At 41.3% G+C, this 288,358-nt stretch overlaps 9 protein-coding genes across 34 annotated transcripts; 4 read left to right on the top strand and 5 right to left on the bottom strand.

The window, feature by feature from the left end:
* The first annotated feature begins 33,664 nt into the window (after positions 1–33,664).
* On the top strand, positions 33,665–36,669 carry sem1 (SEM1 26S proteasome subunit). Its single transcript, XM_065469644.1, has 3 exons — positions 33,665–33,794; positions 34,179–34,272; positions 36,433–36,669. Exons 1-3 carry the CDS (start codon positions 33,719–33,721, stop codon positions 36,473–36,475), a joined length of 213 nt encoding a protein of 70 aa, XP_065325716.1. The 5' UTR covers positions 33,665–33,718; the 3' UTR covers positions 36,476–36,669.
* A 17,571-nt stretch (positions 36,670–54,240) lies between these two features.
* On the top strand, positions 54,241–107,459 carry LOC135933132 (electrogenic aspartate/glutamate antiporter SLC25A13, mitochondrial). Of its 3 annotated transcripts, none has more exons than XM_065471064.1 (18): positions 54,241–54,315; positions 56,392–56,445; positions 56,618–56,760; positions 64,921–65,036; positions 68,929–69,068; positions 73,665–73,811; positions 75,801–75,939; positions 81,565–81,658; positions 82,766–82,850; positions 85,633–85,717; positions 88,509–88,667; positions 90,973–91,025; positions 92,098–92,178; positions 96,548–96,688; positions 100,031–100,169; positions 105,396–105,554; positions 105,721–105,811; positions 106,574–107,459. In XM_065471064.1, exons 1-18 carry the CDS (start codon positions 54,304–54,306, stop codon positions 106,758–106,760), a joined length of 2,025 nt encoding a protein of 674 aa, XP_065327136.1. In that variant the 5' UTR covers positions 54,241–54,303; the 3' UTR covers positions 106,761–107,459. The 3 variants fall into 3 exon arrangements, with proteins under 3 accessions (XP_065327136.1, XP_065327137.1, XP_065327138.1); XM_065471065.1 differs by lacking the exon at positions 54,241–54,315 and adding an exon at positions 54,357–54,515; XM_065471066.1 differs by lacking the exons at positions 54,241–54,315; positions 56,392–56,445; positions 64,921–65,036 and having other exon boundaries at positions 56,654–56,760.
* Positions 107,460–107,564: 105 nt separating this feature from the next.
* Positions 107,565–168,581, bottom strand: LOC135933133 (cytoplasmic dynein 1 intermediate chain 1). 16 transcript variants are annotated; one of them, XM_065471068.1, is made up of 19 exons: positions 168,279–168,581; positions 166,215–166,314; positions 165,782–165,915; positions 165,424–165,541; positions 164,733–164,820; positions 162,731–162,772; positions 160,657–160,716; positions 160,290–160,402; positions 143,753–143,848; positions 140,936–141,107; positions 138,826–138,925; positions 138,573–138,698; positions 127,242–127,388; positions 125,052–125,165; positions 124,758–124,891; positions 124,334–124,478; positions 116,579–116,719; positions 112,684–112,809; positions 107,565–108,401 (listed from the first exon to the last, which is right to left on the bottom strand). In XM_065471068.1, exons 3-19 carry the CDS (start codon positions 165,899–165,901, stop codon positions 108,291–108,293), a joined length of 1,953 nt encoding a protein of 650 aa, XP_065327140.1. In that variant the 5' UTR covers positions 165,902–165,915; positions 166,215–166,314; positions 168,279–168,581; the 3' UTR covers positions 107,565–108,290. The 16 variants fall into 16 exon arrangements, with proteins under 16 accessions (XP_065327140.1, XP_065327141.1, XP_065327142.1 ...); XM_065471069.1 differs by having other exon boundaries at positions 166,215–166,298; XM_065471070.1 differs by having other exon boundaries at positions 166,215–166,278.
* Positions 168,582–168,965: 384 nt separating this feature from the next.
* pdk4 (pyruvate dehydrogenase kinase, isozyme 4) lies at positions 168,966–180,016 on the top strand. 2 transcript variants are annotated; one of them, XM_065471062.1, is made up of 11 exons: positions 168,966–169,316; positions 169,575–169,716; positions 171,409–171,480; positions 172,008–172,192; positions 173,347–173,436; positions 173,754–173,831; positions 175,402–175,478; positions 175,575–175,673; positions 175,917–176,030; positions 179,016–179,129; positions 179,443–180,016. In XM_065471062.1, the coding sequence occupies exons 1-11, from the start codon at positions 169,199–169,201 to the stop codon at positions 179,584–179,586; spliced, it is 1,233 nt and encodes a 410-aa protein (XP_065327134.1). In that variant the 5' UTR covers positions 168,966–169,198; the 3' UTR covers positions 179,587–180,016. The 2 variants fall into 2 exon arrangements, with proteins under 2 accessions (XP_065327134.1, XP_065327135.1); XM_065471063.1 differs by lacking the exons at positions 173,754–173,831; positions 175,402–175,478; positions 175,575–175,673; ... (1 more) ...; positions 179,016–179,129; positions 179,443–180,016 and having other exon boundaries at positions 172,008–172,218.
* Positions 180,017–184,291: 4,275 nt separating this feature from the next.
* Positions 184,292–187,023, bottom strand: asb4 (ankyrin repeat and SOCS box containing 4). The gene is made up of 6 exons (XM_065469643.1): positions 186,714–187,023; positions 186,079–186,378; positions 185,751–185,993; positions 185,410–185,657; positions 185,209–185,322; positions 184,292–184,912 (listed from the first exon to the last, which is right to left on the bottom strand). Exons 1-6 carry the CDS (start codon positions 187,021–187,023, stop codon positions 184,724–184,726), a joined length of 1,404 nt encoding a protein of 467 aa, XP_065325715.1. The 3' UTR covers positions 184,292–184,723.
* Positions 187,024–187,398: 375 nt separating this feature from the next.
* Positions 187,399–233,581, bottom strand: ppp1r9a (protein phosphatase 1, regulatory subunit 9A). 4 transcript variants are annotated; one of them, XM_065471058.1, is made up of 20 exons: positions 233,122–233,580; positions 230,229–231,744; positions 218,310–218,442; positions 217,450–217,570; positions 213,232–213,336; positions 208,919–209,054; positions 205,018–205,167; positions 202,049–202,102; positions 201,132–201,361; positions 199,339–199,435; positions 198,012–198,147; positions 196,271–196,359; positions 195,423–195,555; positions 195,270–195,330; positions 192,847–192,894; positions 192,692–192,740; positions 191,177–191,296; positions 190,852–190,875; positions 190,384–190,566; positions 187,399–190,004 (listed from the first exon to the last, which is right to left on the bottom strand). In XM_065471058.1, exons 2-20 carry the CDS (start codon positions 231,603–231,605, stop codon positions 189,822–189,824), a joined length of 3,429 nt encoding a protein of 1,142 aa, XP_065327130.1. In that variant the 5' UTR covers positions 231,606–231,744; positions 233,122–233,580; the 3' UTR covers positions 187,399–189,821. The 4 variants fall into 4 exon arrangements, with proteins under 4 accessions (XP_065327130.1, XP_065327129.1, XP_065327133.1 ...); XM_065471057.1 differs by having other exon boundaries at positions 205,018–205,170; positions 233,122–233,578; XM_065471061.1 differs by lacking the exon at positions 190,852–190,875 and having other exon boundaries at positions 233,122–233,581.
* A 1,955-nt stretch (positions 233,582–235,536) lies between these two features.
* On the top strand, positions 235,537–247,603 carry sgce (sarcoglycan, epsilon). Of its 5 annotated transcripts, none has more exons than XM_065471052.1 (13): positions 235,537–235,823; positions 237,988–238,095; positions 241,411–241,533; positions 241,748–241,905; positions 242,349–242,421; positions 243,168–243,366; positions 243,868–244,030; positions 244,134–244,348; positions 244,818–244,844; positions 245,273–245,461; positions 245,800–245,843; positions 246,361–246,398; positions 247,211–247,603. In XM_065471052.1, the coding sequence occupies exons 1-13, from the start codon at positions 235,775–235,777 to the stop codon at positions 247,259–247,261; spliced, it is 1,437 nt and encodes a 478-aa protein (XP_065327124.1). In that variant the 5' UTR covers positions 235,537–235,774; the 3' UTR covers positions 247,262–247,603. The 5 variants fall into 5 exon arrangements, with proteins under 5 accessions (XP_065327124.1, XP_065327123.1, XP_065327126.1 ...); XM_065471051.1 differs by having other exon boundaries at positions 237,985–238,095; XM_065471054.1 differs by lacking the exon at positions 246,361–246,398 and having other exon boundaries at positions 237,985–238,095.
* A 113-nt stretch (positions 247,604–247,716) lies between these two features.
* Positions 247,717–258,724, bottom strand: casd1 (CAS1 domain containing 1). Its single transcript, XM_065471048.1, has 18 exons — positions 258,549–258,724; positions 257,358–257,454; positions 257,000–257,120; positions 256,213–256,257; positions 256,041–256,103; positions 255,914–255,958; positions 255,692–255,815; positions 255,092–255,306; positions 254,572–254,991; positions 254,373–254,462; positions 254,152–254,271; positions 253,269–253,425; positions 253,054–253,133; positions 252,730–252,831; positions 252,403–252,543; positions 251,989–252,066; positions 250,779–250,871; positions 247,717–250,656 (listed from the first exon to the last, which is right to left on the bottom strand). The coding sequence occupies exons 1-18, from the start codon at positions 258,679–258,681 to the stop codon at positions 250,387–250,389; spliced, it is 2,394 nt and encodes a 797-aa protein (XP_065327120.1). The 5' UTR covers positions 258,682–258,724; the 3' UTR covers positions 247,717–250,386.
* Positions 258,725–264,313: 5,589 nt separating this feature from the next.
* col1a2 (collagen, type I, alpha 2) lies at positions 264,314–282,072 on the bottom strand. The gene is made up of 50 exons (XM_065471056.1): positions 281,868–282,072; positions 281,640–281,649; positions 278,847–278,882; positions 278,376–278,459; positions 277,790–277,846; positions 277,532–277,576; positions 277,387–277,440; positions 277,242–277,295; positions 277,052–277,105; positions 276,900–276,953; positions 276,294–276,347; positions 276,112–276,156; positions 275,851–275,949; positions 275,598–275,651; positions 275,173–275,271; positions 274,923–274,967; positions 274,699–274,797; positions 274,508–274,561; positions 274,298–274,405; positions 274,142–274,195; positions 273,953–274,051; positions 273,235–273,288; positions 273,043–273,141; positions 272,883–272,936; positions 272,734–272,787; positions 272,578–272,631; positions 272,404–272,457; positions 272,278–272,322; positions 271,944–272,042; positions 271,544–271,651; positions 271,388–271,441; positions 271,212–271,265; positions 270,408–270,461; positions 270,217–270,270; positions 270,012–270,119; positions 269,727–269,780; positions 268,197–268,250; positions 267,931–268,092; positions 267,684–267,791; positions 267,284–267,391; positions 267,043–267,096; positions 266,833–266,940; positions 266,678–266,731; positions 266,462–266,569; positions 266,230–266,283; positions 265,895–266,002; positions 265,517–265,763; positions 265,205–265,389; positions 264,875–265,117; positions 264,314–264,764 (listed from the first exon to the last, which is right to left on the bottom strand). Exons 1-50 carry the CDS (start codon positions 281,939–281,941, stop codon positions 264,618–264,620), a joined length of 4,071 nt encoding a protein of 1,356 aa, XP_065327128.1. The 5' UTR covers positions 281,942–282,072; the 3' UTR covers positions 264,314–264,617.
* Positions 282,073–288,358: the final 6,286 nt, after the last annotated feature.

The raw sequence follows: 288,358 nt of genomic DNA, 5'->3' as shown, positions 1-288,358 counted from the left end.
TTTTCCCCCTCTCTCGACTTAATACGCGACATTATTAGGTCTGACAGCACAGTGGTCGGTCTTGAAGGAGAGGATTTGGTCGGTAGATGACAGACAGGAAGGCCAGCAATCATGGGCTTTTTTTTTTCTTTTTTTCTTTCTTTTTTTTTTTTATCAGAATGTACTGTTCGATGCCGTTTATCCCTGATGATAGAAAATTGCTCTGTTGCCAGGACGCTGCCGCCGAAATAGAGGGCAGGAGCAACATTTCCATTTTCCAGTTTGAAAGCCATTGAAATGAATTAGTAAAAATGAAAAAAAAGGGGGGGAAATGAGAAAGAATCCCCTGATAAACAAAGGGGAGCAAACAAAGATACCATTTTCTTTTGCCGAGAAGCCACCCTCCTCATTTTTCCCTTTTTTCTGTAGCAGAGTGAAGGTTTTACTTCAACAGTTGCAAATCACATGCTTGGCTTCTAATGTAGTCCAAGGCCCGGGCCTACTTCAAAGACAATCATTTATTTCCCAACCTTCTGGAATAATCAGAGCGCCTTTTCATCTGTCGTGACAGAGAGGAGAAAGGAAAAAAAAGAATGAAAGACAGAAATTAGTAAAGAAAACTTGACAACGAGGAGCATTAAGCAAACTCCTGAAATGTTTAGCCATTAGGCACAAATGAAGAGCAAACTTTACAGAAAAAAAAGATGCAGATTAAAGAGCGAAATATAATTTTATACACGTTTCTTAAATTAGTAGCTATATATTTATATACAGCATGTATGGGAAATATATGCATCTCCCTATCTTATTATTATTAATAATAACATTTATGCTGCTGCTACTATTATCGTCACGGTCCTCGTCATTATTATCACGTTAATCATTTCTGCAGTTCATATAGTAGATATTCTACTGCGCCTGATCTAAAAAATAATATGAATCTAAATAATATAAATAACGTGCTACAAACTTAATTAAATCATTTTCGTTGAGGTGATATAATTAAATTTATGCTTTACGTGTCAGTGTTTGAGGGGCCAGCGGTGCAGGAGGAGGGTTTAGTGTCTGTGTCTGAGGAGGCAGGTGGTTTTTGCATCCTCCACAGAGTCTGAGCGCGCCACCGGTGCGCGCCATATATGGCATGCAGTCTGATGGATGGAGAAATGTTACACGGATTATGGTGAACCTTTAGGAAGGGGTATCATAAATTGTTCGTGGACACTAAACATCCCATCACAACTTGGTCCGTCCTTGCAGGAGTTCTCTAGTATGATAAAAATTTAAAAAAGGCTGTAGCACACAGCAGTATTGTTGTTTGGGAAATAATCATTAAAATGGTTGGCTTCTTAATAAAGTGTGGCCACTTAGGGAACCTAATCTGATTTATAGATGTGAGGGATGAAAAGGATGTTTTAGCCACAGAATGGAGAAAGAAATTTAAATCTGTGTGTCTAAACTGTGGATCACAACACACATGTGTCCAATAATGCTCAGATTTAGAGCACAGGCAGGCCAAATGAAGCCACGATTAAGCATTTAAAATCTCACTAACATATGAGATAAGCTTCATCTGCTTGTGAAATAAGATGAATCTAACAAAAGGAATATTTAAAATATGTTTTTGTTATATTAGACTACAAATATGCACATATATTTAGTCTTTTACAGGATTAAACTTTGTAAGAAATGTGAAAATAAGCCTATTTTTTTTAATCCAGTTGTTGGGGCTATACATCCAGATAACACTGCTCCTTAGAATACACCCACAACACATATCGCCAATGCACACGGTGCAAACTAATAACCAAATAGCGTGCCCTCAAACAGGAAAGTCCTGGCTCACGTATGAATGCCCCGCTGAAGGAGGTGCTGCTCACAATAGCCGACACTGACTGCAAAATAAAAGAGCGTGAAATTTAAGAGCACAGTGTGAGCTGAAGTGGAAGGAAAGTGAGGAGAAAGGGAGTCACACCTGGTGAAATCTAGTGCGCTGGCAGAGCCCGTCTCATTCTCTGCTGCTTCTTATGGTTGCAGGAGCCTGTCAGGTGATAGGTGGTGCGCACCTTTGCTGAACCTTTGGACACTCCTACCTGAAACCTGCTGCTCTCGTAGGCCTTGGGTTTTGTTTAGGTTTTGTGCTCACAGAGAGTTTGTGTAACTCAGTGGATTAAGTGTAGTTTTATTGTTATTATTATTAAGAAATATGGACATGTTCCTGCAAGAAACATACAGGCTTCCTCGGATGAGGTGAATGTGGGCAAAAGTGTAAAATCTTTTAAAAAATCAGTAAAAAATCAGCTTTTTTTCATTTGCAGAAATTATTCCTGAAATATAGTTTTAAAGCTAAAACCTTTATAAAGATTTTGCTTTTATTTAGATAAAATATAACATATACATATATATATATATATATATATATATATATATATATATATATATATATATATATATATATATATATATATATATATATATATATATATATATATCAAACATCCCTATAATCATTATCAGATCCTTTGTGCATATCTTGGCCCTCCTGGGTTTGTTATTATTGCTACACTCATCGATACAGCCATTGCATTAATCTCAAGCTTCTTTAAATTACTCTGAAGCCAATTATTTAAAATGTAATTATATCTAACACACACAAAAACCCCAAAAAGAATGATTTGAAAAATGACCGGTAATCAACACAGAAACACAAAAACCCCTTAAAATATGGAGCAGGCATATGGATGTTAAGCCCACCCCCAACAACGCCATTTACACTGCTGTGAAATACTAGTGAGCAGTGTCCAGTGTCCTCTGAGTTAACAAAAACCACAGATCACAGATCAACTTAATAATCTGGCCAGGAGATCATGTTTATAGCCAGCCTCATAATATCACAGCTATTAATTCATCGCCTGGAAAACCCTCACAGGCTTTATTTTCATTTGCACTGAACTGTCAGATTTGAGTGGAGACATTTTTAGGACTTTGTCCATTTTGGTGAAGTGAAGGTAGCCAATTATTGTCATCATTGCCCTTGAAAATGCATTACGCCTCACCTGAGGGCTCACTCAATCAAAGAGACTGAAGGGGCGATTAACAGATGACTTCTGACCTCAACTCATCGCAAACAAAAAAAAATTACCCAAAAAACGGGCAGATCAACATTTCTCATTCAGCTTCATGTTTCGTGCAAACTTTCTTATTGTTGACATCTAACCTTGGGGCATCAGGATGGCAGCTCTGGCATTGGGACCTTGAACACTGACTTTTATCATCACTGCTTGCAAACATATCTGACACTTTTATCCTGAAGCTGTTCAACCTTGAGTATGTTTGGAGTCAATCCAACAGAGCATTTTTAATTTGCAGATTATTTTGTTTGTTTGGGGGTTTTTTAATTAAAAATTTTTTATCACATTTTATGATTTAAGTGTCAGCTCTAAGGTTACCATATGAGCCACTGATTTGCAGTATGTTTGTAAAAGACTGTAATACAATTTTAAGAAGATATAGATACGATTAAGTGTTGCTAATGTACAACAAAATCTCAAACTTATGGGTTTTCTGGTTATAGGAGATTTATTGAAATGCTTAAAATCATAAATAATATATAAAGAGTGACAAATAATGAAGTGTTATTGCTTAAGGATAATACAGATTATTTGAAATGTGCTCGATTCAAGAAAACTCATAATAGGGGGAAAAAAAATCCCCTTTTTTGTTGAGCACTGAGACTTTACAGTCAACGCTAAAACGTTCTGATGGGCTGGAGTTTTCATTCAATTTAAAACAGACAATCGTTCTTTCTGCTTAACCTTTCAGTGTGCGAGTGCAGCTTCCTCACCTGGAAGTGGAAAGATGAGCATGCATCAGACTGAATAATTAAAATGGGCATAAATATACGGTGGCATGTTTTTCATTTCAACTATTGGCAAAAGTGAGATTGATTGATTTTTTTTTTAAAGAAGATACCGTAAATGCCTGTGAATAACTTTGTCTCTCTTTGTTTCCCCCATCCCCCCCTCTCCGTTGCCTCTCCCTGGCTTTTCCATCACGCCCACCTTCCTCTTATGTTCTCCAACCCCCACACCACCACCACCACCACCCCCCAATCCATGTCCAGCCACTGTCTCCATCTCTTCTCCATCCTGCCCCCTTCTCTCCTCTCCATCTCTCTCTTTATGCCCACTCTACCCCTCTCTCCCTTTCCCCTTCAACCTCGCTCACTCTCCCTGACCCCCACACCTCTACCCCCTTTTTTTCTTTCACTCACTCCCCCCACACCCTTCATCCGATAGGTACGCCTCCATCCCCTCTTGGCAGCTCCATCTCCTCCTCGCCTCCCCCTGTCTCTCCACCCTCTCCCTGGTTGGTTTCCACAGCTGTGGTGAGTGAGGGGCAGATGACCGGAGAATTGGCCCCTGGGAGAGCGCTGAGCCATCCTGGTGCTATTAGGCTCGTGGCTAATAATAGGTGTTTCAGACCGGGGGAAGATCAATCAGGGGGAATCATGGGGAATGTTCAGAGCAGCGCTTTTTACACATCGGCCCAGATGGATGAAATTACACTTGTCAGTTTTTAGTTGCATTACTCACAAATTGGTTGTCTACTCTTCCCCCCCCCTCCCTCTCCCTCTCTCTCCCTCCCTCACTCCCTCTTCTCTCCTTTCTCTCTCTTTGCCCCCATTCATGTGTCAGTGGCCCGCTAAAAGGATTCGGTGGTGAAATCCCTGTCATTTTTGTCTTTTCCCTGTTTAGCCCTCAGCCAGCATCTCTTTTGCCTGCATGTATGCACTTAGGAGAAATCAGCGGAAGATCTCGCCTCGGCCACTTTCAGTGCTGACGTGCGCACAACTGACATTCTGTTCGAGTCCTGCATGTATAATAAAAAAACAAACAAAAAAAAAACATTTAATTGGAAAGAGATCAACTGATAGAAAACGAATGATAATAAATGTCAGTGATTTTCCTTTCCTTTCCACTGCGAGGGTGTTCGGATTTTTATGTTTCCTGTATGTATGCAATATGAAAGTCTTTTGTTAGTTAAGATCTAACACACTAACTGTTGTCAGTTCAAAGATTACATAAGAATCTGCCCTGTATTTTATAGTTCAGAGTAAAAATTTGGGCTTTTGAATCATGCATTGCAAATTTACATAAATTCTGTAGCTAAACCAAATTGCTAAATGTGTGAAATTCAATAATTATATTGTTACTTCTGAATAATCCTGTATAATTGCAATGTAATTAAACCTGTCAAGTGCAAATGAGACATTCGGGCTGTATCTCACTGTTCGAAAGTGAATAAAATTCACCATGCAATATTCAGTGTCTCTGCTGTTTATTTTAAACATTCACCGGCCTATACACTGGATTTTCTGCAGAAAACCTAAAGGGGAAGCATGGGAGCAAAAAGCTTTTCAGCTGGAGTGAGACTTAATATTGGAAAAGAATGAAATCAAAGCTTTGAGCAGCACAGTGCATCTTGTGACTATTGTCACTCCCATATTCCTTTGGTGACTGATTGATAGACTGATTTTTTACTTTTTTGGGGGAAAATGTTTTACCAGCAAAAGCAGCTGAGAATATGATTGCAGAGTCAGAGATGTGGTAATTGAATGACCTGAGCGTTTCTGTGCGATTGCAGGGAGAGAGAAGCGGCTCAGTTGAGGTGAAAGGGGGTTTATGCATGGCAGTGGATGCGAGCCAAAGAACACATCATCTAAAACTAAGCTCCTGATGTGTTAGCCTACATGATAACTAGCACAGTCGGAAAGGTGGCCGTGGAGGCTGAGAGGGGTCGTTTCGAAGGCAGCCACACAACAGCTATTTGTGTCAGTGATTTCCACTTCTGGCTCGGTGCTGACAGACTGAAATGTTTAGTGTTTACAATGCTTTCTTTGCAACTTGTCCTCACATTAGCTTTTTTTCCCCCCCCTTCTTGATGTGGCTATGTCTTTGGCTCAGAAGGGGTGGGGGTGGGGGGGGTCGGGGGTATAGCACTGATATATTAAAGTGCTTGTCTGTGCGAGACAAGCGGCTACTACACCCTGGTATCAAAACACAAGCATGACAATCACAGCCAGGAGAAGACTGGCTGAAAGTAGCTGCTCTGAATAGCTCACTGGGGAGACATCAATACAGCCCCCCCAGATGTTGGGGTCTCCCGGTCCAGCCTGATGGAGAGATGTTCCTCAGTCTGATTGCACAACTGGAGAGGGCTGGAAACAGAAAGGCTTCTTTGAAACAGAGAGCGGCTGAAAGCTCGGTGGCCATGGGGGAGGGAAGCAGGCCCTCTGTGAGAGAGTTTCCTTAGCAACAGAAAGAATGACATCCTGACTTCCCAGCAAAACTCGTCTCAGGGCTTCTGCTGGATATTTCCATGTGGTGAGCATTAAAAAAAAATGTTCAAAAGCCGATATAAAGACACACACTCCCTGCTTCTTCCATTTATATTGAAATGAGTTTTTCCCCCCTCTGCTCGGCTTGTGTGTAGTGAATACAGAGAGTCCTAATGTATGTATTTTGCTCATTTTACTGTGTCTGGCGTTTCCGCGCCTCTCCTCTGTGACTCTGTGTTTGCCTCCTGCTGTGGTAAACACAACATTGCTATGATAGCACATGCATTTCAGAAAGCTCAAAACACCGCCGAGGAGCCGAAACATTCTCTCTCTCTCCCTCTTCTCTCTGTCTCTAAATTTCTTCCCCTTCTCCCTCTGCCTCTGTCAGTCCTCTCTCTCACTTCCAGCCAAGGTATTCAGCTCCCATGATTGCAAACACGCATAATGACAGCATCTCCCGGGGGCCAGCGGAGGTACCCCACTGATGCTGAGAGACTCTATCCTGTCGTCACATTGCAGGAAATTTCTCGGCAGTGCGCACTGGAACCTGGGGAGCTTTGGCAAGGAATCACCAGAAGCTGGGCTGGCTATGTTTTTTTTTTTTTTTTGTTAATAAAATGAAGTGCAAATTGTGGCAGGCTCGCATGCATTGGAACAGCTCACTGCTTCCTCCCATTACGAGGCCAGGGCGAGCGCCATGGAAGCATAAGCGTGAATACATTATAAAGTAATGAGGAAACATCCAGGAGAGGGTCACGGGGGGCGTCAAGCGGCTCCAGGGGCCTTACGAAGAGCTTTCAGTGTGCTCCGTGATGGATTAGTCATTCGCGTTTGAAGAGCGAGCGAGAGGTGGAGTTCAACAATGTTACACACAGCAACAGTTGCTAAGAGTTGCAGCGAGCGAGGCCTATTCAGTCTGTGAATATGTACAGTTGGTGCTGAGCAGGAATATAGGTGAATAGAGATAGAGCTGTTTTGTGTATCAATGATGATGATTGTGACATTTCCAACAATGCAGCATAATATTCATGAACACCGAAACACAGCTAGGAATCATGGGTACTGGAGAGGATGATAATGTAAACCATTCATGCCTTAGCAGCATGAGAGTGGCTAAGACAAAATGTCACTGATATTTGGTATTTGAGGCAAATCTTTGTGGATGTGAAAATGACATCCTAATCCCTGCCATGGCTGCAGCTGGAGCACATCGCTGTGAAGAATCAACCCAAAGTGAAGCCCACAGGCTACAGCCTGGTGGGGTACTTAGGGAGAAATCATACCCATCACTGCTCACCAGCAAATGATTACACTCCAGCAAATTTCAGGAAGTACAGGAGATTTAATACAGTAATGCAACCGTTCTTAGTGATTACAGCTGGATCCTGTAGAAGCCCACTGCACATTATAATAGTATAGTATAATAATGTTTTTTTTCTTTGATAAGAACAAAGACTCATGGGACTGTGAATCATTAATTAAAACATTTTGATTGCTTTTGATGTGTGATGTGGTTTAAAGTGAGCGAGAACAGTGATTTAGCAACCAACAGTTCACTATAACGAAAAGTAGCAGGTGAACTAGGTCATCCTAGTGTTTGATGGGTTATATCTTACAGTAAACCCTTTGGGTGAGATTAGCACCAGAAAGCTAAAATAACTGTATCATGGCAACCAAACATCACACAGTAAAATACTAGGGCCTGACTGAAATATTATTTTTAAAACCGATACCAATACCAATATTTGGTGATTTAAAAAGCTGACTTTTTTTTTTTCAAATACAAGAATCATAAACAGATTTCCCAAACATTTAACATATCTCGGTATTCATGAGTCATTACTAAGATAGTAGAAAAATGTAGTTTTAAAATCGCGGATTATTGTTATATTATTACCATATTATTGGCTGTTATAAATGCCGATATCAGTACGCTGGCAAACAGCTAATATCAGCCAACATATCGAGCATGCTCTATAAAATACTACAAAGCTAAACAAAAATAAGATGAAAATAAATGAAAATTGTTTTATAATTTTAAATAAATAAATATAAATGAAAATGAGCTTTGGAAACTAATTAAGAGAATATTGAAAAATAAATAAATATTCAATAAAAGTTTCAGTATTTGTTAATTTGGTAAATTTTGTTATCGCAATTTGCCCGACGGGCCTTTGCTGGATCTGTTTATTCATTCTGGGCATTTTTACAAATCTATGAGTAAGCTGCTTTCCAAGAGTTCTGTGTTTTTACTGTAATACCTGTACTGATTTTCCTCAAATTTACCTCTGGCATATGCCCTCCATACTGTAAAACAGGACTGAAACTAATAAAAACTAAAAAGTAAAAGTTTTAAAAATATTAAAAACTAAACAGAAACACGCAAACTCACTTTTAAAACTAAAATCAATGCAATGAAATTCAAATCAATAAAATTTTATTTATATAGCACCAAATTGCAACAGCAGCCACCTCAAGGCGCTTTATGTTGTAACGTAAAGATCATACAATATTATTTATATTAAAATGATATAAAATAAAATGAAAAATATATAATTAAAAAAAATTAGAAAATACAAACTATAAGGTATGAAACTTGCAGTGGGCACACTGTAAAATAACAGTTAAATCCAGTTGCAGCATGTCTGTGAAGGTTCTCAGTCATCCAGGTCATCGTAGACTAAGGAGCTTGGAAAGAAAAGCGTCTGGACTTCTTGGAGAGTCCCAGATTTAAACCTAGTGGGAGTTCACTAGGTTTAAATCTGGGACTCTCCACCACTGATCCTTAGAACTGAAGAAGCTTCTCGGATGAGAGGTGAAACGTCTTCAAGCAACTCAAGAAGTCCAGACGCTTTTCTTTCCAAGCTCCTTAGTCTCCAGTTGCAGCACTTTACTGTATTTTAACTGTATTTTCTTACAGTGTATCAGGAATTATCGAGCCTTGTTTTAAATCCAGCTCTGTGATCTGTGTCAGTAAGCATTGAACTGACATACTTAACTGAGAAAGCCAGCAATGAGTGCCTTACTACAAACTGTCCCTGCCAATCATACGTCACGCAAACGGGCCCTCATTCTATACATTCCTGTAGGGTGGGACGGGTGGGTGGGTGCAGACTGGTTTGAGCCCACTGCTTTAGAGCCACTTTCTCCACAGCGAAAACGCCCTCCCTTTGGCATTCAGTCACTGATGAGTCCGTCGAGCCACAATGGAGTCGCCTGATGGAACGCCATGACAACGACCGACACCTGGCAAGAGTTCATCCCACCTCTTCTCTCTCTCTCTCTTTCCACCATCATCCCTCTTTTTCCCTCCCACTGCCCCCCCCCCCCCCCACCCCCCCTACTAGATGCTGGAACATATTTCCCTCAGACTGACTGAAAGCCCCTGTGAACAAATAATGGGTGCATGCCAGTCTAAATAAAGTGCGGTTTATGAGTTGTGGTCAGAAATGTCTCCCCCCCACTATCCCCACCCCCTCTCTCTTGCTCTCTTTTTAATGCTCTGCACAAAAAACAGTTGCCAACATTTTTTCCTTTTTTTTCAGGTCATATGGCTGGTTGGTGATTATACAAAGCCATTTTTTCCTTTCTCGCAGTGAAGCACAAAGTCAAATAAAAGAGAGTGGCTCCACACTAGTAGTCTGCAAACCCATTTTTGTAGAATGGAACAAGTCTCCCAAGCCAAAACAAACCAACATGTCCCTTTGCCATTTTTCAACTCCAGCTTTTCAATAATATGTTAGACCTTGGCGTTGAATAAATCTTCTGTAGTAAGCTTCAGCTGTAGGCTGTGTTATCAATTAATCAAATTAATCAAGACTGGTGGGAGTTGCGCAAGATCCTTGCAACTGACTGAAAGGCTGCTTAAACGGTTAAGTAAACCACGGTTTGATAGAAACCCCAGAAATATCAATCACAGACAGTGAACTTAGTGATGATGGAAGATCCTGCAGTGTTTTTTCAGACTTATTTGCACTGAAATCAGGTTCAAGAGTTGAATTAACATATAATTAAATGAGTAATTGAACATTTGGGGAATCACCAAGAGGGACCTGAGTAGACTGATAAATTTCATGGCTTTTACAGACCTGAACTCAAAACATGCTCAACTGTAGTCACGACTGGAATCCAAAGTAAAAAAAATAACCCTACTACAAGCTGACACTTACACCAATTAAACTGTAAGTAAAATGTAAGATAAATAGTGGAGTTGGGGGAGCTACTGTATGTGCTAATTTCGGACGACTAACAAAAAAAGAAGAATCTTGCGTGAGTGAATCAAAGCATCTGAGAAGTATTGTGTGATTGTAGTTTGAATTTGACAGCACACATGGAAACATTTGCAGATTACGGTGTGGCTGTTTGCTAAGTTTGTAACAGTATCGTTAGCTTACCCAAGCTAGGCAGCCAAATATTTCTCTCTTAATGAGCTTGTTGCTATATAGATGATGGAGGGGATGCTGCCAATATGAACTTGCCTAAAGTACAACAGGATAAACTCTGTCAGGACATTAGTACAGGTCTTCATTTTACTTTTCTCTGGACATAAAACTGTAACTGTTGCTTTTAGTGGCAGTAATCTTGTAATGTAGCATCCATCTACAGCTTCTATGAAGCCAGCCAAGAGACACAGTCCCTTCAGCGTGCCTCAGGTTTGCTATGGGATGTCTTTCTAGTGGGACATGCTCGAAACACCTCACCTACAAGGCATTCAGGAGGCATCCTAGTCCCAGCCAACCTTCAGAGAAAGCTAATTTACATCATTTGTATCTGTTATCTTGTTCTTTTGGTGACTACTCTCACATTGTGACCACAGGTGAGTAACAAGTTCCTTTTAAAAGTCGTGTTAAGTTTAAAAGCAGTGTTTAAAAGTAAAACAGAAGCAGAAGCATTGCAAGTTTATGTTAACTGACTATTTTCACTTAGTCTCCTGGTGATTTTGCACATTCATAAATACACAAGCTATCAAGGCTTGGTCTAGCAGCCTGTGATTAGTGGCTTGGTCAGTGCCATGGTTTGGTAAAGAGCTTAGTCTTTGTTTTTTTGGGCCTGCCAGCTGTACTATACCTCATTTAGTCCCCCTAAAACCAATTTGATGATGCCAAGTCATGCCAGCAGAAAAATCAAGATGGCTGTTGCTGTAAAATGTTAAAAAAAAACAAAAAAACTTTGAGGTTTTAGCACGGAGAACAGCACAATGGACTATATTTTCTACCAGAAATGATGTCTTCCATTTCAACAACTCCTTGTTAGATTAAGTTTCCAGCACACAGAGCTTTCCTCACATCTTTCTAATGTTTCCGCAGTGAAGCATGTGGCCATCACAAAATTATTTATGCTAAATTGCCAAAACTATAGGAGGTATGGAGTGAAAGTGGAAAAGAGAAAACTGCAGAGAGACGCTGATGGTGGCTCATAAAACTGAGAGACAGAGTAATAATTTTAAGTAGTGTAATAGAGCTATGTTTAATTCCAGTAGGTGATCATGCTGTTCTCACCATAGTCACATTTATGCATGCACGCAAGGTGGAAAATACCTATTTCTATGTCAATTACAATAGTACATGTACTAACAATCACTGCATGAGACATACAGCTCTCAGCAGCTTGAAGGAAAACTTTGCAGAACAAATCGTGCATTGGCACATTTTTTAAAAGGTGTGGCAAAATTGATTTAATGTCACAAAAGAAACATACATAGGTAGCACATAAGTGGTATTAGAAATATAACTAGCACCATATAAATTCTGTATTTATGGAGGCTTGAGGGTGCTCTGGACAATGTCTACATTTTGTTTTACTCTGAGGCACAAAAAACCCACTCAGGGGTGTCGGAGTGATGCAGACTCTTCGATACATGTTCTACCCGAGGTATTGCATGTTAGCTAACATGTTCAGTATATAAATCAAGGACTGAGGAGAGCTGCGTGTGTTAATGAGCATTAAAAAGCTCTTAAAGTGTAATCATCTTCATGGACCCTCCACATGGCCTCTTTTTTGCACTATCACTCCTAACCACAACCTCCTCCGGGCCAGCAATCACGAAACCAGAACTCTTGACTCACCAGGCTCACATTACAAAGTTATTGGAGCTTTCAGACACAAGCTGTATGGAAGTGGGGGAAAAAGAAGCAGCTATGATATTATTGCATTTAGTACAACAACTTCAAGACAGACTACCACCACACACTGTAGAAGAACACAAGAGTTAGCTGTCCCTGAACCTGCCTTTGTGGGAACGATGACAAAGTAGTGTGTCTTTTGTATAAACTGGACAATCACACATTTGTTCATTCACTGGGGAAATCTGCGCATTTCACAGGAGAATACAACCCTCCCTTCACGCTCCTGAGATAGATGAGAATGACAGGTGTGAAGTGGGCAAAATACTTCATACACAGCCTAAAACAATAGCCTTTGTGCTCATGAAGGAAGAAAAAAAGGTGACAATGAGTTTGTGCATGCGAGCTACTTCAATGTGACTTTGAAGGATTTGGAGAAAAAAAGTGACATGTGTTTGTTTTGGTTACCTGAAATTCCACTTAAGGAGGAATTGTGTTTTATATCAAGTAAAGGGTCACTGAAGAGCGAGTGAAAAAAAAGAGGAACGTTGTTTTTTGTTAAATAGGAAATATTTGGTTTTGTGTTGTAGAGATTTGAAGCATTTTTATAACTGAAGAGCAGGATTGTGGGACAGGATGACTCAAGGATATCTGCTCAGTTACTGTAGGACGGCTGGCTTGAGTCCCAGTTTCTTAGTCAATGGAGAAAACCAACATTGCCATTAAGTGAAGAAACTATAAAGAGATATTTAAAGGAGCCGTTCCATTTATAAAAGTCCTTTCTATGAGTTAATGAGATGTGATAAGAGAGGAATAGCAGAGAGGACATAGTTGGGGTTAGAGAAAAGGTGTAATTCAAAGTGGGAAGCACAAATCAAACAAGCTAACTAACTTTAGTTAGCACAATAGCTTTTTATTCTGCACGCAGCGGAGCTGTTTTGTGCCACAAATGGCAAACATTGCAAATGTTGTCACTGGAAAATGTTCGACATAAATAAACTAAAACTTAATTTCAGCTATTAGCCTCTCCTAACATTCAAAAGCTCAGTTTGTCTCTGTGTGTTTTAATCTTGCTTTTGTTTGAGACTCATCGATGCTAGTCTAAATGATAGCTGTGGAGGGAAAATTCATTATTGCGTTGTGTAGTGAATTACACTTATTCGTTTACCCAAGTGAACAGGCAAGTTTCAGTAAAGTTCATCTGTGCCTGCCAGTGCAGCTGTTGTACTGTACAGCTGGAATAAGGGGGTTTACCTGATAGTGTAAAAACTTGAGTTCATATGTACGCAATTTTTGTAATTTTTCCTTCTGTACACCACCACAGTGGGTTTTAAATCAAACAGTCCAGATGCAACTGAAGTGCAGACTTTCAGCTTTAATTCAGGTGGTTTAAGAAAAATAACTGTTTATAAATTACAGCTATTTCTATATACATCCCCAATATTTAGAGCCTCAAAAATAATTAGACAGTTGACTGGAGATTTGGAGTTCATTCTAAGCACTGAACTTGCATTTGATAGATGTTCACTGGAAGTCTAAATATGAGGTCCAACGGGCTGAGCAACACCAAAAGGACTGAAAGCCCGTAGAAGACGACTACAGAATTATTTCCATGGTTAAGAAAACAACTTCACAACCAGTAGTAAAGTAATGAACACTCTTGAAGGGGTAGGTGTATCATTGTCAGAGTCTACAATCAGTGTTGGGGAGTAATGGAATACATGTACTGGCGTTACGTATTTAAAATACAAAATATGAGTAACTGTATTCTGTTACAGTTAGCGTTTAAAAAGGTGGTATTCAGAATACAGTTAGTTTGTTGAAATAAAGGGATTACACGACGGTCTTTTCCCGTTTCATATGTTAGGCTGTCCCCTCTCTATTTTTGGTAATTCTACGCTGGTGGAAACCCAAACAATCTCGGTCTCAATCTCGCAGCCCATGTCACCTCTACTTGTGGCCCGCAGAATGACGTGAAGATATATATATATTTTTTAATTATTATTCAAAAGATTATTTAATATGAAGGCAATAGGCAGAGTGTTACAGGCATAGCCCTAAAGAATGTAGCCTCATGGGCAGTGTAGCCCAGTTGCAAGTAAGTTATTAACTCTTGACTATTAAGACTCGACTGTACACTGTGTTCATGTTTTCCTCTGAAACAATAGGTTTTGTTGGAGCAGCCTTTCAACGCCTCTCTCTGTCTCTCGCTAGCAAAGTTGACCCAGACAACAAAGTAAAGCTAGTTTTCGGCTACGAGCCCGACACTGACCCGATGTATTAGCCAGAGGTCCCTTTACTACGGTTCAAAGCCGCGGACCTGTTTTATATACGCGTGAAACAGTTTTCTATACGCGATCGCTGCAAAAAGTGCAGCCTTACCTAATGTCCACCCTACTGTTACTCATTTTATATTAAGATTTAAAAATCTATTTGATATTTGTATGGCCAGTAGCCTTCAGTAATAGTAACAAATCACACAGCAATAGTACATTCATGTAGTTGTAAAAAGCTTGATAATATATTAAGTAATCCAAAGTATTCAGAATACGTTACTCTCATTGAGTAACGTGATGAAATACTTTACAAAATACATTTTGGGGCATGTATTCTGTAATCTGTAGTGGAATACATTTTAAAAGTAACCTTCCCAACACTGTCTACAATCAACAGATCATGAAATACAGAGGGGTTTAGAACAAGGTGCAAACCGCTGGTTACTCTCAAGAACAGGAAAGTACAGATTAGACTTTGCCATAAAATGAGTAACTGTACCAGAATGAAGTGAATATAAATGTTGGAGTAGACCTCAGAACAGATCATGATTGAAGCACACCACATCATCTGTCAAACATGGTGAAGACAATGTTATGACATGGGCACGCATGGCTGCCAGTAGAGCTGGGTCACTTGTGTTTATTGATGATGGGACTGCTGATCGAAGCAGGATTAACTGTGAACAGGACAAGGCTATAATCTCTACTCCACTTCAACCTAATGCTGCAAAACTGATCTGACAGTGCTTCATGATGCAAGTGGATAATGATCATAGCATACTGCAAAAGCAGCCCAAGACTTTCTCAAGGAGAAAAAAAAGGCATATTCTTTGAGTCAGTCACCTGATCTCAACCCAACAAAGCAGCCTTTTCAGTTACTATGTAGGTGTCTGTAGATGCATGTTGCATGATAACTCAGCACTTCAGCTTCTCATGCAAATATAATCACTTTTTGCTCACCAAAAAACAAAATAATAGAATACTATAAACTTCAAAACATCAGCTTTTATATTCAATCTTGCCTGTGGAATATCAGTGGGAATAATCCCACTGTGGGAGGGCTTTTTAGCTAGGTAGAGATGCCTCAGCATAGCGACATAGCACAGACATAGAGACACAACATAATAATAAGATATTTTATGAAAGGGGAGGGTGAGTACCACATATTGTTCAGCTGAATAGTTCTTTTACTGGTTTACATAAAGTATCTTTTTTTCTAAATACCACAAACATCCAAATATGGAGTGCCACCCTATTTAGAAATTCTCTTCTATAGTGGTAGGTAATAACAATGAGTAATGAGTTTTTCTTTTTTATTTAATGCAGCCTTGATTATAAACAGGAAACCTATCCATACTGTGGCCAGCCACACACTCTACCCCTCAGATGAAATAAATAAGTGTAGGGGAATATATAATTTCACTGCATGTTCAGCATACATGAACACAAGTGACTGTAACACTAACTCATTCCAGCTCTGGGATTTATTAGCTTTCAGTGCAAAATTAAACAAATCTGCTTCGACATAACCACCTTAAAATGGCCGTCGTAAATTATCTCACATTAGCAGTCGCTTCTGGTGCATAAAAATGTTGTAGTTCAGTTATAAGAAGACCGGTGTATAGCAAGAACGGGACAAACATTGCTCTGTGCACTTGATTACAACAAATAAATACTACTGCAAGAGGGATAGATCTTCCGTGAGAGAGTACACTTAGTAGAGTGCAGCACCGGGATGTATTTATGAAGTGGAGCAAAGAAATCCAAAATGCCAATCTCTCCACGAGCAGCAGGGAAGGGATGGTCGGTTACAGAACATTTTCTGACTCACTCATTCAAACTGTGTTTTACAGCTCCGACACGCACCCGTGACACGCAGCTAAAACGCTGCCTAATAAATATCGCCTCCGTTTTTATGCCTGCTTTGAGGTAGCCCCAATTAACCAGGCTCTACACGCACTCCCCAGTGACATATGTCCCAGCTGGAGCCAAAAATAACACTACCATGACAGAGGATGGAGGATGAAGGAGGAGAAGGTTGTGTGTCTAAGTCGCACGCTTAAGTATCAAAGCCTTGCATACCGTGCTGTGCGTTTAAGGGGGAAAAACGTTCTGAGGGCTGCAGTCGTTCAGATTTTCAGTTCAAGTGTGGCTGCACATTTGCATTAAGAGTGTAGCTGGGCCTGCGGTGGAATCTCCCAGAGGAGTGCTTCAGAGGCCGAGGCCCAGGGCAATGAGAAGAGCCTGCTTCTATGTGAGTGAGGTCAGGGCAGAGCCACCTGTGAGGAGGTGGAGGATAAAAGGTGGGAGCATAAGAGATAGTGTGTGTGTGTGTGGGGGGGGGGGGGGGGGGGGGGGGATGCATATGATGATGAATGAAATAAAGAAAGAGGAGAGCAGGAAAAGCTAAGTCACCTGTGGTAAAAGTGTTAGTGTCACTGGAGTTTGCAGAGGTGGAGGTGAAGAGGGGTAAACTGTGGAGGATTGATCAGAGTCTAAAAACACAAACAGCTGTGCAGCAAAGTGAGGAAACAAGCGATAAGCTACAGCACAGGCTTCTGCAGCGTGGAGCCCGCACATAAAGACGGATACGTGTGTTTCTGCACACCTGGAAGACCTTCTGCCTTTTACCTGAAAAATCCAGCCAACACATAAACCTAAAGCACTTTGACCTTGTGCTTATACATTTTCTATTTATCCAACAAAAAATACAAAAAGCAGAAAAACTAATTAAAATGTTCTATTTAAACAATCAGTCAATTAATATGCTTTTCATATTCTGTCAAGCCAAACAGGAACACTGTCATATGGCTAAATTATTAGATAACTTAAGGCCAACACAAAAAGCTCTAAATGCATCTTAAGTTGTTGCTGGAAGTGTATTAGCAGACCTTAATTACACATCCTCCAGACACTGACTCACGTTTTTGCTGAAGTTAGATCCAATACTTTGGATCTCTGCTACACTATAGGAACAAAAGTACTGAGTCACAGCACTTAATGTTTGAATTCAGCTGTTTTCAGTCCCATTGCCACAGGTGTACAAAATCAAGCACCTAGCCATGCAGTCTGCCTTTACAAACATTTGTTAAAGAAAGGGTTGTTTCCAAAGAGCTCAATGAATGTGAGCGTGGTGCTGTAATATAATGCTATGTTTGCAACAACTCAGTTCGTGAAATTGTCCACAATCAAGTGTAAGTGGTATTATTCCAATCTGGAAACATTTAGGAGCCACAGCAACTGAGTGCGATACATTATAGTATCGTGATTTTTTTGTGTGGTGATATATCAATACAGGGACACCAAATATTGATATTTTATTAAGTTAAAATGCTCTGGGAATACTACAAACAAGAGGGCTCACTTAATCCACCACAATCCTTAAATAACGTTTGCAAACTTGCAGTAAATCAGCTTAAATCGAAAACCATCCAACACACTCATTTTGCCAAAGCTAGCTTCTAATTCAGAGTAAGCTGAAGTCTCAGTCATATGAGTAAAAATAGGATAGGACCTTCCTTGCATCTATAAAAACAAATTGAAAAAAGAATAAATCTGTAAGCACAACTCAAGGGGACTCAACTAAATTGGCTACCAGCTGGTTGCATTCTGGTTATATTCCTATAGAACATACTTGTTAAAAATCGCAATAATTTCACATCGTGGAGTGTCTGGTGAGTCGCACCTCGATCAACCACCCAGTGGTAGACCAGCGTAACATTACAGAGAAGGGTCACTAACTGTTACGGTGACTAGTCAATTCAATCAAATTTTATTTATAGTACTAAGCACGTGAAAGTGCATAAAACTCGCCAACTTTCTGTTGATTCAATAACTCCAAACCTCCTCTGGCATTAACATCAGCACAAAAGCTGTGCACCCGGTGCTTCATGGCATTGATTTCATGTAAGTGGCTCAATACTTTTGTTCATAATAGTCTATATAGACTACCAGCTAGTCTCTATCTATTTACAAAGCTGAAAACAGTGGGTTGTTCTGTAGCGCTGAATGTATCTCAGAATAAATTACACAAAACTCACAAGTGTGTACAGTAGCTGTGTAAGAGCATCTGCTGCTAACTTTCCTTCAGCTTTATGAACTGTGATACTTTTATGTAACTACTGTTTGCAATAAATCTGGTAGCAGTGACATAAATGCTCACTGGTAAATGCTTGAACGTAGACGTGAAATGTACCACAACTCATTGTAACTATGTTTGATTAGTACGGCGCTGTGCTGCAAAATCCAAACCCATGAATCTAAGAGCCAAGAGCGGAAGAGCTAATCCTTTTAATGCAACGGTTGTAATTTGTTTCTTGAATCTTGATGCAATTGTGGTTTTAAGGCATTTCCAATTGTGAAAAGCAAACCTTAGCACCTACACACACTGCTTAATTTATTTGCCAGAGTCAAAACTTCAGATCCCAAACATGAGCTGCTTTTTTGAAGCCAACAGCTAATTGATATTTTTCCGCAAACAGCATCCAGTAAAGTTCTCTAATGGCCTGAAATCTTAATCACAGCTTCGACTAGACATGACATCATGGCAACAGGTAGCCCATTTTGTTCCACGGGTCTTTAATCATCAAGATTACCATCATAACGGGTAAGTGGACCACCGGTTCAAAAAAGAAGGCTTCTCTGTGTGGAGAACTCAGATAAGGTATGTCTGTGCTGCAAATAGCCTGGAAACAGAAAGGAGAACACTGTGTTCCTTTATTTTGATGATCTCAGAGAAAGTGCTTTTTTTGGTTTTTAAATGGAAGTTACAATAATCAACAAAAATTTGATACACAAGTGAAGATGCTTTATAACTATGGCGCAAGAGAATGGATTGAACAACTGCAAATGGCTTTCAGACTTTAGATTCCCCAGATAATCAACAGTTATAGATTCAAACCATCACCAATAAGCAGACCCCTGCCAAAACACAATCAGCTCCCTGTCAACACATTCACTGCACTCCTTCCTCTCTCCTCTTCTCCTTAGCCCTGCATGTTGGATGCCTTGGTGTCAGCCACACCAGTTATTCCCTTAATCCTAAACAGATTGGCTTCCGCCACAGAAGAAAACCCTCAGTCTGGCCGTCTCCTTGGCGCTTGCTCCGCAGAAACCCCATTAATCGGCAGCACATGGCAATAGGTTATGGAATGGATTACGGGCCCTGCAACGTATGTGGTCCACGAGCTGCTCTGATGGTTACATGGTGGCGTTCAGAGACACACTCTCTAACAAGGAGACAGAATTGATCGGCACTGTTCTCACTTTTACAGCCTTCCAGACCAAAGGGGGAGGGGGACAGTTGTCAGTCATTCCTAATAGTTGCTACCCTCAACAGCGGAGTCAATGGCTTTCTCCCTGATGTGAACAGTGCATAGAAACTCATGCGGCGTGCTGAACGTGTAATTATCAAACTTGGAGCTGCTTATTAAGATGAGAAAGAGGACAAGGCGATTGTGTTTCTTTTATTTTTTGTTTCTCGGCACAATGGAGTAAGTGGAGGTCTGTGAAACCATGGTGAGGAAGAAGGATCTGAGAGGAGGAGGACAAGAGAGGGAGGAGGCAGGGAGCGAGAGAGAGACATGGGGAGAAAGAGATAAAGGAGGAAGAGACAATCAAGCACACACATACATGAACACACACACACACAGAGTCAGAGAACATAATAGTGAGGTAACCACAGTGTTCTTTTTTTTTCCTGCCGCTGTATCAGTAGGTGGTATGTGCGAACAAGTGTGGGTGTGTATGTGGGCCTATAGTGTGTACCTCATAAGGGGTGGATGAGGTGTCACGAACACAGCTGCAAGGCCTGCTCTGGCTCTATCGTTTGCACTGCACCGTTGTCTTCCAAGAGTGAAAAGTGACCAAAATTACCCGAACATTCAGGGTGAACGGTGTGTGTGTGTGCAGGGTAGGGGGTGTCCTGATTCAGGAGGAAAGGGTGAAAATTACACCTTTGCACACATGTCCTGAGAGTGGATCATACACTGGGTAGGTGAAAAGAAACCTGAAAATAAAGTGTAAACTATGCATGTGTTTGGTTTGCCCACACAACGTCTCGGACTCAGACCTAATGACTCATCTTAGCAGAGCCTTTATCAACCACCGGGCATGAAAAAACGTGGGACAGCTGAAAGCTGCAGTTCCTCTAGTGGCCACTTGAGGCTAGCTCCAAAAGTGAGTCAATCCCCACAGACTTCCACATTAAAATGCCAAACGTCAGCGCTCAACTGTTTAATTCTCGGTACAAAAAGCGATCCAATTCTTGACAGCGACACACACTTCGGTATGGGGTGTGATTTTTCTTTTATGCTGAAACGTAGCCGAAAGCAGTCTGCTACACCTCACCTCTGCTAACTAAAGTCACTGAACTGGACCTCTTCAACATGTTTGTGCTATTCGTACCTTTTGGAACATTTTAATTGAATTATCTGAAAAAATTATTTGGCTTGCGCAAGCTGATGATCCAGCTCATCGCCCTGCTCGGTTAGCATGTTTTTATTGGGTGTCAGACTCTTGTCTCCAATTCTGTTTTGGATTTTCATGGGCAGAATCTAGAGGCGTAGCCGGGGTGAGGAGGAGGGTGTCCGCTGATTTGGGAACCTCAGAGTAGCATCCCTGCTGTTTGCGGATGATGTGGTTCTCTTGGCTTCATTAGAGCGTGACCTTCAGCATGCAACTGAGTGTGCAAAGGCTGGGATGAGAGTCAGTACTTCCAAGTCTGAGGCCATGGTTCTCTGCCAGAAAACAGTGGAATGCTCCTTCTGGGTTGGGGGAGAGAGGTTTTTTCAGGCAAGGGATCAAGTATCTTGGGCTCTTAATCACGAGGTGGAGGTGATAGAAAAGTGGAGCAAGAGTTGTATCGGTGGATTGTGTGACATTAGCACTAATGTGAGAGTTGTACAAGATTGTTATGATGAAGAGAGCTTTCAATTTACCAGTCCATGTAAATCTAACCCTCATCTATGGTGATGAAATCTGGGTAATGACTGAAAGCGTAGCTGAAACGAGTTTCCTGTAAAGGGTGCCTGGGCTCAGCTGTAGAGACAGATCGAAGAGCTCGGACATGGGGAGGGATCTCAGAGTAGAGCTTCTGCTCCTGCGTGTCAAAAGGAAACAATTGAAGTTAGGTTAGGTTGCCTCCTGGGCATCTCCCTTTGGAGGTTTTCCAGACACGCTGAACTGGGATGAGACCCTGGGGTTAACCCAAACGTTGCTGGAGGAATTATATATCTCATGTGGCCTGGAAACACCTCGGGATCCCACAGGAGAACTGAAGTGTGGCTGGACGGGAGGATGTCTGGGATAGCCTGCTTAACTCAGAAAGGATGGATGGATTGATTATGTCAATACGTCAGAAAATGGTGGGCAACAACATGCTGGCTATGTTTCTTTCATATACAGTCAATGAGCTCCACATTCCACATGCAGATTAAAAAATATCAGTCAGATTAAGGGGACGACTTGCAGCCCTATTTCCTACAAAAGCTGTCTGTACTGTTTTAGGTGGTGGATAAAGTATCTTGTGTCTGCAGCTTGAGAAGTTATTCCACTTGTAGCAGCGAAAGCTAAGTGTGTAAAATGTCTGATTCATTCATCGCATACAAATGGTGAAGAAATATATCTCACTGACTGAGACTTGACAGTGTTTTCAGGCGTCTCACTGTATGAGCAAGCGCACGTGACTGGGCATTAGGTCTGACTGTGTGTGTGTAGGCCTGTGTCTGTGCATGGAAGGCTGTAAACAATGAGTTTGGTTCATGGACGCCACTAGAAGAAGCCCAAGGCCAGAATGATGTCGGCCAAACAACAGCTCACACAGACGACTCCCTGGACCGATGCCCGTTATCTTCCTCCAGCCGGCCAGCTAGAGCTACTCTATGTTCTCTGGCCTTTTATGAGAACTAATAAACAGACTTGCCAGCAAAACTTGAGGATGCCTAACTGGCCGTTTTGAAATGGACTGCCTACTCTCTAAGTTAATAGTTCGAATTAGATATGTCCTTACACCTTCTGGTAGCAGCTGACATATACAAAATGTTGGATTTGATTGATGGAAAAGATGTTGTCTTTCACGGCACATAAAATAAAAGATGTCAACATTTCAAGCTTCCAGAATAAAAGATTGGTGGCATCACTCACCTCCATGCCTTTTAGCGTGAAGCCAATTAAGACATAATTCAATATTCTGCTATTTAATACCGCTCCAAATCAGTCTGATTTTATTTCACTGCTGCTAAGAGCTAACCCGAATAACACTGCACATTGTACACAGCAGCAGCTTGTAGAGTTACTGCTGGTATGAGTTGCTACAGGTATGTTTTTATATGCTTATTATTCTAGGCTGCAAATGTTCACATAATGGAAGAGAAGAGGTGTTTCACTGAACAGGTCAACTCAAAGTTACATCATTCTAAACTCTTTATCGTCTCTTCACAGAGTAAAAAGCATTTAAAACGTGCACTTTAACAGCATGAGGGGATTTTTTTTGGGGGGGGGGGGCTTCTATAAAACACCTGCGTGCACATGGCTGTGTTTGTTTGAGTTTTAATTGATTTTATAGTTTCACAAAAGAAGCTGTGATAATAAAATAACACTGAATTTCATTTCAGGAGCATTTAGATATATGGTAGTTATTTTTTTTCCTTTAGAAAAATTTAGAGAAAGTCACTGATGTCATCACAAACAGTATGCTGACTTTGGATTAAATGATCAAAAGGCACAGGTGGGCGGGTCCCATCAACTTTCTGAGTAATGAACTCCAATCTTACTTTCTAATGACTTCAAAACAGTTTGAAGTTTTTCAGAAAATCTCCTTCTCTTCTGCAGTGACGGTGGCCTGTGTTTCCCCTTTGCATGCGTCGAGATCTGAGAACACAATCCCAGACTGCCTTGCTTTTGATCAAAGGTGCTGTGTGTTTTTTCATTGAGCTGAAAGTATGATAAAGGGGCTGCTGTTACAATTAGCGGGAAGTTGTGCTTTTTTTCACCCTCCCCAAGCCTCGTCTCATAAGCACGTTGGTCAGACGACTGCGGACATGACTGCTGGCTCTGACCTCTGCTCGACGGTAATGATCGCACCTTCACCCCAGGCTTTTTCTTCCTTCAAGAGATGATGACCCTGCATGTATGCTCTTGAGATATGACTAAGCCAGATGCCTGGGTGAGGGTGATATGATACACAACACGCCATTTGTACTCCACCGATACGCTCATTATACTGCTCGATGAACGAGACGTCTTCAAACATACACTCTTCATATTTACTGTGTTTTCCTGTCTTAACTTTACCACAGAAGAACTGCAGGATTTAGTTTGAAATGCTCATATACCATATACATGCATGGGAATGTGTCCTTTTTCCCCCTGCAGCCCCCCTCCCTCGCCCGCGTATTCCCCCATCCACTTCCTGCTATCTCCGGGGCCAATCTAAAGCTGCGCTATTACGAGTCCTGTACTCAGCGTGTTGGCGGCCGATTTAGAACATCAACACCATCAATCAACTCGCCGATGGGGCCAACCAGCTGGCTGAACCGTCCTGTCCCAATGCCGGACAATTTGTCATCCGAGGCCAACTTGCGTTCAAACTAAAACCAAACCTTTCTCCACCCCTCGATAAAAACCTCTTTTGATTACTTTTAGACTCGCCCTTTCAACTGCCTTGTTAAGCCTTGATGTCTCAACTCACAACTGCCTCTTTACCAAAAGCTTTGCAATTGTTTTCTTTCAGTCTCTCTGCATGAGGATAATTGAACTTATAGGCTGCTGAGTAAGGGTGCAGCAGTCTGTTCAAGTCACTATTTTGCTGGAAATGTGCATTGGCCATTTCTAATAGTTTCCCTCAGCTCACTGAGGTGCCCCGTTATAGCCAACAAATAAACATGCAGTGGAGAAATCATGCGTCATAGTTCAATAAAACACTGGCTATACACACATAAACTAAGCAAATATTTGTTTTTATGTATGCTTCCTGTATACTTCAGCGATAATGATAGAGTACAACAGACTTTATATGTCCATAAAAGTCATAGACACACTTGATAAAAAAAAGGAAGGGTTTCCCTAAACTAATAAAACAGAAATGAGGTTTGTGTTCCAATTTATGCCATCTACTGATATACCAAAGAGGGAGACACTGCAGCTTTTTAAGATTTTAAGATACTGTTAAATTTTTTTGGCATAATGGGAAATCAGATTTACTGCAGTTGAACATGTGACAAATGGCTTTCATAAATCCACTCTAACAATGATGTCATCACCACACACACACACATACACGTGCATGCTAGCACACTTGCAGACACACACCCTATTAACTGTTCAGCCTTCACAGTCTTGCCTCATGTCTTCTTTGCTCGCTCTCTCCAGGCCAGCTGAGAGGCCCCCGGGGGCACGGAGGGGGCCTTGGAGTTGTCCAAACACCCCAAATGAAGGTCTGGGGAAGTTCCTTGCTCTTTTGTCTCTGCCCGTCTATGTCAGGGGAACAAGTGCAACACAGTGCGCAGACTTGGGAGTGCGTCTACCGGGGTCACGATGTGGCTGCTCGGCAGTCGCTCACAGTCACGCTACCACGGCTTACCCCTTACCGCCCCACTACCCTGGGCTGCCAGACACTCGTCCCCAGCTGCACAACTGGCTGCCCTTTACCAGTTCAATCAGCCAAGGTCACCAACAATCAACCAGTGATGATGCACATCTGTGTGTGTGGGCAGGAAGGTATGCAGCGAGGCTCCTCTGAATTCTCTCACCAGCACACACACACGAACGAGAAACTGTACCACGCACTGCACACACACACCAACAAGCAGAATGCAGAAAGCAAAAACCTGCAGAAAATCCAGATGATTCACTTTCAAGACTGTGCAAGGGATTAACAAGAGTCTGCAGCAAATCACAGTCGACACGTCCAAATTTTGCAGCAAAAATGATTTGTGCTAAACAGAACCATACACCAGAACTGGGCGGCATTTTACGCGGTCGCACGCAACTTTATTTGCCTGTAAATAATTTTCCGACATCCCGTTCAAGAACTGGAGTATTTGATTTTGGTTTTATGAGGGCATGTTTTACAAATGCTACGCAGGCCAAGAGAAACTGTACCTGGCAGTCACAGCGAAAAAAGGGCTTTTCCTCACCTTCTCTCAGTATTAATGAGTCCAGAAAACAGCTCAGATTCGAAGCCAAAATAGATTACATTCAGGAGCGAGGGAGCCGCCAAGTATACAGCATGACAAAGTGCTAAAAGGATGCACAGCTTCAGTTCATCACGTTAAACGGGGCATAACGGTTACTGTTAAAAGTAGGTGCTGTTACTTTGATTAATTAACAATACGAGAGGGAAACTGATTTTTTTCTTTATGCAACATTATAAAAACATTTCTGCATTAAATCAAACACTTCCAGTTGCAGCTTGTGTGGTGTTTTTTTGGAAAACTGGAAGAAGAATGTGTTTAGGGGGCATGAGGGAGCGTTCGGGTGAAATTATAACAAGCATAAATTGGACCCTTGGCATCGGCCTTTCTTTGAAAAGTCTTAATGACAAATCACCACTTTCCCTTTCACCTCCTAGTGTTTCATCTGGGCTCTACCCAGGGTGCTCTGCTCCGATCCCGCAGCACCGAGCTGCTTAAGCCTTGCTCATGGCCATTTTCTCCAGAAAGCATTTTAGGTTTTACGCCTGCCTGGACTTCAGTGCTAAACGCGCTTTTTACTGTTACTCTTACTGCAATTTGAAAAGGCAGATTGGCAAAGTGTGTGGGAACTGCTGTGTTTTTGTATCATCGTGCACAGGTACTTTGGGATATATGACTATGAATCAAGCTAAATAGAAAAAAATACATGCGAAGTGTATTGTGTTCTGCTTTCATTTCTTTTATCCTTTCTTCTCTGAAACCTGTGATTTAAAAAAAATGCTGTAAATCTTGATGTAAAAATTAACTGAAGAACAAATAAAGAAAAAGTAAGAACTTCACCTGGATTTTAACAGCTACTCCAGCTTGCTTTCTCTTTCTTTTTCAATCAAAAACACTTGCAGTAAAAATAATAACACCTTTACAGGTAATTAAAGAAAATACTTGAATTTAAGGCACTGCTCAACTGCAAGCCTCTGTGGATAATGTTGGGGCATTATAATGCAAATGAACAGGATATAGCGCTAATAAAGAGGGCCTTTTAGGCTGAACAAACACAGAAACCTTCACCTCAGCACAAAAGAGAGGCTTGTGTCCCATTCACAACACGAGACCACAATCAGTCCTCTAGACCTGACTGATAGCTGAGGGATACCAAAGCTAAATCCAAACCCAGGTGACCACCAGCGATCCCTGTCTGCAGCCTCGTCTTGACGGTCTAACTACTTAATAAGTGGCTGTCCCGGGTTTCCTGGACATAGTCCAGATCCACAGAGGCCCCGCTGGAATGGACGCCCAAAAGCATAAGAAGGGCTTCATTTATCAATCAGACCAATCACAGACTTTTCCGGCGCTATGGACGGACACATGTTGGGGATTAGTCTTGTGGAAATCAGTACAACTAAACTGTGGAGACTCAGTCGCTCAGAGATTACAGCAAATCAGCAGAGTTACATTAACCTTCAGCTGCAGCGGGATCGACGCACCGTCAATGTAAATTCAAGAAACTGTGTAACATAAAGCGTAGATACAAACAATAAATGCAAAACTGCTCAGGTAGATAAGAATCTGAATGCAGTGACAAATCCTCCAATTGAAATAAAAAGGGTTTCTGATTTACTCTATATATTTTTGCTTTAAGCCTCCGTGATCTTGTGTGTCTGGCTTAAATAATTCCATATGTAGTTTAGGATTATGTGCAGACAGACATGCATCCTTACATGATGCTGCAGCATGTCCGCAGCATTGTATCTCTAAGTCTAAGCGCTGTGACATCACTGCATTATAAATGAGGTTCTGAAAGCTCGGAGTAGATAATTATTGTTAGCCAGCCAGCACACGCTGCGAGCTACGCAACTGATTTAGAAGCTGATGGAAAGAGGTAAGCCCTCACCGTCACCTCTGGCATGTTGTGTCATTCCTGCTCATTTCCATCTCTGCACACAGACGACAGATGAGGCTCTGACAGGTGTCAGAGAAGAGCAGAGCAGGTCTTGTCAGTCACTCGCCGAACCCCCCGTTGTGTGGGACACGCACACTTTGACATACCGCGACTGTAACTGGAGGGAGAAGGAGGTGTGTCTGTTTCTGTGTGTGATGGATAGAGAAATAGAAAATGACTGGGGAAAGTGGGAGAAAAGAGAGACATGAGTGATGATAGATATGGGTGCAACAAACAATATGTAATGATCCTCTTAAAATATCAAGCAGGCAAAAAAAAAATGTCCAGCATATAAAGAGAAGGGGGGATATATTTGGTCAGCACATTGCGAGAGGACTACATTTTTATTTTTTTCTGTAGGCAAAGAGGTTAGAAATCCAGGTAGACAGCATTTCTTCATGGACATGTGACATGTGTCATCTCTCACAAAGCCCTTTTGTGATGCTGATCTTGGGACACGTCACAGCACAATAGATGCACTTCAGGCCTAAATCAGCCAAGGCTCAATAAGCATGAAGGAGAGAGAACATTTATCATTTGACTTTTGTGTCAAACATGGTCCAAATTAAAAGAACTGTGCCATTATTTATCTGCTAACAAAGCCATTCATGAAAAATTCTATCACATACATTGTACATTAATTATTAATAGTATTAATCATTTATTCCCACCTAATTTACCTGTAATTAATTTGCAGCAATCAATGACAAAAAATATTTCAGTCTACCACGCACCAAAGCTAAAGAAATTAACTGATTTTACACAGAGGACAGCTTAAGCTAATGACTTAGTGTCAGCGTGAGGATAGACTTTGCAGATAATGGGTACTTCCAATAAGAGTGCTTTTCACAGAGGGGGTTATCACCTATGGTAAGAGTGTCTGAGTGCTTTTCACATACAGTATAGGTCCACGGCATTGGACCACGGACACAGAGGTAGTACACTATTAGCGCACATTACTGGAAATAAATTAGCATGTAATTTTATGATTTTATTAAATGATATTTTGGGGGTCCAAAAGTAAAGCTGCTGTAATTGAAAGTGTTTTTGAGTGGCGGGATTATCATGCATTTATGCAAAGGAATTTAAAATCTAAAATTGTTTGCAAAAAAAGAAGCTTGAGAGTGGAATTTGCACCACATCCGTTTTGGCAAAACTAGGACACAGAATGTGAAGTTATGGCAGTTGTGGGGCCATTGTTTTGGTGCTGGTTAGTCCTACAGACAGTCCAGATTCACTTATAGAGATGTCATTGTTCTTCAACTCGAGGGGCTTGGGCAAAATGGAGCTAGACCCCCCATATTTCATTTCTCCCTCGCTGATAGCATTTATCAGCAGTGTCCTGATAAAAACAAAATATGCAACTTAAGCCTGAGCAGGGCTTAGCCGCCGAGGTGGACAGGATTACCTGGAGGCTAGCCGGGACAGGCATCAGATTGTACTGTCATAAAGGGCCATTAGCCTCTTGGCAAACTGTACCTCAAGCCCAAGATGACAGAGCTTTTCAAGACAGACAGGGGGGAAAATATGAAACTTAAATTCGCAATGACAGACATCTCACTGAATGAGCCCGCCGGAAAATGGGTTTGTAAAACAAATCTCACATTAAAAAAAGGCCCTTTGTTTTTCACTTTTCTCCATATTTGACACCTGTGAGCATTTAATTGGTTTTATTACCAAGTTTATGCATGAAATAATGAATTTTCACTGCTCTCTACTTGATGTAAGTATTTATATGAAAAGAGAGATGGGGTTTCCACACAACGCACAATGGAGTAGACTTACTTACTGGCTGGGATTAAATTTAATACAGGATCTTGACAGACATATCCTGGAAGCATATTGCTTTCTGTGGAGATTTCCTCAGAGCAAAGCTTACAATTTTTTTTCTCTTTTTTTTTTGAATTGATGGGTTTTGGGGGGATTTGCCTGATTAATTGGTTGGTTAAGTCTCTTTAATCCATGATGATCACCTCCTTGCATGTCTTACGGTATTTCTTTAAGCTAATATTTGCACTAATGCTCCACATATCCACAAACTCAAAGACAGCTTCAGTTTCTAAGATATGTACTCATTCAGTTTTGAGTGGCACTGCAGGAAGTCTCCATTTTAAGGTAAGGAAAAGTCACAATATGAAGTATAATTGCAAGGAAGGGGTGCTCTAGACAAAGTATCCACAGGTAAAGCAAGTACCACCAGCTGGGTATCTCCACAGCAGCCAGCATGTCAAAGAAAGTTCTGTCACTTTCTTTGACATGCTGGAAAAATAGATCATGCATGTTATCTTCAGGAGGTGTTCTGGATTATTTGGTAACATGCATATTGCTCTTTTCTTGTAAATCTCCACCTATTTCCATCCACAAACCTTTCACTGTGCAGTGCCTAAAGGCCATATCATAATCCAAGCCTGTAATAAAGAATCAGGGAGCACTGGTGAAGGGAGGGAGCAGAATGTCAGACTAGAAGGGCAGGCTTCAGCTGGAGTCTTCCTCTGTCTGCTCTGTCTCTTTCAGTGTGCTTATAGCGGCTGCCGACCTGTCCTTTCCCAGAGGGCTTTGTGAAAGGACAGAAATGTGATGCTGCTACTCAGACACAAGTCGTGGTGGAGTCTGTCTGGGGAGGCCACGCTGTGTCTCCCTTCTATGACCCCCCACAACCCCACCTCCTCCCATTTTTCCTGAACACAGAGACTTTAGGCGCCAGGCTCGCTGTAACTGCAGTCTCAGGTATGCTGGGCGGACGCTGTGGCCACTTCCCAGGACTTCACCTGCACCTGAGATTGAGTGACACGGGAGCCAGAATCAGCTATACCTCAGGGAGAGCAGCTCAGAGTGCTCTATAACTGAAAGGTGAATGAACCTGTGTCTTCATTAGCTGATTGTAGCTGAAGTAAATTTGATCCATCAATCTTCTAGGTATTTAAAATAAGCATAGGGACACAAACTTATTCTATTGGTAGAAATATTACTCAGCTTCTATCGTGGAACAGGTTTCTTGCAACTGTTTTTATAATTTAGGAATTTATTACTTCTAGCACAAATGTCAAGATCTGTTAGTTCAAATACGATGATTGGCAGCTTTTCTTTTTTCTTACATGCTTGTAAATTGGGCTTTGGGCTCAGGAATTTCCAAACAGGTAGTTTTTTGTGCAGCAAATTTGAACAAGAACCGGTTTCAGCAACCAAGGATTGGTCTGCCAAAGTCAAAGGCTTTGACTCAGCAGCGCCAGACCCATACCCTGTCCAAGACCTCGTTAGTCCTCAGGCCTGAGCTCGACCCAATCCCATGAGCTAAAGCCAGACCACCAGACACTGCCTGACAAACACTCCCCTGGACAAGGTTCAACCCCAGTCTGGGCAAGGCAACATGCTCCATACATTTTCAATCCACAGAGATCTTCTGAATCACTCTTGGTCTGGCACTTAACTGAGGAATTACCTTACTTACATTAGAAGACTCTGCCACGGACAAGTTCCTCCTGATAATATAGCTCCTGGGATCTCTAGGGCATACAAATCCCTGGCATGGGTTTGGTTCAGGCATGTGACAAAGATGTCTCAGAGGTAAGGCATTTTGAAGATGTTCAACAGGGAGGAGGCCTCGAGATAGAACTAAGACACACTGGAGAGAGTCTTGGTTGGCTTGGGAAAGCCTTGGTGTCCCCCTGGAAGACTTGGCTGGGGAGACGGAGATCTGGGTGTCTTTTTTTCCCTCACAACCAACACTCAGATAGGCAGCAGAAAATGGATGTTCTAACAATTTTTAGGTGATTGGTGATAAAAGTAACGAGTTCCAGCCCTACAAGAATAAATAAGAAAGTCCTTCTGTTCATTATTTCACGTGACAGTAGTGGTTAAATGTTACTGACCTTGTTCTCGTCGTGTGTGCGGGCTTGATGTTTTCTTTTTCAGCACCTACAACTTGTTTTTTTATGAATGCATTTTTACTACTAACTGGTGGGAAACTATTTAAACAAACAGCATTAGCTTCCTACACTTGCCAGTGTCTTATTCCTCTTTCCTCTGAGTGTTGTGGCATTGTCATGTGTAAAGGCTTAGGATGATTACAAAATAATTTGAAAATAGAATAAGTGCGCAGAGCTTAAGTTGAGGTTTGTTCCATCTGTCAACATATGACAGCTGGAGAGCAATTTTCATTGTGGTACAAGTGGTTTTGTGGTAAATGTGCGCTCTCATTTATCTAAAATACATCCTAAGCTGTGGCTGCTGCATCATTATTTGAGCGGGCCGCATGGGTTACAATGTGCATTTGTTCCCAAATGAAAAATCTTTGACAAAATTTGAGTGACTTGAGTGCATATGTTTTGAGGAAAGAGGGCTTTTGTGGTGGCGTGGAAGCAAAATGTGTTTCTGGGGAGAGGGAAGCATGCCGGGAGAAATTCAAGAAAGAGGAAAAACAAGATTTCTAAAATATTTGATTTTTGGGACTGATGGTATCACTGATATTTAGGGAGATGGAAAATACAGATATAAAGCAAATGTTAAGAGTTATACTGAAAAAAATGAGAGGTAATAACTTTGCAGCCTTTGATGATGCTACTCTGTTGCATGTGCTGCAAACTATGTGAAGCCATTTCAGAGTTACCTCAAGCATTCTGCTTTCTGCATTATGCTTTAAAATGTTTTTATATTGTGAAATATGCTGAAACATAAACAGCATATCAAAACTTCTTTTTTTTTTTCTTCCAGCTATTCCTTTTAGGGTTGTCACAGCGGATCACCCGGCTCCATCTCTATCCCTGACATCCTCCCCTGTCTCACCAGCCCTGTGTATCTCTTCCTTCACCACATCCATGGATCATCTCTGGGGTTTTCCTCCTGTCTGGCAGCTATATTCAACACCCTTTGTCCAGTATATCCACTATCCCTCCTCTGCACATGTCTCCTTCTGATGTACTCATTTCTAATCCTGTCCATGCTGCTCAATCCCAAGGCAAATCTCATCCTTGGTGTTTTTGAAAACATTTTATGTTGGATACCCATCTTCACACAGCTTATTCCATTCATTAGGGTTTGGGTTGAGTGCTAGGAGTACACTGGCTTATAATAAATAAATTAATAATAAATTAATTTTAAAGAGTAAAGAAAGCAGTAATACAAGAGTCATAATAAAACACACCTTCTACAAGCCAGGAGACATGTGCAGAGAACATGCTCCTCACACCTTTAAGTAAAATGTACTGTCTGAAAAAAATAACAGGCCATTAATAATAATAAAAAACATAATAACAATACTCAGAAGTAGAGCCAGTACCCTTATAGGAGGAGGGAAACGAATGGATGGATGAGCATCCTAAATACATAAGCAATATTCCCCAACACATGAACCACTTTGCAGGGAATAAAGTGTCACTGTGACTGAAATGGATAACAATGTGAAATAAATATTCTTTACACCAAAAATTATTTTGGACATTTTTTTCTGCACAGCAAACATGTTAACAGAGCTGATGAAGCTGTACCTGTAATACTGGATAGGTACTTGTAATGGTAAAAATTAAATTTGAAAAATATATTTACTCTCAGTGTGATAACAACACAAAACAAAAAGCGTTCAAACTTGAAATTAAGGATTTTCCTTAAAATACTTCGTTTATTTATCTTAAACAGGTTAGACTCACTACTTTAATTAAACCTGTTAGAAAAATGTCATCGGATATATCTACCTGTTTCTGTGTGTCTTACTGCACTGGTCTTTGCTTTCTATTTGAGGGCAGAGAGTTGGTTCTTAACTGCCTGTGTGTGCGTTTGTAAATCACACTGAATTTAATTACATCGAGTGTTTCTTGAGTAAACCTGCCTTACCTCGCTTTGCTGTGGCTCACAGTTCCTCCTGCGCTCCCCCGTGCAGTCATCATGCCAGCTATGCGTGCACTTCGCGCAGCCGCAACCGGCTCGATCAACTTTAACTTCCCACAATTCCTGCGTGAAGAGGCTTCATTAACAAACAGCAACACACCGACGGAGCTAACATGTCAGACAAGAAGCAGACGGTAGATCTGGGCTTGCTGGAGGAGGATGATGAGTTTGAAGAATTCCCAGCCGAGGGTGAGTAGTTCACATGTTATCTGAGGTGTTGTTGTTCTTGTTTCCTTCTTCATTATCTGTTGGAGTCTGTTACGTTTTTCTTTGCTGTGTCCTGCTGCAGTGACTCAGCTAGCCTAGCCTATTAGCTTTAGCATTAGCTAGCGCGCTAGCTGGAAGAAAAACGCCACAATTGTTCCGATTTAACCAAACACACCACTTCACCAAGCTCCCAGTAGTTTAATTCACCACTAAAATTTACTTAATGACCGCGCTTAGCTGTTTTTATATTATGTATACTTGAAGTAATTGTCTTACACCAACAAGCTACAGTGTTCAGAACTGGTGAGCAGATACTTTTATATTAAGGTTTTATTGCAAGCTTACAGCTGTAATAATGTTTCCCAGACTGGACAGGGCTGGATGAAGACGAAGACGCTCATGTTTGGGAAGACAACTGGGACGATGATAACGTAGAAGATGATTTCTCAAATCAACTGAGGTAATCTGATCAGTCAGAAATTGTTCATTAAATAAAACTTCTTGGGGTTTTTTCTTTTTTTTTAAATCTCACAAATCACGTAAAAGATAATAAAAAACCGTCTGATGACAAACAAAGACGTTTGCATAATCAGAATTGATCGTTTTTGCATATTTCTTTGACTTTCTGTTACAGTTTATGAAGTCCTTGCTGTCTACTTTCTTGCCTTAATGTCATACTATATCTCCATCCTTATGCTTAGATTTATTTGATCGAGTTTAGGTCAAGCAACAAAAATACTCTCCATTTTTGAATGAAAATCATCTGTTTTAGCACATGTGGGACACAGTCTTTTTATTTATTTTAAATGGAACAAACCCACATTTCATCCACAGATGTTTCATATTTAATAATTCAGTCATCTGTTCTGCGTTTGTAGGTCATTTACGTGTTAACATTTGAATTTCTGTTGCTCTAAAAGCAGGGATACATTTTTGTAACTGCTGTTGTGCACCTTTTTTTGATTTTGCTTCAAATGCTTGCTTAAATTAAGAGTGCGCAGGGAAAAAAGCTAGTTCATTTCAAACAACACCTTTATGTTAAACACCATTCACCTGGTTTATATCGATCTCACATGTTTGGCAAGCTGGTTGTGTGCAAATAGCCAAGCAATACCTGATCAAAAACAATAGGACTTGCTAATATTTCCCGTGTTTGTTATCTTAACTTCTCTTTCTGCAAATATTTCTCAAAACTGTGTCAGAAAAATGTAGATCATTGAGCAATTTCTGATGCATAAACTGCAAATAAACAGTGCACTACTTTGGCCCAAAACCTCGTCCAGTAAATCTCTTGGCTGTCGAGAAAAATCAGGGAATCAGGTGGTGAAATTTGCCCCCCTGGTGATGCTGGAAACTTTTCCGTGGTGCCTGTTGGAATAACATTACACGCATTGTGATCGATCAGTGGTTACTTGTAAACCTAGTGGAGCTTCTGTCAGATGTTTAATCGTTTACAAACATGGTCCAAGTCACTGTTTATCTATTAGCATTGTTTCTAAACCACAGGCATTTTAAACAACAGCCACAGTTTAACATCTTCAAGTTCAAAATCCACAGAAAATAAACAGAGAAAAAGAATGTTTTTGGCACAATAATCTGAAAGGTGTGAATTTTTAGGAAACAAAAGTTAAAAAATTAAGTTTTTAGACTTTAGCCTGGTTTCCACTTACTGAACCACCTACCACTTTCCTTTTTCACCCCTTTGAAACTAAAAGTATCAACATAGGCAACATCATTACTTAGCTACATGTATGACTGCTGATACATTCATAAACAGAAATATATGTAACTGATTCAGTAACTGAATCCTCATCATATGAATTAGAAATACCACATATGTAATGTAATCGGTCATGAAGAGCCTGATGGGTTATGCAGAGAGAAACCCCTATCAAACAATTAACATTTTTATTTATATGCTGTCCATATGTAGCATGTAGTGAGTAATTTTCCCTGATATAAGATATTGCCTTTGCACACCACCAGAATGCCTTTTAGGAGCCGTGCATGCAGTTCAGTTGTTGATATAAATGCAGCATGGAAGATGCAGTAACCAATAATGAACTTGCCTGGTGAGGTTTGTACCAGTTTTGTAGCCCTTATACTTATTTCAGTAGCTTGGATTACCTTTTATGACAGCAGGGCTCGTTTATATTTCACATGTGTAGAAAAATATAAACGCCTCTAAAACACAACAGACGAACAACATTTGTAACGTGCAAAAGTACCTTAGGTATGTTGAGTTTAGCAGAAATGTAATGGAGTTGGCAAATCTATGAGCAATCAGTATCCGCTGATAGATAAATGGCTGCTTTGTTTTTATTTGAGTACCCTTTAGACAGTTATATGCTATTGTTTTATTTAGGCCAATTACGATAGCCATACTATTAAGTTGTTTCTTAAAGATATCATTATTGTTAAAGGCCACAGCTGCTATATGTCTATATATGTAATCATCAAATCCATAGCTGCATGCATTATGCAGTATTTATATATTTTTTTTTCTTCTCATCTCCTAATGGTTCTTACAATCAATAGCAGAGGGTACTTATGCCTCAACCACCCACCTGTAATCATCTCTGCTGACTTGATCTTTCTATTTTTCTTTTCCTCCCTGCAGAGCGGAGCTTGAAAAACATGGTTACAAGATGGAGACATCATAGTGGCTGACAAGGCCTTTCAGTATTCGGAGACATTGGATATGGACATTTATAATTGAAAATTACTGGCTGACCACATACTGCAAGAAGAGCTCAGAAGATGTTAATTTGTTGCCCTTTTTTATAATTGAAGTTGATGGAAGTAAAGTGTTTGGAAGAAAGTGTTCCTTTGAGTGTTTTTCTTTAATGTTTATGCTACAAATGTTTAGGTGACGGTTAAAGATAATTTCTGCATTACATTTGTGTTAATTTTATATTTGTATGTAATGCAATCTGTAGACTGGTCCTAGCTCCTCAGCCTGAAGAAACCAGTTGGTTTTGAGTAATCATTAAAATATTGCTGAAATTCAATAGGCTGTAATAACTGCAGTCCCTTTAATCGAGGAAGAAAAGCCAGTGGCCAACATCGATGCTTGAGCAAACATTCAGCCGGGGTTCTTTGGTTTCAGCTTGTCCTTGGGCAGCTCTTATTTTGTACATGCACTAAAATCCATTTTTCTAGTTGGTATAGAAGATGACTCAGGGTTTGGCTAAAATAACTGCAAATTACAGTCTTTGTAAGAACTGTTGATCTCCTCAGAAGCACACCTGCCAAGTCAACACAATCTACCTGTAATGGGCAGCTTGTTATTGCCCTCTGACACTTTGTGCATTTATTTTGGACTGCATGAATTTTGCATGATCTTACTCAGGTTCAGGTACTCAACGGATATTCGGGATCATTTTGCTTCAACTATACTTCTTTTCTTTTTTTTAATTTATTTGATGAAAGCCTCTGTTTATTGAAACTGTCAAAGCGATGTCTGCATGATAGAGGAAGAGCGAACAAAGTGTGCACAAGGAAAAAATAGAGCTGCATAGGCTGTGCACGGTGGAAGTACACACAATGCAAACAAGTGTAAGTGCGCTTGTGGTGCATGCTACACACATACACAGAGGCAGTTCCTTTGCACTGTGCTGTATAACAGCCCCCTTCCCTCTCAGCCCCACAGCGCTGGGCCAAGTCCCTGAAGGAGAGATTATCCACTGCCGTGTTTGTCAGAGACAGGGAGGGGGTCTCAGCATGGGGCCTCCCAGCTTGCCTTGCCTGGGCCTGCCCCTACTGCCAGCCAGGCCCTTCTCTTCCGCTTGGCACAGCGGGGACTCTTGTACTGAACCAGAGGCCAATTTATCCCCGCCACACTCCCCCGGCAAAATGATTTCTCTCAGTGTTTTGTCGACTCTCGGTCCCAGGGTCCTAATGAGGTGAAATGGATGCCAGTAAGACCGAGGCTGCAAGAGCCGCTTTCATCCTGAAAACAATATCCATCCTCCTCCACGAGTGGAAAGTAACTTGAAAACATTTACACAAGCACTGTCTTTACATACATTTTTTTTTCTGTACTGTGGTGTATTTGCATTTTGTGTAACGTTATTCCCTTAACATATAATTATTGGATCAGTGTAGTGGCTATTTTGTCCTTTTAATATACACAACAACCTCAAAAAGTTAAGCAATTTATAAGAGGAGGGTCACATGACGTTCACATACTCTTAAAGATCTTAAATTTGTGTAATGACACACAAATTATCTCTGAGCCTGGATGAATGATAAAAACAGGACACATTAAAAAAATATTTTTCACGTCTGCGGAAAAAAATTGCATTCCATGGAAATTGTTGGCTTTTTTGAAGCAATTATTCGGTCTGATTTGAAGCAGCCCCTATTAGAAAAACATGATCAAACTAGTCAAATAAAGGTCACACGCCCCAAAAAAGTAAACTGCTTAATTTATTACACTTTGAGATTCATAAAACTAGAATTACAGTTTCCAGATTAAGGGCTAAAGATTAGACTTCTCACTGCAGTTTTTTTTTGTATTTTGTGAACCAGAGATATTTTCTTTACAATAAAAAAACATGTGGTGCCAAGATCTAAAGAGCTTTCCGAGTCCTCCAGAAAGAAAAATATTTGAAATCAAAGATTCCAGTGTAAGTAAAATTAAATACAAGTGCTTCTAACCACTACCATTTTTTTCCAGTGCTGGTCAGTCTAAGCAAATATGGTTTGAGTAATGAGATATGTTTGATTCCAAAAGAAGTCTCCAAGAATCCTCCGCCCCTCAAAAAAAAAAAAGAAAAAAAAAAGATCACATGACCTGCAGGTAACGGACAGAGCGCCTCGGGGACTGAAGTCACAGATTTGTGAATCTCATCAGTTTCATGGTTTGGGGGGCAGTTATGTAAAAACATAGAACACATTTCTGATGATGACACTTTTTTTACAGAAGAAAATTAAAAACAAATTTTCTCCGTCATGATGACGTCCCCATCTCCACCTTCCATCACCTTTAAGATAGCAAATTTCTATTGGATTGATAGATTTTTTTTCATACTTAAGTTTATCATTAATTAAAACTTTAAATTTCACCTAAACAGATAATAAACTCTAATACCACTCAAGTATGGACGAAATAGCTACATTATAAATCTTATAACCGAACACAAATTTAAATGCTTACAGACTTTTAATATTAAACCTGAAATAGTGCTGATTATTTATGGTACTGATCAGTTTAACCATCACTAATAAATTCTTATAATTGGTATCTAATTATGTCATTAGGTTGGGTAATACAAAACATACTTAAATTATGTATTGTGTCAGAAACAATTGGCGCATATGCGTTTTTAATGCACAGTGTTATACATTTGCGAGCAATTTTGAAACGAAAGAATTGTTGTTTTGCAGGGGAGGTTTCATTATTGATCAGTGAGCTCGTTATCATTCCTGACACCATATGCTGCTGTTTTAACGAAGCTCCTTGCATCTCAGAGTTACACAAAGGTGCTCTTTATTTATCCCACTACTGCCTCATTACACGCTCTATAAATGAAGCAATCTCTCACAAACATCGGTTAAACCATAAATCAGCCTTCCGGATATTGTTCCCAGGTCTGTTTACCAAATAAGTGGAAGTCAGTCAGTAAACATCAGTAATTATTATGTAATTGTTTATTAACAGTACAAGACTTATTACTGAAGTAAGTATTCTAAAGTATTGTGAAGATTATTATTTTTCTAGCACCCTCTGCAGGAAATAAAGCAAGGTATCATGTTCCATAAGTGAACTCAGGGAGCTAGGACTCAAACATGCGGGATGCCCCAATCTGTTTATGCCCATAAGGGCCCTGGGCCACATGATTATTCTAAGGGCTGGGAAGTCAGTGAAGTGAGAGAATCGGTAAGTGAGAGCAACAGAGGAGGACTTGTGACCATTTTGTTTGTGCTGAGAGCGTAAGATTGGTCCCTTGTGTTTGGCGCGGTGAGAGGGCCTCCGTGGGCCCTCAATATTCAACCTCACACAGATCATCAGGCTTTTCAGCGTCTCTGTTCTGGTTCCTCTTTGATCCGTTTTAATCGCGACTTTAATTTGCGCTAGCATTTTTTTAAAAAAAATTTTGTTGTTGTTCCTTTGTGACCCACATGATTCACCTTGACACTGTGGCTGATATTGACTGATGTGGGGTAGAAGTGAATAACAATCTGCTTGAAAGGATTGCATTTGAAATCTTCTGAACTGTAAAAGACCATTACTGTCTTTGCTTCTTTATATAGATATCCTCATAAGGACTAGGCTAATACTTTAAAGAGATTCAAACCAACAACCAAATGCAAGAAATTCTGCGAACAGAATTTTGCGAACAGTCTTTTCCAATGCCTAGATTCTTCGTAAAGCTTTTTTTCCCCTTATCTGCAAATTGTTTTCCCTCAGCCCACGCAGTTCTGAGACCACATGCAAGAGAGCAGCCAATGGAACTGTGGTGAGGACTATTTCATAACGCTTCATGTTGTGAGATGGCAGATCCATTGTTCTCAAGGCCCACAAGTCTGTGGGCGAGAGTCCCCGCTGTGTCTACACTGAAGAAACACACCAGCCTCCCAGGATATATTTTCCTCGCTTTTCTGCAGACACCGGAGGCTACTGTGACCATTCCAGCTCTCTCTCTCTCCCACTGCTACAGGCCCTGCACTCTTCTCTTCGCTCCCTTCACTAACCAGCCGGGGTGAAGACGAAGCTGTCGCTGCACAGCTAGGAAGCATGCAGCTGCTACTATAATAGCCCTAATTGCATGTTTCTTTTGTTGGGCTGAAATTAGCAGTGGGGCTACAAAACTACTACTAAAACCCCCAAAAACCTCCAAGTAAAGATGGCGGGGTGTGTGTTAAAAAAATACACACAACAAAAAAGACACTCGGGGGTGCGCTCGCCACTGAGAATGCCAACCCATTGCAGAATGGCCCACACCTGCATGCTCGCACCCCCGCTAAAGTAAACACAGATAATAAGGTATAATTACTTTAGAAAATAATAATGAGGAGCAACCCTCAAGACCCCCCTCCTCTCAGTGACAAAGGGCTGCCTGTTTTTTGTGGGGGGTGAAACAACCCCAAAGGATGCTGGCGAGTGCCCTATCAAAAGACCTGAGGGCCCTACTGAGGGTCCCTTATAGGACAGTCATCAGTGTCAAGGAGGACTTGGGCTTTTAAGTCTATTCTACCCTAACTGCCTCAATTAAGCAGTATGGACTGACCACGAGCTACTTTTTCAGCTCCATTCATCCTCATCAAAGTGATCCCCAGTTGTCCAGAATGGTTTTCCCACTCTCTATGAGATCTGAAGAAACTCGGAATTTCTACTGTGGCTCAATTTATGTAGCTCCAAATCACAACAACAGTTGCATCAAGGCACCTTATAATCACTAACATGACGTGTAATGAAAATGATTAAGCATCTATATGTATCTGTACATAAGAAAAGACAAGAATAAGCGAGATCTTCTTCATGGATTCACTTCTACTGCAAGGTCGTAATAACGCACTGTGTTAGAAGACAGCAAATAGCATTAAAAGAATAGGATAAGAATAGGGCCGAGTCAGCTGGAAAACAGAATTCCCCCCGACTTTTGCATCTGTGCTGTCTTCACACCGAGGACTAACAAAAAAAAAAGATTGTTGTGTTAAACAAAAAGTTAAATATTTATGGAAATAACTTTATGTTCTTATTGGAAGAGAATTAGATTACAATATTTATACAACTCTCATACCAAGCAGCAGGTTTACTTATCTTGGTGCAAAAACTGGAAACACAGCAACAGATCCGATGATTTTATCATAAAATCCAAGCAGAAGCACCTGCAAAACTCACTAATAAGCATGTTATATCTTAACAACTTTTCAAAAGAACATAGTTTAAACTCAGCATTTTGCTGTTTCAGGAGTGGAATGTGTCTTGGACTATTTCTTGGCTCTCAGCAGTTGTTTGGCAACCAGAAGAGACTCCAGCCAAAAATAATCTGGCACTATACGTCCAGTAAAATTGCTAATTATGTTTTCCTGCTGTTTACTGTTTACAGCCTTAAACTAAGAAACTAAACAACTTGCTGTAGCTTTATTTTTAATGGACAAATATGAGAAATCACATTTAAATCCATGCTTTCCTTTTGATAACTTGTCTTTTAGCTTTGTGGATGTGTGTCATACAATGTCTTGATGCTGATCTATCAGTGCAGATTTTGCTATACCTTATGAAACTGAGGCCACAAAAGCCAAATTATTAAAAAAAATAAACATCAGCCAACAGATCTCTGATAATTACAACAGTAAGGAGCAGTTTAACTTGACAGGTTGACCCAAAATTTCATAAATGTTACTGAAGAGACCACCTAATGTGGAAATATTTCCCTCCACTACACATAGAAATACCAGATACAGTATCTGGCCACATTTCATGTTTTTTTTTCTCTTTGACCCCATGAATTTTTATGAGTACCATCACAGCCCAGCTCAAAACGTGCATAAACTCGTCCGAGCACGGGAACATGACACTGGAGAGTTCAGGCGGTGTGGGATCACGCCATGGCCTCACTGTCACTTAAATCTGTCCAGATTTTAACCTGATCTGACATGTTGGCACACCAAAAGCAATAGATGGGTATGTTTCAGTTTAACGTTACTCTTATGAAAACACCAGACTTTGGTTTGATGTCAGAACAGATTAGGAGTGGCCCGGTTTGGTCCCGCACTTTATGACTATGATCCATCTCACAGGCCTTTGACACATGCATGGATAATTTTACAAAGGTGATAAACTTTAAGGATAGCTAGCATACAGATCCCCCACAAACTCCATACTACTCTGACCTTCAACTATTTGGCCAAACTGGAGTTAAGACTATTATATAACTTTATAGCATCTTTATTTCATTACATAAACATGACAAAAACCAAACTGCAGTAACTGCACACTGGCTACTTAAGGCTAGTAGGTGAGAAAACTAATTAATGACTATCTTGTTCTACCTTTTTTGATGCTTCATTATTAAGAAGTGCAACAAACTGGTATCAAAGCTTATAATACTGGAGGAAAAAGATAACACCTGATAAACAGGTTTGCAAATATGTTGCTAAAAGCCTTGCTTAGCAGCCAATCTACCCCTGCAGTTTTTAAGCAATCTTTAAATTGCACATTAATGGACGTGTTAATGAAAGAATCTTATATTCATCTAGTCTTTTTCTTTGTTTCCACTTTGTTAAGGTGAGTGGAAAGGGTTAATCATAGTATTCACAATCAGAGTTTGACTAGTTCCACTGAAGCTTCTAAAGATTTCTTTCCTTAAACGTGAACATTTTTTGTAACAGTTAATTTGTAAGTTGAATGGAATAGTTATGTGATAGGTGTCTGAGGCAAAACCATTAGTACTTTATTCATTCATCCAACTCAATTCTATAAATGTGTAGTTTCAAGCAGCGATGAGGGGGCCAAGCAATTCAGCAGAGTACAGTCGCTAAGGCAACTTGATCTGATTATGTCAAGTGTAGCTTTAAGCAGGTCCAGGAAAAATACAAATTTTCTGTTTCATGCATGTACAAATTACACTTTGTTACCTCAGAGAAGGGTTCAACTCCTTACATAAAGTTTGGTGTCAATCATATATTGCATGTATATAAAAGATGAACTTTGTGAACTCCAGTGGTAAAGTCTCAAGTTGAGTATTTGGGCCATATTTTTTTTGTGTTGTTTTGTTTTTTAACTGAAAAGTGAGGATTTGACTGCTAAATCAAAGCTCTGCACTCATAGGAGTAGCTAATCAATCATAAAGTAGGCCCAACCTGAAAAATACCCTACTTTACTTTTCTAATATAATAGGGACCATAATTTATAATACATATATAATATTGTGAAATATAATGTATAACTACAGATTTAGACTATAAACTTATCAGAAATAAGGAAACCAAGTCATTTGCCCATGGTCTTCAATACACCCAGACTTTTGTTAACCAGAGGAGCTGCCCACCATTAGAAAGAATCCAGGTTTAAGGCAATTCCACACCAGCTTCACCTTTAGACCATGAAAATACGTCCATCTTTTCTTTACATTCTAAAGTGTCAGTACTAAAAATGGCTGACGAGATTATTACCTCAAAGTTCCTGTGTAACACCTTTCCATCCGATTTGGATTTCCTATAATATAACAGGTTTAAAAAGCTAAAACCAGCAACTTGGTCTGAAGATTATCCGTGCCACTTTTGGTGAAGGTTCAAAAAAAATAATTAACTGTGAAAAAAAAATAAAAACCTTTCAGTAAAGTCGAATCACATTAGGGCTTCTTAGGTCAAGTGTTTCCCAAACTCTAATAATTCATTTGTGGTAAATACATCAGCAGTTTTTAGACAAAACCCTTTTGTGTCCATTGCAGCTTCACCTAGTGGTCAAATTCTACACAATCTTTTAGATTTCTCCAAAAGAGAGTAGTAATTTTAAAAAAAAAAAAAACTTTTACGTGTTTTCCCCAAAATCTAACAATCAAGTTAAACTAAAATGACAAAATTTTTACAATTCATTTAAAATTACATACAGTAAAACACCTCGAAATCATCTCTTTTCACGTGGACTAGGGCCTGCCTTGGAAACTGCAATGACAGAAGAAAGAAAGACTTAGTTGCTTCTCCAGCTTTGCAGCATGGCCTAAATAAGAAAGGCTGACAGTAGCCGGCAACCCTCCCACACCTGCAATAACACACATAACTCAACTGGTAACTCTCACCGAGTAAATGTTTCGCATCTTTTGAATGCAACTCTTGCGCTATTCGGTACTTCTATCAACACAAAGTGGGGATAATAGCTGCTGTGATTAAGTGTCTAATGTAAAGTGAATCAGTGTTGCATGTGAGTCATCCCTATGCCATCATTAAACCATAATGTGCAACTGAGCTGAATTGCCCTGCGGATGGCAGCGTGTTTTTAACTGTGACGTCTGTGGCAACAACACCCCCTGCTGAGTTTCCTTCCCGTATGCCCATGATACCTGGCAATTAGGGAGTTTGTTTTCTATTTTTACTCCCAGATTTTTGCTCTGTCCCCTCCCAAGCCTTCAATATTTGAACACACTGGCTCAGCCATCCACCTGTCCTGCTGCACTTAAAAGCACTGGACAGTGAAGGAAGAGGAAATTAACAGGGGGAACAATTTAGGCACCAGAGAGGCTTTTTCCACCAGAGCAATAAAGCACACTTGATGTTATAATCATCTGTGGTGAATTATCAGGCCTCTGATAATTGTAATTAATCAATCATCAGGCTCACTCATGCACTCCCATGAAACCCAGCATCACTGTAGATCAACCTGAGTAGTGTTGACCTATGAGAAATCGATGTGCAGCCACGATTCGTGGAGCTTCCTTGAGATGGATCGAGTCATTAGAGCACGGTAAATTACATGTCCCCGTATCTGCATTATAGCCGCACGAGAGCGGGAAACAATTGCAGGAAAAAGTCTATTAAAGACCCTCAAAGTTGCACAATCCAGATGACGGGAACATAAAAAGGGTGCAGGACAAATTCAAGCCTTCAAATCACATCGATCATGTTCACCACATTCAACCAGAACAACCTCACCACTTCACTGCGCGGCCGCCTCCAAAACAATAGCACATGTTTCAAGAAAGAGCACAGTGACAGACAAACTCATAAAATAGGACATAACATTCTCTCTTGTTCTTTAGTGTCTTTGCATTTCATCACCCCTCTTTTCCTCTGCCTCTCTCTCTCACTTGCATATGCACACACACACAACACACACACAAAAACACGTCTGGAAATACTGGGTGGGAGGCCTTGGACCAGCCTCAGTCGACTGGTCCCAGTCCCAACAAGGAAACAATTAATCATGTGTGAGCGGCTGTCTGAGTGTCTGCTCTCTGGACAACAACAACACTCAGCCATTTATCTCCCCTCAAGGCAGGACAAGGCAGCCAGCACACCATGCAGGCATGCACTCTCTCATCCTCGCACTCACTCACAGATGTTGAAGAAGAACAAAGATGCACACTCGATTCCACAGACACTCAAAATAATGCACACGTGAAAAGTGAAATGCGTGGAAATCGCATTAATGCAAGCACACGGACACTTTCGACAGCAGATGCGAATTACATTTGGAGGCGCATGAACGCACGCACACACACACAGGTGCTTAATGCTTTGTCATCCTAATCAGATAGATGTCAGCACTTCCTAATGGTTCTGATGACATATACAGGCGCTACATGCTGCTGGCTCGCTACTTTGAGATCAAAGACGGACAAACAACGCAACTTTCTTTCGTGATTCCTTTGAGAGCGATGACTTCTACCGAGGCTGCCTTTCATTTTTCAAACCGTGTTTGTTGCTCGCCGTGCAAAAGCAGAATAGAAGGACTGGGGCATTTTTTTTGCACTCTTCTTAGATGAACGAGCAAAGTTGAGTTGACAGTCATTTCATTTCAGGAAATTCAGTCCTCTCCAATTTAACTCTTGCTCTTCCGACATGGCAAGGCAACTTAGGAGTGAGCTAAAGCAGGCAGGGCTTAGTGAAATGAAATAGGAAATTTGTCGTTTATTCTTCGCTGCTTCATCTAGTCCAGACAGGGGGTGGTTTGTGAATGTAGGTGTGTGGTTGTGTGGTGGAGTGTACAGTAATACGCTTGAGTGTGTATCCAAATACCTATTTAAAGTGTGTGCCCGTGTAAGCCTGCATGCATCTGCATACGTGTTAGTGCGCGTCCAACTTAGTGGAAAGTAAAGCGCCTAAACCTCAAGTGAAGCAAACAAAGAAGCCGGTGTGTGTTTCGGGATGGGGCATCTGGATGGCATCAGGGGAGCCTGGCAGATTAGTTGTGACACAGGTTACTCCCGGGGTCCCTGGTGAGAACTGCATCGCTGCAGTCTGCAGTGGAAAATACACTTTGAAGCGCTACTGCATTAAAGAACATATCTGCAGTCCGGTTTTTTCATGTAGTTCATTTTATTATTTTTTTTATTACACCACCCACTCTGATTGAGGTTAGGGTTATTTGACAGATATGTGAATACAGATTCAATTACATTTTTGGAACTCCCTGTTATAGTGTATTTGAGGGACTTATATTTTATGCACGATGCAGTTCTGTTGACAATAATAGTCTAACAATTCTCCAGAAACACTTCAGTTTTCCTTAAGAGGGAATATATATTTAGCTAGTGTAGCTAAGTATATTGTAGTTTCAGTTTAATTCTATTAGAATGACCCACAAAAAAACTGCCCCATAGGGGTTTATTGTCAGGCCTGCAACGATTTTCAAATCTTCCTTCTATATTTAGCGATGACTGAATCAAAAGATCCATCACAGAAACAAATTTTGGTGACAGTTAAGTTAGGTATTGTTGCTGTATGTTAAACCTGACAGATAAAGCAGAGTACATAGCATCGCATTTACAGGGGGATGATGAAATGAACATAATATGTGTAAAAATCCAAAGAAAAACATATAACTGCCGTATGTGTGACGATGCTCCTGCAAAGTTTCGTTCTGACTAGCCAACCTGCTAGGGAGGAGAAAGGGCACATACAGACCTATACATATTTATGCTGCGATTATCATAGTAAGACATTGTTCTCTCCCTACCCTGACATATTAGCTGTCGGGTTAAAGCATGTATAGAGCTGCAATAAATCCCCACCATAGTGGACAGCATTGCTGTTTGCATTTATACTTGTGTACTGATAAATCTGTGAGTGATATGTAAAACTGAGCTGTTAATATTAGACTCAACAAATCATGAACAACAGCTGCATTTACCGAAATGAAGCAGAAGCTGTAAAAGAAAAAATGCAGAATTAATAGAATATAGCTATTATATTAACATAATGAGCCAGCTAGAGAAGTATCATCCCTGTGCTGTCACAGCTGCTGAGGTCTATGTCGTAAGTGGCAACATAGAGCATGGGGCTGCTATAAATCAAGCTTAGCAAAACAGTGGAGGCTCCAGGATGTTCATGCTACTAGACAAAACTTGTCACCTTTGCCCCTGATTTCAACCTTTGAGCTAACATAAGTGGCTGCTAGCTGTACCTTCATTTTATAATACAGACATCAGAAGGGTATTGATCGAAAGAAAGAAAAAAGCTATTAGAAACGGCTCCTTTAAACGAAAATGAGACAGGTATTATATCCCAAATGGGAACCAACAGCTGACTGAGAGTTCGGCATCTCAGATAAAAAGATAAAAAGCAAGCTCGCAAATAAATAATTCAAAAACATTCAATCGCACCATTCATGTTACATTCTAAAACTTCCTGCGCCAACTTGAACTTCAATTAAGTCATTTAGACAAATGGCACCATCACTCTCTCACTCCCTCCTCCTTCAGTCCAGGTGGCAGCTTGACAGGAAGAGGAACAGGAAAGGACTTAAAGATTTGCTGCTGCTCTCATTCTCCTTCAAAGACAAACGCCTCTCTGATAATTTCCCACAATGCTCCTTGCACGGAGGCCTCTGTGATCGGTGGTTATGAGAAAGCACAGGAATCTGACCGACAACCACCTCAACTATGGGGAGAAGAAGAAGAAGTTAAAAAAAACAAAAAAACAGAGGAAGGTCTTCTTTTTTTTCTACAAGCCTACTTCCCGCGGCTTGGTCGCTCTGCTTTTGTGGGAAGCATCTGGGTTCATTTATCCCAGCCCAGGCATCCTTGAGGACCCCTGTGCCCTCTCAGGTTGCAGGGTCTGAGCGTGCTCCAGAGTGGCTCCTTATTGTTGTTGTGAAAGAGAGGAGCTCAAGCCTGCTGACTAGCCTGTCTGGACCATCTCAAAGTTCCCATGCACCCTTTCCCCTGCTATGCCAGGCCCTTAGCCCATCCCAGATGCCCTGAAGCATGGTTAGTGTAGCGCTTCATGTGAACTGAAAGATACTAAACAGATTCATTCAGAAGCTACAGTGAAGACAGCCCGCCCTGAGGTTCAGGGGAATTTCATGACAGAGAGTAAAGAGTGTGAAGCTTCAAATAAATGTCTCCGAGTGCGTGTGGGCGTGAACTTTACGTGTCTCACATGTTTATGAAGTCAAGATTTGCCAAATGAGGCAAGCAGATGCACATTATATCTTAAGCGTGTGTGCAAGGAGAGCACTCCCATTACTCAAGACCGCAGGTGAAAAGATTGAGAAGTCCATTCAGCCCTACTGTTCGATATATAACCTTCCACAGTCCACTCCAAGCCAAACGTCAGCTCAGGTTAACAGCCTGCACAGCTGAATGGAAGCAGAGTGAGTCTGGCTGGTTACTTAAAGTCACTGAGAAGTTATTCAAACACCCAGTTATTATGGTGTAAACAAAGGCGGCTTGTCACACACTATTACAGATATGGTGTTTACAAGAATGCCACTTTAATGCAGCGCATGTTATGTATGATGATTAAGAATAGTCTTTGACAACCTGATTGGTGTAAAGTAAGTAGATTATAAGACAAACTGTTTTTGTTGTTAGTCCAGCAGCAGAGTATGCACAGAGAGAAGTCTATTATTTTGCTAATAGGCCCTATATGATTGATAAACAAAGGATGCATTTGCTGTTCTATGTATTAGCACTTTTTTATGGAAGTGACAGCGAAGATAAACCTACGAAACACATTTTCTGTCTTGTATGTAAAACATATTAAACTGTGGCTGATTTCCTAGGAATGGCTCCATTATTTTTCCCCCTCACCACTCTCTTGTCCTTTATGTAAAACAGATTTGACTGAGTCATGTCACAGTATGCGAGCACAGTCTGCTCTGTGGCTTGCGATACTCATTCCCAGTTTGCATGTTTTTTTCCCCTCCACAGAGCAATTTGTTTCATATCCGAGTTTGTATCTTTGCAAATATTGAGCACAAAAGAAAAGACTCTGGCATCTTTTTGTTTCTCAGGGGAAACAATTATAGCGGAAGTGCAGCGGTTATTATCAAGTGGTTACAGGTTTTGCAGCCATTGTGCTGTTGTGTCCTTGAGCAAGATAAACTGAGAATATCAGCTGAAACCATTTTAGAAACTATTATATTGGAAGAATTAAGATTTAAGTTAGGTCAGGGATACACAGTTATCAATATGCAATTAGATTTTGCCAACATGAATTTGCCAAAATTAAAAAACTTAAATTAAAATCAGTCCTGTACATTTAAAAAGTGGTTTGGTGTGTTACAACATGAGCCTGAAGGGCTCTTCTTTCTGTCCCTCATCGATAAAGTAACTCATTAAAAAACAAACAGACAAAACCATATTTCCTGTTTGACTTTCCGACATCTTCCATCCAGCCTTTATATTAAAAACATTTTCACTTTGCAGTATCAAAGACTTGTTTTACCTTTGTACTAATGTGTAACAGTGGTACTCTTTTACCTTTATACCTTCCTCAAAGAATTAAAAAAAACAACAAATCATATGAAAATACTATAGATAACATCTCTGTGCATCTCTGGATGTATTCAGGATCTTCTCTGGTGGTGAGATAATGTTGTGACTTACTAATATGTTTTAAATTGGGGTTTTTTTTGATTACCAGATACACAAACACACATGTCAGTACAATGACGTAATAAGTAGAATAAAATAATGGATGGAAGTTTAGCGAAAAGAAAAAGAAAGAAATAAAATGCCACCAAATGTATTTGTTCTTATTGCAAATGCAACACATAAACATTAGCACATTACATTAGCATTAGTTCATTGTACCAACACTTTTCTTCTCCTCTATTACTATTAAGAAAGAACTTATTTAGATTTAGCAACATTAACCTATGGCTAATTTTCAACCCGTTTTTTATGGCATCAAATATTTTCAGTTCACTGATTGGATGCATTAGGTGTACAGTGTACAACAATGTCCCCCAGCATAGCAGAAAATCTTGTACAGTTATGTAGAAAAAAGATTACAGTATACTTATTTTCAGTTAAGTCACACAAAACAATGGTGTATTAAATCTCATTCAGTACCGAATAACAGTAATTGTACAGAAATGAAACTTTTCTGTAAAAATGTATTGCATTCCAAGGAGATTGTACAGATTATGTAAAATATTCAGTGCAGGCAAGGACAAAGACTTGTGAACATTTCAGTGTTTTAAATTGTTAATTTAGCTGAATTGTGTAGGTTATTTCAGACATGTTTTATTTAAACGGATTGCTGTGGTTCTGTGATGTGTTTACCATAGTGAAAACACATCACACAGACGGTTTAGCTAGCAACCGGCCACCATGACCAAACCCCTGTGGCAATTAATTACACCTGGCCACAGATAATGTTGCTGAAAATGTTGACTACAGCGCCATTACTGCTACAGTGGAGTACAAGGAGTAGAAAAAGCTTCAGATCCACCTTTGAAGGCTTCCTTATATTATGTTTTAATTCCTTTATCTTATTTTATATTATAAAGCACTTTGTAACCTTTGTTCCTGAAAAGCACTGTATAAATAAACTTATTTACTTATAAGAGCCGATATCCGGTCACAGTTAAAGAAAGACAAGAAACTGAATCCAGAAAAAATGGGACATCCAGATTTAGACTCAGCTTGTGTTCAGCACAGGGAGTTGTGTTTTTACAGACACAGAGGTACAGCATTTGAATACATTTTAAAGTAATTAGAGCAAATAACCTAATTTATTTGGAAATAAACTACAGTATTATAAAAAGAATAAAAAATACGATGGCAACCAAAAGCTATCCATATTATACAGCAGAGTACTCTGATATTTTTTACATGAAAAAATAATTTTCTGAGGTTGTAAAGTCCTGTAAAATATCTCTTTCACGCTGGAACATCTACCTGCCAGAAACATTTCTTATATTCTTCTTCTGCTCGTATATTTTCATTACTGATAAAAATATACCAGTACAATGATAACAATTTGAAGCATTACATTTTCAGGATATAACTTACCACTGACCCGTGCTCTACATGAACCCTAGGAAACCCAGTTATGACAAGCGACACATCAGTGGGTTACTATGATGTTTCCACTTTTAAGCTCTCTTTGGTTTTGTATCTTCATCACATACATTTCAAAATGGCATTAGGAATAGTGAGAGTGACAGAAAAATTGCATTCTTTAGCTGTGGAAAACAGGACAAAGCCACTGCCACAACCACACTCCTCTTTTTTTTCAGGTAAAAACGTCTTACAAATTTGAATCTCATTACCATGTCATGAATACGTCTTTGGGAATCCATTAGGCATTTCCTTCCTAAAACTACAATAAGAATTCACATTCATCCAAAAAAGAAAAGAAAGAGTGGGGAAGGAGAATAAAGCCCCAGCAAGAACATTACTGTAAAGCTGTTTTAGCTCTTTCAGTCCACTTAAGAAGAGGCAGAAAAAAAGATGTGAGTGACTGACAGATGATAGCAATAAAAAGTAAGAACAAACTGGCCATTTTACTGCGGTGGGGCCATTTGAGAAGGGATTATTAACTTGTCAGCATTTCAAACTGAGACAAAACTTTTTCTCCTCCAAAACACATCCCCATGTCTCTGTTACTTTTATTAGAAAGTCTTTAAACCTTTTGACCCCAAAGGGCCTGTGTTATTGGCTGTTAATAGGGACACACGGGTCAGTGGAGAGACCCTAAGTGCCCTATTAATCATTTGTTTAGAGCTCGAGCCTATTTTTGAAGCTCTGTGTTTAGTGTGGGTTAAAAATAGGAGGAGGTGGATTGAGACAGCCGTCCGCCACTCATCGCTCAAGCTGTCAGGACACGTGGGTCCTCAGGGACGTGGGCAGGAGACCCCTCAAGCCGTGGAAGTTCAAAGGTTGCAAGTTTTATTTTTAACCCGCTTGCTTTTTTGGTGGTTGGCACAATCATTGTTGGTTTCATTTCTACAAGGCTTGACAAGCAAAGTAATTTCGCCCAGTGGGATTTTTTTTTTTAAAAGGAATTACCTTTTTAAAAAAAATCACGAGTTTCATGTCTAAGCTGCTACACACTAGTTTGCACACCTCATACAAACTTTGCAGTTCATGAATAATACAAATGAAAATGCTACTACATGCTTTTTTTACTAAATGCCACAAGCAAGCGAGTTGTTTGCAGCAGACTGACAGTGATGGGAAATAAGTCACTGGATCAAATCATTAATCTTGTCAAATATTGTCATATGACAGGAGAAAATACAGGTGTGGAGATTGCATCGGCTGATAAAACATTACTTACAGCCATTTTTCCAATAAGCGATGGACCCGGTGCTGTCAATATTTGGAGGGGATGCAAGGTATGCCCTGGTGAAGGCCATTTTGCGAGGAGCAGAGAGCCTGCTGGGAAAAATACAGTGGTTCATGCTGGGTCTCCGGGAAGCTGAAAAGCCACCAGCAAAAAGCTATGAATTATTTTGAGCGCAAAATACATTTTCTTTGAAGACTGTCGGGCCATTAGAGCCCTTTTGCTCCCTTTTAAATTGTTTTTATGCTGTGAGTAATGTTAACCTTTGCTTTTGTAGTCATGAAATTCTCTCTGTACCTTTTCCCTCCTGGCACAAGACACAGATGGGCTGGAAAAGCTGGATATAAAGTATAGGAACCATTTGCTGCAAGGAAAGAAAAGGCTGGAGGAAGGAACTGAGGCTTTCACACTGATGTCTACAGATCTCTGTTGCTCAGTACAATAGGTAGTCGACGCATGTAAGAATAAGCCCACACAAACATGTTTATGTTTCATATTAAAGCTCAGTGTAGATATTGTTAAAAAAAGAAAAATTGTTGATGGAAAAATGTTTTATAGTATATATCACATCGTTAGAGCAGTTTCCCAAGTTTTCCAATGTGTTTTGTTAGTTGTCTTCAGTTAGTTTGGGGGCTGAGTCTATGACCAGCGAATCAAATAATACAGCAAAATGCGAAGAAATCATCACAATATACCTATGATGATGTGACTATTTCTTTACATACAGCTATGCTGGTGGCAAACAAATTCTGATAGTGAGTGTACGTATGCATGTTTGTATATGAGCCAAAATGTCAAAATAAGTGTGTTAAGTTTTATTGGATAAGGATTATAAAGGAATGGATGATTATTTTGAGTTGTAACTTTAAAATGAGCTTAGCGTGTGACACCATAGTGTCTGGGACAGAGCCTAAACTGATTTTATAGTGACTGTCTTCTTTGCAAAGTGGCAAAACAAATATTTAGACTCCTTAGGTATCCAAAGTACATGCACATATTATCAGGGCCTTGTGCTCCATCCTATGCCTTATGCATCCTATGCATCTTGGGAGTGTGTAATACATTAATGCAAGACAGAGTACCAACAAGAGAACTTTCTCTCTTTAAATGCATAAAATAAAAAAATAAAATAAATACAATTTGGAAAAAAAAACAAACCCGACCTTTCACGGCCCGCACCACGTGCGCGGCTGATCCTCTTTCACCTTCCTTTGGCACTGCACCGGCGCGTAATCTCCATGGGAACGCCGTCACGCAGGAGGAAGTGAACAGGACTATCTGACAGTGAGCTCGCTTTAGCATGGCAACAAAGGTAAGCAGCTGCTTAGTTTTCCCCACGTCACCTCCCCGTGTTGCTGGCAGGAGCTGTCGCCTTGTCGGTGATGTGTGCCCGGTGCAGGGGGTGTGCGGCCCGAAGCCCTCCGCCTGTCATGACGTTTGCCCGGAGGAGGGCTCGCTAACTGCCGGTTAGCCAGCTAATAGGATGTGCTAGAGTTTAACACTGACCACACGGTAATGACATTGAGACTTTACCGGTCCCGGTTAGCTAGTTGGTGAATATTTGGCTAGCAGCATTTTTTATTATAAGCTGAATGAAGTGGTGTTTCCACAGTGATGTAAAATGCAGCAATGATGCTATCGCTTCCTCCACTCCTCTTTTTTTCCTTTTCTTTTTCTAACTCCACCTTGTTCCTCCCAGGCCTCTTCTCCACCTTACTTAGTAAAAAGTCGGTTGTAGTCACCGGTAACCTTGGATAGCATCATGCTACAAGTTGTGGCGTTTCTGTTCTGAACGCCCCACCGGGTGCAGAAGTTCTCGCAGAGCTGAGGAAACTTCTAACATGTTTTTTTGACACCATCATCATCACCTACAGCTGTGTGTAGCTCTTATCCGAGACGGGAGGTACTGACGTTTCTTCTAAAGGTTTCACAAACTTTTTCCACAGGCTTTAACTACATGTAGAAACCTATAGACAACATATATAATTTATTCCCTTTAGACAGGGGTGTCAAACATAAGGTCCAGAGGCCAGGATCAGCCAGGTGTTGTGCCAAAAAGTGATTGCCTGCCAATGTTTCCGTGTGTTTTTTATGTGTAATATCGTTACGTACGTTGCTAAATAGACTTTGGTGAACAGGTATTACAAAGGGGTTATATATAAAATTAAAATTTTAACTGTTTCTCAAGTATCTTTGTAACTATGTTATTGTACTTACATTATAATCAATCAGCTCCCTTTTGTCCACTTAAAATATATTTACAGAACTATTTTTGCATTTGTTGCAATTTCAGCTGTCCTATTGGCCAGATTACTCTTAAAAGAGACATTTTTAAAGTCAACAAGAATTTTTTTTAACTGCATAAATAAAGGATACATAAAAGTCACTGCCAAAAACTGATTGCGGCTTCTACCTTGTTACAGGAATGTTGTTTGTTGCTCAAGATGACTTGATATCATTCATGAGGGATACATTTGACATATGTTTCACATATTATAGACCAACAAGTTATTTATAGCAGTTTAAATACAAGTAATCAGTTTTTGACAAATACCGGAAATCAGTTTTTGGCAGACAATCACTTTTTGGCACAACACCGGCAAAGACTCCAATCTGGCCCACTAGACAGTTTTGGCAAATCAGAAGAAGAAAGGCACAGATTTTGGATTTTTATTTGTATTTTGTTAAGTTTTGCTACTTCTCTTACTTATGAAAACCTTACCTATGGATATTCATACTACACCACCGTACATAAGTAATAGATATAGAATTAAATGACAGAATATTGCCTGTTTTTATGATCTACTGTAGATTTATTTATTTTTATTTTTATTCTACAATCGGTCTACACTAAAAAAACAGTCTGATATTTTTTATATCACTTTTCATTTTTCTGTAATTTTACAAATTCAGTTTTTACAATTTAAGTCACGCTGACACATTTCTTTCATTTCTTACAGCAAAGAAATACTGTTGAAATGAAGTATTTTTCTTATATAAGACTTCACAGCTAAATGTGTAGTTAAACTTCTTTACACTGAGTGAAAGGGGAGTTTCACTGATCCAGCCCACTTAAGATCAAAGTGGCCCACCATGTAAAATGAGTTTGACATCCTTGAAATATTGTCTGAAACAATAAAAATACATAAAAAGCTACTAAGGAAACCTTGACTGTACAATATGTAATCACAGATATGTGATTAAAAGCATTCCAGTGTGTAAGAGGTGGTTGCAGACAGACAAAGCTTTGTTTACAAGCCAGTAGCCCCCCCCCCAAAAAAAACCCAACAAAAAACATTGTTCTACAATGTGACTCACCAGGACCGGCTCAGATGATGATATAGGTTTGGTATGGCTATTCACAAAACATTCTCTCATCATTTTGCAGGCAGTTCTGCCTAGGAGGGCCGACCCCACTGAGTTGAAAGCCATTTTTGAAAAGGTGGGATTTGACTTATATGTTTTGTTCTCTCTTTTTTGAGTTTGCCTAGTATCAAAGAAGGTTTTCTCCCATCTTTTAATTTAGGTTTCTTTTTTATTTTTTATGAATTTCTAAAGCTCAGTCTTGTGTCCTTGCATTTTTATCTTTTTATAAAAAATGTTCCGTTTTACAGTATGCCAGCGTCAAGAAGAATGAGGAATACTTCATGTCGGCGCAGGACTTCGTGAGCCGTTTCCTCCATGCTCACATGGACATTCTGCTGACCAATGAGGCCACAAATCTGCTGGCTGGAGTGGTGGACCAGAAGAAAGATGGGTCAGTGTACCATTTATCTTTTAGGCAATGAAAATTTCACATGTGTAGGGTTTTGTAGACAATTCTTGGAGGGTACTTAACTTATATTGAAAGTGTAGCGGTGTGTCAAACTTGACCTGATCGATGTAAGGGAAATGAAAATATAAGTCCAGAAAATGAGTATCTCATAAGGCTCATCATCATGAGTGCAAAAATATTTCAGAAATATGGATATTTTTATCTTGCCTAAGGGCTCTAAACCAGAGATTACATGATGGGCCACATACACCCTACTTTGATCTTAGAAGTCACCAGAAGTTTAACTACACATTTGGCTGAGATGTTTTAATATAAGAAAAAGATGTAATTTCAACAGTATTTCTTAGTTTTCATATTTTATGTTAATTCATTGAAAATGTCATATTGATTTTTTTTTTTACTGTAGACCCATTGTAGAAAAAGACTAGATTGTCCGAAAACACAAACCTTTCTGTCATTTAATTGGATAGGGGGAGGTTTTTATTAATAGGAGAAGCAGCAAAGCCTATTAAAATACAAATAAAAGTCTAAAATGTATGCCCTCCTTATTTGCCAAAGCTATCTAGTGGGCCAGATTGGAGTTTTTGCCAGGCTGATTCTGGCTTCTGGACCTTATGTTTGACACCCTTATTCTAGACTCTTTTCGGTGTAGCTAGTTTTGATGATAGCAGCGATAGGAAGTCTGTTTTCTCTTGAATGTAATGGAACTAAATATCACTTTCTTCGTGAAAGAACTACTTTTATTCTGCTTAACTACAACATGTCATCAATATCACTCTGCAGAATAACAGTGGATTAATACCTCTGTGTTAAGTTTATGCCATATGTACGTCATGACCACAAACTTTTCTAAAGCCCTACATGCACAACCTTAGAAATGTAGCTACACGTCATGCTAATGCAGGCCTCAGCGACTCTGATAGGCCTGTTTGGTACCATTGATTCCTCCTGTGCATTTCCAGCTCCTTTTACTGCCATGTTTTGAACTGGCTGGAAGAGAATGGATGAAACCAAAGTGAGAAACTCCTCGCCAAATAGTGTGTTGGCAACTGCGTTGACCACTTGCGTAGGCTGTGTTGTAGGTGTTGCGTAGATTCAACACAGAAGCCTAAATCAGACATCGGTTAGATGCACGCTTCTTTTGGTTGGTGGATCAAGACTGGAGAAAGAAAGTAGTTCTTGCTCACAGCAAAGTTTTGCATTTTTTTGATCAACCTGGTTATTATTTCGGGAAAAGAGACATAGCTGCTGAGTGTTTTTAATGATTTTATTTGATTTATACGTTTACAGTGGCTTGCAAAAGTATTCGGCCCCCTTGAACTTTTCCACATTTTGTCACATTACAGCCACAAACATGAATCAATTTTATTGGAATTCCACGTGAAAGACCAACACAAAGTGGTGTACACGTGAGAAGTGGAACGAAAATCATACATGATTCCAAACATTTTTTACAAATAAATAACTGCAAAGTGGGGTGTGCGTAATTATTCAGCCCCCTGAGTCAATACTTTGTAGAACCACCTTTTGCTGCAATTACAGCTGCCAGTCTTTTAGGGTATGTCTCTACCAGCTTTGCACATCTACAGACTGAAATCCTTGCCCATTCTTCTTTGCAAAACAGCTCCAGCTCAGTCAGATTAGATGGACAGCGTTTGTGAACAGCAGTTTTCAGATCTTGCCACAGATTCTGGATTGGATTTAGATCTGGACTTTGACTGGGCCATTCTAACACATGGATATGTTTTGATTTAAACCATTCCATTGTTGCCCTGGCTTCATGTTTAGGGTCGTTGTCCTGCTGGAAGGTGAACCTCCGCCCCAGTCTCAAGTCTTTTGCAGACTCCAAGACGTTTTCTTCCAAGATTGCCCTGTATTTGGCTCCATCCATCTTCCCATCAACTCTGACCAGCTTCCCTGTCCCTGCTGAAGAGAAGCACCCCCAGAGCATGATGCTGCCACCACCATATTTGACAGTGGGGATGGTGTGTTCAGAGTGATGTGCAGTGTTACTTTTCCGCCACACATAGCGTTTTGCATTTTGGCCAAAAAGTTCCATTTTGGTCTCATCTGACCAGAGCACCTTCTTCCACATGTTTGCTGTGTCCCCCACATGGCTTGTGGCAAACTGCAAACGGGACTTCTTATGGTTTTCTGTTAACAATGGCTTTCTTCTTGCCGCTCTTCCATAAAGGCCAACTTTGTGCAGTGCACGACTAATAGTTGTCCTATGGACAGATTCCCCCACCTGAGCTGTAGATCTCTGCAGCTCGTCCAGAGTCACCATGGGCCTCTTGGCTGCATTTCTGATAAGCGCTCTCCTTGTTCGGCCTGTGAGTTTAGGTGGACGGCCTTGTCTTGGTAGGTTTACAGTTGTGCCATACTCCTTCCATTTCTGAATGATCGCTTGAACAGTGCTCCGTGGGATGTTCAAGGCTTGGGAAATCTTTTTGTAGCCTAAGCCTGCTTTAAATTTCTCAATAACTTTATCCCTGACCTGTCTGGTGTGTTCTTTGGACTTCATGGTGTTGTTGCTCCCAATATTCTCTTAGACAACCTCTGAGGCCGTCACAGGGCAGTTGTGGAGCTGTTTTGCAAAGAAGAATGGGCAAGGATTTCAGTCTGTAGATGTGCAAAGCTGGTAGAGACATACCCTAAAAGACTGGCAGCTGTAAATGCAGCAAAAGGTGGTTCTACAAAGTATTGACTCAGGGGGCTGAATAATTACGCACACCCCACTTTTCAGTTATTTATTTGTAAAAAATATTTGGAATCATGTATGATTTTCGTTCCACTTCTCACGTGTACACCACTTTGTTTTGGTCTTTCACGTGGAATTCCAATAAAATTGATTCATGTTTGTGGCTGTAATGTGACAAAATGTGGAAAAGTTCAAGGGGGCCGAATACTTTTGCAAGCCACTGTATTTTGCAAGTGCCATTTAGGTCCATTATATTTAATCCCACAACTAAACAGACTAGATAGATGAATTGCCCTTCAGGCTGCAGGAAAATATGTGCATTTGATTTCGGGCTGAACTTCCTATTTGAACCACAAATGTATTCAGCCTTATTAATATTAAGCCACCTGCTAGGAGGTAAGCTCATGATAGACTCTTATTAAAGCTATTAGTACACGGATTATGTATCCCTTTGATCTTGTGTGACTAGCCTCCTAGTGTTACTTTGCATTTTATAAACAAACCTATGACTTAATCCTTTGGTGTAAGAAATGCACAGGGGGACGTTCATACATGAATTATATAGCAATGAGACATCAAAACCACCAAGGCCCCTTTCAGGTGTTGGCTTTTTTGTAGATACACCCCTAATTTCACACTTACGCCTCCCCCCTCCCATCCCCATCACCCCTGTTTTTTACATTAATATGTATGTATTTAATGATACATAATGATGGGTAATAAAATGTTAGGGTAAGTCAAAAAAGATTTTAAAAAAAAAAGGCCCACATTGCCATGGTAACCACCTGGGCTTCTACAAAGAGCAAAGTGCACATGGCTGTGTAGTTTCATGTTATTACATCTGCTTTAAGGTGTGTGTGTGTGTGTGTCTGCACTTACAGAGGACAGTGAGATGTGAGTAGTGGGGGTTTTTGGAATTGGAAAAAGAGAGAGCAACGTGCATGCTCTCTCTCACACACACACACACACACGCACACACACACATACACAGAGAGAGAAAAAAAATCACACATGCACTGTAATTGCCCATGCTATTCAGGAGCACTCAGTTGCATTGTGCGGCTTTGGAGCAGGATAAATGGTGGCCGTGGCATCAGGGTAAATCTATTAGGAACCCATGGCCCAGGCTTTGTATCTAAACCTCATTTTGGTTTTGTGGAAGAGAATGGAAATGATATGGGGGCAAAACAGGAAAAAGAGTCATTTTTAAAAGAAAAAATTTTTGTTTTTCCTTCCAAATATTGTTTAGACTTAGTTTAGATGCGATTCACTTTCTTTTCGTATAGTCGCTGTACAGGCCTATGCATTGTGATGTGTTATTTTCTTCCTGAACTTTAACAGACAAACGAGTTGATGAGGCAAAAGAGACCAGATGATTATTCTGCAGACCTCACAAACACAGAAGAAACACAATAAGTAGAGATGCAGCCTCGGGGCCGTCGCTTGTAGCATGAAAACAGAATTGCGTCGTTTTTTTGTTTTTTCTTTTTTCTTTTTAAGCACTCAGCCGTGCAAAGCTCCAGAAAAGAACAAGGAGCAAGACAAAACAAACCACTTTAGTGGCTGGATTTTCATCCAGCATGCCCGATCTCATGCAAATACGCTCGTGAACAATACGTTTCGGTCGGTATATGAGGTGCAGCGTATTTGCAGCTAGTGCGCCTGCTGCTGTTTTTGCCAGGTAGGACTCCATTTCAGCAAGATGAGTGTGGGGATAATAGATTTAGCAGGGGGTCGGATGGGAGGTGGCACGCTTGCTTACTTTTGTGTTGTGCGAGAGAAATTTTACTTAGACGCCAACGTGTGTGTGAGTGTGTATCTGAGTGGCTCAATGTTTGTGGAATCGGGGGGGGGGAGCAATGTAAACAGTGAAAATACATTTGTCTGTCTCCCCCTCTGTGACTGTGTAAATCAGGGGATATAGTGACAGTCCTAACAATCTGTTATGTGGAAATCACTTTTCTCCCTCTTATTCTCGCCGTCCCAGTGAGACAGAGAGACAGATAGATAGATAGATCAAGAGAGAGCGAAACAGAAACAGGGCTTTGGAGGGTGGAGATGCCTCAATTTCCAGGGACCTGACACACAGGCCTAGAAGACGGTTTAAAGATTTTCTTCTTTCAGTCAACTTATTTATGTCCTCTCTTTTTCTTGTTTGACTTTTCGCACATTCCTCCTATCTGATCATCACTCTCTCTTTGCACTCACATACTACAATGCACTCCGAGCTCCCTCTATTTCATTCGCCTCTTTCCGACTCCCTACCTTTCTATCCATTCCTTCTTCCCCCTGATATTTTGATAGAAGCATCTGTTCAAGTGTGAAAAAAACACTTCCACCCATAGACTCTTGGAGGTTTGGAAAAAAAAGAAAAAACTTTGTTAAGGGAGCGTGCTGGGAAAATAGCAGTCTGCCAGAGGCTGCGAGCATTCTGGACTTGGACTGGTGGGTGTCCACTCCTAGAAGCCGAACACATACCGCTCACCTGCGTGTGTGTATGTGGGGTTTTTGGGGTGTGTCTGTGTGCAAGTGTTCTCTAGGTGGGTGGAAGGCTGTCAGTAACAGTGCCAAGATGCCAGGGACAGGGGATTATTGAAGCCCCTCTAGGCCCCTCTCCCCCACTACTATCAACGAAGGAGAGCTGTCTTTCTATCAGCCGGGCCACAGCAACACCATGCATTTATGTTACTTGTAAACAGTATTTCCAAGCCTGGGTTTTTTTTGTATATTTTTTGTGTATTTAAATGCCTGCTGAGAGGAGACAGAAGTAAAAGCTGGGTGATGAAGATGAGATAAAAATATATATATGGAATATAGTTGTAATGTCAGACAGGCATATCGGAGACAGTTTAAACTGCATTGAATTGGCATCATGACAAAAGTGTCATTCAGCTGTCATCCATAGAAACACATGCGAGCCTTTGTCATGTAATACATCCCATAAATATTGCTGTTTAAAGGATTTAACAAATCCCGTGGAGTAAAGTAAGCAAATGAGGAGTATCACATTAGCCCCGTCTTCCGAGGTTCATTCCAGCCTGCAAACATGGATGGGGCAGCTCTGGACACATGCCATAGCAGTTGATGGTTGGTAGATGCTGTTGGTTGATTTGATTATTGAGCGGTCTCGTCAGGGTTTGAGTCTGCATAGCAAAAAACGATGCAACCCTCCCCCCCTTTTTTTTCCCCTCATGGTAATCATTTTGCAGCCGTCATGGCGCTTGCTAATCAACCATCATAAGCTTCTTCCCCGGCTGCAGAGTTGTGTGTAAATGCTTATGAGCATGTGGAATGTTTTCAGTGCGCTTTACGGAGATGCCCCCTGGATCTTGTCTGGACCCCTCCCCACCCCCTCCCACCCTCTTGGTCCAATCCCTTTCTTGATCAACGGCCCTCTCGGTTACACTAATATCCTGATTATCCATGTCTGGGAAAACACAGACGGGACGACCAGCGTGCATGCAAATTGATGCGTGTGAAAAAAACTCCAAAAACACATAGCTGACATTTTCCCTTGTTTCCATCTTAAAACAGCAGTTCTCTGTGAGTCTTTGAGGGCTGCGGGCTGTGCTTGCTTAAACTCCTTTTATTAACCTGCGAGTGTGCTGTGCACGTGTCGCACAGGATCGGCGAGGTGTTGGAGAGTTCGCGAGTATTCCAGCAGTGTGAGCAGCGAGGGTATTAGCCTTGTTTTTAACAGTAGATCCATGGACTCTGCAGTGAGCTTTTGTGCCCCCTTCCACCTACTTACCATCAGCGGGGACCTGCTCTTAAGAACTACCTGCTTAGTTAATAAAACAATTAACCTTGCCTTTGAAACAATGACAGCTGATTTCAGTTGCCACTGCGGAGAAACCGTACGCTCACTTTTATCCCCTCTCCACACTTCCCTTTGTTCTTGAGCGGCTCCCTTTCCAGCACACACACAATGCCTTTCTCGAAATGTATCGATGCTATCTTTCGAAATGTATTTCTGGGTTTTTATTGAAAGCAGGTATTAATCTGTGTCTTTTGTCGCTGCCGCTTTGCCTCGTTGGGTTTTTCACGAATGTTGGAAGGGAGAAAAAGTAGTTTTGAAGACTGCATTCAAAAGACTATAAAGCTTTTATCTAAGCGCTGCTTTATGAAAGATCTCTGGGATTCATGTTTAAGAATAAGTTCCTAAAGCACTACTTTCTGTCGATGCCTCCTCCTCCAGTCTTCTATACTGCAGTCTTTTTCTGGTTATAAACCTATACCTATACTTTGTGTATATATAAAAGCACACAAGCCTGAAACCTAAACTCTGAGGCCAAACAAACACCTCTAAATTTCATCAGTAACATAATTAATTACAACAACAAGGAAAATGCAATCACTGCCCCCCCTCCTTCCTTGCCACACTCCCCCTCGGAAATTGAAATGGGTTTAATAGATGGATGCTCGGGGACTGCTCATTAACGCTGACCCTTCCTGTAATTATCAGATCCATTTGTGAAATTCATAATGGACTTAGGGCAACTGTGAACCAGGGCCTATATAAAGGCTAGACTGCGTGGTCCAGTTCTCCACAGTGGGACTTTCCTGAGGGGGCTCTCAGTGGGCTCACACATAGGCAGTGTTTTTATGTTTATTTTTTTGCTTGCTGATGGTACATGTGGACGTGTGTACCTCTATTGAGGCTTCTAGGAAAACAGTGACCAAGAGATGAAGTGCTGTAATAGGAAAACTAGACTTTCAGCTCGTCTTATAGTGTTGTGGCAAACAAAGTTCACCCTTCATTTTCTCGTTTTTCGCCATAGCTCCTGTTGGCTTTCACATAATGGCCTCATCTTATAATAAATTTATGTTGAATTGAATTATATCCTTAACTGGCTCCCAAGCCCCTCCACACCTGTCTGCTTGTTTAAAATGGCACACTCTGCATGTGAAACTTCCTATTTTAAGCCTTTTTTGTGTGGTGTAAAGTTGGCCCTCTCAGTGTTAGCTGCCAGCGCAGACCGGGAACACACACTGAGCTTTTAAAAATGTTTTATTTTCTTACTGTCACACTCGATGATTTTATGACATTACATATGGAATAACAGACTAAAAGGATAAAAGGCTGCTTGAATTACGTGTTGCGCAGATTGATAGGTTGTCCAAGTGTGCTGGTTTGCCACTGTGTGGCAGTAATTATGACGGTGTCTACAGTTTAATGCTGTGTTAAAATCACTTGTTTTTTTTAATTATTTTATTTAATATTTCATTTCATTAGTGTAATTTACGCTTAAGTCTTTATTATGTATTACATGGCTAATTGAATATCAAAGACTCAATGATCACATGCGTAGCCGATGAAGTATTTATACAGGGAACCTGAAACACAACGTACCACAGTAATGAATCAGCTCAAATGACAGCATTTAACCGTCTGTTACAGACCTACTTATCCTCTTTCCCTCTGTCCTTCTCTCTCCTAGCTTGATCTCCTTTCAGGAGTTTGTAGCATTTGAATCGGTGCTGTGTGCCCCAGACTCACTTTTCATGGTTGCCTTCCTGCTGTTTGATAAAACGGGCAATGGGATTACCACTTTTGGTAAGTAAGTCTGCGTCTGATTTACAAGTTAACCTTCAGCTGTAGTTAAGTTTGCACAGATGCATCTACTGTGCAAATCTGATGTAAATGCCAGACAATCAATTTCTGTACCACAGTTTTTTTATTAAACATATTTTATTTTTATTAAACATAATTCTGATCCTGATTCTGATGCATGTAGTAGATATTGTGATAAACTTTAAAAGTGTATACTGATTCAGTGCTCAAAGTAAAAAGCTCAGAAAGTTATGATCACTTCTGGTACAGACGCGTATTTTGTGCTCATTTTAAACTGTTCCTGTTGATATTCTTATCATACGTATCGCAGACCTATTTCTTCGTCTTTGTTTATCATTGTTTCAAACATGAGAAAAGCATCGTTGTCTTTGTTGTATATTATCAGGTAAGTCATTTGCTCGACACATGTGTTCTTAGTTCAAGTAAAACAAAATCTGGAGAGACAAAAAAAAAAAAACACTGGGAAAACCTTTTCTACTCTTTCTAATGTTGCAGCTTCCTCAGGTTGTGCGTGCGTATCATGTTGTTTATGATACCAGCTCACAAAACTAATCAGGACACCGTCTTAATAGAAGTGACGGTTTATTGAATCGTAGCAATAATGTTATTATGTAAAGTGAGACAAAGTTCAGGTCTGAACACTGCACCTCGTTCTCTGACATTTACCAAAGACTTATTCAGGCAGCACGCTCCTCTTAAATGTGCCCCTGGAGAAGTTTTCGTGCAGTCCTCTTTTGTTTATGTGGAGGTGCGGGGAGTGGAGGGTTGGATGGAGGGAAGGGGAGGGGGGGGGGGAGTCTGACCTCAACTTGTCTGTTCTGTTAGAGCTGCATCCACAAACAAAAATACTGTACGTGGTCTGGTAGCTTATCTGCAGAGATGAGGTTAGGGTCGGCATTGGAGAGATTTGGCGGCAACTACGGGATGCAGATGAAGATGGAGGAGGGGGTGGGTGGCGTGTGTGTGCGTGTGTGTGTGTATGCATGATTGGCACCATTACTGTGATGCCTGGAAGCTCGTAGGTGAAAAGGGAAGACATTTGTACTCGTTGCTCATTTCACATTTGCCTAATTGATTTAAACAAGTCTAATGCCAGCCTTCTGTAGGTGTGCGAGGTGTTGGCACATTAGGCTTGATTTGAAATGCAGTGCACACATCCCGCTCACAAACAGGAGAAGAGTAAGTGAATTTCATTTTAATTGTTGCTGTCGACAGGGTGCAAGATCATTGCGGGTGATTATATATGCACATATGTAAATTTTCATATTTAAAAGGATCAATTAGAGTGACGTTGTCTTGGTGGCAATTAAAAGGTCTGCTGTTTTTCTGCGTCTCCCAAAGGTTAATGAATATCCCAAAACTTGCGAGTTATGAGACTTGCGTACGAGTGGAAAATTGTACGAAAAACATAACACACATCGTGCAACGCATAAACACTGGCTGCAGCGTCTGCCACTTGCATCGGGCGACCGTGTTCACCAAGAAAAGCAAATAACTGGTGGCTGAGATTATAGGCTTGTCAAAGTTGCTTTATTGTGACACATTGCAGATTTTTTCTTTTTTTTTTTTTTTACTCCTGCTCTCTTTTTCACTATTCATGCCACTCATTTGATTAAACAGCCTCACCAAGCCAGGCACAGAAATAAGAACTCCTTTCTTTTATTACCTATTAAAAGCATTCATAAGTGCAGCTCGTGCCGCATTAAAGCCCTGTTTGTTTTCCCCGTGTAATAAATGTCTGTAGTCCGATTTCTGTTTTTTTTTTTTCAAAATTTCATTTCATTTTTCTGTCAGGCCATTTTTATTTTTTTTTTTTATTATTCGATAATAACCCGAGCAGTTTTGTGTTAAGTACAAGGGCGGCGCATTGCTCAGAATTTGTAGCACGTAAAAAATATAAATGCATAATTTGCTGGAAAGTCGACTTCATAAAAACTGCAACGTAACATAGCGTATAAATGCAGTTGTAGCTCCGCCAGAAAGACAAAAAAACAGAAGAAGAAGAAGAAGAAGAAAGGTGGGGAGGGAAAAAAAGACTTAAAGAGGTCTGAGTGTTGACAGGTCTATAAAAGCTGATAATATAAACGTCACACTCGGGAGCGGCCTGTCCTTTAAAGAATTAAAGGCTGTATATTTATTGCCTCATTAAAGTGTAAAGAAACACACACATACACACACACACACACAAGCTGTCTTCCTTCAGAAGGTAATGCTGGGCTGAAGTAAATATTACCTTTCTTTTCTCTCCCTCTCTCTCACTCACTCACTCTCTATTTCCCTCCCTTTCTGTAAAAAAAAAAAAAAAAAAAGAAAGAAAAAAGGAAAAAAAATAGTTTCTTTCCTCCTTTTTCCTTTCTCCACTCCTTCAGCGCAGCCTGTTTGGTAATAAGAAACAGGTCGCTCTATTGGTTTGTTTTTGTTTCTTTAGTAAGGCTGTAATTTAGGACTCATGTTCAGTGTCTCTCCACTCCACTGGCTGCAGAGGCTTAGAGGGTTCAGGCAGAGGAACATAAGTGAGAAGAAAAGCCTTTCCTTCTCAATACAGAGCCTACACAGCTCGAACAAGTTCTGCCATGTGTCATTCACCACTGATTTAGGGGAACTTAAGTCTCAATCAGAGCAGAATTGTGTTCGCGAGATTGACGTTGACATTTTGTCAGCAACAATTGCACATTTTTTATTTTATTTATTTATTTATTTTGGAGGGGGGGAAATCAAATAATTACTAATGTTAACCAGAAGTCAGGAAACACATGCTATTTGTTAAGGCTTGACTCACACGACTTTGCAGCATTCAGATTTGAGGTCTTAATTAGAGCAAACTAAAAACCTGAACAGGAAGAAACCGTGGATGGATTTTTATTTAATGGAGGCCTCATACGACGCACGGCCATTAGCCTTAAAAGTGCGGTGCGATCTGTAATTGTTAAAGGTTCGAGGAAAAGCTGGTTTGCTTTTGCTTTGCCTCGCTGGTTGCTGCATTTTGTTTAAATAGTCTCTGTTTTACAAGAAGTCAATAGGGCAGCAGAGCAAGGTTCATTTACCAAGTTTCTTTAAAAGTCGAAGGCACTTGTGCTTAAGTGCTTCCATGTTATCAAAGTTATTCTAGAGCGAGTCTCGCCTTTTGGCAGCCATACTGAAACTTGTATGGGCAGTTATTTTGAAGAAGTAGAAGAACTACTTTATTGTCATCTGGAACATGCAATAGTTAGCGCACATTAGGTTGAAATTTCTCTGTATTTACTTGACTTTTCTTTCAGTGGACACCAGGACATAACTGCATGTTTACACTCAGCAGTCAGATGTGAAAACTTTGCACAAACGTGCAGTTTTCGCAAGTTAAACTTCTACTACCATCTTTGCTGTTTCAGACGTCTCCCGTAGCTCTCAGTTTGGGATTCTTGGAGTGCCATGTCTGTTATAATGCCTCCAATATTCTGTTATGTATGAGTGAGAAACTTTGTATTTTTTAACTCCTACATTTATGTGATAGCTTTTGCAGCATTTAGGATTCCACTGGTAAAATATGAGCTGGTTAGAAAATGACATATATTCACAGATGAACCCACACACTATCAGCTTCTCCCTTATTTCCCAAGAGGTCGCCACAGTGGGTAGATCCACATATTTGTTTTGGCACAGATTTTTGGGCTCGGGACCGGCACTAGAAATACACAAAGGGGTGAATTTGTTCACCACTACTCCATGGAGTTGCTATAGTTACAGATGGACCTAATCAACAGAATATAGTTAGAAGTAACTTTGGCCTGAGCACTTGCAAAGGTTAATTAACAATATACTGTATACTATGTTAATGGAGGAAATAAATAATATTACAAATAATGTTTTATCTCATTTATTGTCTCCTCTGTAGAGGATGTGAAGCAGGTTTTTGGCCAGACCACCATCCACCAGCACATCCCCTTCAACTGGGACTCTGAGTTTATACGGCTGCACTTTGGCACCAAGAGGAACAAGCAGCTCAGCTACGGAGAGTTCACCCAGTTCCTCCTGGTAGGTTTCATGCCGAGCTCCTGCTCTCTTTGTCTGCTTGGCTGATATAAAATCACATTCTTTATATTTTGATTTCCCTTTTTTGTCTAACTGTGTTATTTCCATCAAAGAGTAGGCAATAAATCTGCACCAACTGATTTATGCACATGTACACTTTGTCTTATACTCCTGTCATCATGTAACTGTATTTTTTTGTCAATGCTTGGACACACTAACACACAGTCACATGTTTTAAGGGGTTTTTGGGTTTTTTTGCTGGTTCTATCCCTCTCCAGCACAGTCCTCCACATTGTCCAGATTAGTCGTTAATGAAACACTGAGGTTATGCTTTTGGGACATTTTCTGCATTTGTTTTCCATTAGCTGACGTGCACGTAGCATTACTCCATTCCGCCTATTCTGAAGCAGGTAGAGACACATTTCGGCCTCCATAAATAGTGTAGTACAGTTGGAATATTTCTAGTGTATTTGTGGCGTGTGAGCCATTTTCCAATATGATGTCTAGACTTAAATCGGGCCTAAGCAGGGGAGAGGTGGTGGAGCTGGTGGGAGAGAGGGAGGGCCTGAGCTGTGCCAAGTTTGCATCCACACTCACCATGTATCTGAATGAGCTTTTTATATTACACTTAACTTGGACCAGATGGCTTAAACACAGCGGGCAGCAGCAGATGGATATTGGGACATTGTTATAAGTGCATAGCAGTGTCTCTGCATAACTGCGGTTCCACGTACGGAATCTGTCCTTATCTCACACTGTCTCTACTGTACTGTATGTGTAAGCATCAGCACGCATGCCTCGTGTTTACTTCAGTGTTTGCGTATTTGCGTATGCTTGTTTTTGCCTGTGTGCGCGCGGGAGTGCAGCTGTGTGGCGTTGCGGCCAGTAGATGCTGTACTTTGCATTGACAGCATGCCCAGTTCTCTCCCAGTCACTCAGTCAGTGGTTTCCAGCTCCTCACAGCAGCAGGCTCGCAGCCAGCCGCACTCATTGCTCAACTATGAAATGCACGTTTCCTGCTCATGCTGTCTGCGTTTGATCATTTTTCATAGCTTTTGATAAATGCCTTAATAAACGACAGAAGAAAGTGAAGTTTGTGTTACTGCTTTTCTGCTGGTCTGCTGATACTTGTAAAACTCCACAGTACATATTTGAACCTCAAGGTCCCATTACCGCGTCATGTTGGTTTTTAATCATGTTTTTCATTTTTATTATAACTGTGACTTGTAGTATTAAGCCTCCAGCAATATTTGCTCACTGCGTTATTTGTATGTTGTCAGCTACGGTTATAAATAACAGGATTTCTTGACCCAAAATTCAAATCTGTGCAATTGCATCATACTTTCAGTTTGCTGTTATGCTGTTATGTTACAACACACTTATTAATAGAGAGACAGTTAAATTTAATCCCAAAGTACACTGTGCAACTATAAAAGTTCTCAAAGTTGGGAACACCAACCCGCACATCATATTGTGTATTTCTCTAATTCCCTAACATCCATTCCCACCCCCCCCCCAAAAAAATGTTCTCATCCTTTATTCCCTCCACCTCTTCCTGCCATACATGCATGTGTTTATTGTGTTTTTCTGCCATTGTAACCACGCCACTGCCAGATGCTCACAAGATGGGATTATCGGGGAAAACGTTTGCGCCGCATATTTCTCACAAGGGCTCTCTCTGGCCAATTACTGTCTTGATGGAAGCCAGAGATTCTCACCAATTACATGCATTTTTCCCGTCTCACACATGGACGCCGGCCAAGGCTCGGCTCGCACTGTCAGCATGCTGTTGTCCCTGGCAGCGGTATTGCCGATGTCCAGAGAAGTGGCACATAGTAGCTCATATTATAAATTCTGGCAAGTAAAGGGCTTGAATTACGTGAAGGGGACACCACATGTCCCACTTCTTTCCTAAGCACTCAAAAAGTGAATTGTTGGCATTACTCAGATTTTTAAAAGCCCCAATTATATGTTTGACTCGACCAAGAATCAGTGGGCAGCCCTTAACATCACTGGCACACGTTTAAATGGACCGTTGTGCTTCTTCCTCCGATAACTTTGATAACTTTACATTTTTTGGTGCAGTTTAGATGCTTGCTTGGGGAATGAGAGAGGAGCAATCCCACTCTGCTCATTTCTATTGTTTAACTTTTGAAAAAGGAATCCCAGCCATTGAAAACAAACAGAGGTGGGTTGTCATATGTTTTTATTCTTGTCCAAGGGCAATTAAAGCTACTAGGAATGCCTTGACAGTCTCTCCCTGGGTGTCTTAAGCCCCTAGCTTTATGTCTCCTGCCTCCCTCACTCCCCTCCCAAATAAAAACCACGTCCCAGAAACACTCGCACAGTTACAAGTTAAGATTTTAGGAGGCCGAGACTATAAACTTCTCCATTGCCTGCACCGCAGTTGTTTGTTGCTCTGTGTGGTTGGCGTGTGGCTTTTCAGACTGAAGAGAAATGGGATCTAATTTTTGTCTTCTTCTTCTTTCAAGTACAGATGGACACAAACGCACAGATCAGTGTTTCCTGCGATGTTAAGAGACACACAGTCATGCATGCAAAACGAAGCGCTTCTCCTGTTTGTTTGTTTTTGGGGTTTTTTTTGTTTTGTTTTGATTGTAGATATTCAGCTCCCCTCCCCCTCCCCAAATCTTTTTCTCTTCCCAGTTTATGTCTTACCAAAGTGTTTTGACCTACTCACAACCGACCAGAGAAGTGAGTCACGACACTCAGGATGCTGACACTAAAATATCTCACCTTATTTACTTTGGAAGTGTTTACATGCGTCAATCTCTCTTCATTTCCTTGCTTTCCACTCACTTATGCACTCTCCAGAGCCCCTGCTGTGCTCATAGGTGATACTGACACATGCCTGCTACATTTGCTGCTTTTTTTCTTCTTCTTCCTCCTCTTCTTCTCTTTTTTTTTTTTTTGCAAATGTAGCTCTTTTGTTGCAATGTCTATTCTTACTCCCCTCCGGTCTCCACTCAGCTTTGTGTAAATGTCACTCTTCCCCAGTCGTTTCTCTCGGGCGCCTCGATTTTAGAGTTCGATCGGTTATGCTGTCAGCGAAATATCACTCAAAAATTCAACACAACAATAAGTCATAGTCTCATAGGTTTTTGTGTTGTGGTTATACCTTTTTTAAAGAGTTCTCTTAACAACAATAACATCTGAATCAATCAGCTGAATAACGTGCGTGTTCAAGATTTAATCAGCCCCCATATGTTTTGTCCAACGTGACTTTAAAAAAAAATTGATATTCATTTATTTAAATCTTAATTTTTACTTTCTTGCTGTACAAATATTGTTAGCCAGTTCTAATACTTTAAGAAATGTAATTCAAAAATCTTTCTTAATTTTATAATATTCAAGTAAATATTAAGAAAATTAATTTGACACTTCAATTTGATTGTTTCTTTACATATATGTAGCTCTGCAGCTGAAACATGTATTTTTATTATTGGTTAATCAGCTGTCTTATTTTTTTCTTAGCAGTTATTATGCATAATATGCACAAAAAGCATGTGTTAGGATCTTGACACTGTGAACATGTTCAGCTTTATTAGAAAACTGACCAGTTTTGGTGGGATGAGACGGTAATTAACCCATACACAGTAAAGTGTTCAGCTGTGTACCATTTTTAATATATTTGATAAAAAAAAATACCTTTTGTCTATGAGTAAATAAAACTCCACTTAAAACAAGCTAAGAACTCATTTTAAGATGCTGTGGATTTTTCCTTTGGCTCTGACTAAAAACCTCTTTTTGAGCACCAAAATAACCCCTTGCATTCCCTACATATGCACTTTCGTGAGGTCTTGTAATGTGTCAGAAACCTCATGCACAAAAATACATCAGGCTCATTGTCTTTTTCTTTTTTTTGCCTTCATATGTTTTTTGACCTGAAGGCCTTCATACACCGCAGGTGAGTCAGACGCTCACCAGCTAGCTTTATCTTGCTGTTTTTTTTGGTTTTTTTTATTGGCCTGAAATCCCCGTCTTTTGCTGATAGATAGAGGAAGCATTGATGTCAGCGGTTTGTTTACAGCCTCTCTCTGTAGACTTGTGGTTGCAGGTACTGATAATGGCTGCTAATTTTCAAAGGCCTTGTGGGATCTGTCCCCACCACAGCCTGCTGTTGTCCCTCTGGACCTATTGTGCGTTTGTGTGTGTGTGCATGAAGAGAGACAAAGTGAGCAGTTGGGCGCTTAGCTGTCTTGCCCCAGTGTGTGTGTGTGTGTGTGTTTGTATGTTTCTCCCTCAAGTGGGTTTAATGTGGGTTTAGGGAGAGTGTGAAAAGCCCAAGCGACGCCTCACAGTAGGCAAGCCACTGTGCTGGGGGAGAGGAGACGAGGCTAAAGCCTGGCTAAACACTGGCACTGAGAGTAGTGATGGAGGGGGTGGGGGGCAGATGGCACTGTGGGGGCCCATGAAAGCAAATGGTGTGTCATTATGCATAAGTGTTTATGTGGATTTTTAATTTATAAAGGCAACTCAAAGAGGTGTCTGACCCACATATGTGCACAATAATATCAATTTAGTGTACGCACTAACACCTTGCCTCCCCTCCTTCCTCCTCACCTCTCCCCTCCGCAGGAGATGCAGCTGGAACACGCGCGACAGGCTTTCATCCAGCGTGACCAAGCCCACAGCGGCTCCATCTCAGCGCTGGACTTCAGGGACATCATGGTTACCATTCGGCCGCACATGCTCACACCCTTCGTAGAGGAATGCCTCGTGGCGGTGGGTTTTTCTTTTTTTCCTTTTTTTTTGGCTCTGTGGTTTTCTCATCTATTTGTTTTACTGTCGTCCACAAGAGCCACAAAGTCAGGTTGGTTAAAAATAGCAAGTCAATGCTGTCTCTTGGAAACTATCCTCAGTCATGACATGTTAAAACAATAAAAGGTTGGATGCATCAGGTGTTCCTTAGCAGCACCAATTGGAAAAATTAGGCTTTTTTTATCCACCACGATGCATTTTTTTCTCATTTGTAGATTATTCATGTATGCATATCTTTAAATAAGTCATTCTAAATGTCGTGATAAATTCCAAATGTGCAATGATGCACGCTTTGGATGCAGAAGCATGCACGGTATTGTCAGCTCATATGCACTATATGATGACTTGGTTGCTGAAGTCAGCAAGCAAGCCAAAGCAGCCTGTCATTACTGTATTCTCCGTAAAAGAGGTAAAGTCAAGATTCTTTTCTTCTATCTCACCACTTATTTCTTGTGCTTTTTTTCCTTCTCTCTTTTCTCACAGCCCCACAAACCAAACACTGTGGCTTTCTCTTTTCCTCTTCTGGCCATCTCTCATTCTTCTTCCCCTTTACCTTTTTTCCCCTGCTACGTCTCATCTGTCCCTTGCTCTCTTTCTCTCTTCCTCCCTCCTTTCCTTTTTTCTTTCCTCTCTCTCAGCCGCCCCTCTATCTCTCCCTTCCCCCCTCCCTCCCTTCCCCGTGTCTCTCTCTCTCCCTCCCAACATGTCATTAAGTCTAACCTCTCTGGCAGTGTCAAAGCCAAGCAGGAGAGCTGAATGAGGAAGATAGAGATAGATGGAGACTGGAGCTTTACAGTCCATCATCTCTGCCTGTGTGCGCGTGTGTGTGTTTGTGTGTGTGCGCCTGTGCGGGCTCTCTGTTTGTTTTGAACTCTGAGATGTTTGTCTTTTTTTGCCTCTTGTCTTTTCTTTCTGCGTGTTAGTGTTTTCGTTGCGCGCGTGTGCGTCTTGTGTCTGCGTCCATGTCTTGCCCCATTTCATAAACACCTTGTAGACTCTGTCATTTTCTCTGCTGTGTTTACCTCACCGACCAGACATCTTGGTGTGCTGTTAGTAAACTCTCATGCACGCGCGCTCCCACACGTACACACACATACGCACACATGTATCACAAAACCTCATAAACACTGCAGACACATTAAAGGCGGTATCATGGCAGAGCATAGGCAGTGAGACGGCAACCTTTAATTCACTCACCAAACATGGTAATTGATTAGCGCCTCACTCTTTTTCACCAAAATACCATTCTCCTCTCTCCACTGTGGGAAGATCCATGTCTGTACACTCACAGATATGAACAGATACAAAAGTGTCTCCCTTGTTAGAGCAGTTTCACCTAAGCCAGAGCTTCCCTCCCTTGTTGCAACCATGTTGAGCAGCAGGCGACCTCTCTGAATGCGTCTGTAAAGCAAACAGTGCCATCTAGTGAACGGAAGCTCAACATTTTCTCCTCACTTAACCCAGCACAGTCGCAGTGATCTTCTAACTCAACAGTACCCCACAGTAGTCGTACTTGAACGCATATATTTTTTTAAACATACAGCATTTAGAGCTGCTCCTCTAAGCCTCTGAGAGCCTCATTTAATAAAGATGGGATCGTGGTTCGCGTAAAAGAGGTTGTGGGCAGCCTGGAATGTCCTCTAGAGCCCGGCATCTATTTTTAATCTGTTACCTTTTTTTTTTCTATTTTCTTTTCTTTTACCACTTCCTCCATCTCATAAAGAAAGTTAATTAAACTCCCTTAGAGTGCGCATCATGTGATGGAAAAAGTAGCGGGTGAAACAAGTTTGCTTCTCCCTGTGGAGAAATGCTAGAGAGGAACGCGGCTAATTAGCCACCATGTTTTACGCCGTGTGTATTTTCATAACAGTAACATCCAGATGCACGGCTGTGTTGAAGTTTATTTTTCTTATTTGGTTGCTTGTTAAAGTACCCCTCTTCTTTCTTGCCCAGGTTGCAGGGGGTAGCACGTCTCATCAGGTCAGCTTCTCCTACTTCAACGGCTTCAACTCGCTGCTCAACAATATGGAGCTGATTAGAAAGATCTACAGCACTCTGGCTGGCCACCGCCGAGATGTGGAAGTCACCAAAGGTACCCGGGGAGAACTTCCCACTCCCCTCCCTGTATATATAACTCATACCTATTATAACTGAGATGGCAAAAAAAAACAGATTCACATTTATATAATACAGACCACAGTCACAAAACAAATGTAAGTATGCACCACATGCACAGTAATGTGCTTTCTAGATAGGTATGTCTATGTGCGTTGTACAGGGCTTGGAGACTTGTTTTTGTTTGGGTTACTTCCTTCCCAGTGGCATTTAAATGGGCACGCTGGATTCAACCCAGCACACGTACTGCATGCCCACAGTCCCTGATGGTGCCTGTCTTGTCTATTACATATCCTGGCAGTAATCTGAGGAACACAGGAAAAAACCTAATTTCATTTGAAAAACAGAGAATAAAAAGTGGGTAAAATTCTGCTCCTTGCTTTTGAGTCTGTGTTGTAACACCCTGTAGATCCAGTGCCATTTATATGCTTAATACTAACTCCACAGTCTACATTACTGTAAAGCAAATATGCAAAGCTACAGGATAATGAAAAAAGACACTTTTCTTTATTGAAAAAAAAAACATACTGTTGTATTTCTCATAACTTATTTTATATGTATCTTTCTGTCTCCATTAGTTAGTTCCTTTAAATCTCTCTCCCTTGTTTGCCCCACTTGCTGTCTCTCATTCCTTTCTTCAGTACTTGGCAGGGCGCCTAGATGGCTTTCAGTGTCTTTCTCCTTTTCGCCATCTTTTTCTTTTTGACTCCCTCTTGAGCTCTAGTTGTCTTTAAGAAACCATTCTGACCTCTCTCCACATGGCTCCAGGCCACTAACGGAGCCTTATGATGCTATCTGAAGCCTTATCAGGGGTGTGGACTGTACCCGACCCAGACCAAAAGCCCGTACACTCTACAAACTGTTCCCACCAAGGGTACACGAAGGCCTGGGCTTGGCTCGACCCAGGGTGGCCCGCAGCCAGCCAGGCCTTCACGGCCACCGCCTATCTACTCTCCACTCCCGAAGTCATTAAGGCCTCCCTGGGGACTGCGAATGCTCAGCTCCACACAAATAGCGCACACACATCTGCATGTATCAAGATTGTGTACATGTTGCAACACACGCTTCTCTAGCATTTCTCACATAACGCTCAAGCATTAAAATGCATTAACACAGCCAAGCATGCACACATGTGTAATAATCCTGATTGATTCCTTATGCGCAACAAGGCCACTGTTTTGCAGAGACACCATTACACTGCTCAACGCCTACACAAAGCTGTACGCGTATATTTGGGCGTATGCACACAGGGGACCTATATAGGAGATGCACTTTTTTGAGCTAGCAGTGCACTGCCACAGAACAAGTCCCGACTGTGTACCTTTAGGCCCTTTCAGACATACGCTTCTTTTCATTGATGTGACGGCATCATGTTGGCTGTTTTTTAAAACCTAGCCTCTTTTTGCATGAAAGTCCAAACTTACAATCCTGCTGGTCCGGCCCGGTAACAGTTGTGTGTGATTTTTAACTTTGCACAAGAATGAGTGCATGCAGTCACATTAACACATTGGCATTCACAAGATTGAGACTGCCATCGTGTCTCTTCTGTTTTTTTGGTCAATGCCCTATGTATTTATAATGCAGGGCTAAAAAGGTTTTTTCATTAGACACCTGCTTTCTGTCTATCTCACAGTCACATGCTACCCAAACTGATGTCATAGAAGGCTCAAAGCTGCCCGTTCGGGTAAAAATGGCTGAACAGACATTTTCTGCACACAGCAAAATGTCTGAAGTGTTCTCGCTTTGGCACAAACATCTGTCCATGAACATTACAGAGTGCCTTTAGTTTCTGTAGGAGCACACTGACCTCTTCAAAGTCAGCAAGCATATTTTTACATCCCGAGTTTTTCTCTTGTCCACTTTGCTCTACAGTTTATTTATTAGATGTTGAAATCTTTATCTTTGCTACAATGACAGTCTTTGACAGATCGGATTAACAAGACTTCTAATTTTTTTACTTGGGTTAGTTTGTTGTAAGTTAATTGCGTTCATGTGGCATGAAACGGCAACGTGAGCCACTCATAAGCCATTCTTATGTCACAGAGTTACATTTAAGCACAAGGCGCAGCATCAGTAACTTCATTAATTACTTATAATTAATTATACCTGACATGTAAGTCAGGATCTAACAGCAAATCACTCTGCGTACTTGATCTCATACAGACGAAGGATCACAGAGAGTAACAGTTTATAAGCTAGTGTTTTAATTATTGTCTCATCAGTTTACTAAAGTATGTTTGGATGATGCGACTTCTGTAATTATCAGCTATTAGAATATCACTGTTAAGAATATTCCGACCTCGGTTGGCTGGGTGTCTTACACATAATATTATGTAAGTACTTTGGCTTATTGTCATGGGAGTGTTTGAATGAAGCCGTGGTAGTAAAAGTGACCTTCTGTCTAAACAGCAGAATAAATCAGTTTAACAGGCCAGTGAAGCCAGCAATGTTACATGTCCTAAGCTGAGGAGAGATGTCTGGCTCTTACCAACAATAGATCTAAAACGTAAATTGTTGCGATCAGATTTTTGACCTTTTTCGTCTGCCACCAATCAGTCCAGACTGAGATGACTCAAAAAATCTTTTGCGCAGACATCCCATTCCCTCATGGTTTGAGACCTGTTTACTATTAAACTGATTGGCATGAAATTTTATGGAAACACTCGTGGTTCAGATGAAGATAATGACTTAGGTGTTCCCCTGACTTTTCCTCAGCGCTATCATTGACATTTGCGTTTGACATTTTTGGTTTTGAGTCAAATTCACTGTGGATCGCTGTGAGTTTTCAGTGCAAACATTCATCCCTTTAAACTTTAACCACTTTGGTGATTCCATGACTTTTATTTTTCCCTCGGTGGTAACTATCAGATGTGACCACGCTGACGTGATAAACTCAGACGGTGAGCGTGACGAACAAACCTGCTTTGTGATGCTTTGTAATTTTGAAAATGTTAGCACACTGACGCTACCATTAAAAAGCAGCGTCGTGCCTATTTATGGCATCCAAGATTACCTTAGCAAGGGATAGTAGGAGTTTTTCTTTAAATATCAAGCAGTAATATAAAGTTGGTAAATGCTTTTCTAGGGTTTTCACCATCTACTTCCCAGCATTGTTCTTTTTTTCCCCCCTAAATTATTTATTCTTGTGTAACTATTCTGCCTCACATGCTTGTTGGCATTACCTGCTTTTACTCATAGATGTGTGTGTATGTGATAGAGAGAGAGAGGGAAAGAGAGAGCATGCCTCGGGGGTAAGCTGAGCCTCTGTGGGGTGAATGGCTCCAGTGTAGGACGACTTTGTCACAACCCCAGCCTGCTGCTCTTTGAATAAAGCAGGTCAAACAATGGTGACTCCTCCACTGTAAGCCTGCCTACAGTCAACCTGTTCCTTTTTCATTTAACAATAGAGCAGGTCTTAAATTACGACATGCTAAAGCTGCCTCAAAGAGGTCTTAAAGTCATAACTCTCCATGGCCGTATTTCTTTATTTTAATTTCTTCAGTGTGCTTTGACACATTGTACTCTTAACTCACAACCAACTCGCAGAGGGAAGCTGCCGTGAGTGACAGAAGTTGAAGGAAAAATCCATCATATAGAGCCATAACATTAACGCAGCCACTGACAATAACTCGGATAACTCCAACTCCTCGTCAGGGAGACGAGGGGTTCGAGGACCCACTTTATTTTCGGTGTATGTGTTCTGTAGTGACAAGAGCAACAAAGGGATAATGCACTGCAGCAAAGTCCAGTGTTTATCGTTTAACCACCCATCCATTTCAGCCTTTTATTTAAAAGAAACAACTATCAAATTCGGCTGTGAGATGTGATGTCTGTGTTGCCTTGAGTCATCCAGTCCAATCTCTTTCTGCACTGACAATATCTCTCCACTAATGTTAGTTTTTTTTTTTTTTGTATTGCATTTTTTTAATTTACCGTCATTTTGGTTAAAATATTGGTCTAACATGTGAAAGAGTTCTGGTCCGAGACTGGGAGGAGACAAAAGCCTGTGAGGGTTGCACCATGAAGGGTATTTCTGGTATAACAATCTGGTGAAAGAAGCTTTCGTTTTCTATGATATTTGTCAGCCAGAAAAATAACAAATTGCTACATTCACACTATAAACACTGTGTGACTGCTACACCACATCATTGCACTGCTAAAAGAACAAGTAGGTCGTGAGCTTATAGCTCCATGTTTCTACTGAAGATGGCATGCAGCCAGTCACATCCTGAGCAGTGGTGTGAACACAGCATTAAGGGAGAGCTGTTGTCTTAAGAGTAGGGTGGGTGAAGAATCTCTGAACTTGCTTACAAGTAAAGATATTTAGGAGAGCGAAGTGGACAGGCAGATTGGGGTGCTGTCTTCTGTGATGTTGATGTAATGTTGTACACTGAAGGTGAAAGCGGAACCGTGCCTCAAAGCTCCGCTCTTTATTTACCTGTCGATTCACATCTTAAGACTCCTCTGTGATTGTGTATTTGAACTGTTATCTCAGATGTTTAGAATTCAGTTAAATTTTATTTCTATAGAGTCAAATTACAGCAACAGTTGCTTCAAGGTGCTTTAGACTGTAAGGTAAAGATCCCACTAAAATATGAGAGAAACCCCAACAATCAAATAACCACCTATGTGTATACATCACTCTGCATCTAATCATTAGTTATTATTAATCTCTGGCTCTCTTCCACAGCAAATCTTTGTCCTGTCTTCTTCCCCTAACCCCAACCAGTCGCGGCAGATGACCGCCCCTACTCAATCCTGGTTCTGCTGAAGGTTTTTTTCTGTTAAACGAAAGCACTTCCCACTGTCGCCAAGTGCTTGCTCAAAGGAGGTCTTATGATTGTTGGGGTTTTCTCTGTTTTCTTTGTATAATTGTAGGGTCTTAAGCTTACAATCTAAACTGGCTTGAGGCAATTGTAGTTGTGATTTTGTGCTATATAAATAAAACTGAATTGAATTGAGCAACCACTTGGTGACAGTGGGAAGGAAAAACACCCTTTTAACAGGAAGAAACCTCCAGCGAACCTAGCTCAAGGAGGGGAAGCCGTCTAGCCTGATGGCTGTGGCTCAGGAGGTGGATTAGATTGTCTACTAATCAGAAAGTTGGTGGTCCAATCCCCAACTCCCCTTGTCTGCATGTTGAAGTGTCCTTCGGCAAGTTACTGAACCCAGACTTGTCCCAAATGCATCCATCGGAGTCTGAATGTTAGAAAAAACTGCTTGTTTGTGTATGTGTGTGTGTGTGTGAATGAAGCATGAGTGACTGACTAGAAAAGCGCTATATAAGTACAGTCCATTTAACGGCTGGAGGCAAAGAGGAGGGAGACGAGCAGCTCTCCCTCCCTGATTATTTACATTGAAACAAGCCAGTTGTGGGTTCAAGTTTGTGATTACAGTGCTTCCCTGTAGAGTTTGCCAGAAATGCACTACAAAAGTGACACAGTATATTTCCTGGCCAAGGGGACACCATCTTGGCTCTTGACTGTTACATGTGACCCGGACAGAGATAGGCAGAGGCTATGTATCAAGTTTTAAATACTTCTACATATATTTAAATATTTTATTAGTGAAAACATGATGGAAAATCTGCCTTTTCCTGCAGAGGAGTTTATCGTGGCAGCTCAAAGGTTCGGCCAGGTGACGCCCATGGAGGTCGACATCCTCTTTCAGCTGGCTGACCTGTCGGAGCCTCGTGGGTAAGATGAACATATGAAAAAGAACTTCTTAATATTAAAAGAAGTTGTATAGAAAGTAAAGTAAAAGTAGAAAATTACATACTTCTTAGGTGGCTGGTGTTCAAACTGAAATATTTTAGATAGACACTACTGGCTTGTGTACTTCCTTTCCTCCAGGATTCATGTTTATTTCACAAGAAAGCTGAAAATATTTGGTGATTTTGAGCTGTATTAAACCAGTATAGAAGACGCAATTGAATTAATACTTGAATTAATACTTAATACTAGCCAGGTTGCCTCTGCTGAGCTAGTCAAGTACTTGTGCAGTCTAAGACTATTCCAAACTTGCCACCCTGAAGGGAAAATTTTGCCCCGGGGTCCATACCTCAGAGAGACGAGCACTCTGTCAAACTTCTCTGCAGTGGATCAAAAGAGTCAGACATATATCCAGTGCCAGGTAATCTTCTTTCAGTCTGAACCTAAACCAAACTCCCATTTATTCTAAAGAAAAAAAAAAGAGGAGCAGTTTCAGTCCCTGTAATCCGTGGCACAAAACAACTGTATATGTCTCACATTCCCCCACTTCCTTTGCATCTGCCTCGCGGCCCGACCAGTACGCTCATAATTTCTAACCCCGGCCTGAGAAACCACCTGATTATTATTTCTGGGCAATGGGATACTTTAATAGCCCAGTAGCTCCACTCCCCTTGATTGGAGATGTGAGAGATAATAGTCCCAATATACAGACGAGATGGGGAGGGAGCGGGGAGGGGGAGGATTTGGCGTTCCCAGTTCCCTGAGCCTGGGAATTCTGTGACCGTCAAAGAGATGCAATAGAGAGACATGAAAAGATTAAATATCTTTGTTATACTTGGATGAAGTGATAAAGGAAGCATGAGTCATCACTTTCTATTGGTCGGTTATCCAACGCTGTCATGCCAAGCACAGGTCTGGATTTGTGAATGCCACAATATTTTCATCTGAAACGATGTTGTAGCGTCTTTAAACTCTGAGTAACTTCAGACTGACGGGTTTGCTTGAGCTCGGTGATACATGGGTGGATTGTTATAATCCTCTGAGAGTTACTTGAACCTTCTCACTCTCTGTCTCTTTCTCTGTCTCCACCAGACGTGTTGGTTTAGCGGACATTGAGAAGATTGCTCCGCTGGAGGAAGGCGCCCTGCCCTACAACTTGGCTGAAGTCCAGAGACAGGTAGAGAATATGAAGACTTGTTGATGTGTTTGGTTTCCTCTTCCACACTGGCAGCTCCTTTCCCTTTTGATACATTCTCTTAGGCTAAATGTGACTGCAAAGATAAAGAAGATTTACAATTTTAGGTTAATGATAGCGCCTGCATGTAAATAATCCACCAAAACAAGCATAGAAGTGAAATGCAGGAGTAACAGATCCAACTAAGTTTAGTCAGGTATAAAAATGGAAAGTTGGCCAGTACTCATCAGTCCTACTCCCTTTCAGTCGTTCCCACCAAGTTTTAAGTAATTTCCCATCATTGAATTGAACCTTAAAAGACTTTCTTCAGAGAAAACACTGCTATGCCTTCTCCCTGGCGTGCGGTTGACATCTTGAAAAACAAACACACAAAACTCAAGAAATCCATGGAAATAAAGACAAGCAGAGCCATCCTCAAGAGCTAATGAATGTCAAACATACTTCATGTTGACTATAGTAGCTGGATAATAAGAGCAATTTGTAACAAAGAAAATCAAGAAGGACGTACAGATGGATGAGCAGAAGACTGTTTTCTTTCTCCAGCTGTTTGGTCAGGGCTGTGTTGCCTGGTGGGTTCCAGCACTACAGTAGAGGCTTGGCCAGGCCATACTGGAGCAGGCTTGGGCCAAAGGGGAGAAAGCAAAGGGGCCCAGCACTGCACAGACGCCAGTCCCACCACAATGAGCCACTTTAGGCCCTTGTGGTTTGGACTCAGGGGCTGGCCCTCAGTTAACTGGAGCTCTCTCTCCTCATCTTTGCTACTTCTTTCCCCATTTCTTTTTTTTTCTTTAAATCTACTCCCTCTCTCTCTCATACATGTTTGAGTTGTTCTCTCTTTATATCCTGTTAACTTGTTTCCTCTTTCTCCTTTAAACATGCTGACAGTATTGAAACGTTTAATCATTTCTCATGAAGTAGAAGAGCAGGATATGTGAAGGGAGCATGGGTACAGTTTGACAGGCGGACGTGTTCCAGGAGAGACTCCCCCACCTCTTCCCTTCTCACTGCGCACGCGCACACACATACACACACACACACGCACAAACGCAAAGCTACAACCCTACAAAAGCAGCCACCCCCCAAACAGGGTCTAGTGGTCAGGGCTCAGGAGACCAGCCAAGGCAACAGGTACCTCAGGTGAATGGGGGAGTGTGGCTGTTACCACTCCTCTGTTCTTTGCATGGTGAAGTGATAATGATCACAAAGGTCTTTTTCAGGTGGCACTGAATACACCTTTGTGATTCAAGTTAATCTAAGGGAGTAACAGACTTTGTATCAGATATGTTAACAGATCATATGTTGATCTGATGATCATACCTTTTTATGTATACTCATATATGCATACTGTTTTGGGGTGGGTTTTTGTTATTTTTTGAGTCAAGGTAGACTTTGGAAGACATTTGGATGGGATATATAATATACAGTGTTCCCTCGTTTATCACGGGTGTTACGTTCTAAAAATAACCCACGATAGGTGAAATCCGCAAAGTAGCAAACTGTATTTTTTACAATTATTATAGATGTTTTAAGCCTGCAAAACCCCTCACTACACACTTTATGCACTTTTCTCAGACAGGCATCAACATTTTCACACGTTTCTCTTTTGTTTAAACACTCTCAAAGTTCAAACCTTCGTAGAAAACAAGTCCAGTATTATAGAATGAAACCAAAGATCAAACCCTGTTTTCAGGTCCAGAAGATGGGAATAGAGCAGCAATGTGTGTTTTTATTTCCAGGTATGGTTTTAGTGCATTGGGATCATTATCATGCTGAAAAATGAAGCCGTGCTAATTTGGGTTGCCACTGATTTTCAGTCCAGTTCTTATGTAATTTGGCATATTTAAATTAAAAAAAGGAAACAAAATATATGTTGTTACAAGCTGCTAAAGATACAATTTAAAATTGGTTCTTTGCTAAGTTATCTGTTATGTGTGGACACAGCACCGGCTCATGCCCACAGATAGGTGCCTTTTTTGTATTTGACTGATCCATAGGTCAGAGTTTAGTGGCTTAACAAACACAAAAGATTCCTCTGAAAAATGTCAGGTACAATGCCTGGACTGAAAATGAGTGAAAAAGCAGCAAATGTCCAAAGAAAAACTTCAGAGAGCCCGGAGAACTACAGCTAAAAGCACTTTAAAAATTACAAGAAAGGCCCAATGGAACCAAAATGGAACAAAATCAAGGGTGACTTTTTCTCAAGACGCAGCACTGTATATTAGCGCAGTTAATGATGCAAGTTTGAACAAAACTGCTGTTGATCTGCTGTTTTAATGAGTCCTGACATGACATCAGTTCAACAAATTATGCTTGGCAAGTAATTTTTTTGATAATCATGCTTGTAATATTATTTGTTTAAAGCTAAACATCCTCCAGTTAAAGTTTGACAAGTTTTTCGCCTTTATCATAATCTAAACAATTAATATCAAAAAAAAATGCTAAAACATTATTAGGATGAGACTTAATATCTTTATGGGATACTTTGTAATTAATGACGTTATGCTCATCCATTTCTATTTCTCCTGAGCATTATTTTATTAAATGACTGGTGTACTGTATACAATTGTAACTGTGCTAGACTGTCAGACTGATTTACTAGCGTGGGATTCTGGGTGGAAACAGGTGCGTGGCATACAGGGTTTTACAAGAATCAGGATTAAAGTGTGCTGTCCTGTCAGGTGTATGTACTGCAAGCTCTCATCTTCAGCTCCTGTCTCACTTCCTTACTAACGTCTTAATTGTCTCTTCTCCTGCGCGCGGGCAGCACTCGGGCAGCGACGGCTCCCGCCCCATCCTTATCCAGGTGGCAGAGTCGATCTACAGATTCACTCTTGGCTCAGTAGCAGGGGGTAAGAGTCACGCCCCATTGACTCCCTACATACCTTCACCCCACCACCCACCCATCCATCCATCTACCTGCTTGCCTGCCTACCTACCACCCCCCCGCCCTGTGCTGTCCTCATAAGAAAAGGGTGAGAGAGAATGGACAATGGCCCCTCTATTGCCCTTTCCTTACAAGAGCAACAGTCACTCTCCTGCTTAAAGAGAAGTGTTCCCTCTCTTCCTTGTTCTCGCTCAGTCTCTGTCTCTCTCTTTCAGTCTCCTGCACTCGCTCAGTCTAGCTCTGTCCTGTCTCATGCCTCTCTGGGTGCCATGGGAAAACCCTCTTGTGTGTTCTTTTGTACCTTTGTGAGTGATGAGAAGACAGACGTGACGGTGGGGGTGAAGGGTGGTGCCCAGGTCTTGTGTTTGGCTCTAGACACCCCACTGTTTTTCCTCCTCCCTTCCTTCATTCCTCCCTTCTCCTCCTCCTCCTTTCCCAAGGGAGACAGCTTAATAAGGAGGTATGGGTCCATCATCCCTTCTTCTTCTTTCTCGGTCTCTCTCTAATTAAGCCTGTCGCCTTGGGTCGGTTCTTTTTGTTTGTGTCCGCGTGACAGGCTGAAGACACTACAACTCACAACACATCTTTATTAACATTATTCCCAAAGACTTCCCCTTCCTCCTCCTCCTCCTCCTCCGTCTCTGCTCTTAAAGGGTCATTTCACACAAATTACCAAAACATTTTTTTTCACCTTTCTATAGTGGGATCTGACAGTGCAGGTAGTTTTTGTTTTTGTTTTTTTTAACCCCCCCAATAATGAAAATGAACAGAGTCGGTACTGAAAAAGATTTTTGTCGACTTTATTAAATTGCTAAGTGAAATATGACGTTTGATTGCGAGATTTTGAGTATTAATATAAGCCACAACTTCTTTATAAGATCACCTGTTCCACTCCTTTGTGCACAAGTTTCAGTTATGACATGACATTTATTTAAACACTATCATTAAGATTAAAACATGATATTTGTTTAGTCAAGCAAGTCTTTTCTAGTCTGTCTTTTATGAATTCGTTTATGAACTTCCCTCCAGTCTTCCAAGCTCAAGCTCACTGGTGATTGAGACAATTTCTCTTAAAAAATGTGTATGCACCACTTTTTGTATGAGGCGCTGCATGTTCTTTACTGAGATTATTTTAGAGACTGTGCTGTTAAAACAGATCACAGGTCTTTCTACTTAATAATTACTGTAGTCTCAATGAAAGCCACTGTATTTTTGTACTTGGAAACAAACTAGTCTGCGTCTGTAGTTACACTTTGTACAAGTTATTCCTCATGAGTTATATAAACATATGTTAGTCTATGTGTGTAGCACTTTATCAGTGTTTCTGTTTGATGTTGTGAAACACAGGAAAGGGTTACAGATGCTGGTTAAAGTAAGTACAGTGGGGCAAAATATTGTATTGCAACTCTTGAGACAGTTACCAATACACTAGGACCAAAAATTAAAAACATATATATTAAAAGATGCAGGTGGTCTACGCAGTGCTGCAAATGCACTCGCCGGCTACATCATTTGGGTACACCTAGCAAGTACTGCGTTGTCCCCCTTTTTGCCTTCACAACTGCCTTAATTCTTCATGGCACAGATTCAGCAAGCTGCTGCAAACATTCCTCAGAGATTTTGACATGACAGCATCACACAGTTGCTGTTCATGATGTGGATCTTCTGTTCCCCACATCGTAAAAGTGCCCTGTTGGATTGAGGTGGATGGGGAGGCCATTGATGTGGAGACAGTGAACTGTCATTGCCATGTTCAAGAAAACGGTTTGAGATGATTTGAGCTTTGTGACATGGTGTGTTATCCCGCTGGGAGCAGCCATCAGAAGATTGGTATACTGTGATCAGCAACAGAAGTCAGGTAGGTTATGGCATTTAAACCATGCCCAACTGGTATTAAAGGGGCCCAAAGTGCGCCAAGAAAATATCCCCCAGACTATTAAACCACCACCAGCACCCTGAACTATTACAACACGTCAGGATTGATCCATGGTGTCATGTTGTTTACACCAAATTCTGACCCTAACATCTAAATGCTACAGCAGAAATCGAGACTCATTAGACCCAGCAACGCTTTTCCAAACTTCTATTGTCCAACTTTGATGAGCCTGTGTGAATTCCTCTCCTTTGCTCACAGAATCGATACCTGGTGTGGTCTTCTGCTCCTGCAGTCCATCTGCTTCAAACCTGAACATGTTGTGCATTCAGAGATGCTCTTCTGCATACCTTGTTTGTTACTGTTACCTATCAGCGGTCTCGCCATTCTCCTATTACCTCTGGTATCAACAAGGCATTTTAGTTCATAGAACTGCCACTCACTAGAGATTTTCTCATTTTCTGACCATTCTCTGTAAACACTAGAGATCCACTTTAACAATTCCAATTTGTGAAACACTCTGACCAGCACGTCCGGCATCAACACCCATGCTGCACTCAAAGTCACTTAAATCACCCTCCTTCCCCATTCACCATGTCTGTGTACAGGATTAAATTCCTCTCATGTTTGCATTAATGTATTAACATTCGAACAGGTGTACCTAATGAAGTGGTCGGTGAGTGTAAATACATAATTCCTTATTGTCTTGAAATATGTGCCATGGAATAATGGGTATTGTGGATGATGGTGATAGCATGGTATTGTGAGTCACTCAGTTTTCCATGGGGAGAGAAAGAGTAGTGGTCATAAGACCTACTGTAAGTAAAAAATCTGTTTCATAAAAACACTCAGCATCTAAATAAACGTGTCTTGCTCTCTGCAGCTGTGGGTGCAACAGCAGTGTACCCCATTGATCTGGTGAAGACACGCATGCAGAACCAGAGGAGCAGCGGGTCACTGGTGGGAGAGCTCATGTACAAGAACAGCTTCGACTGCTTCAAGAAGGTGGTGCGCTACGAGGGCTTCTTCGGCCTTTACCGAGGTCAGCATACATGTAGAGAACACGCGAACCTCCAGTGTTATTTATTCATACTTGACATATACACAAACAAAGACACGAACTTAATAGTAAACCAAAGTTACAGAAATGGTAACTTGAGAGCTTGAAATTAAGTGTTGAGAAGGTTTCTGACAGAAGCTGTGGGGGTGAGTCAGATGTGAAAGGCTGCAGACTATAAAAGATGGCATGACACAGTGGTTTCTGGACTCCACATTTTGAAGCATCAAAGTTAGCATTTTGACCCCCGTTTTTCTTTTAGAGCCAGAAGTTAGCATATTTGGATGAGAGGGTAGAACGCTAATTTCTTTGATGACAATAAACATCTGTGAACTACTGTAAGTACTGAAAGTGTAATAGACCAAAAATGATCAAAACCTACCCACACACACTCTGATGGATGCGTTGGGGGGAATGCAGGGTTCAGTATTTTATGCAGACTAGAGGAGTCGGGACTGATCCAACACCGACCTGCACTGTTCAACATTCATCCCAAATCTGGTTTTTATTGTTTTGTTCATGCGTTTTAATACTGTTAAGATGGGTATTTTTTCATGCAAGTCTATGAAGATTGACTTGTTTTTGGAGCCAGCTGGAAATGACAATTTTTGGCTTCATTTTTCATCTCAGGAAGTTGCTGCTTTGTTGAGAACCTCTCATATGCATTCACTAAAATGTATCACAGGCACTTTCCACATAACTTTTATCAGTATTTTAAATAACACTTTATGTGGTTTTAACAAACAGCTCTTTACATTTAGTCAACACTAAAGTAAATCGAATCCTTCCTCAAAACTATAGGTTTTCAGGGAAAACAACTCACTGGCGGTCAAATCTACAAAACAGGTTTTTAAAGTAAAGGAGGGGCTGAGATGAGGGAGTACAAAGAAGAATCGAGTAGTAGGAACAATGAAAGAGAAGGGAATCGAGAGAAGATGAGAGAAGAAAAGTGTAGGGTGGACAGGAGGGCGGTGTGAGTTCACCTCTCTGTTGACCTGGCTTCTTTGAAGTGATTACCGGCTGGCTGGGGACTTTCAGAGCAGCACAATGAACGTCACACGCAAAGCCACATACCTTGAGGCCTGTGTCACGATGTAGTGATGTCGCACGTCTAGACCTACACACCGGTGCAAACACATTACAGACACACAAGTATGTAGGCATGCAGGGGACTACTTGGGCATGCAGGTACGTACATACCAGGGCACGACACCAGTAATGACTACCTGCCCTGCCTTCAGAAACTGCGGTTAGAGTGTCTGCATTGTTGGGGTCAGATTAAAGGAGGATTGAAAAGAGGTCTCCTGGAATGGCGGTGGGGCTTTAAAAAAGAATCCTATGATTTTGATTGACAGAACTAGGTTTCGCGAGAGGAAACTTGAATGCTTGAATTTCTGTGGGAAACAAAGGCTATGAAGAGTGAAGTGACAGACGCAGACAGGTCTGGCTCCAGATAGAAGGCGAGACAGGTATCCTGGCACCTAAACTGTAGTTATGTAATGTAAGTTGAAAGGGCCATCTCTGTTGAAACATTCTTCAGAAGGAAGAGAAGGGAATTAACGGCCCAAAACTGCTTTACGGTGCGATGCTGGGACAGCACAAGAAAGAAACACGATGGAGAAGACTTTGTCAAAATATTCGATAACAAACCTGTTGTGTATATTCTGTTTTCACGAACACATGTCTGCTGATTTTTCTCTTTTTCAGGCTAGCCAAAACTTGCAACTTCCAAATTGGGTATATGATTGTGTGTGTGGTTGTTTGTGTGTGTATGTTTGGCCTCACTACACACAAAGGACTCGATTATGAAGTGCGTGTGCTACTTTGAACAAATGGTTGAGCGTGAGTGATTCGTGCCTTGGGACTGGGTAGGGGGCCAAGTTTCATTGTGCTCCGTTGTGATTATTTTTGTTTATTTTTACCCGACTCTGGGTTGTAATTGAGGTCTGCGTAAACTTTTGGTGGCTTTGTTTTATACACTGCCCTTTTTTCCTATTCTGGGAAGCAGTTTCGCTCACTTCATCCTCTCTTTGCCCCTTCATCCTCTTCTCTCTCTCTGGCTGTCTTTTTTCTACTCTGATGTCCCCACACTCCACATCAATAGATTTCATTAGCGTCTGGGGGATCTTGCACGGTCGGGCGCATGCAGCGGGAAGCCACACATTGATGTGGAACGTGGGGAAGTGGTATATGTATATATATATGTATGTATGCATGTGTGTGTGTGTGTGAGAGTGGGGGTACCACGGCAGTCTTTTTTTCTAATCATCTTGTCGTTTCCTAATGATAGGTCTGGTACCACAGCTACTGGGTGTGGCGCCCGAGAAAGCCATAAAGCTCACAGTAAGTCACTGTGTTAGAGCCCGTGCAGACACATGCACTCAGATTCACTCAGGCAGAGATTCACGAGGGTCTTAAATCCCTTTAAATTATTGTATGAGTTTTAGATCGTTTTATAAAGCAAACAATTAGATACATAGTTACAAACACATAGCTACTTCCTTAACCTTCCTGTTTTTCTGCATTTGTAAACTGTCAGTCAGAGGAGCATTTACAGCAGGCAGTGTAACATTTGTGGTACGCTAAGTGGCATACACCATCATTGAAGCATGTGTCAGTACATTTAGGTCCATAAGTATTTGGAGAGTGAGACACTTTCTGTACACGATCACGGTGGATTTCAAATCAAGCAAGATGTAAAAAGTACAGACATTCGGCTTTAATTCAAGGAGTTTAATGAAATGTTGTTTAAACTGTTTAGGAATTGCAGTCATTTTTATACATACTCCTCATTTTCAGAGGTTGAAAAGTAACTGGAGAAGTTTCACTGTTTCAGATTTTATTTACAAATCAGTTGACTGACAAGGACTAGTTGAGGTCTGCTCCCTCAATATTTCATGACAAATTAAGTAGAGTTGATTTCAAGTGTTGAACTTGTATTTGGTAGCAGTTCACTAAAACACCCAGTATGAGGTCCAAAGAGGGAGGGAGGCCATCATTATGTTAAAAAAGCTCATAGTCTGAAGCATAAGATATCGTCTGTAAAACATGATGAAGGCAATGTTGTGGCATGGCCATTGGAGCCGGTCACTTGTGTTGACAGATGAAGTGACTGCTGATAGAAGCAGCAGGATGAATGGTGAAGTGTACAGGGCGGTACTCTCTGCTCAAGTTCAGCCAAACGCTGCAAAACTGATCAGTTAATCCAAAAATTTGGTTAATTTTTGGATTAACCCTATGAATTAAAGCTGAAAGTCAGGACTTCTATTACATGTTGACTGTTTGATTCATAAACCACTGTGGTCATGTATAGAGGCAACTTGACAAACTCATTGTCACTGTCTAAAAACATATGGCTACAACTGTGTCTGCTGATTATTGCTTATGTTCTAAACTATACATTTTGTGTCTCTAGGTGAATGATTTTGTGCGTGGAAAGACCAGACAGAAGGACGGTACAGTCCCGCTTGGCGCTGAGATCCTGGCTGGTGGATGTGTAAGTTTATAGACAGCTGTTACATTTGTTGTATTTCTATGTGAGAACGCCTTTGTTTGTTTGTTGGTTAAGTGAAGGTCAGGTGCAACTGCTTGAACAGATTTTGGGTGTTATATCAAGGAGCTGTTTGAGCTTTAGTAGCTCACCTGGGAATGTGCACACACCATGTGATACAGCTGAGTCCTTATCGCAGCCTTTGAACATATCAAAAACTGTTAAAAGCTGCCATCTGATGCCTCAGCTGACCATTTTGCACATCCAATTAGCAATTTACATATAGACATGCTATTGAAGTTGCTTTAGTCTGCTTACAGCTGCTTTGCATCCCACATCGACCATAGCTCATTCTTTTATGATCTGACTAAATCACTGCCACTGATCCCTGCTCTCTTCTGTACTGGCTCTTTTTTCGTTGCTGTTGCAGAAATAAAAACACACGGAAGAGCTTTTTACTCCCTTTTTACTGAAAAGACACAAAAGGCCAAGTCGTTTTTAAGAAAATATTATGAGCATAATCAAATACAGTCAAAATACATATTTCGGTGTGCACCCTCTGCCTTTCCAGAGTGCACTGTGTTGGAGTGATGCTGCACAGCACTCAGGCAGTGTGTGCAGTATTGAGGCGGCATGCATGTCTTAACTATGCTGACAGTTGAGCAGACAGACATGGACTTGTTTTGGAGTCCAGGGGTTGCTATTTGTTGATGGAACCTGTACACTCCAAAGAGCAAACACACACACACTGTGCATGCTCAGAGAGGTGTGTGTGCATGAGGAGTACTACAAGCACACACACACACAAAGATTGACAGCTGCTGATACCTGAGTCCCCCCTTACTCAGTTTGTTACCTGCTCCCCCTCCAATCATGGGTTTTGATCACTGACCTGTCAAAGTCTAACCCCTGCCCCACCCTACTTACCCCCCAATGCATGTACACACACACACACACACACACACACACACACACACACACACAAACTCTTTCTTACACACACACTCGGTCCTACAAGGCTGGCAGCTTTAGCCAGGCCAAATGAAAGAAGGTCTTTCACTGAACCCTCTTTTGATGTCGATCACTAAAGCAAAGTATTTCAGGATACACAAGTCATTATGGGTTTAGCTCCACTCAGGCACATTCAATTGACCTTATTAGTTCTGGGAATATGTTTAAGAAATGTTATGGCACACTACATTTGCTGTAACTTACATTCTGGATGGCGATTTTCTTTTGTGAGAGAGAGAAATGGAAAACATACAGCAAAGTAAATATACTTAGGACGTGCTCTGTGGTGTCCTGGGTGTGAAGAATAGTGGTTGCCTTTAAAAAAAAATAAAATAATAATAACTCGTATGAATTTAAAAGCAGAACCATAAAAGTCGCAGAGAGAGGGGAGGAGGATAAATGTAGAGGAGAGGAGTGTGGATGGATGGATTTTTCCTCTTTTCCTCCGTGAGCCGTCGTGACAGCTCCTTTCATCCTGGCTGAGGCCCCGGTGTTAGTGCTGGCACTGCACTCTGCCTGCCACTTTATCTACACACATGCACACTCACACACACAGACACTTACACACACATGTATGGCTATCTTTATGAGGACCTGTTGCGTTCCCTAGCCCCTTATGCTAACCTTAACAAATCAGTTCCTTACCCCAACTTTAACATAGTGCTGAACCTAATCTTAACCCTAAAAAACGAGTCCAAACCCTCAAACATTTCTTTGAAGAGGGGTGAAAAAGTGTCTCCCTTTTCCGTTTTGCCCTCACACACACACATGCTCTCACACTCACACACAGACGTCAAACCTCCCTGAACCCTGTTTTAGCGAGGCTCCAGCCACAGCACATGAAATCTGTTTATATCATTTGGTAGCTGTGAAAGTGTTGGTTTGGACCACGATGTCGGCCTCAGATTCACAGTCTGTAAAGATGAAAAAAAGGAGAAGCGAGAAAGAAAAAGAGAAGATATGTTTGCTTTCTGTGAAGAAAACTTTTCATATGTCAGTATCTTTATCTTTATCTGCCCCAAAGTGTTGGTTTTTAGGTCCCTTTTCTTTCTTTTCTCACCTCTCACGCTCCTTCTCCTCCTCCTCCTCCTCTCTCCTGTCCTTAAACCTGCGGCTCAGCACCATTAAGCTCCAGTGCGGGTTTGCCAGTTTCTAATGATTATTTGGTAAGAATGGCATGCTCCGTTTACCGAGCTGGGTGGATGCTTATCTGGCAGTAACTGGCCTGCGTTTCAGGACTTAAGTTACACGAAATACTTGCTGGGTCATTGCTGACAGGAGGAGCGGGGTTGTTTGTTCCCATTCATTGTGAATGTGTTACAGTTTGCATTTGTGGTTTTTAATGAGTTTCTTATTCAGGCCTGACGTGAGTTATGAAAACATTATCAGTGAATCTAACATGCGCACGCCCCGGCCACAAATGAAGCCGTGATTATCATTTATAGACGGTGGTTACATTTTTTTCTTTTTTTTTTTGTTTTTGTGTTTTTGTGGGGTTTTTTTAGCTGTTGCTAATCTCCTGTGTAAGTGCGTGGTCGGCATACGTGTGTAGGGTTGATGGTGGGCGGGTCCTCAAACTTTTACTAAGCTCCTTTTCCAGCACACACACACGGCCAAGGAGCTGCGATCCGTGCATAAGGTGCTGACGTCCCAGGTTTCCGAGGATCACCTTGCCTTGTAATTACCTGGGAATCATCAGAGGACTGCCGACGCTGTCACTCCATAATCACAACCCTCAACCTCTCTGCCTCAGTCTCGACCTTTCCTACACTTCTCTTGTTTTGACTGCTCCTCTTCTCTCTCTCATTAGCGCCTTTTGTTTATTTGTCTGACTCACTATTTTCTGTGCATTTCACTCTTTTTTTCCTGCCCCGCATGCCCTCCAGAGTTGTGCAGGACTCTGGGGTGGTTCGACAGCACCAAAAAACCCCCCCTCAACCACTCCTTTTTATCTCATGTTGTCTGATCTAATTGTCAGCTCATCTCTCTGAACAGTGTTGTTGTTTACCCATTTCGAATAAACAACATCTCTATCTCCTCCATCTCCAGTCTCATTTGAATCCAATTGAAGCAGCCAGCACTGTTAAGGGCCGGGGCCAATAGCCTCTTAATGCTTGCGCTATTAGCCAGCATGTAATCAACTAGGTTATTTCCATAAAACAAGTCATAAAGAGTTAGCTGTGAGATGCAGCAGCCCTCTTGCTATTCACAGCCCTCTCTCTCGCTCTCTTGGTCTGGAAGGGAAGCTGTAGCCCATTATTCTTTGTGTTGTTTAAAAAAAGCAGCTGCACACACACCTTCAATGAGACGATTATAATCTCTCTGTCTGTCCTCCCTCCCTCCTCTTAAGCAGTACATGGTAACGCTTAAAGCCGGGGGACTCATAGCAAAAAACGGTGCTCACGTTTGCAGATTGCAGCTTCCCGTAAGGCAAGAGGTGACGAGCACAATCCATCATTCATAACGATGCAAAACGAAGGAGGGGGAGAAAGGGAGAGAAACAACAACAAACAGACCAGGCCTATTTAAGACAGAAGTGGCGCCATGGCAACCGATTGCTATCTAATTGCGATGTGCCGCCCTTTTGCGTGTAGATTCGGTAACCACTGGCAACCGTTGGCAGAGGCGGACGATATTGGACAAGATGAGAGAGATCATTTTGAGAGCAGGTCAAAGCAAGAAATAGGGAGAGAGTCAGAGAATTGGTGAAAGGGGGTAAAAAGGAAAAAGCCCAAATAAAAATCTTGTCTCCATTTCCCAGTGTCTCGAAGCGTCCTGGAAATGCCGCCATGCTCCCCCCACTGCACAGCTAACCATTTGTCTTGCCCCAACTCCTTCACAGCAGCTACCTCTTATGCACTTAAAAGCACTGCTGACCAGAAAAAGACACAGAAACCAGCCTGAACTTGCTGTGGTGGTGACCACCCCCCCGCCCACCATCACAAGTACAGGTTTGGAGGATGATGTGAAACGAGAGGTTAGGGAGAAAAAGAGAAGTCAGAGTCCCCGCAGGGTCTGGGTGATGAAGACAAACAGCTGACAGACTCGCGTGCATCAGCTGGATATTCCTGGTACTCTCCTCCTCTCTCCGTGTTTGTTTTGAAGTCGGTTGCTGAGGCTGCAACATTGCTAAAATTACATCATAAGCCAGATAATTGTAGCAGTTTTGTCTCATAATGATTTTTATTTCAGCACGTTATGTTGAAATGAAATCGCTTAAGTGGATCTGGGGCAACACTTGAATTCTCACGTTAAAGCACAGACAAAGCCGTCATTGAAATTGGGTTTAATTTGCAGCGATTAAAGTGAGGGTTTCCCTTTTTCTGAAGTTCGCTTTGTTTGTGTTTTTTATGTGTTCCTCCAGGCTGGAGGATCCCAGGTGATCTTCACAAACCCTCTGGAGATAGTGAAGATCCGTCTGCAGGTGGCAGGAGAGATCACCACGGGGCCGAGGGTCAGCGCTCTGTCGGTCATCAGGGACCTGGGCTTCTTTGGGCTTTACAAGGTGGGAAACACTTCTGTGATGAGAGGTGAAGGTGTAGTTAGTATATATTTTGTTTGATGGTCCTCATATGGAGCTTTTTTTTTTAATACTTAAGATTAGGGTCATTAATTCAGGTCCACACTAAAGTCTAAATGATCAAAATATTCTAACATGGGTCTTTGTCCATGAAAAGTTTCCATGAGATTTCTGGTGTAAGTTCTTTACTACAGTAAGCTCTTCAAAGCCCTCGAGTGAATGTTGCTGAGGACACATTTAAGGTCACAGTGTAGTTTATGTGGACTGGAAACACTGGAGCTGCCTACAGTATGTGTGTACAGTCGTCTGGTAGCTCGGGAGGAGAATCTGAAAGTCCCGGTTTTATGTCAGTCTGTCGCACTCAGACTTACTCTTTCAATTGTTTCCACTTTATAACTCCTTCTGTCTTTTGAATAATCGTCTGAAGCCGGTGTGTAGACAGGAGAAATGATCTGTAAGTTCATTATAACACAAGACACAAGAGATCATTTCCAAGACAGAGAAGGGATGATATTCAGCATTTTTTTTTTTATTTAAAACTGGTACGTCTTCAGATGCAGTTGAAAGAGACACAAACTCGGGCTGATTTGTTTTTCTTTGCTCCTAGATTGTCTTTTCTCTTTTGATTGGCCTTGCAACTTCACAACAATCTATTGTTCCTTAATAATGTTGTGACTAAATCATATGTGATTTTTCTATTAACTGTTGTTCAATTATACGCATTACCTTACCCCACATCAGCTATCATTTAATTTGACAATTCATTGTGGTCTGTTTGAGAACCACAAACGGCACAATTTATGCTAAAAGCTGTATTTAACCTTAATTGCCATAATTGGTATTTTTCAGTGGCGCAAGGCTAAAAATTATAGTGTACTATTTGAGCATATAACTTGTTGCTAATTTAGCAATCTTTGTTGTATTACAAAGAGTATGTCCTGTTTTTTCAATAATTACTATTCCTGTAAATATTTGGACTTCTAACCCCGGTCTGTTTGAAGCAGTGAGATGTTAGCAGAAAGAGCTGGGGGGAACCAGTGAATGAGCTGTGGCTAACGCTAACATTAGCAGCTTAACTGGCTTGACAGGGACATTAGTCCCAGGGGTGAAACAGAGCATGTCTAATTGAGTTACATAAATAAGTCCTAATGGAGCTTGGTGGGAGAGATTCTACCTCAACTGTAAACGCAATCAACTGTGTAAATGTCAATCTAATACCTGTGGTTACATTAATTAGTCATGTTTTACTTAAATAAGATGACACTTTTTTTTGTTTTGGTGTGTGGCAGCATGTCTGTCCTTAAATTCCAGGAAGTAAACTATTTTTCAGGTATGTCTGCTGATTATTTATTGCACTAGACTATTACTTTAATATTCCTTTTATTTATTTTAGTGATTCGTCCATGTGTCTGCTGCTGTGGCAACTTGCAAATAAACCTTTGGGTTCTGTTAACGAGGCTGTAAAAGACCGTGGAGCCTCCTTCCGTGTCTGTCTACCTGTCGCCGTGTTTGGGTGGTAATTTATGACCGTGAGGTGTGTGTCCACACATAGCTGCTGTCTCCATTCACCTGTTTGTGAAAATGCCGCCAAACGCTGTTTTAGCAGTGCCAGTGCATGTATGTGTTCATGCTCGTGCACATACTTAATTGCATTCGTCTCCCGGTGCACAGAGAGGAGACAAAGTGCATTGAGAAAGCAGTAGCAGTGTTGGCGGCGATGGTGGTGGTGGTGGAGGAGAGGTGGGGAGGAGACGCGCTCCAGCCTGCAAGCCCCAGACGGGCTGGCTCCGGAGGGGCTGCACCCAGGCACAGAGCTGCCTTTGTCAGGGTAATTATCCTGATGCTCACCCTCAGCTGGTGGAGCTACCAGTTGGTATGGTTACTAACGCTCTAGCGCCACCATTCATCCGTGGGGGAAGCTGTCACTGTAGGGATATCGAACCAGATAATGTTTCATGTATGTGAAGTTACTGTATATCACGTTACCTGCAAGTAACGTAAGAGCTTTGGATTTCGTGTTAGAATCTGACCGATATCAGATTTTTAGGACCGATATTTGGATATTTCAAAATCCTGTTTCCCTGACATTTGTTAGGTGTAGTCAGTACTAAAATATTATGACACTTGAATTTAAAAATAAAGTTCCTTTATGGTTACAACAAGTTTGTGTGCGCATGTGTGTTGTCAACAAGAAAGTTGTAGAGTGCCCCCTGATGGAGAAGCTATGCAACATCACCACTCGTTAAATTGTTGGATGGTGTTATTTCCTCATCTTTTTAAAAAAATTTTCCATTTATCAGTTGTTGTAAATACCTTTATCGATAATACTGATTATATCAACCGATAATGTGTTGATCCATATACTGGTCGGGCTCTATTTTTGTATTAAAATAATAATTTAATTTTCATCTCGGTATTAAAGGACTACTGTAAAGCGGCTCATTGTCTCCGGTCCACCAGTGCATTACCTAACTGAACACCTTAAACCTGCTTTTAAAACTTCTCATCCCCAGTCCCTGTGACGCTGCTTGTCTGTCCTGCCTCGATAGGATCTCGAGGCTTTCAGCAGCCACATGGGCCTCGGCCAGGGGGGACAGGCAGACAAGCAGTGCCAGAGGAGAAAAAGAGGGAAAGAGATAGCCCAGGTATCTGCCAATCCTCTGTATGTATGTGTGTATGTGTCAGGGAGGAACCAAAGGATTATCCCATGGGAGTTAAATGAAGCCTGTCCAAAACAGGGAGACTCTGGCGAGGTCTTTAAACGCCTTCTGTTGACTGTAGCTGCTGTGTCAAAAAGCTGGCAGTGAGCCAGCAGGTTTAAAGTACAGCAGGAAACTCTATAGGCTTGATGATATAGTGCTGTTTACAGTCACAGACAAGGAGCCATCTTCGCCAGCCAGTCTGCCTTCCTCTGCTTTGGGTTTTTTTTGTTTTTTTCATAGCTTTGCGTTTGGAGCCGCCCCCTCACCTGCCGCTGAGAGCACTGATCGTTTGCATATGGAGAGACATGATTTTTCTGCCATGTTTTCGGTCCACATTTCATTCTGCCTCATGAGTTGCAGGGGTCTTTTGGAAGTAGCTTAAACGGTGGTAACATCAGTTGATGCTTGGATATGTGATTCAGGAACAGATTGTTTAATTTTGTGGCTAGAAATTGCAATTTATTTTCAGAGAACTCAGCCAGAAATCAAGGTTTAAATCCCCTGAGCTTCATCAATCTTTCTTTGCTCCCCTTTGTGTTTATTCTTGTCTTTGTTTTCTCCTTCTGGGAGCTCAACTTTTAACCCAGTGTTTTGACCCAAAGTATCCCGCTAACTTTCTTTTTAGGGTTCCAAGGCTTGTTTTCTGCGGGACATCCCCTTCTCGGCTATCTACTTCCCTTGCTACGCCCACACCAAGGCTTACCTCACTGAGGAGGATGGAAGAATAGGGCCAGCCAGGATGCTGTTTGCTGGAGCTCTGGCAGGTAAAGTGCGTCCATCCCCTGGAGCCTTTACACTTCAATATAAAAGGAAGGACAAACTAGTATACAATTTAGAGGTAAAAAGTAGTTTGTATATGAGATCAGAGGCTAGAGTGCTTGAATTAAAATAGAAAGTATTGATTTTATATGTGCTTTTGCTGTATGTGTATTTTAATATATTTTAATCACTGTCTACCACTGTCAAATGAAGAGTGTCTAATGTCTGACCCCTGCACATGTGGTGTACCTCCAAATAGATCTGCATCTATATGTGTATATATTGCATAGTAAGCACTTACTGGCACACATTTTATGCATGCACACATGTAAAAATGGTCAAGATGACCTGCTGAAGTTCAGATTGAGCATGAGTGTTTCAGAAACTGCTGATCTGCAGGGATTTTCTCACATAGCCCTCTCTTTTACAGAGAATGGTCTGAAAAAGAGTAAATATCCAGTGAGCGTCAGTTTTCTGGGTGAAAATATCTTGTTGATGTCAGAGGTCAAAGGAGGAGGGACAGACAATTTTCAGCTGATAGGAATGTGACAACAACTCAAAGTATGCAGATAAATAACCACACTGTGTGCCACTCCTATCAATAGGACAATGTAATTACATATTACACACATACACACATGTATGCTATATGATTCAAAAAAGGTTGCCTGGTTTGATGAGCTTTGATTTCTGTTATGACATTCAGACTGTAGGGTCAGAATTTGGCATAAGCAGCATGAAAGCATGAATCTATGCAGCTTTCTAACAGTCCGTGCTGCTGGTGTTGGTTTAATAGTGTGGGGAATATTTTTGGCACATCTTAGTCGCCTTAGTGGCAGTTCAGCGTTGTTTAAACACCACAGCCTACCTGAGCGATCCTATCACTTTACAACTACAGTGTACATACATATTCTCAGGCTGCTTCCAGCAGGGTAACACACCATGTCACAAAGCTCAAATCATCTCAAACTGGTTTATTGAACATTGCAGTGAATTCACTGTACTCAAATGACCTCCACAGTCACCAGATCTCGAGCCACCAGAGCACCTTTGGGATGTGGTGAAACTATTTCCAGCACCTTGTTGACTCTAAGCCGTAGAGTCAACTACTTAAAGTAAGGTCAGTGGTTCGACCCCTGGGTCCTCCAGGAGGTGAAAGTACACTCAGGCAGATTACTGTGCGTGTTAAGGTATCCACGGGCAAGATGGCAGCCATCATTGTGTGCATCAGAGTGTGAGGGTGTGCAGCTAAAGTGCTGTGTGTGTGGGAATCTAGAAAATGGCTATGTAAGTGTGCCTAATAACTTGGCTGGTGAGTGTATATATTTATATTGTATAAATATGTACTGCAGTTTCTTTAAAGTAGTAAAACAGCACTGTTGGATCGCCCCTTGTTACACCACCATTATAACCGGCCCTGTTACAGTACAGCATACATTTTTATTACCTGCCATTACCCATTACTGTTTGGATCTCAGATGGTATGTTTTATGCAAGTTCTCTGCAGGTCATTTGTTTAGTCTACACAGTCCCATGTTGCATTTTAATAGCTTAACCTTTTAGTGTTTGCCCCTGGCTTGAAAACCAGTGCTTTGGCTTGTAAAGTGACTGACCATTCCAAGCGAGCCCGAAAGGCTAAAAGCTTCAGCCCCCGATGCGACGTGCACAGCCCTGACATTTATGAAATAAAATCTTTGGCCGTTTCGAACAAAGTGCGAGAGCAGGTTTCGCTCTGCTCTTGCCTCAGACGTCCGCGAGCCCGCAGTAACAGTAGCAGAGCTCGGAGTTTGGGAGCCAGGCAGCCTTTGACCGCAGGCTCCATGGCGGTAGCTGCTAATTAGAGCTCAGTGATTGGGGACTGGGGTTTCTGGAGCTGTGCTGTAGGGAAGCGCCTCGGTTGCCAGCCAACCGGGCCGGCATGAAGGCTTTCCAGTCGTCATATAGTGTACACGCACACGCGCACACACATGCACAAAGATGGTCGCGCGTACTGCTCTGTTAAAGAAGCAGGGTGAACAGTCCCATCCTGCCTGTAGGAGAACTGGAACAGCAAAACAATCAGTTATGATTTAAGAGCTTTATCCATTGCATAAAAAGATGATTTAACCAAAGAAAGGCTTAAATATTTGATTTATCCTTAATAACAGCCCTGCCAAGTTCAAAAGCTTTACAGCATTGGCATGAACGGCTGAATATTTATTTTGAATCCTCAGAGATGTGTCAGCAGCACTCTCTTTTTGACGCAGACGCAAGGCAACATGGAAAAAAATCATAAATCCTGCCTCGCTTCCAACTTTTACTTTCTCACCGCAAGACTGGCAGCCACGGCTCACAGACTGAAACGAGCCTCATGACTTCTTTATTTTTTTCATTACTTTGACGCATTTATCATCCTTCTTTCACATATATTTATCAGCGGTTGCTGCATTCTGGCAATTAGTGTTTTACAGTCAGCACAGGAAATTGAATTACACGCTCAGTTTGTACAGCATTATTTAGCTAGGCATTACTCTGGTCTGTGAAGAATGTAGCGTGGCCATCTCCAGCTCGCATTAGCTCCGAATGGGATAAATATTGGAGGGAGGGAATTTTTGGCCGAGCTGTGGGGGTGTAAGAAATATCCACTTGCTTGTTTTGTCACTGTGAAATATGGCGGGAATATTAATTGTTTCCTGGCAGAAAATTGAATGTTTTACTTGAACCTTGCTTTGGACATGGTTCTTTTAAAGACAGGGACCAGGTCGGCAACCGCTCAGAGTCAGCCTGCTCTCAAAAGCCACTTTGGTGCATCAACATCGATAAGACAGAGTCAGCCTGCTCTCAGTTTGCACTTGATTGGAGTCAAGTTGGCAGGCTATCTCTCTGTGATAATACGGCAATTAACTGTGACAAATGTAGCAAAATTAGCAAATCTGTTGCTGTCTGCTTACATATAAAGGCACACTGACTAATTACATTCAGACTCCACCCAGAACCTCAGAGAATTAAAACAGAAATTTACAAATTTGTTGGCAACCAGTTGGCTTGAGTCCCCTACTGCAAAGAGACACGGTGCAGATGAGTTGCACTTATCAACCCAGACTGACTCGGATTGATTGCAACGTGTTGTTGGCAATCTGGCAGCAGTTATTTGCAAACATTTGCCCATCTACCTGAGAGTGACTGCAGTCAGTCCGAGTCAGGCTGCGATGGTTTGGAGACAGGTTGCCTCCCACCTGTCTTGTCTTGCAGTCAGCTGGTTGCTACAACTCATTTTTTTCTAACCAAGGTTTATTTTTACTCTAGTCTGACTGAGCCATTAAGACTAAGTAAATAAGGTGAAGATCATTTCAAATATTTGGAAACTAAGCAGATTCTTCCAGAGGAAGGAAATGAAGAGAAAGTGCGAGGCGTCATCGTCTCAAAACAAAGACAGAGAAAACAGTCAGGCACACAGTATGTGACTAAGGCCTAAAGTTGCTTTTAGCTGGTGAAAATTATTCATGTTTTAATGTCAGGAGATTCTTTTAGCTCCCTCAGTTGTTAGATATGTTAGCAAGTTACTGTAGATAGCTAAAGCACTTGCAAATATAATGATTTTTCTCATGACTTTTAAAGCTTGGAAACATACAGCCACAGTTCTTGAGGTTAGAGAAGTCCACTGCAGTTTTCTTGTTTTCCTGCTTCATGTCCTGCTTCTGGCGTCAGATTTTGTCTCTTGGAAGTTCCTGGTCCTTTATCCTGTTGCTCATGTGTGCAGCTACGCAAAAATACTTCTTTGCGTTTGTTGTTGTTTTGCAGCCCATGAGCTCTGTTTGTCACTAATGCTTGCAGATTTCTTTTTTAAGTGAGATGGGACAGAAGGGACCAAGAACCAGATCACAGCTGGTGGGTTATTTGGTTTGGGAGCAGGGTGTTCTTCTAATTCCAGAAGTAATGCTTTAGCAGACACGGCTGCAAAGTAAAAGTATGATTGAAGCACAAGATTCAGCTGCTCTCAAAATCCAGTCTAGTTATGACTGTATAAGTAAAGAGCAGTGTCTCACTGATCCTTTCGGGGTCAGGTTTCAGGATTTAGTGAATGTGAATATAAAACCAGTCATTTTTTTCAAAACTTAAACAGTTAAACTTTGCACTTTATTTTATTTAACATTATATAGTTGATTTGCAATGATTTTTTGTTTTTGTTTTCTTTCCATAAAACATGGCAGTATGGTTTCTTGAACAACCGTAGTGGCAGGTAATAAAATTTCAGGGAGGGCTGGGGCCCCCTGTAGATACACCCCTGCTGTTTCTATGCACTTTTCATGTCGATCCCATACTGTGTGGGGGATTTGGTTTGATTACATTTTGTAGAGATAAAGATGCTGTCATCATGATTTTCCTTTTTTAAAATTTTGGATAAAGTTCTGTTTCAGCACCTGTATATACCATCAAGACTCTTTTTATTCTGTCAAATGATTTTGGAAGTTTACCTTTATCTGAATTAAAGGTCTCAGGATAGTCAGTTTTATGTGTGTGTAGATATATATATTCAGACGTCTTGCCTGCTCCCCTCCTCTCCACTCCTCTCCCCTCCTCTCCTCTCCTCAGTTCAGTGCAGGTGGTCAGTCTCCACTGGGTGCCAGTCGGCTACCTAATGCCGAGTTGATCAGGCTTGCTGAATAGCTCGTTTTGCCGTTACAAAAACCAAGAAGTCAGAGTAAATCGTCAAGAGGGCAGTTGATGGTAATGACCGAGCCATCAATGATTGGGCCCATTCATGAGTGAAGTGGCTGGAGTGGGGGCCTTGCAGTCACTCCCTTCAGTCAGCCAGTCACTTTGAGCGGCACACGGGGCACAGTGTGCATTGCTCTCATTACCGTCCATTGTCTGGCCTCTTTCAAACGGCTGTAGGAAAAGTGGGAGAGAGAGGAAAGGAAGAAAAAAGGTAGAGATTAAATAATGGCCTGGATTGGTTGATGGTGAAGTGATAGGAGCTGGCCCCTACTTGTGTATAGTGTATGTATGCCGCAGACATACTGCAAGATGGTAAAGATCCAAGATGACGTGTTTCAGAAAGGGGAACAAAGACGGCTAAAAATCCACTCGATGAGATGCGGTTTCAAAGATATGCAAGATTTCAATCAATCGCTGATGGCTGCTTTCTGCACATCATCTCATTTGTTTGGGCCTGATTTTGGATTTTGTGCGCTCTGTTTAGAATCAAACACGTTTTGACCTTTTAGAAAGCGCTCGAGTTCTTTCTGCAGGCATGCCGGCCGCCTCTCTGGTGACCCCGGCAGACGTGATCAAGACACGGTTACAGGTGGCGGCGCGTGCTGGCCAGACCACCTACAGCGGCCTGATGGACTGCTTCTGGAAGATTCTCAGAGAAGAGGGGCCCCGCGCTTTCTGGAAAGGAGCTGGAGGTACGCTCATGGAGTCAAACATCATTTTTGTAATAGATTTACATTGATTTGATCATAAGACATAAACCATAAACAGATTTTGTGCCAGACCAACTGACCAATCTGGTTCTGCGTTTGTGTAAATTGCATCTTTATTAATTAAAATAAACACATTTCTCCGCTGCAGCTCGAGTGTTTCGTTCTTCGCCTCAGTTCGGAGTTACACTGGTGACCTATGAACTCCTGCAGCGCTGGTTTTATATCGACTTTGGAGGACAGTAAGTATATTCAACTGTTTCAGCTGCACAGAAACAATAACAAGCCTTTTTATTCCTGAATGCAAGCACACAGTGATGTCACACAGACCCTCTGACAGTCGACAGTTTCCTCAAATACACAAGTTTTGTGAGCACCCATTTGACCTCAGCATGTAGTTTCCCCACTCCTGGGACTCAAAGAGCCTCATCCTCCCCTCATGAAGGTCACTGTCAAGAATAATTCACTCCTTCACTCTAAACCCCGTTGGGGAACTTGGGTTGCCTCCTTTTAATGGACAGCAGACACCGCGATGCACATGCACGCATCGGTCGGATGGCTCATTCGTTTTCCATGTAGCGCCCTCTCTCCCCACTCGCTCACAGCGACACAAAATCAGCTGCAGATCCAGTGAAAACTCGCTGCGGTTTGGACCCGAGCAGATCCTTTTCTTGCTGTCTGTGTTGGCAGCGATTCACAGAGCGCGGCGTGAAATCTTTGAGGGATTTGATTTAGTTCTGCTCTCAGGGAGAACCGTTGAGCCGTTCCGCTTTTGATTTTCTATTAAGATTGTTTATTTCTGTGGCGAACAGCGTTTCGAATGATAATATTAATTTAAGATTTAATAATGATGATAATAAAACCCCTGTGCGTTAACAGTTTGCAGTGTTTATGTTGTTGAACAGTTCCCTCCCTTCTCCTCGTCTCTACCTCTTTTTTTGCTCCTCTCTCTCTCATCATGTCCCTCACTTTCTCCTCCATCTCTCTCTCTCCACACACCACAGAAAGCCGGCTGGCTCCGATCCCACCCCCAAGTCTCGGATCAGCCTGCCGGCGCCCAACCCCGACCACATTGGAGGCTTCAGGTTGGCCGTGGCCACATTTGCTGGCATCGAGAGCAAGTTTGGACTCCATCTCCCACGCTACACGGTGCCGACGGCAGCGGCCCCTTCCAACGTGAGCACCCCCTGAACCTCCACGGGTGTGGGGGTGTGTGTGCGTTTGAGGGGGGGAGCTGAAGTGTTTTTCATACATAAAGCACCGAGAAACTATCAGGTCCATTTAGTTTTCACAGTATTTGAAGTTATTTTGTTCTAATTATTGTATAACAGCGTCTATATGCGATCTCACCGATTAGCAAACTGTGTAATTGCTACAGGGCTCACGCAGTGTTTGTTTCACAGTGTTGTGTTATACTAGTTAGGTTTACACTCCAAAATCGTACACAGTATGCGCACAGCAGCAGAAGGGCTTGCACAAATACACTTGAACACTTTCTTTAAATATCGGTGGCTACTTACTGTTCCAGCTTTTTCCAGTGTCTTCCTTTTGTGTTGCTTTATAACCAAAAGCACATTAATCACATGATCATAAAACCGGCTACACACAAAAAATACAGTAAATGTGGCACTTCTGTATACATTAGAAATCCAGACATATTTTCATATGTGTGCGTCTGTTTTGATTGAGTTGCTCTTTTCAACTGTGTGTCGATTTATGGTCGAATGAATCCAGAAGAATACGACCAAAGAAAGGAGTTTTGAATGTAAAAGGCGCGGCGTTAACGTTGTGACCGTACATAATGTTCACCGCTGTCAAGATGTTTGGGTTCAGGTCTAAATGTATGCAGATGTGGAAATATATGAAGGAGTGCGTATTTAAACTTGTACGGTGCAGAGACTGTAGGAGCTACATGTGGTGTGTAATAATTGTGCCTTACTGAACGTATGGCAGCAACATGTGTGGTCGGAGTAAAGAGACACTTGTATTAGTAAGTATGGTGGAGGTTTTATTTGCAGTACTACTTCCTGGTTGGAGGTGGAAATGAAAGCAACACAGCGGCTCCCGGGCTCTGCTTTAATAGTCAACATTAGCAGGCTGAACAGCAATCACTCTGAATTACAATATACCTCTTATTAATTGTCACAGTTCATTAAATAATATACAGTTGAAGCTCTCACTGAGTACAGAGGACCACTCGATTCAGCTTCTGACGCATCGACTCGAACACTGACATAAAGCAGCTCCATGTGTGATAACCTAGCTCCATGCTAACCCCACATTTCTGCATCTGGAATATTTTGGGAATGCGTTGCATGCAGGCTTAATACAGACAAAAAGAAGCACAACATAAAGTGAACATGTAAACGAAACATGACTAGTCTATGTAACCTGCTCCATTATTATTTTTTTTTACAGTAGTGCGAAGCATTGTTACAGTACACACACCTCCATAAGGCTAACAGACTGCTGCTCTTTATATACCGGAGGCTCACGAGTTGCAAGCGACGCATCACCTGAAGTCGTTGGACGAATAAATAACAACAAATCGGTACAATTTGATTTTAGAAATGCAAAAGTACAATAAAAAAAACAAACAAGAGGAACATAAACGTGGAGAAACAAAACCCAAAGTGAGTAAGAAGCACATGCTACAGTGACACCAGCAGAAGCACACCAGGTCTCTGGATCCGCCCACTTTGGTTTTGGAGTCTTTCTTTTCTATGAAGCCAGCTCCATAGGCCCCTCCTCCTCGCCGTCAGCACGGTTAGCACGAATCTCCATCAGCGTACGGGCAAAGCGCGCCCAGTCGTCCGTGTGGGCCACCGAAAGCTGTAAAAACCACACAGGTACACGGTGTGAGGGACATCACGTACATCACTATACAGGCACCACAGCATGACTTAATAACGGAAGGAAATGAGCAATAAATCTGTCTGTGCTGACATCAGATCCTGGTACTGATGCTGGATCAGCGGCCGTGCCAACATAGAGGACTCCCACAGAGAATCCACACTTCTCCCGGTTCCAGATTTTTCCACAAGGAAAAACGATGTCATAAAATCCCATAAATTCCTGGCAGATTACTTTTAGCATGAACAAGCAACATGAGATAAAGCAGTTGTTCTCCGTGATCATTTTCCAGAGTTTAACCGCGTGTCTGTAAGTATGGTAAACAGATGTTTGGTGTTTCGGTGTCTGAGAAGCTTTCATATTCTCTTCAGTTGTTTTAACACTGGACAGGTGACATCTGCTCATCGGTTGTGATGGAGCCAGAGATGACCACAGATCGACCTTTAACCAGCTCGGCAACCACTTGCTGTCAGGTGCCGTCTGCAAAAAAATTACAAAGCTATTGCTCTGCACATACACAGCAGTTCACATTAACTTCTCACATTCAGCCTGCACCCACAACCCCACAGATCTGAAACCAATTCCTCCACAAACATTGACATAGTTGCTGCAGGGCTTAATTTAACTACAACGTGACACAAGAGCTCAGCAACCTTGCTTTTATAGAGGAATAGAACCACAATACAACCAGCTGGCAACCAGTTGAGTCGAGTCCCCTACTGCAAAGAGAGGAGTTGCATTCATCAGTGCAAGCTTATATAAATGTGTTGGCGATCTAAAATAAGACATTATTATTATTACAAACCTGTCACTCACTCAGAGTCACTGCAGTCAGTCTGAGACGACCTGTGTGGTTATTTGCAGAAAGGCTCCCTCACACCAGGCAACCTGAGCAACTGCTTTATGATCCAAAGTAGTTCCCAGAAAATCAATGCGATCACTAATTCTTCCTAGTAGCAAAGAAATTCACATCCTATTTTTACTCTAGTGTAGCCGAGTCATCAATGAAATCACATGGATTCAATATTCGGGGCCATGAATGTTTTCCATAATTTCATTGATAGTTCATTTCATTGCTGCTGAGACATCAAATTGGTCAATCAGATACTGTCACTGGAAGCACGGCCTATGATGCTGATCTATGATGCTGATTCTGATCGACAGCCTCTTGTGAGCAACGCTTCTGTACTCACAGCCAAAGTCGTGACATCACCACATCAACATCATATTGACCAAAAAGGTAATAATAATAACAGACAGAGTATTCAGAGCAGTCTGAAGTCTGTGTTTGTATAAGCATTCAGAACAGAACTATGAGCGTCACAGGTTCACATTGGTGTTTGATAAGAGAACATGAGGCCAGTATGAGATGTCAAACTGCGTGTTATTCCTCATAAAGTGTCTTGCTAGAGTTGTGCACAGCAGGAGTCAGAGTGAGTGGGACTGAAGTCGCCACCCAAGATGCCTGCAACCGCTTTGCCTGCCCAGGCTGTAATTAATCGGGAACCAGGAAGAGGGAGGCAGCCATTTTGAACCACCCCCCAAGGGGCTGGGCTGGCCACAGCGGGGGGCTCTGGCAGATCGTCGTCTACTTGGTGCCTGAGTGACTTCAGCGTTAGCAGCAAGACAAGAGGCACAGAAACACGGCTGGCTGATGTCAGGTTTTTAAACAGCAGCAGCTTCAAAATGCTTCATGCTGAGGAACATGATCTGGAAAAACAGAGCAATACCAGTAAGGTCCTAATAAAAACTGCTCTAATCTCTGATGACACAGTTTTTTCTAATTTGTACTCAGTAAAATAAAACAGAAATAACAGTATTTGGTATTTTACTGCACTGGAAAACTAAAGGGCTGCTCTAAGTCCCAGGACCACAGCTCTCTGGATGAAACTGCTGGCATCTTTTTTTCACATGCTGTTCCCAGTTATAGCTGTATGGGGGAGTTTGTAGTGACTTTAATACCCACAATACACACACACACACACACACACACACACACTCTTAGCTTGTTGGAGTCATAAAACCTTTCAGCCCCGCTCGCTCTTATTGATGACTCTCATGGTTACCATGAACTCAGCATGGAGTCCACCAGCTCAGCCCCTCTCCAGTTTACCACACAACAAAAAAAAAAAGATGCTAAAATTAGCCGAGCGGCTAGGCTAGGCTGCACTCACATGGGATCCTAACCAGAGCTCTCTAAACATGAGAGAACATACGGGCACGGGCTGGCCGCTTTGTGGTGACAGCAGTGTCACGTGGAGGCCGTTTCACATGAAAGAGATGGGGCACAAAAATATGAAACATTTCCACTGCAGGAACCTTTTTGAGGGGGTTTAACAAAGCAGGGAGAAAGATCTAAATAAAGGTCTAGGGAAATTATTTAACCCCCCACCCCCCTGCTTATGGTTGCTTACGGGTCGCTGCTTTCTTTGTGGGTGGAGCTTGCAGGACCACACATCGCCAAGCAGGATTTTAACCATCTAAACTGTTTGTTTTTAAAATTATGGGTAGATTTACTAACACTGGCCTCTGCCTCCTTAAAAACATAAACTAAATGAGGGATGGTTAAAGGCGTGTTTGTGCAGTGGTCCTACAGGGATCCAATGTTGCTGCTGTGTACATTCACAAGGGGGCAGTGTCCAGAATACGCAGAGTAACCAGTACTGTTGACTACTCTTGTGGTGGCACTGGTCGTTTAGCTTAGCTAAGCTTAGCTTAGCTTCAAATGCAAACTTGTTGTGTGACAAATAACACAGTGAACACACTTTTGTGTTCAGAATGTCCCTGTCAAAAAATGCAGATCTGTTTATTTGCATACAAAAAATTTGAAAATCCAAGAAATTCCAGTCGTTGGGAACGACCGTAATAAGAATAGGTGTGTTTTACACATCAAGCGTGTAAAACAATGAAAACTGTCCACTGTGTTCCTTCTTCTTCTCTCTGTACTCTGATATTGTTCTCATCCAGTTCAAGGAAATGTGTTAATTGGTTGCTACTCATTCACTAATCTGACACAAATGTGGAACCATGAATTCCACTTCAGTGACTCAATTTGTAGAAACGCGCAGAACAAAAGATGGGCGGAGCTACTGTGATGTCACCCATTGGTAACGCCTTGCTGAAATGAGTAGCTACACATGACTCAGGTGTTCACTGAGGTCAAGTCTAGGCTACATCATATCTTTGTCTGTCTACAGTAGAGTCCCATAAAAAGTACAAGGACTAAAGACGGACTTCATGCTAACTTACCAAATGCGACTCATGGCAGCGCTACAGAGCACCTCTTAAGTTCAGCTGATCAGCTGATCAATGTTTTACTGAATCATCGCCTCATCTTCCACTCTCAGGTTTGCAGAAAGTGCACAGGAATTTAAAAAGTACTCAAATTTCCAGAGAACAGGCAAAGAAAGGATTTTTGATGTCAATGTCATTTGCTCAGTATTTCAAATGTATATAGTTTTAATGGCACATTTAATGCTGTCTTCTGTTCTAAACACTGATCTGATGTAAACGTCAGTTTTTAGCTCCAAAATCAACTTTTTGGTTTGAAAGTAGCAGAGAAATCCTGAGAGTGTGAATGTTTCTTTTCACTCAGATGAACCTAGTGGGGGCTTTATACACTGAAGAACGAGACCTAAATAGATGAATTATTTCTATGTGCAGGTTTTACTGAAAAAAAAACAACCTTATTTCTACTGTTACACAATAATGTCAGTGGATCAAACACACATGAATCACAGCATAAGCAAGTATATATTTGTAAAATGATGATTAACGTAAGTTTTTTCACCACATGATGGGTTTTTGTTTAGAATTAAAGTGAAAAAGAGGTGTTTGTGATGAGCTTTAACTATTATCCATTTAAAAAGATCAGTAAGTTAAATTTCAGGCACTAAAAAATCGCTCTATGTGCCAACAAATTTTGGTCATTGCAGTTCACTCAAGCTTTTGGCACCTAGGCGGTAATTAAATCTTGACTGTTTGAAAACTAAACCCACGAGAACTCCTGGCTCCATGCACCACAGCACTCAAAGTGAATTTAAAAAAATGAACTCAGCAGACTTTTTGTAAAAGCCCAGAGCACACTGCCAAAATATTAACATCATATGAGAAACAACCGAGTGTAATATTTCTGGAAATGCTACGATTATTACTCTGTAATCATTATCCTGCACTTTTTTTAGGTTGCCACAAATATTCTATTAATGTATTAATTAAGTAACGTGTAAACACATGTCAGCTATACAGTTAATTCGAGTACCTCTCCTGTATCGTAGATCCAAACTCGGCCCTCTGAGTCGCCCACAGCCACCTCCTTCCCTCCTGATGACCAGCGGACTCTGTTGAGTGCTGAAGCTCCCTCAATGGTCACGCTGGCAGTGGGTACCTGGCAGGCAAAGAGTTCAAACAAACCCACGCCGTTAAACAACAAATTAAAAAGCTTACAGACAACTGAGTGTAAAATGTGGTGTGTAACACGTAGGTGTGTCTGCTATCCCCGAGTTGGTCTTGATTATGTTCCTGATCATCAAAATTAATGTTGCTCCAGGTTCAACAATGCAAGCGACCAATCACATTGTTGTGATGTCATAGTTTTGCAACATGGAAAACAAAAAAACCTCCCGATGTTCACTCAAGAAAATCTTTTAAAAAAGGAGGTGGTTAAGGTCCGGTTAGGATATGATTGCGGTTTAGGGTGAGGGTTTGGTGTGATGGTGAACTCTGACATCACAATGTGATTGGTCAGTTGCAAGTTGAACTTTGGACCAACATTAGTTTTGATGATCCAGGATCGACACCAGCACGGGGATATCGGATTGTGCTTTTGTGGTAAGGAACAGGCCGAACCAACAGGAAACAAATAAACAGCAATATGGAAACGTGAGTGTTAAACAGAGCACTTAAAAAACAGCTTCTGTTACAGCTGCTGTTTGTGTTTGGGAATTTTATTCCTCAAAAAAGAAAAAAAAGTCAATGAGTGACTTTGTAATTTAGTCTTAAATTCCTCTCATATTCCTTTGATTTTAAAGGAAAATACAGTGAAGTAAACATTTAGGCATAAATCATGCCTCTCGGCCCTCATTTTTTACAACCATAATCACTGTTTAAACTATTCCCTTTATAGTTTATTGGTAAATGGAAGCATTATACCATTATGGTCTAATTTAGCAAATTTACTATTTATAAAGGGCCACTTTATCCAGCTATACGAGACGGTAAGAAAAACAAAGCTGTCAAATTACAACTTGTAGACACAACAGGATATTTACAGTGTAATAACTCACTTTGCTGTTGTGGGTGAACAGCAGTGCTCACGCTGCACCTTCAGAACCCCCTGAAACCACGTGCACAGTCTACATGAACTGCTCCTGACATGCGGCAGGCGAGTCTGACATATGTCACTGGTGGAGACAGAGGCCTTGGCATCATGTCGCCTCACACACCGAGCTTCTGCGTATTTAAAAGCAGCGCTAACCGCATGCTGCACGAGTGGATCCGAACTGAGCGCTCTAAATTGGTTGTGCATGCGTGCGCGTACGTGTGCGCACTGGAAATGAGAACCAGGCGCACCGCGCAAGCTCTGTTAATGTCGTTATGACTGTGTGTTTTTAATATGACGGTAACAATGGAAGCCTGTTGCTATTAGACTGCGCGCGAGGCAGTGTGTGCGCATGTGTTCGATACATCCGCCTGTGTGTGTGTGTGTGTCTGAGCAAATGTTTCTCATAAAGCACATTGTTAGTCGAGTTAGGCCGCCGATAATGAACTCTTCCTCTGTCTGTGAAAAGGCTGCTGTTGAGGGAACCCTGGGAAACTTGTCATCTGTGCTGCAGAGGGAGGGAGGACTCTCAGCTACCGATGGACCCAGTGGCTGAGAGTGACGGGCTTAGCAGATGAAGAGATGCGACACCAAATCCAATTTTATTTATGTACGTAGACTGAAGAAAATGAGACGCTGAGAGCGAAAGAACATTATGAGAGAGGATGGAGAGTATCTGCAGGTGTTGTCTCCATGGAAACCAAAAGAGAAGGAGAAAGGAGGATCCTTTTATCTCTACTTTTACCCGAGTGATCAAAGGTTTGGTGCCCACTCTGCTCCCAGAGTTGTAACAAAGTATGATTTTAAGAAATGTGGATTCTGCTTCTTAGCTCGACAGTTTGATGCTCATCTGTCCATTAAATATGAGGCTGCAGCCATGACAGTTAGCTTAGATTAAAGGTACAGTCAGTAAATTTGCGATGTTACATAATAAGGAAAAAGGGACACTGTACTCTGAAATATACACTGAATAGTTTGTAATTACATCTTCCAACAAACTAATGCTCAGAAACTTATAATTAATCCATTAAAAATACATAGGAGTGGGTTTGCGGTTTGTGGAAACCGCCATGTTCCCCCACCATATTTGAATACAGTAGCTGGGAAGGACATCTCCCTTTTGACTAACAGTATTATAAATATGTGGCTAGAGACTGGCCACATACATGGACTCCATATGTGGAGGCTGTGGAGAAAAAGCAGTCGTGGCTATTCGTGTCCATGGAAGGACATTTGAATTTGTGCCTGCATCTTCAGAGCAAAGATTTGAAGGATCATACGTATGGTTTATTATCAGAGAAGGAGGGAAAGGAAAGAGACAACGCTACCAACATCTCAAGCCTCATCTCCTGAACTCTAACACACAAAAACGTGCATAAATAGGCTGATTTATTCCTGACATTATCCCAGTTACTTATTGTCAGCAGATTACACATGCGAACCTCCCGTCTCCGGACAGCTGACAACAACAATAGCTGGTTATAAGCTAACATTATAGCTAACATCCCAGCTAATGTTAGGCTCAAGTGTCCTAGAAATCACACTTTCCCTCTAATAAACAGTTTGATTACATTCCCTCAAGCATCAGAATCAAGCTAACAGCAGCAAAAACAGCAGCGCTACCAACACTTTGGCATGTCCTCAACAGCTCATCTCAGAATCATTGGCATCATTCAGAAGTGAGCTTCACTGACTCACTGACCTATATCGGATTCCTTTCAAAACGTTTTACAGCATCTTCCTGAGTAAATAAAGATGGAGGCTTCTCACCCAGCATTGACAGCTGAGGTAAACAGTGGACTGACAGCATTCCACAGATTGGGAAAGACTCCAAGGCGATTTGCGAAACATGGTGGAAAAACGCCAGCCATTAAACGCATACAGTCCAAATTTAATGTTTTTGATCTTTGTTGGCTGACTAATACATGTTTGTCCTATAGCAGACATTGGAGCTAGGATTATGCACATAACTGGGAGGGGTAAGAAAACAGACCTCAGGTGACTTCAATCTGCAATTTACCTGTACCAGAATATATCCCAGCCATAAGCACTGTAAACATCAATGGCAATATTGGCCCAGAATTTCAGTCAATGCGTCCCTACTTTTACACTTTATCTTTTTGTACATGTGTGTTAACACAAAACAAAAAAAAAACCTGATTCCACTTTTTGTAAGTGTGTGCGACCTTTAAAAGAAAAATAAGCTGTGTTTTTATTTTGCTCACTGTATAACACTGTCTGCAAACTGTTTAATACTGTGATGTGTCCTCCAGTGACCTTAAATGCACTCATCTTAAAATAACTGCTTGCCCCACAGCCTTGCGAAACTCAACCCCTGGTCTGAAGTTTCTTTTTTTTATCATTATTATTATTTTCATGGAACTGTGGACTGAGGGCTGGGGCTTTGCTCATGGTCTCCGGCACATCTGTGTTCCCCTTCCAAGGGACACTGTGTGGGAGGATGATGGGATAGGGTTTGTGGGGTCCTGAGGTTCCCTGAACATTGGAGAGAGGTTGTAGAAATGTTAGCGGGATGGCTGGGTGGGAGCTGGGATAAGGAGATGTCAAAGTCTGATTTAAAGCAAGGTCTGTGGGAAACGCCCACGGGGGAATCTGGAATTGTGTGTGTGTTGGGAGGGATGTGGAGGGGTTGATGGGAGGGAAAAGTCTTGGATGTTTGGTTGTGTGGTTCGGGCTGAGGCCCAGCAACAGGCCCTGAGGACACCAAACACACGCACATCAACACACAAAGAGATGACACACAAACCACACCCATCACGGCCTATATTAGCTACATTCACACACACACGCACACACATACAGAGTATGCACACACCTCAGTGTCATTGTTGAGGTTCCACAGGTCCAGGCGGCCCATGCCATCCACGGCAGCAAACATGGCAGGGTGCACAGGCGACCACATGACATCATACACATAATCGGCGTTGTCTTCAAACGAGTACAGAGGCTTGTTGTGCTGAAAGAGAAAAAAGTGAAAAAAAGAGAATATCTGTGCGAGTGTGTATGAGTGACATGGTGTGAAAAAAAAAAAGAAGAAGCAGAGAAAACGCGGAGAGCGACGGATTACAGCGGATGACATACCAGAGAGAGAGGGAAAAGGAATGGAGAGAGGGAGTGAGTGAGCTTCAGACAGAGTGGCGCTGCCTCAGCCTTGGGGCCTGTCTGGGTGCAGAGCCTAATTAAAAAGCCTAGCACATTCACACAGCGCCATAAAACCGCTGGGAGAGATGAAAGAGAAGGCCTCTCCACAAGGTGTACTGTAACCTCAACACAACAGCTGTGAGAGAGAGACAGAGACAGAAAAATAGGAGAAGGAGGGATGGACAATGGTGCACAGGAAGGTGTGTGTGTGTGTGTGTGTGTCCTTGCATGTGTGCAAGGAGAACCTGACTGATAATGGTTTAAACCAACTATTTAACACTGAAACTAAATCTAACAGAGAGATCTATATGTTATTTATGTGCTCAGAGGCATCGTTTTACACTTCCGAAACAAACCTGTCATTCCTCGTCTGGTGGACAAACTCATCCCATTATACTGACCTAAACAATTATGTGTTTGTGACGTTGCGTCTCCATAAAGTCCTCGTGACAAAGTCAGAGGTCAGAGAACAAATGCAGTCAGGAAAATTAGTACAGCTCTCGCACCGGCGTCCTCCCTTACTGTGCATGTTTGGCTTTGTGGTGCATGCACTGCACTATGCAGGACAATGCACAGCTGCCTACAATGAGAGCTGATTAAACTTTGACCTTGAACTACACTAACCTCTGGGAGAAAGACCAGTTGGTGAAGGCTACTGCTTGTGCTGCAGTTTACTCACACTAGGGGCAATTGTCTCAGTCCATGCCTGATCACAAATGCCTCTCCCTCTCCATGCCCGTGCTGCCAGTACGGTCTTAAACTCTCAGTAATTTCCTCTTTACTGTCTTTCCTTCATCCTTAACGTAAAGAAGCATCTCAACTCCTCCATCCGTTTTTCCAACACACACTTCATTATGATGTGACAGTATATGCCCATAGTCCACTTCATCAAGCGGGCCTGGGCTCAGCACAATTAGCTGTGTCCAAGCATCATACACAGACACTACACTAGTCAAACAAACTGGACTTTGGGGGTCAAATATACTCGGGAACAGAGCAAATTCCCACACCAGACATGTTCCCACACCTTTCTATGATATAAAAAAGGTCACAATCTTGTCAGTGTTGCAGAAGTTTGCTGATCAAAAACTCAGATATGTAATACTAACCCCATGTGTCCCACATAGGGTCAGTAGAGCTTAATATGTGTGTATGTGTGTTAAAAAAAAAACCTTTTCCCAAGCTGACTGTTAAGATTCAAGAAGCATACAAACTACATTCCTTGCAGGTAGAGTGGGAGGAGTGGAAGAGAGGAGACAGGCTGGCTAGAACAGCAAATGAAAGAATGCAGTCTCTCCCTTTCTCTCTCATCCCTGCTCCTTTCTCTCCATCACCTTTACTCCCTCACTCTACGGCAGATCTGAGAGCGCACACTCACATACACTCGCACACACTCACACACACGCGCATAAACTCGCAGACAAACACAAACAAACTGAGCCAAGCCAATTTCAAGGCTCGATTGAACCTGTTTTCCAGCCGGCAGGATGACAGCAGAGGTCATTTTTCTCCATCTCGCAGTTCCAGCGATCGATCGAAGTCGTACCTGTTTATGTTCTCTCTCTCTCGCTCGCTTACTTGTTCTCATTTTCGGGGTTTTATGACAGCCGGTTACACTGCACATGTGATTTTATCGAGATAATCAGTCTTGAAGCAAAACACCTCTGTTTCCCATTCAAGGTAACTTTCTGAAATTTGTCCTATGTGTCATTTGGCCGTGACTCAAAGTAATGAATAAACCTGGAAGACCAAATAAGATGAATAAAGCCCTCTCGGTATTATACTGGGTACTCATAATGTAAACTACTATTTTGTCTATATCTACCAATTTTAAGGAAGATAATTTAGGTGAATAAGTCTTTAAACTAATCTTTAAATGAAGCTTAATCCTTGTGGCGCCACACATGAAGTAACTGGATGTCATTATCTTTTCTGTGCTGAAAAGCTGCAGAGCCTTGACAAGCCTGAAAACCAACACTGAAAAACTGGGCACTGATATTTAACATCACAGTGAAGCAATGACAAAAAATGAGAGCCTAATGCAAGTTAAGCATTAAATCATTTGGATATCGTTGCCAAAAATGCAGGCACCACCTTGGCATTAATAATAAAATATCAAATTGCATTAACTGTCTCGGAAATCAAAATGTCAAGGAGGAAGCCGGTCTCTCAGAAAACATCTCATCACGCAGCCATCCATAGGGATCCAAAACACTCATCTCAGCAGCAGCCAGTCATATAATTTCACCGCTTCTATGCTCGCTGCATTTGCATCTCAAAAATCGCACTAGTTTGATCGTTTTAATAAACATGCGCCCCAAGGGAATGGAGATACTGTCCTTAAATGAGAAATTCTTCCTTCATGCGAATTCTTCCTTCCTTCATTCTGGTTGGGGCAAGACCCCAACCAGAATGTTTTCTTTTCTCCTGACATACGCTTGACCTTGTCATGGTCAAGATGACCTGCTAAAATTCAAAGTGAGCACAACTGTCTCAACTGGGTTTGCAGAGGATGGTCTGAAAAAGAGAAAGTATTCAGTGAGCAGCAGTTCTGTGAGTGAAAATGCCTTGTTGATGGCAGTGGTCAGTGGAGAATGGCCAGACTGCTTTGAGCTGATAGGATGGAATGATCGCTACAACCAAGGTAGGGAGAAGAGCATCTCTGAACACCTGGAACCGCTGTAGTACTCTGTAGCAGATGGGCTACAGCAGCAGAAGAGCACATCAGGTGCCTCTCCTGTCAGCTAAGAACAGGAAACTGTTGCCTGCTCTGAGGAGTCTTGATTCCTGCTTTGAAATTCGGATGGTAGGGTTAAAAAAAATCGGTGCAAGAATTAAAACATGGATCCATCCTGGCTTGTATCAAAGGTTCAGGCACAATTTGGGCCCCTTACTACCAACTGCGCATCTTTAAAAATGCTGCATCCTACATTGCTAACCATGTCTGTCCCTTTATAACCACAGAGTACAAGCTTCTTATGGCTGCTTCCAGCAGGATAATGCCCCCGTGTCGCAAAGCTTGAACTTAACACTGCACTCAAAAGACCTTTGGGATGTGGTGACATGGGAGATTCATATCATGGATGTGCAGACACAAATTTGCTGTAACTGCGTGGTGCTGTTATGTCAGTATAGACCAAAATCTCTCAGGTCGTTTCCAGCAGTGTTTTGAATCAATGCCACAAAGAATTAAGACAGTTTTGAAGGTAAAAGGGTTTCAAACCTGGTGGTAACAAGCTGTAACTAATGAAGTGACGAGTGAGTTTATCTACAAATGTTCACCTGAAATATTATAAACGCTCGCTAACAATTATCTGACCTGACAGAGTCGCAGGCCTTTGATTACCTTCTTAAGAACAGCAACAGTGGAATAATTGTGCTCCATCCAATCATTTCATAGATGCTGGTTTTGGGGTCAAGCGTGCAAGATGGTTCAAGTTATGCACAATCATAAACCCACTCCCAGCCGTCGCGACATCTTCACACTCTGGCCAACTCAAAATGGTTTCACTAACCACAATATTTGCACTGCTGAGTGTAAAAACATACGCAGACGTCTGTAGGACGGCCTTTCTGAACCGTGAGGGCAAACGCACGTGAATGCAGAGGAAATTCGCTGCAAACGTGTATGCGCGCGTGTGTTCAAAACAGTTTGTGATGCTTATGATTGGAGGGCTGAAGGCAAACCTCAAGGGGATTTTAGGCAAGCAAAGGCAGCTTGCTTAAGGTGTACCATGAGGCATGTGTGGTGTGTCTGTATTTACACACACACACACACACGCTCAGGTATTCCTCCTGCCCACACACAAATATGGGTTATGTGGGATAAGAGACAGACACACATTCCTGTGGTGACCCTCAAAGGAAAGGGAATTCCCAAATCCTGAAAAATAACACACTCTTCTGATGAAAATCCGCAGAAATGTTTTAATATGTGTCACGGGACCCGCTGCACAAGACTTATGGACTGGCTGCATGCTAACATGGGCTAAAACTCATCAGAGTGCTTTATTGGCTGTCACAGCCAAGAATGAAAACTGTAACTGGATCCTGCATAAAGCTGATATGCAATATGAATTATGTATTTTTACTACACCAAGGAGGTATGTCTTTGATTTGGGGCTGTACACTATATCACCCTATGCATGTATGTGTCATGATAACCTCTGTAATTCAAAATTAGCATCAATTTGTACTATTAACCATTAACTGATTAATAGTAAAAACTGATTGTCACATTTTCTTTTGTTATTTGCATCTCAGCTTTAATTCATATTCCTAATATCAATCTTTAACCTCTTGCATCGCTTAGGCCTCAGATTGCCTTCATCAGGAACATACACACACGTTTAAAACTTTTCATTTTGATGCTGATCTTGACTACTCTCACCTTACCGCTTTTTGTGATTACATTCAGCAAGCCATTTATCAGCTAAGGTCTCGTAAACAACCAGTCTGTGATGCCCTGGCAAACACTGGTCATTAAGGAAAAATGTATATTCCCTGACTGGTTAGTGAGAGGTGAAATTGGTTGCAAACTGCTTTGGATTGCGAGTGTTTGCAGACAAGTCGCCGTCTTCTACGCAAATTACAGGCAACTGTAGCAATTTGCTAGCTATCGCTACTATTTATACAGCTAACAATTTCAGCCATTCAACCGTTATCAGTTTTAATCATTCATACCCTAAAATTTATACATTGTGCATATCTACAACTTTACTGTTTCTAATCAAGCCACTCAATTCATAATCATATTTAAATTGTACTTAACATTTTTTATATTAGTTGAGCTAATCGTTCCATGTGCCCTGTGGCTACTACATGAGTATCCCTGGTTAAGACTCACTGATTCATCCATTTCCTAAACCTTTCTGTGCAATATGTCATATACACCTAAGCCAAAACTTCTGTTTCACCACCACAGAAGTGTCCTTTCACTGTATTAGCCAAGATTTTTTTTTTTTTATTCACCAGCCTTACTCTGACAGAAATAGTGGCTGTTTGCTTTTTACCGCTTCTGAAATGCTGCCAAATGGAATTCATAACACTGGTTTGAAAGGAGAACAACAGCACTGAGAGGATGAGGTCACTCAAAACCAGCGAGAGGAGGAGCGCCCACCTTTAGAGTGCGTCTGACTTAGGTTCACTAAGTGTGCCTGCAGACAGCAGCCAGCACTATCCCATCAGTGCATTTGTGTTTTGCAGTGATAGTTGAGTAGGAGGGACACCCACACATACAAACAAGGGACTTTCACACATGTACACCCAGGACAAACCAGAAAAACACACACATACAATACACACACACACACACACACACACACACTTGTCAGATGAGGTACAACAAGCCTTAAATAAAAAAAACAGATCCTACGCTGTTTCTCAGCAAAATATTTCTATGGAAACTTGAACAACAGCTGACAGTCTCTTTGTAAGTGCAATTATTTGTAGTTTCATTTAAATAATGGAGTATTGGAAGATTAACTATACTATACTTACACTTATAATAGGTCTTATTAATTGCACTAAGCTAAGAATAGTGTGTGGAGCTGTTTCTGCTCTTGTGACTTTTGCCATTGGAGGCACACATTTCTCTGAAGCAGTGTAGACATCTGACATCTGTAATACTAGTGGTTCACCTGCTGTCTCCAAAGAAAGAGCAGGTTAACTGGCTCTTACTAGAAACACAGCACAGCCTAAGAGGAAATTGCTTGACAGGCTGAAACCAGGTAATAATAATAATGATGATGGTTACTGATGATTAACACAGACTGTATCTATAAGATGGATGCAGGCACAGCGATGTCACCCACTGGTTTTGGACTCTGTATTTTAAAGCTTCAATGTTAGCGTTTTGGCTGTAACGTTAGCAGCTAGCATTAGCTTAACAAGTGGTTACATCCATAAACCCTACCGGTGCAATGCACAGGCGCACGTGCGGTTTTCTGAAGAAGAAAGTTTTCATAGGACTGAGTACATCCATAATTCAGTAGAACCACCGTTAACAGCAATAATTTGGACTAATTGTTTTCTGTATGACTTTATCAGTCTCTCACATCATTATGAAGGAATTCTGGCCCATCCTTCTTTATGGTGTTGCTTCAGGTGGACATCTGGACTTTGGGCCATTGCCATACCTTGATTTTGGTGTAGCTGCAGTGCTCTGAGACATGCGGCCTCACATTTGACTCTAGAATACTTTGGTACACAAAGGACTTCATGGTCGAATGAATGACTGCAAGGTGCCCAGCCTAAATCATGCCTCCACCACCGTCTATGACTGTTGGTATGAGATGTTTGTGCTGATATGCTATGCTTGGTTTTAATACCAAACATATTCACTTTGGTCTCAACTGTAGAGATGTAGCTCTTGGGTGGGCTTGGGGTGAGATATACACCAGTTGAAGATTGTAACACTGTATTAACACCTGAATGGTTCAGAGCAGCAAATTGTCTATAAGCTAATTATTGCTTTGTATTAGCCTAATTAAAGAGGATCATTTTACTCAACAAAACGGATGCATAAATTTATTTTGATTTGCTGTATCATAGAACATCCATCAGATAATCCAAAACTCACCAACAGTGCATAGACACAGTGAAAAGGTCCGGTTCCAAGACTCACCGTGGTAGGCAGTGGTCATATCAATGGAGATGTACTCAGTTACACAAACTCCATTACCCAGGTCAAGTCTCTATATCTTAAACGTGAAATCTATGGGAATGGAGTCCCTTTTGGAGCACGCCTCGAGTGGCACCTAAAGGAACTGCAATTTTTTCCACTTCTGTGTTGGCATCATGTTTCACCTCCAGAGGCTGCTTCTTGTTTGACCTGAACACTTTGATCATCCCCAATTTGATGTTTTGAAGCTGGAGGTGAACAGCGAGTGGTGGCTCTGTCTGAGACACAGTGGTAATACACGATCGTACAGTATCACAGTAGGTCTTCCTAAAACATATCCCACTTTATCACACATTTTGACTCTACATCGGGGGCATAATTTACCAAATCAACACTATGTTATATTAATATAAGAGCTGAAAGTACAAATTAGAACATAAACTCATAATGAAGTTATAAATGAAGTGAGCAGTGAGTTACTGCAATTCTATATTATTAGCTCTGAAGGCTAAAACCATCTTTATATACAGTCTGTAGTTAGCAGTGAATACTTTCCCTACAAATGCACACACACATAGAGTACCCATACACACACAATAACAGCTTATTCAAACATATATGTAGAGAGACACACAAGCTGTACGAGACCTTCTCTACTCAACCTTCCCTCTTCACTAGTTCATTCTCTCTCCCTTTCAGGATCTGCTTAAAAACCTCTTGGAGGTCACAATCAACCCCCCGCACAACCTTTTTTTCTCCACATCCCCTCTCTCTCTCTCTCTCTCTCACACACCTCCCACATCGTACCTTGGTGCTCCAGAGTTTGACGGTCCAGTCAAACGAGGATGTGATAAAGAGGTGGGAAAAGTCGACGGTGCCCACCGCGCTGTGACAGCTGATGCCCGTGACGGGCCCCTGGTGGCCCTCGAACATCTCACAGATACCTGCCTTACTGGAGAGGGAAAACGCACAAGGTAACATCTGGAACTGAGACCATTAGCCCAAAATTCCCTCCAAAAGAGGGAGAACTTTATTTGTAATCAGACATTTTAAGTTTTAAGTTACTTAAATGTAATCTAATTTAGGGACAATCATCCTCTTAAACTTTGGTAATATTATAATTCTAATATCCTATAATTGTAAATTACATGAGCACTGTTTCATATTCAGCAGACTTTTGGTGAACTTTAATGCATATCTGTGTTTTAGAATACATGTTTCATTAACCAACCTGCCATGTCTGGATGCAGTGTACACAGTGCCCTCCTCGCTCCCGACCACATAGTTGTTAACGTCTCCCGTGGGGAAGGCCATGCATGTCACTGCCACGGGTTTGGATTTATTGTACACCAGTTCCATGGTCTCCTACACACATTATATTAGAGTGGATATAGCATAAACCTGCATTTTTACAACAAAAAAAACAACATTAGTGAGTGAAAAAAAAGTCCTTGTTTCTTTTTTTAAATGCTGCTGGCAGGTTGTGTTGACTGCTTCACTGATGTGCGATAAGAGGTTTGTGTACCTGAGGCTGGGACAGCATGTCCAGACTCCAGGAGCACATCCTGCCATCTGTGGACACGGTGATCAGGTTGTTGGCATTCTGTGTGCCCACCACATTCACGCAGTACACTGGGTGCTAGACAAACACACACACGATCGTACACAGAGACAAACAAATGGATTAGGGTGAAGATTTACCCGTGCACAATACAAAAAAGCTGTTATCAACTGTAGTATAATTACAACAACTCCTTTAGGATAATACTTGTAATCTTGCTGTAAATTGTGATCACATTATAGTTCTTAATTATTAGCCTCTTTGAACTGAAGCATAATAATTTCTCTTGTACAATAAATAGCTGAAACAGTCCTAATTGTAGCAGGCTGTCAGCAGCATCACTATGTCATTAATTTTGATATTCCACTATTTATGAAACGAATAAACATTGTCCTGTAATGATCACATGTTTTTTCCCCTTTAGCACATGATGTCATTAGATGCTGTTTGGGGCCAAGAGATGCAGACAGCTCGCATGCCAGTGTGCATTCGTCCTTTTAAATCACCCTACGTTTCAGACAGCTGCTGTTCAAATCCACGAGTGTGTGAAGCCATTATATCATTACTGAGCAGTAATTGATTTGTGCGCCGGGTCGCACAAAGAATCCATTCAGCAATCAGCACCATGCTAGCATGCTGTACCCACTAACGGGAGAGTGGCGGCCTCATTATTAGAGCCCACAGCCCCTTTAAAGCTACAGTATGGATGGCATGTAACAATGTGTGTGCCTACTGTAGCTGTGATTATAAACAAGCTGGGTTCTTAAGATATCGTTAGTTTATATTCAACAGTAATTTGCTATAGCTGAACTGAGCTGCTCTTTCAGTTATGTCTTGAGTACGACTGCTTTTATCAAGTTTATGTCTAAGTGCAGACGGACCCTATAATACAGATTATCATGTAAAAATCATTCAGTGTAATTGGTGCAATCAAAATCTTTTTATCATATTCATACGTCTGAATTTTTGGATTAAAAAAGTGTTTATCTGCTTTTTTTCCCCATGTTGGCCTAAGTGTATTTCAACACTTTTAACCAAATTAACAATTTAGTTTTCAGTCACGTGACTCACACAGAGCTCTGAAGAGCAAAACACTGTTCCAACAACCCTCCACTAAAATTAATTTTCAATCAAAGAACATTTAAATGACCTCTCAAAAGAAGATTAATGGAAATTGGGCACTTTTGATCCACATACAGAATCCACTGCAATATTTTAATCACTAGAGAACAATTATGTCCCTGCTGGAGATCCATTTTAGCAGTTTCTTGTTGTGAATGCTCTTTGTTGCACTGCCGTCAGGATAAGAGTGTACAATAGTACACTTTTAACAGACAGCTATATGTAATTTGGATCTCAGGTCTTTCATTTAGGAGGTGAAGAACAAGAAGATCACAGTTTACAAAGCAATAGTGAGTGCTAATTAGCTAAAATGACCTAGCTTATCACTCTTAGCTGTTTGTGTCAGGATCATCATACTCGGGGAAAAGATTATGAATGCACATGGCAGAAGATCTGCGATGCTTGCTGATTTATCACAGATTGCATGTAATTGCCAACTTGACCCCATCTGAAGGCCGCTACACAAAAAATCATAAATCCACTGCACACGGTGGCACTAATTTTGGTCGTGGCACAGCCTTGAGCAAGGGTTTTCCCTATTTTGATTATACCGTGAATGGCTGTAGTGAAGGATGGATTGGTGCAATGTAAGTACTCTATTTGATCTGTTATTGTATATTTTACACATGTTGGTATGGGATATTGTATTTGTTTTAAATGTCATATACCTATGTGGTATGTGACTTTTGTTGCCATGATGCCAGGTCTCTCTTGGAAATGAGATTTTAAATCTCAATGAGATTTTTACCTGAATAAATAAAGGACTCTCTATGATTTAAGCAGCTATCCAGAATTTTGGGTAAACAATCCTGCTAAAAAATAACTGTTAGACACTGAAGGAAAGCCTTGTTCTGCCCTCCAGGTTTTAACAATGATGTGTCATCGCAGGAAAACTATTTATTACTTTCCTTACTGTGTAATCTCCTGCAGACCTTATTCCTGTTAATATCACAATTCTAATTGTAAAGCAGAGATAAACCTTTACATACTGTATGATAAATGTATCATACTGATAGTTTAAATCATCCTTACAGTATGTGCAGCAGCAGACAGAGGGGTCCTCTGGACAGGGGTCCGGCGATGACTGCGATTATCCCACAGGACTATCTGTCCTGAGTATGTCCCCCCCACCACCAGGTTGGGATGAAACCTGGCAAAGCCCACAGACACCACCGGAGACTAAGGAGAGAAAAAGAGAGAGGAGAATTAGGACGCATTACTCTGATGTGATGCTGGTGTTATTTTATGTAACTGACATTATTATGAAGTGAATGCAGATGGTAGAAAAGCCCAGAGGAAAAGATATGAACTGAAAATGGTAACACTTGACTGGGTGCGAGTGAGTGCAAGCGTTCAAGGCATCATGATGGGTGGCATACGTGGGGACATAGACGGAGATGACGAGTGTGGCCACTGTGAAGGTCCGCTGAGGAGACGAGAATGGGGTGACGCTGGGGTGGAGACCAGACAAAGAGGGAATTGTAGTCCTCCTTCCCTCTCCAGCCGTTTCACATTACAGCATCAAAACCCCAGCAGCCACTGGAGCGCTCACCGTAGCCTCCGTCATGACAAGCGCACCCTTGAACTACCACCCTCCCCCCACCTCGACGCTGTGTTTATTGAGTTTTGGTTCCTCTTCGATGCTCATCCCATAAGGGCTTCTGCGTGCAACAGCTAGCTCCCCCTGACCCAGAGCCACTGAAGCATCTGCGCTTCTGAGTTATGAGAAAATTATTTCAGCATCCTGCAGCATAGCGCTACAGGAGGTTAACTGGTGTGATTCACTGACAGATTCATCAGAACCAGTAAAAAAAAGCATAGTCCTGTTGAGAGGGAAATAATTCACAGGCACGACAGAGCCAACAGAGCAAAGCTCACAAACACAAATCACAACTAAAAACAGTAAAGCTAGAACAACATGGAGGGTGCATTTCGCAAATGGATCGTTGCCTCATGCAATCGTAGATTTGTAGGAAGGAGCACTGGTGACAGTTTTAGTGTTCGTGAAAACTGTATGTCAGATGTTTTGCTGTTGAAACAGCAGCTCATAGACTGCGTGGAGACAAAACTCTATCAGAATCCTCCAAAACTCACTGCGTTAACAAGGCAAGACCTAGGATACATCTATAACACAGTTTAATTTATAATGATCATATTAATAATATCAATAATCCATAAAAAAATAAACCACAAAGGAATTTGTTGGGTATTGTTCAACCGAGAACAATATAAGGCCGAAATTTTTAACCCAAGTTTGTACAACAGAGACTGTTATAATGCCTTAAAAAGGTGACAGCTGCTTCAAGTGAAACTATGTTAAGTTTAGCTAAACAGCAGCCACCGTGGCCACAAGTAGTAATTATGGGATAAAGGTAAATGCTAAACAATAGAAAGGACTCATAATGTCAGTTAGGCTGGCTCAGCCTGCAGGAGCTTTGGCTTTATTTATACCTATTTATGACTATCGTGAACATCTGACAGGTTGTAGCAGCAAAAATAACGTCTCTAAGTGGTAAAAAAGCAACAAAGTACGCTAACTGTTCCTTATCTTATATTGCTGACTTGAATCTAGACAAAGGTGCATTAACCATGATGGTTATACCTGGTTTGTACCTTGGACTCTCATTATAACTCTTAAGTCTCTACATGTTTGATTTTTTTTTTATATATTAAAATTTCTGTTAATAGAAAAATGATAGAGAGGCATGTCATAGACTCCATGTGCCAAGTAAATATACAGTAGTAAAGGTATCATAGTGAAAAACACTAATCGAATGTGTTTTGTTTATAGTGTAGAAAGATCCCACTACGTCTGCAGTTGTAAAATGTGCTTATTTTTCACTTCTTTTTTTACTTCTCCCTCTCTCCCCATCCCTTCCACCACACCATGTGCGAAGCAGCCAACTCCAAACCCCAGTTCATTTTGAAAGGAGACTAGAAAACAAACCAAAGGGAAAGAAAACACTTCACACTCTTTTATTTCTCTTTTCTCTTACTTCTGAGGAGTCACGGCTTCCAGCGGCACGGCTCGGGAGTCACTTCAGATGTCTAGACTCAAAATAAACTAAACTCTGGTGGTAAAAACTAAAGGTGCTTGTCAGCTGGCATGAAGGCTCGATCTGAAAAGTTTATTTACACAGTCCGACAAAAAAAGGGGATCGAGGCTAGAGGCTTATTAGCATGAATTACTAAGCAAGACTTGACAGCTCGTCCAGGAACATCTGAAGCTGCCTGATTAATAAAAGATCACTGGTGCACTGTATGACATGTTACACGCTGGATTAAGCAATATACAATCATGTGCTTGTGTGTTAACAAATCATCAAAAAAGAGAAAAAAATGTCTGGAATGATGTTTTTGTGCTGAAAAAGCAGCTATTCTCAAGCACGCGGAGGTTTGTTTCTTGGCTGTGATCACTCTAATGACCCAGAGTTTCTTGGTGACCTTTACCCTCTGTGGTCGTCTCACAGGCTGCTGTTTGAGGTCTGTTCCCCCTCCATCAGACTCCATCAGTGGGCTAATAAACCATAGTCCTGCACCCTTTGTCATCTCCGCACACAAACCCACACACATCCGCTTAACATGCACATGGTTCCACCCCCACAACCATCTGTCTCAAAACTCCAAACAATGTAAGAACTCTTGGATCTGATTTCTTCTTCTATGAAGAAAGGTTTGACAGTTTGAGCGCAAGCAGGGGGAACAGCTAACCTGCCTCATAAAAGCATTGCTCATCTGAGGTTTTAGTATCTTTGTCAAGGTGGATTAAAATATAAGCAATCTCATTAAATTCACATCTTTCTAGTAAAGGCCAAAGCTTCTTTTATTATTACCGCCAACAAAAATTTTAAAATTAACATGTAATTCCACAAGAATATACAGACACAAACGTAAAACATCAGTGCTCTCTGCCGTCAACACCCTAAATAAACATCTCTACCCCACATGAGTAATGACAAAGAAACTAAATCAAATCAAGGAACTCCTCTATTTGATCCATATGTTACTTTCAATCGTAAGCCCTATCAGTGTTCCCATCTTAAGAGAAAAATTCCCGACTAAACTCTGAATCCCCTCTTTGAGAAACCACAGGTTATGCCATCATTCCCCTCATGTGCTGTCAGGCTTAGTGAAAGAGCTACTGAAAATTAGACCCGCTTTGTCCCAGTAACGCACTATGAGGCGGCTGCCAGCAGCAACTTGGGCTTAAGATTAAAGTCATTCTCCCTAAATTCTGCTAATCAAATGTCACATCAGCACAAGTTTTAAACTTGTATCCGTTTTAAATGTACTGCATGTAATTAGGCGTTGAAATAAGATCAATTTGCTGCGTGCTACAGTATAAGCAAGTTTATGATTTAAGCTAAATGTTAACTCGTTGATGGAATCTCAATTTCAAAGTCGGAGGAAATTAATGTCTGACTTTATATATTTGAATTATGGGAAGCATGGTTATGTTTTGGCTGGATTTCTGTAATTCTGTCTACTTTTTATTCATTTTTTGAATCTTTGCCATCAAGACTCAAAACATGTGTTTTGCATATGTTAAAGGAAAATATTTCAGTGTCTAAACATGACTGCATAAAAGCGGATGTATCAATCTAGTACTGCTTCAAGTTTTGGGAAACTTAGAGCTCGTTCTGGGAGAGTGTAACTCATGTAATGGTTTGTAGGTACAATTTACAGATGTCACCAAATGGTGTCACATGCATGCAGATATCAAGTTACTGTTTTGAAAAGAGGACAGCTATGCGGATACAGTCACAGAATTTCTGTGAGTGATTGTGTCTGTTCGAAATGTGGCTGTGCAGAACGGGAAGTCTGTAGGTTGCAGCTTCTGAACTGCTCGACCAAGCAACATGAGTGAGCGATGGAAGTCATTTGCCACAGGAATCCAAAGACAAACCATGAAACTAGAAGTGTCTAGCTACATTTTATTATCATAAATATTCACTCACACAATCTAAATCATTGAATTCAGGTGTTCCAATCACTTCTTTGGCCACAGGTGTATAAAGTCAAGCACCTAGGCATGCAGACTGCTTCTATAAACATTTGTGAATAAATGAGCTCAGTAAATTCCAGAGTGGTACCGTGATAGGATGCCACCTGTGCAAGTCCAGTTGTGAAATTTCCTCATTACTAAATATCCCACAGACAACTGTTAGTGGTATTATAACAAAGTGGAAGTGATTGTGAACGCCGGCCACATGGTGGTAGGCCACATAAAATCAAAGACTGTGTTCAGCGGACGCTGAGCCACATAATGGTCAGAAGTCACCATCCTTCTGCAGATTCGGTCGCTACAGACCTCCAAACTTCATCTGGCCTTCAGATTAGCTCAAGAACAGTGCACAGAGAGCTTCATGGCACAGAGAGCTTTATGGCCAAGCAGCTGCATCCAAACCAAGCACACCGTAAAGCGTTGGATGCAGTGATGTAAAGCACAATATCACGGGACTCTAGAGTAGGGAAGATGTGCTTGCTGGAGTGATGAGTCACGCTTCTTTGTCTGGCAATCCAATGGATGGGTCTGGGTTTGGAGGTTGCCAGAGAACAGTACTTTTCTGACTGCACTGTCTGAAGTTTGAAGTTTGGTGAAGAGGAGATTATGGTGTGGGGTTATTTTTCAAGATTTGGGCTCAGCCCCTTAGTTCCAGCGAAAGGAACTCTTAATGCTTCAGATAATCCAGACATTTTGGACAACTTCATGTTCCAACTTTGTGAGAACGGTTTGGGAATGTCCCCGAAGGTACATAAAGACATGAATGAGTGAGTTTTGTGTGGAAGAACTTGACTGGCCTGCACAGAGTCCCGACCTCAACCCAATAGAACACATTAGAGCAGAGACTGCGAGCCAGACCTTCTCGTCCAACATCAGTATCTGACCCCACAAATGCACTTCTATAACAGTCAAAAATTCCCATAAACACTCCTAAACCTTGTGAAAAGCCTTCGTGGAAGAGTTGAAGCTGTTAGAGATGGTCTTCTACATAGCCTGGTTGTAGCAGGCGGTTATCTGAATTACTGTTGCCTTCCCATTAGGCAGTCTGACCATTCCCCTCCGAGCTCTAGCATCATCAAGGCATTCTCATCCACAGAACTGCCTCTCACTCGATATTTAGTTTTTCGCATCATTCTCTATAAACTCTAGAGATGGTTGTGAGAGAAACTCCCAGCAGATCAGGAATTTCTGAAACACTCAGACCAGCCCATCTGCCATCAACAACCACGAGAGTCACATAAATTGGAGTTTTCCCCATTCCAATGATTGGTTTGAACTTCAGCAGGTCACCTTGCCTACATGCACTGGGTGGCTGGGCCTTTTAGCTCTATTTATCCAGCTATCTAGATAGATCGAGAGATAGATAAAGAGAGATATTTTTCTTTAAATCAGCCTAATATAAATGCAGTTCATGTCTTCTATGGTTTTTATAGAAGCAGTGGGACTGCATCTCCATATCACTGCTGTCGCTTCAAAGCCTGACATTTCATTTCCAAATGCAGAGTGGCTCTTTGGATGGTTTTCATCTCACATGCAGAGCAGGTCAGACACCTTCTGCGTCATCTCCTGCTAATCCAGATGGACAGGATTTAGGGAGTTATGTCTCCCGGAAGAAAAGACAGCAGCAAGAGTCACTTTGGTACATTATATTATGCTTGAGATAAAGTGGGGAAGTTTTACAGGGAGATACTGTGGCAGTAAGAACAGCAGGTTCCATTTCTTTCTTCAGGCAGGTTCTGCACACATGTATCATCTACCATATCACACACAGGCTCCCAAGGCTAAGTGTTTCTGGCAGCCTTTATTGTATCAATAGGAAGTGTTCTGTATAGGATAATACACACAGGGTACACCGTGATGAAAGATGGCACCCAGCAAGGGATTAGAGATGTGTAAAGGAATGACATAAGAAGAAAGAAAGCTACAGAGGGGCAAACAGTCTTTCTTTTGTTGCCTCCGCCTCTCTTTTGTTCTTTCCTCAGGCAACAAACTGTTGCTCAAGTCCACTCGGGCAGGCAGGAATGAAGTGAGAGCGCTAGGTTGAGGAGAAACGGGGAGGGGGCCTGATATGGCACGCTAGGCAGTATATCCTCCCAAACAGATCCACTCTCTAGCCTCATCCCACTCCCCCCCCAAACCCACCATCTGCCTCACCGCACTCATCTGTTTTCCACTCTGCCTTATCAGGACCAGATGGATCCGACTGTCTTTGGTTGCATCCCGGCTTCGCAACCACCTTTCTCCTCCCTTTCTCCCCCTGGCTTCACTCGTTTATGACACCCCACAGATTTTGTCACTCTGTGGTTTCTGGCAGGGAGAGAGGAATACCAAGCCAGAGTCTCCATTTCATCAGGCAAAGAATTGAGCGAAAGCATGAGGAGGCGGCTCTGGGAACACAAACAGGCCTTTCTTTGCCTGCTAGAGCTGGTTTTCCTGTATTTTCCATATCTTGTTTGTTTGCTAGGCTCCTATATTCACTTGGCCAATGCTGGCGTAATGTTTATCGATGTTGACATCTGAGTGTTTTTTTAAGGTATTTATGAGAATGGCTGAAAGGATTAAGTTCTGATCGATACCGTTAAAGTGGTACAGGATAAACAAATTTTCCATAAAATTCAACACTTACTTTCTGAGAGATGAAACTCCATCTACTGACATCTAATCACAATCAGAAAAACTTTTAAACTCTCCACAGAGACACTGTTGGTCGGTCGATATCAAATACTGGCACACTGTCTGCTAAGCCTTCTGAGCATAGTGCAATTTTGTTCACCAGTATAGCTGCACATGGGTTCAAACTCACTCAAAGACAATGAATAATGCTGTCACATATTCCTCTCATTCCTACTCCCTCTACCCTTGCCCTCCCTCCTTCTCTCCTCTTTGCCTCCCCCACTTCTCTTACCCAACCTTTCTGGAAGTGCCAGAGACTCAAGAACGAACGCTAGGCAGCGAGATATTAATAAAAATATGACTGAGTGCAATGGGATATGACAGTAGCGGCAGGGGTTGTTACAGGGAGTCTTGTGGTTTGGGGGGGTTCAGCAGAGGCTTTAAGTCAAACGGTCTCTTTAATGTGGTATGACTTTGCCCACTTGAGAGGCTGGTGTGAAGTTACAAGATTGGACCCAACTGGGAAGGGGTGATGAAGGGTCCAACTGCTGGGACAGGCGTCGTGAGGGGAGAGCACACTGGTACCAGAATCCACAGCAGAGGCGGACCCTTTCCTGAGGAGCTACATAGATCAGTGGCTCCTAAAGTGAGGTCATGAAACTGCGTTAACCGAGCCCCACTACGCTGTTTCATTTCATATACAGTTTATTCACTTTCTTGACCAAAGCAGAGTTTGACAACAACAAAAAATTGCATTTATATTGTGTGCTGAAAAACACAAACCAGAACAAACTACAAAAACCACACTTCCAAAGAACTGGGACACTGTGTAAAATGTCAGACTTTGTTTTTCACTGTGACTTCGGGTTTTAACAATTATAAAAACAAGAGTTAATATTTATTCATTTGTTTCATTTCCCAATTTCCACAGTCTCTTTCTGTAAACAGGGTTTTAAAACATCAGAAAAAAATCAGTTTCATGTTAAAATCATGAAAAAGCGAAACAGTTTCCAAAAATGTCTCACAGCATAAATGTGAAACAGTTTTGACATATTTTCAATAGCACAGCTAGTTAGTACCACAGTTAAATTATTCTTTATTGGAAAAAGTACTTGGAAAAACAGTAAGCGGCACTAGATAAGTACATTCAAAAAAGAAAGGTGTACTTAAGAACCAAGGAAGCTGTGAATAGCTGTGATATAAGAGTTAAAAAAGAGGTCACACAGCAGCAAAGCAAGAAGAAACAGAAAATGAAAACAAATCCTTGACATTCCTGTGACATCTGTTTATTACACATACAAGTATTTCATTAGAATGCAATATTACAGCATTGCTGCACACTGCCAAAAATATTTGTGCATGGTTCCCTGAGTGCATTGCCCAATGTGACACTAAGACTCCTCCCAGAATCAAACTGGGAACTATCCTTCACAACACCAGCACATCAAGAACAGACACCAACAACGAATCAGGAAAGACATCATAAGATATTATTGTAGATTAACATGATCAGCCTAATTTTACTCCATACCTTAATCAAAACAGTAAATGAGGGATTATCATTTGGAAGAATAGTGCTTCTTCCCTCATACAGATCACTGGAGACTTCAATCAATGCCAAAACCAGTGCATTAAAGTTGTTCTAGCAACACATAGCTGATACTATGCATATTTCTACTTAAATCTGCCACCAGTCTGTAGTGTTAATTTGTCCTGATGCTAATAAAACGGCACTGAAAAGAACTGAGATTCCGCCCAAAAGAAAAGCATGAAATATTGTATTTTGACACTTTATAACTTTATATTCCTTTAAAATGAAAAAACAATGATTAGCCGCTTTAATAGATAACCCATGAAATGTATTGCTATCTCTGTATTACCACAAGTTCCACTTTTACAAAGCTTCACTTTTGGTGTTTGTTGAAAAAGACCATGGATGCTGAAAAGATATATTTCAACTTTATGTTTACATTCATAGCAGAGTGTGGTGGTAGAATAAATTCCACTACATTTAAAATGTTTATAGAAGTGTTTACGTTGACACACTGTACATGAACTAAAGCAATTTCAGTACTAAAGTTTAATCTGACCTCAAACAACAACAAAAAACAAACAGAAGCTGTTTTAATAGTTCACTTAAGGGCGGAGCTGCTGTACTGGAGCTACTTAGAGTTCACAGGTGTACCTAATAAAGTGGCCAATGAGCTTGACCTCACTGAAACCCCATCTGAAATATGAAGCCTCCTATAACCCACTACTTTTTACAATAAAGCCCCTGCTGGATCCAGCCTCAACCACAAACCCAAATACTCAAATACCAGCCTGCCCTGTCATTCTTTTGTATCCTACACACACACACACGCACACATAAACACCATGGTCGTTACACATGCGTACAGCAAACATACAAACACGGGCATACACATATACAGTATTCATCTACCTATCCATTCATCAAACGACAGCAGCTTCTGTGGGCAAGTCTGCAAAAACAAAAACCGGCTAAGTGTTGCCAAACACTGACTGCCAACAGCAGCAGTTTTCACCAACCCAACCTACAGCATGTGTGCACTGCAAGAGTGTTACAGGCTACAGATGCAGGCTGGCCTCTCTGTTACTCTAGCTAAAGATGGGAGGTGAAAGGTGACCAGAAAACGAGAAAGCGGAGAAAGAAAGGGGAAGAGGCACTGGGCCCTGTGGTTTTGGTGGGTTAAAGAGCAGAGCATGCTCACATATTAAAAGCCATCTGACACGTAGCTAACTAGAGTAGCGACTCTGTTTGCAAAAGACACCGCAGAGAGAAAGCGAGTGAGAAAAGCAAGCAGTCCCCTGACTTTTCTTCTACTTTCTCCCCCTTTGTTTTATCCAGATCCAACAGTGACGCGAGAAGTAAACGCTGACGTTAAATGGTTTCTTTCTTACTTTATCGCCACTTAATCTGCCACTGTTCATCCTTCCTTGAACATGTCATGTAAGACACGAGGTGTGGTGGTGAAATTTGGTGGGTGGGGGCACTTTAATGTTTTTATTTGCTCTCAGTTGTTTTCTTTTCTCCATCAGCATCATGTTGTGTAATGCACAGCTTTCCAGTAAAGGCTCAGATAAAACAAATCGCTCCGTGTGGACAAGTCAATACTGTTTGTAGAAGTTGTTTGTCTGTTTCTGATGCAAAGTGAAATTTCCCAGTTTTTCAGTGCTATTCAGTGTGTTCCCGTCACTGTACTCACTTTAACTTTTACAGTTTTATTGCTCCTTTTAATACACAGAGCATTTTATTTACTGCTTACACAAATATCCTTGTTCCCAAAGTCTACCGCTCAGTGCCGACAACTTGCAGATCAGCATGCTCAGAAACCGCATGCTGTTAATAAAGTCAGACAACGTCCGAGAGCCACATGGAAAAATCTACAGAATCTCAGAGCTACGAGATGCATAGCTGCAATCTGTCCGTACAACCGCATGAATTTGAGCAGCAGAATAAATTATGGTGCAGTAAAAGAATGGAGTGCTTCAAAAATCCATTACTGAACTAGACTTCATGTTGAAATATTTGCACACAGTGTGTGGTATGAAGGACTATGTTGCTCTGTTTGTTTCTTTTGCTTTAAGTTTTTAATAAACCTTGAATGTGAGAGTGTGCGCGTTCATGTCTGACATCACTTTAAACAGAAAAGTGACCGCTTATAGCATTTATACTATTACAGATGTATGTCTGCTTTTACTGTAATGTGCGTAAGGAAGATTTCACCTCAAAATAGAGCACAGCCTGGGTGGGCTAACACACTCAGTGCTGGATTAGGAAGTGGTAGGCCACATCATTTTACTACTGACACATCTCTATGTGGCCCTGTGGGAGCTGTGAAGGTCCCCACAGTCAATCGTTCCACCTCCCCACCTCCTTCCATCTCCAATTCTCCCTCCTAACATGTATTATTTGTATTTGCAATTAACATCACAAGCATAAAATAGTTTCATTTCCAACAAAAACAGAGCACAGTCTCAGTTCAGGCAATACATGAAGTCAAGTACAACTGCAATGACAGCAGGTCAGCTGATGTCATTTTCAGCCCTCATCAGCTGAAATCCATACAACTGCCAAATTTCACACAGAGTACACTAAACTGCTTTATCCTTCCTAGGACTGCTGCACATCTGCAAGCCACTTTGCAACCCACATTCATGCTTTGCCTGACTCATGGCCAGAACAAAAGCTGGACGTGCCACCGTCAAGCGGTTCATTAAGTCCCATATCGAAGCCGTGAAATGAGTGTTCTCACCACCACCATCTTGGGTTTTTTTTAAACAAATGTAACGAGGTCTGACTGTCAAACCCCTTTGCTAATGATTTGTCAATTAAAAGCCAGAGAGTACATCCTGGAAAATCCCACTTTCTGACGCTTACAATAACCTCTAGTGGTAGAGTAAATATATATTTAGTTTAATCTCACAACATTCCAACCATTATTGCGTAAAGAAGTAAAAGCTGTAGATTACTCGATGGACATAAAGTTGAATTGATAAATATATTTAAAAAACTCAAAACAAAGAAACTCAAAAGAAAGACATAAGAGGACCTCTTTTGTTTAACATGAGTTTTCTGGGTTAGAATACTTGGAAATAACCATCCAGAAATTTAAGACAGAAGTGGCAAAACTTAACCTTCCCTGCAGACGTCTGACATCAGGACTGGCATCCAATAGTTCTGGAAATAGATGTGAGGCTTGGCAAGTGTATGTCTGACGTACCTGACAGTGAAAGATGTACTCTGGGGTGGCCTTCTTAAACTTGATGTTCCACACCAGAGCAACACCGTCTGGTTCGTGTGGAGCATCCTCATTATTGTTATAGGAGGCAACCAGCAACTCGGGATACTGAGAGAGAAAGGAAAGGCTTACAAGACGGGAAACATCCAGAGAAGGATATGAAAAAAAAATACCAACAGAGACATGGTTCATTCTTGGCAAATCATTTACTGTTTGGAAAAGTTTCAGGCCTAACCTGAGGGGACCAGTCGAGGCAGGTGATCACACGATGTTTTGACCAGTGCTCGTCATAGAAGAGCCTACTGAAGGACAGACTGGAGCCACTGCCCAAGTCTCTGGAAGAGGACAGTGGAGAGAAAGGTCAAAGGTTGCTTCAACTCAGCTTGGTTCCAATAGCAAAATCCTTGCCAGAGTTAATAAGTACCTGCCAACTAAAAAACTGACTTCATTCTGATGAAGTCATTTGTGATCACTGGCAAAGTAACTCCTAGTCTGGGCTTTACCAAAACGTACACACCATAGTAACTAGGGTGAAAGGGGAGCAACTTATTTTCTGCTGGCACAGCCACTATTTTAAAGCTGAGACTATTAATTGATTAAATGCCCTTTTGAACTGTACCATGAGTACTGTTTTACTAAAAGTGTAAGTTGCATTAGAACCAAGGCAAACATTCATTTTATAACGTTTACAAAAGTTTTAAAGAGAAAAAGAAACCAACATAAATGAAGATGTGTTGGACTGGTTATGAGTGGCACAATAATTTTAGCCAAACTAGATCCTATATATCTACGTTTCACCTACAGGGGTTGTTCGGCCATTCAAACCCATGCCATGAAGCTCCCGGTACCCAATTTCTGTGCTGATGTTAATGTTAATCTGGAAGTTTGGAACGGGGTCGCCAAGCTGATGAGTTGGCATCCTATTACATAAAAAGTGAGCTCTTTAGAACAACCAACAAATAAGAGTCTGTATGGTTAGGTGCTTGATTTTATACACGTGTGACACTGACACTAAAAACACCTGAATTCAGTGATTAAGAGATGGGGCTCAATACTTTTGTCCATATATCTAATATCAACTCTACAAGGGCAGCTCTCCAGTTGTAAGAAGTCTCTTATTGGAGTGGCACGGCTACAAAATTCTAACAAAAATCATAATTAAGATTTCTTTGTTCAGTTTGGACAGTTAATGATTAATTTAACAAACCATGAACCAGTTACAGAATTTAAAAACATATCTTATTAAAACGGATACACTGAACTTTGAATGAATGAAAAACAAATAAATGAAAAAACACATCATGATAGTGGGAGACATCACACTAATGTCTGGAGTTAAATCCAGACTGGGAGCTTCCACAGTGGGATGTCTGCAGACTGGCTGAGATAACCTGAGCAATCTGTAGAAAAAGCTACCTGCAGACAGCTGTTAATAATTTTACAGGCTCATTTAAGGAAACCTGTCAGTTTAACTTCCTACGGACCTTGATGGCTGCAGCTTCCCGTTTAGTCATCTTGGCTTGACATGCACTAAGTGGCAAGTGAGTTTCAGGTTTTAGGTAGAGACAAAAGTACATTGCTTTAGGGTAAAGTGTGAGCTCGATTTATAACATCAAGGGGGAAAAAAACAAAACTTCATAGCAACAATTAATGTAAAAGAGTCATTTTTAAACTTAAAGCTGACTCATCACCTGGACAAACCTGGAGCGTAAATTACCACGCATTATGCCCACCAGTATGTGGATGATATCTGTATTGTCTGCAGTACAATGTGAGGCTGTATGTAATGAAAAAAGGTAGTGAAATGTAGGTTGTTACACTTTCAAAGCACGTCCTTGAGAAAAGAATAAAAAAGGAGGGCTGATGTTGAGCACTGAGCCATGGCCTGTTTTAGACTTAATCTCTATTTGACCACAGGCTTCATGTTTCTCTGTGGCTGCAGTGGTCAAAGTTGAAGTGAGTCAGTAAAAGCAGCATTCTTCTATAATAGCAGAGCAGTATACTAAAACAGCTTTGCACTTATGACTCTTACAACTTCGACCAACACCTCCATTTAGAGGCAACCCTTCGGATGGCTCTTTAAGCTGTGATTTTTGTCAGTTATTAGGAGCTTTTTTTAAACCCTCTGAGAGTGTGACATCACTATGAAGACAAATATTTGGAAGAACAAAAGCCACAATATCACTGAAACTGCAGTGACTCAGTGGGCATGCACCAGGCTTGTTTAAAGGCATGAACAAAAGCTGGGAGGTTTAGTAAAATGGAAATAAAAACTGAATTGTAAATAAATCCTGACACAATGCTCTGTCCAACCTCATGCTCCCATTTGCCTCCTTCCTGCTCACCCCTCTTTGTCGTCAAGGTCTCGGCCACTGTAATCGAAGAAGATGTCGCTGTCTTCAGCCAGAGCTCGCTCCATCACTCGGATGCTGCAGTCGAAAAAACTCTGAAACTCAGAGGAGTGCAGGATTTGTTGCCTCTCCTCCTCGGTCAGCTCCCGCAGCACTGGAAATGAGCCTGTTGGAAGAAGTATCAACATAAACATATAAACACACAGAGACATGTGAGACTTGTAGGCCACACTTCGCACACAATGTTGTTGTCTACACATGTGAAGAAATAGAAAATAACGGCAAGGTTTGAAACACTTTCCTTAAGCCCAAATTGTGTTTTCTCAGGATTTCCCCTGACAGTAGAGGGTAGAACCTGGTAAAGATGATAAAAAAATACTGACAAAGCAATTTTGTTGCGTTCCTAAAATGTTAGGAGAGGGGGGGACACATTTTAGGATATGTTTCACAGACAGCATTTTGGGCACTTGTAGGACTGATTTCCTACTCAAATCCTATGAAGTTGAATACTGACAGTGCTCAAAGTCTTCACCGCAAAAAAACAATCCTCAGAGCACAGCTTCCCCCCCCCCCTTCCCCCCCCACTGTGCCCACAGTGCTCCCAGTTGAACATCAATCAGCTTTTGGAACATTGCTGTGCTACACGATACTGCTTGTCTCACCCAACCAAGCAAAATCAAGAAGGAATTGGAGTTATAATGCCAACACTGCAAATAATAGGCCAGTAAGGGGCAACCTTTGGAGCTGCCCAATCAAGCTATTGTGGAAGTGACAAAAGCTGGACTTTTACTTGAAACATCTCACTTGAGGCAAGCATCAAAAAAACAAAATGTTAAAATGTCCAACCCTCTCATTCTACTTTTAAATATCCTAGGAACCAGAAGTAAGCCTGCAGCCTGAGAGCAAAGTGCTCTATTGGGTTGATCCAATCAGTTGCGATCAAATCCAAATCAGTTATGACCGAACTTTGAATGAAAATACTTTTTTTTAACCTAGCAGAAACAAGTTGTGAAGAAAGCACTCTGAAACTACGGTCATCGATGCTTCCAGTGCAAAAAAAAAAGAAAAACTGCCCATGGAGACAGGCTGTTAATCTGCTGTTTCTTATGCAAATGAGAAAAAGATGACAAGAGAAATAGTCTCCAGTGAGTTAATGACTAAAGACAGTGAAAGGATAATGGTTGTACACCAAGACAGGGGTACAGGGCTGATTGCTTGACCTCTACAGAGAGAGCATCCAGTGGTTCTGGAAAGGGTTACTGCACATCAATACAAAGTTCCTCTGAATGGTCTCTTTCAGGATGAAGTCGTCACTGAGTGAGCTAAAATGATCTATAGCAGAGATGTCAAACTCATTTTACATCATAGGGCAGATCAGCCCATTTTTATTAAGTGGGTCGAACCAGTGAAACTCCCCTTTCTGTGATTCTAAAGAAGTTTAATTACACATTTGATCCTTAGGATGTCTTAATACACTGTAAAAAAAACTGTAATTATAAAACAGAAAGTTTTTGTTGCTGTTTTTTCACTGTCATTTGATGTTTTTTTTACTGCCTATAATCACTTTAGTGTAGCATGAAAAACCATGTAGATGGTCTTTTTCAGTAAAGACAGAGCTGTGAAACATATTAAAATACAGGTAAAAGTCCATAAATTTACAGCTTTCTTCACATGTTCCAAAGCTGTCCACTGAGGGCTGATTCTGGCCCCCATGCCTTATGTTTGAACCCTTGATTTATAGGTCTATGCTATGGCCAGTCCCACCTGTCAAACCAATGGAAGACTTGTAGAATCAATGTCAAGGTGCACTGAAGCTGTTGTGGCAGCATGTAGTGACCCCACACCTTAACCATTTTTCCTTTAATTATTCCCCCCTCTTACGCACTAAATGAATTAACAGCTAGTATATCCAACTATATCCAACACACAGACACAGTACTCTGTTTCTACTACTACTTGCAAAAGAATCAACATGTGGCTATGACATTAGACAAGATTAGCATTCTCTTCATCTCTATCAAAACCAGAATTGCATGCAGGACGTAATAAACTACAAACAGTTCCTAATGCATCATTCCTAGTAAAAAACAAAAAAAAACGTAGAGCAAGAACTTCATAAACAACAGAATAACAAAGCCCTGTGAGCGACCCGCCTCCCTTTGAACGTAATGGCTGCACAGCACGGCGTCCAGTTTTTGAAGTCACTGTCCCCAAGCACACACGCGATTTTACTCACACTAACACACACACAAACACACACACCGACCTTTACCCTGCCTCTTGACTTTGATCCCTCTCCATCTCTTTGTATTTCTTACGAGTTGTCAGAAAAGACCCAGTGAATCGAGTGGCAGAGATCAAAGGCCAGACCTTGTAATAGGCCAGGATGGAGAGGAGACGGATGACTGTGTGTTTACGAGTGGGTGCGTGCATCTGCCTATCTGTGTGTGTTTGACTCACACTTGCTACAGTCACGCATATTCAGAATATGAATATGTCCATCATGGCTTGTGTTTGAACCAGGTCTTTTTTCTAGGACTTCCACACACACGGGCACATGCATACACGTACACACACTTCTCCATTCCTCTTCACTTTGAAGACGAACGGGGTCAAGTGACAGGTTTTTAATCAGTGCTGACCCCAAGATGCCATGGTCCTGATATGCTGAAACCTGCCCCCACCCTCCTATCTGATCCACCCACTGACCTGAGAAGGGTGTCACACACAAGAGAAAAAGAACGGGAAGTTTATTTTGGGGTTGCATTAAATGAATGGGTTGGGTTTTTGTTTTTGCTAAACTCGTTTTACCTTCTTTGGTTTCCCTGTTGTCGTCCTCATCCTGTTGCTCCGACTCTGGCCCCGGCTTCGTTTCCATCAACTCTTCATCTTCTTCTTCTTCCTCTACTGAGGGAGAGTTAAAAAAAAAAGAAGAGAGAGAGAGAGAGAGAGAGCACTCATGTTAATCAACAGCTGTTCCAATTTTCTTCGACCTCCCGCTGCGTGCTGCCTCCCCCCTCCTCCTTACCAAAATAATCATTCCCAGACATGCACCGGTACACCTGACTGACTAACATTCAGACCAAATGGGTTTCATTTACAAACACACGCACTTTGTTTTTTAGAAAACACACGAATTCCAATGCCACGCAACTTCCCTTACAGTTGCGTAGTAATTAACGGCCAGAAGTTCGTGTCCATCTCTACTGTCCTGCATGCACATCTGTGTGGGCAGCTTGGTTACTGTGCACCAAAATCACAAACGCACACAGACTCGGCAGGAAATGTGAGAGTTTTGTGTGCTCTCCCCTCTTTCCCTCACCTTTGACCCCATGCAAAGAGATCCTGTGATGTATGTGTGTGCATGTGTGTCTGTGTAAAAGGGGATTCCCTCTGCATTCCCTCCAATCAGTCTCTGCAATTACACTTGACTTGAAGAGAGTGTGTGTGTGTGTGTGTGTGTATTTGAGGTTCAAGTATGAAGGGTTACTGTCAACATAGGCACCTGCTTGTCAGCTACTGCCCCACCACCCCTCGGGCTATGTGTTGCTAACCCTCACCAACCTCTCCTCCTCTTTTCTGCTGCTCCCTCCCTCTGAAACAGATGCTGAGAGTCGGGGGGCCTCTCTGAAGACCTCTTAACACCCTGACACGACCACCAGACACCTGTGGTCTGCTAACACACACGCTACACACACATACAATCTGCCTTTCACTCTCTCTCAAATACACACACACCCGGGCCCTCGCCCACAGTGCCAGGGGTGGTGAGGGGTTAACTGGCAGGGTCAAACTGACAACAGTTGCTCAGTCCAGTGGGAGGAAGTGACTACATCACACTCTCAGACATGTCATCTCTCTCTCTCTCACACACAGAAACACACACGCATACACATGTCAGGGTGTGTTTAACTCAGCTAGAGTATGGCCTGGGGCACTGTTAAAACCACTCGCTCGAGGGCTGCTCTTGCACCAGATGAACTGTCCATTTATCACTGGGGCTCGCCTAAGCTTTTGATGAACTCGCTGCTACGAATACAATTGCGACTGGTGGACCACTCCACTGATTATACTGATGCTATTACAATAATGTCCTGCCTTATTCTATTCACTGTATTCCCAGAAGATCCTTCCCTACCAGTCCTTGTGTTTTCTTTTCTTTTCACTTCCAAGTAAACGTTTTTGATATATGACTTTAATTTTCATACTGTGTTTATATAATAAATGACTACGCTATATCAAATACATAGTGGTGAGGCTCCAGCCAAGTTGGTGGTTAACAGCCAGCTGTACTGATCCAAACACCAGTGACCCACCAGTATGGAAGAGAGACCAGAAAGAACCAGACAGGCAGACTGCCAGACTAGCTCCATGTCTGAGCTGCCAAAACAGACACGCTACAAACAGGGATACCCTTTTTTTCCCCAGGTCCTTTTGTCTCTTCCTCCATGACTCAGTTTGTGAAGCTTGATTTCTCCCAAGTGCTGTTTTTTTTGGGCTGTCATTGTTTCCTCCAAACTGAAGTCATTAATAAGAAAAGCTACAGGATGTAAAAGAAGTTTTAAAAAAAAGAAAAAAGAAAACAGGACGGTATATTACACACAACTTCTATTCTACTCTATTTTCTTGACCTTATGTGACCGGTCCGGTGGTTGGAATGTGTGGTGATGGGGATGGGAGGAGCGTGAGGAAAGCAGAAAGAAACCACATCGAGGAGCGGTCAAACTGTCAACCCCCGGGACCACAAGACTGTGGAGCAAGGCAGCGTGATTCATGGTCTATGGGTTACCTCACTGAGGGGAGACGGTCCAATTCCCGTCCGAAGATACTGCTGATGTCTTTGCCAACGGCCATGCATCAAGTTGTTCTGTAACAGTACGCACCAAAAATATCCCTACTATTTCCTTTAAATGGAAATTTTCAGAGATGTGTTTCTGCGTGCGCCCAGGCTAAAACAAAACCTATACTGTGGTAAATGGTAATCTAAAACTTTATGTAAAAACGTTCACGAGTACAAGCAGAGAGGCACTGCTCGGTTTTCCTGCGGCGCAGCAAAGTAAGCAGGGAAGGGAAATGAAAAGAGACAATCTCTCACAGTGTGAGTGTGTCTGCATGCTACCCTGCAAGTATCTTGCACACTTTCTTGTTTCCACCTCATTCCAGTCACGGGATGCTTTCTCTTTCCACCTGCCGCTTAATACCGCTCCTCGCTGCAGGACGACGGTTAACCGGTATCCTCCCCCTCACTGCAGACGGGGGTCCACCTTGATGAAACTCTGCTTGGGGGCTCCCGTTTTGGCCGGCTACACACCCGGGGTAATGATATCCTCTGTAGCCTGGGGCCTCCGCATCTGGTTGCCTCAATCTTCCACTGGCTGCTTTCACATGCTGACCAGGCCCAGTCAATTCAGAGCAGCCCAGCAGGTATGCAGGCTCTCAGCTTCACGGTGCGGACATAGAAACAACGTACACGCGCACGCACAAATGTGTAAAAGTGTTTGTTAACACAGACACACACACACTGGCAGAGGTATGCACTCTACCCACAAGAGCAGATGTATAAAATGTGACTGCAAGAAACACAGAAATATGCTTCAGCTTAGCGAGTTGGAAAGATTGGGTGTCACCTATAAAATGCCAAAACAGCTAATATTAACCCCTCAAGCAACTATTGCTGTCATCATTCAGTTTTAACAGCAATAAAAAATCTGTTACTGGATATAAAACATATTCCGTTAATTTATCTGAAGATGTATCAGACAGATTTTTAAACGGGGGGAAAAGGAGTGCTTTGATAGCATTAGCAGATACGCTATCAGAATTAGTGTCAGGACAGAAAATGTGTAAACACTATTTCCCAGTAAATATGAAGCATATGTGTAGTGAGAATCTGATTAGGGCAGCTAACACTCGTAGTACAAGTCAGGAACAACTCACTCTTTTGATTTTATAAGGACAAAAATCAGTGTGCTGGGACTTCAGCTATACTTTTAAGATAACACAAACAAAAAAGTTAAGAGAGAATTTCTTTCCTATTTTCACCCTCACAAAGTCCACGAGTTCTGTCTGCACAACAAACCACAAAAACTACACTGAGCATGTGCAAAGAGCTCGTTTAGAATTGCTGCTACTCGCTATTCTCGACACTCAAAGAACAGCGTCTGCTTCGGGGCCGTACACACAAATGTTTGACTAAATGTGATGCTTTCTTAAAAAGATGACTTTTATACAATCAACAACTTGTTACTTGGATTTTAATCAACAGAAATTATTCTGACTTTGATTAATTTAGTATTTAGTGGTAAGTTGAACAAAATTTCATCGCGGATACAAATTTTGGTGACCATAACGTACATTCTCAGGCGGATGATGAACAGGAAACTCAAAAGGATTGGGAGTCATCACCAATGTTTTTTTTTTTTTTTAAATATTTAGAAGTTAATAATCGCTGTATGTAAGAAGATGTTTGTAAAAACTTTGTTGAGCTTGACCCACCAGTTAAGGAGGAGCCAGGGCACATACATAAAGAAGAAGCAATAATTCTGAATAAAATGCATCTGAATTACATAAAATCAGAGGTTTATTTATTCAAATAATTAATTGTTAAATTTTATTAAATTTCACATTTTGCATTGTACTTACATGGAAGATTTACATGTAATCAAATTATTTAAAGACAGCATTTTGTCCATAAATACTTTTTGGAGTGTACGTACATATGCTACAATCAAGACAACTGAAAATATTCCCATTACAGATAATGTAACCAGTATCTGATGCTTTTATAGAGAAATAATTTGTTAAATTAAGCACCAGCGATAGTTAACAGTTTCCACTGTTCAGTTTTGAACCATATATGGATTACATTGGCACTCTATAGATGGATTCTGTGTCATAGAACAAAATCCTTCTATATTAATATTGTAGATCATTTACACAAGGGAAAGCACAGAAAATATCACATACAATAAAACATTTTTTCCCTTTTGCTTATTTCACATTTTCTGTATCCACGCAGCAAAACATCTGTATGTTTACACCCTAACATGATGTGCTTATTTTCACCTTTTCCTGCACATAGACTTATATAGACAAACCTGGAGCTAGCTACCAAATGTATGGTAAGTAGCTACTGTACCGGGACTAATAAACACTTTATCTTGTTTTCAGTGCATGAGGCTCTTGTTAGCCGGCACACGCATCATTATTGCTTTTATGGACCAGCAGACGAGTGAAATAGTTCAGGTGAGAGTAATGTGCTGATTTGTTTGTGGAATAAAGAAAACATAGTCTTAATGAAGGCTGAGCTACTGCTGAGAGTTTCATTAGCTTAACCATTGTGTATTACTTCACAGTAGGCAGCGACTATTGAGCATGTGGAGAGAAAGATACTGACAGCATATAAAACATGATGTACGCCGTCTTCCGCTCCCCTTCAGCTGCTACATAAAGCGCGAACGGTGTGGCGTCACGGCCGTGATGCTTTAGCACGCGCTCTTTGGTGAAGGATCAAAGCGTTAGCCAAACTTTTATTCAGAACCCAAAACTTTAAGTGCTAGTTTGCTGAAATGTGTTCGCACATGCTTGGTGTGATTGGCATAGTTATCAAAGAGCTGTGACTAGACCCTAAGTTTGTCATCAGCTGCCATTATTGGGGCAGAGCTGCACACTTGTCACGTCAGTATGGAGGTGACTACTCGGCTGAGTCACACACCATCAAAGTTGACAGAGCTCATAATTTTTTTAGAGTTCTTCATTGTGTTAATCACAAAGAAGGAGAGATACTGATATGAGAGGGGAGAGGCGGCGGAAGCAGGGAGGAGGACACAAAAGAGAAATCCGGCGAGATTTTGAGGAGGGGGGCATCTCACGCGCTGGGAATAACCCTACAACATCATATACACATTATTCATATGGATACACACACACGCACACATACACATATAGAGTTCACAGACGTTCTGGTGGATTGGCTGTGGAGCAGACCACAACACAAGCACTATGCAGAGGAGTAGGAGGAGGTCAACAAGACTTAAAAGGCTCCTCTAATGTGGCCCTGGCACGACACACACACACACACACACACACACACACACGCACACACGCACACACACGCACACGCACACACACGCACACACACACACACACACACACACTCCTATCCACTAACTTCACTCAGAACAAGTCAAACTCCAACCTTCTTATTGTCACACACATTCAAACTGCAACCACATCACCTCTTTGGATATCAACCTGAGACACCGGGGGGAATTCTTTAACTTTTATGAGTCCTGCCTCCAGTAATGCAATCCTTGATATTTAAGAACAGCCCACGCCCATTAAAAGAAAAGAAGAAAAACAATAATTGAACCACATTGATTTTACAAGTCAGCAATAATCACACAGCTTTCAAATAAATAAAAGGTCAAAATTCATTTAAAGAGTATAAAAGACCACACACACACCATCCTACAATACTTTAAATGCTTTTTTACAGATGGACTTGTCACACTGAGTGTCTCTGTGAACTGTCTGCGCAACCTAAAGAAGATCACAAAGTTGTTTTCTTTTATGTTGTTGTTGTTAATACTCAGCTGGACATAAAACTCTCTTTCTGAGCGCAGAGAATCACCGCTAACATTTTAGGGACCTCTGTTAGTCAGGTTGGAAAGAAAATTGATGGTTTAGAGCCAGCCATGCAGTAAAGTCGAATAGATCTTTTTCTCAGAGGTGAGAGGGCAAGTCCAACCTGCGCAGAAATCTCAGTGATCGAGACAGACGTGACACACTGTCCAAAACAAAAAAACCAAAAAAACGCATGGCATGAACACAATCTCTACAGTTGCAAGTAGTAATTATTTGTAGAATACTTGGATTTTAGTGAAACTGCATAAAAGTCCTCCAAACTCTGGCAATTTGATTATTTTTTTCATTTTTTAGGTGGGGGGTATTAATTTATTTTAATATAAAGTAATGTTTGAAATTCATCATAGTTCATCAAGTCATGATTGGCACAGTAGGGGTGAGTAAGTAAATATTCCCCACATACCCACACATTAGCAGCAGGGCCTGATGTAAAACTGCTAAAGCTAAAACCCGCAGCATGATTTAGATTAATTCATCTCTTCACCACACTTCCCCACACTGATCAAACATTGTGTATATGTGTGTGTGTGTGTGTGTCTAAGCCTGCGTACACCCAAGTCTACACCGTATGAACACATGCATGCCCACACATAATCCGCTTTCATTAATGCAGCCCATACAGGCCTTTTGGAGGTCTGTGGCTAACTTCGCTGTGTGCTGTGGGCTGGTAGATTCTCCCTCCATCTCTTTCTCTCTCTCTCCCTGTCCCACTCGCCCTCCCCCATTCTTTCTAGCAATGCCACCCAAGTCTGGCCGCGACCCAGACCCACATCTTTAAAATGAGCCATCATGCCACGCCATGCCATGCTCTGAGCCCCACCGCAAGGCTCTGATTAAAACCCATGACTTCAAACTTTCCAAACTGTCAAAAACCCAGTCAAGGAGAGCGAGACCAACAGAAAGAAAATGTCTTACATAAAAAAATAAAAATAAAAATTGCTGCTGTGGCATCGACTTGCTTTTCGACGCGTCATCTGAGCTGGTATTTGTGTCACTCAGAGAAAGTGCTGTCTGCATCTATGTTTTTGCATGTGCCACAAACACACACATATAAAGTAGTGTTTGATTTGATATAATGGAGGAAAAAAACATGGGATAACCATTTTCTTAGTAGCTCACTAAAGATTGACTCCCTTCTGCTAAAAAGACAAAAGTTTTCACTACACCTCAGCAACGCCTCACATAAGCAAACTTGATTTGTAGCAAAGACCACAACGTCACGCAGTCTAATGTGAAATAGCTCGTTAATTTAGCAACACATATCCTACACATATTTGTGATTAATTATTAATCATTCAATATCATTTGATACCTATTTCTTTAAAAAAAAAAAAGAGGGGGGGGGGGCTGTCACATTTGGTTGGTGAGACTGATGGAGCAGAAGTCTATGTGCCAAGAGTGCTCCCTGCTGGAGAAACACAGAATTGCATGACAAACTGCAGCCAAACAAAAGCAGCAGGGGTTATGAATTTCACTTCAATCAGCTGTCAAGCTGTATGATCTGAAAAAATTAAAAGGGCTCAATCAGTAGCAACTACGGCAGAAATGGATTTTAAAGCTTGCTGAATTTCAACCACAATATTCTGAGGAACAATTTTAAAGGGACCTAAAGCTTTGACCTGAAGTATAAAGCAGTCAAAAGGCTCAGACTTGCAACGGAAAACGTTGACAAAAAATTCTTTCTAAACAATTACTGAGAGCAGCTTTCTGGAAGATAGCTGTGGCAGTGAACTGCTACTCTATCAAATGAAAACCTCTGAGAGAGGACCACCCAAGCACATGTTAAAGACCCACTTTTGTTTTACATGTGTACAAAAAAAAGAAAACCTCAAGAAGAGGAGGGAGGGTAGGGCGTGCATGTCAAAAAGTCATGTTCAACACAATGCAGATGAATGCCAAAAAAAAAAAAGTTGAAAAGAGAAAAAGGGGAAACGTGAAACTAAACATTCCTACTCATCTCGAGCACTCATCAGATGGCAGATATTATTTTGGATGATGGCCATTTTACCTAAGAGAGGGAGAAAGCCAGAGGGAGGGAGATGAAGAAGGGGTTCATGTACCTTATTATACGGTGGTCATAGGGGAAAATTGCAATCATCTGTGACTCACTTGGAATACCTTACACACACCGAAAGACATTATTTTTCTCTAATATCAAGACTTTTTTCTCAGTTTTGACTGCCACGACCATTTTGACAGAAACCGCCTGGGACCCCGCATCAATTTTGCGAGTGAAACAGGAGTGAAGGCTGTGCCCTTTGGAGGGCGATGACGATGAAAGCCAAACTCAGACTTGTTTTATAAAGACAGAAAGTGAGAAGCGTTGGGCGATTAAGTGTGTCTGCAGGGAAAACACTGGGAGAGATCATAATAGCATAACCCCGATCTGATCTTCTGTGTGTGTGTCTATGTGAGACACACTTGGTTTAAACAGCATCACGAGAAACTGCTACCTGAAGGCAGTCACTCTTTTAAAAGTCCAGAAGTCAACAATCGCAAAAAGGCACGTCTTCGATGTACTTTTGAGCAAAACTAATTCAAAGTACATTTTGTCCAGGGTCCTCCGGGTGCGCTCACTGTGGTTGATCGCTACACAAATTGTGCCTTCACAAAAAACACACACACCCTCTGCTCTGTTCAGCCTGTTGTAGCCGCGTGGCTGGAACAACAATGTATGAGACAAATACTTCCATATGTGGCTGGGTACACACACATTCATACGCACATACATACAGAAAACACACAAGTGCCTAGGCATGCAAAATACACACTCGTGCAATCACATTCCTCTCTCCAGGACCTTGAAGACGGCCCACAAACCCATCAGTCATGTCAGTTTCATATAGACTGGGAGTGTGTTATATTCACTGTTTTTATTTGAATCACTGGACTGTATGAAATCCTAATGAAGGGCGCAGGATAAACTGGCAGAGGAAACTTCAAGTACATGAATTGTGAGTATCTGGTGTGAGCCTCTGGCTAATGCAGCAATACTTTCCCTGCTAACGATCGGTAATAGAAACTGGACAAAGCAAAAGCACTATTATTTAAAATGTGCCAATAAGAAAATAATGCTGTTAATTTTATGACATAAACTTAGATTTTACAAGCAGTGATTCTATTGTTGATTTTAACCTCCTGGATAAAACCGCCATCCACTACACTCTCAAAACTGCAACATGCTTCATTTTCTCCCACAGCTGACATACACACTGATGAACCAAAACTTTACATCCACTTTTGATTGGCATGTTAACCGTGTAGTTACTGATATTTAAAAAAAATATATTAACAATATCGCGTCAATAATGCACGTGATTATTTTGTAAATCACTGTGTTATTGTTGTTTCCTATGCTCTGGTACAATTCTTTTTGTAGACTGTTAATATTTTAACTTTACCTTCATTTTTTTTTTTTTTTTTTTTTTTTTTTTTACAGAAGAAGTTATGCCTTTTATTTTTTCTTCAAATTATCTACAGATATCACTGTAATGTCCACATCTGTGTCCACACATACATGCTAACATGCTGAGATGTACCTGGCAATAAGATTTTAGCAGCAGACCATTTCGTTTTTTTAAGTTGGCAGTTGGAGTGCAGAGGGACAGACTGCATATGCTGCAGCAAATGCCCCATGATCCTCCTTCAGTCACAGCATGGTCACTACAGAAGCTCCCTTACACGTAAATTGGTTTTTCAAAAGGCATAAAGTGCAGTAGGAAAGTGTGTACCTCACAGATACTTGTGTGGAGTTTTTTTTAGAGCCAATCAGGCTCAAAGTAGAGAAGTGGGGATGAAATATAAGGCAGGGGAAGAATTTATCATCATAAAGAGGCAGTTTCACAGAGCTTGCATTTCTTAACATTATAATTTTCTTTTTCTGTTCACGCACACACACACACACACACACACACACATAAATCAACGTGTGTTACGTTTTATGAGGCTTCTTAAACTGATTTATGAGATATGTACACTGCCTATGGATAGCTGCTCTGGCATGCTGGAGGCTAATGCCAGTGCCAACAACAGAGTTCGTTACCTTTTTCATCCAGTAGTTTTTGATCTAGTCGTGCTTCCAGGACCACGTGATACAAGAGCATTTGTGTATGCAGATGAATATTTAATGGTGTATCTAAAGCCATTCATGGCAAAAAACAGGACAGGACATAAGGATTGGTCACGTGCATGCAACTTCACTATGACTGAAATTTATAAAAGAGGAGCCATCTGCTTTAAAAATCTGCTGAAAAGAATGCAGATCCACATTTCTACCCTTGTGTGTATGCACAGTTTAAGGCATCTGGCTGTAATTTTCTGGTAATATCAACTTAAGCCTGTTTTACTTTTGTCTTCACACCTGCCTGTTTTCCTTTCATTGAACATGCTGAATGTAACAGCTAGCTTATCTCAGTACTTTTGTAAATTAATGCACATTAGTTACGTCACCGGTGAGCGATCGTAATGCTATGACCAGTAACATACATATTCTCCAGTCTGTGCATTATCTATGTAAACATTTTTTAAAGAAATAAAAGATATAGAAGAAAATACTCCACACAGAGCACGTGGCTGGGTATTCTTTGACTTTTTTTTAGTAAAAACTGTCTTCAATGCCATTTCTTCTTCTCAAATGTGAAGTATGGCTTTAATAAAAGGCCCTGGTTTTTGCCTGATCAAAAAAAATGAAAACAATATTTAATCAGTAAATATCTGATTAAAGAAAAAATAAACATGACTAGAAAAGAAATCTCATGTTTCTGATATTTTTTAACTTGTAGACACACGCTTGGTAACAAAGACAATATTAAGGCATTATTCTCAGTTCTACTATTACTATTATCAAAGTTCAGCAGTAACACATACCAACTCTGGACCCACACTGAATAAATACATAAATAAATAAAACCAGTCCCATACTAGTGTGCCTCTGTCATGTGTGTAATGCAAGAACTTCAATAAACTAGCGCAATAAACTTTTCAACTCTTATAGTAATGAGTGTCAGATCTGGATTCCAGTAATTCGGCCGATTTAAAATCCAGGATTGGACTGGATAAAATCCCAAAAGACATCTGTTGTAAAACTGTTGATAAATATCTAAAGTTCAGGACCTGTTGAACCATATTTAATACATTTAGGAGTTTGTGGAAAAAAACACACCAAAGTAAACAGTCTAATTGGACCAGTGTGCTGCCAGTGGTCAGGATCATTTAATAAATTTGGAGTTTGGTTTCTTAACTGCTCTATTACGGGATTATGTGGAGCTCAAGTGACATGTGTGCATGCGTGGCGTTCGTATGTGTTCATTTTGTGGCTGTCTGTTTTTTGTTTGTTTATTCCAGTGTATGCTGTGTTTACATTTATGAGTCTGAACGCTTGTGTGGAAAAAACAAAAAAAACAAAACAGAACACACAGGCACACACACACTCAGTATTTTCAGATTAGTGTCTGGACATGAGGTTTCTCTTGCAATTAAAAGCCATTACCGGCCCACCAAATGGACCTGAGGAGTGAATTTCTGACCAGTTATACACTCAAGCTGTACAGAGCCTGAGAGCTAATGGGCCAGAAAATATTACAGAGGCGGGAGAGAGAGAGAGATTTGTGTACCCCTAGTTTTTTTTCATACGGGCGTGTAAACATTAAGATGATGTACACTCTTGACCCCATGAACTTGTAACCCTGAGAAGGGGGTTTTCCAAAGTTGCAATATCAAATTATACACAAATACTCAAAGAGTTGTATTTCTGAGGGCCTGCTTCTGGTTCACTGCAAACAATTACTGCTTTAATGTCAGAAGTGCTTCATCGTCCCTCGACGGCCCCTACCGCTTCGCCTCCATTTCTGTCTCTCTTCTATTCCTGCTTATTTGCTAGTGGCCACGAATTTCTCTTCACCTTTTTTCACTCTCTCTCTCTCTTTCGCTCTGCTTTTCCACTGCGACCTATTATGGGCCTTTTAAGGCTCCACTGAGCAAAGCCAATTTACTACAAACTGGGTGTAAGGCTCACACTACTCTCATGCAAACCTGCGCGCTTGTATACGTGCACATCCGCATGCGCAAAATGCCTTCAATCGCTTTGACCTTTCCTTATCTTGCCAAGATCTCAAGTAAGCACATACACGTAGTGATAGCTATCCCCAGATTGGGTTCAGCGGACTTAAGTGTGGCTGTCAAAGTACTGGCATTTGCTTTGTTCATTACAGAGCGGTGCTGGCTGGTCCGGAGAGGGGATGAAGGGGAAAAGCAAAAGAGGGAGACAGAAAGGGTGTCCAGAGTTTACTACACCTATGTGAAATCTCACCTTTTCGCTTCTCTTTCCTTTTTTTTGTTAGACTTGAGGAGATTGGAAGTGCTGTATCTCAAAGAAGGTGAAGAATTATGGGTATTTTTTCTTAACTTCCAGTTAATGTCTTACTTTAGGCCTTGCACCCATTAACATCCTCTCTGAGCTTATATATTACAATCTGTGCTGCAGCCACTTCACAAACTCTTTTAACTTGCCCACAAACTCCTCCTACACAATCAGGAATAACCAAACTTGGCACACAGGTACATCTGAAGCGTCCCTAATGGAAGAAAGTGGGGACTAGAGACCAGAGAAAGTTAATTACGTTTGGAAACTACAAGCAACTACAGACGAGTGGGCTTTTCTCAATTTCCAACCAAGCAATTAAAAAGGGACATGAATAGGTAAACACATGCGTGTAAATTTGTAACATGATGAAAGGTAAATTTAAAAAATCCTCTTTTATTGGCATATATTAAAAAGAAATTCAGTACATTTAATGGGAGTGCGCACTGTCTGGTTGATCACAGTGCATTCTTGTTTTAGACAATGGGCAGCTGAAGTGGATCATTAATCATACAAAGATGGAAATGCATTTTGCTGCATGGAAACATACAATCACAACCATATTTGTCTCTTTTTTTATGTAAGCAACATCAATATTTTTCATTCACTCCAATTTCTTTTAATCAATGTAATTAAATATATCAGTTTTCTAACAGCACAAACGGACCGGACAATACTGTAACATGGGCATGTACTAGTAATAAAAAAATACAATCGATAATAAACCTCAGTTTGGGGGAAAAAACTCATGGACCAAATGTTGTAACCTTCCACTAGAAAGAATTATATGTGCACTTAAGGAGAAAGGAAAAAAACATGTGAAAAGGTCAGAGACCAATTTGGAATTTTTGATCTAAAAGATTTTGTAAACTATGCAGTGTTTGGTTTGTTATATCGTTTGAATTTATAAATACAAAATGTATCTGAGTGTGAAGATTTGGTTTGCCATGCTTGTCCCTTATCTAAAAAAATGACATTTTTTATTTATACATGGATATGTTATGCATGTGTAAATAAGAACAGCAGTTTAGTGTTCATTTTCTTTTACCGCAGTTCTTTTCTTTTGCTTTGTTTTACAGTTCTTGTTAAATATATAAAAAATTATTGGTCTTACAACACAGACATAACTGAACCGAGTACTTTGTTTGACCTTAGTAGGTCAGTCTACTATCACACACACCACAGTAGACCTTGGTTTAGTTCTCTGCTATGACCTTAAACAAAGCATCTATCCGTCACAACAAGCGTGTCCATTCATACGCATTAGAAAAGCAGCAAATAGCTGGAACCAATCGTGACTGGGGCTAATCCGATTGCCTGGCACAATGGGCACTCGGTACAGACCACATCAGTGAGCAGCCAATGGGAAAATAACATTCACAGGGAGCGACGCATTACAATTACGTAGACGCAAATTGGTCGCGGAAATGAAAAGCCTTAAAATTAACTGGTTTAAATGAGAGTCACACACACAAACTACATGGGCACTTTAACACAAACTCCTGTGTACAAGCTGCACGCAACGTCAGATCAAATCCAATTTCATGAAACTGCACTCGGGCTTCAACACGCGCTCACGTCACACCCACACAAACGCGCATAGCCAGCCACTCTGGGCATAAGGACAGATAAGAGAGCACGAGGGGTCAGGAGTTCGAGGAAAAGACGCCATGAGAAACTTCCTGACTCATCTGTCAATTATTTAAAGCAATTACAATAACACACTCGGGCAAAAAACATAAAAACAAAAAAGATCAGTGTTATAGTTTTAATGTGAAGACACCTCTTGCTTTTATGAATCAAATAGTAAATTCACAAAAGAAAAGGAATTATCAAATTGATAAGTTTAATACTAATCCTCACACTGATTCAATCAGATGGTTCTGACAAGACATGTTTCATTAGTTAGAATTACTGCTAAAAGACTCGGGATCTATGGGGATGCCACCATAGTCACATCAGACTTCAAGAACAGAGAAGAAACTATTTAATTTCAGAAGAACTTAAAACTAAGAATGTGAGTAACTCAACGATTACTAAGGAAATATTAATACCGTGAGCAGCCTGTTACCACAGGAAGACCCAAGCAATATCAATCCTGATCCACTCAATAAAAACAGGCCTTTGGACAGTAGAAATAGTGAATATTTGCTAGTGCAGCTGCACGAGAACACCAGGGGCTACAAGCTGAGATCATTGCTCTAATTCCTTGAAGCAGATTTAACACAAACACACATTACTATGTACTGGACACACAACTTCTTTGAGGATCAGTGATGCCTTTTTTTATATTTACTTCTTGAGGGTGCAAGAACTTCTAAATGTCACACTTTTAGGTTCAACAGACTTTTATTGAAAATAAACCATGTAACATTTTTACTGAAATTTTAAATCGCAGCTTAACTATCCGTAGATGCGACCTAAAACGAAACGTATGCTGCAAGCTGGGTTAGGTAATCAACAGAAAGGAACAAGCCTGAATAAACACACAGGCAGAAATGCAGGCAGGTGTTACCATCTACCCTCTTTCCCCCCTTTCTATAGACACACAAGCTTTGTGGCAGTCTGCAAAGGAAGGGTCTCCTGAGGCCAAGGTCACCTCCCCGCAGACCAACACAGCTCTGCTCTGGTTCCCAGATGTTCATATGCGTGCACACACAAACACACAAAGAGACCTCCTGAGCATGCTCTTGGAAGCTGAAAACAAACAAACCTAAATGGACCGACATATAGTACTGCTGCGGGCGCTAACCAGTCACACTGCGACTATTTGTTTATGTGTACACAGACTACTTGACCTGCATATAGTAACTGCTGCATGTTTATTTGTTTGCCTGCTTAATTGCCGAGTCCTTATCTCTTTAACTACCATATCTGTCTTGCACATTTTACAGCAGTTGCACGTTTGTTTGTCGAGACCTTGTATGTGCGAGCAAACATGACCACGATAAATTCCATTAAGTATACTTGTAGGCACGTGTATGTGTGTGTCAGTAGATGTCTCCCAGCACACATATGTGTGCACTTGTTGAATAAATGATCTATTCCTGGGTCTGTCAAGGAAATGGGGGTGGGTGGGTGGAGTAGGGGTGGGGGGGTTGAAGCAGGCCATTTGGATGCTGATCGGTACAGACGTGTGTATGTGCATGGTTGTTGCTGATGGAGGGTGGGGGCAGTGGAATCCACACCAGACCATCTATTATAATGACAGGAAGCAGGAAGTACAACCCCTTCACAGTCACATGGCTGCCAGCTGTCTTGGCAACAAGAAGAAGGAAGATAGAGGAGATGATAGGGGTTGTGTGCATGTGTGCCAGGCTGTCTGTGTGTGTGTGTGTGTGTGTGTGTGTGTGTGTGTGTGTGTGTGTGTGTGTGTGTGTGTGTGTGTGTGTGTGTGTGTGGACCAGGTATTACTCACATTGTGGGGGACTTGAATCTGTTTTCCTTATGAGAAAGCGAGTCCTCATATAAATCCCTACATTTTAAGATGACGACATGTAGTGGTTACAGTTAAACTTATCTCCAGGATATTATAGTAAGACGTTGTACTATCCTCTAAAGTTGTGGCTACACAAGTATTTGTGTGCATTTGTAATGTCCTAATGGGAAATCTTCATTTTTCAAACACAAAACCTAAGTGAAATTATGCAAAAACTCAAACTGTCCTCAACCCTAATCTCAATTCAATTCCTTCTCCATTAGAATGAACTCAAATCTATAAGCCGTTCGCTTGCACCCATCGATGTTCCACAAAATCCACACTGCATTAAAAAAGCTAAATTTTAACCACATGGATCTGTTTAGTAGCTGCAACTCAGCACGCCAGCTCCCACTTACATTTATACATTTTCACAGGTATGCACACATACCTTCACGTTCTTTACATGTGGAACTCACACCCATTAAAACACAGATCCACAAAAACACACTTTTTCACCAATTTCCTCCAAGCTAAAGCACACTGGACTTGCAGCTTTCCTGATCAGGAATATTAAACTTTAATGAATATACCTAAGAAGCACGTATTATTTAAACGGTGCCATGCTTTCACAGATATGCATTTGTATGCCATATAATATACAAACTGAAATTGCCCCTCATCTATCAAGTAATCTTGGGTGAATTACATCAGCCTGTTTCCACATATAACGAAAAGTCCAAAGCATGATCTGTCTTCTCCCTTTGTAAGATCTATAAGCTCCATCCTTTGCAGGCTTAGACCTAGGTAACTAAATCATTGTCACATTCAAACATAAAAACAGCAATCACTGTATAGCATCCAAAAAGGCTCTAAAAATGCTCACTTGTGAACACATACACACACAAACACACATAAATATTCACCTTCAGACAGGGTGCAGGTGGGTGTCTGAGTCTCCTTGCTGTAAGAGACGACCTCTTTAGGTAGGAAGTCTACTTGTGTGATCTTAGAGGCCCCCAGTCTCTGCATCCTGCGCCTGGATGGCAGAGAAGACGTTCTCATTAGCTCCTGATCTACTGTGAATAAATCCAAGCTGTCGATCAAACAGGGCATCATTTTTCATTTCAAACGCCAAAGTTTCAAGTAACAAATTACATTAAACCATTAAATATTTTATTACTTAAAGTCGAGAGGTTTTTCAGTATGACATGTGGTGCCAAATAGGATGTTTTGCAGGTGATTTTTATAAAATGTTTTAATAGTGAACAAGAGGAGAGGAGAAAGCTGTACCCGAGCTCAGAATCAGCCTGCAGCTGCAGCACAGAGGGGTCTGTGTCCCACTGCAGTGTCCTGATGTCACCAACAGGGGGAGGGGGAGGGCAAGAGAGGACATGCATGTTTACAAACAAACACCTTATAACAAATGCAAAAACACTAAAACACACGTGTCGTGCACAAACAGACATTAGGACATGAATGTGCGCACAATCTTATGCACTGACACCACTTATTTATAATAGCCTATCACAGGAACTCCCATTGATTTTCATGCAAAAATGGCACTGGAAAAAAGTTAAACAGATAAAGGAGATGAGGCAGATATATTATATCAGCTATATCACCGCCCACTGACCAATCAGCTCTCAAGGAAACAGCATCACCATTATGAGAAGTTCTCTCAGCAGTAAAGTCTAATGAAGTTTTTCTAATAACATCTGAAGTCATCAGTGATCAACAGAGATTCTTAGACACAATTTTATTTCTTGATTTTTCTTTTCTTGTTGGCTGCAAACAATTTTAACAATGTTATTGTTCTGTAAGCATTATGATCCTAAATCAGGGAATTTATTTTTACTTACTGACCTATCAAATTTACAGGTAGACTAAGCCTACGTTTGAATTCTGTTTTTAGATTCATTCTTTACTGTTAAACGTCACTGAGGTTACAGCTGAAAAAAACTGTATTTTAAACATTTAATGAAATATTTGATTGTAACAACTAAATCCTTTCATGTCTTAATGGTAGAGTCTGTATTTTTGATGGCTTTCTTTCCTGGATTCAAAAAGGCTAAACTTTATTAATAAAACAGCTCTCCTCCAGGCTTATTGAGCACTTAAAGCACCCACACATTCATACAATGCTTTTAATACGAAACTGCAGTACAGTGCATTTCCAAACAGACTCCCCCACAATGTTTCTTTATCTATAGCAGCTGTGTTAATTTCAGTCTGCATTATGTGTTTAACATCGTCATACTTTTCTAATTGTGCAGGGTTTTTGTTTATAAAATCCATGACAGTACATTTATGCATGTTTGTGATTGGTCAGATGCGGTCACTCCTTTCATGTAAGCGTGCAGCGGAAACTCTGGGTTAACATAGCAAGTTGATAACCAGGGGCATTTGACCTTTTATCCTGATCAAAAATGTGATGGTAAGTGAATCTAGATAACAGAAAGGTATTCTGGGTATGTCGAAGTTCAGGCTCACATGGTGTTTTTATTTAAAACTAAAGGGCTGCTCTCCTGTAATTTTTTTCATACCTATCCTTGCCCACTGTGCAGTTATTCTAAACATATTTATGTAAAATTCAGTGTTTCACATTCAAATTAGTGCCAAACAATACATGGAAATCATGTAACATGCACACACACACACAGCACATAATTCAATGGAAAAAATAAGGGTTTGAAAATTGCTGTGGTTCACATACATGATGACAGTGTACTTTCTATACATCATCAATATTGAATACATCCCTGAGCTCAATGCTGAGATTCGTTTTGGGGATTTAAGAGTCAAAAAGTTGCTGCAGAAACCCGAGGAGTTCTGTGGCAGCTTGGTCGAGCTCTGGCAGCCATAAAAGGATAATGCTTCCAGCCTTCACTACACTTCTTGATGATACCTTCAGGGACAGCGAGCACACCCGTTAACATTCAGCTTGCGCTACAAAGCGCCAGGTGAGAGTGGCAAGGCATTTCTTTAGCCTGACAGGCCGGCTGTTTTACAGTAACGGGGATGACACTTTAAGCAGCACTGGCAATTCTCTGAAGACTGAAATGACTTCTGTGGTTCAGCTCATGAGAGCAGAAATCTTTCACCCCAGTATTAGAGGAGACAGGTAAGCTTCAGATGAGAACACCAGCAAAGAGTGGAGGAAAGCTGAACAGAGAAGCAGGGGCACTGCACTGTTTTGATCCTATAAATCACGTTGAGGACACAAAAATAAGACAACTGACAACACTGTGGGTTTAATCTCCCATTGAGGGTAACCTCAGCCAAAGAGAGGTGAGAGGGTGTGGGGGGTTGGGGTAGGGGGGTAGGGGGTGAGGGGGATTCCTGTGTTTAACATGAAAATGCTTACCTTGAGGTCTGTGCTTGGGACTTGTTTTTAGAGAAACCTGACCTAAGAAGGGACACACACATACACAGCCACAAATGGAGAGCTCAAAATGGCATGCCATCATTCAGGGTGGATTTGGGGGTAAAAAGAAAAAGAAAAAAAGAAAAAGAAATCATTCCAGGAATTAACACTAACTCACCAATTTGTAAAATCCAATTTGTAAAAGCTAAAAAGAGATGAAAAATCCTACATAAGGCAATTTCTGTCTAATACAAACTTTTGCACGTTCTGTAGCCCCAATTCCACCCCTGGCCATACCAGAACATCACATCACTAATGACCCCTGAAGGCATCACTCACACATCATCCTCACAGTCAGCTGTCGTTAAAAAGCAATGGAAAGCGCTTGATGACCACTCGTGTCTCAACAGCATTCACCAGAGCCGCCATGTGCAGAACTCAGAGAGCTCCAGCACGTGTCTGGGTGAGTAATGAATGAACAGGCGTAAAAGTAAATCCTGCAGTAGCCTGAGCATGTATGATGAACGAGCGCTGTGATTGCAGCCTATGGAAGGGGAAATGCTTATATTTTGTTACTTACGCTCAAATGAGCCACTTTGAGACAAACATATGGTTCATGTCCATTGCTTCATACAAGAGCTAATTTTATTGGTTCACTGTGGCTGCTTTCTAAAGGTTTTCCACTATGGTTCTTGCTTTCAACAGCTTATATCTGGATTTATTCTACAGGAAAGACATGAAAGGAAAAGCTGTAAAGTGGTCATCAAAGCACTGGATGCCATGACAAATGAAAGACACCAAATTCAAAACCTAACCTCACCACTAGGAACATTCATCCTTACCGAAACCTGTTGTGCCATTCACAAAGAAAGAAAGAAAATATGTCACATGAACCATAAACACCCACAGCCAAAAGCCTTTTAAAATTATTATCTAAGTCTTCAAGAAGCCCTACATCGGTGCACAACTATACAATTTGTTGTATAGTTCTCAAAGAGAACCAAACATGTGAGGATAAAAACTTCTGTCATGGTTTTCAAGTGTCTCCCACGCAAATACACTGGTCGAAAAGAATTAAAGGAACACTTTTAAAGCACATCATATCTCAGAGGGGGGGAATTAAGCTGGATATTTATAATGATATGGACTGAGTAATGTTAGAAACCAAAGGATGCCATTTCATTTGATGGAAATGAAAATGATAAACGCTCAAAACTCAAAGTGAAAAATGATGTGGCAGCCTAGTCCATCACCGCAGTAACTTAAAATGCTTCTCAGTTGTGTGTATAGCTCCAGCGTGCTTGCATGCATGGCTGACATTCACACCAGTGGCCTGCTGGCAGTCCTCATCCTATTCCAATTTGCACAAAGGGGCAGATACCGGTCCTGCTGATGGTTCAAGGACTTCATACGACACTGTGCAGCGCTCTAGAGTAACTGCCTGACTCCTGGAATCTCCTCCATGCTCTCAAGACTGTGTTGGGAGACATAGCAAATCTTCTGGCAATGGCACGTATTGATGTGCCATTCTGGAGAGGTTGGACTACTTGTGCAACCTCCAGGTATCACCTCACCTGCGAGTAATGACACTGACCCTAGGCAAATGCAAAACTAGTGAAAAAACAAAAGATGAGGAGGGACAAAAATACCTGTGGCCTCCACCTGTAAAACCTTTCCTGTTTTGGGGGATGTCTCATTGTTGCCCCTCTAGTGCACCTGTTGTTCATTTCATGAACACCAAAGCAACTGAAACTGGTTAACACCCACCTCCGCTACTTAACTGACACAATCAATATCCCACAAGTTTAACTGACTCTGATTAAAAAGAGTTCCTTTAATTTTTTTGAGCCGTGTGCTTAAAATGTAATTTTTGTTTGATATGAGAAGGTGAAAAATGTTTGATAAATTTGTGTTCACTCTTAGAAATGTATTGATTTGAACAAATGATGAACTAAGGCTTCTGGAATTACAGCTCGGTATACAGTGTTTGATTTTGGCCCACCTGCCTGCTGCTCCTCCATCGGCCGAGTCCTGGCTCCCCGTCTCACTGGGTGTGCTTACTGATTTGGAGGGGGACACAGGAGTCGGGACTGAAAATAATAAAAAATGTTACATTATAAGCTGCATGTCATTAACAAATAAAAAAAAAAGATCTAAAACAAAAAGACTATCAGCTTTATACTCATTATTATCTATTCATGTTCAGCAGCTTTTGAAGACACGTTATAAATAACCTAAGCTTATAATAAGCACTGGAAGTGACCCAGTTTTGAGGTGTAGGGGGTGTTATTACAATTTCAGACCACTAGAGAACAGTGATCTTCCAAAAGCTCATTTCAAGTGACCCTGAGGATTTAACTTGCTCTGATATTTGAAGATTTATCATAAAAGGAAAGCAACACTCATTTGTAAACTCAAATGGGTCCATTAGAAATTGTTTGATTACTTCTGATCAATTATTTCTACCAAATTTCAGAACAGAGAAGATAATCAAAGGGAGACAACAAATTACACACATAGCTGGTGATTGTGTGCATCTTAGCCTGATGCATGGAGGGCTTTTGGCTGTAATAATGAAGGTTAGTGTGGTTTTTGAACAAAAAAGCTATCCTCTGGTGTAAGTGTTCTAGTAAACGTTTTAGTGAAAAGAGTCAAAGAACATTTTAGTATTCATTTATTACAATACTGCATACCTAGCGGAGGCTCTGGTGAGATCCCAATACTTTGCAGCAGGGCCTCAGTCTCCCTACGCTTGCGATCTAAATCTGAATCTTCTGGGGTCGCTTCTGTCTTCTGCTGGCTTTCCGTCTGCTCCGGATAAGTAAAAAAAAACCACCAGTTTATTCATCATAACTCAAAGAACAGCTTCACTGCTCAAACATCATAGATTAAGACATGCAGCTGCATGCACATTTTGATCCATACTTAAAACACCAACCTTGTGCACATGCATAGATGCTGTTCGTGTGTCACGGCCTGACAAAAAATCAGTCAACCGCACACAAAAAAGGAAACATACAAAATGAGTGACGATGGTAGGAATTTACTCACTTTTTTCCTTACCTCTTTCTTCTTCCTCTCCTCCTCCTTCCTCTTCTTCTCCTCCCTGATCTGGGCAAGGCGCTGCTTCTTGCGCTCGAGCTCAGCTTTTAGGTCGCTTTTGTCCGACATGGTGTCCTGCAGGGCTTAAAGTAAGATGACCAAACAGGAATGAACTACATATGATTGTATTAAGCATTGATTTAGAAAATCTCCTGTGTGGCAGCTATAAATCTGTATGAGTCAATGACAAAAAAAAAAAAACTTATAAAAAGTTTTGACATATTTTTAAGTCCAAAACTAGATTTTTGACTTGAAAGCCAAAACAATATCAGTTTGCATAACCAAATATGAATAGAAAATACATATATTTTACATATATTTCTTGTGTCATGGAACAGCTGCCACCCTTACTGAGCCAAGTGGGGCTCTTCAAAGAACCCACCTTACGCTACTAGTGGATGCCACCTGGGAAGTGGCCCAGTCTGAGCTGTAGAAGCTCCAGGTGTCTGGGATAAGTGGGTCAATACTGAGAAGAGAGCAATCTTGGCAGAGTGAAGTACAGAGAACATACACAATGGTTCTCTATTACAAGGTTGAAAATGGATTTATTTAATTTTTTCATTATTCTTTACCCAAACACAGCTGGATGAATGGGCTTAATTTCAAAGATATAAACATGTTGTTACCACATTCAGAGTGCTGTTTTTGTTGCAGTAGTACATCACATTTCTATAGCTCTCAATGGTATTTAAAGCATACTTCCTGTAACAATTTTATGACCTTTTGAGAAAAACTAGCTTTACCTCGTGTAAATTAACTCAGCCTATGCTTTTCAGGATCAACTTCCTATTTGATGCTTGTCCCACCCACCTATGCCAAGTCAAACCAATGGGGGCATCCATGTGTGCAGTTCTAAAGCCAGGGCTTAACAAAACAAATTTTTCTTAAAACCTTTGTATAATTAAGCTCTCCTATTCTAATTCTTTCATTTAGTTTAACTCATCCCTTAGAGCTGCACCATGTGATCTACTGGTTGAGCTCATCTAACTGTGAGCCTGCTACAGGCTGCTAATTTGATGCCTGTATTAGCTGTTGCACGCGGTAGCAACAATATATAAGTGATTGGCCAATTTATTAGGTACATCTGCTCAACTGCTCATCAACACAAATATCTAATCAGCCAATTACATAGCATTAGTTCAGTTTCATTTAGACATGGTCAAAATGACCCTCTCCATTTCAAACTGAGCATCAGAATAGGGAAAAAAGGCAATTTAAGACAGTTTGAACAGGGCATAGTAACTGATGCCAGACGGGCTGGACTCAGTATTTCAGAAACTGCTGATCTATTGGGATTTTCCCACAAAACCATCTCTGGGGTTTACAGAAAACTTTCTGAAAAATATCCAGTGGGCAGCAGTTCTCAGGGAGAAAGTGCCTTGTTGATGACCACACCGGCAGCAGACCACACCAAGGTGGTGCTCCAGTCAGCTAAGATCAAAGTTGAACAAAGCATTATTACCTGGTCTGACAAATTTCGATTTTTGCTGTGACATTCGGATTGTAGGATCAGACTTTGGGTTAAACAACATGAAACTATAGATCCATCCTGCCTCGTATCAACAGTTCAGGCTGACAATGGTGGCGCAATAGTGTTCGTGATATTTTTTGGCATACTTTGGGTCCCTTACTACCAGCTGATCATCATTTAGTGTGCTGGTGTATTGTTGCTGTCCTTGCCCATTCTTTTATGATGGGCATGATCAGCTTTTTGATGGCTGCTCCCTGCAGGATAACGTGCCGAGGCACAAACCTCAAATCATCTCAAACTGCTTTGTTGAAAATAATAATGAGTTCACTGTACTCAAATCCCCTCCACAATCACCAGATCGCAACCCAATAGAGCATCTTTGGGATGTGGCGGAACATGAGATTCCCATTATGGATGTGCAGCCGACAAATGTGCAGAAAATGTGAGATGCTATCATATCTATATGGATCAAAATCTCTGATTAATGTTTCCAGCTCGTTACTGAATGTATGTCATAAAGAATTAAGGTAGCTCTGAAGGCAAAATTGGGTCAAACGTGGTATTAGGAAGCTGTACCTAATGAAATGGTTTGTGAGTGTATAGGCAGAGGTTCAAAACTATCACCAAACCTGAGTGTTACGCACATAATTAAGCCTAGCTGCGCGTGTGTAGGTCGTTTTATCTTCTTACACATTAGCACAACAGAGCTGACACAAAGAGAGTCATAACAGAAAAGATAAAAAAAACATAACTACATATGCAACAGGAAGAAAAGCAAAAATTACTGTGCTCCATTGACGGCTATCGCCATTAAGGCATTCGCTGCTAGCTAATTGCAAATGTGACAGCATTTATACAAACGTCGACGCCTTTAAGGCCTTGTCATCAGCGTTACAATGACATTTACCAACACAAAAGGGGCCTAATTTACCGAAAACAACCGTACAGCGAATAGTGTTATTGTTTCACTCGTACCTCCTCGTCCACTCGTTGTGATAACGATGTGTCACCGGCAAAGATGCTGTCTCACTGCTGCACCTCGGGAAAGACAAATCAACACATCCTCACCGCTGTCCAAATGGCACCGTATCAAAGCCGCTGTGGTAGCACCGAAGAGGTCGGTTAAGCCTTTTCGTGTGGTTACTGACAAAACGGGTTAAAACGGGGCATTTCAGCGCCCGAAGACCCCAAACAACAGATGGAACAGGTGCACGGCACGCCGATACATCCCTAGGAATTGAGAGCAGGATGATGCTGAGAAGGAAGAGGGGGTGAAATCCCACCTTATTTGACCACAACTGCGAACGCCGCCATCTTGTGGTCAAGATTGGGAAGTACGTTTTAAACGACTAGATCTAAAAGGTGAACAGGAATTATTCAGCATTTCGGACGCATAACTTTAACAAATAAAGAGGATTTAATTTGTGGTTTGGATATTTGAGGGTTTCATCCATATATATGTACGTAATCAGTGGGTTTTTTTACTCTAAGGATAAAAAAAGTTTAAATCAGATAAGTAGTTCAGAGATCTCGTCGGTAGGGGATGCACGTAGAGCACGTTTAGCATCCCTCGATGCTAAAATGACTCCACCCAAAGTGAGGACAACACGGGTTCTGATTGGTTGTTTCTGATGTCATTCTCCGCACCCTCCTTCCCCGTCTACAGTCAACAACACACGTAGGACAGCACAGAAGTTGAATTTGAGGGGCACAAAGAAGCCTGTAAAATGCAAAGACGCTGTTAGAGAACAGTAACACTGGGGAACTCATAGTTTCCTCGAAGCTCTTCAGAGGTATGACACCGAGCTAGGTTAGAGTCGTCAAACTGGGCCGTGCTGAAGAGAGAAAGGACTGTTTGTTTCTGAGTTGGGGTCTGCAAAAAGGAGAGGGGAAAAATGAAGTTCGCTCAGTTTTTGCTGAAAAACAACTTTGTGGCTGGGATACCGAAACAAGTGGAGAGGTTTTCTAAGTTTTCTCCATCTCCCCTGTCTATGAAGCAGTTCATCGACTTTGGTAAGTGAACTAGAGCAAATTGTTGTTGTTTTTATTTTATTTATTTTATTTATTTATTTATTTTTGTTTTTGTGTGTGTGCCTGTGGTATTGGTACTTTTCCAGATTTTAATCGTAGGTCAGAGTTCAGTTCAGGTGCGAAACAACCTGCCCGAAGGAAGCATATGCCCACAAAGATGACACAGAGGTCATGTTTTTGTGCTTGCTCAGTGATTTTTTTTTCTTCTTCTCCCTGATGTTGGCTGTCATGTGACTGCAGGCTCGGCCAATGCATGTGAGAAGACCTCCTTTGTGTTCCTCCGCCAGGAGCTTCCTGTCAGATTGGCCAACATCATGAAGGAAATTGATTTCCTCCCTGACAAACTCCTCGGCACTCCATCACTGAGGCTCCTCACCAGCTGGTAAGAAATTCAGAAGCACAGCAACAAAAATCATATTTATGAATCCCAGACTTCTGCACTGTTCAACTGGTCATTCAAAGCATGCAGGTCACTCACGCCCTCTGCTTATTACCTCATAATATTACTTCCCACACATTACAGCATCTGCATATCTACAGTAACTTCACACATACAGCCATCCTGTAGTTTTGCTAATCTGCACCTTAGGTTGTGTGACTGTTACCTTTAGATGTGCACCATATCTCTTCTTTTCTCAGCCAGAGGATTTCTCTGCACTCGCTTGGCACCTGATCTGGGAACATGTTTTATGATCTGTTCTGGATTAGATAAGACAGCCAGTGCCTGTTTCACATGGTTGTGTTGTCCCAATGGGGCTTTATGACTTAATTATTAACGCATATGCCTGGTCTCGCTTCAGCAGTGCTCTGTGAGGAAGCAGCACCTGTTTTTGACTTTTGAGGAATGCATGCTACTTGGTGCCACATTTTTTTGTTGCTGTCACAACCTTCAAAGAGGAGCTGTACCAGCATTCCATATCACTTGAACCCATGTGCACACTCCGATTTCAAGGTGTAGGAGAACTCATAGCCATGTTGTGTTTTTTAGCACATTGACTGTGAGAAGAACAGCTGTGATCTCTTTATTGTTATGATACTGTAGCTATGTCTCTGACCAAAGCAGCTGAAACTTTTCTTCCTAGTCTAAAGAGGTTGGGCCAGGTGTGGTTCACTTCCTTCTGTAAATGTCTTTCATTCAAATGGTGGCTAAAATAAAGTGCTTTGTTACCACTTTGGCATGTTTAGCCCTCTAGAGTTCCTGAACTTATAGAAAGCTCTAGTCCTTGTGGTGGGAATGCACTGGTTCCTGTAGTGGAAAAGGCCCCATTTACTGGAGTTTTACTGTTGTGTGTTCTGCCTCTAGATTTTACTGTATGCATCACAAAGCAAACACTACAGATGTTGGCTAGTCAGCCTTGTTTGTTTGCATGATTGAAGAGCTCAGCCAGCTTTTCTCAAAAACTAAAATAACAGTTTGCTTTTCCACCAAAGCAGCATCACACACTGCAAATGGTACGCTATCCATGTTGATGATGTACAACTTACCAAGCCCAGGCAACAAAAGGCTCTTGCCCAACCCCACTCTTAAATAGAAGTCACAGCAGCAACTATATTTGGCCATGTACCTCATGGACAGCGTCCTTTTTCACTGAGCTTTGTTTGCAAAAAGCATCGATCTGTTGTTTGTTATTGGTGTTGACGAGTCAAGACACTTGAGGCTTTGGCATTTGTGGGCAAAGTTGCATAAAACGTCTATTACAGGATGTCTGTTTGCAGAGTGTGGCTTCATCAGAAATCGAGGGCCCGGAAGGTCAGTTGAGGGACACGCTCAGTGTGTTGAGTTGAAGCTACACTGCTGGTTACCTTTCACCCAGTTTTTGTGCAGTGAGGCGGCGCAAGAGAGCATGACTAGATGAGCTCAGCACTTCCTCATTCACTGGTCTAGACCAACAACAATCATCTTTTATTTAAAGAGAGGACGTTGTTATGTCATATTCCAACAGCGACAGCAAAACTCTGCCCAGAGTAGCTTCTTTCACATGCTTCTTTTTCAATATATATTGCCTTTCTTGCCCTTTTGATTTGTGATAAATTAAACTATGCTGCTTTAAAATCTATTCTTTGTGTCCATCAGGTATTCTCAGAGTTTGTTGGAGCTTATAGACTTTTTAGAAAAAGATCCAGACGATAAGGATGTCCTGAAAAAGTAAGTCGTATGCAGAAACTATTCACTATATGTGTACTAACTGTAAACAAATGTCTCTGCCAGGCTTTTTGTGTGTGTTACAAATCAAATTATTTATTAGGCGAGTGATGGCCAATGCTAATTCAACATCTGTTAATTAATCAGTAGTGCAATCGTCTGAATCCCTGATACAGTTCTGCCATTCATGCTCACATGAAATTACAAATACCCTGCATTCGTTGAAGTCTCATTTTTTTCATATCTGCTCGAGCTGAACTAAACATGCCCCCGTCTGACAGTTAGTGAACTGGATTTTAAGGGAGGAGCAAAATGAATGCTTTGGAATTCTAAAACAAGATAAAATAAAGGCATCATTGTGCAAGAGAAAGTGGGATGGTAGTTGTTTAAGTTGTTTACCTGGTTTATTTATTCAGTGCATTCACCATCTGAACCTAGAAGATGCGATGTGATCTCTATGCTGATGTGCAGTAACTCTCACAATCATCGTGTCCCTTCACATATTCATGCATTTATCATGTTGTCCCCAGCTTTACACAGACTCTAGTAAACATCAGGAACCGGCATAACAACGTGGTGCCCACCATGGCTCAGGGGGTGGTGGAGTACAAGGAGGCTTTCGGCGTGGACCCCGTCACCAACCAGAACGTTCAGTACTTCCTGGACCGCTTCTACATGAGCCGCATCTCCACACGCATGCTCATGAACCAGCACAGTCAGTATAGTTACCTGTGATTAACTGTGAGTTAATCCACACAGTTGTTATCATTCACAGTTCATGTCATTAAAGGAGCCCTCTGGAGTTTTAAATAAAAGTGAAATAAATGAGGTTTAAGGGTGTTTTCACACCTGCCAGGTTTAGTCTGGTGTGAACACTGTAATCACACTCAGGTGCTGGTCTCAGTCTGGTTCCTAATGAACAGCAGTGCAGTTCATTTATGGTGTGAATGTGAGCTAAAAAACTTCCTGTAGCCATGTAAGCTTTGCATTCTGGGATGCAGCAAGGTACAATACATGTGCAAAGGTCTGTACAGGCAAGCAGCTAGCTGTGAAATGAACGTAAATTCTCAGTGTTCTCCGATAGTCCAGAGCACAGAAATCTTCTTTCTGTGTTTATTTCAGTTGCTCCAATAAGCAGACTGAATGTTCTGTCTTGTAATTTGTAGTGACACGTTACCATTTGCTTGGAGTTAACTTGGAGTTATTGTGTGCAAATTAAATCAGATCACAGATGAAAAGTCACAAAGATTCATACCAGACATACTATAGGTGGTGACAACACCCTAAGAAATACTATTGAGCCCATTGACTTCCTTTACATTCTGTATTGTTGGTCAATGGTAAACAAATCAAAGGGAATCAGCTTTTACAGCTGAAGCTCTGTTAGAGATCTAAATAACCAAGGAAGCTGGCAGTACTTATTTAGCCAGGCCAGTGTACATCACTAGAAGTTAAGACAAAAGGAACTAAAATAAAAAAGAAGGTGAAGTGGAAATAAAACCAAAAGCTTTAAGTTACACTTGATGAACTGATTCAGCACCAAGTTGTGTTCTCATCTATTTTTAAGAGCATTTTTTTAAAGCTGCAGTAGCAGAAAAAGATTCAGACCCTGCTTTTGCAAAGGGGAGGAAAAACTGAATTACAATGTGCTGATTATGGACTTCCGCAACTAGTGTTGGCTACTACAGCTTTAACCAGTATGGCATAATCAAGGCCCAACCTGATAACAACAGTTTTACAGTGGTGTAGCACTGCTGTCACATGAGTCTGGCTTTATTTCCAGCTGAACAAGCATGTATACTGTGTATGTATCATAGATGAGCCTCTCATATATATATATATATATTTTTTTTAATATGTCTACTTTAGCATTGATATTTGACGGCAGTGTAAATCCGGCCCATCCCAAGCATATTGGCAGCATTGACCCCACCTGTGACGTTGTGGAAGTAATAAAAGGTAAATAATGATGTTTCTCATAGCTATGCACACACACTCACGCCCATGCACGCTGTGTGTTATCTGTTTTCCACTACTCGTCTGTTCATACAGCTTCGTGACCTTTGACCTTGTATTACCTGATGTTTTGAGTCAACACACATAGTGTGTGTAAGCAGTGTTGTGTTGTTATGTAGTGCGTGTGCACATGTGATCGCTGTGAGAACAAGAGCGAGGGCTTCTATACCCTTGTTATTTCAGGATGTGCAGGTATGGGTTTTTTTTGTTGTGGTAACAGTTTCTCACGCTGAGAACGTCTATTTTGATTCACTTTGCAGATGCCTACGAAACCTCGAAGATGCTGTGTGAGCAGTACTACCTGACCTCTCCAGATATGAAGATCACAGAAGTCAATTGTAAGTGTTTTAAAAAAAATAAGGTTTACTTTATAATTCAGGATGTAGCGCTGCTTGGATTTTCTGCTCGTTGACATCTGTGAGAGGAAAGTTTTGCTGGGTTTCCTGTTCCAGAAACAGAACTAACTGAAAGTTACTCTAAGTTAGTTACCAGGGTGACAGGCTTTGTTAACCAATCACGATCACTGGCAGGTTTTCTTCATCTTTGACTCCTCCCCTTCTGCTGCAGCTGAAGTCGCCTTTTGAGACTCAGTTCCTCAAATGTACAGCTGATACTAGAACATGTATAAGAATGCAGTCACTTGCAGAAGTTTACATCTTCACAAACACTGAAATTCCAGTTGCATGTTTGCTCTTTACGCATGTTTGACAGTTTTATAATCAAGCTGTCATGAGCGTAGAAACAGCGATCACTGGACCTCGTGGATTTATTATCAGCTCAGAATAAAATCAGCAGGTCACATCTTTATAACACTGTGACTCCGTGAAGATGCTAAAGCATTGCTTGCATGTTACTGTGGTAATCCATGTTTAAATGAACAAATCTGTATCAAGCTTTACGATGAATAATCATTTGACTTGGCCTACTCGGGCCAAATGACTGAATAAATACCTGCTGATTAGGTAAATATTTGTGAGTACATTTGAGTGTAATGACTTTAGGGTTGTTGTGGACTTTTGAATGCAGACTGCAGATAGTCAAAATGTGCTGTGCAAAAGAGCCATCCTTCATTTCTTTATATTTTGCTAGGAAAATTGGAAAAAGTTGCAGCAATTTATTGAGACTTGTAGACACCTTTAGCTTCATCTTTACAGTCATTCTGTCATTAATATATAAGGACGGAGACAGGAATTATGTCACAGGTTATATTCAGCTCAGAATAAAATCTGTAGTCTCAGTTTTTCTAACTCTGTCACAATTTGGATAAGAAAGGCTCTACTCATTACTTGTTGCAAATCCTGATACCAAAGCACCGTCGTTGTTGGCTTTCTTCTTCTACTCATGCACGTATTTAACTCAGAGTGGACATACCAAGAATTGATAGAATGAACTCTCAAGGAAACTTGAAGTTTTTGGATAGACGCAGAGCCCGTTGAACCGGCTTTTTGGAACAAGGCCCCGCTGTTCTCCTGAACATAATCTTTGTTAGTTTTATACTGAAGATATCTGTTTCCTGTCTGCTGGCTCTGCCAAAACCTCGACACTAGAGGTTCCCAAACTTGAACCATAACATTCATATCTACATAGTAAAGATAGCTTTATGCTGTTTTTTTTCCTTCTTAAAAAATTGTATTATGTGAAACTGTTAAAACAGAAAAAGAAACTCCTCTTTAAATATATAGATGATATAGATATACACCGGTATATATGATATAGATACACCTGTTCTGTTACATGATATGGTGAGAGTTGATCAAATAGAGTTTACTCTATCAAGGAAGAGATTCAAGAGACCAGCTGCACGCCTTTTCATAAGACCCTAATGGTTAAATATCTGTGACTATTATAATACATTTAAAAAGTGTTTTTTGGGTTTTCTTGTGGTCAATGTTTTGAAATGTTTCACAGCCAAAAACCCTGGCCAGCCCATCCAAATTGTATATGTGCCATCACATCTCTACCATATGCTCTTTGAGCTCTTCAAGGTACAGTATTAAACACGCACTATTAAAAACAGGACATTTATTGCTGTTCCTCATGTGTCTCCTCACTTGTTTTTCTGACTCCGTGTTCTCTATCAGAATGCCATGAGAGCTACAGTAGAGACGCACGAGACGAGCACGACGTTGCCCTTGATCAAAGTTCGTGTTTCACTGGGCACTGAGGATCTCACTATCAAGGTAAATGAGGACACCATGCGTGATGATAGGCTGGAACATTTAAGCTCCAGGCAGCACTGTACGTGTTGTACTTTGTTCTAAGTCTGCTCTTGGTATATACCATAAATACAACTAACCTGCAGACTTGATACGCAAAGTAACACACTCTTAGATGATGTTTAAATGATAAAGAGTTCACAGGCCCTGCTGGCAAAACACTAAGAGAACTCTTGTAAATGCAGAATGCTTGTGTTTTATTTTTAGATGTCTGACAGAGGAGGCGGAGTCCCTCTAAGGAAGATTGAACGTCTCTTCAGCTACATGTACTCCACAGCTCCCAGTCCAGTCCGCGTAGACAATGGTCGTAATGCCCCTCTGGTGAGACTAACACTGTCACACTTGCTTTTAGGCTGTTTTTTTGTCCTTAAAGGTGCAAATCTTAATACTAGAACTCAGTAACACTGCCCCTCCTCTTGAAGTTGAAGGTGGTGGGGTTGAAGCTATGGTGGCTATTGTAGGAACTCTGACCGATGTTCATTTGCAGCAAGTGATGCAGGCTGTTAGTCTGCTGTTTAGCTCAGCTGTCAGTATGCTTGGTGTCCCTGGCTATTTATTCTAAAGATGCCCTATAAATTCCCACAGGACTCAATGAGTTGTTGAGGATATCTTGACCTTTTTTGTGAGTACTGCGATTTATTTATGTTAATCTCAGTTAGCTGCTGTTAGTCTCTGTTAGCAGCTACTATTCTCTGTTAGCTGCTATTAGCCAGCATCAGTGAAACTTTTCTTGAAGTGGATCTAACATTGTTAGATTTAGCAAATAAACTCGATGTGAAAATTTAATCCAACTGTTTATCAGAGGAAAAGTGAGATTTTTAAGACACTCAAGCCTAACATTAGCTGTCATAATATGAGTTTATAATCAGCTATAAATCAGCTGTTGTAACGTTGTCTGCTGTCTGGAGACAGGAGGGCTACATGTCTAATAATGTGCTGACAGTAAGTAGCTGCAACAATATCTGGAATAAATGAGCATGTTTATGCACATTGTCGTGTGTTAGAGCCCTGACTTCAGTTCAGGAAATAGTGCCGGAAGTAAGGAGGAAGAGGCTGAGGTGGAAATGTATTCAGTCTCTAGCCACATACATCAAATGTGATTAGTTGGAAAGGTGTTCTCCATCTTGGCAACTGTATTCAAGATGGTGGGGGAACATGGTGGCATCAAAAACTGGTGCCTTCCTCTATGTATGTTTAATGGATTAGTTCTAAGTCTAAGAATCCAACAATTTATTGGAAGATGCAATTAAACACTAATAAATGTATATTTAAGAGTACAACATTCTTGTTTTCCATTAAACAAACTAAAAAAAAATACCTTACCTCTGTTCCTGCCACTGAAACAGAACCTGTACTGTGGCCAGTTTTTGCCTGTTGAAATTGTGGTGTTCATCAAAGCTCTATCCTTGTCCCACTGTCATTTTCCAAATATAGTTAAGTCCATAGGTAGTTGAACAGTGACAAAATGTTTGCAGTTTTGCCTGTGTACATCAAAACAGTGGATTTAAAAATCAAACAGTCAGGATGTGATTGAAGTGTAGACTTTCAGCTTTAATTAATGGAGGTTAACAACAATTTTAGAATGGAATTATACCCATTTTTATACACATCAAAGTCTACAATTAACAGATATCTTCATGAAGTACTCAGGGTTTACAACAAGGTGCAAACTGGTGTTTAAACTCAAGAATGGAAAGACCAGATTCGATTTTGCCAGAAAATACCTATTTAAAAAAGCCTTCTCAGTTCTTTTATACAAATCTTTGGACAGATGAAACCAAGATCAACATGACATGTATGGAGAGGGAGAGACCGCTCATATTCCGAAGTATAGCATATTATCTGTCAGACATGGTGGAAGGAAAGTCATAGCATAGGAATCTGTGGCTGCCAGTGTAACTGGGTCACTAGCATTTATTGATGAAGTGACTGCAAAAAGCAACTAATGAGTTTCTCAGGCCAAAGAAATGGGATATTCTTCAATGGCCAAGTCAGTCACCTGATCTCAGTCCAGCAGAGCATGCTTTATAATTACTGAAGTCAAAAACTGAAGGCAGAGAGACCAAAAAGCAAAAAAAAAAGCAACTGAAAACAGCAGCAATAAGGTCCTGGCAGATCTCAAGGAAGGAAACACAGCATTTAGTGATGTTCATGGCTTCAAGACTTCAGGCTGTCATTGACTATAGAGGATTTTCATCCAAGTTTTAAAAGCATTTCTTATGTTTAAAATTAAACAACTATGTATGAAAATGACTGTAATTCCTAACCAGTTAATGCAAATTTTTTGGTGAACCACTTGAATGAAAGTCTGCACATCAATGACATCTTGATAATTTAATTTAAACTGCACTGTGGTGGTGCACAGAGGCAAAACTACAAAAAATTGTGTCTTTATCGTTCAAATTGTGGACCTCAATGTGGGTGAATGGAGCTCTGCTGGGTCTCAGCTAGACAACAAAGGTGACTGGGCCTGTGATGTTAGACCTGCTCAACTGTGGAAGGCTACAAACGTCCAGTGACTCATAATGGAAACTTTTTTTGTCTGTTAAATCTCTGCTAAAGACAACATTTGATGACCTTGCCTGTGTCTTTAATGATAGTTTCTGAAACCTTAATGACAGCACAAATCAATAAAGACTGGGTTTAACGACTGGGTTTTTTCCAAGGATAGCTGCAGAGGCAGAGACCACCCTCACTAACATTTGTGGCAAACCCTGTCATTTGGTTCTGTAAACAGGCCTGAAATATCACAGAAACCACTCAGTTTAGAAAAGGGTTACTCCCAGTATGCTTTCAAGGGGTAAAATGGAGTAAAAATTCCCTTTATTGACAAGCTTTTATGAGAGTTTTTTAAATATAATTTTCACAATTTTTGATTGTTATTAGTTTTTCTTTGTTTTGGAGTGGCTTTTATGATTATTCTGATGTTTTTTAATATTTGCAATGTCTTTGTGTTAAGCACTTTCTAATTTAGCCAAGAAAAGTGCAATATTTAAAAAAAAAAAGGTCTATAATTATATTTGAAATTTGAGTAAAGTTCAGTAAAATCTCGCTGTTGTCTTTGAACCTGACATTAGGAGTAAACCTGAGTCTAATTCACCCTGTTTTAATCACACACTTACACAAACAAACATGGCTGCAAATGAGCTTATTACACTGTGAAATGCAGTCATCAGTGGTTTACTGGTTTAAACTGTAACCATGAGAGAAACTGAGGTTTTTTTTTTAAATGTTGCAGTAGTTTTAGATTAATCTATAAAGACAGTATAACCTTGTTTTGTTTCTGTTTTCCCGACCTTTATTCAGGCTGGTTTCGGCTATGGCCTGCCCATTTCCCGCCTGTACGCCAAGTATTTCCAGGGAGACCTGCAGCTCTACTCCATGGAGGGTTATGGCACATCAGCGGTCATATACTTGAAGGTGAGAACAGCTCCACCTTAACACATAACGTCAAAAAATAACATTAAAGGCCAAGTTGGTGCAGAGTTCACAAACTTACATGCTGTTAGCTGGACGTACTGGATAGGCTGAGTGGAGGCAGATGTAGAGTAACTATTTAATACAGAAATGTTGTTAGTATAATTTACAAGGTTACATTCTGGAGATAGAGGGATGTGGTTTAAACAGGCTACTGAGTTCTAATTAGACACACATGGACCTCGGTAGGAGAGCGGGGTGGGCGGGGGTGTGGTTAGACTCCAGTAATGAGTTCCCCTCCATGCTCTATCACCAGGCCCTGTCTTCAGAGTCTGTGGAGAGACTTCCTGTTTTCAACAAGTCGGCCCTGCGGCATTACCAGTCCACCACAGAGGCCGATGACTGGTGCATGCCCAGCAAGGACCCAAAGAAGCTCGGCAGGTATGAGACGAGCGGGTGATGGCAGACTGAGGAAGGAGAATGAGGAAAATTAAGAAGAAGAGAGCACATGACGGAGGAACCAAAATGCTTTCAGCGTGTTGCTGGACTTGGATTTTTGTCGTGGACTCTTCTCTCTCCCTGAGAGAGGGCGGAAAAAACAAAAGTTTATTGTTGGTATGAAGAAAGCAGTAACAAACCTAAACCTGAATCTGATTTCAGACCAGCCGTCACCTAACATAAGCTCACCCCACAAAATGTGCTGCTAATGGGAATGGAACAATTAATAATCTCCTTTTTACCTCAGTGATTACACTCAGAAAAAAGTCCTCTTTGTGTTTATGTAACATTAGTATCATTCACAATCCAGACGTTTGGTTTATTAAAATCACAAGTATTTTGTGTTTGTGCATTAGGTTAAACGTTTTTGTCTTGTTTTGTTTTGTTTTTAAGGCAAGCCACAGCCGACTGAAGTGTTTGTGTCTTTGAGCTGAACGGGGGCGCGTTCGCTGACTGCCACATAAACACAAAGGGAGCAAAGTCTGTTTCCAACGATGAGCTATAATATGCAGCGCTGCTTCATTCACACAGCTTTCAGCGTTTCTTTGTGAACAACAGCAACTGTGAAATTATTTTTGCTGTGATGCCACATTTGTGTGTGTTGGAGGATTTTCAGTGTCACTAATTATGTACCTCGCGTCTTTATGCAAGCTGAAAGGAGTTTGAAAAGTCGAGTCATGCAGAGGAATGAGTGGAAAAATGTGTCATGCCTGGTCAGATGGGTGAAAAATAGTTGTGAATGTTCCCTTTACAGTGATTTTAAAGTGTTAAAGTATGTGTGAAGTTTAATGGGAAGTACAATTTCTGCAGGAAGTTGTACTTTAGCTCCCTGTTATGTAAGTCTTCACCCTGTTATCTGTGCCTGACAGGATACAGTCAGTGTTGGAGGCACGTAGGAACAACACAAACAGATGAGAGAGGACCTTATGTAAGATGTAAGCCATTAGCTGCCAGTCATACTTTTATATTCAATCCATTTAGTTTTAAGTTTGGAAAAATGTCTTGGGAACTTAATGTTGAGAAAATATTTTAACCTTTATGTGTTGTTTTCCCTTGAATTCATAGATGTGCAGTTTTCACCTTTTACTCTATAAGTGTCACTCAAAGGCCAAGTGTCCCTGCACTGAGTCTGTGGTTCACCACTAAGAGGACCAGTGAATGTAGAAATAAAAAAAAAACTCGTGTCACCTCTCAGTGTATCATTTCTTCAGATCCACTTCATGCTTCTGCACTTTGTTGTTCATTTGAACAGTCGGTGAACAGAAATGAAACTGTTTACAGTCTGTAAACAGCTCCCATTTGTTACCGCCCTCTTAAAGTCTCCCTTCTCTTTTTCCACAGCTCGTTTTAGGAAACTTTGCTGTTTGTAAGTCACCATAATAGACACGGTCCATTGGCTTTCTGTGACCGCCTTCCAATAGAGGCCGAGAACAGGCTGTCTTGTTTTGCAGCTTCCTCTGTGTGCCCACAAATGCGGTGCTCCTTTCTAGTTTGGTTTCTCTTTGTTTGTTTGTGTCACTCTGTTCTGTTTTACAGTTTACTGCCATCATCATACAAATACAGGTTTATGCAGGGTCGATCTGAAAGATAAGAGCGAGTAAGACTAAGTATAAGATCAATAAAAGCAAAGACCTTTTCTTCAACGTAATCCTCACTGGTATATTTTTAGAATTAGGTCACTTGGGTCCTGGTCCTTCAGTCATCCTAACAATGTTCCCTCTACAGAATATGAACACATGCAAATCAGAAGGCTACATCAGACACTTGGTTTGGATCTCTGCTGTGAATCTTGGCATAGAAAGTTAAGAAGTACAAGTGAATACAAATATCACAGCACAAATATTAGCTTTGTTCCGTGTTCGACTGTGCAACATGCTGGGGCACGAGTTCGCCTGGATTTAACCTTTTTACTGTTGACACTGTTTGTTTACTTATAAAGTTGACATGCCAGTACTGAAAAGCTGCAGCAGACAAAGTGCAGCGCTTTCGGGTGCATAAAGAGATCGACTATCTTGTTTAATTTTGAGACTTCACAGATGGAGTGGCCCAGGATGGCTGGGATAATCTCCAGGCCTCCTTCCACTGAACTGGATATGCAGGTTACTAAAAAGGATTCATGGATGGATTTCAAGCTGCAAGTTTTGGTAATGTTTGGTAATGCTGGGTTGTCCAAAAAGTACAAAACAGAGGTCCAGTACAGACACCTCCACATGACCTATAGACTGCTGTAAGGTTCATAATGACTGTACCATTCTATCTGAATTACTGGTTATAAACAGCTTCTGCTCTTTTGTTCACATTTCATTTATTTGCAACTGCACCACTGAGCAGAAGCTCCCTTAGGCAAGCAGTCTTGTAATTTCTTTAAGCAGCTGTGGCGACCCCTTGTGGATGAAGGAGCAGCCAAGGAATAGTTCTCCAGGCTTCTTGAAGGACAATCAAAGCTCTTCTTTGGATGTTGGCTGCCTTTTGTTCCCACACTGCCTCAGTAATGCTGAGGTCTGGGCTCTGGGGAGGCCAATCCATGGCTGATTTTGGCCTACCGCTGCCTTTTCTCACTGTTCTTTAAGAATAGCTTCTCGACAGCCACCCTTCCACTGAGTCCATTTCTGATGAGGCTTCCCAGTGTCAGGCCTTTGCTGGATTTTTTCCTGTTTTTTAAGGACATGACTTTCAGATAATTTCAAATGCTGTAGCTAGATTTTTTTTAATTTTATTTTAGATGTATGATTAGATGATATTTTAGATTTGTCCAGTTTCTTCTCATTTTTAAGGACACACTGCACTCCATGCCAAGATGTACCAAGTTGTATGTCAATATCGCAACTATTTTAGGCTCAAAACTTTGACACAGTATTATAATCACACTTTCAAGTTCTGAAAGTATGATTATCCAAACAGTACATATTTTGTAGATGGTTTTCTGAATATTTTAAAATGCCTTCTCCTCGCCTCAGATATTCATTTTGTGCTAACACTTAGAAAATTGATTTTCATGTGTCTCTATAATGCATCATTAGAGACGACGCAAAAATACCAAGCGCAAAGCTTTAATCTTAACGTTTCATTAGGTTGACAGTTCATTTATCTCCTCTATCGTCTCCTCCAGTCTGCCTCAGTCTAATGACTTCTTTCCTCTGTTGTACATTAGTTTTTCTCCCGGTGACTCAGCATCTGGATGAAATAGACAGACATCATTACAGCATGCTGTTGTGACTGTGGTGAAAGGACTGGGCCATGTTCTGTAAAGGATTAAAGGCAGACTTGACACCTTTCAGAACAGTTTCCTCTAGGAGAGGATTTACTGTGCTCATTCTGGTAAAACCTGAAAAGAATATTAAGTTCTTCTTCCTTTTTAAGAAGTTATCTCTGATCTGAGGGTGTTGGGTGCTTTCTTGCACTGCAGACAGTGTTTTCCTTTTTTTTTTTTGGCTACAAGCAGTCCACTGGAAAAACAAGCACTTGTTCCAGAGGGTTTTGTTAAGTGTTTGTTCTCCTGAAAGTGGAACATGAGTTTGAGAGTGCGCATTAAGGCTGGTTGCTGGGTAGATTTGGAGCCTTCTCTGCATGGGCTGTCCATAGAGAGAGAATCTGGTCAACACTGCACAGGTGGAAAATAGCTACAGCAAAGAGACTCGCACTAAAGACACTTTAGATGCTTCTTTTTGGGTGGCTAAAGGTCCCTCTGTCACTCTAAAGAATAAAGTAAATGCAAACATTTGCACATTTTTCGATTAAACATTTAAGGCTTCCTCAGTCATGTCCAGCCTCAAACCACGTTCAGTTTTTTGGTAAATCATGTCTAACAGTTCCACTCAAGTTTTAGTGTTGACATTTCTTATTGCAGAGGTTTTTTTTCTAAAGACTAAACAGGGAGTGATGCTGTCACTGCTTTAAAACCTCTTTCTTTTTGCTTTTCTGTTATCATCACCTTAGACATTAATGTAAGTGATCTAGAGCTTCGTACATCTCATTTTTAGTCTTTTATTGGGTCATAACAAACATGACTTATAGATCCCATTATCTCAGACTCCTCTGGGTGTTGGCTGAAACAAGATGCTGATAATCAAACTGTTTCTTTTTAATAAAATTAATTTCAGACTCACCAGGCTAGTAAAGGTGTCAACATAGCAATATATCTAAAATGATCTCTCCCCGCATGACGTCACATTTAGTTTCATTTTTTCAATATATTCTACATTTATATCCTCAAAAATTGATATGGAGCAAATTAACTACTAATAACCTCTTTCAGTGGGTTCAGAAGCTGTAGAAACCTTGACTGTGTTATTTGCACAATTGATTAATCATGAAGCTGCCTTTGTTTTCAGGCTGCACCGTGTCACGACAGGCAGTGTTCGAAGCTCTGTCCTTCTAATTGGACACCTTCTCTTTATACAGACAAAAATGTCAATCCACAGCTCTCATTTAACTTTTAACGCCCCCATAATTTGCTCCTTATCTTTGAAAAGACCAAATGGTTGTTATTTTTGAATGCAAGAAATTCTGAATATGGTAGTTTGTTCTCATAATAACAACCTAACAGAGAGAAGGCAACACTAGGAGTCATTTGGGTTGGAAAAAAAGAAGAACTTACTTTATATATTTTTCACTATTTACAAAAAACAAAATTTCTGTAAGAATTTTCTCACAATATATTACAGGGAAGTTATTTTTTGGGCAGGCCCTAGCTCCACTATCAAGCCTTTATATGTAGTACATATATCACTATGCCTTAAGATTCAGACTAGACACACCATTGCCATCTATACAACAAAAACACCAATGAGGAGGATTTAACATCTAAAAGCATCTTAAAGCTATTTTAACAAATCTCCCCTCCAACCCGCCAGCTGTCCTGGAATGTTAGCAGCTATTAACTAAAACACAGAAATGGCTCATCCTGCAAGCACAAAAAAAGACCTTTTTTTGTTCTTTTTCTGTGCTTTCTGAGGTTTTTAAATAAATAAAATGTTAATGATGATGATGTTTCATCTTGCGCCACTTTTCATTTCCACAGTTAGCGGAGAGGCACTTAGTAAATGTTTCTATTCAGGTCATTAGGCCTCATTCTGCACATCAGAACACCAGAGTCTCTATCAGTACAGTATCCCCTCAGGTTCTAGCAATAAATACTTCTTCATGGATAATGGCAGAGGCAGCTGTGCTACTCCTCTGTCACAGAAACCGCCCAGGGCAGCTCTGATGGCACATCTGGAGAGGTGAAGCAGACTGCGAGGAGCGTCGGTGCAAACAGCAAACAGGGAGTCGTAGAAGTCTTTATGGCGCTGAGGAGACAAAAAGAAACAGACGCTTTTGTTTAACTTCAATTAGAGGGCACACTCAGTCATATTCAGCTAATGTAAGCTGAATTTAAAGGGGCAATACACTTAACAGTTGAGAGACATCATATAGCTTTGAATTTGTTCATCCATAAATATTTCATCTTTTAACATTATTTTCAGTTTTTACAATTTTTAAAGTTATAAATGGGATTTCTTACACAGGATTAAGTTTTTTCCTTTTTAATTTAAGTCAGTGTGTATGTATTGTATTTAAAGAAAGCAGTCTTTATTAGCTCTACCTTGTAGCAGTCATCAGGAAGAGCAGCTCTCCACTTCCTTGTGGGTTTTAAACTGCTATAGGAGTTAACCAAGATTTCTACAACTCTGGGGAAGTCATGGCAGTTCTGGAACACCTGTGCAAAACATTACAGACTTTGTAGTTAAACATATAGTATAACGCAAATTATTTCAGCACAAACCCACATCATCATCTTCTCTACCTTATGGAACTGTGGTGGGTAAATCCGTGCTGCATTGTAGTTGAGCAGCAGCTGAAAGCAGAGGTCTGGTATGGCCATAGGCCTGACCTCCGTCACTTTGAGGAGATACTGAATGGGAGAACAGCCGTTGATGTCCATGGCTCGAGAATCTGCCCCAGCCTCAAGCAGCATCTTTATCAGGACGTGATCGCAGTTCCAGGCAGCTTTGTGAAGAGCTGTTTTGTGGTCCGCCTCCTGAATGTTGGGATCTGCAACAGAAATCAAATCTGAAACAGTGCAGTGGAAGTAAGGGGGGGGGGGGTTAAAGTCAAAGTCAAGGAAGCCTATCTAGATCGTCTTACCAGCTTGATAGTCCAGCAGGAGGCGACAGACTAGATGATGGTCTTGGCTGTAGGTTTGCTCCTTAGTGTCAAAAGCCCAGAAGGCTGCAGTCATCAGAGGAGTCTCCTGCAAAGAGTTCACTGCATTCACAGATGCTCCATGAGCCAAATAGAGAGCCACCAGCTCCGGAACACCGAATCTGGCTGCCGTGTGTAGAGGTGTGTCCTCTTCGTTGTTGTGGCTTGCCTTGTTGACTTTTGCACCTCCATGAGAGGGAAAAAACATTTTGTTGTTGTTTTAGTGGTTTCTGCAGTGACTGTATTTGTGCTTTTACCCTTGCCTTCTCACCTTTGAGGATAAGCTGCTTGGCACACTCTACAGACTCCCGGGTAATGCAGTAGTGCAGCGGCGTGTGTCCACTCAGAGACAGGCTGTTGACCTTTGCCCCGTGAGCCAAAAGCAAGGGCACAAAGTCTCCATTGGACACCTCGCAGGCCACGTGCAGAGGTGTCTTCCCATTGGGCATCTGATTGACAGCTGCGCCTTTCTGAAGGAGTACCAGCGCTGTCTCCACAGCATTGTACATTACACATACATGGATACCCATGGCCCAGGACTTTTCCAGTTTGTAGCCGGGTAGCCAGTATCCTGAAAGAGATCAGAAAAGTAGGAAGTAACTTTCAGCAACAGTAAAGTTTTTGTACTTTTAATTCTTCATAATTACAGCAGTTTCATCTAAGTGCTTTGTAATGTTTGAGTTACACACACAATCCAATATATTGCATTAAAGTGTGTGCAATAATCCATCCTATGCACTATGGTTCTATGGAAGTTTTGCACCACCTAGTGGTCAACTTACTGGACTGCTTACCAACAATGGAGAAGTGTGCGAAATCTCATGATCTGCATTTATACTCAGTACACACACACACACACACACACACACACACACACACACACACACACACACAGTTTTCCTGCACCTTGTTTGTACGAGGCGAGGACCATGCTGGGATCTTCCACCTCCAACACAACATCAATGTCTAGTTTGCTGGTTTGTAAAATCTCAAGGACTTCCTGTGCGTTGTTGGTCTGTAAGGCCTCCAGGAACCGTTGCTTCAGCTGTTTTTCAGCCAGTTTTCTGGGACTCAAATCCTCCATGAAATCTCTGTGCAAAGGCCCTAGCGCTGCCAAATCGTCTGGCTTAGACGCTAATATTGTCCATAAAGCATGGAGTATATTGGAAAGCAACGCACAAATGTTGACAATGAAGGATTCCAGCATACCAACCATTGCAACAACTCCATCAGCCCGGCCATAGGAGTTGCATGGAGAAAGAAGACAAAAATAAAGCAGATGAAGAGGGACAACAAGTGACAGCAGTGCGTCGTCATGGGGAGAAAATAGTCCTGGAGAGAAATTAGGATGAATATAAATAGAAAACATAGAGGGTGGGATGGGAAAGCTAAAGCTGGCTGACTCTAGACCAGTTAGTGTGCTGGGGGATGTCCAGTGACAGAAGGGCATCGTGCCTTTCTATCAGCAGACACGGTAAAAATAATCAGCTTTATGAACCTGAGAGAAAAATACAACTCTAATATTTTTATGTGTGTGTCTTACTGCATAGGACACATGCAGAAGAAGAAAAAAGAAGAAGAAACAAAAGCAAACTGTGGACAGTGGCTGCACATTTTATTCAGTGTGACAGGTAGCTGCCCTTTCAAAGTTTTCAGAATGTGACAGCAAGGCAATGACAAAAAAAAGGAGGAGGAGAATAAGCACAGCTTTTTTAAAAGTGAAAGCATGGCTAGCAGTTTGTGGCAAATATCTTTTTGCTATCCCTACATACATAAAAAGACAAAACCTTCCAGACATGATTCATTTGTGTCTCTGCCCGCCGGGAGCACTGAGGTCCCATGTATACGATGGTTTCATCATGCCTGGCAAGATCGGTCAAGCACATAGAAAAGATCTGGAATCCCGTTTTTAGCTCAGGTGTGACCTTTAAGCATCCTCAGCCCTCTGGAAAACTGCGCACCCACATTGACACAATACAAAACAAGGCTTCTTTAGGACTCTTACAGCATATTGCTTTCAGTGTTTTACTATACATACAAAAGAGTCTGCTGACTGGTTTGTCAGGGTGTGTGTGGAGGGGTATTAATAGAAGGATTCAAGTGTTACAAAATATTTCATGAGAATACATCATGAGCAGTTTATTAGAGTAGCACGGGAGCAGCACTATGGTGGTATTAGAGGAAAACCACAAGCACAATGGGACTATACTACTGACTTTTTTCTCTCATTGCAATATCGACCTTTAAATCCTTCATTTGATAACAGCCATTTGAATTGAAATCACTTTCTGATCATGTTTGGCAAAAGTAGGTAATCATACAATTCTGGATAAATAATTATTAAATGTTAATAATCCTCTTATTTCGTTATCATAAACAATAGTACATTGATTCATTAAATACAGAAATAAATAAATAATAACACAATCTACTATCATTGATACCCGCACTGATACCCCATCTATTCTTCTCAGCCTGTTAGCAGCACACCAGACAGGGTCATTAAGATAAAGATATCATCACAGCTGCCTGTATATCTCTCATGGTGGCTGTGGTGTCTCTACATTTAATGTAAACCTATAAAATAATTCCTGGGAATGATAAAGAAGTAACACAGGCAAAATGTCTCTCGGTGAGCTTTGAAATCTTAAAACAATAACCTAAATCGTTCCAACAATGATGAATCAATTTCAGAATAAAGTCCAAAATATATTCTGGCTGTAAAGTTCAATTCCACTGTAACAAGTTTTAGGTGAGATCATCTTTAAGGACAGTTTCTGCACTTTAGGTGTCGCACAAAGCATCTTTATGGCAGCATTACAAAATGTTATTTTCAGGACATTCCAGAGAAATCTGCACGACAAAGCTTGGTCATCGGAGATAATAAAATGACAGGAATGAGGACGTCGTTTAGTCTATCGTATGTGTCATGACACTTGCACAGAAGAGGGCAGAGTTTGGAAAAATTCTACTAAGCTGAAATTTCTAAAGGCAGCAGCAGGTATTACTTTGTTACTGAGAGAATATAAAAAGAGGTCAAAAGCAGGTTACAAGGGGGGGTCAAAGCAACATTATGCATTTAAGCAAGAAGTTTCATTTTTATCAACTTTTCTGTTTTTTGTGGTTCGGGTTAGGTAAGTTACAAATGTAATAATTACACAGTACCTGAAATCTCTATTAGAACAAGTCCAGTCAGTTTAGTATGTCTTCATCATTCATACTTTAAACGGCTTGAGTATGGTACATGTATACGGTAAGGGGCACTGTAAGCCAGTACGCAGGTCAAATTTACAGTGGTTGCACTTCCAGTGTTCTTACAAGAAATCGGATCGCTCATTTCTCCCGGTGAATCTTTAATTTCCAGTTCAATTCCTTTAGGAAAGTTCCAGTGTTGCCTTATTCAGTAGTGAAAGTAAGCAGCATGGGGACACCCGGTGGTGGGAGATGAACACTGCCTCATGTAATCCAACACAAAGACCTGAACTGTATGTGCTTCATAAAAGCCATAAAGAGATTCCACTGATCTATCGATTTGAGCAGGATATACATAAGTCTATTGAAATGGCACATCATCTACATCCTTATTTATCACTGTACATGTACATGTCTATGTCTAAAGGTGCTATGATGGGTAAGAGAAGTCTCTGGAGATGATGTGGTAGGTGAAAGAGATTAACTTTTCACAGGCGCACTCTGGATATGAATAAATAAAATCAATTTACAGCTATAAACAGCAAAACAGAATCCATAAACTCTGGCTAAAAACACAGGATGGGTGTAAAATGAGGCAAATGAAGGGCACCATTCTGTTATCCTACTGATACTTTTGGTTTCATTTGGTTGGTGAAAAGGTCATTCAACAACAACTGACAGCTGGGTGTGGAGCTCCACCTTTCAGAACTACTGAGCGGGCGTCCCTCGGGGTTCGTTTGTGGGGCCTGCTGACGTTCTGTTCTGCGAGATGCTACTTGATGTGGTGCTACAGTAAAGCGGGAGGTAATCTGGGGGCTCGTTTCACTCCGCCGCACTTTCTTTACGTGCATCTTTCTGCTGCTGCTCCAGCTCTCTCTTCCGCAGCTTTTCGCGCTGTTTCTCCATCTTTTCTTGGTTCTTCTTGGCCTTTTCCATCATAACTTTAAGGTCTTTGATCTTCTTCTTGATCAGTGTTCGATCCTGGGAAGCAGTGACCCCAAGAGCCTGAAACAAATTAGCAAAAATTGTTTTATATTTATTTCATAAGTATAATTATTTCGCTTTATTTTTTTTAATCCTTTATATTTCTTTTGCCAGACCAGTTATGCTCATCTCATAAAAACACTTTATTGTTAGGCCTATACCCATGGAACTACTTTTAGCAGCAATGAATTGAAGTCATAGTTTTCTGAAAACATGTATCAGTCTCTCACATAATTATCTACTCTTTATGGAGGTTTCATTTATAAACATCCCTCTTAAGGTCCTGGCATAGCATTTTAATTACGTTGATATCTTTGAGGACTTTGACTGGGTCATTGTGATGTGATCTGTATTCTGAATCTAATTAAGATGCATTTAATAACAAAAAGGTTTCTGTTACCTTGAGCTCAGCGCTGCTCAGCTGAAGCAGCTGCACTCCATCTATATTTTTGGCAGTGAATTCTGGAATATGGTGTTCCAAGTTTAGGCCCATAAGCCAGTGGGCCACTTGCTGTGAAGTCCATTCGGTAATGCTGCGGTTCTGCCACTGGTACTGCTTTGAAAACTGCCCCTCGTCTAGCATCTGAACATACATGACAAGGAAAAGAAGTGCATACGATGAAAAACCTATCAGCTCCATCTTTAGTGCTTAATTTGGATGAATAATGGGCTCAAACCCAGTCAACAACATCAAAAATTCCACTGATGCCTACATTCAGCACGTAGAAATACTTAAATTCTGGGGGCCATGAAGAGAAAAAAGATCGTTCCTCACCAAAGATGTGTAGCAGTGAGACACAGACAAATGGTTTACACACAGCTCAACAGACACAGAGACACGCATGCATTAAAAGAGCCTCAGTCTCACCTCATCATCTATCATATCCAGACTCTGAATGTTGCAGCATAGAAAACAACAGAAAATGATTGGGTAGTTAACAGAACAGAAATGAAAAAGCTACCTCTGTGGTAGCCTGGCAAATTAAAAAAAAGTGTTTTTCTGCAGTAAAAACAAGATAAGCTTTCGTGCAATAAAGTAAAGAAAAAAAAAGAAAAACTTTCTGGATGTTTTCTATAAGATTACACACTTTATGCATGGGCTGATTTGAACCGGCAAAGATAAATAAGCTTGTATTTATGGTTCGTGTTTCCATATTGAGCATCCACGAAGAAGTTTCAGGAACATTTAGTACCTCATCTGAGGACAGCACCAGCGTGTGTGAGCGTCCTGACATCTTGGCTTCACTGAGCAGACCGCTGATCTCTACTGAGCTGCTGCTGCTGGCACTCAGATCATCGCACAAAGTGGGTGCCTAAGAAATCAACAACACGTTCGTAAGACTTGTGGCGAGCCAACTGGTTCTGCGGCTGAATTTAGCCGATTAGTTGGAACGCTTCTCTGTTATCGATGTTTCTGTGCAGTGCTATGTGAAGCCAACACGATGTAGATGTTACAAATTTATTTAAGAATGATTTTTTTTAACCTGAGAGAGTGGACGGGGAGTGAATGAATCAAGAAAATGGAGGTTTTTTCTCCCAGAATGTAACTGATGTGCTTCATTGCCCTGTTTTAAAAAAAATCAAAGATTATGTTTTAGGTGTTTGACAGGCTCCAAGAAGAAGTGTGTGCATATCTGTCATTTTTTAAAGATGCTTGAATAGCATGCAAACTATAAATTTGGCTGGAATTTACGTGGACACAACACTGCCCTGCAGAGAAACTTTATTTTAACTACTAAACGTTCCTTTTTTCGCCTGAAATACACAGATTTATAGTTTCGGTGATATATGGCTAAGAGTGTAGAGCTTTGTCTTAAGCTCAATAACATACAGTAGCTTAACCCAGTCCTTTTAGTCTCAGTACCATCTGAGGTCAAAGTGAGACTAATCTCAGGCTTAGACTGTCAGCTTTCTGGGAGGACTCCTTAGCTCCATAAAAACATAATTAAGCATAAATTCTGCACTGATTTATCTTCTCATATGCACTCTTCTTAAGCTTAGGGTGTCTTTGGAGTGAGAGAGGACTGAACTGGTGCAGGATCAAAAATAATCTCCTGTTTAATCCTATGGTAACCCCATCTGATATTACACAGGATTAGCCAGTTTTCACGTAAGTTCCTACAACTTTAATCTTATTGTATCAGGATGAGGTTTAACTGATTTTATACACATTAGAAAATGAACTCATTCACACATTGATCACATTTTTCTGCTAAAGTTAAATTAACACCTAAAATCAGATCATATGTTTGCTAAATGATTATGGGTTTTTTTAAGTGAGTTTCATTGACTGTTACACAATTGGGCAATTATAATGCAACTATGGATTTCTATGGCATTGGCAAGGTAATTTCCTTTTATATAAGCCCCAAATTAGATCTTGGGTTACAAAATTATTTCCATTTCAATTGTTTGAAGCGTTATTATTAAACATAAAGGAATACAATACCACATAATGTGAATAGGAGAAGAAGTGGGGCCATGTGAGTGCAGTCTGTTCAACAGAAACAACACAGTACATTAAAGCTACAAAGTGAATAGACCAAACAGTAACCTGCAGTGAAAATGCAGAACTTGTTAAAAACTGCACGGATGCCAAGAAGACTTTTTTAAGTGCATGTATAATTGTGCACCACAGAGGGCAAAGCAGACTATTATTCAGAGAGAATCCCTATTTACCAAGGTACCAATGACCAAACCTCACACACCTTTGCCTTGAGGTACTCTGGACTGTTCTCTGCTGACGGCTCTGTGGAGCTGAGAGACAGAAAGAGGTGAAGGGAGTTCCGAAATCAGCCATCGTGAAGTAAACATGGTGTGTTTGTTAGATGGAGACAGACAAGGAAAATGCAAACAGTAATACCTGTTTCCAGGTGAAGCTCTGGGATCTTTGTCCTTCACTTTGGTTTTCCTGTGAGGAGGTGGAGCGGAGTTGAGTAACATATGTGATGCAATTTTTTTGTTCATGTGCTTTGTTAACTATGAACCTTTAGTAATTATTCATACAAAATGACTTCCATTAAAGATCATTTATTAAATTGTCTCTCTTGGCTCCTGACGAAGGCGGTCGCACTTTTCTCCTCCCCCTTTCCCTTATCTTCCCTGCTTTGCTTCTCGTGTCCTTGTCTAGTCTCGTCTACTTTTCTACTCTTGCCCTGGAACACTCTCACAGTCTGTTCTCTAAAACCTAAAAGGGGAATTATGGATTTGATCAACTGGTCCCTGAATGCAATTGACACCCTTTTCTCAACAAGAAGCCTGGGCTCGGGTGAGCCTGAGTGTCCTGGAGGGACGTTCCCTGCCGGATACACGATGGACGGGTGGCATAACTGGAGGGTCCTGTGCCTGGCGGGACTGTCGATCGAGGACATTGAAGACATCTACCTTTTCGGAACCATGATAACAGGGTTCTTGCTGATCGGAGCTGGCTTGGCCCTGGCTTATCGAAGATTAAAGAAAGTGGAATTGGCTGTTCAAAACCCCACAAGGCTGCCCGCTGTGACTGAAGCGATGGGACGAGTTGTGATTTCTCAAAATGGGCTCACTGAACGCAGCACGGATAACATCTTGGAGAAGCTCACGTTGGTCCTGAGTTCTCAGAATTTGCTCTTTGAGTGCAAGATTGATAACATCCTAGAGAAGCTCACGGCTCTCCAACGGGAGATTGAAAGACCAGTGTCGGACTGCTAGAACGGCTGTGAAATTGACACGCAGTTGTTCGAACTAAAGGAATACCCCCATCATTTCATGCGGCTACCATATAGGCGCCAGCTGTGGTCTCAAGGCTGGAGCTGAACAAAACAAATTTTCACCCTGATAACAGACGATGTTTAGACTGTTCCTCCCTTACGCAAGGCCACCTGGGTCGGCTGGAAGACTGTTTACTTAGCCTGGCAGGGCGAAGGACACTCTCTCAGCTAAACTCACTGATACACACTCATCCCCCCTCCCTTTCCAAACGCCTTCGATGCTTGTCCCCTCCGGGGCAGATGGCGGGTGGACTGGACCAGCGCAGACATACTGCAGGACTGGATGCGCTGTCTACACCGGCTCTCTCTTACCCTTACCCACCCCTGTTGCTTGTCTTGTGTTTCTATAGTGTATTGACAGCCATGTGCTTTTTGTGCTGGTGTGTTTTTTTTCTGTTCTCAAACTGTTCTCCCAGTAGGAGCTCAGTCTGAGTGGAGGTTTTTTCTCCTCCTCTCACCTCATGTTTTGTATTTTCGTTGTTTTTTTCCTATCAGCCTACCTCTCTGACATGTCTTCCCAATGTGATGTTTGTGTAAAGTTCGGTCAGAGGGTTCCTTTGTAAGTGCGCATGTGCCATTAGCGTGCTGCTTGCTGTAACCTATAATTTCCTTCGGGATTAATAAAGTATTTCTGATTCTGATTAAAACTGTAGACAATAAAAGCTGTAAATAAATACAGCATGTTTTATCTGCTCATGTGTGTTCATTGCTCAGCATGTTTGTAAATGCTCATCTGGTTCATTTAGGTACACCTGTTCAACAACTTGTTAAGACAAATATGTATTCAGCCAATCACGTGGCAGCAACTCAGTGTATTTAGGCATGGCAAGAAAACCTGCTGAAGCCAAACCAAGCATCAGAGTAGGCTGTGGCTGCAGGTAGTCTGGAGTTTCAGAAACTTTGATTTTCCTGGAATACCATCTCTAGAGCTTACAGCATAAGGAGACCACACTGGGTACCACTCCTGTCAACTAAGAACAGGAAACTAATGATGATCTGCTGCAACATTTGAATGTTGGGTTTAGAATTTGGCAGAAAAGCATAGATCCATCCTGCTTTCTACCAATGGTTGAGGCTGCTGGTGGTGTAATGGTGTGTGGGAATTTTCTCTATATATTTTGGGTTCCTTAGCATCAACTGAGCATCGCTTAAATGCTACAGCCTACTCGACTATTGTTGTTGACCATGTCCATCCTTTTATGACCCATAAAAGGATGGACCCTTTTATGTACCCATCTATTGATGGATGCTTCCAGCAGGATAAGACACCATGTCACAAAGCTCAAATAACTTCTAACTGGTTTCTTGAACGTAACATTTTAGCACTTTACCAAAAGGGCATCCAACCCAGTACGAGTAAGCTGTACCTAATAAGGTGCCCAGTGAGTGTACACAGCACTGCTCTTTTATACGTGATCCTTGTGTTTGATTAACAACTTCATCTATCAACTTCATTTGACGACATTTCTCTGGTCAATGTATGATGCATCAATTCACTCAAAAAGTTAACATGTCATAGCATCATCTGCTGTCTTACCCAGGGTCCAGAGCTGGTCTCTGCTCCTCCAAACTATGAGAGGGGCTCGGAGACTGAGAACCTGTGATAAGAAACACCCCGCACTGACATTACTCCTACTTCAAATGATGAGCTTAAACGAGTATTGCATTATCAGGATCCAGGAGTGCTAACCGTGGAGTGTTTTTCTGGGGGAGCCCTCTGCACTGGCCTGGACCCTAAGTGCTGGAACTCCTCCATCGCAAGAGGCCACACTACGAAACGGACCAGAGTGGCTGTGGGATTGACTTCCACGACCTTCAGAGATCTAACAGCAGAGAGAAGAAGAAACATCAAGTTAATTTAAGAGGCCATAAAAATGTGAGAAATGTAACTAAGGAGAGAGCGAAAGAAAAGACAAGCAAAACCTCAAGAACTCCCACAGAACGAAGAGGAAATTAAGTGCAATCAAAGAATACGAGATCTGAGCAGCCAGAGCTGCGCACTAATCTGACAGAAGTCACTTGACATACTTTCACCATTTCTAATTCCTTGCCCTCTTTTCCCCAGGAAGCGCCACAGTGCCTTAGCTTCTGTGTTCCTGCCAATTCTGATCCAGTTCTCGAGTTGTTTATCTAATCTGAACTTGCTGAGTTAAGTGACAGCATTAGCCAAACCCGAGCCTTTCATCCAGAAAAAAAAAGACTGTGGCTGTTATTATCACACTGGGAGAGACAATAAGTTGTGACAGAACCACACACTCAATTAGAGTGGCAGAGCAACACGCGGCAATTAATCCATTAGAAGGAATAAAGTGGAATGGACAGGGGTTAAAGGCCCACAAACACGCACATACCAAACACCCTGTGGTGAAATCTGAGACATTAAATGTAAGAGTACGCTAATGAGAATAATGGAGCTTGTTTGATTAAAAGTCACATCCTTCTGCATAACGTCTGCTTCATGTTTCAACAGTTGTTAAATAAGAAATTGTGTAACTGTGTTAAGGTTTCACTGAGTAAAAGAAACGTGTTAATACAAACCTCTCCTTCTGTGGAGCAGATGCTGTCTCTGGGAACTCCTCCATAGCCCTTTATTTTGCTGGGTGAGTGGGGAGAGCCCTCCTTCATGTCTAGAGTCACACCCACACACACAAGAAATGGTGAGCAAAAACAGCTTTTGGTATACCCGAGCACATCCCTTCATGATGACATCTGTCCATCCATGACGTTTGTTTTTTAAATTTTACTTATTTTAAACTTCTTAATTTTCCCTGACCCTGTGTCGACACCCACATTAAACACATCTATTAAAAAAACCATCAACTCAGTTAAAATGTCCAAACTTCCCCCATGAGCGACACTTCTAATTAGGCAGACAATTATCATCGTTCTCCTCATTCCCTGAGTGCGCATGGAGATGCTGTCAGATGAAACAAAGACTGAATCACTTAAATTTCAAAAAGATAATTTCAGCAGATCCTGTATTCTCCTCCCACGTGCACTCTCTCCTTTATATCCCGTTCAAGCCGTATCCCTCGGCCCCTCTTGTTTTAATATAGCATACATGGGCTGCATCATTCGTCTCACTGCTGATGGAATCACTCTGCTATCCTGTCTGCCCTGAACTGTACTAGATATGGCGCTTCTTCTACTGTTCTGACGGTTACAGCCACTGAAATGAAGCCAGCAGAGCTTAAAAAGACTTGAGGAGAACAAAGCCAGACAGATGGGCTCAGGACTGATTAGTTGTGTTTTTATTTGCAGTAGTTCAGAGTGAAACTGGAGTCAGAAGTTCAAGTGTGAGGATTTTTAAAATGAAATGGATATTTCCATATTATCTACAGTGGAGTATGTGAGTTTACAGTAAATAACTGGATAATGCAATGTTTTTTTTTAATGTAAAAGCAAAATCATCATTAAACTGCAAGATTCATTAAACAAGCTAACTTAGCACAAAAGCTAAGAGAGCAACAGCTAGTCAGAGCTAGCCAAATGTGCTAACCAGCATTTTTAGATTTTTGTTCAATCCATGAAGTGTAAATAAAGAAGGCAAATAATCACCATGATTGCTTTTCTTTTTTAATTTATCAGTTTTTTACTGATTCATACAAAACAAACCAATATATGACATATTCATTAGTGAGCTTTAGAGGGACTGCTAGGCAGCTCTGGTTTTACTCCCACACCTGCGAAGCAGTATTAATTTCACTGACCAGTGATTTTCATCATAGTTTTTGACAACCTTTTTTTCTTTAACGAAAACAAGACAATAACTAAATAAAAATTAATGCACAGGGACAAAAACAAGATGGAAATATTCTGGAGAGACAAGATCCAATCATAATTTATTAAGTTGTGTTTTTGGTTTTTATGCTACAACTAGGACCCATGCTCCCTGTTTCGCATGAAAATGGGACACATTTTTAACACTTGTAAGGAAGAGAAGAGCAGACAGACGGACAAAGGAAGCTGAAATGCTAAACTGTGTTGAGAATCTCTCATCATAATCTCGTGATATTTAAAAGACTAAAACTAAAAGAATTTAGATGCATAAATTATGATCAAAACTAAATAAAGTTTTAATCAAAAGATAAATTAACACCACTGCTAAGCTAAGTTAGCTAGCTGCTTGGTTCACCTTTAAATTCCAATAAAATTCTTACAGATGTGAATGACATTGAGCTTCTTGGTAAGAAAAACAAACAAACAAACAAAAAGCAGAACAACAACATATAGAGATATTATACTTTTTCCGTAATGGGCAGTTCCCTCATAAACAGACCTCTGGCTTGTGTTGCAGCTCGGCTCGGGCTGTGCTGTTGAGCGCTGAGCCTCTCAGAACTGCTGCTGTTGTTGTTGTTGACCTGGATACCGTTCTGCTTCATCAGCTGCATTAGCTCCGACTCTAATGCTGCAATCTGTAGAGAGGGGCAGACCGGTTGATGTTAATCACCTGTGGGCATATACCTGTCAAACAGCTGCTTTAAAGCGCTGGAACAATTGGTGACACGCTGAGATGATCAGAAAACACATTTATACTTGATCTGAAAAAAGTGGACCTGTAATTCTTTTTCTTATTTCCAGTCATATACATGACAAAAGTTTAAAATGACGAGGTCAGCATCTGTGCATGTAATCCCTATGAGCTACAAGCTCAGGCTTCAAATTACTCCAAAATTTGGAAATCCAAATCGAATGGGTGTTCCAGTTAACAATCCTGAGTCATGAATTGGGAAGGGAATGCAGTCACAGCTCTGGCTGTAAACACAGAAGCCTCCCCACCTTTCTGCTGCTCAAACCTTTTGTTTACAAGTGAGAGCCAATCAGAAGAAAGTCGGCTTAGGTAGTGGACCTAAAATAGCTTGTTTCATATCCTTGATGAATGAGGGGCTGCACAAAGGAGCACAGACCTAGAAATCAGTTTCAGGGGTTGGCCAAGTGTGTACAAATATCTGAACATATAGTACAATTGTTTCAGTATGTCAGTGTAGTTAAACAGAGACTCAGTGTGTTGTTGTACAGAGGGAGTATCAGAGTATAAAGAGTCTACTGTTTTCCAAAACTCTTACCTGTGCCACCCTCGACTATTTACCCTTTAAAAATCCAGTAAAGGAATGAGTGTCGAATGCAAAAAATAAAGGCTTGATTGACAATTCAGCTGTGAAGAAAGGCCTAAAGGTTGATGATTAAACCTCACACCAGCATGATTATCTTTGTGTCGCACTTCCTTTTTATTGAAAAGAGTGAAACGGCAAAGAAGAGGCGGCAGAGGCAGTACGACATGTAAGAAAGGTCATCCACTCTGCAATCAAAGTTATAAAGTAAAAAAACAACAGATGTGACCACTAGGCCTGAGCACATCACAAGAAACACCAAGTGGCAGAAAAAGCACAGGGGGGTGCTCCTAAAGATCTTTATGTCCATGCTGATTATTGGCTTTGAATGTAATTTCACACAAAGCCAGACTGTGTCACTCATTAGCATATTTTCAATGTTATTTAAGGGCAAAAAGCTTAATTTTACAGGCCCACTCTGAACAGCTACAAGGCAGGAAGCTATTCAGTTATGGCAAAAATGAAAAGTGGATAGAAAAAAAAAAGATAGCTTACCCTGACTTGCAGTCCCTGGATCTCAGCCAGGTGAGCTTTCTCAGCCTCCTCCAGCCGCCTCCTCTCTGCATCCTCCTTCTGGATGAACTCCACCTCTCTGGAGGAACAGGAGGCAGGGGAGAGGAGATGTGTGTTAACACAGGAAACAAGATACAGCTATAATATGTGCATGTGCACATTTCATCATGTGTGATAGTGCCTTGCCTCTCGCTCAGCTGTGGTAATAAGGGAGTTGAGGCTGTTTGAGGATGCCAGAATGACTCATTTTACCCCGATCACGCTGTTCCCGGTTAACACGCATGCAGATCTTTTTTTTTCCTTTTACCTCTGCTTTACCCTCCTCTATTTGCTTTCCTTTCTCATTTCTTCATCACATCTTAAGTCCTCCCACTGAGGATGTGAGGGAGAGACACAAGGAAGGATACACCTGTGTTTCTTCACTTTAAGCCCCTCCAGATGGATGCTCTCTCCTTAAAGGTGCATTTAAGGGGATCTGAAGACCTCCGTGATGGGAGACAGAAACAATTTCCAGGTCAAAGGAGGAAAGAGCACGCGAGGACGTTTGCATAATGAAAGGCACACAGTCTCTCTCCTCTGCAGCCCAGGCCGAAGGTACAGATCAGCATGGAGAGCTTGTTTCATCGCTTTGCTTCCATTTGGCCTGCAGGGGCACAGCCAATTATATCCAGTCACACTGAAGCTGAGCAGGAGAGGTTCTGAAATCAGTGCACAGAAAAGGAGGGAGTGCTGCACTGCATTAAAATGGAAACACAGTTCTTACTGTTGAACTGGGATAAGGCTTAAAAGAAAGATAGTTGGTCCAGCTCACAGATGGAAATGAGGTAGATATTCTTTTTCAGGTTCACTGAGAGAAGTGAGGGTAGCTGTAAAAGGAAAAACAAAGGAATTCATCCAAGTTTTTTTTAAATTAAAACATATGTTTGTAGGATTAATGCTAAAGTACTCATTTGAAAGAGTTGAAGTGTTATAATAAATATGACGTTTCCTTCTTAGCTGTTGCTCCTCTCGGCAAGCTGAGAAGGGTACATTTAATGAAAGCACCTAGGCAGAGGTTTCTGACTCAGTTATGCTACAGTAACATATGGAAACAGACTGATTTTGTATGAAGTATGGCTAACTAGACAAAATTTATCACACATAAGTGTTTTTTTTGCCCTGATTTCAGTCCGTCGAGAAGTAATCAATGTTTTTTTCTTAGATAATATCCAATATTCATAGAATTTGAAACTATGAAACTTTGTTAGGACATTCTTGTCTCCTTCCCATTTTTAATCACTTGGATGTTCAGTTTTTAGTTTTCCCAATGCACTAGCTTCCATAAATCATTTTTGATTAACTGCTAGCACACATTAGCACATTAAAATCTGAAACTGAGTGAAAATAGTGAACCGAACCTGGAATTGCCAGTACGTGACATCATAAATACCTGCAAGATAATCACATAAAATACTATAAATAGCCTCACTGAAGTTACCTCATATATGTGACTATAAATTGCAATGATATTTTTTTAATTGTGTACATTCAGCATTCTTTCAGTTTGACTAATTTTGTAAACTCAGATAAATGACCCTAATTAGAAAGTGCATGATTAGTTACAGTAACCTAAGTTGCTGCTGGTGTCCAGCAGACTTACATTTTCAAACTGCATTAGCAGTTGAACCCAAAACACTGTCATTGGTCCAATGCTTAATGTAACTGAGATTTCCTGACAGAGAAAAATAAACACAGTGAGAGGTCCAATGTGATCAGTTTAACCAGAGTTCACTCACTTCTGCTGGAAGTCTTTGATGAGCTTCTTGGCTTTGTTGTACTTCTTCTCCAGAGCCTGGTACTGGGCCTGGGCCTCCTTCAGGTGTTCATTGACGGTGTGGCAGAGCGTCTGTGCCTCGATCCAGTAGCTCTCCAGCTTCAACATCCTTTCCTTGTTCTCCTCGATGCTGGCCTTCAGCTGGCTCTTCTCCTTCTCCCAGCGCTGCTTTTCCCGCTCCACTGATGCCAGCTGCAGGACAAAATCAGCATTGTCCAATAATGTCCAACACTACATATACAACATATTACAGATATACACATGCCAAAAAAACAGGCACTTTTAACAGGATATGTAATCAATATTGAGTAAGAAGTTATAGACTTTTTTTTTTTAAATTGTTAAAAAACGAGCTTGTTAGACATTTTGAAGGTCTCAAAGTAAGACAAAATCAAACCTACTTATAAAATCAGCATGCAAAAGCTAATAAAACCTCCACAAATAATCTTTTTGGAGCCAAACCTGTATTAAGAGTATAAATTGCATCACAAGGAACATCATTACTGTCATGAAAAAAGCTTTATAGGCACCACTTTGATCAAACTGCATATGAATAATACACCATTATTTATATGCATGCAGGCACAAATGCATTCACAGAGACCCTGACAACACTGAGTGCTTCATACAAAGAGACAATACTACCTTCAATATTTGTACAAAGTGTATTTAAAGTATTTTAGCTGTGGATTGTTTCTGTAAAACATCTCTCGCTTATAACGCCAAAGTTTATCTCCCAAACATTTCCACCAAGCTTGAACCGCTGCTCACCGGCTATCCTGACCCAAGTCCCACATTGATTTAAAAATCATGTGAACACTGACAAAACACACCCACAACCAGTCCCCTGATTGCCCACTGACAGTTTTAATCCCTTACCTTGTTTTTCAGTTTCTGGATCTCGGCCTCGGTCACCGTGTGTTTGATTTGGAGCTGTTGGTAGCAGAGGAGGAGAAAAAAAGAAAACGGGAGAAAAGAGAGGGCGGTCAATAATCAAATGGATGGCTGAGCAGGCTCTCTGTGCCGTCGATACAGCGTGACGGACAGAGGCAGCCGACTCTGTCCTTCCCTTGACAGCGTCCCAGCTCCAGCACTGACATGCACTCTCAGAGGAGAGGCAAGGAAAGCTGAGGGATGCATGAATTGCTAAGTAGTTTAAAGAAGCCATAAAGGGAAAAAAATCATACATTTTCTAACATGAAATAACATTTTGCATTTTTAATGCAGTGTTAAAACTCTTTAAAAAAATCTAAGAAACTTAGGTGTTAGTTAGAGATACAAGTTTATATGGGTGGTCCATTAGAGGCAGACAGGAAGTTAGATAATGACTGAGCAGACATAAACAGGAGAAGAGGAGATGCAGAGAGAGAGAGCAGGATATGGAAACAAGTGAAAGCTCTGAGAGAAAAGTAAATGCGTGACACACAGAGCACTGGCAGAGCTTTTTACAGTACAAATACTGATACTCATACTTTTTTCTAATTACTCCTTCTCCTCAAAAATTCTTCTTTCATTATGTCTGAAAGCAAATATCAAATTTTCATGTGTATATACCGAAAAAGTGTTTCTTTGTTGCAATCATTCACTATCTCTGTATGAGCTGATGTACTTCCAGTGGCAGAAATGAGTTACAATACCAACAGTTCTGCTTCTGTTTAAAAATTCACTTTAAAGTTTACCAAAAGTTACTGTGAAGTTTCAGTAGCGCAAGTTAAGAAGTTTTCAAACAACTTCAAATAATTTTGGTAGAATCACATCAGGATATTTTTCACACTTCTCCTTTCTCACGTCGCACACAGCGGGAAGTAGGTGGCAGTGCTGGAAATACTCTGTGAGGCTGAGGAGAGGGAGCTGCCTGGATAGGAGGCAGTGCATGATGCACACTCACTAGTAGTGAATGCAAGAGGATATGAGCTGTTCTGTTCACACGTCAGCGCAATCCAACATCACACAGCCTATTTATTAGGTGACTGACAGGTTTAAAAAGACCAGCTAATGTTCAAAAGTCTGTGTTTGACGTGTGTTCTTAAACGCACGGCTACTGTGTAACTCCAAGAAAACTTCAGGGCTCTGGTGCATGTGCAAAAATGGCAAAAGGTAGTTGTGTAGCTTTCGAGCTTTTCGAGGTGCAAAAGTTAATCTGCTTCTGCATAACATCTTCTAACAACTTCTAGAAATCCTTGGACCTAGTGAGTCTGAATAAAGCTCAGTGATGCAGCAAGTCTAAGAGTGAACAAAGGAAAAGAAATGACTGACTAAAGTGGGTACATGTTGGGATAATGACTGTGTTAGACCTGCAGAGCGTTACATTTTTGCAGAGCTTTCATTTTCTAATATAAAGAGTCATCCTCCCCTTTTTTTAAAGAGGTTTGACTAAAACTGGGGGAGAATATTTGGCTGTGTCTACAAATCAGTGGACATCTGATAGATAATTTACTTATAGCTCACTCACACTGGAGTAAAAATAGGACAGCAACTTCCTTGAGACCAAAAAAAATGTCGTGGTGTCTCAGTGATAGCACAGATTTTCTTTTTCATTTAGCGAGTAGTTTGAGGAGGGTGAGCGTGCGACACCGTCATCCTCTGTGGATCACAAAGCGAATACACTGCAGTCGGACTCTGACTGACTGCAGTTACTCTCAGATGAGAAAAATTGGTGAAGGTTTAAAAATAATTGCTGCCTAAATTCTAAATACAGATTTACAATGTGGGTCAATCTATGTAGACAGTGACAATTTATCTCAATTAATCATCATATTATCAGTAAAAGATTGCAACAATTGCAAACTTTAACCATTCGACTCAATTCAATCAGAAACTGACTGTTTCTTATCACCATGTTTTGTCATCATTAAAGTCACAGCTGACTGCAGATGGTTGCAGACCTGGGACCGTTTTAAAGCAACGCCATCACAAGTTTGGTCGTGCCAATTTTTTTCATAGCACAATTATTAATCATTGCTGTTTCAAACAACATCTTGTATCATCACATTTTCTCTCTGTCATTTACAAAAGCCTGACAGCCCCATAGTCAACTGCTTCCTAAAAGACTCCAAAAACAGAGAGGTGTTTAAGAATGAAAGGGAAAAGCTGAACTATGGGAGAGAGGTCAAGAAGCAGAGAAAATGACAAAATGGAGTAAAAGCACACACCCTGAGCCCAGGGATTACATTATATTTTCACTCGATATCCACTGCAGTGCCTGCAGTGCAGCTGGAGCCATTTGTTAAATGTGTCATACAGCAATTGTGGAAGGCCAGTGGTGCCACAGCGCTGATGGTAACGGTGTTGGAGCGCGAGATCGATATTACCAGCTTTTTAGCAGCATTAAAGCATAAATGAGTTAACTGTCAGTAAATTTATGTTCTGTTTCATTGCTGTAATCTTCAAAGTGAGTTCACTGTTAGCGAAGGTAGCACAGGTTCAACAAAGAGAGCTTCTATTCTGAGGAACCTAGTGTGTGAAGCGCTGCCAAGATCTGGTCCAAAACCAGCTTTATGGTGTTCACGCTCATTCTTATTCTGGGAGTTTCGACTAAAAACATGGGCAATTAGGTGTAATGAGGACTTACATCACTTTGTATTCACACCTCTAATCATTCAGATTAGCAATTAGGGAGGGTAAGCGGATCACAGATCTTAACAAAAGCATAGTTTTGCCAAGTTAAGCAGAGGCTCTATTGTGTTTGTCTCTTCTGTTGTTAAATTTAATTACCTTTTTTCAGTAGCTAAGCAATTCTGGTGGCTTTGCGGGTGTATTTGCAATGTACGCTTCAAACCACTGACAGAGAAAAATGCTGTAGGCTCCCATCAGTTATGTAATCAAGACTCAGCGGCGTTTCAGGTTACCTCTCTGAACTTCTGGTAGAGTTTAGTGGCGTCCAGCTCCGACGGAGACAAGATATCCTCCGTCTCCGGTAAGTCAAACACTTCGATGCTCTTCTCTCCTCCTGCCACTGTTGTTCCTGCCTCCTCTTCGTCTGTGGCGTATTCTCCCGTCTGCTTTAGGAGGAAATGTAAAATCACATGTGTAGAGAATTATCTGCATGAATATTTAAAACAGAGCACAAAATATAAATCCAAGTAGCACACACACTATTTTTTAATCTTGTAATCATCTGTAAAGCACAGATGGTTAATATTATCACATTTATGAAGAATAAATAGAAGCAACCAAGGTTGGTTTTCAGTCTGTCTGTCATTGATTTTTAAATGACAGAGGTTTTATATTAGTAAAGGGTCCCCAGGGTCTTGTAAAAGTGACATTTATTTGTATGCTGTCATCACAAGTCTGCAGGCACAGCAGGAAAGAGCCAGCAGAACTTCTACCAACTTTAGTCTATGTTGATATCTATACAAACTCGCACAAAACCAGTGAAATGTGTGACAGATGTCACTTTAAGTACAGTGCGAACACAGCAGTGTTATCTGAGGTGAAATGACTAACTGAACAGGCAATTAGCCACTCCTACAGTGAAGCCAATACAGCTATTAGCATTCACCCTCCAGTGAGAAGTTAACAGGCTGCAGAATAGCCTAAACAGACAAAACAGATAACCTGTCAGGCTCCAACTGTGACATTTAATTATCCAAGGCTGTAATCATGTTGGAGGGGATACATCCCCCCTTGTATTCAACTATGATCAAACTGCCCCTGCCAGTAATTTCTGCAGACAGCAGTTGCTTTTATTTACTTTCCTTTTCATTACAAGTAGAAGACACATGACACCCAAGCCTAGATTTGGTCTCGCCAGCAATGCTCTTGTGGTTACAGCCTTGTATTTGTCACCTTTTACATCCTTTCCATCTTCTTTCATCTGACTACCCGAAACTCTTAAGCATGTTGCTGAAGCCGTCCTCGCTTCACCTGCTACTTTACATAAGTAATGCTATTTTAATGCTGCTGGTTACATAAGATTTAGGTAACCATGCCTAAACTTTGTGTGAAATAAATCAGTTTGACAGCCTGGTGAGCTGAAATTATAATTTCTTTAAAAGTAAGCCATCAGATAAGTTATGCTGACAAAATCTGTCACTTTTGGGGGTTTGTTTTTTCAAAAATTACTCACCATCTTGCCTCAAGTGCAACAAGGTCACATGTCAAAACTAGTGAGGTATGAGCATCCAGCCGGGCTAATTCTACGACTGAGAAGGCCGGGGTTTCTCAGAAATAAAGAGACTAATGAAAGTCACCGGAAACAACTTATTACTGCAGCTTTTAGTAGTACTTAAATGAAAAATATTTTGTGTTTTGACATTTATGTAGGCCATTACACTGCATGTATTCAAGGCAGTTTTTCTCTTCTCTGATGCCCAAAACACTGTATAATGAGTATTGGCAAAGACCATTAAGCACTGGACCCAAATGGATTTGTTGATTCAGTCTTTGGCTGATGACCAACAGACTCGAACACTTCCAGTGAAGCTGCTCCATGAAAACATCTGCAGCTTACTTTTACCATCATACACCTACTCCCTGTAAATTTGCTTTCTCATCAGTGCATCTCACAAATACATTTTACAATCTCCATATGATTCATAAATGATAAAGAGACAGGCTTGATATGCAACAATTAGCTTATACTTGGAGTTTCCATCATCAGTCGTCTAATGAAATACAGAAAATATTTGTACACTTGTCTTTGTACCCGCGCTCCACATGCACACGTACACACTTCTGTGCCTCTGCTCTCATCTCTACTCATTACTGTGCCCTACATCTTCTCCTCATCTTTCCCTGCACATCCCTCCAACTATCTCCCAGATAGCAGGGCTCAGGCCTGATTCAGTCACATGCATCGCAATCGAATGGTCCCATTTCCATAACAGGCTCGGTTGTTAAAACAGTACCATCTACATACATTAAGCTACCATTTACAGATGGTGGAGTTGACCATTAAATACACAGGAGCACCGTCATCATCACAGTATAACTTCCTCCTACTGAATGTATAAAGAAAATCCTTTTTGAGGGTGCCCAGCATGTGATGCACCTTTGACTGGAAGCAGTTTTGATAGCTTTTTGATACAGTTTTGACAGGAGATCTTTCCTGCCTCACATCACGACGTCTGTATTTATTTTATTTGTTTTTACTCATTAAGCTTAACCTATTATATATTTAATTCAACTCCATCTTTAGCACAATTTTGTAAACTTATTATTACTTTATTGCTTTATTTTATTATTATTGCTATTCTATTATTTTTTCATTATTAATGTATTTATAATACTAAGCTCTTCTACTTTATATGTTGTGTTTAATTTTTTGGCTGCTGTAACAGTAATCCTCCAGCTCCACCCTTAATTTTGATAACTGAATTATTTGTCTTCCTGTCACTATTATTAGTAATATTTATTATGTTGAACATGACAAAGATTCCATGAGATTATTTAGAGGACCAAAGGTTGAATATAAGACTTGTGTGCTATGCTTCCATTTAACTGTTAACAGATGGGCATGCATGTGTCTGCTGCATGTCTGTTGTTAAATGATGACGCGCTCCTCCTTCCTCTTGGGATCCGATTCTAAGCACCAATAAAGAGCTGAAGACTCTGTTGCAGCCCTCAGACTGAGAAATAACTCCCACCCACCCAATGACTCTTTCTAATATTTATAAAGATTTTAATATTGATGAGCTCTTTTTACTGCCACGCGCATCTTTGTAATCCTTTTGTAACCGTTTACCCTATCAGCAGCAAGTTATGGATGCCTTAGCGCTCCACAGAGGCTGATTTTGATTCATTTTACAGCAGGCTCTAATCGATGTATGGATTAACAAATTTAATATAATCACCATTCTTATGTTTATATGTCCATGTGGGGATCTGTAAGGAAAAAAAGCCCTTAAAGTGTTTATTTTCTTTTTCAACATTGAAATCTTACATTACATTTGAGCCTTAACACTCTGTAGGAGCTTAGGCAGTGCTGACATGTAGTATCAGCATTCAGAGCCTGGAAAAGAGTTTCTTAAGCATGAAGAGTGCTCTCAATCCACCGTCTGCAGGGAAATGAAAAGCTTCAAAGAGCACTGATGAAAACAGTGAAAGATGTCTGGTAGTGTTTGTCTGCATGTATATCTACGCATGAGTGCGGCTGTTCCTGTGTATGTAAGTGAGGAAACACTTGGTATTGATTTATGTTACTACACTGTGTTATGTCTTGTGTATACACAGTGTCAGAGTGTCTACATGGTGAACACACACACACACACACACACACACACACACACACACACACACACACACACACACACACACACACACACACACACACAAAGATATGAAGGCCCCTGAGCTCAGTGTCTGGTGGATTAAACAAGCAAGTAAGCAGCAGAATCAGAGAAAGAAATGCTGAGTGATGCTTTCGAGGACCGACTCTCGCATGGCATCCTCTTAGTATGTGTGGCTGAGAGAGAGAGGCTGTTTTGTGTGCCAGCATCAAAGCCTACTGTCACTCAGTTTTATGAAGCTAATAAGCTATAACTTCCAGCCCATTGGAAGGAGAAAGGAGCTTATTTGCATTAAGTGACAACCAGAAGCCTCATTTTCTCACTACGGTGTCATGTAGAGAAATGTGTTAGCAAATGAACCTCAAATACATGCAGATATAAAGAGATTTATTAAGATAATGTTCCTCATATTAAGAGGCTGGCATCTTACCCTTTGCATATTCAGACTATCATTCGCAAAGTCTCAAATGCACCGTAGAGGACACCCAGGGCAGTGGTCAGGGTTGTGTATGGTCATTACCTCATCATCATCGGCGTCATAGTGGGCGTACTGCTGCTCTAGTAGTTCTCTCTGTCTCCTTTCCTGCTCCAGGGTCTGCTGGATGAGCGTGGCCACCTCACTCTGCTGACCTGGACGCTCCCGGCCAATCACAAACCTGTGACAACAAGAGGCACTGTTGACCTACAGACACAGAGGCGGCCAGCACGGGAGTACACAACATGACAGTAGAGCCTAAAAGATATAGGATTGATATTTGGTGATTTAAAAAAGCTGATATTCCGATATGTCGGCCGATGTTTTTTTCTGTCAGATACACAGATTTCCCTAAAATTTTTGTTATGTTTATTTACTCGTTTATGTTCTCCCTAAGCCTGGATCCCATTGTTGTGTCTTTAGCATTTAAAACACAGCAGGGAAGTTGGAGCGCGCCCTCTGGTGGACAAACAATGAAACATCAAAACTTATAACATGTTTGAAGGGTGTTTCTCTCGTCTTTTTTTACTTACTAAATATTAACAGATTGGCAAACAACTAATATGGACCGATATCGGCTGGCTTTAGTTACCACATGACTATTTGAGTTTGTTAAATAATTTATCTTGTAATTACAAGTATGAATATTATAATTACAAAACCACGACCTTTCACACTGTGAGTTATCAGATTTATTTTCTTTAGAAACTCGATATAAAGGGGTTAATCGTAAATGTAGCATCTGACAAAAACTAATAATTTTAATTTTTAATATTTTAAAGGGTTTGACATTTGTCTGACACTCGATTTATACTTCATCTACATCATAACCTACAACGTAACTACAAACCTCTCTGGAACTTATGATTTAACCTAACCTGACGTGCCCCTTTTTACAAAATCATACAGAAGAGGAAAACAACTTTAAATTCATTTTTTGTCCATCTTTCTTGTTGTGATGTGTATTTATGCAAAGAAATGAACACAACAGTAACACAGAGAGCAAAACAGAGGCCCACAGCCACATAGCAATGGCAGCGATATGTGCTGACGTAGTGGGCAGGGCTGGGAGACAGGACACGCATAATAATGTGAGGCGACAGTCAGCTCGGCCAGGCAGCCTGTTATTAAGCTGGCAGCGAACTAAACAGAGAAGACCAGCAGTTACGCATGCAAACAAACACAGAAAATATCACATTAAAATACAGCTAAAGATGCAGATGATGACAAAGAGCAAGAGATAAAGATTGCTTATAGATTTGTGTTTGTCTATATTACAGGGAGAGGGGGCACTGAGAGTACAAATTAGAGCTACAAATAAGGGGATAACAAAGCAAAAAGATGCTCCTCTCTCTCATCACGCTTCTGCTCAAAATGTAAAGACTTACAGCAAATAATAGTTCTGCAACTCAAAAGAAAATTTAAAAAGCAATCACCAATTTATTTTCCTCGTAACACCAACGAAACCGAGCAATCAAGTAAGGGGATTTTTGTGGCTCACCCAGCAGGGTCCCTGTAACTATGTGTATGTGTGAGCGTGGCCCGAGCTATTGTGTGTGTGTGTGTGTGTGTGTGTGTGTGTGTGTGTGCGTGCGTGAGAGAGAGAGAGAGAGAGAGAAGAAAACAGAAAAAGAGAGCGAGAGTGGATCGGAGATGGGGTCTAATCAAGTGAATTCATCTCCCGAGAGCTCTTTTATATATTTCTAAAGGGGATGTAGAGAAAGCCTTACGCTTCAGCAGAGAGGCATATTTGATCTACATGTGAAGGAACAACTGAGGGCCAGGACACACAGTAAGTAGAAAAAGAAGGGGGGTTGGAGGGGTTAAGCTAAGTACTCTACTGGAGGAAGCCTTTGGACAGCAGGGAGGTCTGAAGAGTAGCTGACCTGAAAAGAGCCTTTCCGCTCACGCATGGGGAGCCTGTCGTAGGTTCTCCTTAAGATCTGGGAGTGCCACACAGGATGCTGTGCAGGATCAGCTCAGCTGCAGACACCACTGATTTATTCCATTTACTCCAATTAATAGAGACATGGCAAGGATGCAGAAAGTGATGCTCGGAGAAGCAATGCAGGACACACGTCTTGAGCTTTAAGCAGCACTGGGTTGACAACCGTTTGAGGATGTCAGCACAGGTTCACACATACCAGATATGACTGGTCAGCCGTGTTGGAGACATGCTATCTAATGTATCTACTGCAAGTTTTTGTTAAACTCTAATCTGAGTTCAATTTAGAGCATGATTAAGTCTGATAGTGGAATGCAAAAAATACACTTACTCAAGTACTGCACTTAAGTATAACTATGATGTGTATTTACTTCGATTAAATACTTTGAAATGCTTCTTTTTACTTCTGCTCCACTAAAGTTTGGGGGCAGTTACTGTACTTATATGACCATTATTTTGCAGAATATTAATATTAAATAAAAATGTACTGATAAATTATGATATCTCGTTATAGAATTAGACCCACAGCAAAGCATAAAGCAACTACGTTAGCTCAAGATGCATTATCAAAGTGATGTACTCTAAAACAATAACTCAAATACACTCCAGTAACAGAAGATATGACCGCTTAATGAGCTACGGATAAAAGGCATAGATAGTATGATACTTTTTAACTTTTATTTAAGTAGTATTTTGTGTACTTGACTTCTTGAAGAACATGTTTACACTGTAACATTGCCACTTTTACTCAAAGTATTTAAATGCTTCTTCCAAAGCTCTGCAAAACAGTTAATCAATACAAAATATTAACAGTTAACTTTAACTTAACAAAAAATAAGAACATTTGTTTCCTCAACTCGTATTTGTTTGTTGTAACAGTGCTTCTTGACAATAATTCTGATGCACTGATGCATTTGTGCATTGTGAAGCAGAGTTGCGTATCAGGGTTGCATAACGCCAAGAATCATTGTTATGACAAAGAAATAATCGATCAAACACAGATGTCCTTATTCTTTTTATCTAATGCTATCTACTATGTGCTAAAGCCATTTTCCAATGTTACATGTATTTTGGGAACAGTTTCCTGTCTGTGACGGGATCTTGGTCCCCTCCTTTGGCAGCACGTTTTTAAAAGATCCTGGGATCACCTCTAAACCTGGATGATTTGCTGCTGGAAGCCGGGGTAAATATAGCAAAATGGCAAATGTAGGACAGTTGGCCATAAAACCCCTGGTGATCAGACGGAGTGAGGGAAGGATTTACTGAGGAGGAGCAGGAGGAGGAGGGGGTGGAGTGAGTGAGACTTGATGGATGAAGACTGAAAGAGTGACAGTGAAGAGAGGGCAGGAAGAGTGATAATTTGTTGGAAGAAATAACAGCAAGGAGTGAGATTTATCATTATATTTCCTGTAAACACTGTCAGAGTTTAATGTTCATAAACTGGATTACAACATTTATATATCTTACAAGTACTTCAGTGTATTTCAGTTTTTAGACTTGTCATAACTATTTATTTGTATTTGCTAGGTGGACAGATGATATACATCGGCGTTTTCAAGGCTGCCTCATCTGTATAGCCACATCCTGGAAAATCTCCACTGTCAATATTATTTCAGCAAACATCATCTGTCCAACACTTTTGATTATTTTGGATATCTCTTTGTTCAGCCGTCAGCTTTTCATCAGACACTGTACTTCCCACACAGCTATCTGTCTTTCCACAGGTGAGTTCAAGCATAATATGAATATAGATCCATGACAAAGAATGGAGGGCTCTACACCAGCAAGGTCGGGGTCTGAAAATAAACTCGCACACTTCTCCCGAGATGACTGAAGAAGAAATGGTGAAAAAGAGGCAGAATGAAAAGAGTGGAGAATATCCTCAATAACACACAATGGCGAGAATCCAGAGAGAGAGAAATAAACACTAAGGCATGTCAATAAACAGGAAAGACAAGAGCGAGAATCAACTAAACGCAGCCTTCTGTTTCACATCTCTATGAGTACTTCCTCTGCTTCCCAGTGCTGTTAGCAGACCCTGTCAAAAGCAGCTCGTCATGTAATGTTAAGGTATTTCTCACTAAGTAGGACTTTTGGACCATGATAGTTGGACTAACTGCATTCATACTCTTCCTGCTGCTAGTGAGACCATCACTAAATATAAAGAACACTTTAGAGCTTTTAGGGAGCTGTAAAATAACTCTGACTGTATAATAGTAGTCGGGGATTTTGTAGCTGACAGCGGCTTGACACACTTTCCTGAAATCCTGCTGTACTGTTACAACTCATTTTCACAATTCAACTCTCAAAATTTGAATTCTAATGGAGTTATCACTCCAGCATTACTACGTCCTGTTCCCAATACTTTTTGCACTAGACTGCATTATAGTTTATGGTTGCATGTGTGTATTACCGGACGACTCCTGATGTGTTCCTGAGGACTGAGGCAGCAAAGCTCTGAGTGACGCCCACCAAACTGGTCCCATCCACCTCCACGATCTGGTCATTCACTTTGATTCTGGCAAATGCAAGAAGAAGAATCTTTCAACACTTAAGATAAGATAATAATAATAATAATGGATTGGATTTATATAGCGCTTTTCAAAGCACCCAAAGCGCTTTACAATGCCATTATTCATTCACTCTCACATTCACACACTGGTGGAGGCAAGCTACTAATAGCTTGCCTCCACCAGTAGATAATAGATAATACTACTATCTATTATAGTATAATAGATACTACTATAATAGATAATAGTATCTATTATTACTAATAATAGATAGTAATAAATATGTAATTATGTAATAAATGACTAGAATAGAATAGAATAGAACACAATAGCCCTCTATTGTCATTGTACATGCACAATGAAATTATAGGTGCTCCAACACCAACTGTGCAGGAGTAAATAAAAATATATCAATAGTATAGACATCAGGAATAAATGTCTGTGTTTTACTTTTACTGTGCATACATATAAGCTGAAATCTGCATGCACATGTGACCTCACGCTGGGCTTCTGCATTAGAAAATGAGCGTTGTCCAAAGGCTAAAAGATGCACAAAGGCACGAACACGCTGGCGCATCATTCATGTTCACATCATTTTTAGAACTACAACAGCGGAAAACTTTCTGGGGTCACGTATTTCCAGTGCAATAGCTCCAGACTACTGTGTAACAAGGAGACAGAGGAGATGAGACTCAAAACAAACTATGAGGGCTAATGGGGACATGGACGCCTTTCGCCCTCGGCTACAATACATCCGGTATTTGTGCTCTGCTCTGGACATGACGCGAGGTCGCCTAAGTTCTTGACCTAAAATGAAACTCCTGATAACGCTTGAGTATACAGGATTCAGGGGAACTGCGAACAAATTGCTTAAAACAGACAGCCTTGTTGAATATTTAATTTAAATTTGCATGAAAATCTGTACTGAAAAAAAAAGATGCAGTGGGATTTAGAATCTGGATTTTGAGTAACTGCTTCAACATATAAATAAAACAAAAACTAGCTCTTATTATTTTCAGCAAAACAGTGAATTGTGCTAATAATTAATTGCTGGAAGCCACAACAGACACATTATTCTCTTCTTCAACAGCAGTTTGGTTTTTTATTTGGTCCAAAACAGAGTGCAAGAAGGCCCTTCTCCTCGATACTTATGAACACAAGCTTGAAAACTTTAAACTTGTACATTTCTCACATTTTTATCAAATAAAATGAGCAAATGAGATAAAGGTCTCTTAACTCGATTTTTCTTGATTTGTATGAATGAACTACCCCCATAGGTTCAATTTAAAAGCAATAAAACTCAAAGATAAAAGAGTTCTCAAGTGATCTACAATTACAAATTCATAAACTGGAGAGAGCCACAGTAGCTAAGACTATTTAACAATGGTCAAACTCACTAGCTACCTACAAATGCATCCTCTGCACTGTTTCCTTTTTATTTACTGCAACAATGATATCAAAATTAAGAGGTGTTTGATGGCTTCATATAAAACTGCAGCTCCTTCTCCCAGTCTGTTACAACATAACACCAGCTGCCGAGCAGGATTTAGTATGTCTGTGACAGCTGACGCATCAATCACAGATGTCACAGGGATGTATAGAGACACGTGGGCCTGACAGGTAGACAGACAGCAGGCTGGTTGTCTGTCAGTGGTCCAGATGCTTCTCTGACCTTCATAGATGCTACCATCCAAATGTGGCTGTATGTGGTCGAGCCTAGTCGGTATACAACTTCCAAACAAAGGCAGCAGGAAAGACAAAAAACTGCCAACAAAGGACCTTGTCAGTTAATGTACATACACCGAATTACACATCCTATCACCCTCATGTCCCCTATCTCTCACACACACACAGGCGAGACATCGAGCCACAGCCAAGTCATTCTGTCTGCCTGAGAGTGAATGCGCTCCTGCACATTAGACCATTAAGTCAGACTCAGCAAAGACAGAGCCCTGTGGCAGGGAGGGTAATGACTCAAGGAAATCACATTCTGGATAGTGACTCCTCCCTTCTCTCCCTGTGTATATCTGCACGCGTGTGTGTGTGCACGAATAAGTGAGCATGCAAAAATTACTGATTATTTTTTGCCGCCATGACACTAACACCTCAAGTGTACAGTTTATTTCTCTAATACTGTGATCATGGTCTATTGTGAAATCCATCATGAGGGCACAGCCAGAACTGCAGATTCACAATAAAGAACAGCTGTGTTTCCATCTCTAATAAAGACACTAATGATGCAATATAATGTTGGAAGCATTCATTCACTTGAAGTATAATAAAAACTTAGTACTTTGGCTTCCTCCCACAGTCTGAGGACATGCGTGTTGGGGTAATTGCTGATTCTAAACTGGCCATAAAGTGCTGTATGTATGGTTAAAATGAAAGTTTGAATGGTCAGTAAGAATAGAAGAGCGTTATATAAATGTGAATACATTACTTAAATATGCACGGCACTCAGGCTGTTTTAAAGCCAGCTGTAAAAAGAAATTTGATTTGTGAATATTTCTTTTTCCTTTTTCTTTTCTTTTATTCAGTCTTTATATTAAGTGCAGATGTCCGTTTCACCACTAAACTACAAATATCACTATGAAACTATTAAACTTCACCAATATCTTCACTTATCTTAGGTCAGTTATTGTTAATATTTCAAGTGTTCTGAGATTTTATGTTTAGATATGCATGTTAAGCACCCCAAATAATAAAATAACCCCCAAATCTCAAAGCTGAACAGTTCATGAACAACATTTTTGTCATGTAGCGTCTCATCACAAAAACTAGATGTTAAAAATATTCATGAAATAGCAACAGTGGCTGTCCTCTGCTGTGTAATGATTACCAAATTTGCATTACACAGTAGTGCACATGTGTTAATGTTAATTAGCTCTGAACACAAAGCAGACTTCATTCCTTGGTGACCATAAATACATTTTTCAGAATACATCATTTCATGGCAGCTATTAGATTAGAGGTTGGCTTTTATTGTCGCCATGCCTACAACCACGCTGCTAGCATCGCTAAAAATCTAAACAAGCACACGGAGAAGCACATCTCCTGCATTTTCATTAGCACACTCAACAGCTTCTACAGCATTGTTGTAAAAATGAAACTACACTAAAAACTTTTTTTTCCACTAAAGAATAAAAAAGAAACAGGCTCAACTCTACAGTCACACAAATGTGAACTCGAGCTTCAGCACAGTGTTCCTCTGATCTTTTCAACTTCTCTCACTTTTCCCACTCACCATGGGAAATTAGACTTTTTGGAGTCAGTGAAACTGTCATCTTAGAACAGATCAACTTTTCTCACTTTCGAAGGAGCTGCTTCCTTTCTGCCGCTGCTTTTCTCCGTCGCTCTGCTGGTTACATTTTAACTAATCTCACTGTCGTGTTCCTCAAAATTTCTGCCATAAGAATAAATCCCTAGAGGAAACACCTAGTGCAAACAGCCCTGCTGCATTAGAGTTGTTTTCTATGAAGAGCTCACTAGCTTCAAACTGCATTGTGAGGAGCAGTTTTTAAATCTGTTTATGGGGAACCTGAACCACACAAACGAACTAATAGGTGGAAGGTGACAGCTCAAGAGGCCAGTCTGTCAGCTGAGGAGCTGTCATCTCCTCCATCTCTGACTCATTGCTAACTCTGCACTGTTTACACTTTTCATAATGCACAAAAACACATAATGCAATACTGTAAATCATCCAGGGACATAAATAGAAACCGAGACTTTAAAAATCAGCGCTTTTCTGCAGAGAAACTCTGCAGAGAAAAAGAAATATAATTTAATGTAACGTCTCCGTCACACCTACACACACACCTACACAGGTACAGACCCGTGTAAGACTGTGCCTCTCTCGGTGGATATAATCTGAACCCCTGCTGTTAAATCTGATAGATATAGAGTGTGACTGCGCATGTAAGACCGAGCGAGACAATATGGTGGAGTGGTGCTGGGGAAAAAAAAAAAACATCGAAATTTATTCCTGTGGAGGGAATACATTTATTTATTTATTTTTTGCACAACATATGCAAGTTTAATCCTACGTGCATGTTATTTGTTGTCTCCAGACCCACTTTTAGACTGAAAAAATGTGTGATATCCAGCAGGAAAGCAGCACCCACCTGCCATCTCTCTCCGCAGCTCCACCCTCAATGACAGTCTTAACAAAGATGCCCAGTTTCTCCAGGCCTGCATCAGCACCAACACCCATCCCAATGATACTGATCCCCAGGCCGTCTTCATCTGGAAACACAAAACCCCCACAAATTTTAAGTGTCATTCTCTGTATTTTCATAAGTGTCCAAAGATCCAGTCAATCAAACCCAAAATGGCTCCTGTTAACAATGTCAACCATATTGTGGAATACGACAGAATATGATAGGTGAATATGTTCAGTATTAACTGAAAGAATAAGGAGACATCAACCTCCAAGACATGAAACAATTTTTACAAGAATGTAAAAAGTGCTGGATGAGAAATGCCCTTCATTCATCCCTGTCCTGTGTTAATAATTCAAATGCTGTTAGTGTTACATAACAGAGAGTAGATTGTGGTGTCCTACAACGTAAATTCAGTGTGTTTTAGATCCTTGGTGTAAATGAATTTTAGAACAGAACAAGACAAGTGGAAAACACGCAGTGTCACGTCTGTATGTCTCATGCTGGGGAATTAGGATGAATTAAGCAATCCTTGCTTTTTGGGATAACCTAAGTCAAATTGCAATTTGTGAATTATCTCTTTGTAACATCTAACAACAATAATAATAATAACAAAATACTGCTAATGATCGAGGGAGAGATTTAAACTTTAAGGCATGATTTATGGGAAGGCGATGAAGGAAACGTGAAGGAAAGAAATTAGGAAAGTACAGAAGAAAGCAAAAAACAAAGGCATCCTGTGTGGGTGGTTCTGTCTGTTGGGTATGATAAGTAGCTGACAGGATCCTATCTTCATTAGGATGTTCTCAGATTTTTTTCCCCACCTTTCTCTAGCTCCACAGGGAAGAGCTCCAGTTTCTCCACCCTTTTCTCCAACTCATACTCAGCAGAGGAGGCCACGGGATCCACCTCCTCATTACGTCGGTCATAGTCTTCATTGGAGTAGGTGTTAAACACCTGAAAAAAAAACCCAACACAAAGAATTAGATAAGCTAGTTACATTAAAAAAATGTATTCAGGCTTTATAAAGGGCACATCATACTGTATTTATAGGCTCACACAGGAACAGGTTTTGCCTTTGCACATACGACACTAACAATGCCACACCTGGGAATGTTACATACATTTATACTACTCTTCTTGACAACAGTGGTTGCTCTTTAGGCGAGGGAGTAAATAAGAGCTTTGTGTTCCCAATTATTGGGAACACAGCACTACTTTTAGCTAACAGCACTTGGATAAACAAGGTCTTTATATGAAAGAAACAACTGCAACCACAAATAAACTGTAATGCAAGGAAACATAATTGCTTTGAGGACGGGGATGCCTCTCTCTTTCTCTGAGCTGTGTGGTCCTCAGAGGAGCCTCTCCTCCCTTGCAACAGTCAGCTGTCACTTCAAATCTCATCCCAACCAAGCGCTCTCACAGCTCCCTGCACCGAGGAGGAAGGAAAGGAGAGGAGAGAGAGCTGTGCACGCTCTTGTCACGACTTTAGTGTGGTGTTCTGCAGAATGCAGTCTGCTGGTGTCGAAGAAAGAGGTGTAAGAATATGCAAAGTGTTCAAGCGCGTAGATTAACATGGATGTAAGTGCAGAGGGAAGCTTGCATGAAGGCATAAGCTTCACTCTGGCAAAACAGGCACCTGCAAACCCCGACTCCAGGCGCTATTAATAGAATCTGAAAAACTAGTGACATTTGATACATGACGGTGCAATCAAGAATTTTATGAAGAGTATCTCAGATTTAGCTTGAAGTGAACCCTTTAGCTGTTTTCTGTCACTCTTTATATTAATTGTGGCCAAAGTTTCAAATACTGAGGTCAGTCTGTGATCAGTTTCACATCAAAGAGAGTGGATATCTCTGCCCACCAGCTAACAAAGCTTCTGTTTATGAGGGGCAGCCAATCAGAAGAAAGACAGCTTAAAGAGAGGGTGGCTTTAAAGGAAGATGAGCTAAATTGGTTGTTTTGGACAGAAGATAAACTGGAGGTTTTTGAATCTTGATCTTTGGTGAAATTCAAGAACAAAATGACATTAAAAATTAATGTAACAGGATCCATTTATTAGACTTAAATCATTGGAGTTATTCACAAAACCGCATCAATAAGGCATCATATAGATGTGTTAGTCACTCTGTTAAAGAGCTAGTGTGCTGCACGCACAGACAGGGCACACTGAGATGGCATGATGCTGCCAGGATTTGCTCTGTGAGATCTTGCATGAGATCTGCATGACCTCCCTGTAATCAATCATTCAGTGTTGTCAACAGCCCTGCATTATTAACACTTGCTTGCACCCAGAAGCACACGCACACATGAGTATATGCACTGTATAGACTGTGCAGAGAATTACAACATATCAAATCAGACACACACAAACACTCAGCAATCAGTAGCAGACACCATCACACTCACAGAACCATTAAACACACCCACGTACGCACACTGCTGACAAATGCTAACACCAGCACTTGCTCTGTCCTGGATGTCCTGAACGCGATGCCGCCATTGGCAGCCAGTACATTATCTAATGGCCTCTCTCATTCACTGTGTGCTATCTACAAACACATTAGCATGTGGCCAGTCACTTGACAGAGAGAGAGAGAAAAGATGAGCGAAGATGAGGACTGATGAGGGTGGATCTGTGAGGGAAGGTAAGCATAGAAGAGTGGGCAGAGGCTCAGTGATGGAGAAAGATAAGGGCAAGCGAGGGACTTCTACGCATCTGGGAGGCAGATGAACTGAATAGGAAGCGGATGGAATAGAGAATAATGGTGACTGAGGGAAGGAGTGATGAGATAAATGAAACAGCATGCACAGGGGAAATAAGAATAGGTAGGCAGGAAGAGAGTGAACCAGAAACAGAGAGACAGACTGAAACATTTAACAGAAAGCATTTGCCTACAAAACAAAGACACCCGATGGTTATCTGGCTCTAAACGGAAACCCTGGTATGCATCTCCATCCTGTCCAAACACCACCTGGCTTCCAGGCTCAGAAATTCTTTAAGAACAGATAAAATATGTAGAAGGGCTATCTGAAATAAAGGTCAAGATTCTCTCTCACAGCTACTTCTCTTCTCAGATAGGATGTATAATATCTTCTTGTTCTCCTACAATAATTGGATTTTGTTCTGGGGAAAAAATACTTTTGGATCTGAAATACCAGTAGAGCGATAAGAGGCTCAAAGGCGCACAAAGAATGATTTGGTACACCGTCGTGTGAGAGTGTGCTTAACCTTGGCAGGGTGGCAGAACTGCTGCCTGCTGCTTTTATTACTTTAGGGAGGTGTAAAATGGCAAGAGAGTAAGACCAGACATGCACCTGGCAACTACTAGCCTGACAGCTGTGGGACAAACTGTTGGGGCCATAGTTTGACGGATATCAATATGTTTACCCATATTAGTCGTTCGGGACTGCTGTGGCTGAATCAATCTCAGCTCCTCCTGTCCATACGTCCAAGGATCCTTGGGTAAGATACTGAACCCTGGGTTGCCCAGTTGTCAGGCAGAGGTGCTTAGGTATAGATAAAAGCATTGCATGAATGTGTGTGTGATTGAGTGTATGAGACATTGAGCAGAACGCGCTGTGTAAGAACCAGTCCATTTACCATTAGTCTCACAAACTGGCTGCGACTTTGACCTCATCATACTGGAATGACAAACCCCTACATTTTTACTTTAGTTATAGTTGATGTGCAACAACATAAAGTTTAACTGAAATTTTGATTTGTTCCTCAAGTAGCTTCACACAAGGAGAGTCACTAAAAAAGGAAGACTGAAGTATAAGGGACCGTTTCCCCATGTGGTTCTCCCTTGGAAATGGAGCCAGCTTTTGAAGGATTTAACACAACACGGCCATTTATATGTAAATATATTCATCTATGCTGCCTGCAGTTTCTGTCAAGCTTAACACCGTGCTCGGGTCAAAAACAAAAAAACTACCACAGAAGTTTACATTCTGGGACAGCTATAAATCTCCTTGACTTTCATAACATATTCTCAAACAGCTGTATGGATTCTGTGTCATGCTGCTTGCTGACGGTGATGCGAATGGTCTGTATGAAGATAGTCCACTGAGCCAGAAAACATATCACCTTTCACAATTCTCCCAGTGTCAGTGCTTATCCTCCCACAAACTCATTCATCAACATAAAATACACAGGCAGATATAATCCCTTCTCTAAGATCTGGAATACAAACCGCAAAGTACAATCTATCATTCTTAACTGTATCAAATGACGCCTCTTATCCCCTCTGTTCTTAGACTTAACCTTCATCTGCACAACGCACTGATCAACGTCCTGTGAAATCAAACACACGCGCATTTCTGTATTTTGCCGGTTAACAACAGAACAACTGGCGGTTATGTGCAGACTCTGCAGCGGTTCTGCTTGGGCAGGCACTCTTGTTATCTTTTCTCTTGTCCTCGCATCAGGATAAGGGAGTATACTTTGACTCTGAAATACGGTTTTACAGTCATCTGTGGATCCTGCTGCAGACGCCGGGACACTGCAGATGCTTGGGAAATCTAAAGCGATAAAGCTGAGGCCTCTTACTTAGTAGAAGAGCCTCGTTCTGTCCTTGTATTTGACTGCTTATGCAGATTCAAATGCAAGTACATGAATACAGATTCCTAACAATATGAATGGTATTCATGTAGGCTTTAGATTAAAAGGCCATTGCACACACACATGACAGGGAGTCATCCACTAATGAAAAGGGTGGTAGTTCATATATACTCAATCAACATCCAACACATTGGTTTTTGCTGCTAAATGATACCTGTCAGCCACCTCAGTTGGTCTGTAAGGATAGCTGTTGGGTTAGCCTAATAGCTCCTATGATGACCGCAGATCAGCCAAGGGATAATACTGAGACTGGAATCTTTAAGAGTCTGGAGCCACAGTAAATAAAAAAGAAAGACTATATCCACCGAGAAAGAGAGAGAAACCGAATGACTCATATGATTCATGGTTTAGAGCAGCAGCAGACACTGAGGCTATTGAACAGTGAACAGGCAATAATAGAGAAATAAAGAAAAGAAGATGAAAAAAAAAAAAGCTGAGGAGTGGGTGATGCTAGGGGTAATTTGCTCCAGGGCTGTTTGAGTCCTTGCCTAAGATGGCACGGCATGGCGCCCAGTCACGGCAAAAAGCCTCTGATGGTATTAAACTGGGCCTTTGGTGAATTGGTGCCAATGCTGCCACCCGCCCTGCGTCTTCCAGACAGTGGACGCTGCCCAGGGCAAGACGAGGCTGGAAAACCCAGGAGAAATGTTCCTACTGGTGTGGCATGAACCCAACAAACCCTGCGGTGGATAAACTACAGCCTGGCTCTCTCTCTCTCTCTCTTTCTCACACACACACACACACACAAAACTCATAGTCTTCTCTGCTGCGACACCTCCGCGTATTTGCATTCCATTGCTTCTACCTGTGGCCACCCACACAGACACATTTGCAAGACGCCAGGCTGGAGAACTGACAGGTGCTGAAGAAAGTGTCTGGATACTGAGGGGACAAGACAGTCGCTGATGGTGGAAATAAATGAATGTCAGACTCAGACTGACAGCAATAAAGAGGTGGGGATGGGAAGAACAGGGAGCGAGAAAAGAGAGGAGGAAACATAAACATTCAGTATACAACTCTATATAAAGAGAGGTGAGAACATACAGGGATTTACAGTCAATTCAAGGCCAGCCTCTCTATCTTCTTGACATATATCCTCCCTCATCTGGGGAAGTGACACTGACAGGGAATGCCACAATCACATAAGTCAGCGTTTCTTTTTTTAACTTTAGACACCGCTTCTGCATACAAAACAGACACACACACACACACACACACACACACACACACACACACTGTTCATACAGGAGGGCAAAACTTTAGATTTGTGTTGTCGTTTTAAAAAGCTGATTTTACATCTGCTGTATCTGCAGCGGGCTTGCTTTTCCTTTCTATTGGCTACTGCACAATACTACAGGGGGCCGCTACTCCCATCAACACCTGATTCAAGGGCCAACTACAGGACAGGAGACAAACATAAAGGGAAACTAGACAGAAGAACTAGCTTAAAACAAGTGCATATTATCATATACAACGAGAGGGAGGAAGAGATTAGAAGTAACACAACATGTTGCTTGTTACAGCACATGCCCACTTGCTATGCCATGTAATTCATTAGGCTGCGATAATGACTATGCAGAGAGTGGGACTGCATTTCTACGAATCATAATAACCAGTCTGTGTGATCTGGACTGCTGTGAATGAAGCACAGAACCCTAAAACTATCTTAGAAAGGGACAAAAATGGTTTATAGGGTTGATTTTGTTTGTATCAGCAGATCTCAATCTTGTTTCTGACTCACTATAAACAAGCACATGGTGATGGTGCGGCAGTGTGAACCTTCCTAAGCACGAGCTTAGCAAACACTGAGAACATTGTGTCAGTGAGATGCTGTGTTCTCTGCAGCTTTTTTTTTTTTCAGCAATAAAAACTGACAGCGCACTGGTAATATCATTAGCACGTGGCCAGATTGGGTAGGTGGGGGGTTGGTTGATGGTTCATGACACAGTCTGCCGTGTGGCAAATGACCAGCCTCAAAAACCGCAAGGCACGTCTCGCCTTTCCCGGATCATTAAAAATGCATCCCCCAGGGAGGATCGGGTGGCACCGAAACAAGCAAACAAAAACACAACTGCATTAATAATGGAGTGACTAAGCTACAGGCACGCACAAAATACACGCATGCCCAACATCCGAGTCAAGAGTAGTTGTACCTGTCAGAGATAAGACAGGAAGGGAGTCATGATTGTTTTTCTATTGACAGCATAACTGCTAAAGAAAAACAATACTTCACTGGACAGCTTGGTTTGAATAAAATAAGTTAAAAAACACTGCTTGATACATATTTTCATATAAGTTAGGATACTTTGCAACATGTAACATTTTGTAACTCTGGCTCAGTTACAGCTTTACCCAGCTACGTAGAAATGCAACAGAGTTTAGGGCATAAGAAGAAATCTGAGGCATGCTGCAGCTGAGATGTGCACAGAAACAAGAGTCCTACCAGAAAACCTTTTAGTACCAGTCATCAGCTGGATTATCAGTTATATTTTTGTACTTTGACTCATTCCTGTTTTGGAAATAAATGAACTTAAAGTACTGCGCAAAACACTTGAGACACCCTCCATTTTTTATATTTTGCTTCCAAGGAGTCAGAATTTTTTTAATATGTTTTAAGTGGGGTTGAGCAATTATTTTCCAGGCTTTTTTGAAGGTGTTTCAAACTTTGTCTTTGGGCATTGGCTGCTTTTTAACTCATTTTCTGTACCTCAGTACCTGAGCATGTTTTTTGTTGGTTAAGTCACTTAATTTGGATCTATGAATCATTCAAGCTTTAAAAAAGGTTTGTAACCTAAAGGATGAACCAGTTCTGTGTCTACACATAACAGACAGCTTAGCAAAGAACCAAATTAAAATGGTATCTTTAGGCACGTTATTAGCATCCTGTCACAAAATCACATAATTTGTTCAAATTTTTTTAGTTGATTCTATGAAAAATGTCAAAGATAAAACAGTTTGACAGGTGCAAAATGGTATTTTTGCAAAATGATTACAAAGAGCTGTTGGGTGTAAACTTTATATCTCAGCATGATGTGCAATGTGTCCTTAAAAAACTGGGGAAACTGGAGATGTGCCACACAGAAGAACAAGTGTCAGGCCTAAAAAAGCAGATGACGGTTTCTGAAAGTCATGTCCTTAAGAAAGGGGGAAAAATCCAGTAAAGACCTGACACTGGACCCGAGAGAAGCTTCTGGCTCTTCAGCTGATCCATCAACTGTTCACTGAAGCTTCACTGAAACACACTGCCAGTGTAGTAAAAGCATACCTGCACAGTGGAACACTATCAGTCACAAATTAGCATCCCTGGAGCCCAGACCGCAACATTATTGCAGCAGTGTGGGATCATCTTGATGACTACTGAAAGAAATTACAAGAAAGCTTGAGTTCAGGCTATGGTGAAGAATAAAGGTAGTCAGACCAAATACTGACTTTCAAGCTTTGCTTAAGCTACTGTCTTTCCATGTATGTCTTTCAAAGTCGCTGCACATATTTCCCATTTTCCTAGCAAAATATAAAGAAATGAGGGGTACCACTAAATTCCACAGTATCCTAAAAATTGAATTTTGGTTAAAAAGACATCCACTAAAGCACAAGACTGTACTGAGGAAGATTAAGCTGTAGCAGTGCTGCTGCAGACTTAAATTATATTTACAAATGCCTAAATCCATGTCAGTGCTGGATCCAAAATTCAAGCAATGCTGTTACACATACAGTATATCATCACTCAGAAAGACAGATTGCACTAAAGTAGAGTAATCCTTTCTATCAGAAAACATGGTCAGAAAGCAAAGCTCCTGGCAACAGGCCATCTAATTTGAAATGGTCTTACAAGACTGTATTAGTTGATGCTCTAGATAAGGATGTTTTTGGGGTTACGCATGTTTTCTGTTGATCTGTCTGAATAACAACATTGTTGGACAAACTGTCAAATACACGAGGGAGGACTAGGGCAGAAATTACATCGTGACAAAAAGTCTGGAGCCTCCACTGTCATGTACTGTATTAAGGGCAGATATTGTGTTTCTCAAGAGAAATAACCCTCTCTTAATTCCTTGCATGCCTGACGAATGGCACCGAGACAGCGTAAGTTGTGTATTTTCTCAGTTTTTCAGCATCAGCAACTTTGTCTTTATGTTCTTTCATGCTTCAGTAAAGTACAAGATGAGTGTGTGAATTGGTTTTGCCTGCAAAACGCACACGGCAATAGTACGCAGAGAAAACGTGTGTAGGTGGTTTTTGCAACCAAATGTTTGCAGAAGGATCTAATCTGCAAGTATGAACATATCAGTTGGAGGCAAATGAGCCAGAGAACACCAATTATTTCATGTATATACCTTATCCTTTTGAAAACATAAAATAAAAGCTCCATATTTATAGTGCTCATCAAGAAACACACAGATGTTTATACTGAACATAACCATCCTTTTTATGCTGTAGACTATACATCTTTCAAAATAGGGTAAAAGGCACCCAGAAAAATGCATCTACAAACACTTTTGCAACACATAAAAGGAGCAACACACATCCATCGTAAAGATTAAAGCTCTGAGTCAGATTTGTGCTTTCATTCCACTCAAGGTACAGAAGCAATGGACAAAATGTAGATCCAGTAACAGACAGCATGCAGAATGGAGTGGGTGATTACACAGATGCTTCAGTGGCCATTTAACTAGTGCTCTACTCACCGTATCAGTTTAGTTATATTAGGATATTGCAGTGTTGCAAGTAATGAAAATGCAGTTCCTCTAAAGGCAGAAAAAATGTCATCAAAAGGTGATATAAACGCCCTTCGTTCAGACGAGTGGTAAACAAGAGGAAACTGACAAAGCAGACAGCACACAGAGGTCGAAGACTTCTGTTAAACTCCTGGGATGCAGTTCAACAAAACAGGGAAAGAAAATGCACTCATGAAAAGGAAAAAGCAGCATGTAACAGATGTTTGAGCTTTTGGGGTCTACATCTAGTCAAGACTTGAACATTTCAAGCCTGAGAGGACTAAGAAGGTGAAGTGAACACTGGTTGAGATCAGTGACCCCCAGGCAGTCATCAAAAATTAAAAGAACCTTAGTTACATTCCTATGTCTCCATTATATCCTCAACATGACACCAGCTGCAAAGAACACACAGCAGTGGATTCAATGTGCATTTGAAAACTGGATCTACTTTAATACAGAAGTCTGTCTGCAGACTGGACAACCCAACCACAGGTTCGAATATCAAGGATAAAACCACCTACACTTCAATGAACATGAGAGCTGATTTTCTTCTGTGGGTCACTGCGTTCGCCTTGGATAGCTCAAAGCAGTCATTTCTCACTGGGGCAGTGAGGATGTAACAGCTAGACTTTGCAGCCATGGAGGCAGCTCCGTGAGGCGGTACTTACTGTGGACACAGCAAACTTCATGCTGACGGCATGATGTTTGCCTTGTTTACTGTTGTAGCACTTAAAATTGTAGCAAGATAAGTTATTCATTATGAAAAATACAAAAGAAATCTGAGGATGAATACCACTCGTCTGAGAATACTGGTTAATACACCAACTGAACACACTTAGACTTTTTCGGGGATATCACTAAAGTCATTATCCAAAGCCAGACATGAATATCTGGTGTAAATTTCATGGCAATTCACAAATCCTTTTTCTGGACTTAAGCGGAACTGGAAAACAGACCCTGCTTTCCCGGCTTCACAGAGATTGATACAATATACTTTTTTGCAGCTGCTCTTAACTCACTCTGCATATTCACAAAGACTGAAAATTGATTGCGTGTCATCTACTCTCTGTAGCTACTACGAAGATTTATTTTTTAAAAATTAAAGATTTTATAAGCAGGTCCATTGAAATGACTTAGCCACTTTGCTGGATGGGACTGGATGGGCAAGTCTAAGTAGTATTACACAAACAGAGGGAACATTATGTATTAGATTATTAGACGGCTGTAAGACCCTCTTCTCCCACAGGGGTCAAGCTGGACTCGTGTGGGGCTGGGGGCTGAGAAAACAGCTTTGTCTCTTTCAGTTTACAGAGAGATGAACAAAAGACAGAACGCTGTTTGTTTCTCGTGTACTGAGAGGAGGTGGGGCATACGATGGAAAAGTGGGAGGGGCGCATGTTTAATTGTGTGTGTGCGTCTTTGTGGGGTCGGGGGCAGCTTCTCTCTTGAATATTCCATATGATGAATGAGCGTCAGTCCTTTTCACAGGAAACAGAAGCCTTGAAGTTAAAGCCAACAACAGTGCATAATCTACGCCTCTTCAACCTGAATACGAGAACAAGCTGTTTAATGTATTTACTCTATTTACTCGTCACTTACTGGTTAGTGAAAGTGCAAGTTGAAAAAAGCAATACATAGATTGGCCATTTTTTTCTTCTCACACACACACACACACACACACACACACACATGTCTGGTTTGCTATCCTCGTGGGGACATCCCATTGACATAATGCTTTCCCTAGCCCCTTACCCTAACCCTAACCATTAAAAATAAATGCCTAACCCTAACCCTTACCCTAAACCTAACCATAACCTAATTGTAACCCTGACAGTAAAACCGCATTTTGAGTGTGAAAATTGCTTTCAACCCCGAGGGGACCTGGATTTTGGTCCCCACGGTGCAGAAAGTCCCCACCAGGATAGTAAAAGTCAGATTTTGGTCCCCACCAGGATAGTACGAACCCGTACACACATACACACACACACACACACACACACACACACACACACACACACACACACACACACATATATATAATAATTAAATATAAACCTATTATCATATTATTTTAATTTAAATTAATTTCCATCATGGAAATGTGTTTGTGTTTATAAGTTTCATGCATGTGTGATGAAACCTGAGAGGAAAGAAGAGAAAAGAGCAAAAGGACCAACTTTTCAGAGACAGCACACGGTACTTAGTGAGCTAACATCACGTTTTTCTCCACAGAATAACTGGACTAATTGTTCTGGTTCATTATAACATGGTAATAAACCTGTGGAATGTTTGCATTAGCTTGCATTAGATTTACATACAAGAACTTAAATCTCTCAATCATGACTGTGAGTTTAAGAAAGCTTAAAATATGAATATATATATATATATATATATTTGACTGACAAATTGAATTAAGAAGATAACACTGGTAACAAAAGCCACATTGCTAATTGATTCTAAATACTTGAGGATAAAGAAGGAAAAATATTTTCCATAATCTCCCAAATCCATCTCCCCAATCCACAAGCAACACTGGCTGCATTGTGCCCAACTCAATACTGAAAACAGCAAAATTCTCCACTGCAGATGAAACAAATACCATAGTACAGATAATTCTATTTACTGGAGAAGAAGTCACTGTCTACAGAAACAATAACCATTTTCCATTAGCAAAAACGAGATTTTCTATAATTCTATCCACTGTGAAAGCAGAGTGGGATCAATGGTAAAAATGCATGTAATCTTTAGCTACGTCTACTGTAACCTTGCATAACACATCAAGGTTAACCAAAACCACACATACACAAATACAGACACTACGGGTCCATTGTGTTCTGAATATACAGTGCATTTCACAGATATGTGAAGACTCCATAGTTTCACAAACAACTCCCTGAGCAAAGAGGCTCCGAAAGATAAAAAAAACAAAAAACAAACACAGTATCTTGTGTGAAAATTGTGTGGGTGCAGAACCAGCATGACTAACACATGCATAGATGTTGTGCTCATGAACATCAAATGCTTTGACCCTAGCATCACAAAATGGCCACAACCTTCAACACCTATAGCATCCAATAATGTGATATTTTACCTAACTCAGTATACACTAAAGGAAGAAAATGCCAAATGAAAAAAGTCAGCTAGGGTTATGTCATTTTGTCATGTTTGCATAACCTCATGAACCTCATGTGTTCAAACAACAAAGCTAACCACAAAGAGTAGTTCAGTGGTAACTATAAATACAAGGCCATAAAAAGAAAGCTCTGAATACAATATTAGCTCTCTGTTGTTTTAACCTACTTTTGATAAGCACTGCACAAATGCTTTTATGCCGGATTGTGTTCAAATGTGTTTACACAATTTCGGCTTTCACAACACTTTTGTGCAGCATTCGGCTTACTGTAATAGGAGCATTGCTGAAGCGAATCTTCCTCTTCGGAGGGATGTCCTCTTTGTTTTCTTCCGCCAGACCAGGAATCTCTGTCAGATCGGACCCCGGGTCATAGACAATGTCCTCGTCATCATCACCATAGAGGTCATCCTCGGGATCTGTGCAACTTTCCCCCCAACCCTGGTAACAGGCGTCCCCATCTGCGTTAAAAATCACCCGCTCATTCCCAGTGTATTCCTCATCAGGCTCGTCCAGCTGGTCCTTGGAAGATTTTTCTTCCTTTGAAGCATCTCTGTCCTCTTGGCTTTCCCTGGTGGTCGGCAGCGACTCGTGAGTGGTATCCTCTAAAGCTTTGTTTGTAATTACAGCACCATGTGTAGGTTTCGAGGATTTGGAGGTTCCTAGATCCTCAGTTTGTTTTGTTGTGTCCTGCGGTTTCTCCTCTTCTTCACAAGAACCATTAATCTGGTTTCCATTGGTGGAAGCACCAGAAAAATGCTGTCCTTCTCCCACTGTAGCCTCTCCAGCTTTGTCTTGGGTTTCTTCCTTTTGTGGAGCATCTTGTTTGTGCTCAGAAATCTCTACTCCAGGACTCGGGCTCAGGAGGTCCTCCGAAGACGAGGATGTGGGTAACTTGCCCCCCATCCTGTTCCGGTAGGTTCCACGAACTGGAGATTGTCGAAGAGAATCATCCTCACTGACGTCTCCGCCATGGCGCTGGAATCCGTCAGGTGAGTAGAGGGCTCGTCTGCTGACTCCTCTGTATGAAACCCCCTGGTTGTGGTGGTCAGCGTTTTCAAAAACAGCACTGAGTTGGCTGACAGTTGGTGAGGATGCCTCTGTTCTGGAGCACAGAGAATCCAAGGAGTCTGTACTGCCTCGGTTGGACCTCGCCCCTCGCCAGTCATCGAGGTGCTCATGGGAACCCCTTTTATCACGGCCGTAGGGAAAGACTGGTGATTGGGACTGGTCGCGTGACTGTTGTTCAAATAGCTTTCTGGTTTCGGAAAACTTTGCCCCGGCACCTCCAATCCTTTCAGCTGATGAGGAATGCTGAAGTTTTATCACTGATCCATCAGCCTTATTGACAAAGTTCGTGGGCTTCACCAGCTTTTGTGGTGAGGATTCATCACGACCCCTGGTCTTAGCAGCTGCATTCTCTGACCCCATTTGCATGAACATGTCCTTAATGCGACTGACGTGTGTGCCATACTGGCGTCCCCTCGGTTGTTTCACCCGCTCGAGGTCTTTGGGCTTTGAGTCTCCATCGAGCCGAGGCTGGTCAAAGGCCTTCTTGAGTGCCTGAAACTCAGCCCGGTAGGCGTTACGGTGGGGGGAGGCACTCCGGAGGCTGGTCCTCTCCCCCGAGGCCTCCGTTTTCAGCATGATGATGCCTTTGGATTCAGAGGAGATGTCAGCATTGCCTTGGCCGCATTAGAGCACCGAAGTGAGGTATCTTGTTCTACTAGTAGTGCCACTCGGTCTGATCCAGCTGTTGTTATAGTTCTTTTAGGCCCATTCATACCTGTAAAGATGAAAGGAGATGTTATAAAGATAGAAAAATGGTTTTGTTGAGTGAAGACAGATAACTGTTTAAACAGGCTCACAATACCACATGGAATCAAAGTGCCTCCTTTTATCAGTGGAACTTCATGATCAGAATGATGGTTAAAAAGCATGAAAAAAGTCATTTTTACCATCAGCAACACTCTTCAGACACATGAGGGCAAAACGAATTACAGATACTTATGCGTGCAGTAAAAGCTCTCAGTACAAGAGAACTACTGCAGTTATAAAAGCCAATCGGACTCTAAAGGGCCTCCAAAGATGCTGTGTTTAGCATCACGGAAGAGCTGCGCTGCTAACCCTCTCAGATAATAAATCCTTTGATTTGTGCTTCTTTTTGTTTAAAATGGTGCTATGCTCTAGGAAACATGGTTGTTTCCTTCTTCTTTTCTTGCTCTCTTTCCGTTATCTCCCCCACCCTCTGTTTTCCATATGAAGCTGTGACCCTTGTACACTAAGACATCCTTCAACTCTAAACCATAACTGACATTATGGTTGTGGCTTCTAAATGTCAGCTCCCAAGCTGAAAAAAAATGTTGCTGGATGCACTCAACCATGTGTGTTGATACCATCCAATAGAAAAAAAAGAAACATTTAATGAAAGGCCCACATTTGCAATAATACAGGGTTAGAGCAGGTTAGTCGGCTGGTAGTAGTTAAATATACACCTACATCCGTTAATGTTTAATCCTTTTTGGAAATGCACGCCACAGAGAGTGAAATGAAACATGACACAGTAAAGCTGGGATAAAAATACATTATTAAATAAAAAAATAACGTCCATCTGGGACACAGAATCCATTAACCTAAGTTGTGCTGTAACCCGCAGCCTGGATGCTATAGATGCATCAGCAACAGCAGCGGTGCCTGAAAACTAAACGTCCTGGCTCAGTATTTAATATTCACTATGCTGGACTCTTGCAGCTCAGTGTTAACACCTATGTGAAATGCTTGCGTTAAAATAATAACAACAACAATAATTAATCTGAACTTGGGGATCATCTTGGGCTTTGCACCCTCTGAGGATTTTACGCAGGAAGATAATGAGGACGATAACGTGAGAGGTGAAATATAAATTGAGGCTTGTGAACATTGGGATCGGTGTCAGTGGGATCAGACAAACAGGCGCACATCAGCCACACCGCACAGTACATGACAGCTCAGGTTTCCCCCCCTTCTGACACCGTTTCACGCGTATTTATTTACATTCTTCCAACTGCAAATTTCCGCGACATCAACCTCTAACCTTTCTCAATAATTGCAAAATAAACACAAGTTAACCACAGATCACATCGAGGTTGCCTCACTGTTACAAAAACAAAAGAGTCAGACTTACATTCATGGCTCCGGCTTCGCTGGACGCGCCGCACACATAAACTGTAATCCAGAGGGGAAACTTGCGAGAAATGCGGATGGTCTGTTTGCAAAAGCTATCGAAAATAACATTTCTATTCCGAGCTCGTAAAAAGCCAGCCCGGAGCGGAATCGCCACTAGAAACGTTTGGACATAACTAGAGCCGCTACAACGCCATTGCATTGCAGGCAGTGGGTGATGCTGCCAGTCGCACAATGGGGGTGTCGGTGCAATTTGGGAAGCTCATCTCACTGAGAGCTGCACTGTGGCAGCATTTGCAGGACGGCAGAGTCCGATGTCCGTCTGCAGTGTGGCAAACTGAACTCGCTTAGCTGCAGCGATAGCCGGCGATTTGCGAATGTAAAGCCTCATGTGACAGGTGTTAAAACCTGAAGTGCAGCAATGGTTTGGTCCGATAATCTGCTGCGCGGAGGGGGTTTCAGCGAGCTGCAGTCTGGCATAAATACCAACACACAGCAACTGTAACTTCGCTGGTTCATCAGTGGGATTTGGGTGGGGTAGAGAGGGTCAAGGACCACTCTGACTGTGTTATGCGCGTTCAAATAAGGGTTTCCAAAATGTGGTTCGAGGACCAGAAAGTAGCCTTGAGGAGTTTACCTGGGGGGCTAAGTTTAGAGAAAAAAAACCAAACAAAAACAAGTGAAGTTGGATTTCACTCAAAGTTCAGTCTGATGGCAGAATTTGAAGAAACCCTCAAACTGTTTTGTCCATCGCTTGTATTACTATCAATACACATGCAGCTTTTAAGTCGGTCTGACTGGAGAAATGTATAATGGGGCAGTTTAATCAAACAGCTCTGAGTGCCATCTCACACATCCACCATGAGGAACTATATTAAAATTGCAATGATCTCTTTAGTTAGTCGTCTCTCTCCTCAATTAATTCCTGAGCATTCATTTTTTAAGCCCCATTAAAGAAGATCAGAGTAAAAAAAAAGAAGAGAAAAACTAGCTGCCTGGGTTGCATACCAGTCAACAGACCCCACCGAAAGCACAGGACTTAATTCATGTGATGAAGCGCTAGAGAAAAGGAAGCTTTGTAAACATCCAAATGTGTGATTATTTTTACAAACAGCACCAAGTTACATAATTGCTGTTGTTGTGTTATAATAGACGGCATTGTTTCTTCTAACTTTATGAAAGCACAAGCTGTGTACGAATTTGGATGAGGCCTTCTGAGGAAAAACATTTGCTTGTTCAATCAACATTTAACCAAACCTTACTCGGTTAATACAAATGTGAGTCGCAGATTAGAACATGAACTGTTATAAGTTGATTTGGGACACTTCACACTTCAGATGAATTTTCAATAGGCCTACATCAGTTTTGAATTTAGAAAGTGCATTAAAAACAAGTCTTATGCTTTGGCATTACTGCAAGAAACACAGAGAATTAGAGCTTGTGCAGTGCATACATTTACTAAACACCCACCACTGCTGACGAGAGGATTTTGCATTTTTCCCCCCACTGTTCAAAACAAGCCAATTGAGGGCAATTACAATTTAAACTGATGTTCACTGCTACGCCAAAAAGAACCGGATTGGACAGAAATCAGTCTAAGTCAGTATCAAATTAGACACACTGGGGCCTTAGCTTCTCTCCAAGTCACAAATTCTGCGCTTTCCTCCATTTCTAAGCATCATCGTACATCCACAGACCTATAATGATTGTTGTGATACATTCATACCCAGTCCAAACACTGGCTATGAGAAGATGTTGCTAAGCAACCTAAAAATAATCTTAAGGGGATAAAAGGGGAGGGTGGAAGAAGAAAACAGCCAGGAACTGCAGAACACAGAGGATGGATGGCATCATGTTTATCGCCACTGAGAAAGCCAAGAATCCAGTCACAAATACGAATTTATCAATCAAGAAGCATCCCAGTGACCACTGCTAGTATGTTAGCCAGAATTAGGAGGCTATTCTGCAATATCAAAGTGCCCTCTCAGTGGGAGCTGACATCAAGGGAAGCGTGGGGGGGTTGAATTAAGGCTCCTTTAGTAGATGTGATTGGGAGCCAAGGGGGCCAAAACATGACCATCTGTCTGCTTGGACTGTCTCTACAGGGGGGGAGGCTGGACAGATTGGAGCAGGACTTTCCAAACATGCCTCTGCTGCTTACAGCTGTGCACAGGAGGTCAAGCACTGCTGAGGTGGCTTGCATGTTTTTAAGAGGGTGTATCTGTGTTTGCAAGTCCTGATCCAAGAATAATCAACCCCCCAAAACACTAAAAACTGTGGATTTTAGTGGGAGGAATGCTTTATTATGACAAATCCCATCAGTCTGAATACAAGAAGCAGACAGATAAACAGCAAAGCACACACACGCACACAGAGGCAGCCACTCCTTGCAAGCAGCCAGATATAATCTAACCGCTCCGAGAGCATCACACAGAAACATTTGGTAAAGGCGTGGCGCTCCTATATTCCGATTCCCATCATGTTTTACTATGTTTTTCCATCCAGATGTTCAGCCAATGAGCGGTCCTGCTGTGTTTTCCAGTGAAGGCAGGAGGAGGCGGAGGGAGGAATGCTGCAGGATGCTTATTATTATGGCTGTCAAACCCAGTGGCGATTAGACAAAGCGGTCCTGTTTAATGTAAAGATTCGGGGAGATGATTTGCACCATGTCCGCCGCAGCTGTCGCGGTATGGCTTGGTACGGGTACGTATCGACTGAACTCGGAAATATCCCGACATCTTTGAAAACGGCTCTGGTGAAGTATCCGAGCTAGTTAGCTAGCCAGTTAGCTCGCTGCCGTTGAGCATTTTTTTCCCAAGAGGCTGAGGAGGAGACAAGAGGAAAAAATGGCTACCAATTTGACAGCTAGACCGTTACACGTTATGGATTTTCACAGTGCACTTAGTGACAAATTGTGTTCTCTACGGTACCTTACATTTCCAGCTGTTAGTAACAACGTTTCTCTTGCTAGCTGTGTTTCTTGTCGGTCGTTATTTCAGCCTTTTTTCCCCTCTTAGCGCAGGCCTGGTTTATGTAGAACAGGTGTGTTATGAATGCCTAATTACCTAGCTCCTGATAGTTTAGCAGCTCAGGTTATCCAAAATTTAATGTAGGGAATAGGTTCGTTTATTTCAATACACTGCTCCCAAAAGTCTGCACACTCATAGCTGCCACTTTATTAGGTACTCATAGCCTATACAGTTTCTGCAATGAGTCCCACCTCCATGAAAGATGTAAGGTTAAATCACTGACCTAAGCCTGAGATATTATTGTGGTTACAATCTTAAAAGAAAAATATACATAAGATTTCCATATCAGGATAGCCTGGAATCAGCAAATGTTGTTAAAAAGTGCCCAAAACAATTAGTTATCAAAAGAAGTGATGAGTAATGGATAATGTCATCTCAGTGCCCCAGTTTACTGCTATAACACTGGTCTGCATATATACGTCATTCTTTTTGCTACTGGGAACTTAAGACCAGCTCTTTATTTTGCTTTTTTTTTTTTTTTTTACACTGATGATGTTTTGACAATTTTAATATCCATCCATCCAGTCTGTCCCAGCTGCCACGGGGCATATGTCAGGGTACATCTTGGACAGACAGCCATTCACACTTATGGGTAATTTAGAATAACCACTTCACAAGCTGGGACCATATCCTCAGGTAATGGCACATGGCATGAGCATGTATTGAGATTGTGGTTTGGGAAAGCACTCAGAGGGGACTGGTGGTGGGTCCCGGGCCAGGCAGATTCCCATGTAGTTATGAAAGGCGAAAGAATTGAAAAAGAGAGGGAGGATTTTTACCGACAACATCACATGGATTTTGTCAGGATGAGAATGTAACAAGTGCACCTTTAGTGACGTTCTAGTACATTTCAACATGTTATCCTCAAAATCAGGATAATAGAAAATTCTTAACAACCTGGATGAATGCTTCCCATGCTTGCTTCCTTTTGAACTCATCCTCAAGCACCAGTTGATGGATTTCAGGACAGACAAAAACACCTTCCTTAATTTTGGCTTCACTTTTCTTGAAACCAAATGCATCGCCCTTTTCAGTCCAGTTGTCTCTAGTTGTCAAATACTTGCGATATTATAACTAAAAAAGGAAATGAGACATTCCACATGAGCACAGTTTTCAGATTTGGAAAATAGCAAGTAGAATTTGTTAAAGTGCAGGCAAAAGAATCCCAGTAGCAAAACACTTGTTGACCAGTTTGTTTTTTCAGGCTTTGATAAAACGTCAAAATTAAGGGGCCCATTCACAGCACTGTTACTATAGTGTTAACTAACATGAAGAGAGTGGGATATTTTACTCCACAGTCAAAACACACTATAGCTTTATACACAGAGACCTAATACTCATAAATAGAGAAGTGCTATTGAGTTTGAAAGCAGAAGGGCTTTCAAACTGAGAGCTAATCCTTCACAAAGGCTAGTGTCCTGTTGTGCAATTTTCAAGATAGTGTCAGGATCTGCACTGAAATCTAATGGCTTCTTCTCTGACCATATTCTACCTCTCCAACAAGCCACATTAAAGTCAGCCTGGCGATCCCGCTTGATATAAATGCGGCAGTCTGTAGTGCAGTATTTGTTGTCAAGTCAATATGCTTACATTTTGTTTTGTACTTTGTCTAGATTGGTTTTAACATTTTGTGAAAACGCCTACGTTAATATTTTAGAAAATATTTAAAACTCCTCTAAAACAATAACTATGACAACAGGCTTTAATTAATGCTGGACGGGTGCAACAGACTGAATCAGATTTTTGTCAGGGTGCTTTAAAAACTGGGTGTTGTTGTTTAAATTGCTGCTAAAAAAAGAAACTTGTTCCATTCATGCTTTTATCCATTGATCCAGTAGTTTGCACTGTGCATGCCTATGACACGAAACACAGCGCTTTACACGGGAGAAATGTCCGTGTGGAGCAATCCGTGGCCTTGAAGCACAGAGCAGCCGTGTCCAGAGACGGTGAGTGGGTGTGTGCAGTGGTGCACGTCATGTGTTGACCCGCTGTCCCCCTCCCCCTCCCCTCGGTCATAACACAGTGACACGCTCAGCTGGTTCCCCATTAATACTGGCATTATTGTTTTGAGTTGTCTGCTGTCCCCCAGACTTGGCCCACTTTCTTCTGCTGTAGCTGCACTTTAATGAATTTGAATGTCATCTAAACCTTGTCTTTGCTAGAATTAGAATTCCTCCTAAATCATTAACTATTACAGAAAGCAATATTTATTCTGCTTAACGTGATGTCGATACTTTGCAGCACTGTTTTAAAGCTAATGAGCACTGTAGATACATTTTTTATTTACTTACATTTATTGAGTGCAAGAGGATGGAACCGGTGGTTTCTTGCCCGCCCTTGTCTTTATCCGTTGACTTCTGCTTGTTGTGACACCAGCAGCGACTTTCACTTCCATGTCTGAGAACAGATCGAGGCTCAGACTCTGTTGGCAGAATACTACAACAGTAGCGATCCTTGTTTTCTGGGCTTCCCCGCTAAACACCAAAGGAGCACATGCATTCCTCATGACCCAGGCTACATGTGCACATGAAGCTGACTCAACAGAACTAAAGGACATCCTTCTGTTGCCTCTCATCTAGTTTGAGGCCTCAGTTAGCTGGAGCCAATTGAAGGAGGGAGGTTTACTTTTCTTCACGTTGCCAATGGCATTTTTAACTAGTCCAATGTCAGTCGTGACATTATCCCAGTCTAAGGTCAGCCTAGAAAATCATAAAGTTGGTTAGCTATTTCCACCACCCCTAAGGCCTGTCAAGCGTCTACTATGGTATGATGGCATGTGGGTTAAAAAGTTAAAAAGCAGTGTTTGAATGATTTTAAGCAATTCATAGAGAATATATAGACGGTAGTGCAACATTCCTGTTGTTGGGAAAATCTAGCTTCTTATATGTGTTGTCATGCACATCTTGCCTCACTACCTTTGTCCTCCAACTGAAACTGCTGGGTTAGTATGCAGTGGACAGTTTACCGTTAACCTTAAATTGGTGATGTATTGGTGTACGGTGGAAGTGCTGCTGGTCATCAACTCGAGAAGGCCTGGCAGAAAGTCATCCTGCTGCAAATAAGCAGATCTGATGCTATTAGCAAATCCTCGGTGTAGCTTAGTTAGTGATCTCTACTTACACTGGCTGAGCCATAAGTGGAAGCTGCTGCATTGAAACATACTTAAGCTTCACTGACTAAAAAATAAAATTGTCTTCATCCCTAAATCTTTGTTGTTGGATGAAAAGGTTTAATATCAGTAGGTTAAAACACTTCGGTTTTTCTTGAGGCTGTTCGAATGTCCTACATCTGCCATCTCCGAATCTCTTGCAAATGTTCACAGCACATCCAGTTTTGGGCTCGGACTAAAGCAGCGTAGCCAGGATTTGACCTTGACCGGCATGGTCTGAAAGTGGTCCTTTGTGTGGCGGAGAATTAATGAGGCCCAATGTGTCACATAATAGAATCCGAGGGCGTGCATTCAGCTTTGAGGATCGACCGAAGTCATCAGCGAGTAAGCGGTCTGCTGAGACTGAATGATGGTTTATTTTTGGTCTCAGACTAACCCAGATCCTAATGCGATGGGTGCAGCGGTTGCGGTGAGAAGAGCCATCGCACAGATTAGTCATGCCCAGGTGGTTTTCTTGAAAAGAGATGTGGTGTATACGACCTCAGGTTGTTCATCTAACACCACATTTAGCAGCCGCTAAATGCTATTGATTGGATCTTGCCGTGACTGAGCCCTTGGGGACTGTAGACACATGGTCAGTTCAGCGTCTCTGTCACTGACCACAGCTCTTGGAGGGTTTAACATACATGTGAGACTGTTTTATGTCTTTAGAGTTGCAGTGTCTCACTGGTGTACTTGTAGATGCTGAGGGTTTATTAATTAATCTGCATCTAATGCTCACTCCCCCTTCTCATTGACATGAATTAAAATGTAAATCCTGATATTACTCTCTTCAGTGCATTCTCCTTGAAAGTCAGCCTGTGTTCAGTGTAGAAGGAGAAGAGTACTTAATATTATGATGCTAATGATAGAAAATGCTGGGTTGATTAGCAGATTAGAAAGGGTTGTAAAACTTGGGAAAACCAGCCACTCTTTGCCCGTGGGAAGGCACATATGTACATAGAGACTTTACCCAGGCTTTTACCTAGTTGCTTAATGTGTCTGGAGTTGTATGTCCGCGGGCAAGAACAGTTCAAACCCCCCCTCTCTCTCCCTCTCTGGCACTTCATAGCACAGATCTCCAGTCCAGTCTCCCTTCCTCCGTCTTTGCAAGCCCTCCTCCCCCTCTTCCTCTTCTACCTCGTACACTCGGCCTCAGTCTCCCATGGTGATTAAAAATTGAGTTCCCACCCACTGTGGCACAGAGAAGGCAAAAATCGAGAACGGAAAGAGAGAACGAGAGAGGGAAAAAAAGAAAACTCTGTGCTAAAAAAAAGCCGTGAGGTACACAAGCAAAAAAAGATGAAGCAAGAGAGGAGGAAGTAATGAAAGAGAAAGACACAAAAGGAGGGAGAGAGAGAGGGAGAGAAATGGGTAAATCACCCCCGGTCTTACATTGTGTAAATTTTTGTTAAGGGGCTACCATTTCCCTAGTGATGCCCTTCACAAATAAAGACTAAATGTTTGTGTTTGAAACGGAGCAGGGGCTAAAAAGACAGCACAATGGAGATCAAGTGGGGGGCAGGGCGTTAAAAGAACTCTGTACAATCTGAGTGACTCTCATTACTGCTGCTTTCACTCACAGTACCTCAGACGCTTTTCCTTTCTTTAAATGGTTTTGTTAAGCACCTCTTATTTACAGAGCTGTAGTCTGTCTGAGCAATAATCTGAGTTCTTCTCTTCACACTTGTTGACGTTTGTGGGAAGTGAATGCTTCTACCTTTACAAGAATGCAGATGCCAGGCAAGAGAAACGGATAGAATAGATCACCGCAAATACTTACTGATTTCACGTTTAAACTAGTTTAACATTTTCTCTTTTTTTCCATTTGATGTTGCTTGCAGGACATTAAAGTGGACTTTTTGTGCTCATTTTCAACTAAATATATTCAAATGCGTTTGTCTCAAAATGACTTTGGGTCAATTTTTGTTGTTTAAATGTGGTAAAGGCTATAAATAAAATAGATATGACAGTCTACACAAAAACATTTGGACATAGTGTTTATTGTGTGTACCAAAATATGAAAAAGCACCAAGGTCCACTTTATTGATGAATAGTACACATACAGGAAATGTTCTGCTTACTTCTGTTGTCTTTAAAATGTGTGTTTCAGTGGTCACCATCCTGTCGAGGTCACACGCAGACCGTAATGTCTACCCGTCTGCAGGCGTGTTGTTCGTCCACGTTCTGGAGAGGGAGTATTTCAAAGGAGAGTTTCCTCCTTACCCAAAATCAGGTATAACGCTGTCACATTCACACTGTGATCAAAAACATGTTATTATCATGTTTGTATAGTATATCATCAATATATCTGAATTTCTAAATACATCTGAAACATTTGTAGAGGTGGTGATTGCATATAAACTCCATAGAGCGCTGCTTATTTCATAACGCAGCAAAGTGGTCTAAACGTTATTGGCCCACCTACCGTTCCACTGCTCTGTCTGCAGGTGACCCCAGCAACGATCCGATCACTTTCAACACCAACCTGAAGGGCTACCCCGACAGGCCGGGCTGGCTGCGATATATCCAAAGGACCCCACATAGTGACGGAGTGCTCTACGGTTCTCCCACTGCAGAGCACATTGGCAAGCCCACTGTCATAGAGGTGGGTGGTTGGACTGCTTTCAAAGTGAAAAGAGTGGAGATTAAGTAATTTGTGCTGCTGCTTATTTCAACTATGGAAAGTGACTGCTCGTTTTTGTGCCAAAAGTCTTGAGCAAATTTAAAACATTCAATGAAATCTGTCAAGTTGTAGTCCAAGGATGAGTTGGAATTTATTTCACTGAGCCCAGCTGATTTGCATATGTGTTTGGAAGCGACGTAGTACTATGTTACTCTTAAAGATGCTAGACTTAAATTCCTTTATACTTGTTATGCTTTCCCATAAGCTACTGTACAAATTCTTTTCCCAAAAGGCTTAAAGTGTTCAACGGCGCCTCAGCTGGGTACAGAACCCGGGTCGTGTATCTAGCTCAGCCTTGTCCGGAGAGCTGCTGCCTTATAAGCTGGACTGATCTGGGCTTAAACTTTCACCTCTGTGTCCTACAGATTACTGCCTATAACAGGCGCACTTTCGAGACAGCGCGGCACAACTTGGTCATAAACATCAAGGCTGCAGAAGGTAAGAGGAACTTGTACATAAGAGCTTAGAGCAAACTGAGCGCAGACTGCGCAGCTTCGCTGATTAAATCCTGAAAGCACACTCAGTACTTGGACTGTGTAATGAGCTTCCCTCAAGAGAAAATGTTGTCTTTGATTACTTTTATCAAGCACAACCAAAAGTTCATCGTCGGTCTTTGAATGTAAATACAGCAGATGATAAAGTAACATCACTGCACTGAGTAGCTGTTCTGGAGCTTTTATAAGATAAGTCAATTTCATGTCAACTTGTCAAAATCTGCGGATGAAGGTTATGTGATAAGATCATAATGTCTTGAAAGGATACTTGAAGGACTGTATAGTTCTAGTGAAGTGTCCACTTCAGTCAGTCATGGTGAAAACCCCGCACAATCCTACCTCAGTTTGAGTTTTCATTGTATTGCTGTGGAGAGCATCTCTGCACCTGCACTTCTGTAGATTTGCTCGCTGCCATATTGACCCATCACAGTACAGGCAGTACAGTATGAACTGAGTCAGGGGGAACGCTCAGCAGCTGTTCAAACTGCTAATGTGACATCACTCTCCCTGTGCTGTGATGTCATCTGCCATCTGGCCCCCGAAGGAAGCAGTCATAACAAGGCAGCGCAGGCAAAGCAGTGTCCGGTGGGCAGACTGGTAAAAATCAGTGTCAGCTACTGTTACCTCAGCCTGCTGCCTTTAACCTCTTTAAGCCTTTCTCTCTGACTGTGTCTTTGTCTCTGCGCACAGAGTTCCCCCTACCTTACCAAGCAGAGTTCTACATCAAAAATATGAATGTGGAGGAGATGCTGGCCAGTGAGGTGCTGGGAGACTTCCTGGGAGCGGTGAAGAACGTTTGGCAGCCCGAGCGGCTGAATGCCATCAACATTACCTCGGCACTGGACCGCGGTGGCCGGGTGCCGCTACCTATTAACAACTTAAAAGAAGGGTGAGGATCTGGACGTGGGTCTCATCTGAACAGAAACAGAAAACATTTGTGAATTTTGATGGGTTTTTTTGAAGTAATCCCCTACTTACATATTTTCCTTTACAAGGATTCAAGGATAAGATTTAGCTCTACTCGGTTCAGCTTGTCTGTGCCAAATCTCTCCATGAGTGACCCCTTCACCTCTCTAAATCAAACAAATCAACAGTATTTTCAGCCCACTCACATTATGTTAACATTTAATTTAATTGGGGCTTTGGGGATCCTCAGTTTTCTGTAAATTAGATAAAAGCACGTAGCCGTCTACACCGATATGCTGTCAGTTCCTTTAACTCAGATGGGAATAGCCAACATGAGCTGCCATAAGTTGTTCATCAAAGATTTACGCTGGAACTTGAAAGCGTCTAGCAGAGCACTCAGCAGGAGAGAACGCTTGATTATTACAAACCTCAGCATAAACTTGTAAAATTAGACTCCATCTTCTTCTTCTCTTCTCTCCTCTAGCGTCTATGTGATGGTCGGTGCTGATGTTCCCTTCTCATCGTGCCTGCGGGAGGTGGAAAGCCCACATAACCAGCTGCGCTGCAGTCAGGAAATGGAGCCCGTCATCAGCTGTGACAAGAAGTTCCGAGCTCAGTTTCACATCGACTGGTGTAAGATTTCTCTGGTGAGGATGCGTTCCAACAAATTCACTAAAAATGCATTAAAATGCACTAAAAGTATGCAACCTCTAATTGATCTTTATGTCTTTGTTTTTTTTTCCTTTTAAGGTTGACATCAACAAAGTAGTCCCAGTTTACGTTACACGTCCCGAACCCGGAACGGGGATCCTGCCCGAATTCGGGGAGTACAAACCCCCATCCGAGTCTCTGAAAAGTCGGGACTACTTTTCCGACTTCCTCGTCACGCTGGCTGTTCCCTCCGCCGTGGCGCTAGTTCTCTTCTTCATCCTCGGCTACACTATGTGCTGCAGGCGGGAAGGGGTGTAAGTGTGCTCGGTCTTAACATTTCTATGCAAATTTTGCACCAAATACCCCAATAAGCAGCCAAAAGTGTACGAGAACCATATGAGAGACAGCAAAAATAAGCCTGAAAAGCTCAGTTAGCTGTAGGATAACTGAAAAAGAATGGAAATCTGGACTTTAACTGCAGCTTGCCATTACCATGCAGTAGTTAAGTTCCTCATCAGTGTTTGTCTCGGGTCTCTGTGACTCTTGTCATCTGCATCTTGATGTTTTGAAGCATAGCCACAACATGGATGATCAGTCATCCTCATCCATCGTTTACAGGCTGGGATAGACGTGTGCCCCCCCTCCCCTTTTTATTTTTTCACTCAGTGTTCCACATCATGTCCACCTTGTCTTTATCCAACAATCCATTCATTCACTTGTGTGCAGATGTTGCTTTACCTATTAATATTAGTATTTAATTCATCCATTTTGTTTTGTTTCTAGGGAAAAAAGAAACATGCAAACACCAGAGTAAGTGTTTTACCTCTCCTGTGTTCTTCTTTTAAATTTTATTTCTGTTCCCTCCCCCTCTGTTTTTGGTTTGCAGTTTTGGTCATTTATGTTGTCATTCATGGCTGTTTCATGTCCATTCATACGCTCATACGTGCGTTGGCATTGGCATCCATTCATTCAGTGGGCTGCTGAAAAAAATGTAATGACCAGCTGTAGGATTATCAGAACTATGTACTCAGCATTACACCTAAATTTAATTGAAACAAATGGAAAACAAACCAAAAAAAAAGAAAAAAAGAACAGCAGTAGGTGAGGTTGGATGTTATAGTTCTGTTTGTGCATGCACAAACTTGAGTGCACATCACTTAAGCTTTGATGAGACAACCCCCTACCCATGACACAGAAACATGCTGCAATACGAATTCACTGCTTCTCCCCTCCTCCAGCATCCAGCTGGTTCACCACAGCTCCATCCAGAAGTCCACCAAGGAGCTGAGGAGCATGTCAAAGAACCGAGAGATCTCCTGGCCGCTCTCTACGCTGCCCGTCTTCAACCCAGTCAGCGGCGAGGTGGTTCCACCCATCCACCCCGACAACTACGAGACCACCAGCATGCCGCTGATGCAGACACAGGCGTGAGTTCAGGGATTTGGTGGGAAGCATAAGACGGATGGATGACTAAGTACAGCCACACATACGCCCACACTCATTAGCAGATGCAGATATGAGGCTTATAGGTGTTAAATGGAAAATATAAGTTGGAACAATGCCATGTTGTTTCAAGCACTTTCCAGCTATGTGGTGTTTACAACTATAGCTACAGAAAGCAAGTCAGGCCTTTTGGAAAGTACAACTAGAGCTTAAGAGCTTCAAGCTGTCCCATGATTTCTCCTAACGGGCTTGAAACTAACAAAAAAAACCCCAAACATTTTTATAACATGCTTTGGCATAATATTGTTGTTTATGATTTCAGGAATCTGCAAAACCAGATTACGATACCACAGCAGCGGCCATCAGGTGAGAATCTTAAGACAGCCGTCTTGTAATATGAAGCAGCTGAATGGTTAGAATTTTCAGGAACATATGTCAGGAGTATATTTCCAGGAATTCTTTGAAATGACAGATGTTTAACAGCAGCTCATAGCATAGAGTCAGCATACCTGGATGTCTGCTATTGGTAACACACTCTCTCTTGCCGAATGTTCATCAGGACTTCAAGTGCAGTAAAGCATGCCTCTGAAGGTTTAAGCACCTTCACAGTAAAAATGACTTACAATTCACTTGCCTTTATATTACTTCTCACTAAATTCAGTTCTTGGACTATACTGGCATCAATAATGTGAATCCATATAAAACCACTTGGCTTCATAGTTTCTTATAACTTCAGTCTGTTCCTTCTGCATCACTGCACCGTTATCATCTGCTGCATGAGCCGACTAATGGTGACGCTGGCGTGTGAGCGCCCTCCTGTGAGCACGGGTATCAGCTGCATGATGCACTAACCGAATCCTCTCTCTGTTCACTGCTAACAAAGGAGATAACTATGTCATGTCAACATTTCGAAGGCTGGAGGTAGGTGCTGCCGGCTGTTCATGATTTAAAGCTGAGATAATTTGGGATCCAAGCAGAGAAGCTGCATGAGAAACTGTAAATGTTCAGATTTTTCATCTTCTCCATATTTATTTCACCATGCTAAAAATGGTTGTGTTGCAAAATCCAGAAGACATTACTCTTGAGAGAGTGGTCTGAAGTAAAATTCTAATTTCCCCTCTGAAATTCTGGACCAATTGTCCAAAAATTAAGTGAGCATCATCTGTGAAAAGTTTGAACTGTATCCATAGGTGGCGCTGTAATAATAAGTTAAAACTTTTGCAGTTATCTCAAACAGAATTTGGTCTGGAGTAAAATTCTAATTTCTCCCCTGAAGTTCTTGGACCAGTTATCTAAAAATTAAGTGAGCATCATCTGTGGACTTTGTTGAAAGTTACGAACTTCAAAACATGATCAGTCTACCGTGATGTGCAGTGTCTCATTGTAGTTAGGTCAGCATTTTTATTTTGCTAAATGTCAGATCATGCTTTAATAAGCTATTTAACACCTGCAACTAACGGAGCGTGATGCTTTTGCAGGCCTTTAAATTAGACAGAGCATAAAATTATTATGCTTGCAAGTCAGCTACTGTAGGAAGGGACCAGGCAGGGTACAAACTGTCAGTCCTAGTTGTCAATAGCATGCATCAGTTACCAGCGAACAATAAGCACTAACAAAGTGTGTGCAGTCTGCTTGGATCCCAAGCATTGCTGCTTACATCTGTATTTAGTGTTAGATTTCTGGAAGTTTTGTCACGTCTCTGTGGTTCAGCTGTTGCTTTCACTGTGTTCCAGGTAAATGGTATTCCTGAGGAGAGAAAGGTGGCTGAAGCTCTGAATTTATGACCAGAAGCACCAGTGTTGCAGCTGCCCCTCTTCCTTTGTCCTAAAATTTGTGCCAACCTGCATGTGTTAGCAGTGAAAATTTTATCGTCCACTTGCGCACTTGCACCTTGACTAGTGAGTGTGAAAAAGATCCGAAGAGCTTAGCTGATTATAAAGATAACTTAGAATATTTTGGAATATCCGTTTAAAAGTTTAAAGTGTGATTAATATGTTTGTATGTCATACTGCTTTGCCCAGCGGACCTCTCGGGGCACAAGGGTGTTTTATATTGAAATGCTTTCGTCGCCATGTGTTATAACATTTGTTCAATGTGTCACATGATAATAAACTCTTTCAAAATAACAGTTTGAGTTTCTGTCCCAGTGGAAAACAAGAAAAACACCCCTTTCCCACTCCATCCACTAAAAGAAGCCAAAACAGCACATTTTTATGAAGATATTCTTAATGTACAACAGAATAAAGGCATTTATAAATAATATGGATACATTTCACATTTTTTTAAGACATCACAATTTTTTTTAATACATGTAATATATTTCAAAAGAGGCCCTACACGGGGTATAAATAGTTGTTGCTTTTACATGACCAAAGAGATCAATTAAGGCCCGATACATTAACCAAATTTACTGTATCGCGGTTGTTCACTAATAGATGAGAAAAACCCCCAAACCATCATACAGATCAGTAAACTTTACACACCAAAGAGAATGGAAACAGCTATATGCCATTCTTATCTGTACAATGAGGTGCTGAGTGGTTAAAAATTAAACATTTACTTGGCTCTCAGTTTGAGAACAGAACCCAAACAACCAGAAAGAAAGACGAAAGCTGCGCATTAAATTGTTCCGCTGTGGATCCACATTACATAAATGAATAGAGGATGACTTAATACCGCGAATGTTTTCTACCTGATGGCAGCTGAAATAAAAATTCATTTGCAATACATCTTACGTTATATTGTCATAAATCTGCAAATGACATTTGATTGAGCCAAAAAAAAAAAAAAAAAAGTGCATTGAGTAAGTGCACTGGTACTGTGCTAAACAACGTTAAACGCTGAATATTACCTCAACAAGTAAATAGAAGGGGGAAAAAGCAGATGTTAAAATAAAAATCATCTCCCCCTCACGTTTGCCAGGACAAAAGGGGACAGACACTGTTGAAATGTACAACATTTTTCCTTAATAGTAATGTCAGCTCAGTCAGTGCATTACCTAGTGGTTTCTAAATGATGTGGTTGTGGCCCCCATACAAAGTGCCTAAAACATGGAAGTTTATGATCACAGCTGCATCACAGATGTAAGTCTTCATCTGAAGATGTACTGTAGGTATAAGCCACTGGGAAAACCCCCAAAACAAAACACCACACATTCTGTTTAAAAGGCATCACTAAGACATCACTTCAGCCACTCATTCACTAAGTACAAAGTTCAGTGGCTGTGGCAGCTCAAGAAAAACAGATGGGTAACAATTTAATGGAAATAAAAACATAAATAAAGTGTCTTAGTGAGGTGTTGGGTAAACATAATTTCTATCATCTTGTACTTTGAAGGAGGTATGTGGAGCAAAATCCAAGATCAGTAGGAAAGGAAAAAAATTAAAAAATAAAAATCTCTCAGCCTATGTAAGTTAGGTTGAGCTCAGGTGACTATAAAGGCCATTCAGTGACCTACTGGGGGGGGGTCATATTGATTGTGGGAGAAACCACTCCCATAGGGACAAATTTTATCATTGGTTTAAAAGGCGGTCACTCAAAACAACTTGTAAGTTGATTTACAGCGCCCCCTGCAGCCTTTCAGAGCCACCACATCCCCTTTCTGCAGAGGTCAAAGGTTTTCCTTTAATTTGTCACCCAGCAGTTTGCTTAGAACAGCATGTGGAACTTGGTACACTTTCTGCCAGAGGTATGAGGCATGTTTCAATGGACATTAAAAAACAATAACAGACCAAAATTACTGCTGAAGCAACGCTGTATAAAATAAATCTGTCACTATTGTACAAATATACACCGACTAGGAAGTAAGCTACAGATGAGACAAGACGGCTAAAAGGATCAACCTCACCATCAGGTAATTGTCTATGAGGGTCTGGGATGGGTACAAAATTGTCTATAGAACACTTCCTTCACAAACAGCAGTCGCAGAGTATAAAATAAAACAAAGCCAGCCCCCACCTGCCCCACCCTCCCTCCAAAAAACTGTATAAAATATAAACTTAATTTAAATCATTAAATACTGTACATATCACATAGAATTTCAGCGCTACAGCAGGTGACCACAGCCTTTCAGCAACATTACGCACAAAAAAATAAAAAAAATAAAACAGCAAAAACACGTTGAAGGATATTCCAACATATTAACCACTGCACTCCAAGTTTTCTGACTCTAGTCACTCTTTGATCATCCGAGCCAGTCGTTGGTCCATATATCTCATATTTAGATATCTGACGCAGTTTGAAGTCACCAGGAATACTGTACAACGAAATGTTGATGATAAAAATGCAGCACAATTTAACACATTTGTTGTAAAAGAGTAGATATCTGAATATGCAGGTTATGGATCCACCTGATGAAATCCCCCCTTCAACTGCTACTGCACAACATGGACGGAGTGTGTGCCAGGTGATCCCTCCCAAAGCGATTTGCAGGAAGTTCTGCATGTAACAAAAACTTATTATCAGCGTTTGGCTAAACAGATGCGACGCTGCCAAATGCAGCAGGCATGAGTCTTAAAATGAGGACGTCGTGCTTTGTTTTTTTAGATTCTGCATTTCCAAAATCCTGAAACCAGATATTGTAAACATTTCAATGTTTTTTTGTGTGTTTTTTTTTTTTTAAACTCCTTTCCCACAATTTGGACTTTGCTGTTAAAGGAGTGACTCCTCTGTTGGGCATTTGTCTTTTCTTCAGTGTGTGACTTTCACAGCAGTCAGAAAAGTACAGACTCTGCTCAAATGTGGCCAGCGGACAGACTTTGTTCTCCCAAGGGTCACCGCTGCCAACATCGTCTCACCAGTAGCTAAAACACAAGGCTGCCTCCTGACTTCCATCTGTACCTCACTTCAATCTCAGCAGGGTCTTAGTGGGTCTCCCACCCCTCCCCCAGATCCCCTCAGGAGGTGTCCATCAGGCGCCAGGTGTGGGCTGGCCAGCCCTGGACACCAGCAGTATAACGAGACTGAGAATCCCCATGGCCCCCAGTCTCTTCAGCAGAGCCATGCTGTCTTTGGGGATGACCACCTGGGCCAGGTCGTTAGTGATGAGGGAAATCTCATGAGCCACGCAAACAAAGATGAAGGTGCTAACCAAAATGTTGAGGGAGGGGTTTCCTGGGATGAGGACCAAAATCCCCTTGGTGTCAGCTGCAAGCCATATGTGGTACTGGCAAATGAAAAGCTGTGGGACACAAAAAGCATGGTTTTAAAAAACACCTCTCATAAAACTCTAGTCTTTTGTGATTGGAGATTTATTTAAGGGTTATATTGCTAACTGTGACTCTAAAGCAAGGAGAACCTTACCTCTAAGGAGATCTTTCCAAACCATGCAAAGAATGAGCTATATATAGAACGGGCATAGCCAGGAATGTTCCTGATGAGAATGAAGGCCAAAATCTGCCCAAAAAACAGATCACAGACATTTTTAGGAATCCAAGCGTGACGTTACAACAGGTAAATCATGCTTATCACTAAAAAAGTAGCAGGCCAAGCATGTCGAAGAACTGTAAACACTAAAGTGGTGTAAACAGACAAATGGTTAAATATAGTAATGGTGGCAATATATGTAGAAAACATATCTTTTCCAGTGTGAATTGACTGTAGATAACATGGTGAGCTATTAGGCTTGGTCTCACAATCATATCAGACTGTCATGTAATCATGTTAAGTAGTAAATTTAACTTCATGACTCAGATGACATGGGCCAATACTACGAAGAAAGCTCATCATATCCAGGTTATCTTTCCATTATCTGGATTCACTTTGCCTAACGCTGGGAGGCATGATAAGCAGTCAGACACAAAGCTAGTTAGTCAGTTAATCCAGGATTGAATCTTTAAAAGACACCTTTAGCTTTTATTTTCTCAGCTGCAACATCAGTGATGTTTGAGAGCAAGTAAAGAATAAAAGTAAAAGAAGTCTACATGTTCATATATTAATGTTACAGAACAATTAAATTGTTCTAAAATTGTTTTCAGACAACAGAAAAAAAAATAAAAATAAAGTTGCCTCTAATAATTTATATTTCTTACTGATCAGAGAAAGGCAAAGACATTAGACACTATTAGAAAACTTTAGACCTTTCTACTGATGGCACACAGGAATGGTGATGCTATTTTCCAGAGAACTGATTGGTCAGCAGACAGTGATTTCACACCTGATGATCTCTAATCGTGTTTGCGGTGCAGGTTCCAGAGGCAATATACCCTGAAATAACCCTGAAGTTACATGCATGAAACATCACAGTGCAGGCCTCTGATGTCAGGGTTGTTTCCAAACATGTGAATTAGCCAATCAAGACAGAACAGTGGGCGAAAGCGCAGATGTCCCAAACAGTTCAGACATTAGCGTCATCCGTCCTGCCTCGAGGTGCCACCTCTTAACCCAAAATCAAATGCAGGATTTCCAGCAGTAACAACTAATCTGACTCAGAGAAACTTTCAGACTTGATCGCACCAACACTTCATGTGTGAAAAGCCAAAGAAACAAAGATAAGGACAGATAAAAACTGTACCTGGACCACAGAGATATAGGGATGCATCTCGTTGCACTCTGTTTTGGTTTTGCAGCTGCTTGCCCATATTGAGTAAGTCTAGAATGACGTGGAGAAGATTTTAAGTGCCACGTTTTACCAAACAGCCAGTAAGTTTTGGTAACTCACACGTTACCAAGCTGATACTGTAATCTCCAGTTAATACAACAAGAACTTTCCAAGGCTTTGTCACATAAGTAAACATGGCTCCTTTTTAAGCATTCCTTTTTGCACATTGTGTTTATTACTTAAATATACAAAGAAATAAGTCTAAATTTAAAAAAATAAATATTTAGCATTAGATTAGAAGAATTATGTAACAGATGATAACTGATCTAAATTAAGAACTAACGCTCAGCACTGGTAAGACCCAAAATATGTGAAATGCAGACTTACTATGAAGGAGACAACAGAGAGGAAGAGGAGAAAGTTGGAAATCTTGGCAGAGAAGAGAGCCTCTCCTTTTCCCTCTGACAGGACCTGACGCTTCTGCAGCACCAGATAGATGAAGGCAAATAACATGCCATGTATCACCGCCTGCAGAAGAGTGCCAACACATTAAAAGATTACAGCAAAGGCTAAAAAAAATTGGTTACCACTTGTGGGTTAAAAAGAAAAAAAGGGTGCGGGGGGGGGGGGGGGGGGGGGGGGGGGGGGGTCTGTCATGTGTAACACGAGTGGCCAAAAACCTGGCTGCACCTTGAGGAAACACATTTGACTTACAAATCGGTCCAGCTTCCATCTGAACCACCACTCGTGGATGCTTCCATTCAGCTCGAAGAGCTTAGAGATGGGCCACACAGAGAAGACGCGCTCAAAAACGCCCTGGAGTCATAATGCAAAACACAGAAATTCCATAAAGCAAGTAGCATTTTCAAAATGGAGTAAACATCTGATTTAAAAAATAAATAAATCATAGCACAGCTTAGTGGTCAATATGGTGCTGCGTGAACAACTTAAGACATGTGACCATTTACATCTCTTAAACTTAAATATGCAATTAAAAGAAAGTAGGGTTACACTTAAGAACGATTTCAGCTGACCCACCTGTGAAAAGGCAAAAAAGCAGATGAACATCAGGAGGCCCAGTAACTTTGCCAAGACCCCAAAATGCCACACGCCACTACCTGTCCAACAAAGAAGACATATGAAATGCAACCCTGCTGCTTGCACTTATGACATGAATTAATCATCTGTATTTATTCACACAGTGCAGGACACGACTGAACGGAGTATATAAAGGTCAGTAATTTGACACCTACTGTTAGCCGTCTTCTGAAGGATCTGAGGCCACATAGCCATTGTGGTGTAGATGACAACAAACCAGAATGTGACCAAGGGAACAAAGTAATAGAACTGGTACGGTCGGTCCATTACCACACACAGCACCAACACCAGGAAGTTCAGACGGAAAAGCACCTGTGAATGAATATGACACAAACACCTAAGCAGATACCCAAAAATCACACTACTTATCTGAACCCAAATTATTCTGTAATAACAATCATAATGTTATTGTCACAGCTGCCAGTTTTAAAAATCACTCAGTCACTGAATCCCTAGTTTTGACCACTGGATTTTGTTCACAGAGTTGAAACGCCAACACTTCAACTTAAGTTTCATTTTGGTGACGAGATCTAAAGTCACAGGGAGCCAGTGTGGAGTGGAGGACAAGGACTGTTTTTGTGTAGGTGAGTGTTCAATGCGTGGTGTGTCAGGCAGATTATGAGTGATGAATGTTCTCCTGCAGGATACCACAGTCTGAATCTAGAGGAAAAGGTCATGGTGCGTAACTCTATGCATGTTGTTGTCCTTATGCACCACCTTTGGTCTTGAACATTGAGGTTTCTTTCACTGCCGTTTGGTCTTTGGGTGACCAAAGTACCAATAATGATGCTCTACTTGAAAGTTTGAGATCTGATGTAAGTTTGCACAAGTCTGAGACATCAAAGATGTCACATGCATGCAATCAGAGCGGGGGTGATCCCCCCCAAAAATAGCAGCGCACTGGAAAATTGTCCAATTGTTTTTCTTTTTATGGACAGAACTTCTCTATTACACCTCATGTGCATGATGTCTGCTATGACTGAGAAACAAATGTCAATAAGAATATAAAGTTAAAGTATAACTGACAGCACCCCTAACCTGGCACACTCTGTAAAGTCCAAAGTCTCCTTTGAGCCAAAAAAACGAGAAGTGTCCATAGCCAGTTTGAAATAGGTACGCTGCCACCAACACCCGCACATGCATGTACACTGGGATGAACTGAAAGACAGAAAAATAAAAAAAACATCAGGCTGTTCAGACATCAGCATACACAGCAGGAGACTCACAAACTGATTTTTGTAGACATAATTGGGACTCACAGCGCTCGCTCCAGATATGTGATAGATGAGGATGACGAGCTGCATCCAGCCTTTCCACTCGTCTGTTTGTTCTCGGTTGAGTAATTTTGCCTGCGTGGAAGCAAAGAAAAAAAAAAAAAAAATAGTGAGATTATGTAGAGACTGTTATACTGTGCTGTTTGACGCAAAAACAAAACTTTACTGAGAAGCACGGTCTCACCTCCTTGCTGTTGTCACTGTAAAACACTCCCAGTACAAATATGTAGATGAGAGGGATAAAGAACGTGGAGTGCGTGTAAAACTTCTGCTCTTTCATGAACATATCTGCTCTGTCACAAAGGTAAAAATAGCCCATGATGACGCCCATCCTGCAGAGAGCCTGAAAAGGTGCTTTTGGGCCGGGGGGAACAGCTGCAGTGGCTGGCTTCTTCTCCTCTAGGCTCTCCACATCAGGGGGCATGTGTCGGCGGTGGCGATTGTTGCCAAGGATGTGGAAGACCATGATGACCACGGCTGAGCCAAGGAAGAAAAGAGCCGACAGTTTCTGGAGCAAGTTAGGGGCTCGTAACGTCTGACAGCATGAACCGTCGATGGGCCTCAGTATTTTGTTGCACACAGAGTTCATGAGGATCATGGCTCCCTGCCAGGATGGTTAAAAGGAGAGGTGAAGGGGAAGTGAGTACTAATCAAGGATACCGATAAAATAACCGCACTAAAGCTGCACTCATCAATTAACTTACCACACTCCTGGTGCTCTCAGGCAGGTGCAAACCATCATCTGACTTGATGATGGTTTCCAGCGCAGCCTGACGGGAAGCAGCCACCAGTCTGACCCGAGATCTGCCATTACGCTTGCTGCTGTTGAGCACATCCACTGCTGCTTCATTGTACAGCTCCAGCTGCTGGTTGGTGATCATTTTCCTGTTCTCACTTAACACCTCTTCATTTACTGGATCTGCAGAAGGGGTTTAATCAAGAGGGTCCATGCATGGAAACATGAAGTGAACAACCATTGTGCAATGTGGGAAATGACTATTTAGTGCGAAATGCTAAGTAGGAGGTTCAGAGATGTCAGTGTGGCACTTTATTTATTTTGCCTCTTTGTTGTTTGCAGTAAATTCTAACAATCAAAAATTAAAAATGGAAAATATGTTTAACAAACAGATGTGAAGTACAGCTGCAAATTTATTAGGCGTGTGTGCGGATTGGAAACTATTAATTCCTCTGTATGTTAATACCAAATGAGTCTTAATATTTTCCAGTCATGCCTCGTACTTTAGAAGCCTGTCTATGATCATAAAAAGATCCTGTATCGTGTGAGTGGCTGAAGCTGAGCACACCTTGCAGCACCCAGTAGACCTCCCCATGCTCAGCCAGCTTCTCCAGCTGCCCCACAATTGCAGTCAAGTTGACTTTGTACTGCTGGAGGGCCTCACTGCTGCCACCGTGCAACTTGATGGACCACTGTGTAAATGGATAAACAGTCAGGACTGACATAACTATCGGCAGCCACCACGTCACACTTGTCTCATATAAAACATGCAGGCATTTACGCAGGTTACCGTGGCAGCTCCGAGGACGAGAACATCTGGCTTTGCTGAACCTTCCTGCAAAGCAAAAGAGACACCGCACTTAAGTTTACGAGCGGCACTTGATTCGCAATTTCCCCCACTTGTTACTGTTACTCACATGTGTCCATGATATCAAGCGTTCCTTCATTGAATTATTTGCCTCCGGGTACCACAGAAAGTCCTAAACACAAAGATGAAGTTTGAAAAGAAATCTTGTGCCAGAGTGTTCAGAAGAAAAAAAACAAAAACCGAGAACATGTTAAAACCAGGAATATAAATAAATAGCTCACCACTTTAATAGAGTAGCTCTTGTCTTCAAAGGAAATGTCCTCATGCTTCAGATGTTAAGAAGTTGACAGACAGAGAGGAAGTGTGACATACAGTCAGTGATGCTTTGTCCCAGCTTGAGACCAAAACAGTTAGTACCGTATAGTTATAGGGTTATCCCATAGCTTCATTTATCTTGTTGAGTTTCTGTGCAAGCCACTCGACTTTAACCTTTTTAAACATCGCATTTCCACAACGCCATCTATATCAAGCTTTAAAGTACTTCCATCTTTTCATAAAAACGACAAGTCAGCAGGGTGATTTTTTCTAACATAAAATCCATAGTCTGAAGTTAAATTATCAGACTTGAGAGAAGTAAGGAGGAGCAAAGTAACTACTGCTTTTAGAAGCCACAATTAAGCCACATAAAGATGAATGACTAGTCAAACTGCATTTTTTTAAAAGTCCTGATGGTCTGGTTATTTATTAGAGCTGACTGTCAAAGTTCTCAAGGAAGACACACAGCCTTCAAAGCAGCCACGATAGGTACGCATGAATCTTAGTCTGCTCTTCTAATTAGATTTAGGTTGCAGCCTTGATCAGTCAGAATTTAGAGCCATCTGTGATGGAAGAGAGACTTCCATTTTGAAGTTGAAATATTTTTAGTCAGTTTATAAACTTCCCTGGAAGCAATGGGCAGAGTGAGTTAAAGCATATCTTTGTGCCTCATATCTGTAGATCTGTTTGGCGTGTACCATCACCATTGTGAGAAAAACCCTGGGCTTGAACAGTCCAGTTTCTCATTATTACCTTAATCCCCTCTTCTTTTCGTTCAGGGTTGATAATTTTGATGAAGGAGTAAAACAGCTGCCTGATTCGCGAATCGCCAACAAAGGCTACCCGCTTTTCAGAGAGGCAGGTTTTGGCTTCACTGTAAAACAAAAAAGGTTGGTGAGGGCCAAGCACAGATAAAAAAAACATTTATTTACTGAGGTGAATAATGTTACTGTCCTTTATTTGTCAATGAGTGATCTTTTATCCTAAAGTCCTTAGTTGAAATTACCCACAAACCCTTAGTGACTGACAAAAACTCACAACATCACTGCCACACATTTAAATCTTTATCCCAAACATACAGTGTAATAACTTCAGAGGTGGTGTGACTCACATGCTTTTGTATTTGTGCATCATGCAGCCATATGGCTGCCATACATCCTCCCCCAAGTAACGTCCTCTGGACAGCAGCCATTCACACGAGTCCCCTCCTGGAGGCAAGACACAGAGAACTTTCTGGTGAGGCGAAACAAACAAAATCTCGCTTTCACTCACAGTTTCGCTCCGACTATGACAGAAACCTGCTGCCTCAATAGTGCCCTGGCTTTTCATTCTGTGCTGTCAAAAGGACCATACAATACACGGCTCTGGCAGGGGCCACAGTGCAAAATGAAGCCATCAGCGATCTAGCTCGAGCATAAATCTCTCCAGCTATTCATTTGTTCGCAAAATGAATGGAGCCATCTGCAGCTGAATCAATCCACAGAAACAGGCGAACATGAAAGGTGGGCAGACCAGCATGCAACATCATTCTCAGCCAAAGCAGCTGCTCACAGTGTGTGCACACTCTGCTCCCTAACCTTTTCGTGGGTGACGTCCACACTGAGCAGCCTAGGTACGACGTACATGTAAATGTGCTTGCTTTATTTATTCATAGTCCAACTCTATGCTCTGAGGACGTGTCACTGTTTGTCCACCAATTTATGAGCAAACCCTTTACTGATACATCCAGTGCACTATGCATATGCAAGTTACAGCCCTGGAACAAAGAAACGTGCAGCTACCGTGTTATCACAAAGCAGCAAATCTAGAGGTGAGTTTTTGAAGTTGTGAGAAGGCGACAGGCACATTTGTGGCCAGTCTTACCGACAGTGCATTTATTCAGGAAGCTAGCTAAACACCATGTCGGGCGTATTTACATGACATTGGTCTCCAGGTGCAGATCAAATACACTTCCACGAACCTTCCCAGGGCTTTTCCAGCAGCAATAAAGCGTTTCTTGCAGCAGGAACGTCAGCAACATGTAAACACAGCTATTGGCAGTGTTAGCAGCTAACCAGCTGGATAAAATCGGGTCAAATTCACGCTTCCTTTGGAGACTTAGTGCGTGAAACCACCTATTTGCAGCACGCACGTTTTCAGGCGATAGCTTTAACATCTAGAAAGCGTCCCGTGACAAAAGCACGGAGCCCAGTAGCTAAGAAAAGCGCTGGCATGCAAGCAGCTACCTAGCTACCAGTAGCAATGTCAAGTGTTTCCAGTGGCCGCATCCACATTAAGTTGATCAAATAAAAGCAGCACTCACCTTCGTAATACCGCGAAGCAGCGTGAAACACGAGGAGTAAAAGAACAGCAGCCAGCGATATCAGTTTGGCGTTTTTTATGGTAAAATGTTGATTTATTTCGCGTTTGCCCAGGCTATAGGCCAGGACCGCCATCTTTGCTCCTCCATGACAACAGGCAGCTGTGCAGTCTCGCGGCGGCGGCGCTCCGCTCAGCTCACCATCTGCCAGCTCCGCTCCCCGGCACACCGCCTCCTTCTCCTCCATCACTGCTGCTTAATGAGTCAGGTGCGGTTCAAGGAGACCTTCCTTCCTCCAGGGTCTAAATTTGTCAACAAAAATTATTATTATTATTAATATTATGGTGGGGGAAATCGTTTCTTTCGGGTGTCTGTAAAAAGAAGAAAAAAAAGTTTTATGCCGTAATGATCACAATCGAAAACAAAAGCAGGAACTTGGAGATGGTAATTTTTAGGAAAGCAAAGGCGCACTGTCATCAGGTCGATTGAAAACAGTGGTTTATTAGTTTGCGCTGTTGGAAGAAGGTGTGGCTTTGCAAAAAAAAAATTAATAATTAACCTGTAGTTTAGGGTGAAGGGACGGGCTGTTAAGGTGTCATGCACTGCATGTAAGTAAACCGGCTTAACTGCATGTATCCATGATTGTGCAGGTGTGTCAAACCTGTTACATTTATTTATACACACTTTTACACACAGTTGACTGTGTGGAAGAGTAAAAGAAGAAGAAGAAGTAATGGGTTCAAACAAAAACCAAACATCAAGTTTAGGGTTTGTTTTTTTTTTTAAATTAGAGAGTGTCAAAGGGGCTCTGTTGTGCCGTACTGCAGATTTTGCTGTAGATCGATACCAAGTAAATACAGGGCCAGTATTGCTAGTACCAATACTCCTACAGGTACTTTTTTAACCTATAAAGTAAATTCTAAACACATATTAATGATCACTAAATAACTGTGATTTGCACAGCATACCCAATATGCACAATATATGTTTTTATTTCCAAAAAATAGCGACTTTACTACAATTCAGTGAGCTACATGCTGAACTTAGAGGTTAGAAACAAAGTATTAAGTCCATCACGCTAGTATTGATCCAGTACCAGCGTTGGCATCGATTATATCGATATTTGGATCGACCTGGCCACCTGCAATACTCATGAGCACTAAGAAGTCAATAACATCCAGGGTGTGAACACAGCTGCAGGATTGCACTGGCAGAAGAAACAACACTGAATCCACCTGCCATTTATGATTTCATTATCTCTAGCTGCTCATGAAAGCAGGATTTTTAATTGTAGCTGATAAAGATGAAGCCAGTTTACCTTGTACACGTGGCTTCCTGTTAGCAGTGAATTTCAGTGCCACTCCATTCTCAAACATCTTATTTTTATTGTATGACTACAGGGTGGAGTGTTCTGCTGTCATCATCAAGTATAAAAACAACTTTGATGAGGTGATGACATGGTGCCTGAGCATCAGGGGGCAGCTCAGTAAAGTTTGGGTGACTCGTGATGGGGTTCTTAACAAGAGGTCTCTCTACTTAATAGAAAGGTTTCAAAGAATCAGGCCTATGTGGCTGTACTCTTTAACGTGGTTGGATTTTTGTGTCTGTTGTATTTTTGCTTACATCTGCAGAAACATGATGGTCGGAAAGCCGAGCTACAGACCAAAAATCAGAACAAACCTTATCTCGGTAAAGCGATAAAAAATAGACTCACTGTCAAATCGCCTGATAATATGGCTGATAAAAATACACGGTTGCCGTGACGCTCCTTGGTGCTGAGAACATGGTAAATATTTCTAAATCTTACATCTGAGTCTCCTGAGCTTCTTCGAGTGCTGGGGAAACTGAAGATCAGGTGTAAATGTATTCAGAGTATGTAGCCAGTTCAGGCAGAAAACCAGTCAATTTCAAAGGTGCGACATAACGGTGTGCCACTGTAGGCACACATGCTTATGAATATTATTGAATTATCTTTACCTTACATTGATGAAAGCAGGAATTTAATCATATCTGATAAAAATGACACAACTTTAATTTACAGTATACATGCAGCTTCAGGTTCACTTTGAATTTGTTCCACTGCACATCTCTGAATCTCATGGACAGAACGACAAAGGAGACAAAACTGGCCCAACAACAGTTTTCTTTTCTTTCCACCCATCCATTCTCTTCCGCTTATCCTTATCAGAGTTGTGGGCCGTCCCAGACAGGTCACCAATTTGATGCACAGCCAAGTTTTTGTTTTTTTTGTTTCTTTTTTCTTTGTTTGCTTTTTGTTGTTGTCTTTTTGCTCCAACGATTATCTACACAGATGAAAGAGTCCATTATCCAACAGCCTGTTGACCCACAATAGCAGCAAAAACATGAAATGCTTGCTTTTTGTATGATTTTATCAACCTCTCATATCATTCTAAAGGAATTTTGGCTCACTCTTCTTTCCAACGTTCATTTTGTGGACACTGGTTTGTGCGCAGCTCTGTTAAATGCCTGCCACAGCATTTCAGTCAGGTTGAAGTCTGGACTTTTGACCGGGCAGTTGCAACACAACATTTTTTTTATTCTTATTCAGCCATTCTGCTGTAGATTTCCTTCTGTGCTTTGGGGGTCACTGGCTTTTTGTATGTCCCACGTTTGGCCAGGCTTCAGATGTCAGACTGATGTCTTGAATACTTTGGCATACAGAGGAATTCACAATCAACTTAATGCCTCCAAGTTGCCCAGATTGTCCTCGGCTGACACACCCGTCTCTCTCTCCCTCTTTTTTGCGCTCTCTTTCCGTCCTCAGTTGACATGAGTGTGGGGAATGTTGCGTGCTTTGCTGCAGAGGCGGAGCATTGCTGGGATCTCTGCCCTACTAATCACGCACCAGGAAGACATTCCTGATTATACACCTGCTGTTGAGCTGATTGGGGCGTGACTTTAAGAGGGCGGTGTTTTTCCTCAGTTGACACCAGCTTGTTACATTGCATGCAGCAAACAAGCTCGGCTCCTGTAATACTCACATGCAATCTATTGCTTTTGCTCTACTTGTCTTCGTCTCCTCTGTCCTGACGCCTGTTGCTGATGCCTTCAAAACCCTGAGGGACCGACTAAAAGAAAGACTCTTTTAATAAAACATCCTTTAACCTTACATTGTGCTCTGCATTTGTGTCCAGGGGTCCACAACAAGCTTAACGCTGTGTCTGCAAAACAAGCCCAAAACATCACCCCTCCACCACCATGCTTAACAGCTGGTATGACTGGGCCATTGGATTATGCATTATAACCAGACATACAAGATCACCACTTTGATCTTGTATGTCCAAAGGAAATGGCTCCAGAAGTCTGGTTTTGCAAACCTAATCCATTCTCTTGGTACCCTTCAAAGAAACCATGCTTGAATATCTCTGAGCATTGTGCAGCCTGCCCTTGGGGCGAATTTGCTGGGACTTCCGCTTCTGGGAAGATTTCAGCATTGTATTGTCACACAGCTAATCGGTCCAGACCTGCAAACCGCCTAAAGTTGTGCCTTTATAGAGGAGCTCACACTTGCTGATGATCATGTAATCAAGTGGTTTTGATTAGCAACACTTGACTGCTGCTACACTCTTAACTCCTTTGGAAGTAGGAAGGGTGTACTTAGTGTTTCACCACACTGAATAGATTCGTGTGAAAACTTTCTTCTTCTTCTTCTTCTTCTTCTTCTTCTTCTTCTTCTTCTTTCTGTAATTTCAGCTTACTTTATATTTTGGTTTGATTGTCTCGTGATTTAATCATCTATCTGTAATATAACATTTACTACATAAACTGGTATATGAATAAAGTGGGACGTTAAATAAAGTAGAAGAAACATTACAGAATCCTGAACTGACATAGAAGTGTTAAGCATGTTAAGAAGGCCTGGAAAGTAAATGGACTTTTATTTTCTTAAAATGATGATTACACAACTTTAAAGGCACCAAATTGCTCTTTTGGACGTCAGCATGACATCTAAAGGAACCATAGCCTGATTTCTGTACTGTTAATAATCAATTTTATGCATAAAAGATTGGATAATGTATAAATCGTACTCTTCTGTCTAATTTCCCATGCACCCATCAGAGTTGTTATAGTTTTATATTTTCTAATTAGTATTCATTTTTTTTATTTTGTTTTGACTTTTTGTTTTAATTCAGTTTAGTCTCGGTGAGTTTCCAGAGCGGATATTCTTGTTTCAATTTAGTTTTTGTTGTTTGAAATGTTTAATTTTAGTTTAGTTTCAGTTGTTAGTTTCAGTGTCAGTTTTAGTTTTTATTTGTTATTACAATATTGAGTCCATGTGTCAAAGCCAGACTTAGGAAAATTAATAAAGGTATTGCAGTAAAAACATATAACTTTTTGAAAGCAGTTAAGTCTTAGTTTGTTGTAGTATTATAGATATCCAGGGTCTTTCAATGACTCATTTATTTTATTTAGTTTTTGTCAGATTTTCAAGTTCACAAAATTGTTTTAATTGGTTTTATTTTTTCCCCCAAAGTCTAGTTTTTAGTTTTATTTTTGTTCATTAAAATGGTTTTTTTTTCCACATCTGGTTTTAGTTTTTAGTTTAGATTTAGTTGACTATAATAACCTTGCCACGTACAGGTATTTGAAGTGTCCGTAGGACTGCTCATGAAGCAGAGACTCTCGTAAATACACGCCACACTGCCTTCTAGTGGTTGCAGAAGGTGTTGCAGCTGATCTCATACGTCATCACCCTGAGTGAAACACCTATTTATCTCCAGAACTGCCGTATTCTTAACTGAGACTGACTTATAACTATGTTCACGCATGACTGCAAGCCTTGAATCCAAATCACAGAGATTTATTTGGATGCAAAAGCTGTATTATGCAAGGAAAAAAAGCAACATGAGAGGATGCATATTTACAAGGAACAATGCACTTTAGTAATCACACATTGGCATGGACAGTGTAAACAGAAATTTACTGTACATTAAAATTGAATGTACCGTTGGAAAGCAAGGTAAAAAAAAAAGGTGGGGGATGTGAATGAGGACACTGCTGTGCTTCCACAATAGGAAGATGTTTAAAGTCAGTGATGTAAATCATCAGCCAAACTAGAACCAAAGTACAGTGACACACCTTCATCGGTGTCCTTAAAACACGAAAGCACTTAAGTCACTGCGTAGTGTGTTTTGGAACATTGGACATGCTTTATTTCAGAACTTTTCACAATTTATTTAAACATCTCACATATACAAAATAGGTACAATAGACTTTGTTGTGTCATTTTTTGAGAGAGAGGCCGCCTTAAAAAAACCATTCAGAACGAGATGAATTATGTGCTGTCAGAATGAACACTGGGTGTGGGATTGGAAGAGTGAAAAAGCCTGAAGGAAAAAAAACAAACAAAGAAAAATAAAATCTAGAAAAAAAGAAAACAAAAGAATAAAAACCCAAACAAGACATCAGGTTTAGACTCATTCCACCTGCTTAGAATGGAGGAATATCAGGGGAAGATTGCAAGACTCCTCAAAGGTCAATACAAAATAATACAGTTGAAAAAAAAAAGTGGTTTGCTCCACAGCTGCATATTAGCACCATAGATCTTTGCTTCAAGTAACCGAGCACCTTCCGATACGGGACAAAGCTTGAAGCATTAGAAGTCATAACATCTCGGTTGTGGACCCAGGTTTTGGTAATAGTATTTTCTTTAGGTACAGGCATGAGGTAGTTTAAACCTTTTTTCATGGAAATTGTGGTTTTAAACCTCCTCTTTGGAAGATATACAAAGACCACAAAGTGATGCATACTTTCAGCGTTTTTATTACACTTCTTTTATTTTTTACAAAAGGATGACATGATGTCCCACAACAAGGTGTATTCCCGCGTCCCTTTGGGTTGCTGTATTTATTTTGCATTGCACCAACGCTCCGATCAGTCCGTTCAGTCCTCTCCGATAGTTGCCCATCGTAAGCAAGTGGATGCGCAGAGAGAAATCAGCATTCAGTATAAAAAAAAAAAAACGAACACAGATAGAAGGGCAGAGATTTTGTTTTTTTTTTTTCGTTCTTCCTCTCTTTTTTTTCCGGTGTTAATTTATCATGAGTCTATTTATTTGAAACAGACTGGGCCAATGTCCAAACCAAACTCCTGATCAGCTCCACCAATGTCCAAAGGTGCAATGTCGAGGATGGGGAGGCGAGATGGTTTATTTGTTCTGTACTCGATCACTGTCTTGCTCCACTCACCAGTGTGTGTCTGCAGGGGTAAATCGGAGAAAAAGAGAGGTTGAGTATTGGAGCAGAGGTTTAACAACACAGGTCACAAAGCTGCGAAGCAGACTGAAACGTAACAGCAATGCTACTCACAGTGCAGCCGTCCTCTAGCACGGAGAAGGTGAAGCGGCTGTTGCCCTCAGCTCTCAGCTCCACATCGTTGGAGCCCTGGAGTACCACGGCCTTCTTCAGGCTGCCGCTCTCACCGTCCATGTAGGCAACGCTGTTCTTGCAGTGGTAGGTGATGTTCTGGCTGGCCTGGTTGGACAGCAGGCGCATGAAGGCCAGCTGGGTGGCCATACTCTGGGGGCTGAGGGTCTCATCGTTGTAGGTGAACTGCAGGAAGGAAAGAACCAGTCAGTGTTTCCTGTAGAGGTTAAGCTTGTTTTCATTTCACATGACGCAAGTTGCCTGCTCTCTCACCTCAGTGCCACCGTTGATGGTCTCACCGAACCAGACGTGCTTCTTGTTCTCGGTGCTTCTGTACCAGTTCTTGCGGGCGATGCTCTCAGGGTGGGCGTAGATGCAGGTCTCACGGGTGGTGAAGTCGCAGAAGACCTTGATGGCATCGTTGGTGCAGCCCTGGTTGGGGTCGATCCAGTAGAATCCTTCAGGAAAAGCAGAGAGTCGCATTAACGGGAGTAGGTCAGCTACATGCATGGCCTCTGTAAATGCTTCAGAAGCTAATAACAGTGGCACTTTGCTATTATTTTGAGGAGCTGAAGCCGAGCTTACCGCTGCTCCAGTCAGGGTGGCTGAGCTTGATGTCACGGCAGGTGCGGGCAGGGTTCTTCCTGGATCCCTCAGGGGTGAGCAGGTTCTCGATCTGAGTGTTGAGAGACTTGATGGTAGCGTCGACCTCGTAGTCCTTGGCTCTCAGAGAAGGCTGGTCAGCTCTGTACTCATCATATCCTCCGGAGACATCGTATCCACCACCAGCAGGGCCGGGAGGTCCAGGCAGACCGGGAGGTCCGGGAGGACCCTAACATGGGTAAGACAATAGAGGGATGTGTAAAGAACAGTTCTGTAATAGCACTAAACTGTCTAGTGTGCAAAATAAAAGTTGCAGTATTTAAGAAGGTGATGAAGCTGTTGATATAAAGGCAAACTTACCACTGGTCCGGTGTATCCATTGGGTCCACGAGGACCAGGAGCACCCATAGTACCATGGGCACCAGGTCTGCCATCCTTACCAACGGGTCCATGGGGTCCAGCAGGTCCCTAAAGAAATCACATCACACAGTTAAACATTTGTGTTTTTATTAATCTATAAATTAAGGGTGCTCTGTCAAAAATAGCAGGAGTGTATGTGGGTAGGAGTGGCTAGGAGCTAGGAGCCACATACACTTATTTCTCACTAACGGTGAAACTTTTCAATAGGGCATGCACAGATGATCTTCGATGCATGTAGAAGAAAAAAAAAAGCAATCTGCTGGGATTCTACTCACTCTGGGTCCAGAAGGTCCATGAGCTCCAGCAGCGCCAGTGTCACCGGGAGGTCCCTGTGGTAAAAGAAAACACATCACTCAGTGGCATTTTAGTGACAACAAGTCTTTCCTCTCCGTGATTACATTGCCCTGCAAATGCTACTGGAATCTGTATTGATGCATTGTTTATGAGCATAATGGGACTGAGTATTCATACAGTTCTTGTGCATTATGCTGCTGTGCAGCCACTCACAGAAGGTCCAGGCATTCCCTGGAGACCAGGATGTCCACGCAGACCCTTCATGCCTCTCTCTCCCCTGTCTCCAGCAACTCCCTTCTCACCACGAGGTCCAGCAGGTCCCTACATTGAACAAAGACACAGGCATAAACATATGCTGTGATCAGGAAACAGTTCTTGTGGTGCATTCCTTTTGTAATTTCATTTGCTTTGCTAGTGTATTATACTTACAGGGGCACCTCTAGCTCCAGCGGGGCCAACAGCTCCAGAGGGACCTGATGGGCCCTAGGGACAGGAAAAAAAGTGAAACAAGCAGAAGATTGTAGATAAAAGTACCCTGTAAACAATTTTGCTTATATTGGGAATTTAATGATTAGAATATTTACAGATTCTCCACGGTTTCCAGGTCTCCCGGCAGCTCCAGTGGGTCCAGCAGGTCCAGGGGCACCAGCAAGTCCCATGGCGCCAGCGGATCCAGGCTCACCACGGTCTCCCTAAGCACGGTGGGTCACGGTGGAAGTTGGTTAAAACATAGTATATATATGTGTGTTCTGTGCATGATAATGGCTTAAGGTACATGACAGGGCATTCATTACCTTCAATCCAGCAGCACCAGGACGACCAGGAGGTCCATCGTTACCAGGGCTGCCCTGTGGATTGTAAAGAACAGAGAAGTTTATATAAAGGTTCCTATTTTAACAGGCTTACTATTTTAAAATGTTATGTGATTTTTTTTAAAGCAAATACATCACAGAAAATACAGAACAAATAATTATATTATTTTAGCACTCTCTATAAATCATTCATAGATCAGTAGTAGGGGTTACAAGTCTTTACCTCACGTCCAGCCTCTCCCTGGGGTCCGGTCATACCAGGCAGGCCAATGTTGCCAGGGGCTCCACGGGCTCCAGGGGGACCAGCAGGTCCTACTCTACCAGGCTCTCCCTGGGATATGACACAGAGAAAATCAGTGGGTCAAATATAGTCAACCAATAACATGGATGCTGTGTACTTTCAGATCTTCCCATTATCAAAAGTGCATGTGGTCTTTCTGAGACATCCTCCAAAATGGAAATTATGGTCTGTCGTCTGGACTAGCACTGTTGTCCATGCATATTTAAAATTTGTTGTCCACGGTTTGAAGTGACCAACACTTTCTGAATGATAATACACATTCAGTGGTTCATCAAACAGTTAATTTTTTTTCGTGGTTTAATCAGAACTAGTTTCTACTTACCACACCACCAGCAGCACCAGGTGTACCACGATCTCCTCTAGAACCAGGCAGACCAACGAATCCCTGAAGTCCAAGAGGACCAGAAGTTCCAGGCGCACCAGGAGGACCCTAAAATACATCATCAGTCACACATTAAAGAGCTGAGGATGCAGTTCTTAAGATCTATATATGCACATCAGAGCATGGATGCCACTAAAGTGTCCTCAAAGTTTCAGTGCACCACAATTTCAAGAGGGCTATAACTTACAGGGGGCCCAGACTCTCCAGAGGGTCCCTTCTCTCCAGCAAGACCAGGTGGTCCAATCATTCCGGACTCTCCAGAAGGACCAGAGGGACCAGCATCACCACGAGGACCACGAGGTCCATCCTTACCAGAGGGACCAGCGGGGCCAGGGGGTCCAACAATACCCTGAGAGGGGAAGAGAAGGAACGAGGGGTCATGTCAAGTCAGTTTGTATGTTTGAGGTTATTACTAAAAGGTAATTTATTAGTAAATGCAAAATCCATACTTACAGCAGGACCAGCAGCACCAACTCTGCCGGCAGCACCAGGGAAACCAGTCAGACCCTGACCAGAAACACACACAGTGGTTAAGCAGAGGTCATTCAAAATGTTTGTTGTGTCTATGTTTGTGTGTGTAGATGGACTGAGAGTTAAGACACGATACACATAGTTTTAGATCTGCACAAATACAAAATTCAATCAGCAGTTCTTCAAATCCATAAGATCCTTTGATGACATTATTTGCTGGTTGTCTAGAAACCTTTCTGAACTGAGCAGAAACTAGATGGAAATATTTGTTGTTGGTCTAAAAATCAAAGATGGAAAATCTGTTAATATTTATCACCACTTTTTCTCAAACACAGCGAGCAGGTTAGAACCCTGGGCATTATTTTGGACAGTTATCTCAGTTTTTATAGTCATGTTAATAAGGTCACCAGGACTGCTTTCTGCCACCTAAATTGATCAAAAGTTAGAAAATACTTCTCTCAAACTGACTTTGAGGATATGATCCATGCATTCATATTAACTGCTGTACCGCTCTATTTGCAGAACTATCAGAATTATCAGTATAACTACTTATATTTGTTCAGAATGCAGCAGCCAGAGCCTTACATGTACACGCAAATGTGAACATAATACCCTAATACTGAAGTCACTTTATTGGTTTCCAGTTTAACATGAAATTACCTTTAAAATCTATGAGTTCATAAAGCTCTTTGGTTTGGTCCTCCAACACATCTTTGACTTGTTTAGTGTCTATAACCCAGTCGTACCTCTAAGGTAATCTTTTAACTGGTCCCAGAATGAGATATAAATGAGTGCTGAGGTTGCTTTCAGTTAATGTGATGCTCTTCAAAAACAACCTGACCCCTGACCTGAAGTCAGTTACACCTGTGCCTACATTCAAAAATAGACTAAAAACCTCTTACAGGCTTACACTTACACTGTATGAGTGTGCATGTTTGTGCGTGTGTGCATGCTAACTTATATTATATGTCTTTGTACAATTTGTTTTATTGTTTTTATTTCCTTAAGTCATTCCAAAGATAAAAGGATTTTTTGTGTTTTTATCTTTAATGTCAAGCAGATTGATTTTACATGTAGCGAAATGTGCTGTATGAATAAAATTGCCTTTGGTGTTACCATTAAGATACATTTGAGCGATTTAGAGGAAACACTGGAAAATGAACAGATCAAAAGCTGACAAAGTCTGCTAAGTTAAAACAGTGATACTGTGCAGTTACGTGCATAAATTTACACAAATGCACACAATATTGACTCACTAGTACAAACTAGTTCCTATTTGGGCTTATATTAAAAAATATAAACATTTTAAAAAGGGCAGTACAAGAAATAACTGATAAGTGGCTTAATCTCATGTTTTAATGTTGCCTTTTTTTAAGTTCCTAACAGCTTTGATTGGAACTCCTACTCACTGCATGCTATGGTTACTTTTAAGCCCACAGAGTTAATGAGTGCATTCATGAGAGTGTCGTGTGTGGCTGGTAAAGCTGTTTATTTGTATGTTTGAATACTCACAGAAGGTCCATTGTCTCCACGAGCACCAGGAGGTCCACCAGGGCCAGCAGGACCCTAGATACCGGAAGAAGAAATCAAACTCAGTGTCATATCAAGACTGCTCACCTCTAATCTATAAACATAAACAGTATTTTGAAATAGCTGTTGATTTTATCCCACAGTGAACACTCTCATAGACGCCTGGTATTGCTAAATCAGTGAAATCATGTTGGATCTCTCTCAATTTGTTTAGCTTTGCTGGATGCGTGTTTGTGTGTGTATATGTCCAGTGAAAGTGTTACTTACAGCAGGTCCAGACTGTCCAGCAGGTCCAGCGAGGCCAGAGGGGCCAACTTCTCCCTTTGCTCCTGAAGGTCCACGCTCTCCTCTTGCTCCAGGTTGACCATCAGCACCCTGTAGCAAGCGTGGTTGTGGTATGTAAGTATTGGCTCATCTTTATCTATTGAACATGACATGGGGAATGGGGTACTGAATTTCAAAATGGGCTTACAGGGGGGCCAGCGAATCCAGGACCTCCAGCGGGTCCAACCTCTCCACGCTCGCCCTGTGGACAAAAAGCAGTGGGGTCAAAAAGACTGTTCAAACTTAAAGATGGAAGCTTGTGTTTTGCCAGGTTCTGCTATGAGATATTTAAACGCAAATGTAAGCTAGTGGAACAAGGAGTGATCAGCAGCTACTCACAGAGGGTCCACGAGGTCCAGCTGGGCCGGCAGGTCCGAAGGAACCACCCTCACCCTGGAGGAGAGAACAGGAAACATTTTATTAGCTTACAATTGTTCCAAGCATCCACTGACTTCTCACGCTCCATTATGCAGAAAGCCGAGATAGCTAATAGGAATATACTTCAATATGCAATATATTATAAGAATGCTCAAAATAGTCAGCATTTTCCTTCCTTAAGAATTTTGTTACTGTACTCTTGGCTCTGTTGGTTGTGTTTATAGAACAACATACACAAACATTCAGGAAAAATAATTTAAAAAATACTCGCAAATTCATATATTTTGATTTAAATAAATATTTAAATGCCAGTAATAAATATGAATACTTGTTTTCTGCATTATTTTTAGGTTAACCACTGTCATCTTACATTTCATTGCAGGTTACTCATTGCTGTTATTTTGCATAATAACCATTAGATGGCGGTGTTGAGGTTCTAGCTTTAGTCATAACAGTGTTTCGGCTAATTAAAATTTCTGTTTTAGAGGGGTGGGACGTCCCACATAAAGGTACTGAGCAATAAAATTATGAAAGTGGTGTGAACGTCTGCAAATGGCTTTTTATTTAAGGTAACCGGTCCTACAGTGGATGAGTTATGTTCAATACTTTTGCTGGCATTCATTTTTTAAATACCATAAAAATTAATTAAATATTAAAAAACCCCAATCAAACAAAGTTTGTTTGCATTATAGAAAAAATCTAAAAACATTACATTTGGTGGTTTCTTTCTATTATTTATTTAATGGCAACTATTTATCAACTTACCTTATCACCGTTGGCTCCAGTGGGTCCTGGAGGTCCAGCAGGTCCTTGCAGACCCTAGATTAAGTGAGGAGAGCACACTGAGATCAGGGTTATGACTGACACACTCAAATTGAGGAAATAAATGTGTAAAGTTTTTACATTAAGCATACTAACAAAGACAGGAGAGTTTTACTTACACGGGGACCATCTCTGCCAGGATTGCCGTCAGGGCCTTTGTGTCCAGGCTCTCCCTTGGGAGAGGGGAAGAGGGTGTAAGACGTACAACAGCAAAGAAACAATACTCCCTCATTTACACCCATTTTATTTGCTGGTGGCAGATTTCTAGAACTTACCTTCTCTCCCTTGGGTCCAGGAGTACCAGCACCTCCACGCTCTCCGGGCATGCCACCGGCTCCTTGATGTCCAGGTGCACCAGCAGCTCCAGCGGGACCAGGCTCTCCCTGGAAACAAAGAGGATAAACTTGGGTTCATATTTGAACAACATAAATATTGATGTTTTCAATTTTCCAGCTATATACAGATTTTATTATCACATAACTCTTAATTTTTAAAGTTTCTCAGAGCTATCACTGCATAAACAGTGGGATTTTGATCAGTAAGCAGTGCTGGAAATTGCTGTGAAAGTGCATTTTAAAGACCATTCCATGACAGGAGAACGTCCATGAACTGTCAGGTTTCATGACATGTGTTCAGAAGTTCCATCAATTTCTGTAAGAAGTAGAACTGTGTTACCTTGCCACCATCAGCTCCAGGGGCTCCAGCAGGTCCACGGGGTCCAATTGGTCCCTGAGGTCCAGCAGATCCAGCAGCACCAGGGTTACCACGCTCTCCCTGGAGAAACAAACATGCATATTTTAATTTGTGTTCTCTATATTTGATTCTGAGTATGTTTTTATAGTAATAGATTTAAAGGTTTGAAAAGCCTACAACATATTAAAGGGTCTTGATTCATTTGGTGCACATAGACCTGGACACATATGCACTTTTGACAGGCTTTGCTACTGTGTAAAAATCCTATACTGCTGCGTTTGTTTTGGAAAACAATGTCACTGACAGGTGATCTCACCTTGCCACCAGCAGCTCCAGCAGGTCCTGGCTCTCCTGGGATACCCTACAGAGGCATTTTTGTTTGGTTAGACATGGACTTCACTTTCAATAATGCTGCTTTCACTACAGTTTTCCAAATACTTACTCTGTCTCCAGGCTTGCCAGCCTCACCAGCACTTCCAGCGGGTCCAGGCAGACCCTGAAAATATCAAGACTCTACATCAGCTCCACTTGCATCAAACATTTTAGCAATCAGCTTAAAATGGCTGTAAAATCATGCACCATTTTTCTATATTTAGAGAAAATTATGGATCCAAACCTGGAAGCCAGGAGCACCAGAAGGTCCCTGCTCTCCCTTCTCACCAGGTCCTCCCTGTAGAGAGAAAGAGACAAGTTATCAGAGTCGAAGACGAAGACGATGCAGTGGCTGTTATTCATCAAGATCTACTCATGCGCTGCACATAAGATCACGCACAGCAGGTCCAGTAGCACCAGTGGCTCCATTGTTGCCATCAGGTCCAGGGGGTCCCTAGACACAAGGATAAAGAGAGTGATGCCTTTTAACTACTGAAGCCAATACCAAATGAAATTCAAGTTTTTTATATTATAACATTTGTGACTTACTCTCAGTCCAGTGGGGCCAGTGGCTCCCCTCTCTCCAGGCTTGCCAGGCTCACCCTAAAACAAAAACCAGTTAGTAAGTTAATAAGTACAGATTTAGGTTAACTTGAAAAACAAAGAAGGAAATAGTTCCATGTTTAATTCTTGGAAAAAAAAGGCTTACAGAAGGTCCTTTGGGTCCAGGGAAACCAATGTTTCCGGACAGGCCTCTAGGTCCACTTGGGCCTGGAGGTCCACTGCGGCCATCTTGTCCAGAAGGACCCTGGAGCAAGAAACAAAGATTGCAGCAGGAAATTATATTTACTGTAAAAAATCAGTAGGAACAATAGTTGAAATAAAATTGAGGTTTACTTACAGCAGGTCCCTCCTTTCCTGGGGGTCCGGAGCTTCCAGGGCTTCCTGGGAGACCCTGTGGAAAATAATAGCTGCCATGAATTTTCCATTAAAGTTTTCATATGGCAATTTGCATTGAAAGTTAAGTGTGCAATATTATACAGATAACCTCAGCAACTCTCTACGTACTGGTACAGCTGACCAAAGCCTCACTTCACTTGCATCATGTCAAAAATGTAAACAATGAATGCCAGATGGGCACATTTGTGAGAGTGTGCAATAATATGAATTATGTAGCTATAAGTACCCTCACCCGGTCCAAATGTAAGACAGTAAAGTCTGTATGTATTGATACCATGATTATTCTAAGCTAACCTACAACTTGATTAGGCAGGCAGGCATGATACTCTGAGTCTACACATTATGACGTTGATATAATCTTGTAAAGTGAAGCCATGTGTTTTTTTTTTCTTTTAATCATGGAAGTTTGTAAGTAAATTCTCAGTGAATATCCAGGGTTTTCATGTAAATTTAACACCCAATATTTTCTTGTGAAATTAAGACTTGAAATGAAGACTTTCACTTTAGAAATTCAGAGTTTTTTCCCATCTCCATATTAGCTCCATTTTTAAAAAAAAACTACAACTGCCAAATATGCACTTGCACTTTGAGGTGTCTCTGTAACTTACTGAAACTGTGAATTCTAACCATTCAAGAACAGGATTTAGTAAAAAGCTCACCCTGAGACCAGCTGGGCCAGGCTCACCAGCACGGCCAGCATCTCCAGGGGGTCCACGAGGTCCAGCAGCACCAGAAGCACCACGGGCACCAGGCATACCCTATGAAAAGGGCAGATGAGACAAATTATGAGACTAAATGTTGCCTGTATTTCAAGCAAAAAAGAGTTTTTTTAATCATTGAATACTTACAACAGGGCCAGTTCTTCCCTCACCACCAGGCATGCCACGGCTGCCAGGAGCACCCTAAAGGAGACAAATGAGAATTAATGGCTGATCCCAGTAAAATGTCTCCGGCTGTAGTACATTTATGGCTCAAACTATTAAAGATGGTAGGCTGGGACTCACTCTAGCTCCACGGGCACCAGCAAGCCCAGTAGCACCGATCTCACCAGTGGGTCCTCTCTTACCCTCCTCACCCTGAGGTCCAGGGGCTCCCTGAGGTCCAGAGTTACCCTGAGGGAAACAACATAGCAAAACGGTCATTAAATGTGCAACAGAGAGGTTTTCAGATTTATTTGGGTCAAATTCTAAATGATGATAAGGACATAAACTTACAGGTTCTCCTTTGGGACCAGTATCTCCCTTCACACCCTGAACACCAGGATCTCCCTAAAATAGACACAGATAAACAGACACAGTTAATCAAAAGAGCAATCATCTGTGAACAATTAGTTGTCTTATGACAGTACTGGGGCGTAAGGACAGAGAATGTTTCCAGGTGACTAGTTTGTTTCTTGTGTACTCACACCCAGGCCTCTAGGTCCAGCAGCACCCTGAGGTCCCTGTGGTCCGGGTCCTCCTCTTGGTCCAGGGAAGCCAGGAGCTCCGGCAACACCAGGGGTGCCCTAAACAACAGGTATGGTCAACAGGTCAGCATAGCATCCTATTATATCAAACCATATCAAAATAAAGATAGCTTGGTGTGACCCTGGAAATTTGTATGCACTTTTGGCTCAAGTCAGATACTTACAGCAGCTCCCTTAGCTCCATTCAGGCCATTAGCACCAGGGTTACCCTGGAGAGAAAGAACAAGAAAACAAAGTCAAGTCATTTTATTTAAAGAAAACACATTTTCAACTGATCATGTTAACATGACACCAATCTTCCCTAAAATCATGACTAAATTATAGGACTCAGAGTCAACTAAAAGACTAATAACAGAAACAGTGGTTACACGTGACCGGAGAGTGACCTTGATGGAAACAACCATGTATACTTACAGAGGGACCAACGGGGCCAACAGCACCATTGGGTCCGGGCTCGCCTCTAGATCCCTGAGGTCCAGATGGGCCAGTAGCTCCCACGGTTCCGGTCTCTCCCTGTCAGCAGCACAAATACATCCACAATCAAACAGTGTGCCGATATTACCTAGTGGTTGTTGGTTTTATAGTTAAAGCAGCTTAAGCAGCATTAAGTATTTGTTTTGGTTTGCAGTACTAACAGTCAAAATGAGTGTTTAAATGAAAAACATTAATAGTTCAGGGCTTACTGTTGATTCCCCTGGGGGATACTATATAAGAATATGTGATTGGGCAGAAGCTTGCAGGCACTGGTTGTACTTGTCCTATACAGCAATAAAAACTGCCTTTTTTCACCCTAATCGTGAACCTCTCTGAGAGGCAACAGGAAGTGGCATCACACTCACCTTGGGGCCGGGGCCACCGGGAAATCCTGGGGGTCCAGCAGCACCAAGGGGTCCCTGAATAAAGGAAAAGCAGGAACACATAATAAAGTCCAAAGTTTAAGAATGAACCTTTTCTGACTTGGCAGGACGGCACATTACAGTATTCATCGTGATTTATATATGAAGACAGCCTGAAGTCCAATCAGGAAAAAGCATCTCAGTGGTATCTTCTCACTCTAACACCGATAAAGGGGTTATAAGTGTGTGTACTCACAGCAGGGCCAGTAGGTCCAACATTGCCATCAGCACCACGAGCACCAGCAGGGCCAGCAGGGCCGGGGCGGCCTCTCTCACCAGGAAGACCACGAGCTCCCTGAAGGCAAGACAGTTACCTACAATTATCACCTGTACAGGTTTTTATACCACAACATCATGATCGCATGAACATGATGCTGACAGATGCAAACAGTCACAAACATCCAAGTCAGATGCCTTTACTAAAATTTTTGTGCATGAAAAGTGAATCTCAACTTACAGCCAGTCCAGGGCTTCCAGCAGCTCCATGAGCACCAGGCTCGCCCTATGGGAGGGAAAATGGTACAATGAGGAATGTGTCTAAACATTTTCAAATTTATCACTAATAATTAACTGGGAACTATTAAGAATTACAGTTTTTATTTTTTGATACATTCATAGAGCAGCTAGTTGTCGCCTTACCTTGGGGCCAGCACCACCGGGCTCTCCCTTGCGTCCATCCAGGCCAGTGTAACCCTGAAACACAGGAGCACAGTGATGAAGGCAGGTGAAGATATGAGAAATGTGATATAAATATAAATAAATATAACCGTTTAGATCAACATGTGAGAAGGAAAACAGATTCAAATTGTAGTGCACTGCTCCAGAGATAAAACAGAACAAGGAAAAGAGTCCAACAGGGGTTATATTATAGGAGACATTAAAAAACGTCTTAAAAAAGCTATTTATAAAATCAAACATGGGTTATAGAAAGCTTTGCATCTGTCTCCATCCATCATAGGAAGGAAATGTTCAATACCTAACACCTTTCCGTGAAGCACTGTTGCAATCCAGTTATGTTAACAGGCTAAGAACTTCAAGGCATCCATTAGGAATTCAGGAGGTTAGGTCCATAATCACTCCCTGTGGAGGTAATTATGATGCTCTATAAAACTTAAGTCCAATTTCTAAGGAGCACAGGTGTGTCTCCACCTCCACTTTCTTCTTTTTAGCACTTTGTTTGAGCTCTCAGGTGTCCACAAAGGATCGGGTAAAGTTAAAGCAGAGGGAAAAAAAATCAGCACTCACTCTGTGTCCCTTCATTCCTGGAAGTCCAGGGGTTCCAGGGAATCCACGAGCACCCTGCAAATCAAACACAAAGAACATATTAAGTACTTCACATCTGCAAATCCATCTCTTGCTTATATCTATTTGTGGTTATCGTGGTGCAAATCTCTTACCTGAGGGCCGGGGACACCTCTGTCTCCGGGCTTGCCAGGTCTGCCATTGTTACCCTGTGAATCAATAAATAAATAATAGACGTTAGGCCACAACAAAAAACTCCTGCAGCCACTCGCAAAATATTCCCAAAAAAGTGGCAACAAAAATGATTTTGCATTTTGAACAGTAGTTACACTAATGTGTACGTACATCTTCTCCAGCCTTGCCAGGAGGTCCAGGAGGGCCACGAGGACCAACAGCGCCCTGGGAAAGAAAACCAGAGGATTAAGATCTCCAGGATGAACTTTTAAGTTGACATTGAAAGAAGTGTAAATGTTTAGGAGGATGATCTTACGGCCTGTCCGGGCTCTCCAGGCTCACCAGCATGTCCTGTGTGTCCCTGAGGTCCCTGTGAAATGAGAGGAAATGAGGCATTTAGTCATAAAAATCATTAAAAAGACAGTTATATAGGTTTAATTTTCGCACATATTTATACTTACAGAAGCTCCAGGAGATCCGGGAGGGCCTCTTGGTCCCATCAAACCCTGAAAAGAAGAAAAGAAGCAAACAATCAATCATCAGCTCTCAGTTAGATTGTCATTAAACATTTTGTGGTGACTGAAATCAAAATTTAAACACGTGAAATACACGAAACTTTCCATGCACTGTAGTCATCCCAAATTATATATGTAAAAATATTAGTTTTTGTGACATATGGGCTAGTGTTGTTGTGTGGCAATGAAGAGAGGGGCCCTCACCATGGGTCCAGGGCCAGGATCAGGGGCTTTTACACCATCGTACTGAGCAGCAAAGTTCTGTTGAACAGAAGAAAGGACAGATTAATACTTATGTATGCATAATAAACACTTTTCTATAGCAAAAGGGCATTAAGACTAAAGTAATTCAGATTTCCAGTTCCAGTAGTTCCTGTAGTTCAAACTTGTCTCACAATCAGCAGCCACAGACTACTGTAATCATACGCTTTATTCACCTGAAAAGTTTCTTAAAACACTAAAGTTACCACCGAGCAGCTTTATGGATTAAACACAGACAAAATGAGCAAAATGAGTGGTAACCAGGCATGTGGTATCTCTTTTTTTAAAACGCCTTGAGGCAAAATGGGTAAATGACAAAAAGGTCAAAGGTTACAGGGTTAATTAAGGAGACAGAGAGGGGCAACCAGAGGTCAAAAAAATAAAAGAAGCTATACGCTTTTTACGGCTGGTTTCATGTTTGTTTCCTATGAACGGCTTGTCATTTTTTCCTCAAAGATGCTTTATCAGCATTATTTAGAGCACATTTGCAGTAAACACCATCTACGCAGGCTGTTTATTCTCTACTTACTCCTCCAAGTCCAGGGGGACCAGGGGGGCCAGCGGGGCCAGGAGGTCCGGGTAAACCATCTTTTCCATTTGGGCCGGGAGGACCCTGTAAAACAGAGATGACATGAGTTGGTAAACACTGTTATTATTGAACGATGAGCTGCTGAGATTTAAGGAGGCGACGCTTGTCTGTTTTTATCTCGCAAGTTCTTATTTTGAAAAAATAAAGGTGCATTAAATTGTAAAAATAAATCAGTGAATACGTCTGCCACACTGTCATATCAAAGATATCAGAGGCATTCTCATATGTTACAATTAAGAAAAAATAGTGCCATTGGAAATGTAAACAAAGGGGTGTGGCCTGCCAAGGTTAACAGGTCAGGTGACGTTGACAAAAACGTTGCCAAAGATGCCTCATGAGTGTAAATGATCAAATACTTCAGTGGCATGTTAGCGTGTTTATCACAGACAGAGCAGTTTTGCATCTGCTTACCCTGTCACCTCGAGGTCCTTTCGCTCCTCCTGGACCCTGCGGCACAAAAGTCATTCAGTCAGACCAAAAACATGGAGCAGATGGCCTCAGTTTGTTACTTCAACAGCATTTCATTTCAAAACTATCCCCACACTAAAGCGGGCCACCGATTCTGATCTGAAAATCAGATGCATGCAACCTGGACTTAAACTGTAATTCAAAACAATCTGGGATTTCTTGTATCCTCAGAGGATAAGCAAGTCAAGAAAAATAAAGGGAAACAAAAGAAAACAGAAAAACTGAGTGATTGAACCAGTCATCATGAAGGTGGCATTTGACCTTTCCTAATATAAACTATGCTTCATGCATCTTAGACACAATTCAAACAAGCCAGAGGTCCAACATTATGCATTACTGCCTCGATTAAGATAAATAGAAGATCTTTTCAGTCTTTTCAGGGTTCCATGCAACAATTTAATGAGCTGGCAATCCCACTCATTCAGATTATTGCCTTCTATTCTTGTGTGTGACTGTAATGAGGACTGGCCATTGTTCTAAAATAATGCAGCATGCAGACATGCTGTCACAGCGACATGTGAATCACACTCGTGCAGATAAACTAATGTGAGAACCCAGGGGGACAATGTGCATGTGGTCAACATGCGCACATCAGAGATGCAACAAAATGAAACATCCAAAACCAGACTGGACAATCACTCAGGAGTATGAGCATGTTAGTCCATGGAACAGCTATCACGTTACCACAACCACACCATGCACAGTGTGCCTGGACATGGTGAAGCTGTAAACATCAAATGTAGTGGGTGCTTAGTTTCAGGCAATCTCAGCTATGAGCAGAAGAATTTAAACAAATGTGATCCAGATACTGTTTTTTCATCAGGGCTGTCTCAGCTGTATTTAAAAAATGTAAATGTCTGTCTATAAAGACGACAGGCTTGATTAACTGGTCTGAGACCAGGTTGAGATTCCCAAATCCAATCTTAAATCAGGATCAGAGGGAGACTCCAAACGGAGCCAAAGCCAGCTGTTATAGGGGCAAACCTCCCTCTCTGGCTCCTCACTGCTGTCCTCAGAAAAGGTCCTTTGTACCAGGCCCCATGGGTGCCTCAGCCCTGTGGTTTTAGCTTTCATTGACACAAACTTAAGCCAATAGGACCCTCACCTATTCATGGACAGGAAGGGAGAAAACTGCAAGAAATAACTCAACTCAGGGTCTGAAATTCCTAACGGCACTCCTCTGCCATAGTTCAGATTGCTCGAATGGTCAAAAGACGACCGAGACCTTCATTCACGGACTGTTTCAGAGATTGTGGAAGAAAAACGGAAAAAACTTTAAGGTATGTTGTTTTCATGGTAGCATGCACGTGTACTAACCGCAACTGTGGCATTGTAGAGACGAGGATGAGGAGGGAGAGGCAGAAGAGGGGGGCAGGGAGAGAAAAAGGGAATACGCCGTTAGAACATAATAATCATTTTAGGGCAAAACCTGAAAAAGAAACAAAGCAGTTTTCATCTTCTACTTAATGCTTCATGGTTGAATCTGCCTAAGATCTTCATATTAAAATGCTGAGTGCGTTATTTCAGGTTTAAAAAATTCTGGAGACTGCCTTCAAGTCAGTACATTCAAAACTAGAAAAAGTGACTTTCCAAACTGTGCTTTTCTTTTTCTTTCACTGTGTCACACACTCGGGGGCTTTTTACACTACGCTGATCGGGTGTGTCTGTAAATGCTGAGCAGACGCTTCTGTTCAGGCCTAAAATAAGCATCCTTCCTGCATGTTTTACTCGCTGCATAACATGTCTCAGCCTCTCTTAAAAGTGTAGCTGAGGGCCTTGCCTGCACAGTTTGTGAATCACAGCAAACTTCGTCAAACTGTCGGTAATGAATGTGAATGTCATTGTTGGAGCATTCCACATGTTCACGCTCCAGCTGCGAGCAAGCCTGGACAGGTCGCTTATGCCCTAGGGAAAGGAATAGTTGGCCTGCTACAACATAGAAGACAAGACCTACATGATTTGTGATAAGAATGTATTAATTACTCCTGTCTTACTGCTTTTGCTGCAAAAATATTATAATGTGTGATTTTTCTGTTTTTTTTTAAAGGGTTGTTTAAAAACTGGTCACTTCATTCTTTAATGGTGCCTTATGTTTTGCGTCTCTCTTCTGCACTGTGTTGCAGCTGCTCTCCACGACTCTGGACCAGCTGGTCACGGTTAGAGGTTGGCACAGCTGGGACCTCCCCGTGAACTCTTACACGTTATATCCTATCTGGACCACGAGGTGGCGCACTTGGCGGTTGAAAAGGGATGTGAGACTATTTATTTGCCCATTTCATGTAATATAATAATGCCAAATTTGTCATGATGTGCTACCTGTATAATCATCTTTTAATCTATAAAACCGCTGTATGTTAAATGTATGCTGAACTATACTGCCATTAACTGCAAGGTAGGCTGCTCAAAAAGTACTTTAAGAATATAAATGTAATTATAAGAGAAAACGTGTTATCGTTTAGTGTCATTTCTGCTTTAGTCTGATAAATGGGGGTTGGAGATAACGCAGATGGTGGCGAGTAGATGTTTGCACCCATGACCACCAGGGGGAGACATTAGAGTTTCCTATAATAAAGCTCATTCCCTGGACGTCTGGATGGAACAATGTGTACAACGCCCCAACAAAAGCTTTTCATCCTATTCCTGAAAGAAAACCTACATTTCGACTCATTTCATTAACTTCACATGCATTACAACTAAAAAAAAACTCTAGACGTTCCTCTTTTAAAGGAACAAAACTTTCTTTTCTCTCTATCTCTCTTTCCCTTTACGGAAACTAATCAAATCATGATAACTGGGTCCTTGGAAAAAGTGAAGAATCCTCTGCATGAGCTCAATCCGTTGAGTTTTATTCAGCAGGGCTTAAAGCTGTCTTCGGCTTGACCTCGATGTAAGTCCCAAACAAAAGCCAAGATCCTCAAGAAAAAAAATATCCATCACAGAAGAAAAAAGAGCAGATTTTCAAACTTACATTGACATGATGCTAGGTATGAAGTTACTGCAAGCAGCAACAGAATCCGGGTATCCACAAAGCTGAGCATGTCTAAGCAGACATGCAGACTCCTTGTGCTGCTGAGCCCCTGTTTTTAAACCACCTTCAGGCAGACATACAGTTGTGGTGACACGAGTAACTCCAAACTTAGCAGAAACCTGCTGCCGTGATGCTAGAATAATAAAGTCCCATCAGGCTTATTTATACGACAGGAGGGTCCCTGGTCTGCGTGTCAAAAGTCAGCCCACCGGCCAATGAGAGAAGAGAAACCCAATCTAACTTCCATCCCTCCGCAGCTCAGACTTAGTCATGTGGTGCTGCATCTCCCTGCCTCCTCTCCACCAGAACCCGTTTGGCAACGCTTTGGCGATGATGACGAGTGCAACGTTTTAATTAGATCCATTCTTTTTGAGGACGTGGACAGCGTCGAGGTTTAAAAGGGAGATGAAGGCCTACTTTTTTCCTCTTTTTTTACGGGCTGCAGGGAATCCGTGCTGTCTCTGCGCTAAGAGGTGCGGGCGCAGGAGATTCAACTTGAGATTTTTGTGCGTAAATTATGGGCACATTTCAGGGGCGCTTTGGCGGGCATCATTTGGCACCAACTAGATCAGACTCCTTCGTTTCTGCACTGCATTCTACAGAAACAAACTTAACTTAGAGAGATAGGATTTTGTGTTATCTTTTCATGTTGGAGTTTAATTGGAACGGACTTTTATTTGCCTCTTTATACTCACCGATTTATCGAGAAATAGTTGTATGATACCTTCATTTTACATTGTTTTCACTTTTCCTTTTTTTCTTGTGTTGTTTCCATCTACCAAGCTGTCACACTGCCCAAAAAAGAAAAAGTTTGCGTCATGATTCATTTTTGCACACCCACCAAGCATTTCAACTTCAAATTTCCATTGCCTTTCAAAGTAAAACTGACAAAAAAATCCATTTTCTTCTCATAGTTTTCATAATAAACCAAAAGCACTCAAGCATTCACTCAGCGAAAGCCTGTCAGTGGCAGGCTTTACATATAATGCAAACACACTATTCTGCAGCTTCAGGCTGACAAAAGACAGGTGTGAGGAGGAGGAGAACTCTAGTTTCAACCCTTCTTTCCCTTTCTCCCTCTCTGAGCAGCTCTTACCTGCCCACATGACCAGACATGTCATCTACTCTACTGCCACTCCAACAACACTCAGCGTGGCCCTCACACTGCCTCATGCCACACATTCTCTGTCCATTTGATTAAGCAAAGTGCAAAACACTTTATCCTATGGCCAAAAGCAATCATGAAATCCAGGTTTAAACGAGTTCACAATTCACAGACCAGTGGGTGGAGGGGGGGATGTTTTATCTTTGTTGTGTTAGACATTATTAGATATGAGCTTTATGATAGATTTTTATGCCTGTACTCTACTCCATTCTCTCTGTCTGTGCATTAAAATGCTTGTTTGGTCATTCAGTGCGAGCACTGCAATACTAAGAAGGCACCAGGTTACATCCTGGTACAGTTCTGTTAGAGTGCACTCTTCTGGCCTCTTCCTTTCCTCTTCTCCGACGTGTTATCCGTATTCCCCTTGTGCAGCAGATTTGTGTTTTTTTTTTTTTTTTTTTTTTTTTAAGTAACTGTTGGACACTCCCGACAACCTCACCTTAACTCTTTATTAATTTAATGTACACTGCAGAGATAGAAAGACAGCAAAGAAGAAGAAGAGGTGGGGCAGTAGAGAGACAGGAAGAAAGAGAGATCAAATATGTTTTAAAGATGGCAGGGCTCCCACTCACTGCAGCGTTACGTTCTCATGTTTGCTGAGGATCCCAAGTAGCTGGAGAGGAGCAGACAGTCTGCGTAGGAAATCAAAGATGGCTCCCAAGCTCCACATCATCAGCCTTTTTTCCCTCTGTACAGCCATGCTCCAAGAGAAACAGCTGATCATATTTGCAGGCCACTCCTGCAAATATATGCATTGTATTTGCTTTCAAAATATCATTTTTTGGAAACATTTATTTGAAGATTATAAAATTGAAAGAAAAAGAAAATCTCTGTGAGGGTCACGTGCAGGGCAGCATGCAAATTATGCAGTGGTAACTAGCTGAGAGAACACTTTTCAAGTAAAATGAAGCCTATTTGAGCTGGGGTCAAATCATGGCTCATAGAGGCGTCACTGTAGCTGTTTTTCATGTTAACACCAACTATCTGCAATTCTTTATACTGGCATCTGTAGCAGGACACCAACCCAGTGTGTCCTGCAGTTGAAGAAGTTCATCATTTCTAGCAAGGACCTATTTATGCTGTGCTAACCTTAACCTGAACAGTGACACAAGTCTTCACTCAGATATATTGTTTTTTTCTGGGAAACTGAGAAATCGGTTTAGTTAGTCACATCATTGCAGTCTCCCTGTTTAACCTTTAGTGAAAGTCAAAACCAGTGAGAAAAGTGAGAGCGTGACAAAGTTTATTCCTTTATTCATGAAAAAAAAAAAAAGCCTTTGTGGCAAAATTTGAATGTGAATTGAACTCAAGCCAGATTTGATTTATTCCTCTTCGAGATGTGTAAAAAAAGAAAAAATCTTCAGCCATTTTGAATCTTCTGCTCCTTTTCTGTCTCCCATAGTGCTGCCAGCCGGGCCTGCAGACAGACTTCTCCAGCTGTGCCTCACTCTGATTGGCTGTTTCAGTAGTTTCCTCACTGGGTTTGGTCAATGTGTGTCATATTTCACTCCTGATGTAAGTGTAAGTACATTTTGTCGTGTCAGGGTTGGCTGTCTACCTGTCAGCCAGCGGATAAGGAAAACTGCACAAGATCAATGAGATTAGCGCAAAATCTAGCGATTGTGCACGCCGCAACACATGATTCATGGGGACATGATCAAACAGGGACCTTCCAGATCTAAATAGAAATCTAATACTTTTGTGGGAGGCTCTAGAGGAGAGGTCTAACATTATTAGAGGTTGTTGGTTGCGTGTCAAAGTACTCAAGATACTGAATCCCAAGCTGCTCTCTGATGGACGGAGAGAAGGCGAGGTGTGAATGTTAAGTAAAAAGCACTTAGGTAGAACAAAGCCAAGAATATGGTGATGCTATTAAAGACTATTAGTAGCAAAACAGCACCAGAGTTAATGTGGCTAGCAGCAAACAAAGCTTCATATTTATTATATTTTATAAATGAATAAAGAAAACACTTGAAATGTTTACCATTTGTTCCAGAAGATAGTTTTATATAAACAAAAGCATTTTTAAAAAACGAATAAATCTTTTACCCACATTGCAAAGCTGTGACTTCACAACGACATCTCTGGTCAGCTGAAATGTTGATCCTGGACTAACATTATTAAGATAATGCAGTAAGAACACCAACACGGGGCTATGAGATCGTGTCACACGCACAGTCAGTTGGAATTCTCAGCTAACTGCATGTGTTTGAACTGCAGGAAGAACCCGGAGCAAACTCCACGCAGAGATGCGCCGTCCAGGATTCAAACGTGGGACCGACTCGCTGTGAGGAGACAGGGGTAACCACTGCACTACTATGCCACCCTATTCTGTGAAATGAAAAGACTGCCATTGGCATGTTGCCCACACACTCAGACACCAGCAGGAACCTGTGGAGGAAGTTTAGCAATGGTGCAGAGAAAAAGAGAGAGTCGGTAATTAAAGAGGAGCGGCAGACACACATGCAGAAATGCACACGCACGCACACACACACACACACACACACACACACACACACACACACACACACACACACACACACACACACACACACACACACACACACACACACACACACACACTTTAACTCACTGAAGCAGAGGGAGACACGACAGAGTCATCTCTGTGAGGAAAGATGCAAATAACGTTTCAGATTAAGGGAAACAGAGTGATGGTAAACGCTGTCCTCTGTGATAGAAATACACAGCAATATGAGCACTAATTAAGCAGTACATTGATCACACACACACACACACACACACACACACACACACACACACACACACACACACACACACACACACAAATGCACACCAGCAGACATGCAGGGGCGGCTGAGGTTTTTAAATTACAGCGTATATTCCAGGCACTTCTTTTTCGTTTTCTGCACACAAGAGCATTGAAGGAAAGACTGAACCGGATCAAACTCAGCTGAACTTGAACTAAAAGCTCTAGGTCAACAGAGAATTTTGACTTTTAAACAATGGGATGACATAATTGGAATAAGTAAAGCATTAGCTTCCTTATATCCTGACACCTCCGATCATTCTCTGCTAAATTTCTTCTTCACTGGGCTTGTTTTGTAAGTTTTACTATGAGAAGAGCTAACCAGGGTCAGTCCAAATATGATTTAACACCAGCAGCGGTTCAGTGAATTAATATTGTGTACATTTTCTGTCTCTGTAGGGCTTTTGATCTTTTGGACATGATATTTTCTATTGCATTAAACTGAGTAAATAATGAAAATGCAAAATATGCTATAAAAATTTGGCCTCAAGTGAAAATCAGATTTATTTTAAATGCCCCTTTATTACCATGGACAAGGAGGTTATGTTTTTGATAGTGTGTGTCATTATGTCTGTAAATGAAACAAAGTTTACAGACAGAATAAAGGTGAAAAGCTTTTAAGCTATAACGCTTAAATAGTTTGAATGAATTCTGAAAAATACTTTTAATAATAGCCAATAATTATTGGTCAGAAACGGACAAACAGCCTTACAGCATAGAAGATATTATTCTTGCAAGTCTGGTGTACATTGCCAACGTATAGAAAGCACCAAAAGATTTAAAATTTCATGTCACATTTGACCTCTGACCTCTCCTCCAAGGCCAACAGATTGATCTGAAAGTCAAAGTAATAATGATGTTATGTTTAAAACTATATTTCTAATGCCTGTTGTTTAATTTGACAACACATGGGGTGTGATATATGGAGATTCTGAATATCACCTCTTCTTTTAAGGTCAAATAAGATAGAGCGTTCAAGTTTTTAGTTCAAGTTTCAGCTGTGGATGAAATTCTACTGACTTTGTCTCTGTTAGCAGCATTTAGTAAATGAAACATGTATGTGTGGATTCTAAATATCACTATATAGTTTGCATCCAAATGTGGTGTGATACTTGACTTCTGATCCCACTTTCATTTCCTTTAAGTTGACCCCAGAATATGTTATTTTTACTAACTGCCCATGATTTAAAGTAAGTTTAAAAGTACAATACTATTCCCTAAAAAGTAAATACTGTCCAGAGAGTGAGCTGCCTTGAAAGTTTGTGCTCTCTGATTGCTTCTTGTTTCTTGCTATTTTCATGCAATATGTCATTAGAGTATCATCCAAACCTACTCTCAAGAAGTTCCCCAATCACAGGGAAGCCATGATGGTAAAAGAACTGGTTCTTACATAGTGCTTTTCTACTCGATTTGAGCAATCAAAGCACTTTATATAACGTGCCTTATTCACGCATTCGTGCAAGCACTTTTTTGTACAACTAAGTGCTTTTTATTTAACATTCACACTCCACTGAATGCTTTGGAGAGCAACCTGCACCTATCTTCTCAAGGATAGTTAGGCATGCAGCCGGGAAACCTGAGCAGGCAGGGATCGAGGCACCAACCTTCCAAAAGTTTGGGCTAACTTAGAAATATCTTGGGTGGCATGATGGTGGGGTGGTAAGCACTGTGGCCTCAAAGCAAAGAGGCCAGCTGGGGCCTTTTCATGTGGAAGTTTGCATGTTCTCCTCTCTGATAGACTTGATAGACTGGTGACCTGTCCAGAGTGTACCCCACCTCTCACCAGTGATGGGAATAACGGCGTTACAAGTAACGGCGTTCCTTTTTTCAGTAACGAGTAATCTAACTAATTACTATTCCTATCGTTACAACGCCGTTACAGTTACTAACAAGGAAACGCGGTCCGTTACTATTTTTCAACAAACAGACGGTTGAAGCTGTGTTCAGCTTACCGCATCTTATATCAGCTGCAGGAAGTAGCTGTAAGTAATCTGGGTGCTACAGCTTTAAGCAGCTGCGCGCGCTCCCGCGGACGGCAATCACGATCACTGTCTAGCACAACACCTGGAGCTAAGGGGCAAAACAATCGCAGGAGTGCTGCTGTTTAGTCGTGGTAAGTCAATCACATGACCACTTAAAGACAAAGCAACAAGGTGACATATACCAGTTTATAAATTGTGTTGATAGGCCACGTAAAACCAGAGTCGTGATAAACAAGATATACGTGGCGTTTTTACCTCAATAGTTTTGCCACGTTAGGGCTAGCAAGCACTGTGCTTATGAGCAAAAAACCAAAACAAAACAGGGGAAGTTTTAGGTGTGACGGCGAGAGGGAGAGAGAGAGAGAGCGAGTTTTGAGATGTGTGAGATTTGTGACGTTTAGCGTGTTTGGAGTGTGTAGTTAATGTGTTGTCTTGTGTAGTTAGTGTGTAGTGTTGTGGATAGTTTTGTGTTGTGTGTCAGAACAATGAGGC

This window comes from Pelmatolapia mariae, linkage group LG22 (genome assembly GCF_036321145.2).
Source record: "Pelmatolapia mariae isolate MD_Pm_ZW linkage group LG22, Pm_UMD_F_2, whole genome shotgun sequence".
Taxonomy (NCBI): domain Eukaryota; kingdom Metazoa; phylum Chordata; class Actinopteri; order Cichliformes; family Cichlidae; genus Pelmatolapia; species Pelmatolapia mariae.
Note: the sequence above shows the minus strand (reverse complement) of the source record. Positions and strands in the feature narration are given on the sequence as shown.

Coding starts and splice junctions, on each gene's coding strand:
- sem1 (XM_065469644.1), top strand. CDS start 33,719: ATGTCAGACAAGAAGCAGACGGTAGATCTGGGCTTGCTGGAGGAGGAT. Junction 33,795..34,178: donor TGAAGAATTCCCAGCCGAGG/GTGAGTAGTTCA, acceptor AATGTTTCCCAG/ACTGGACAGGGCTGGATGAA. Junction 34,273..36,432: donor GATTTCTCAAATCAACTGAG/GTAATCTGATCA, acceptor TCCTCCCTGCAG/AGCGGAGCTTGAAAAACATG.
- LOC135933132 (XM_065471064.1), top strand. Junction 69,069..73,664: donor AGTTCACCCAGTTCCTCCTG/GTAGGTTTCATG, acceptor TCCCCTCCGCAG/GAGATGCAGCTGGAACACGC. Junction 75,940..81,564: donor AGATGTGGAAGTCACCAAAG/GTACCCGGGGAG, acceptor CTTTTCCTGCAG/AGGAGTTTATCGTGGCAGCT.
- LOC135933133 (XM_065471068.1), bottom strand. CDS start 165,901: ATGTCGGACAAAAGCGACCTAAAAGCTGAGCTCGAGCGCAAGAAGCAG. Junction 164,821..165,423: donor CTCACCAGAGCCTCCGCTAG/GTATGCAGTATT, acceptor TATTATTTTCAG/TCCCGACTCCTGTGTCCCCC. Junction 162,773..164,732: donor GATGGAGGAGCAGCAGGCAG/GTGGGCCAAAAT, acceptor GTCCCTTCTTAG/GTCAGGTTTCTCTAAAAACA.
- pdk4 (XM_065471062.1), top strand. CDS start 169,199: ATGAAGTTCGCTCAGTTTTTGCTGAAAAACAACTTTGTGGCTGGGATA. Junction 169,717..171,408: donor CTGAGGCTCCTCACCAGCTG/GTAAGAAATTCA, acceptor TGTGTCCATCAG/GTATTCTCAGAGTTTGTTGG. Junction 175,479..175,574: donor TGCTCTTTGAGCTCTTCAAG/GTACAGTATTAA, acceptor GTTCTCTATCAG/AATGCCATGAGAGCTACAGT.
- asb4 (XM_065469643.1), bottom strand. CDS start 187,023: ATGGTTGGTATGCTGGAATCCTTCATTGTCAACATTTGTGCGTTGCTT. Junction 186,379..186,713: donor CCTCGCCTCGTACAAACAAG/GTGCAGGAAAAC, acceptor GATCTCTTTCAG/GATACTGGCTACCCGGCTAC. Junction 185,323..185,409: donor ACCCACCACAGTTCCATAAG/GTAGAGAAGATG, acceptor TGTTTTGCACAG/GTGTTCCAGAACTGCCATGA.
- ppp1r9a (XM_065471057.1), bottom strand. CDS start 231,605: ATGCTGAAAACGGAGGCCTCGGGGGAGAGGACCAGCCTCCGGAGTGCC. Junction 205,171..208,918: donor ATGACGCCGATGATGATGAG/GTAATGACCATA, acceptor TTCCTCCTAAAG/CAGACGGGAGAATACGCCAC. Junction 190,876..191,176: donor TGGTGCTGTCCTCAGATGAG/GTACTAAATGTT, acceptor TGCAACATTCAG/AGTCTGGATATGATAGATGA.
- sgce (XM_065471051.1), top strand. CDS start 235,775: ATGATTTGCACCATGTCCGCCGCAGCTGTCGCGGTATGGCTTGGTACG. Junction 245,844..246,360: donor ACCACAGCAGCGGCCATCAG/GTGAGAATCTTA, acceptor CTGCTAACAAAG/GAGATAACTATGTCATGTCA. Junction 246,399..247,210: donor CAACATTTCGAAGGCTGGAG/GTAGGTGCTGCC, acceptor ACTGTGTTCCAG/GTAAATGGTATTCCTGAGGA.
- casd1 (XM_065471048.1), bottom strand. CDS start 258,681: ATGGCGGTCCTGGCCTATAGCCTGGGCAAACGCGAAATAAATCAACAT. Junction 257,455..258,548: donor TGCTTCGCGGTATTACGAAG/GTGAGTGCTGCT, acceptor TCTTGCCTCCAG/GAGGGGACTCGTGTGAATGG. Junction 256,258..256,999: donor GAAAAGAAGAGGGGATTAAG/GTAATAATGAGA, acceptor TAACATCTGAAG/CATGAGGACATTTCCTTTGA.
- col1a2 (XM_065471056.1), bottom strand. CDS start 281,941: ATGCTCAGCTTTGTGGATACCCGGATTCTGTTGCTGCTTGCAGTAACT. Junction 275,272..275,597: donor CCGGTGGCCCCGGCCCCAAG/GTGAGTGTGATG, acceptor TGCTGCTGACAG/GGAGAGACCGGAACCGTGGG. Junction 274,196..274,297: donor CTGGTGCCCGTGGAGCTAGA/GTGAGTCCCAGC, acceptor TGTCTCCTTTAG/GGTGCTCCTGGCAGCCGTGG.